Source organism: Lissotriton vulgaris, chromosome 2_1, assembly GCF_964263255.1.
Source record: "Lissotriton vulgaris chromosome 2_1, aLisVul1.2, whole genome shotgun sequence".
NCBI lineage: Eukaryota > Metazoa > Chordata > Amphibia > Caudata > Salamandridae > Lissotriton > Lissotriton vulgaris.
This window is the reverse complement of record NC_141687.1, coordinates 458,346,794-458,635,151: the sequence shown is the minus strand read 5'-3', so window position 1 is coordinate 458,635,151 and position 288,358 is coordinate 458,346,794. Positions and strand designations below refer to the sequence as shown.

General features: G+C 45.1%; 1 protein-coding gene and 4 non-coding genes across 5 annotated transcripts; all 5 read right to left on the bottom strand.

Moving 5' to 3' along the window:
• Positions 1-52,720: 52,720 nt before the first annotated feature.
• WDR75 (WD repeat domain 75) lies at positions 52,721-208,002 on the bottom strand. The gene is made up of 21 exons (XM_086955353.1): positions 207,817-208,002; positions 196,605-196,734; positions 196,094-196,159; positions 194,733-194,832; positions 180,401-180,525; positions 179,434-179,504; positions 174,898-175,014; positions 172,552-172,640; positions 171,610-171,768; positions 156,847-156,906; positions 156,647-156,762; positions 155,737-155,912; positions 144,663-144,826; positions 134,300-134,480; positions 132,586-132,680; positions 101,674-101,769; positions 77,724-77,893; positions 71,538-71,597; positions 59,988-60,122; positions 59,088-59,176; positions 52,721-52,980 (listed from the first exon to the last, which is right to left on the bottom strand). Exons 1-21 carry the CDS (start codon positions 207,903-207,905, stop codon positions 52,776-52,778), a joined length of 2,493 nt encoding a protein of 830 aa, XP_086811479.1. The 5' UTR covers positions 207,906-208,002; the 3' UTR covers positions 52,721-52,775.
• On the bottom strand, positions 73,270-73,399 carry LOC147730597 (small Cajal body-specific RNA 24). Its single transcript, XR_015308913.1, has one exon.
• LOC147730596 (small Cajal body-specific RNA 24) lies at positions 111,603-111,732 on the bottom strand. Its single transcript, XR_015308914.1, has one exon.
• Positions 133,091-133,220, bottom strand: LOC147730595 (small Cajal body-specific RNA 24). Its single transcript, XR_015308912.1, has one exon.
• On the bottom strand, positions 135,065-135,195 carry LOC147730594 (small Cajal body-specific RNA 24). The gene has a single exon (XR_015308911.1).
• Positions 208,003-288,358: the final 80,356 nt, after the last annotated feature.

Sequence of the window (288,358 nt, the reverse complement as noted above, 5' to 3'; positions counted from 1 at the left end):
TATTATGCTGCCTTCGATGCTGAGGATCTGTATACAGATTCTATTAATTATGGTGATTTGTTTTGTTTTCAACATTATGGTAATCATTTTTTACATAAGACGAATTCCAGGAGGGTTGCTGTAAATTATACACAATGGGAACATTGCCCTGCTCCATTCAGTGGCAGTTCCAATAAGTTTCTGAAAAAATATACATATTTTACAGACTTTGATCAGTCTAATCCCGAGTCATTTTATTTTAAAATGACACAAAAGCCCATTTCCAAAGTTAGACTTACCGATACTAAATTGCTGTATTCGAAGTCCTTTTTAGACAGGTTGGCAGTAGATGGCTACGAGTTCTGGAAGGGAACAATTGACCTTAAATCGGTTTGGGGTACCAAAGATTGGCAGGTACAAGGCACTGAGGCTTTGCACCGTGCATGTCTCATCCCGAATCACATGTTGTTTTTAAATTCAACCATTTTCCAGACAACATGCTTTGGATTGGCTACTTCTAAAAAATTAAATACACCGACCATCCCAGATTTAAATGAATATACAGGTTGGGGTAATTTCACTGATTCCTCCATTCAAGGGTTGCAAACTCTTTTACACAATTCATCCTTTAACATTTCCAGTTTGGATTCCAAGGGTTGGCTGGTATGGCAAAAAAGTGCTGATTCTTGCCAGCGCCGTTTTATGGGTTTGGCTGAGGGATTCACAAAACTCAGGCCCGATCCACGTTTTGAGGGTGACTATTCTGTCACGACTTATTCTGTGGGGAAGTTATGTCAAAATTGGTTACAGCATTCTACTTTAGCTGCAGTTAAGCTACATTTGTCTCAATTACATGATAATGTGGATTTAAACGATTTTATAAAAGGCCCTGCTAAAGGTAGATCTAAACGTTTCCTGTATGCAATTTACAATGAAATTTGGAAAGTTAACCAGGTTGAGGCTGCTAAACGCCTAAGGGCTATTGATCAAGCTAATTTGGAAAAAGCGCTTGCAGTGGTTGATAACAGCATTAACACGCTTTCTTCCCGAATTTACACTTTAAATAATATTGTGTCTTCTGTTGTCGACATAGTACATGATGAAGTATCCGTGTTGTATCATGGTCAAAATCAATTGCGTTCTGTGATGCAGTTTGCGTGGACACTACAGACTCTTAAGTCTGGTCGAGTGCCATGGACTTTTTTGAACATATCATCATTATTTGCCCCGTTTAATTTGACTGAAAAACAGCGCATGTTGTCAATGAGAGATGCTACATTTTCTATGTTACATATTGAAAAATTAGAATCCCTGCCATTTTCGGTGGCTGAAGTAACTGCAGCAACATGGCTTATTCATGGTGTTATAACGTTACCTTTTGCTTTGTATAAATTTACAAATTGTATGAAATATATTGCCATTGGGCGATATGAATCATTAGGCAGCGCTTTCCTCCATGAGACATGGTCTTTACCATACACTTACAGATGTCTTAAGGATGGGAATGAAGTGAATCTGAATGGTGAAGAATGTACACAGTCCCCTGACCGCTCACTTATTTGCAGACACATCCAGTTGCATGGTTCTTGTAATCAGGACAAACCGAATTTGGCCTGTGTTTTGAAAGGGACCCCAGTTCCTGCAATAGTTCCCACGTTCACGTTGTTGTCCAACGGTAGTTATTTACTTTTAAATAACGAGTTTTGTTGTGGGCTAGAGGCTGGAATCGGATATGTGGTTACCGTGTCTGAAAGGGTCGTTTGCTGCAAGAATGTGTTGTATCCACCCACGCATGGGAATTCAGAAGTTTTAATTTGGCCGAGAATACCAACCTTGAGAGCTGAATTCAATGGTTTAGGCCGTATAAGAGCCCTTTTGTCTCAAAAACAGGTGGCCCTGAGCTCTGCCCGTGAAACTTATGTCCTTCACATAGCAAACACACGCACAGAAGTACAAGCTCTTTTAAGTACTGATTTGCCGTTTCATTTTTGCGAGCTGGTTCATCAAATCTTTAATGCCTCCTCCACATCCAACCTCGCTCATTTTTTTAAAATGGTCAGCAGTGGTCTTGTGACTACATTTGAAAAAGTATTTGGTATTATCCCTGCGTTCTTTCATTCTATATTCGCTAGTTTGTTTGGCGGATTTCCTGTTTTGCTGGCTTTGGCTGCAGGCGTTCTGGTGATATTTTATTTCATAAAACATGGATGCCCATCCTGCGCAAGGAAACGCACAGCACCTACTGATGCAGTTTCGCAACCGGATGCTTGATTATTATGGATCCCTGCCGCTTGCGACTTTAAGCACGGCTTTTGGATTATCTTTCAGATTTTCCTATTTCACCTGTGTCCAGCCTGTGTTTCATTGCCTGAGCTGTGATTTCGACTGGGCCATTGATTTGTGTCTCTGTTTACCGACTTCTCCTGACGTCGACTTTGATCAGCTGATGTCCCCCGTAGTGGCTCATGAGTTGGTCTGTTCTGGCAAAAGGGTTATGGCTGTGGCAGCGATGCATGGACTAATGGGTCAGTGGGACATATTCGCAGCAGCGCATGACTTTCTGGCACAAAGCGTTCTCGAGAACCCACTGAGTTGTCCTCTGATGATGCTAGAGGATTCAGTACTGGAGGAGCACGTATGTTCTTTCCCATTGCTTAATTGGATGGCTGACCTGTTTTCGGATGATGACAGTGATTTCATGTTGGAAGCTGTTGCTACATATTTTGCATATTCATTCAACGAGGAATGACTTTGAATACTTCCATCTATATGGCACGTGACTTTTTAGTAATTCTGAATGGTGCCAATTTCAATACGAACATTCGATTTTTTCATATGTTCAAGGCCTGTTTATTATATTTAGGCCTCAAGTTCGACTTTTTATATTTTGTGTGGCCACTATAGGCATTCATACATAGTTTTTGTATTTTTTAAATTTTACATACATTACATACATTTAGCTTGGCTCAATATCATTGAACTCTGCTTTCAAGTCTTGCCTCTCATAGAGTATTGGCTTATATATTTGTCTTTTGACCGTCCTCGGACCATTGGGGGGGTGTCATATGGTTATTACGTTTCCATAGGTTGTGTTAAGTTAGCATGTGCTTGTTAAAAGTTTAAACGCCATCTTTTCTTTCTGCTTCGGTTTGCACACAACACCTAATTGTTATTACAGCTTTTAACCTAGAAGAAAGATGTGATTTACTTCAGAATAATATATTATTGTACTGGTATCAGTTGTGCCTGGAACACTTGGTACAACTGTCTGCACACTGAGAGCTGCACACTCTAACACAAGGTTATTGTAGGCCTGATCCTCGCACTACGTTAGTCATAACACAAATAATGTTTGTGCCAACTTTGGGCTTTACGTGAGTTCAAGATACAGTTACAGGGAATTGAAAAACACACTTGATGCTGGACATGCTGAGAGCTGGTAGCTGTTGATGTGATCTCCTACTACTGAGAATTTGAGGTATGGGTTCGCCCAGCTAAAGCCCAAATGAGACCTTCTTAGATATAATATAATATGCTAATTAGGGTGCGCGAAATATAGGTGATACAGAATTCTATAGATTTTGCATCATAATATGTTATCACAGTTTGCTTACTATGGATTAGTGACTATGCTGCTGACTCTGATTTTTATAATATGTATGTTGATATTATACAAGATACTGCGTTTGAGAATGTTGCATTGAAAAAATAAACATTTCAAACTTGCACGTGTTCTCATTGCCTCCCAGTTTCGGTTTGGAATGATAATATAACGAAAGAGTGTTCATGTGTTCCACGATACCTGAGGTATTCTAAGTTCATGTTCTGGATTGTCTAAGACATCGGGAAATATTCACTACCGATGAGATACTGTAGCTAGCCTGGTAAGGGGATTTCTGAAACATAGGTGAGTTTTGGGTCACCCTGACTCACCCAGGTTCTAGGTCTCTGAGCACAGTTCTGTGAGAGAACGGAAACCCTGCGACAGTCTTAGGGAGGGGCTGAGATAACAAGAAAGACTTTCAGTAGTATGTTTAAAGAGAGCTATTACAGAGACCACTAGTGCAATGAGAGGGGACATGCTCTTTGCTGTGCACAAACCCTAACAGTCGCCCCCCTCAAAGGCCCTCCTATTGACGAGGTTTCACTGGATTTTTTAGATAAAACTGTCTAATCAACCGTGGGGCATGTACATGGGACGCTGGTTCCCATGAATTCTCAGTTTCGTCATATCCTTTCCATTTTACTAAATAAAACAGACGTTCAATAATTCTTTTTGCGTCTTTTATGCTTTTCACTTCATATTCTAGATTTTCCTTAATTGGTATGGGTGGAGGTGGTGGTTCGGGTCGGGTATTTGGGTTGTACGGCTCAAGCAAGGACACATGGAATGTAGCATGTACTGGGTATTCTTTTGGTAAGTCCAATTTTACTGTTACCGGGTTTTCTATGGCAGTTATACTAAAGGGTCCAATGAAACGTGGTTGCAGTTTTCGGGATCCCTCTGTATTTAGGTTCTTTGTGGAGAGCCATACTTTGTCACCGATTTTATACATAGGGGCCTCAGATCTGTGTTTGTCTGCTTGTCTTTTCATGCTTTCTTTGTACTTTAATAAATGTTTCCTGGCCTTGTCTTGTATGTCACCTAATCTCGTTAGTCTATCTGTTACTGTAGGCAACAGGGAATCTTCTAATAAAATGGGTATAGCTCTCAAATGATACCCCTGCATGAAATAGAATGGTGAGCAAAGTAGAGCTGCATGCTCAGTATTATTATAAACAAACTCCGCGCAGGGTGAGCTTCCAACCATTCACTAGAATAATCAGCCAATAAACAACGTAGCGTTTATAGTAAGGTTTGGTTCAGTCGTTCACTTTGTCCATCTGTTTCTGGATGGAAAGCAGTGGATAATGCCACATCTATTTTCAGTTTTTTGCATAATTTGTTCCAAAATCTAGAGTTGAACTGGCTACCTCGGTCTGACACCACTTTACTTGGCAAACCATGTAAACGCACAATTTCTCTTATAAAAATATCTGCAAATTTTGCCGCAGTTGGCAATTTCCGTAATGGTACAAAATGTGCCATTTTATACAAAAAATCCACTATCACTAATACTGTTGTGAAGGATTTTACTGGTGGTGAACCTAAAATAAAGTCTACACTCACAGTGTGCCAAGGTGTTTGGGTGATGGCATTGGTATTAACAAACCATCAGGGGCCTTATGAGAAGATTTATGTCTTGCACAAACGGGACAGGTAGTGACAAATTGCTTAATGTCCTTACTCATATTGTCTCACCAAAAGTGTTTTGGCACATTTTCCAGGGTTTTTACCCAGCCAGGATGACCTGCCAACGGTGAGGCGTGATGCCAAATTATCACCTGTGTTTGCAATTCTGTGGTGGGCACTAACAGCATGTGTCGTGTTACAATAAACCATGTTGCATTGAGTTATGGGAATCCTTTAACCGATCTTGAGGTGCCATTTGCATGTGTGCATTATATAGATCTGTGATGAAATCCTTCTGTTGTACTGGTGCCAAAAGTTTTTGGGGGGAATAATGGGTTCTCCTACTTTGTCTTGTTTGATGTCTGAGGTATGTCCGTATCTAGATAACACATCAGATTAAATTTGTTGTGCACCTGGTCTATAGGTTATAACGAGGTCAAATGTACTAAAAAAATGTAACCAGCGCATCTGACGTGGAGTTAATGCATTTAGTGATCCAAAGAACTGTAGGTTCTTATAGTCAGAAAAGATGGTAACAGGGTACTTGGCTCCCATTAAATGGTGCCTCCATTCAGAAAAGGCTACTTTGATAGCTAATAGTTCTCTTTCAGCCACAGTGTAATTTTGTTCAGCTGGTAATAACTTTTTGGAATAAAAGGCTATATGATGTAATTGGCCATCTACTGCATCTCGTTGAGAGAGAACTCCTCCTAAAGCTACTTGTGAAGCATCCGCTTCGACAAAAAATGGCAAGTCAGGATCAGGATGTTTCAGAATTGGGGCTGAAGTGAACTTTTGTTTCAGGGGTTGAAAGGCGTGAGCCGCCTCATCAGACGAAATAAATTGTTTCCCTTTCCGCAACAAGATGGTTATTGGGGCCGCAATGTCTGCAAAATGAGAAATAAACCTCCTATAAAAATTGGCGAAACCCAGAAATTTCTGAACATCCTTCATAGATGATGGTTCTGGCCAATCAGTAATAGCACTAATTTTCTTTTCATCCATAATTATTCCTTGAGGTGACAGGCAGTATCCTAAAAAGTCTACTTTGCTGACATTAAAAGTAAATTTTTCTAATTTAGCAAAGAGATGATTTTCATTTAACTTTGGGTATGTTCTTCCGGGTTCTTAGAGTAAATGAGGATGTCGTCTATGTATACTATGACACAAACGTCCAGGAATTCGTGTAGGACCTCATTTATAAAGAATTGAAATGCAGCAGGGGCATTACACAACCCAAAGGGCATTACTGTGTACTCAAATAGACCAAACTTTGTCTTGAAAGCTGTCTTCCACTTATCCCCCTCTTTTATTCAGACCAGGTGGTAAGCTCCCCGCAGATCTATTTTAGTGTATACAGTAGAATGCCTTAATTGATCCAACAACACAGTTATTAGAGGAAGAGGATATTTATTTTTTATAGTAGCCTTATTTAGTCCTCTATAGTCGATACACGCGCGCAGAGATTTATCCGGCTTCGGGATAAAAAAAGTGGAGATGACACCGGAGATGTGGAATGTTGGATGAACACAGACTGTAGTAGGTCGTCTAGGTAGGTTCTTAAATATTTGGTCTCTTCATCAGTCAAAGCATATACTCTGTTATTAGGTAAAGGGGCCCCTGGGATGAGGTCTATACGGCAGTCATATGACCAATGTGGGGGTAACACACTAGCCTTCACTGGATCCAAAACGTCTTTAAAGTCAATATATTCAGGAGGGAGACTTGGTTCGTCTTGTGTAACACTAGCACAGTGTATTGGTGAGCTCTGTTCTGTACCTGCTTCTTGATAGCAATTGGTTCCACAGAATGAGGAATCCAAAGTAACTGTTCTGTTCACCCAATCAATTTTTAGGTTATGAGTTGTTAACCAGGGTACCCCGAGAATCAAGCAAAATTAGGGGTATCTATCAGATCAAAGCTAATCATCTCTGTGTGCCCGTTTTGACAGACCATGACAAGGGGACCTGTTTGTTTTGTGATTGATCCAGAGGTCAATTCTGACCCATCCACTGCACATACTGCTTCTGGATAAGGCTTTAGGCAAATAGGAAGACCTAATGTGTTAGCTAACTTATTATCCACAAAATTTCCTGTTGCTCCTGAGTCCAGTAGGACAGGGAGAGAATGTCTAACTTGGGTAGTAACAATTAAAAAGATCTGAATTATGAAATGTCTAGGTATGTGCAGTACCATGAAGACTGCAGAATTAGAGGTTTGATTAAGATTTTTTTCTCGAACAAGTAACCTCCCCCCTTGTCGACCTTAATCGTTTCCCGACTCAGTTGAGGAGATAGAGGAAACAGTACCCTTTCGTGAAGTTTTAGGTTTTACTGGACATTCTCTGGCAAAATGTCCTGCCTTGCCACAATATAAACATAATTGAAGTTTTCTCCTTCTTTCTTTTTCCTCTGACGTGAGCGGACCTCTGAGTGTCCCTATTTGCATAGGCTCAGGTTCAGGGAGTTTATTATCTGTGTCTTTCTTCTCATGTCTAATAAAAGTTAACCGCGATTCCAGTTTGGATTTATCTCACTTTCTCTCTCCTAGTCTGGGTTCCAATATCACGACTAAATCTACAAAGTCAGAATAGTCTTCTGGCAAATCAACGATATGAGCCAGCGTCTTTTAACTCGTCTCTCAAACCTTTATAAAACAGGGAGACACGCTTTTCTTCTGGCCAACGTGTCTCAGTGAGTAAACAATTAAAACTAGTGAGATAGGTCAATAAATCCTTGTTACCTTGTTTAAGATTTAAAAGCTCATTATCGCTTGCCTGCATAAAAGTGTGTTTTGCAAAAAGGCTGGTCACAGTATGTTTAAATTGATTCCAATTATGGAGGATGGGATCATCTCTATCCATGAAAGGAATTGACCAATTGGCTGCTGTACCGCCCAAATAAGACAAGATGAATGCCACGTTCGTAGCATCAGTAGGAAACTGTTGTGGTTTACAAATGAAGTGTAATTGACATTGATTGATAAAAACATGGAATTTGTTACTATCTCCATAAAAACGTTCAGGTGCTGCTAAAGGCACAGCATTAGGAACATTAACAGTAACCTCAACTGCGGGGGGGGGGAGTTGCATGTTTTGCTCGCGTCCCTGTCTCTGAGGAGGTTTTAAACAAAGGCATAAAAGCTGTGTTCCATTGAGATTCCCTAGGTTTATACCTTCTTAAATCCTGTTTTAAAAAGGTGTTTTCCAACTTTAATTTCTCTATTTCCTCTTGCATATGTTGCAAGATGCCACACACTGATTCATTATGGGTCAAGTCCTCGTTTAGGGCCTGCGCCATATCCGTGGCGTCAATGCCCTCTGTTTCTTCCCCGGCATTCATGGTCCAACAGAACTGAATATTTTAAAGGCTTGTGCTTCTGTCAAAGCCCAGCCCACCTGAGTTTCTGTTCAGTTCTGATGGAGGTTGAAGACAGTCCGACCCCACCCTGAAACTGCTTGTTCCAGCACACTAGTTTTAAAACAGTGCACTAAGAACCAGAAGCTCAAGGGAAGGGGGGAAGTGGATAAAATAAAAAAAGAGAGACAACACCGTTCTTGCGTTTCCACTGTAGAAGAGCTGCTAAAATCTGCGGCCCTCTCTGACTTCTGTAGAAACTGGTGCCTAATGAAACATAAACAAAGAACAGATAAGTGCAATCTATCCCTAAATGTGTTCCTGGCTAAACCGTAATCTTATTAGAAATTCTCTTTTAAAAGTACCTCTTGGATACTGGTCTAAAGCTTCCAGGTTTGGAATGTGTTATTGTTCTGGGATGTGCTTTCTATTACTGTAAAACTTCTGTAAAATCAAACGAATATCATTATCGGAATTACCAACGACTAAGATTCACCTTAATATAACTAAAGCCTCAATTCTTAATAGCAAACTCACTTTTCACACATTTCCAGACTTTTTATAAAACAAATACTGTACTTTTACATCAAAATACAGCAGGTAATTTGTGCAAGTCCTTGATTTACTGTTTGCCTTGCTGTCAATGGTTTCCTCTGCTCGATTCTTAAAAAAGTTCCATGTAAAACAATGTTTATTTCACAAAGTTCCACAAAGTATTCTTGTAACAAAGGGTTTGAACCACAAAGTTTGTGGGAGATATCTTGTTCCAAATTGTCTTTACATGAATCCAGAAATCGCCGATAAAGTTCTTTCGGGTAATAAAAGGTTTTGCACTTACTTGTTGCTGAAAAGGGATACTGATCAGTCTAACCTTGACCTCTTTCTCTTTTGCAGGTCAATTGCAGTGGACAGAAGAGGGGCTGAGGCAAGAAGTAGTCGGAAACCAGAAGAAGGAAGAGCCAGAAGCAGCACCCGTTGACGTCAATGAAGGTCTGGAGAGAGGAGTAGTGCCAGCGCTGAAGGATCTGTTCTCAGGTAAGTGGGAAGTAGACAAGCACAAGCACTGGTTGAGGCTCAGGGGCTGCCTTTTATAGACGGGGCTGGGTGTGGTTCGAAGAGCTGGGTGTGGTTCGAAGAACTGGGTGTGGTTCTCACAAGCAGGTGTGCAGAGCTTCAGTTATTATGCTACTGAGTTGAAGTAACACATGGCCTGGGGAGGAGTGTTCTAAATAAGCCTTGCTAAAAGCAAGGTCCAATATTTTCTAAATAAGCCTTGGTAAAAGCAAGTTCCAATATGCAAACAAGACAGCAATGTCCAAACTTGTGAATACATTGAGCAACATACACAGAAGTCTTAGGGAGGGGCTGAGATAACAAGAAATGCTTTCAGTAGTGTGTTTAAAGAGAGCTATTACAGAGACCACTAGTGCAATGAGAGGGGACATGCTCTTTGCTGTGCACAAACCCTAACAGGTACTGAGGTGGCATGGCTGGAGAGGTCGCCTCAAAGGGGAGTGTAGTCCCTTCGGATTATTTGCAGCACCCACCTGTCAGATGTGATTGAGCACCAGTGAAGGGGGTGATGGTGAACCCTGCCCCCCACTGGCATCGAATGGGCCTGAAAATTCGGACTAGGAGGATTTTGAGGCAGATGCTGCGGGAGCAGGTGTGGACTGACCTTGCCGGTGTCCCCCAGCACCGCCACGGCAGTTACCATGTCCGCAACAGCATTGAGGTTGGTACTGCGGCCTGTGGCTAGCTGGACGTGTGGGGGCGCCCCTTCCTTGGCCGCAAAAGGTGGAAGTTTGCTCGCATTGGCCGAGGCCCAAGGACTTGGCTGTAGCCCTGGAGTCCTTGCAATGCTCCAGCGCACTGTCCGCCTTGTTACCAAAAAGGCGACGGCCATCAAAGGGCATGTCCATAAGGGAAGCTTGGACACCCCCCAAAAAGTTGGTGGACCTCAGCCAGGCGTGGCGGCGAACCGCCACTGTCATCGCAATCGCACTGCCCAGCGAGTCCGTGGTATCAAGTCCACACCAAATCGAATAGCGTGCTGCATCCTGGTCCTCTGCTAGGGCTTGGGTAAGCTTTGCCTGGACCTCCACCGGGCACTGCGGCAGCACTTCCGCAACCGTAGGTGGAGAAGTGTGGCTCAATGGTTAGAGCGGCAGACCCTGATGCAGAGGTCTAGCCCGGGACCAGGGTTCAATTCCGCGCCTCGGCGGGTCTTGGGCTCAAAATTCCACGGACCTGATAATTCTCGCCTCGGTGCCTATTCCAATCATGGAGTCCCACTCTGCAACTCTGGGCAATAGCTTGCTTAATCTCCACAATGGCCCCCACAAAGCTAAGGATGCCTGGCCTCCACCTTGGGGGTGCCCAGGAGTGGACGCCTCACAGGAAAAGCCAGGATGGGTTCCACAGCGGTATTCGTACAAGCGCCTTGAGACCCTTGTGGGTGAGTAGTGCGCTATACAAGTATCAATTTACATCCCACAGAGAGTGGGTGTAACGGCCCAAAAGGCAGGTGGTGTTGACAGACCGCAACCCCAAACTCAGTGAGGAGAACAGTTTCTTCCCAAACCGATCGTACCTTTTGGATTCCCGATCTGGAGGAGCGGTCGGGAATGCGGTCTGGGTGGTAGAGGCCTCAGGGGTGGGGTGAACGGACAGGAAGCTGGGGTCACCTGGAGCCGGGCGGTTGCTTCAGGCCATGCTCCGATCTTTAGGGAGGCCTGTAGAGGGCTTGGACCAGGTGCCCAGCAGAACGTTAGTGAGGGCTTTGTTAAACGGCATGAGAGGCTCAGAGGAGCTTACCTGCAGTTTGAGCACCTCAGTGAGGTGGTTAGTCTTCACGGCGGCGACCGGGAGCTCAAGAGCCAAGGCCTTGCCTGCCCTAGTCAACACCACACTGTAAGCCGCCCCCTCCTCCGTAGCCACAGTAGGAGGGGAGACAAAAGTGTCGGGCGAAGTGTCCAGACCACTGGCCTCCCCCAGCTCGTCTGCCCAGTCCTGGTTCAACTGGCACTGCAGTGCCAGAGGATCCTCAGACCCCTCCCAGTCCCCCTCCTCATCCATCTCCTGATAGTCAGGAATAAATGATGGAGCCGGATCGTCGGTGAAGGGCTCACCAATCTGCGTTGAAGACGGCGCCAGATCCGGAGTGGGGTTGGGACCAGGGGACCGGGGACGGCACCGGGGGCGACACCCTTGGTGACGGCGACAGCGGAGGGGTTGTAAGGTCGACCGGCGTCGTCACGGATCCAGGCCTGGATCCTGAGGAGCCATGTGGCGTCGGGACCGGAGTCGTCGACGGCGCCAGGGCCGGAGCCGCCAGCCCACTTGGGCTCCCAGACGGACCCACGGGGCCCAAAGGCGCCTCGGAGGGAAGCACGACCTCATGGCCGTGAGGAAGGCGCTGATCTCCTCAGGCGTCGCGTTCAGTCCAGGGACCAGCAGGTAAGGAACTGGATGCGGCTGTTGCGGCTCCGGCAAAGCCGCGTGGGCGGTGTCACCCATACCCTCGGCCGCATCGCGCGAGCGTGGAGGGGAGCCGGAAGAGCCATGTCGCTTCTTCGACTTCTTGTGCCTCGACTTACCTGAGGACTTGGAGCCCGACGAGTGGTATCGACTCCCCAAGCTGTGACTGTGGCCTCGCGACCGGTCCCTCAACCTCCTCCTGGACCGGGACCTCCAGCGGCGCGGGCTGACTGCCGGAGCTCGAGACGCTTATGGGACCGCTCCCGTCTAGCCTTCAGGGTCAAGGCCCGGCAGTCGAGGCACGACTTGTCATCGTGGTCGGCCCCGAGACAGTAAAGGCACCGACGGTGGGGGTCGGTAACTGACATCAAGCGGTTACAATCGTCGCAGGGTTGTAACCCGGGCATCCCTATCGGCACCGAGAGTCAAGGTAGTGACTCGAGAAGATCCAAAAGAGATCAAAAAGTTTAGTCAAAAAGTGACTAGGAGTACTGCTCTTCCTGGATCTGCGCTTGCTGGCGCGGAAAAAAGAAGAACTGACGTCAGCGCGCAAGGGGGCGTCTAAGTACTCCGACAAGGTCATCCCAGTGACCACAACTCCGACGACGGACGCTGAGCCGCAGACGACGCCTACCGACGTGCAGGGGTACTGCTATGCAACACTTTCCGGATCCAGTCTGACGTCTGGGGTTGTTCTAAGGTAAGGAATCTAACACTAACCTGTTTCTTTTAGATTATAATGTTTCAGACAAAGACAGCACACAATAATGCACTTTTCAAAATATGGCCCAGTGAGGCCTGGTTACCCAAACTATATTAAGCATTAATTTGTCCTCCCAAATCCTCCAGGAAATGTTCAACTCACTCACTGCACTCAGAGACCTCAAACCTCACTCATTGTGAGTGAGGCTCACTCATTTGGAGGTCTGGTTGCAGGTTCACTCACAAGAGCGTAAATAACACGTGGTGAGAGAGGCTGAAAACTGAACTCTTAATGTAACTCTATTCAGAGCAACCCCTGAGAGCTGTAGGGGAATCAGGAAGCCCTTTCACCAAAGAGTAAACCGTCCTACAGTCCGCATCAGTTTATGCAACTTTTCACTTTGGATATATCGGAGAGATGCCCCTCTACTTTTATAAGTTAAATCTAACTTAGTGAATTTTTAGATTTCTTTTTAATCACTGATGACATTTCTGGTGTTATCATTGAAATCACAGTATGGGTGACAACACTTTTTCTGATGTGATTCAAAATGATAATTATGTTTCACTCTGGTATGCTGTGGGCTGGTATGAGCACATTTTCCATAGCTGAATTTTAGCTCCTTGTCCACTGCTGGGTGATCAACAAAACTTGGCCAGAAGGAGACTTCGGAAAATTAGGAGTTTATATAAATCAAAGCTTGCATTATTCCGTGTGTAATTTATTATTATTTTGTCACTGATCGCATTACAAGAAAGTGAATACTCTGCCTTCCCTCATTGCACTCCACTTGTCAAGATTGCTAGGAAGACACGTGTAAATTGCCTTTCTGGGTTATATTGGGCTTCCTATTAAATTTATGTGGACCATTCATATTATTTAGATGGGAAAGTTATCTAGGTGGAACTAAGGCAGAAAGCTCTAATTTTTGGATTAAAAGCCAGGGTTAGAAATTCTCTTAATAACGACTATTTGAAAACTAGACTTCGCTATTTGTAATGATTTTTTGGAACATAGTGATGGGCCCTATCTCTGAGTTATTCAGGATTCTAATCGTAAGCAAAACAAGGCATCAGCTTAAGGTGCCAGGCAGCATGTCTAATTGAGCAAGCCACGTACCATTCCTTATTTTATTTGATTACTGCAGCATTGCAAAAGCTTGCACTAGTTAATAGAAAACAGAATAGAACATCTACTGAAAATACGTGTTATTTAACAGCTATTATAATTGTATGTGGTTAGGAGAAATTACAGCTGCGAACAGTGATTTTTAGCAGTTTCTAAATTAAGAAAGTGCTTTCGAATTTTGGTAGTGCTATCACTTTAAGCACGCACTTAATAGGATTTGCAGGAAGTCCGAGGAAGCAAAAGATATCAGGACGTTCGGAGTGTGAGTGAGAGTGAGTGAGAGAGGTTCAGCGAGAAAGTAACATTTACTCAGTGAGTATTTCTAGAGATAGCCACTTACTCACATTACGGCCATCTTGAATGCAGAAATGGATCGGTTGTGATTTTTCTCCTGGCTCCTGCTTGTTGTGCTGTCTGTTGCAGCCCTCACCTTCCTACTGTACTGCTGTTATGTGTAGTACATTCACATGAAGTTCGACCACATCCCAGGACCCCAGAGGGACAGGTGAGACAGATGGCCTTTGATAGATTTAATTAAAGACCGAGAAGGATAGGAGAGAGTCATATGAGTTAGGTGACAACCCAGGATTGTTTCTTAACCTCACTGTCTGCAGAGACTAATAGGCGCATGTATGGTACTGAACTGTGGAGTAATTGCATTTATATAGTCCTCACGACATCCGACAATGTGAAGAGTGAAACTGTAAGGCTTTCAGTGCAAAATGCTTTTGGCTACAAAATATAAACCTGCAACTAAATAAAAACAAGTATAATTAAAGTGTTGAGTTGTTCTCAGCCGTCCTGCTGACCTTTGGAGTTCATGAAGGACAAATGAATGCTGTCTGTTCAGACAGTTCGTGTTAAGACATTGCTGAAGCAACAAGCGTGCGCGCCTCTCGCTAAAAGAAAAGAAAAGTGTCTGCAAATGTGAAAGCGTTTCCCTTGCGGGAGCGAGCAGCTCTAGGAGCGATAATTGCTAACACAAGGCGCCACACTCCCTCCCGCAAGGGAATCGGCAAACATGCACGCGTTGCCACTGAAAGCAATGCAACGCGTGCATGTTTTTAGAGCGAAAAGTGAAGCGATTCCAACGCAGGCTCTCTGTGTAGGCGAGACCTAATAAGGATGTTGAGTGGAAATAATCCTCCAGGAACATATTTTGTTTTGTTGTTTACAGTACCCAGTTCCTTGAGGGTATACTGGGTTGTCCTGTCCCAATAGATTAGTAGGCCTATAGCACTGAGTGTACCACCCACACAAGTAGCCCTATAAACATGTCCAAGGTCTGCAAGTGCAGAGCTTGTGTGTGAAGTTTTGCTGTCACTTTGACTTGGTATTTAAAACCCTCTGCAGAGCCTTAAACTCCCCTTGTATCACATATAAGCCACCCTTAAGGTATCCCTGTGTAGCCCATAGGGCATACTGCTGCGTAAGTAAAAAGTAGGACATGTACTTTTAAGTTTTGTATGTCCGAGTAGTGAAAAACACATTTGTTTTTCACTACTGTGAGGCCTACTCCTCTCATAGGCTAACATTGGGAATTCCTTATTACACTTTTAAGCTGTGATTACTGATAGAGAAGGAGTAACTCTGTCAGGTTTGATATGATTTAAATGGTAATGATAAATCCTCTTTGTTGGGAAAGTTGGATTTACCATTACTATTTTGGAAATACCACTTTTAGAAAGTTGCCATTTCTTTACCTTTAAGCTCAGTGTGCCTGTGGCCTGACTCCAATACAAGTATGGGGTGGGTGACAGCTTGACTTAATGTTTTCCCTCTAGAAGGCTACACACAAAGGAAGGTTTAGGTGTGTCTGAGTGCCCATCTGCATACTGATGGCTCATTCGGGGCAGTGATGGAAGGGAGAAACTTACACCTGGACGGGCAGTGACCTGTCTCCACACAACGGGCTGATTACCCCTGTAGGGAGTCTGGAGCCAGGGCTAGGAAGATAGGACCTCTTGACACTTTAAATACCCTACTTTGAAGTCACTCCCACTTGAAAGGCACAACTAGGTACAAGCACTGTCTCTGACCCCACCAAATCAGGCACTTCTGGACCTGTAAAGAACCTCTGTCAGAAGAACTGCTGTGTTGCTACAAGGACTGCCACTCTGCTAGACTGCTGCTCTGGAAGAACTGATTTTCTGTTGTGCTGACCTGCTTTTTGCTGCTCTCTGACCCTGCAGAGGGAGAGCTGGACACTGCTTTGAACCCAAAATGATCTCCAAGGGATTGCCTCCTGTTTCTGAAGTTCCAGGGATATCCAGCACTGCACCCAGCACTTGGGCTCTGTTTGCTGATTCCTGCTCTGTCAAGAGGTGCCTATTCAGCCCTGGGCCCTCAGAAGTGAGTTTCAAGTACTGAATATGTGAAAATCCACGGTGTTGTGCTGATCGGAACCAGTGCATCTCCCTCTATGCCGATGCATCGCTGCTGCTCTTGCAAGGACCGCAACGCTTGCATCACTTTGAGGCTTCACCATACTTTCGATGTTGCATGGCCCAGCATAGACACATCACTTTCAACCCATCAGTTCGAATTCAACACCTTGGTGCTTCTCGCTGTCGATGCTGCGCAGTTCAGAAGAGATGCCTTGCCTTTAGACCTGTCAAACACAACCAGAAAGCCCTGTTAGCACCATTTGTTTCAAAGCACTACAGTTTATTCTTTGAAAATTCATAACATAACTCCACTTCTACTAATTGAATTTTTGTCGTTTTGGTCTTATTTTTTCCATTTCTCTATTTTTCTAAACTGGTATGGAATTTTTTTGTGGTGTTTTCATTGTGTTGCTGTGTGTTGCGTTGCACAAATACTTTACACATTGCCAGTAGCGGCACATAGTGGGAGTGCTGTGGGGCGCGGCGTGGGCAGGGTATGGGGTAGTTAACTCCGGCATACGGCTGACTGGAGGCAAGAACATAAATAATTACAATGAATTACATTGCGCACTCTGCAACGCCATTCGTGTTGCAGCGCGAGCAATGTAATTTGTTTTATTTATTTATGTACTTATTGTGTGAAGTTAGCCTGGCATATGTTGTCCACTATTCTAGTGGGCACCTTGCATAAGACTAAACGACCCTTATTGATGGTGGTTGTAAAGTCAACCTTATAGACCAGCTATCCTAGTGGTAGCATGGACCAGCAGTCTTAGGCTAAAACCTCAGAGAGCATGTGAAGCAAGCTGTTTTACCAATTATAATCCCTTGAGTACCAAATGAAAGGACACTACACAAGGTATATATCAAATATATATGTACTTATTTCTAACACTCTTTATGAGGTCAGAGATCGATATACATCACAAGTTACTCATAAAGCATACTATAAGTTGCACAAATACAGTTCTGCCCTAGGGGCCTCACAAACCATATACTAAGTAACTGGTATAAGAACCACTTCAGGAATAGGCCTAGGCCTAGGGAATCGCTGTGGCTACACTAGACAACCAACGGTTAGGAAGTAGGAGACCCACGGGAGACCCGTGCAGTGTCTAAACACAGTCGCGAGTTACCATTGACTTATAATGGAGAACGTAGAAGTTACAAAGTTACTGATTAACGACACTTCCGGATGGACCTCAGTAAAACCCCTTTAAACTAGGACACTTCGAGAGTCAACACCCACGGGAGCGCCGGAGTACTCGAGTTACCTCACCCAGGGAAGCCGGGTTCATAGGTGTCTTTTCGTGTCGGTTTTCGTCTATGTTTTCTATGGAGATCTGAAAAGAAGTGCTGCAGGCGACCAGAGGAAAAGTGTCCGGGTGGATCGGAACGTGAAAAACCTGAAAGCAAAGGGGACAGAGTCTGGGACAGAGTCTGGGTCACTAGCCAGTGACCAGGAAGGAACCAGGCGATGTCGAGTGATTTCAGGTGAAGATGCAAAGCTGGTCTCTGCAGCCATTAGGACCAGGAGGCGGCGTCGACGACAACCAGGTGCTGGATTCAAGCTGTCCCATGAAGGATCTAGTTGACTGCGGTATCGGTATCCGGATTGGACCCAGCAAGCCTTGGGAACCGCAACCCATGCAGGAAGTGAAGATTGGCTTCAAGTCAGACCAGCAAGGTCTGGGGAGCTTATCCTTTGTAGGGAAGCTGGAGAAGCCAGGCCAGCGGTGTAGTTTCAAATGTTCATCTGCAGAGAGCTCACTAGCCAACAGGCTAGCAACGGGGAAACCGCAACGAGCTGAAATGCAGCAGCAGGCCCCACGCGGCACTCGTGGAGTGTGAAGGGCTGAGCTTTGGTGCAAATGGCGCTCGTGTCTAGGGCTTCTCAAACCCCAAGGCACAACTTCGAGGGTGCCTCGGTAGTTGCACTGTTATCACAATGCAGGATGTCCAGGGTGTCCGGTCCAACGTCTCTCGTGTCCGCCACGGGTCTCAGCTTTGCTGTGGATGTGGATCGGAGTCGAAGAAGTCTGGAAGTCCAGTTCCTGAGTAGCTGAGTCTTTGGGTTCCGGCAGGAGCGTCGACAAAGAACACCTGCAAGTTACTGGTGGTGCCTGTTTGCACAGGGTGGTCACTCCTTGACCACAAGGGAGATGTCTTCAGTCTTCTAGTCGATATAGAACGTCGAAGGTCCAGGAGTTTGTGTCAAAGTTTCTTTCAGGATTAATCTAAAGTCTTGAGACACAGCTCCTATCGTTATACTGATTTTAAGGGCTGGATTACCTGCTAGGTCCCCCCGATGGGTGGACCCTGAGAAGGGGATGGTTACACCCCTTTCCCTTTGTCCAGTTTCGCACCAGAGCGGGGCTGGAGTGCCCAAGCAACTGGTTTGAACCGGGCTATGCATGGAGCACCTTGTGTACCCCAGGCAGTGTCTGGAAAATAATCTTTCCATTCAACCCACCCTGCCCTAATACACTACAGGCTGTCTGGGGAGGTGCTAGCACCTCCCCTGACAGGAAACCTACTGTCCAGGCCTCCCTTGCCGGAGTTTCGTCCAGCAGCAGGAGATCAGACAGTCTGTGGCAGCAGCATCCATTTTGTGATGCTGAGGCTCTGTTTAACTTTAACCGGGTAAAGCAGTAACTACATGTCTTCTCCCTCTAGAAGGGTGGAATGCTACCCCCGCCGCCAGAACTGGCGGGGGGAGTATGCCAAAGTGTTTGACAACTTACACGACATGTTTTGATAAAGCCAAACCAAAGTTAGAATTAACCGCGAGGATTATAATGCACTTAAGAGAAAATGGTATGGCTATATCATAGAACAGCTATAAGGAGATAGTTCCGAAAGCTGCAGAGGTGCTCAGCTCATGCTAGGGCACCCTCTCACATAAAACCAAGCACTCTGCCTCCAGGATTGTTAAGGCCTGCCTTAGGAGTGACTTATAGGTTACTATGCGTCTAAATATAAGGTAGATATAGATATACTATATCTAAGTAAGGGGTAATTACACCACCTTACCCAAGTTGAGTGAACAGCCTGTGGTGTCAGTTTAGATGGCCAGCAAGGGGTGGGATAATACATTCTGCAGCCCCTGGTAGGCCTTGGATGCACCTATGCCCTGGGTACCTATGGTACACTATACAGGGGCTCACAAAGGTGACCCAATATCCAATCTGGTAGGTACCTAAAGTACATGGTATCAATTTAGAGCTGGGCTGTGGCTCTGATCAGCAGGCCCATAGCCACACTAAAGTCGAAAAATCAGAGAATCACAGCAAAAAGTGGGGGTGACCATAGGAAGCAGACCCTACTCTCCTATACTTATCTCCAGTCGGCCACATGCAGGAGTTTACTACCCTCCATCCTGCCCCTCCTCCGCCCCACCCACCACCCAGCAGCACTCCCACTACGAGCCGCTACTGCACAGTGCCTCTTAAGTTAAGTCTGCCTGCTCTGTACCATGCTACCAGAGCACAGGTTAATTTAAAGTCTGCATCTGACTTACCCCAATTAGGATTGTGGTTCCAGCTTGGGCAGGGTGCATACCTCTTTTAACCAGAAATCTAAATTTCTAACAAGCTTTAATGGCGAATTTGCTTAAAAACAGCAGTCAGTATGAGTGGACAATCCTGCATGGCAGGGGCCTCTTCCTCAGCGCATGGCCACTCACCATTTAACCCTAAGCAGCACCATGCACCCTACTCTAGGACTTGCAGATGGAATCAAAGACATATTCAAGAGCGCCCACGCTGATGAAAAACAGATTGCCTCTGCGCTCGGCTGCTGGCTCCTGAGAGCAAAACGCCCTGTGAGGGAAACTTTTAAAAGAAGCTGGGACATCCACACGCCATTGGCCAATTGCGTAATAAAGCCATAAGCAAAGGCCAATGGCGTGTGAGCCCCACATGCACAAGCTTTCACGAAAGCTGAAGCGATTGCAAGAGGTCATTTTCTTAGGCCAACACATGCGCTGCACTAGACTCGACCTAAAAAAGAGATTTACAGTAACAGTTGAGAATCCCTTAAAGGACTAGGCCAGTAAAACACCATCTCTTATGCTGAACAATAATTTATCCATTTAATCATCAGATTTTCAGATAACCTGTACACAATAGACTATAAATGTATAAGGATTGAATACCTATGTGAAACATTCGGAAGCCATAGCCTCTGCCAGGGTGGGATAACTAATCATCGAGTATTTAGTGGGCTAATCCTCAAATGAATTGAAACCTTCAGTTACTATAGCTAGGAACATTTTTCATTCTATGTCAGGACCGGAGGCATGGATTAAGCTAGTTCAAAGCTTGCTGAATATTAGAGCCACTATACAGGGGAAAGGTTTTAAATCGAACCTTTTAAAGGTTAAGACCGAAGACAAGTCCTCCGCAATCATGATGTCCCCCACACTTGCCCCCATGCAAATGCCTTTGACACCATAGCTCCTCTTACAGAATGTATGCCAAACACTTTTGTGTTGATGCCAACCTCCTGCATTTGCCACACAGAACACATCTAGTAATAGCAGGAGAAGAGACCGCCTTGTTGGACTTCCTAATAACAATGAGCAACTGTCTTTCCCTTCAGGGGGCAAATCCCTTCCTTTATAGCTTTGTACACCATAATACTCTGGACCACGCATAACTTGGGGGTTTCCTCAAATGCGGGATATGAAATCATGCAGAATACCATTTTTTGCGTCTAGTTATATAGAAAGTAACCCTGTTCAGGGTGGACACTTTATCTGTTTTCTCCAGGGCTATGACATCTGATAACCATCTACAGAACACCAGGCATAATAGTGTAGCCAGTTTTGTGGACATTTCCATTCTGAAAATGTGTTGCTGGGCCAGAAAATAAATAGATTTAATACCTTGTTAACATCCCAACAGGGTTGAATAACTTTATTCCAGAGGTAAGGACACTCAAATGCCACGAAGAAGTTTATGGATCAGTGGGTGTTCGCCCACAGGGTGGTCTCCAATGTGGGAATTACCCACTGATATTAGTGATCTAAAGGTATTGATGGACCAATAAGCCATGCTGTCTGATGCTAGGGAAGCGGGAAAATTCAAGATATGAGCAACATCTGTCCTCGCGGGATCAAGATGTCTCTGGTGACATCAACTCATCCATAGAGACACCAAGCAGATCTGGAATGCTTGACCGTATTATCAGCCCACGCCATGGGCAGTAATGACGCAGCAGGTCTTGAAAAGCCTGGGAACGCTCAGCATTCCGTATGAAACTCCTCGCCATAGGCTCGAGAATGCTGTCCGGTACCAGACGGGTAGGGTTCCCTGCAGAATCCTTGATGAGACCTGGAAACAGGTATAGACTACTTTGAGAATTCTAGGCAATTTAAATCAGAATCGGATACCACTCCTGAGATCTTCAGGTTGGGGTCACCAATACCAAGTCTGCCGGCTGTCTCTGAACTTGTGCCAAGAGCCTCATTATCATCTAGAATGAGGAAACTGTATATCCCACTTTTCCCTCCCAATCTTGTAGGAAGGTATCCATCACTACTGCATTGGGATCCATTCTCCAGCTGAAATACAAAGCTAGTTGATGGTGCAGGCAAGGTCCAAAGATATTCAGCGTGAATGAGCCCCATCTTGTCACGCATGCTTGGAACACCGATGGATCCAGTTTCCAAAGACTGACATCCTGCAAATATTGTGGCAGCCAATCTGCTGCCTGTGTAGTGTAGTTCCTATATTCCCAACAGGCTCTGCGCATTGGAATAATATATCCTATAGATTAGACGTAGGACTGAGGTCGACTAGGTCTCTATCGAATATACTAGACTTAATTGTGTGTGCCACCTAGCTCAGAGGTCACTAGAAACTTTCTCGAATTCACAAGAAGGGATTAGTCTCTGACAACCGCATAAACATGACAACTTTGTTTCCCCAAGATAAAAAATATCTTTAGAGTCGTGGAAACAATAGATAGATATTTCACTCAGTCAATCGTACATGCTTTGTTTCACTAGAGGTGCAGAGAAAGTAGAAAGACGGGCATTTTCAATAAAAGGATTTATTGAACAGTCTTCTTTCTCAAGCACAAGAAAGTAACTGCTACAATCGTAAAACTGGTGGTAAAATATAATGCATACAGTATAAATAGTAGAATAAAATAACACTGTAAGAGCGTTGTATGGTTCCTAAACCAAATACATACATAAATAACAGAGGCTAAAAGTACTCAACTGGTGCTTCTAAAATAAGCCTACCGCGGTGTACCTAACCTAAGCTTAGTACGAGGGAGGAAGTAAGTGAAGTGTAGCATAAAGGTAGTATTCCATTGCCAAGAATCTGCCCAAGATTTCTCGAAGGATCTAATCAGCTCAGTACCTTAGTTTAGAATGGAGAAGGTCAGTCTCGGGACTCTATTTCCTAACAACCCGCAAGGGTAGCTTGGAAACACTGGAGCTGGATTTCTCAGCAGGAGAAAAGACAGCGTCTCTCTCAGTGCGTCTGCTGGAGGGTCGGCTTCCTTCGGCACTTGCTGTAGCAGGGCGCATCAGGCAAGTAGATAGTCGAACTCCAAACCACCGTGTGTTTGCTTGGGCGAGTATGGGCATATTTATACCTTGAAGGTGCCGACTGACATACAGTTGGACATAATAACGTCATCAAAGAGTCTCAGTTCTTTGAAAACTCCATGAGTTCTTGGACAAATCAATATTCAAGCAAGGGGAAGTCCCCGGCTGCTGAAGCTGAGTTTTCCAAGAAATCGGAACTAGTGGAAGTAGCCCAGCCCTATTTGGACTGCATGAGCTCTGCCTAAATATGGTTATGATTCCTATGCCTATATAAGGATATGGTGATTTATACCTACATAAGGGCATGAATCGGGAAACTTACAATAGGGTCCTAAAATAATACATAACACCTGATTGGCCTTCCCCCTGGAGGTATTCCACGCAACTGAGATCGGATTCTGAATGCAATAGTTCCAGAAGCTGAGTCAGATCAGAGGGTCTTGGATCTCATTTCGCTGAAGTGAATGATATAGCGGACCTCCGCTATGTTGTTCATCTTCAGAAAAATGCAGCATTGTGCTTTGTTCTTGAAACGCATTTCACCGAAAATGAGCTGGACACTGTTTCGAGGCCATTGATGTGTAATGTTTCTTCAAGAGTGGGCCATTTTCTGCAGGTGTAGAATACCTCACATTTTGCCAGCCCCACCCCAGCCTGTGCTGCTGGTGTCGGACTCTATTACTTATTACTGGGTCTGGTTGCAGTCTGAAGATTGTTCCCAGTTCCCATGTGAGCATTCCACCACTGAATCTTCTCAAAGGCTTTGTCCGATAGAGGGCTCCTTGGAGAGTATGTGAGTCTCTATCGAAGGGGAAAGGCTTTTAGGTGCTGGAGTGCCTGGCAGTGCAGCGGTCCCAGAATGATGGCCTGTTTCAAAGACGATAAAAGTCCCACTATCCTAACAATTTACCAGAGAGAGATGGTTGGCTTGGCCTCTGTTTTAAGTAATTTGTGTCTGAATTTGATTATCTTCCAAGAGGGAAGACTCAAAGTGGCTCGAACCAAGTCCACCACGAACCCCAAGAAAACAAGGGTTTATGTCAGGACAATACAGACTCCAGTCCACTGATGATCAATCCCAGTGATTTCAGTAGGTCAGCTGTTGTCTGCAATTGTTCTGACAGCTTCCTCTGGCATTGATCTATAAGGAGGATGACGTCGAAGTACACAATGTGGTGTATGCCCCCCTGGCCCGGAGGTATTCACCACCGGTTTCATGACCTTGGTACAGCACCAAGGATCGGAGGGTAAACTGAAGGGGAGAGTTTTGAACTTGAAGGTTTGACGGCCCCACTGAAACTGTAGGAACCGAAGATATGGCAAGTAGATTAAGATCGTAAGGTAAGCATCCTTAAGATCCAGACATATTATCCAGTCTTCTTCGAGAAGAAGAAGGGGCTGGTTGGACCAGGGAACCGTAAAATTCGATTTGGAATACTTGAGTCATTTGAATGACCAGGCAGTTTGCTATGACTGTCTTCCAATTGTGAACAAAAACTCCCAATCGCAACCCCCACTAATCTTTTGTGGGGAAAAAAGGTGTACACTCACCATGAGAGGTACCTTGGTTGCTGCCTCCTCTGGAGCCTAGTTGGCGAGGGTAGCCTCTGAAGGGATAGAAGCCTATGAATCTGGAGTCATGCAATTGTCCTTGCCTGGATCCATGCCTGTAAGGGGGCTTGATAATGGGAGCAGCAGGCCAAGTGTCACCTGCCACGAACAGTCCCAGTGAAAACCCAGGGTGTAAAGATTCTTTTTTATAAAGGCCTGGGCTTTGTCAAGCGATTTAAAGATGGCCACAATCTTGCTTAATTCCATTATAAAAGGGTCGCCAAAAAGTCCCCCATGCGATTTGGCCCACTTCTGAAGGTGCTAAGTCCCCCAGCTTTGGGTCTAGTTTAATTATTAGAGATCTGCACCTCTCCAAGGGGAGGGCGATGTTGGCATTCCCCAGAAATGTAATGGCTCATTGGGCCCTCCCAGATATGACTTGCAGGGATATGAAGCATCCTCGAGGATCTTGGTCAGAGGGCCGGATGTATCTAGGAGTTTATACGGACATGACCACCAGAAACAGTCTAACCCTTTCTTAGGGTCTTGGATGTACTTGGCCAGGAGGGTGGCCATCCTAGCATCAATCTCAGGCGTTAGTGCCATCCAGTGACAGGCAGGGTACTCCGCCCAGAAGCAGGTGCAGATTTCCTTGTAGTGGGCCTTTTGAGGCCTTCCTACAGTACATTCTCCTGAGTGTGGGTGTATTAAGTCCTCTGGGTCAAGCATTCTGACCCCAATTCTTGAAGACCATTCTCCAGGGTGGATTTCCCGTGTGGCAACTTAATGTCAGTAGTCGAGCACCAGATACTATCTTATTCAGTGTCACCATCAAAGCCTGGAAGGGTGTGGGGACTAGTCATCATCCGGGGTGTCTCTTTCTCTTTTTTGTGTGGGTCTTCCCTCAGAAAGAGTTTAAAGCATTTTTATGCCATCTGCAAGTGTTTCTACTCTATGGACGTCACCACATCTGAGACTGCTTTATGTATGGAGGCATCAATCACCTCACAGAAATTGTCATCAATGGAGAAGTAGGAGACACTCTCCTCTTCCAGGTAAACATTTTCAGATTCTTGCATTATGTATGGGTGGGATAATGCTGAGGGTCACCCAGGAAAGTATATGAAGCCCAGCAGGCCAATCAAATGGTCCAAGGCCCAGGGACACCAAAAGTCCACTTGGCTTATAGGGGGCAAGTCCTGTAATGGACGTATAAGCACCAACTTGGGTTGGTGCCCCAACAGTAGCACTGAAGTGTTGTGCTTGTGTGCCGCTTACATTAAATACAGACCCAACTTACTGAGGCGATTAGACTCAAGGCAGCAAGGGCTTCTCACTCACACACCCTGTGGCCAGTCATTCTTCTCTATGCCCCCAGGGTTGCAAGATTGAGTTCACCAGCCACGGGGAGGAGAGATACGTGCTGCAGCCTGATGCACAAATGGTGTGACGCTCTGTGGGGGTGGGATGACCGCACCACCCTATTGGCCCCTGACGCCTCTAACGGCAGTGAGATCAGACTAAGGAGCAGCTGTGAAGGAGCATTCTGAGTATTCATGTGGCCATGCTGAATTAAGACAATTTGTTAATTGAGGAGAAATTCTGTAGGTACCTTAGATAGAAATCAAGTAAGTAGGATGACTGTCATTCTTGAACTGCAGGTATGGTTCCTGCACTCTAAAGACTTTAATCTCATTAAAACGTCTCACAGATGTTAGTGCTAATAGAACGCCTGTTGGCCGTGTAAGTTGCTTAATGTCAACGTTATGGATACGTTCAAAGACTATTTAACTGCTAACTAATCAGTGGTGTTCTTATTGGTGGATAAACTCAAAATAGACTTTTTAGGAATTCTTTTATTAACAACCTGTCGGAGAGCTTTTGTATCTTGAGATTGCAGCTAAATGTACTCAAATCGAGAATAAGCTAATGATAGAAGGTACAGAAGCAGTTGCATAGGCTGTGATGAGAAAGGATGACACTAGACGCACACCAATTGTAAAATATCTGCCATTTTCCCTTGTATGACATGTTGGTGGACTCGCTCTAGCTTTTACCAAAATGTCTCTACATTGTTGTGAAATATTTAGCTGGTAAAATTCCTTGTAATCAGGATCCAGATGGCTAAGCTGAGAGTTACTGGTTAATTTCTGTAGACTAATCCTGGGACTGGTCTCACCCACACCAGAGTTATCAGAATAACCCCGCACAGCTCTTGTTTCAAGTTCAGTGTTCGTGGGATTAAAGGTATTGGCGGAAAGGCTTGCAAGAATATACCTGCCCAACACATCTGAGGCATGTTTCCCCCATGATCCCTTGTGTGGGCACCTGCTGGCATAGTGTCAACACTTCTTGTTCACCAGAGTAGCAAACCGATCCAGAGAAGGTGTCCCCCATGTGCTGAAGATTTTTCCAAGGTGAGTGTGCGACAATTCCCACTTGTGACACTCTTTCATGGACCTGCTTAATTCGTCTACCCACTGGTTTTTCTAGCCCTGAACATGTTCTGCTTTCATGTAAAATTTGTGTTGGAGACACCAGCTCCATAAGTCCTGCGCTTCACTGGATAGAGGATATGATCCTGTTATTCCTGCTTGTGGTTGTGTTGTCTGTTCGGATCAATGTTGACTCCACTGCAATGTACTCTCAGTAGGAAATCTTTGAACGCTAACACTTCTGCCTGCAGTTCTAGAAGATTGATATGTTTCTTTTCTTGACCATCTTCAGCTCACTTACAGATCTTTGAGGTGTGTTCCCTCCTCCTACCCCATCCTTCCATTAATCAATCAATCAATCAAGAGTATTTGTAAAGCGCGGTACTCACCCGCTAGGGTCTCAAGGCGCGGGGGGGGGGGTCTGCTACTGCTCGAAAAGCCAGGTCTTGAGTTGCTTCCTGGAGGAGAGATGGTCCTGGGTGAGTCGTGGGTGGGGAGGGTGTTCCAGGTCTTGGCCGCCAGGTAGGTGAAGGATCTTCCTCCGGTGGTGGTTCTGCGGATCCGTGGGACGGTGGCGAGGGCGAGGATGGCGGAGCAGAGCTGGCGGGTTGGCGTGTAGAACGCGAGGCAGTTGTTGAGGTATTCGGGACCCAAGTCGTGGAGGGCCTTGTGTGCGTGGGTGAGGAGTCTGAACGTGATCCTTTTGCTGACAGTGGGCGGAGATGTGGCTGAGTCGGGGGATGTCCAAGACGAGTCATGCTGAGGCGTTCTGGAAGCGCTGGAGTCTTTTCTGTAGTTTGGCGGTGGTCCCAGCGTAGAGGGCGTTCCCGTAGTCCAGATGGCTGGTGACGAGGGCCTGGGTGACCGTTTTCCTGGTTCCAGTGGGGATCCAGCGGAGAGTGTTGAAGCAGAAGGAGGTAACGCCGTTAACTTGCTTGGCCATCATGAGGGAGGAGTCAAGGATGAAGCCCAGATTGCGTGCGTGGTCCGTGGGCTTGGGTGGGGGGCCCAGAGCAGGGGGCCACCAGGAGTCGTCCAGGTGGAGATGGATGGGCCAAGGATGAGGACTTCCATCTTGTCTGAGTTCAGTTTCAGGCGGCTGAGCTTCATCCAGTCTGCGATGTCTTTCATTCCGTCCTGGAAGCTGGCTCTGGCGGAGGTGGGGTCGTTGGTGAGGGAGAGGATCAGTTGGGTATCGTCGGCGTAGGAGATGATGTTGAGGTTGTGCTTGAGTGCAATGGCTGCGAGGGGGCTCATGTAGATGTTGAAGAGGGTGAGGCATCCATTGTCATGATAACCTAGAGTCTTGACTAAGAATGTTGACTCCACTGCAATGTTTTCTTTCTTCAAAAAGCATTGTCTTTAATGAACAGGGGAGTACTATAGAACATTGAGCAAGAGAATTGAAGGTGCGTAAATAGTTAGATGGTTGGTTAACGCGCTAAATAAACAGAAAGCTTACCATCATAGGGAGATAGAAAGGAAAGCCAATAGCAGCTGAATAAAGCAAACACTGATAGTCATTCTTTAACACTCTCCACAAAAGACGCAAGGTAAAAAGCAGTTGGTACGAGCCAGGAATGTAAAACTTATCCTTGGTAGAACTTGAAGCAGAAACTGAGTTAGGTGTATATAGACAATCAAGTACCACTGAACCGAGTGTAAAGCTAAGACCATAACATTAGATTAGCATATAAGAACAGAACCAAGAAGATATACCCGCGCACATAAACATACAATAGGCGTAAGCATAAAAACCGCACGGGGATAATTATAATTTTTTTTATTATAGATACCACTGTTAAGCACAGAATTGCATACATGTAAAGAACAGTTAAGATATCTAAGGTTATTAAGATTGTTTATTAATTTACATATTGTTCCCTGATGAAGGTGCAGAAAAAACCGAAATGTATTGGAATTTATACATATGTATTTGTAAGAAGAAGATAAAAATCATGTGAATAAAACATGCGTATGAACCGATAATCATGATGGAAGAATAAATTAAACATTGAATCAAAAAAGGAGTATGAACATGTTGTTGTAAAGCAAGAATGAAATGCGGGCTGAATAAATTTCAGCTTTAATCCAGTACCTGGGGTGACAGACCTACAAGCAGTAGACCTGCAACTTACAGATTCTTTCTTCATTCACCATTGCATCACGCTCACTAGTTCTTCTGTTATAAGGACAACATTTTTGAATGAGCCAGTGTTGTGTGCCCATCGCTTGTAGAGTTGTTCCTGTAATGGTCTCATGTACAAAAGGCTTTTCAGGACGAGAGGAATGCATGATGATATTCCCAAATACGATCTGAATTGCCTTACTCAAGTGTACCTTTTTCTTGACAGGATGGACCTCAGTCATTATTTTTGCAATCCTTTCTTTTGTAGGGTATACTTTGCAGACTTTGTGTGCATAACGGTCCCCAGAAAAGTAATTGTTGTGTCTAGCGTTATACAAGATTTCTCCTTGTTTACGTGGAGGCACAGGTCTTCGAAGAGATGAAGGCATGCCATTGTATAGTCCATTGCAGCCTTTTGAGAATGAGCTTTTATCAGCCAATTGTCCATGTAAGGAATTACCTGGTGGCTGCTTCTTCTGTGGTAGACTGATACCGGTACCATGCAATTGATACAAATTCTCAGGGCAGATGTTAGGCCACATGGTAGAACCCTGAATTGGCACAGACTTCCGGCCACGTCAAATCTGAGATATCTCCTGTACATGTATGGGGATATTGAAATAGGTGTCTAGAAGATCCAACACGGTCAGATGGTCCTTGCTAAGCAACTGAAAGATGTGCATCGTAATCATTCTGAAAGATTGCTTTATGAGGTACTTGTTGAGCTGCCACAATTCCAACACATGTCTCCATTTCCCAAAACCTCAATGTCTGCAGTTTTGTGGGACTTCTTCTATTGCTCCCTTCAAAATCAGAGATCGGATTTCCTCTTTTAACAGCTGTAGATGGTGGTGTGACTTTCTGGCAGGCGGATGGAATGGAGGCTTCTCGATAAAATGTAGGGTGTGTCCATACTTTATGATGTCGAAGACCCACCTGTCGGAAGAGATTAATTTCCAATTTCGAATCAACTGTAGAGTGCGTCTACATCCAAGGAAGGCGAAGGTATGGAGGTAATCAGCATCATTTTCCTGTCAGTCTTCTGGAAGACTTTTCCTACGGCTGCAGTTCTTCTTGTACCTGGCTGTCTGGAGAAAGTTGTGGTTTGTGAAGGTCTATACTGCTGCAGACAATAACCCTGTGGCTGCTGACGATACAAATGGAATCTGTATGGTTGTTATCCTCCACGAAATGTATAATGTCCACTTCGAAACAGATGGAAACCTTCTTTGTTACAGGACTCCTAAGGATCTTGCAGTCTCCGTGTCAGCCTTGATGGATTGCAATGCGTAGATGTGTTTTTCAAATAAGGCTTCACCGTTGTAGGGCATGTCCAGAATTTTTTATTGCACTTCTGGCCTGAAAGATGTGGCCTGAAGCTATCCTTGGAGTGTCAAGACCGCTGCACCAGCCATCTATATGAAGGGCCGTAAGGGCAACATCAATTGTCGTGTCTATTATCTCAGGAGATGTGTGTTCCCCTTCCTGAAGGATAACGAGATACCTGCTTTAATCTTCTGGTAGGGACTCTAGAACTTGAGCTAGGTCTGAACACATCTGGCAGTCGTACCTGTCCTGAATGGCTCTTATATTGATCGCCACCATGGCAGAGAAACTCTCACCTATATTGTCAAACTTCTAACCTCCTTATCCAGAAGAGCTGAACAGGGAGTGGTCAGATATCTATTTGAGTTGCCTGCGTAACCACCAAGTCAGGTTTTGGACTAAGCAGCCTAGAGAGCTCTGAGAAGCCTTGTATAAAAAATTATGATCAAGCCTTGGTATTACTGCCTTCACTGTAGCTGAGCTTACAATAAGCACTCAGCTTGTTGAAATGCAATTAGGAAATCAAAGCGCTTGGCAGCTCTCTCCAGAAGCACATGGAATCCTCCAATATCGTCAGGCAGCGAGCTAGCACCTGGGGGTGTTGGTGGTGCTGATAAAGGGGTTACATAATTGACCTACTCACAACAAGTGATAGTTACCTGATCTTGTGGAATTTCGCCATCTTCAGGCTTGATGAACGCAGTCATCGCTTATGGCAACAGACAACAATTGTTTTGGTTGGGGAATGTTTTTATGCTGAAATAGCCTGGTTGTCTGATGTGGTAATGGTTCCGTTTATAGCACCGCAGCTTTCACCTGTTTTGAGGGTGTTACTTCGTTATCGGGAAACCTCCTACAATAGTCCTGCAACATTAAATGTAGACCCATCGCTAAAGTTACAGGGACTGTCATCATTGGTTCATGTGATGATTGTACATCTATGGTGTCATCATAGGGATCAAATTTGAGGAATTCCTCGTATGTTTTCTCTCTGCCTTGCTGTCGGTCCTTTAATAATAAAAAAAAAAGACCACCTTGCAGCTATTTATTCTGCTGTTCACTCTCATCATCCGGGTCACTGTATTTGACATGCAGTTGCAATGGACTTGTGGCATCTCCAGAAGGTGCCTTATCTTCTCCTATGTGGCAATGTTGAAGCCTTGCTGGGTTAGCTCTGGCCTTAGAACGGAGTCCGCAATGACCGTTGATGGGCCCATTGACTGTGCGGTAGATGAGGAAAAAGGCTTATTTTGTGGCAGTGGCGTCGACAGAGCTGCCATCATTGAGTCCATCAAGTGCATTGGCGCGCTTATGTTCTGCACCAAGGTGGCCGACATCGAGAATCTTGCTGCTGCCAAAGACTTTATTGATAATACGCATACCGTCAACTCAGACTTAGACACTTAAGCTGTTGTTGGCATAACCATCTTTGCCATATAAGGTGCCGTCAAAGCTTCAGTCAGCGACTGAAACTCCAAACCAAACAGAGAGTAACTGTTACAAATGTGAGCACAATAGTCATCCACATCAAAGGAAAACAGAAAGAAGTGGGAACAAGAAACTCTAAGTCTAACCCACGCAGATGAGGGGCAAGCACAAGTCTAGTCTCATGATACCCTCACATATCCACAGGGATGTCATGCTTCATCCTCAGGCGTTGCTCCTAGTCGGGCCGGTGCTACAATGCCTTACAGGTCCCCCGAAGGGTTGCTTTAGCAGAGATCTTTTATTGGTAATGCTGTATGATGAGTGAGTGTGTGAGATAAACGGTTCTGGAAGATAGGCAAGTGAGTGAATGAATGTTAAAACTAGCTAAGGGATACCAGGAAGAATTAAGTTTAATACATAGGTTCCCTTGTCATGTTAAAAAAAAACATAAGTTGTGTGTTACTGATGTAGCATAATGTACCACAGTAACTTTCGGTCAACATGTTTCGCGCAATCTAAGAGGCGCCAGGATGCCCAGGATAAACTTCAACACACCACTCTTCTGGGAATTTCAGGTTGCTTTCTTTGACCGGTTAAGGGACCTCTGACATTGTGCCCCAAAAGTATTCCAAAGGGACTGAGCCCCAACTCCTTTTAGGGTTTTGCCTGCAAGCAAACAAAAGGCATAGCAAGAGGACATCCTACTTCCTCTATAGAGAATCAGAGTCCAAATCATGCTCTGTAGGGTCTTACTGAAGCGTTCCACCAACCTACTAGTCATGGGGTTTCACGCTGTGGAGTAGTGGTAAGTCAGACCAACTTCTTCCAACACTGCCATCATATAAATCCAACACTGGAAAAGATTCATAGGATTGCAATTTAAAGGTCAGCACCTCAAGGTACCTGGTGACATGATCCACCACAAGAATGTACTTACTGTCTGAAGATTATAGACAGTCAAAGGGGATATCAATTCCAAACGCTCAATAGGTACCCCTCACCACAGATAGGGGTATCAAAGGATACTTGGTCTGGCCACCAAATCGCTGCTGGCGTACGAGTTACTTGCCTTCAGTAACGATGTATCTGGTAGAGACGATTCTAGCCACAGACTCCTTAACATAGAATATTCCCCAGGCATGAGACTGAACTGGGGAAACTTTCTTGCCCAGCATTTCTGCGCGCTGAAGGATGGTGTGGTGTGTGTGTGTGGGGGGGGGGGGGGGTATGGGAGGAGGGGGCGGTGCCACGTGACGACTCCTGACGTCCTCCGCGGGCGTGACATCAGCAAGGTCACATAAGCCCCACCACGACACGCTGACGTCAGATTGCTTCGGAGAACTTTTCTGCGCCACAACGCGGAGCCATCGCAGCAAAATATAGGCGAGCATGGGAACAGTGTGCAAAAAAACGAGATAGACAAAATAAGGAGAAACAAAGGTGAGAAACACCGCTAGGCAGCACCAAGGCACCAGAAGGAGACAACAGCAAACCAGAGCAGGAAAGAGTAGAGCACTACGCTGAGGAACAACTGATGAAAACCAAGCCGAAAGCACCAAGAGGCAGTAAAGCACTAGCAGGCCAGAGCATGAAAAGCATAAACATCACTCCGTGGAGCCACTTTGTAAGCCCAGACAGAGGAGCAACAGTAATCCATCTCCAGACTGTACTGCCAAGAATGGCCATACCTCCTGAAAGGAGGAAGAGGTCAAGGACAGGCTAAGAAACCCACCACGAAGAAGACTAGGAGGGGATCAGAACTGTAACAACAAAGAGAAAGAGCCAAAGTCGGCCCTCACGCTGGAGAGAAACCCTGCCAGATGGATGCTTGACCAGAGGAAAAGGAGAGGACACCCTTAGAAGACGTGACACCCAAAGGGAGGCGACTGGGAAAGCTCAAGCAGAGTGTCCTCATAGAACGGGGAGGAAGGGTGGGTCGTGAAGGAATCTGCAGCTAGAATCGTCTCTACCAGATACATTGTTACCGAAGGTAAATAACTCGTACATCTGATAGCGACTAATAGCTGCAGATTCCTTAACGTACAATAGATACCCTAACCATACCCAAAGGGGAGGAGGGTCTGCAAGAGGACCTCTCCTGCTTCAGACGAGCACAAAACCCCCAACAGGGGACCAGTCACGGGGACAGGGGGAAAAAATAGCCCTGTCCACCGCAACAGGGGTTGAGTCACAGGCCCTGAGCTGGAGAGAACCTCAGAATTGTGAAGGAACACCAGCCGCCATAGGGGATGTGTCATAAAGACAACCCAGCCTCCACCACAGGAGAAGCAAGGGTAACAAGAAGGAGTTCAGACCACCTCAAGCCCAGTCAACGTACCAGGGACCTCAACCAGAAGCCCCAAGGTACAGACAACACAGAGGAAGAAGAGCCACCTACAGACTCCAAGGAGAAGTACAGCAAAGCCCTCCACTGGAAAACAACCCAGTGAAGAGGGCCGCCAAGCCCCTCACAGCTCGATGTCAAGACAGAACAGCGCCGCAGTAAGAAGGCATGCGGAAGGAGAAAAAACCCAGACCTCCAACGGCCCAGGCCAAGCCAAGGTGGCCGGCCACAGAAGAGCAGGCGGGCAGCCAGCTGCATACAACGCCACGGAACTAAATGCCCAGAATACGCCAGGCTCAGAACAAAGCTCAGAACAAGGGGCAGAATTAGTAAACCATCCCAAACGACCCCAAAGGGAGAGCGCCCCGGACGGGACCAATACACTAAGTAGTGGAACCCCACCCACAAGCAGCGGACAAGACAGGGACGGTCGCACTGCTAAAAGGACAGATGGAAGAAGAAAGAGGAGATCGCACCCGCAACTTATCATGATACCAATGAGAGCAGAGGCCCAAAGGATGACCACACCTCCCCAGCACATGCTAGGGCTATATAATAGTTACTACTACCCCACATAGGGTTCGTTATGTCCCAAGAACATGGGAACCCTCTTAGGATAAAATATCCGCAGCAGAGGACGACAAAGAAGACTCGCGGAGGAACCACATCTGGCTTGCCAATCAGCCAAAAAGAATACACAAAAGGCCTACTCTCGGGGCCAACACAGCTGACCACCAGCCAAAACTACAATCCAAAAGTGGAGCCGGGCCAACAGCACCAAAGTCCAACAAAAGGACCAAAAGGCGCAATAATCACACAGAACACACACAACCGAGGTTACCGCAACAAGGCCCCAGAACACAATAGAAGTGTGGCTCACTGGTTAGAGGCGGCAGACCCGAGAGCAGAGGACGGCCCGGGACCAGGGTTCGATTCCCGGCGCGGCAGGTTTCTGGACCAGGGTCAGCTGACTCAATAATTCTCTCGCCTCGGTGCCCACTCTGATCAGCGTTCACACTCGGCAACTCTGGGCATTAGCTTGCCTCATCTTCACTAACGGCCCCACCAGACCGCCGGGGATGCCTGGTCTCACCCTGGAGATACCCATTAAAAAGGGACCATCTCTCAGGGAAGCCAGGAAGGGTTTCGCAGCGGTCGAAGCGCCTTGGGACCCTACGGGTAAGTAGTGCGCTATATAAATGCCTATACATTACATACAACACCTCTCAAAACTAGAATAACTGACCAGTCACTTGGGAGGGTGAGGGGGGGGGTGAGGGGAGGAGGAGGTGGTGGAGGATGCTCCAGCCTGAATGGCAGAGTCCGCAGGGGCATGAAATAAAAGAGTGCCATCAAAGGGAAGGTCCACCAACAGTACCTGAACGTTCTCCGGGAACACACTATCCCGGAGCCAGGCATGTCGGCGAAGGGCTACAGAAGAAGCTATGGTACAACCAAGCACCTCCAAAATGTCCAGGGCAGAGCGCAGGATGAAAGACGCCAGCTCCCGGCCATCCAACACATGGTGCCACAGATCAAAACAGGCACTCTCCCAAAAAACAGCAGATAGAAGGGACTTAGCCGATGTCCCACACGCAAGAAATGGCCCTAGCCAGGACACACACAGTGCTAATGGGCAGCAAGGCTGCGCTGCTAGAAGCAAAATATTGCGCCCCCAGGATCTAACCAGCGGGCCTCCCGTGAAGGGGGAGACCGCACCAATGGCAGGGAGGGAAAGGCAGTCTGTAGAAGAGGACCCCTGGTAGAATGGTGAAGGGAAAGACAGACAGGGTCATGCGGCGCAGGGCGGTGTCAGTGCAGATGTTGGGGCAACGGGTCCACCTTGGCTGGCCACCTCAAAAGTGAAGAGTGGAGCGAAGCCTTGTATTGAGGGCTAGGCCTTACTTGCGCACATTGCTATGTTAGCATAGGCTTATTACATGCTTAAATGTCATTTTACCTTTTTGCTGCTTTTTCACAGGACACTTTATGTAACTGTTGTTGTAAGTTAGGCTGCGTGAATTGCTTCACATGAGAATGGCTTGTTTTCAACGTCCCTAGTCTTACAGCTTGACCTTAGTCTGCACAGTGAGTGCTGAAGCATCCAAGGTTATCAAAACAATATACGGTGTTGTTCGGGCTGATCGTCTCATGCACTAGACATAACATGCACGCAGCTGCAGATAACTGAAAATCCTGGTGTTATTAATATCACACTGCATGCATGATTTAGACACTCTGAAAGGAAGCCCGTTTCCAGAGAGACAGAGCTATTGCAGATCCTGGTGTGATTCACTTCTGCTGATCTTGGAGGTATAGGTCCCCTATTCAAGCCTAAGAGACCTTCTATATTTTATAAAACATAGTTCCTAGCTAGGTGGGGGCATACTATATAACCTGTTTCCACCATCATTATAATATGATTTCTCCGTTTGTATTTTATGGAGTTGTAACAATGCTGATCGTATTTTTAATCAAATGTCTGCTTATGCTCTCAAAAATGCTTATGCTCTCAAAAATACTGCACCTTAGACCACGTCGTTAAAATGAATATTTTAAACTTTAATGTGTCTCTTTCTTTACCCATGTTGTGGACTGGTATGAGAATATAACTAAAGAGTGTTCTTGATTCCCACCATTCCTGAGAGTAACCTAAGTTGCATGTTCTGGGTTGTCTAATCATTGGTACGTTTGCTATAGGACGAAGGGCTAATGTGACACTGATGCTAGTCGGTTAGGGGTTCTAGGTACTGAGGCGAGTTTTTTTGGTGTACCACAATTCACTGATGTCCTTGGTCTCTGTGCACAGTTCTGTGTGTGAGCAGAATCCCTGCTCAAAGGGAAGAAGCAGCTCCCAACCACCAGAGCCCTGATGGAGGAACTCCAGAAGATGACCCGTGGGGAAATGAGCAGCAGGATCGCCCATGCACAGGATGCCTGTAGCCATAGAAACAGCCCGAGTGAAATCAGCACCTGCCTCCGTAGGGCCCCATGGCGGGGAAAGCAGCTCCTCTGAAGGCGACGGCTGCAAGCTAAGGCGGCCAACCCCCAGTCCCACTGGAGGAAGGAAAGGCCAAGAGTGGAAAGTGGGGAGCGAGGCCAAGGAATGGGGGACCTGAGGTGCCTCCGGAGAAGACTGCGGGTGCGGTGACTGCGACGCGCCGTCTTCAGACGACACTGGGGGTAAAAAGCCAGGACGAGACTTCCCGTGTTCGGAGAAGACGAAACCATCGAACCTTCGGGGAGGAGGGGGCAACCCGACGCATGTCAGGCGCCGTAGAGTCTGTGACCGGGGGCAGGTCAACGTCAACCAGCGCCGCAGGAGACGCTAGAACGACCTCCGCTCCAACACGCAGCGCAGGAGACCGCGGCTGGGCCTGAGTCGGGCGGCTAAGGAACGGTGCCGAAAAGGCGACCCCCAACTAAGCAGCCACCTGCAAGGAGGAACGAGGGGGGTTCGAGGTCACACCCTGACCGCTAGCCGGCCCCTGCGCTGCCGCCAGCGTCACCTCTGCCTCGAACAAGGCTGCAGCCTGTCTAGAGGACCGAGGGGGACACGCCCTGAGCCACGACAACCTCCCACGACACCACAGGGACCCCCCCGCGAGGGTTGGCAGCAAGGCAGAGGTGCCGTGGTCCGAAGGAGGGAACCCCTAAGGGTCGCACCCCGACAGCACCACATCCTCCAAAACTGTCAGTGCCGGAGCCACCGCAGAAGTCCCAGCGCACGGCAAGTTATCCGCAGACGTCCCAGGAGGAGAAGCCGCTGAGGCCTACAAGGCCCTCACATAGGCCTCCAGCCAGGCTCTAGTCGCCCCCGCGCCGGGAAACGGTGGATAGGGTGACAACGTGCAGGGACCACCACCACCACCCACAGAGAACCCACATCCCCAACAGACCGAGGACCGGCCTTCGGGGACAAACTGCAACACTTACCAACAGGTGAATGACGCTCCTGCAGCCTGGGAGAAGGAAGATGTCAGAGACGCAGGCGGCGTTTCTTGAAATCGTCCTCGGGGGACGGGCGCAGTGACTATGCCGATCTGGACATGCGTGCCGAGAGTTTAACCGGCACTCCCGCCGGGACTTCGGTTTCAGTTGCTGACACGCCTCACAGTTAGTGGAGTTGTGGTGCTCTCCCAAACACCACATGCAGATGGAGTGAGGGTCCATTGCCGACATCTGGCCCAAAGGCATTCGTACACTCTTTTCAAGACAAAAAACGCCCAAGGCAAAAAAGGGAAGGCATGAAAGCAGGCCGGGAGTACACGATCAGGGTCAACGTGAAGAAAACAGACGTCAGCGTGCCAGGGTGGGGCTTATGTGACCTCACTGATGTGAGATCAGTCTCACGCCCGGGAAATATTCTACTTTAAAGAATCTGTGGCTAGTAGTCTATCAGATCTGACAGATCAGCAGGTCCAGCTAAACCTCTCCACATTCTGGGAAGTAGAAAAGAGGTTCTAACCAGTCTTTAGTCTCTGTGATGCCCAGGTGACTCACTACTGGTACTTCATGGGTTAGCTGTAACAGGAAACTCTGTGCACCAGAGGAACAAACCAGCCTTTTGATAAGTCATGGCTCGGGGTCACGGACCTCACTATGCAGGAGTCCATCTCCTGAAGCCACCTTGTGCTTTATGCCTACATCAATGGAGACTTGTTCCCAGGCAATCTTGCAGAAAGACAAACATGTAGGGCACTTAACCTGTAACTCACAAATCTCCTTCTGGAATGGCTCTCCTGCAGCAAGCAGCTCCTGCAGCGACTGCCTCCAATACCTTATCCACTTACAGATACATACCCTTCACTTCAAGTGGAGCAAGTTGTACAGGTACCAACACAGATGCAGTCTCAGAATCCACCCTTGGTTCTGATCTACTTCCCTCTGGTCTCCCTTCCTCTAGAGCAGTCCCCATCGAACTAGGAAGCTGCTTTACAATTATTGCCCTTGTGAGCACAGCTGATGAAAACCTGGCCATAAACATCTCAGGCCCTAGTGCTAACCCAGGCTCAACAAGATAATTCTCTGCAGAGCAACCAGCATCCCGCTCTTGTATTCCCAGGTTTAACATGGCCACCATCCCACTCAACTCTACCTCCACTCTGGCAAGAGCGTACTCTGAATTGTTGCTGGTTGACCAAAGGGGATCATCCTTCCTTTCAAGGGTTATGAGGTAGCAGATATTTCTGTTTCATCATAGTCCTGAAGGTGCCAGTATCTCAATGTAGGAACCTTCCTCTCCACGATTACTGTCGCTGATATGCCCAGTCGAGTTTTGGTGAAAGTCATGAGGGATATTAAGGAACTAGATCCAGAAGCCCTTGACCCTCCCTTTATGCTTGCCCCCAATGAAAGCACACTGGCTATCATGGGTGCCACTGGCACCACACCCTTCACTGTGCAATCGCTTATGAGGTGGTGACAGCTAAAGCATTCCACTACTTCCTACCTCATTCCCTTTACACTTCTTCTACGTCTTGGATGAGATCCTTGGAAACTATTCTGGTACTTCCCCCTCTGGTTTAAGGGCTGGCTGCTGGGAGTTAGTTTCCCCATTAGGCTTGGAACTGTGATGCCCCTGCTCCTTGCTCACTCACTTGGCAAGTGGCTTATCAACCAACACTGCAAGTTCAGACAAGTGTAGCAAACTTTCTCCACACTTTTTACAGTTTTTAGCAACTGGATGCCGATTTTTGACTGACAGAGCATTGAGGCCTGCTAAGCAGACCTCGTGCCAGTGCTCCTTCCCTAAAACAAAGCTAAAATATAATTGTGCTACAATTGGCTAAGGACTTTAGCACCCATGTAAGTCTCTAGTAAATGGTACTCCAGGTCTCTAGGCCAGGGGTAATGAAGAGGATTCCTAAGGGCTGCAGCATATCTAATGCCACCCTAAGAAATCCACATTCAAATTCCACAGACTGCCAGTACAGGGTGCATGACAAGGTACAAACCATGAGTGAAAACACGACATGACACTCCTGTGTCATGCAAAAGTCACTGCAGCTAATGTATGCAAGGAACCCCGATGACCGCAGTGAGCAGCTTCCTCCTGCAGATTTAATTGCACTTGACGAAGCCGTTTTTCGGGCTCCCGGTCACCCACATCAACCTCCCTCGAGGCGCAGAACTTCGGGCGCCATCTTGGAACTGGTTGTGAACAGCACTCTAGTGGCTGGGCGATTTGGGCCCAGTCCCTATAAAAGAGCCAGCGTTCTGTCCACCTCCAACATTGAATGCAAGGACTCCTGATGCGGAAGCCGGGAGGATAGAGTTTAGTTTTAAAAATTATTTTAGCATTGTTGAAAAAATTAATTTGCGCTTTTAATCCTTTGTAAATATCGAATTTTCCTGTGTAGTACTTTATATTACCTCTAAATTCGCTCCCGATGACCGCAGTGAGCAGCTTCCTCCTGCAGATTTAATTGCACGTGACGAAGCCGTTTTTCGGGCTCCCGGTCACCCACATCAACCCCCCTCGAGGCGCAGAACTTCGGGCGCCATCTTGGAACTGGTTGTGAACAGCGCTCTAGTGGCTGGGCGATTTGGGCCCAGTCCCTATAAAATGAAGGCCCCTTCCCGAAAGCGCAGCGGGCGCGCCAGAGGCAAGCCGGTCTGGGCCCGTCCGGGCCGGGCCAGGCCAGGCCAGGCTCAGGGCCAGACACTATGCCCATTTCACCTGATCCTCGGATTAAATACTCACGAGATGAACTCCTACAATTCAGAACTATAATCACTCCCCCTGCACCACTACCATCTCCCCAGGGTGACCCTATTTGGAAAGTTAACCGCCAGACAACAAAGACTGTAAGCCTGGCCCTGCTGAACTGCAGATCTATACCTAAACATTGTACAGAAATCAACTTGCTGATTCAAGATACAAACCTGGACATACTATTCCTCAAGGAAACATGGCTGACCTCTAATTCTGAGGCAGATATTGTTAATATGTTACCCCCATGGTTTTTTAATACAGTTCCATAATAGAACCCAGGGAAAAGGAGGTGGCTTAGCCATAGTTTACAGAGATAATCTTACATGTCGGATACAAGAGGGAGGAATTGCGGATTGCGAAAGCGTCCATTTTTACCTTCAAATTACGCCAAACAAATCTCTTTCAGGTATTCTTATATACCGCCCGCCCGGAAGCCTAGGAGAATTCGTAGGCTCACTGCTAGAGACCACAATTACCTCCTGTACCGTGACACCCAATTTTATTTTACTAGGAGATCTAAATCTTCATTTTGATGATCTCGCTGATAAAATTGCTGGCGACCTTATATCAGAATTGAAGGCGTTCGACCTCTCTCTTAAAAACTCTGAGGCGACGCACTCTAAAGGACATCTTTTAGACCCAGTTTTCTCTAACATTCCTAAAATAGAAATCTCACCCCCACTCCCACTACCTTGGACTGATCACTCTCTCATCCCGTTCACATGGCAAACTAATTTAGACATTCCCCAGGTTCAGGTACTTCGCACCCAGGAGAGAATATGGTCCAAACTCTCATTCGAGAACTGGACTCGGGAATTAGAACAATCCGCCCCTCTCGCTGTCCCTGACCCCTTGAAAGCAGACGCAAACTTCACCAAGTGGCTAACCACCACCCTTGATTCAGTAGCACCCAAGAAAAATTTGAAGAAAAAAAGTAAAATCTTTAAATCCCCATGGTACTCCCAAGAACTGAAAACTTAGGAAAAATCTGCAAAACTCTGGAGCGTAGATGGAGAAAAGACTGGGACCCCCTCAATAAAGAGAAATACAAAATAGCCATGAGGATCTATAAGTCAGCTCGGAAAATAGCCCAAGCCTCTTTCTTCGAAGAGAAAATTAGATCTGCCTCCAACTCGTCTCGGGAGACCTACAAAATAGTAAGCGTTACTTAAAATACCCAATCCCCCTTTGATGCAGGAATCCACGGTCACCAGATGCAACCAAGTAGCAGCTTTCTTTGAGAGCAAAAGAACAAACATTTTACAATCCCTTCCGCCAAAATCTGACAGCAATGCCCCTGCGGCTTCTATTGCCGCAACTATAGGCCCCACTCTGGACTTTTTTAACCAGATATCCAATGAAGACTTCTTGAATGCTCTAACAGGCATGAAAAGTGGATCCCCGAATGACCCAGCCCCTATTCACATCCTTCAGCAGATGGGACCTACCATCTCGCCTCTAGCCACTGACCTTATCAATGCCTCATTTAACCAAGGAGTGGTTCCCCCTAGTTGGAAACATGCAGTAGTTAAAGCTCTGCAGAAGAAACCAGGACTTGACCCCCCCAAGATTTTGCAAACCTTCGACCAATCTCTCTTTTGCCAGGCCTAAATAAGATGGCAGAGAAGGCCGTAAATCAACAACTCTCTGCCTTCCTAGAAACTAACAATCTACTTCGCCCCTCGCAAACAGGGTTTCGCCCGGGTCAGGGGACTGAGACCGCCCTTTTGACAGTGGTCGAAGAAGCAAGGTGCATCTTAAATTCACTGATCCTCCTGGATCTAAGCGCTGCATTTGACCCTGTAGACCACGGGATCCTGATCCAGCGTTTCCTTAATCTAGGGGTTAGAGACACCGCATTACGTTGGCTCACATCCTTCCTGAAGGACAGAACCTTCCAGGTTTGGGAATGTGCGATCCAAGTCTTTCCCCCTCCAGTGTGGGGTTCCTCAGGGCTCTTCATTGAGCCCTACATTATTTAACATGTATATGGCCCCCCTGGAGGATGTGGTCACTCCCTTTGGGATCAAAGCCGTCACATACGCTGATGACACCCAAATGGTTGTCTCATTCTCACTGGAAAAGGACAAACTTGGAAATCTGCATGATTGTCTTGCAGGAATCTATAATTGGATGTGTGACTCGCGACTTAAATTAAATGGCACAAAAACAGAGCTTATGCTTCTGGGTCATCGAATAACATCCCTTCCCACCTCCATGTGGCCATTGTGTCTAGGAGCTCTCCCACAACCTAAGAAAGAACTCAAAAGCTTAGGGTTCTGGGTGGAGCAAGACCTCTCTTTGAAAACTCAGGCCAAAAAGACGGCTGGTACTTGTGTGGGCCTACTTCGCTCAGCTCGAAAGATTCTCCTCCTACTCCCGGCACAGTCCCAAAAGTTGCTCATTCAAGGTCTCATCTTATCCAGATTAGACTACAGCAGCGCCCTTTTTATGGCAGCGCCTGAATCCACTATTAACATCCTTCAGCGCACCCAAAACGCAGCAGCGATGCTGTTGATAGACACCGCCCGGAGAGCATCAGCAAAACCAGCGCTCAGAGCTCTCCACTGGTTGCCTGTCCGGGAAAGGATCAAATTTAAGGCTCTGTGTATCACTCACAGATCCGTGCAGGGTAAAGGGCCCCCTATGCTAGGGACAATACTCTACCCCTATAAAACTACCAGGTCCCTGCGCTCATCTCAAGGCAACTTGGCCACTGTTCATAGAGTCAAGAAGGCCCGCACTGGATGGCGACGTTTTTCGGTCACGGCAGCAACCCTGTGGAATTCTCTGCCAGCCCGGATGCGAATTGAACCGAACTATATGAAGTTTCGTAAGCTGCGGAAGACATATCTTTTCCCACAATAATAATTTTAAATTCACTCCCTTCACCCCCTCGCCTCCCCTCAGTTTTCCACTGCACTCTCAGCGCTGGGACGCTCCTGGGCAGCCATGCGCTTTATAAATCCTTTTTCATTTCATTTCAGCAGGCCTTTGCGCCCAACTTCAGGGTGCGCTATAATTTATGTGAGTTTGCAAAAACAACAGGTGATGGACCGAATGAGGATCAATGTCACACATTCAACCCAGTCAAAAGATCTGGGTCCTAATCCATCGTTTTTTTGCACTCCACACCACCCTGGGTTAGACAATGGCGATATGCAAATCAGCTCTGACCCTGTGCCCCATGGGAACAGTCCAGTCCGAACTACAAAAGCCATGTCCTTCCCAGAACGGAATCAAGCATCCGAGGACCGGACCGGTTTCGAGGTAACACCTCTCATCAGCCCGGCTAGCTTGACTCCAGTGGTGTGGAGTGCCTGGGACCCACGTCTGGGCATCCCCAGTACACTTATAGCGAGTCCTTCAAATTGTTTTTTGTAATTTTCTCCCTGAGTGTACTGGGGTAGCTCAGACGTGGGTCCCAGAGCCTCCACACCACTGGAGTCAAGCTAGCCGGGCTGATGAGAGGTGTTACCTCGAAACCGGTCCGGTCCTCGGATGCTTGATTCCGGTCTGGGAAAGATATGGCTGTTGTAGTTCGGACTGGACTGTTCCCATGGGGCACAGGGTCAGAGCTGATTTGCATAAAGCCATTATCTGACCCAGGGTGGTGTGGAGTGCAAAAAACGATGGATTTAGGCCCAGATCCTTGTACTGGGGTGAATGTAAGACATTGATCTACATTCTGTCCATCAAATTGTTTTTTGTAAATTTCTCCCTGAGTGTACTGGGGTAGCTCAGACGTGGGTCCCAGAGCCTCCACACCACTGGAGTCAAGCTAGCCGGGCTGATGAGAGGTGTTACCTCGAAACCGGTCCGGTCCTCGGATGCTTGATTCCGGTCTGGGAAAGATATGGCTGTTGTAGTTCGGACTGGACTGTTCCCATGGGGCACAGGGTCAGAGCTGATTTGCATAAAGCCATTATCTGACCCAGGGTGGTGTGGAGTGCAAAAAACGATGGATTTAGGCCCAGATCCTTGTACTGGGGTGAATGTAAGACATTGATCTACATTCTGTCCTTCAAATTTTTTTTTTTTTTTTATAATTTATGTGAGGACATATTCGGAAGGTGCCGATGCGCCATTTGGTCGTGGGTCCAGAGGCTGATTCCTTGTACTTCGTGCTCGAAGGTGGATTTAAACGGGGACACGTAGGCGCGCAGTCAGACTCATTTTGCTAATTCTGCAGTGCATGCGATAACTCTGCCCTGCTCCTCCCGGAGCAACTTCAGTTTAAACTTCTTGGATGCACTCTTGCACTCGCACCGGTGGTGTTGTTTTTAATTTGTTCCTGCCATTGCCCTGATAATTCTAGTCAGATCATACCTGCACACTGAAATTATACGTCACTTTGCAGGATTTAGGGAGATTTCCACCTTGTAGGGGCTATTTTTGCCGCCATCTTGTGTGGAGCAATTCGGAAGGTGCCACCAATAGGCGCCATTTTGATCGCGGGTCCAGAGGCTGATTCCTTGGACTTCGCACTCAATGGGGGATATAAACCAGAACACGCTAGCGCGCAGTGGGCGCGACCCGATCGCAGCCAGCGCCAGCTGCGCTGCCCATCACACCTCAGCTCGTCATGTCCACAGTAGGGAATAGCTCATTCAGGTAAATCAGCAACTTGAACGGAATGTCCAAGTTAATGGTGATGACAACAATTCTATCTTGCGATCTGCTTAATGTGAGGTCTCTGTGTAAGCACCATTCAGAAATAGTGCTCCTCATTGAAACATACTGCCTGGATGTACTGTTCCTGACTGAGACCTGGACAAGGGCAGACAGTGGGGTTGAGCTCGGCTTGGCCTGCCCCCCAGAGTATAAGATTAGGCATAAACCTAGAGTGGATGGTAGAGGTGGGGGTGTTGGATTCATCTTTAAGGAGGCCCTCAATCTTATGGATTTTGAGATAAAAGATGTTCAGGGCATGGAATTGATGGGTTTTTCACTTAAAAGTCACAGGGGAGTTCTGTACTCTGGCCTGCTTTGTTATAGACCTCCTGTTAGTGCCACTACAGTCTCCCATGAATTGGTGGATCTTATCTATGACCGATCTAATTCTCATGCTAGACTCGTGATTTTAGGAGACTTTAATCTCTGGTTGAATGGGCCACTTGACGCAGCCTTTAATGAGCTGTGCCAAGCGTGTAGTTATATTCATCTTCAGCAGTTGGTGGTCTTTCCAACACACTCGAAGGGCCATATCTTAGATCTTATCTTTGCGTATGCAACATGGATTAAGGTCAAGAATGTAACTGTTCAATGCTGGACCGATCATGCTCTTATTCAGTTTTCGCTGCAATTTCCCAATGACCCTCACACTGATAATAGTCTAGCTAACACTCGTCTCAGTCAACATTGGACTAAGATCCTGAAATGTCCAACATTACCTAGCCTGGTTACAAGCGGATTTGCTTTGGATAAGGGCATAGAGGATAACTATCGGAGCCTCTGTTCGCAGATAACAGGCTCCTTAGATAAAATCATCCCATTTAGGCAAGTGAAGGATAGATCTAAACGCTCTGCACCCTGGTATTCCAAGGAATTATGCCATTTGAAATTGTGTTGCAGGCAAACTGAAAGAACCTGGCGGAAACACTATACTGAGTCGGATAAAACTCATTTAAAACAGACGCTCCAGGCCTATAAAGCACAGGTCAAGAGTGCTAAAGCGAAGTATTTAGAGGATACGCTACTTCAGTCGTCCAATAAGTCCCAAACCCTCTATAAAATTGTCAATAATCTTTCCAACACTGCTTGCGCCATTAATTGTATTCCGGCCTCGCAGGCATTATGTGATTCTTTGGCTTCTACCTTTGAGGACAAAATCTCCTCTATCCTAGCTGGACTCTCTGTATCAAGTGTCCCTAATACGCAGGTTACTGCAGAGCCATTACCTGTACGGATTTCACCTGATAGGGGGGGGGAGTACATTGTACATACTCTGCTATCTAGCTTTATCCCCCCCCCCCCCCAATACGGGGATTTTTGTACTATTGCTAACAGCATGTCCTCGGGCTCCCTGCTTGATCCGTTACCCCACAAGTTTTGGAAGCGGTTTCAGGCCGAGCTCTTCCCTCTTCTATATTTGATCTGCTGCCAGTCTCTAAGTACCGCCACACTCCCTGACAGTTGGAAACTAGCCGTGGTATCGCCATTGTTAAAAAAAGCCACCCTGGACCCTCTCTGTTCAGTGAATTATAGACCCATCTCCTTATTACCCTTTCCTATTAAATTAAAAAAAATTGTAACTAAGTCCCTCTCGCACTTCATTGAGGAGAATGTATGCCTAGATGTGGCCCACTTTGGTTTCCGACCAGCACATGGTACAGAGTCAGCGTTGGTAGTGGTTCTGGATGACCTACGATCGTGAGTCGACAGTGGCCGAGCAGCATTTTTGGTGCTGCTCGACATGTCGGCCGCGTTCGATACCGTGAACCATTCCATACTGATCAGGAGACTAGAGGACAGTGGGGTGGTCGGCACTGCCCATAACTGGCTAGCCTCCTACCTTTCTAACAGACATCAGGTGGTGACTTTGCCACCTTTTATGTCCGATAACAGAATGGTGGGGAAAGGTGTCACTCAGGGCTCAGTGATCAGCTCCATCTTGCTCAATCTTTACTTCTGTCCCCTGATCAAGTTGATTAAATCCTTTGGTATCACGGTAATAAACTACGCAGATGACACGCAACTTATCTTCTCTATCGAGGGTAAGGATGCTGCTCTACAGAGACCTTTCATCGCTGTATGCTGGCCACGGCGGGCTGGCTGAGGGAAAACTTCCTTCAGTTTAATGGATCTAAGAAAGAGGTTCTACATTGCTCGCTGGATAAAATCCCGCGCCCTCTGCCAGACGATTTCTGGCCATACTAAAAAGTGTTGAGTCAGCTGGTTCTGCTTGTAATCTGGGTGTAATTTTTGGTCCTCCCTTGCAATTGGACGTCCACATTAACAAGACTGTTAACACTTGCCTGATGTTATTAAGAATGCTGTACAAAATTCTCCCTATGTTACCTCTGTTGGCGAGACCTGAGGTAGTGTGCAGTATTATACTCAGTAGGTTAGACTACTGTAACGCACTACTTCTAGGAGCTCCTAGCTCTTTGATAAAGCAACTGCAGCGGATCCAGAATATGGCAGCCAAGCTGGCTCTTTCACGCGTGCGTTCTGCATCCTAATCTTTGGCTCTTAAAGACTTTCATTGGCTGCCTATACAGCAGCGGATCAGCTTCAAGGCTTCTTGTATTGTCTTCAGAGCACTTCATTGACTGGGACCCATTGCACTTCAGAACAAATTTAAATGGTACTCTGCAGCTAGGCCTTTACGCTCCTCCTCTACCTTTTTGGTTGGAGTCCCCCGCATTCAGAGGATGCGGACGCTCCTTCGGCTTTACTGCCGCCAAATTGTGGAATTCTCTTCCACTCTCTTTAAGGAAGCTGAATGAGCTGACCTACTTTAAAAAGGGTCTGAAGTCTCACCTCTTTCCCAGGGCAATCTGATCATCCTCTGTCTGCGATTATGGAGTCAAAGCGCCAGGATACCCTTTGGGTGACAGTACGTGCTATACAAGTACGCTATACATAAATATCTGCATGAGCAGATAAACCCCTGTAATGTCTAGTTCTATTGCTAGATATCTATCACAAGTGAGCAGGGAAGTCATCCGAAGGAATGTACTGAGCACTGGTCAAAACAAGTTCCCCAGATACATTATGGCTTCACTGAAGCATATGATGCTTGGTATCAACCTTATTGTGTGTGGTGGAATTAGGAATTCTGGGACAGGGGGATGCCCACTCCTGACAGAAAGTGGTCATCTAGGTGGTGTAGTGACCCCAAGGGAAAGTAGCCCATTGGCTAGTACCCCTCACTCCCTTAATGCCCCTAAATTGAGAATTAAGGGACCCCCTGATACCCAGACTTCAGATTCCGACAGAACAGGAGGAGTGGACAAACTGTCCTGTCTCGAGAACCGAGGAGCAACAACTGACTTGGTGCGAACCATGCATCCCGACTGCTGCCCCCAGAATTCATAGAAGCAGACTTGTCCTGCTGTTGTGTAGTCTCAAGAAACCCAGAAGGCCACCAGTGCTTAGCCAATTGCCTGAAGAAACTCTTGGATTAGAGGAGCTACACTTCTTCAGCCACAGCCACCAAAGACGCAAGGTGTGGTCCACCGGGTTGCTGCTCCACCGTCCAAACCCATTGCAGCAGCTCCCCAGGAAGAGGATCCTGTGCTCCAGAAGGTCAGATCTGTCTTTCCACTGAGTGGGAGGACACCAGGACCAACCAAAGCCACACAAGACCAATACCCCAGTACCTGACCCATAGCAGCAGCAAAGGCTTGTTGAGTCCAGTTAAGACACCAATGCCAAGGAAGACCAACCTGCATGTCAAGGTACTTCAAGGACAGTGAAACCCACATCATGAGTGGTCCAGCTGTCCGCTTTGCCTCTCTTCAGAAGAAGCAAAGATCAAGAGTGAGTCTGATTGCGGTCACCCGATGCCTCAAAGCACCTATGCACCCACGCTCCCCAGCTCGAGGGCAAGGTAGGAGACAGTGCCAACTGGGTCCTCAGACCCACAAGAGCTAAGCACACGCTCTGGTTTGCTTCCATTCGCCACCTGCAGCCTCTCTCTTTAGGTCCCCTCCAACTGTGAGACTCCTGCACTGGAATCTGTCCACAAGACACCACTGCACCCGAGCCCCACAGCCCGAGAAGTGGACCAACATGTCCCTGTGTACCCCAAGATATCAAGGGTCTAGCCTCCCTGTGTGTTCCCCCGGACCAGTACCCCAGTCCCAGCTTGCAGCCTCTTTGTAACCAGACCGTTCTCCCATTTAAGTGAATAGGACACACAACTGACAACTCTGCACCCAGATGCCAGGAGCTCCCCGAGGTGACCTGTTGGTGTGGTCTTGGACCTTGCCCAATACTCCCCTCAAGTACCAAAGAACAGTCCTGTAAGTTGTTGACAAGTTACCGAATGCAACACATGTTTTCCTCCATGGGATAACATTGTCAGTCCAGAAAATGCATTGTCAATTTCTGAAAACTAATCCATAACTCGAAAAGTACTTACCAGATTCTGATCTTATATAAAAGTATGTGTTAATTTGATAAATTGGTGTCTTATTTCTAGGATTACGAGTCGCATTTACGGTATTTAATAAATGCTTAGCACTACCCTCTAATATGCTTAATGTCTCACCCACACAACCACAAAAGAGCATTTGGGGTGTTGTACCTCCAATTCCTCTGAGGTTTGCTTTGATTCTTTACACACTGTACCTATTTTTGGATTTCTTTATTAAGAGCCAGCTTCCTACAAAAAGTATTTCTGAAAGAGTAACATGTCGCTCTGCTATCACTAAATAATATACGGACAAGTAATCATTTGCTCCCATCCATTGCTCTCACTCATTCTAGTCATGCACTAGGTCAAGGATCCAGTTCTTAACTGGAATTCCATACCCCTTGTTCTCAAGAAACCTTGGTCAGTACAGGGCTGGCCTTAAAGCACTCGTATGTCACTGTCCTTCTCAGGCATCGTTTCAATCACTTCAGCCCTTTCCTGAGGGAGGAGGTTCACGAGATTCACTGCCCTGATCATTTAGCCTTTGATTCTTATATGCAATTTTCAAAAATAAGGATTTAGCTGAGAATATCAGTGCCTAGGACATACACGTGCATCAATTTCTTTACTACTTTGGGTGTCTGGAGGGGGATAACTATCCCAAGGCTAAGCTCTTACCATCCTCTCCTTTAAGTCTTTTACGCCTCCTCACCCTTCACTGTTATGGCTTCTCACTCAAAACATTCTTACGTGGCTAATCAAGTATTTCCGGTCCTTAAACCGGGGGATCATCCACCCAGTCATTACACGCTTGCCTACATCATCTATGGTCAGGTCCTGCGATTCACATTCCACAATGTGTCTGCTATTTTATGAATAGCTTATGGATATCTACAGAACTTCAGTTGGTATCAGAGTCCACCAAGCCTCAAATTCTAGTGGGTCAACACTAGAATTGCCCACAAATGTGACAAATGGTTTCCTGATGCACCAGAACAGTAAAGTGTAACTGGGCTCCAGCTGCATAATTTTTTACTTATTCACCACTGACCACTAGTGTCCTCAGGCTACAGTTCTAATGCATTCCAAACTAGATAACCAAACACTTCTCCACTACGTGACTCTTTGAAAGTAGTGAGACAGAGCAGTTCAAGTCTTACTGAAGGAAATGAGGTGGGTTACACACTTAGATAACAGTTTCACCATACCAGCTAATGAGATGAATTAAGTTAACACTGTAATATATACACTACGTAGCAAAGGGTCTCTGTATTGCAGTGATGGGACTTCAGCAGTTGATATGAATTCAAATGTTCCCAGTCAACCCACAACAACAGGAGTACTCCCACTTCCTTAGAAAGGCTACCATTCTGGTGGCGTCAGGCTGGGTCAGAGGTGCCTGATGTTTGGCACCAGTCCAGTAACAACTGGGTAACTGTCAGAAGATACTGGTTTCAGTTTAATGTTTTTAACAGCAGTGCATACACTGGGAAGGTGCTGCTTGCCTCTAGAGAAGGACAAATCTGGAGATTATGAAAGCCCTGCGACCAAGGGTTAGAATGGGAAGTTCTTTAACATGGCACTCTTCCCAAGCTAAAGAAAGTTAACTGGAATCACCCAAAACACAGGGGAGGGAATCAGGGGTGAAGCAATCTCACTTTCATTTATAGTTTGCCGCTTCGTGTCCCTCGATGTTTATGTGCAGCACATTTCCTTATCTTTAGCAGCTGCCTGGAGTCTCTGTGCTTCAAAGTATCAGCTGCCCCCAAAAGCCTCTCAGATAGATCGCTCTCTGCTGAGACCTACGTGATTAGCTGAAGCCCATCTCCTTTCATCAGACTGGCAAAATCTTTTCACAGGTTACCTGTCAGAGACAGACGCTATTCTTTAGTTTGGCGGGAGCAATAGCAATCCAATTCCTTTATTCCAATCCTTGATCACCTATTACTCCTGCCACTGTAGGCATGCTAACAAAAAGAGAGCAGCATTGAACGAACTGTCTGATGAGGCCAGACTTCGCAATCCCAGATGAACAGGTGATCCAATCAAGGGAGTCTGCTACTTTTAAATCCTGGATGCACCTCTAATCTGAAGACATATTTCCTGCATGTTTGGCGCATGAATAGTGCATGAGGGAAGCAAGGTGTACTCCTTCCCAGTCTCTTGGTACCGGTCCCAGCTATCCCCCAGAGAATAATATCAATCAACCCCAGACCAGGAGTCCTGGACCATTACACAACCGAACGAAAGGCAATTTGAGCTAGGCACAGAAAGAAGCTGGTACCTGCCCACCTCAGCAAGTTTCTACAAGGACTGGGGAGGTGTATTGGGAACGGGCATGTCTAGCAGAACAGATATCAACTAAGCTCAGATTAAACACCATCTCTACCTAGTGAACCTGTTGGCTTTCAAAAATCACATCCCAGACAGAAGAGACAAAAAGAATCCAGGTAATGGAGACCACGTAGACATTACCTTGAGGGAGCTAAAAGACAAACCCACAAAGGGAGTACATGTACCTCATGACTATAGAATAATGCTGCCAACACAGTCTGTCTACCACAGCCTTAGTATAGAAGGCAGCAACCACTCTATAAAAGAGGGGTGCACTATGTATGCCCCTTCGACCTCTGAGCCAAGCTCATGGTTCTTTAATCATGTAAACAGCGAGATGCTCAGTGTACAACATTGTCCTGGTGTTCACGAAGGTAGAAGTTAGGAAACCTTACAGCAGATTTTCAGTTACTTACCAGAAGATCAATATAGGGTAGGGAAGTACTCTCTTGCCATCCCCAAACCCATCATATTGATTAGGCATGACCACCCAAGACAGGACATAATTGCATGACAACAAGATCAGTTCCAAGATAAAGGTTTTGGATTCAGAATATATTATAAAAATATAAGGAGTAAATATATTTCAATCGTTCTACAGAGTTGAAATCCAGCTATAATCTTTTTTCCTTAGTCTTTTCAATTCTCTCTCTTGATATTTTGAAAGTTGGGGAGAGGCCTCATCCATATAAGAAGGTGCTGTCACTTCCTGTGTTCTCGCTGTAGAATCCATTTCTTCATCAGAATCCTCCATTCCTGTTTCACTTTCCATTTCCACTTCATCTGGAACTTCTTTAGTGCTGGAATGGGAATCACAGGAAAAGCAGTGAAATAGGCGTTGAGATGATCTGAAAATATGCTCTGAATGTGTGCAACAATGAGCATAGACCAGCTATCAGGACAGACAACAGTGATTTGAACAAATAACATTGTGTTGCACTATAGATGTGTACAACCTAAGAATGTTATATATAAAAAATTAACAATGTGTGGCTTGTAGGAGTAAGTACTGTCTCAAGAACAAGTTAGACAAAACAGAAGGATTATTCAAGGCTTTTGTCAAACCACATTTTCTTCTGTCAGCCAGGGTTAAAAAATTAGATCAATCAGTATTTTTTCAGGTGATTCAACACAGTGTATAGCTCAGGGATAACAGGCAAGTCTGTACACATTCCTTTTTTCCTCATTACAATATTGGATTAGGCGGTCCTGTTACAGGGCTTATTTTGTGCGAATTCCACGAATTGTGTTTGAAACATTTTGAAGTCAGTGCTGATCAATATTTATTTCAAGCGTTTTTAAAACTTTTTTTGCAGTGATCATTAATTTAAAGGTGATGTAATGCAGGGTTTGTACTGTCTTCCGATTGTTGGTGCGCCCAATGGCCTCATGTTAGATTGTTTTAAGCACAGAAAGTCTGAATTGAACTCTTGCTCATACCTCATCTTTAACACTCACTGTCCGAACTCTGCCTTGTTTACAGGACTTAATAACTTTTTCAATCCATTAATATGGATTGAAAAAGTAATAGTGCTATATTCAACCCATTTAATGAACAAATTGTGGGCAGTTTCCTTTGTTTACTTACTCCTTATTCAGCATGACAACATTGAAGGTGTGGACAACCCAGTCAACAGCATAGTAACTTGAAACCTTCACAATTTTGAATTCACCTGATTAATTTGCAGCCATGCATTCTAAGACAAACTTTATGCTTTAAGCACGCTTGCCAATGCTTTTCTACACTCTTTACCGGATGATGGTGGAGTTGTTGTGTGGACATTTGTAGCTGCCAAGTGTCTCCATAACAAATGTCTCACTTTAAATTTGAATAGCCCTCACTTTGTATTTTGGCACTTGAAATGTTGCTGTTCACATTGGAACTATGGGCTCACAAACCACAGTAGTAAAGTGCATTTGGCTAAAAAGAAAGGATTAACTGCAGGTATCACATAACAAAGGCACACCCTGAAGCTGTTCTATTAGTCCATGCTGGCAGTACTCTTTTCACAGGTACACCAGCATGGCAGTTGATCTGCTATCAATGCTCACTTGTTAATAAGGCGGCTGATAGATAGAGAAATGTACCCATTTAATTGAACACTGCCAAAAGACCAAATATAATTTTTATATTCCCAGATTCTCCGAGTGTATAAAATAATTAGATCAGAACTAAAACGTTCTTTCAAACCCTACACCTTTAATCCAAGCATGCAAAACAGGAGGAAACAAACAGTATTTTAGTGACATCCCTAATCAACAAAAATCTGAGATTAATGTTAAATCAGCCTTTCTTGATGCTATCTTGAATTACGTTGCCCCTGCTGGAAGAAACACAAAATATTAATTCTCACTTTCCTTTCCTTGAATGGTATATTTTCACTGATGAAGGCCATTTCCCTTTCGGTGTGATTTTATTAGTTATTATAGGTTTAAACCTAATACAGGAGAGCTTATGATTTTGTTTGGAAACTCAAATGACATAAGTTACATTGCTTCTCTGTGTTTTCTGCTGTTTCTGTAACCGATGACTACTTAGAGATAGACAAGTTTGAATGACCCCCTTAAACTAGTCACATACTTTGGGCAGGTGTGGGGCATCCAAACTGTTTATACAGCTCTTGTACTGGCTGCTACCCATTGCCCACAGTTCCCTTTCTATTGCCTAATGTTATCTATTGAGTCTAATTTGTCACTTCTACATTTATTTCCATATAGACACAAAATGACTTGCTTCTTCCAACAATGTATTAGTCAAATTAACCTCTAATATTTTTTCACAGGCTGAATATTTTGATGGTTTAGTATGCCTTTCTAACATTACTTAAGTTGCTATTTTTGTTGCTTCCTCCCTTTTTTTGTCCCATCCTCGTCTTTCTGCATGAGCGGTTTCGGTGGATGTCCCAATTCTAATGGGAATCCCACCTGCCTGTCAACTCAGCCCATTTACTCTCTAACCCATGGGTACTCACAAACATTGGCCCAGGGCCCACAAAGTATAGTCTGTGGTGTGACCGAGGGCCGCACCGATGCCAGCAGGATGGTGGTAGGGGGTCTGGGTGGGTCAGGAATTGTGTAAGAAGGTCTAAAAATATTTTAAATAAACAGGCAAGCATTTTTTTGCAGATTAATAATTGCTTGCTCCTTTATTTAAAAACAATTCCTAAATATTAGTGCTTAGCCTCTGAACAGCAGCTCGTGCTGCTGCTTACCGGGGGGCGCATGTAAAGGTCATGAGGGCCACAAGAGGCCCCCAGGACGTACTTTGAGTATCACTGCTCTAACCTTTATTAGACCAGCTTTGGTGGATTATGGCTTTCCATCTGTAACAAATGGGCCTTTACTGCAGGGTTAGCCCAGATTATTTGCCTTTTGCTAGATCCTGTATTTTTGCTAACTTTGGAACTCTGTGCATATTACCCATGCAAACCAAAGGGCTCCTCTTCGTACATGACAGTCAGCGGAATGCCAATTTCACCATGCTTAACTTACATAAATCCCTAGTGTAAAGGTACAAAGTGTATCCAGGGTATGTCAGGTAAATGTTCCAAAGGCTTCAGCACAGTGCCCATATGACTGCAGGCTTACCATTTGTAGCCTGGTTGCTGCAATTTTAAAGTTCACATTTAAACTGTCAAAATAACATGTTCCGACAAGTCAAAATCAATTTAAAATATTTATAAGTCAGCCCTTATTACACGCAAAGGAGAGTGTCAGGAATTACCAAGCATTGGCATAGCCAATGGGTCTCACCTTTAGGTCCGTGCATGTGAGTTACAAAAAATAATCCCGAAAATAAAAGCGGACTGCGCATTTAAGTTACAAAAAAACAAACACAGTGCTTACAGAGTAATTGAAGGAGGCCGTGTCCCTCCGCAAGTAGGCGATCCAATCCCGGTGGCGGGGCCAAAAGCAGACAGGGTGGCAACCCTCAGTGTAATGATAGCCTCCGGTGCAATCATTACACTGTTTTGCATCATCCATGACACAAAACGACACGCACAAATCAAATTTGCAGACGGAGCAGTGACACGACTTCTGGAATCGTATTGATTCCAAGAAGCCCTCGCATGCGCGCGGCTAATGCCAGAAGAGATGTTTTCAATGTTTATCTGGCCCCACTTTTTACCTTAATCGCCAAATGGGGGGGTCAAGGCGATTTCGTATGCGGATGATACGCAACTAGTCTTCCCATACATTGAGGTGTCAGAAGCAGCGTTCAGCAAAATAAAAGGCTGTCTTAGTGACGTAGCCAGATGGATGAACACTAACAAGCTAAAATTGAATGCTAGCAAAACCGAGGTACTATTCTTTGGGAAAAGTACTCCACCCTCCCCTGACCTCTGGTGGCCCACCGAAATGGGTCCTGCTCCCACCCCTGGCACCAAGGCAAAAAATCTGGGTGTATGGTGGGACGAGACGCTTTCCTTCTCCTCTCACATACAACAAGTCACCTCTAGCTGCCACTTTAAACTCCGCAACCTCCGAAAATTTCTCTCTCTTCTACCAACTGACTGTCGTAAATCGGTGGTCCATGCGACAGTCACATCCAGACTGGATTATTCGAACGGCCTCTATCTTGGCCTCCCAAAATATCTGACACAACGCCTGCAGAGCGTGCAGAATGCGGCTGCGAGATTGATAAAACACGTGCCTTTTAAACATCATATCTCTCCGCATCTTCACGAGCTGCACTGGCTTCCAGTGACAAGCAGAGTAAAATTCAAGGCGCTCACCCTAGCTTACAGAGCACAAAAAGGGACTTGTCCCAATTATCTGAAACTCCGACTCCCCCGCTACCATCAAGAGAGACACCTGAGATCAAACTCGCAGACCCTACTGGCTGTACCTCGAGCGAGAAGAGCGAGACTCGGAGGTAGATCTTTCTCAGTAGGCACTGCGAAGCTTTGGAACTCCCTCCCCCCTGCCATCCAATCTGCCCCGTCAGAAGCCATCTTTAGGAAACTCCTAAAGACTTGGCTCTTTGGACAGAAAGCCTAGTACCTCTCCCTGCATCCCTCTCTGCTGCTGCGGTTTCTTTTCAGCGCCGGGACACCTCCTCGCGAGGTAGCTGTTCGCGCTTTACAAGAATCAGTATTATTATTATTATTATTATTAAAAAGTAGGACAAGGAGAAATGTGATCATAAATAGGTCCTTACAGTGAAAAAGATCCAAATGCCATTTTCACTGAAGCAAGACTAGCTGTTCCATAAGAGAACACTGGGTTACATTACTACGTTTAATATTAGTTTCGGTTAGGAAACACATATACAAATAATTTAACAACTATTTTTAATAGTTATTAAAAACCCAATTTAATGGTGCAGTGTAACTGTTGACAAATGGGAAGGAAAAAGTACTTTTAGTGAAATAACTTTGCCTGCTAAAAGCCTCTGCTGCGCATTTGCACTACCTCCTCTGTCAGCCAGTAGTTAAAATGTGAATAAATTTGAATGAGTGTGAATGCCTCCCAGGAGAAAATCCATAGCTTGGCCTGAATGGGCAGACACGATATCTCTAAACCTACATATTCTACTCATCACAGTTTCAAATCCTGCTGGACTATCAAATCTTGCTTGATGGGTCTGCTTGGGTTGTACATGTAATACTTGGGAACAACCTAAAGAGGCTTCCCCTATCACAAGTAAATGCTGGCTAACACCAGTGCAGAGCCCTTCCTTGGTCGCCGCCCCTAACCTAAACAGCCCCCCCCGCCCAAAGTCAGGCAGGCTACAATCACAGTGGGTCCCTTTTCGACATCAGAGCCAAATCCTTCTGGGAGTGTCAAATCCTGCTTGACAGGTCTGCTGTGGTTTAAATACAAAAATTAGGGTGCACTTCAAGGGGTGGGGAGGGGGAGATGATACAGGAACACTGGATTTTAATGCTAGAAGTGGGAGAACACAAGATTCTATAGTACACTTCTGCCACACAGTATCAGCCCTCAAAGCCAAGGTGTAGTGAGGCCAAAGACGTCTGCATCCTGAAAATGCTCCAAGTGGGAAGGGATAGCCCTGGTAACTTTTACCCCATTGGCTCGAGCTTGCAGAGGTGGCATTGCAACCCACTAGCTAGTGCTAGGCATAAATGTTGCATCTCTAACCTGACACTTCAAAACACTCTTAGACCTGAAAGACCAGGGGGAGGACGAAAACTGTCCGAAACATGAGAAGGGCCTATAAGACTGAACTTCCTTTCCCTCTTAGCTACTAACTACAAAGAAGGGAATTCCAAAGGTCATACAACTGACTTCCTGTTAAATCTACAAGGATATAAAATGCTTAAAGAGGCCTTTTATTGCAACTGCCCAGTTGCAGAGTGGTAACTAGACCTGGACTGGACACTGCTTACAGCCTCTGCCTGATACACAGTCTCTCTACAGGTCCATGGTGTGCTTTAGGAGTGTACTCTTGTGGTGGGTTGAGACTTAAAGGACTTAAGTCAGAAGGTAAACTCTTTGACCAGGGCAAACCTAGTCCGTGTATTTGACTGGTGCTCCATTGCGTGCAAGCATCAAGTTGCGCCTTGTCCCAGCCTACCAGGGGCACTATCATTTGCACTTTGTGTTTCTTGGCACTATTCATACTTAAAACTTTCAAAATTCATATTTCTATTTTTGCAACTGTGTTTGGGATTTTTATTGTTTGCTATTTTGACTAGATTACTGTTGTGATCCTGCATAAATACTATACACATTGCCTTTAAGCCTGTCAGCACTACACTACAGCTACCAGTGGGCGTGACTCAGGTTTACTTAGTGACTTTAAAGGATTCTTGACAAGTGTTGTGGTTGTTCCTTGAGGTGGGTTGTCACCTGCCCCAATTAATAGCCCAATTTCCTACAGAGGCGCACCAATGTTGGATTAAAGTCAACACAAAGAGCTACCCACTAACATACATCTTACCTCTCGTGTTTGGATATCAGCAAGGAATTGATGAACATAGAACACAAAACAGAGGCTGCGGGTAGGACATGGGCTGGAGTACTTAGGAGCTGAAAGGGAAATTACAAATGTTATTTGTGACCAACTGGCTTTGCTTTTTTGAGCCGTCTTTAGGTGGTTACTAAGACACAGGTTAAGGACATATTATAGTTCTCCTATACATAATACTTCTCAATGTGAATGAAGAAAGTGATTATAAGGTTTTGATTAACCAGATTCATCCTGAAAAGTTAGGGAACAGTAATATCTGAGCCACAGTCCTAAACAAGGTTCAGCATGATGGAGTGCCTATTTACATGCATTAATCCTTTCTTGTCCCAACAAGCATGCTGTAAATAGGGGTTAGCTGAACAGCATTTTGAGGATCTCACTTTTTCAAAAGTTACTGGATTTTCTCATCAGATAAATACCAATATCCCCTTTTTCCCCAAAACATTGAACTGTAAGTGCTCAACAAAACATAGGTTTAGTATTCATTACTTAATCGAAAAACAATGGGGGGCACCAATATAAATCATGCAAAAATTAATGTAGTGGTCCCATGCAATACAATCATCTCTTCCGAACAAGTATAGTAAAGATGGTGATTAGGATCTAGCAAAGAAAATACAAAGGTGAAAACAAGATTACTGATTAACAGAAGGCCACCCTGACAAAAATATATGATTTAAACTATGTATTACACAGATGCTGCCCAATGGTTCAATATTCTTTCACTCTCCTTTAATCAGAATCAGTACATTTATCGTGTTCCTCAAAAGGAAGATTCATGCTCCCAAATATGCATTTTTGCTTCACCAAGTTATTCACTTTACATTTCCGATCACCTAAGAGAAGCAGCTGTCAAGAAGGACTTAATACCTCTTTAATTGCGACAGAGCCTTGTGCCTTTAGTGAAGAAGCCCTTCCCAAGTCTAAATCCATTTTCTCTTGCCGGTGCGGTTTTCCTAAAAGTTGCTGAAAAGGAGTAACTGGGACACTTTCTTCCACAGCCAACTGAAAAGAAAAGAAAATATGCAGTTATAAATGTGCTGGAGAATAGACTCTGTACCATACCTAGAGGTCAACTTGCTGAAAAAGTCTAAGTCACCAGTGTTCCTCATTCTTACTGTATTCCTCTAGGTTTACAGGCTAGCGTGTCGATGTCGGAAAGGACACCAAATGGTGAAATGTTGACGCACATCTGGGCCACAAAAAAAAAAAAAAAAAAAACCTATCCATAGGAAGCTGGCTCTGAACAAACTATACCAAAGTAAGGTATAGTGTGCACAGAATCCAGTGGATCCCAAGAGATATATAGCAGAGGATACAGTAGATAATTCCTTAATATCAAGTTAGTGGTAACTTAGCTGAGCAGTTAGGCTTGTCAGAGGGTAGTGTTACGCATTTTTTGCAGACTTAGGCAAGAAATGATAGCACACTGACTGAATCCAGGCCAGTTGTTCGAATAAAAAGTTGTTACTTTGTTATTTTTTACTAGTACAAAGAATAGAAAAGTTTACCTGTCGGTGTAGTTTTGCAGCTTGAAGATCTTTCTGGATTCACTATGCTGTGCATTATTCCGCGGTCTTGTGGTTGGGTTCGGAATCGTAGTCTTTTCTTTTTCTTTTTTTTTTTTTTGTAGCCCAGGTGGGCGTCGACGTCCCACCTTTTGGTGTATTTCCGGTGACGTCGGCACGCTTCCTGCGGAAGCACCCACTCTTGGGCGCCATCCTCGGATTCTTTTCTCTCGTGTTTGTTCTGTTACCGAAGTAATGGCAATGTTCTAGTAAGTCATTCACCGCTTTAACCTTTAAGGCTGGTTTGTTAAAGTAATTGTCAGTGTTTGCAACCCCCTTCCTCTCCAGTCTAATCTTTCTGGCGGAGGTGGGTGGGTTCGCTAGTGAATCCAGAAAGATCTTCAAGCTGCAAAACTACACCGACAGGTAAGAAACTATTCGTTTTGCAGCGTGAATCTTTCTGTATACACTATGCTGTGCATAGACTTTGTAGCGGTTTCTCATGTTTGTGGCGGCTGGGTGGAAGATGAGCGTTGGTTATTGAATATGTGTTGAAGCACCTTTTGTCCGACTTGTGCTTCCTTGTTCATCTGTATATCCACACAGTAGTGCTTTGTGAATGTGTGCACTGAAGCCCATGTTGCCGCCAGGCATATGTCCTGAATGGGTGTGTTGGCTAGGAAAGCTATTGTAGCTCCCTTTTTCCTGGTAGAGTGGGCCCATGTCCCTCCTGCCAGTTGTTCCCCTGCCGGTTTGTGGCAGAATTGTATTGTATTGTCTGTGCGATCCATCTCGCAATTGTTCCTTTAGTTACTGGTTTTCCCATGAAACTCTTTGCGAAGTAAACCAAGAATTTCTTTGTTTTCCTGTGTTCCTTTGTCCTTTCAATGTAGTGCATGACTGCTCTTCTGGCGTCCAGGGTGTGAAGAGCTCGTTCAGCGCTTGTGGTCGGTTTCTGGAAGAAACTTGGTATTTTTATGGTTTGATTTATGTGGAACCCTGACACCACCTTCGGCATGAAGTGTGGGTCCGTTCTCATTACCACCCATTCATTGTGAATTTGGGTGTAGGGTTCCTGTAACGATAAAGCCAGTATGCATCTGTTCTTGGCATGTAGAGCTGCAGAGTCTACACTTAGCAATAGATCGCCACCTGGTGTTGGGCTCAGATTGCAGGTTTTTGTCTTCTTAGAATAAGTCTTTGCAGTCACGAGATAGGTGACTCCTCCCTTGGACAATAATGCGCATGGTCATCGACTCCATCCTCAGATTGTTTTTCGCCATGATGGGAAATGATGGAGTTAGTAAAAGTAAAGAGAAAGGATGTCCATGCGTGTGCGTCTAAGTAAGATGAGTACTGGAACGGATACAAGTCCCGGGGAGGCGGGAGGGCGTGTAGGACTCTGCAGCTCTACATGCCAAGAACAGATGCATACTGGTAAGTAGCATTTTCCGTTCAAGGCATATGAACTGCAGATCCTACACTTAGCAACGATTGTGCAGCAGTGTCTCCCCTAGCGGTGGTCGCTTGTATCCGTTGCTACATTCTGAAATAGTGTTTTAAGGACAGCTTGGCCCACTGAGGCTTGCTGCTTGGCTTGCACATCAACACAATAGTGTTTAGTGAAGGTGTGTATTGTAGACCATGTTGCTGCCTTGCATATGTCCTCTAGTGGTATGTTTCCTAATAAAGCCATAGAGGCTCCTAGTTTACGAGTAGAGTGTGCTCTAGGAGGAACGATTAGTGTACGCTTAGTTTTTTGATAGCATATTTGAATACACTTTACAATCCATCTGGCAATTCCTCCTTTAGAGATGGGGTTGCCTTTGTGTGGTGGAGAGAAATATACAAATAGTTGTTTTGTCTTTCTGAAGGATTTGGTCCGGTCTGTGTAGTATAGTAGAGCTCTTCTCACATCTAAGGCGTGTAAAGCCCTTTCTGCAACAGAGTCTGGTTTTTGAAAAAAACACTGGTAACTCTACTGATTGGTTAAGGTGAAACGGAGTAATCACTTTTGGCATGAATTTAGGATTGGGTCTAAGAACCACTTTGTTAGGATGTATTTGAAAAAATGGTTCTTCTATTGTGAATGCTTGTATTTCACTAACTCTTCTAAGAGAGGTGATGGCAACAAGGAAGACAGTTTTCTATGTTAGAAATTGCAGTTCAAACTTATGTAACGGCTCAAAAGGGGGCCCATGAGTCTTGAAAGGACCACATTTAAGGTTCAATACTGGAGCAGGTGGTAACCTAGGTGAGATTATTCGCTTTAATCCTTCCATAAATGCTTTTATTTCAGGTACTCTAAAGAGAGATAGATATTGTCTATTTTGTAAATACGCTGCAATTGCTGCTAGATGCAGGCGTATGGAAGAATAAGCCAAATTGGACCTTTGTAGGTGTAGAAGGTAGCAAATGATATTTTGGATGGAAACATCCAGTGGATCAATGTGATTGTGGTTACAGTATATTGCAAACTGGTAGTGGGTCTTCTAGCTTCTTTAATTATATTCATACAGTCTGGTGGTAAGTTTAAGTAACCAAACTCTAGGACTTCAGGAGCCAGATCGCCAAATTCAGTTGGCTTGGTTCAGGGTGCCTTATTTCTCCATGGTTTTGGGTTAACAGGGATGCAGTGAGCCGTAATTTCTGATGTGGAACCAGTGAGAGATCTAGTAGCGTGGTGAACCACGGCTGACGTGCCCATGTGGGACCCACTAGTATTAGTTTCAGAGACTGTTGTCTGAGCTTGCGTACTACTAGTGGAATGAGTGGGAGAGGCGGAAAAGCGTACGCAAATCTGCCTGACCAGTTCATCCTCTATAAGAAGAGGCTCCAAGCTCTAGTTTGGGTGGATTGTAATTCCCCCATAGACTTACGGGTGTCTGTCTTTCTTCATCTTTTCTAGTGTATTATCTACTTCCTGCCCGAACAATTGGTTCGGATTGAATGGCTGGTTCAGAATGGTAGTTTGTACTTCTGGTTTGAAACCTGAAATGCGTAACCATGCGTGACGCCTGAGAATAACACTAGTGTTAACTGCTCTGGATGCTATGACAACTACATCTAGTGCGAATTTAATTGAGGTATTAGATAATTTGCCTTCCTGTAAAAGCTCTGCTGCCAGATCTTTGTGTTGATCTGGTAGGTGTTCCATGAACTTTTCTAGTTGGTCATAATGAACCCTGTTGTAGCGTGAGAGTAAAGCTTGTGTATTTGCTATGCGCCATATGTTTGTTGCTTGTGCAGCAATTAGTTTCCCTGACTCATCAATAACCTTAGATTCTTGGTCAGGCAGGGGTGTCGCCAGACGTTTGAGAATTGGCCCTTTTTCATGCGTTTGACACTACCAAGGAGTCTAATGGCAGATGTCCCTTAATGTATACCGAGGACCGGTTTCTGGCATTCCAGCAGTCTTCAGCCCGGCTTGCTTGAATCCAGTGGTAAAGTGAGCAAGGGACTCACGTCTGAGCATACCCTGTTCCCATGAGGCACAGGGTCAGGCTGATTTGCATATAGCCATGTCTGAACTGGGGTGGCAGAGTGGGCTAAAGAACGGTGATGGATTAAACCCAGATCTTTTGACAGGGTGTGAGTGTTTGATTGGTTCAGATGCTCCGTCCATTATCACCCCTTTTGTACCGCATTTTGCATGGAGAGCAGGTCTTTTCTCCTTCCGAATTTGTGGGGTGCGTTCTGTGCCATCTCCATGATCTGCGAATACCATGTCTGCCTGGCCCACTGCGGTGCGACCAGTATCAGTGTCATGTTGCTCGCTCTGCACTTGCTGAGGACTCTGTGCATCAGCGGTATCTGGGGAAAAGCGTAGGTAAATGTCCTCGACCCCTCCCCGGGCAGCCTGGATGCGTAGTTTCGGCATTTTGCATTTTGGCGTGTTGCAATAGGTCCACCGACGGTGTCCCCCTCCTGTCGAACAGCCTTCTCGTCTCCTGTGCATTGAGCTCCCATTCGTGGGTTGCCGATGTCTATCTGCTGAGCCAATCTGCTTCTACGTTGTCCTTCCCTGGCAGATGTATGGCTAGCAGGTCTATGTTGAGAGGGATGGCCCAAGCCCATATCTCCTGCGCCAGCTTCAAAAGCGTGGCCGATTATGTTCCACCCTGCTTGTTGATGTAGAACATCGCTGTTGTGTTGTCCGTCTGGATCAACACTCTCTGGTTGTACAGTTTTGTCTGGAAGGCTTTTATAGCGAGGAAAACTGTCTTCAACTCAAGGTATTTGATGTGTCTGACCGCATCTGCTGGTGTCCACAGACCCCTCACTGAGTTATTTCATGTGAACTCCCCATCCCTTCTGGGATGCATCTGTGGTGATGGTCACCGTTGGCGGCGTTAGAGGCTTTCCCCTTGTCAAGTTCTCAATGTTCCACCATGCCATTTCTTTCTGCACTGCGTGCGTTACAACCACTAGATCCTCCCAATGACCTGCTGCTTGTGACCATTGCTCTTGTAACCACTCCTGTAAAGGTCTCATGTGCAGCCGCACCTTTGGCACTAGGTGTATGCATGATGCCATCATGCCCATGATCTTGCTCGCTGTTCTCACTGTCCAAGATTCCCCCTCTGGTAGAGCTTCATCTCCTTCACCAGTGCAACTGATCTCTTCTCGCTTGGGAACACCTTGCTCTGTACAGTGTCGATCTGAGCTCCCAGGAAGATTTTTATTCGTTCTGGTTCCATTGAGGATTTCCCCCAGTGTATGGAGAATCCCAGGTCCATCAGTGTTCTAGTCACTCTCTGTGCATGCTCCTTGCATATCTGGTATGACCATGCTTTTATTAGCCAGTCGTCCAGGTAAGGGTATACGTGTATTCCCTCCCTTCTTAGGTGTGCTGCGACTGTTGCTAGGCACTTTGTGAAGACCCTTGGCACCGACTTTAGACCGAACGCTAAGGTTGTGAACTGATAGTGGTGTTCCCCTATTGCGAATCTGAGCAGATGTTTGTGACTTCTGTTCATTGGTATGTGTAGGTAGGCATCCTTTAGGTCTATAGTTACCATGAAGTCTCCTCTTTGTAGTTGAGGAAGCACCTCTTGTAGGGAGGTCATTTTGAATTTTTGCTTTCTTATGAATTTGTTTAAGAACCTTAGGTCCAGGATGGGTCTCATTGTTTCGTGTACCTTTGGGAACAGGAAGTACGTTTAATACACCCCCCTGTTCCTTTCTCTGTAAGGTAATGGTTCTATGGCTTGTTTTTGCAGGAGCTCTCTTGCTTCCTCTTGAAGAAGCTGCAGCTCTTTCCTTGCTAGTTTCCTTCTTTTTGGCTTTTTTTGTTTGTGTCTTTTCCAGTTCTATGCAGTATCCGAACTGCATGATGTTTAGAACCCATTTGTTATTGCCTTCCACTCCTGGAAGTAATGCTTTAGTCTTCTTCCCACTGGTCTCACATGTACGCAGGTGTTTAGTGCGCTTGACCCCTTCGTGTTGTCCTTGTGCCTCACCCTGGGAGTTCTTATTTGGGTGGGCACACGTTGCCTGACCAAGTCACTTGCGGGGGGTTGCTGTCCTCCTCTCCTATTCTGGCCACGTCCATTGCCTCTCGCGCAAAAGGACTGGCCACTCTGCTGGTATTGCCAGGACTGCTTCTGTTGTCCTTGCTGTGTTTGGCTCTCTGCCTGGTGGGATTTTTTGGAACACCTGGTGCGATGTTTCTGGCTGGTTACCACCCCTGCCTTTGGGCCTTCGTGATGGGGTGCCCCTTTTCGACCCTCTGAACTACAATGCCCCCATGGACCTTGCTGTCTCATTGTCTTTCTTTAGTTGGCTGAGCTTTTAGTCTACTGGGGCCCCGAACAAGGTCTGTCCGTTGAACGGGGTGTTCAGGATGCTGTGTTGTACTTCTGGCTTGAAGCCTGACACCCTGAGCCAGGCTGGTCTTTCTGTGATGCCCATCATGAGCCTACTGGAGTTGTCTGCTCCGTCCAGAGCTGTCTTGATGCAAGAGTTTGCCACATTCTTCCCCTCTTAGACTAGGTTTTCAGCTCTGTCCCTGAATTCCTGAGGCATATTCTTTATCAACTGGCCTAGTTCCTCCAGGATCTGCTACTGATGCCTGTTTAGTAGTGCGTTGGAATTGGCCATTCGCCAGTGCATCGCGGCATTCCTTTCAATTCTTCTCCTTACCAAGTCCATCCTCTTGCTCTCCTTGTCTGGAGGTGGCCCTGCGGTAGTAGGCACATTATCATTGCTACCACAGCAAGGAAAAGGGCTAGAGTCAGCTGAGACCGTGCCATGGATATAGGGTAGGTCCTTCGATGAATGTTTATACTTCTTTTCAGTCCTTGGGGTGACTGCGTTGCATGTAGCCAGCTCCTTGAAGGCTTCTTTCCCTTGTGCCATGACACTTTCCAGCATTGGCAGGTACTGGCTCCCGGTCTGTGTGGGGAGCAATGTCTCGAGAAGGAAGTCAGCCTTCTGCTGCTCTTCGTCGAGTTTCACCTTGAAGACAGCCGCTGCATTCCTGATGACTGTGTTGTACACCCCAATGTCATCTGGTGGCGCAGGCCTCGAAGAATACGTGTTGACGCTTTCTTCAGGACTCTGTGTCGCCTTCTTGCCAGTCTATCTCCGGAGTTTGAGGTCGCCGAACCCAGGAGCGTCCTGCGGTAGTCGTCCTCTCTCATAGTAGTCGAAGGCGGCCTAGTCTTCGGCCGGTTCGTCGAATGCTTCGACATTCTCCGACTGTTCCTATACTTCATCCTCTTCCTCCTCGACTACCTCGTGCACCTGTGGCTTGGGTTTCGTCGGGATTATGTAGTCTTTCATCCTGGCATCGAAATCCTTCTTTCATTGCAGGATGTTTTCCATCTCTGCTTCGAGGTGCCTCTTCTTCTCCATTTCGGCAGCCAGATCTGCATCCAATGGTTCGGCTGGTCTCTTTGGTGGTAAATTCGGCGCCAAACCTATTTTCGGCGTCGAAGGTATCGGCGCCGAGCTTATTTTCGGCATCGGCGCTGGAGCCTTTTTCGGGTCCTTCTCCCTCGGAGTCAGACTTTCCTTTTCGGAAATGTTTTTCGACTGCTTTTGCTGTTCTTTAGCTCTCTGCGCCGGGGACGACTACTCAAAGGATCCGCTGGGCCTGGGTTTAGGTGCGGGCGCCGAAGCTTTCGGCGCCCGCGCTTGAGGATTTTCCCTCTATCTTTCGAGACTCAGGGTCTCTCGGGGCCGTAGAGTCTCCTACCTTCTTTGGAGTCTTTGTAATATCGGTCTTTACGACCGTGTTTGGCGGCGTAGTCTTCTTCGTCTGAAGATAGCCCCAGGTCTCGAAGGGATGGAGGCAGGCCCTTGCCCTGCATCCTGGCGTTGGCTACTCTCCGTCTCGCTCGAACTCTAAGAGTTTTCGGCGTAAAGGCAGAGCAGGCGTTGCAGTCGCTGCTCTCGTGGTCTACCGGTAGGCAGAGGTTGCAAACCGGGTGCTAGTCCTTCTGCGCATACGTGGTGGCAATTTGCGCAGAACTTGAAAGGAGTCTTGTACATCTCATGCATTCAGGGGGCCCCCTGCGCTCGCATTCCTCAATGGAAATTCGAAGATCTTGAACTTCCTTCCCTCATTCGTAGTTCTTCTCGATGATGTAGTCTCCTGAAGTCTTCTCCAATGTTTTTCGTCCAAAAACTGTGTGTTTTCTTCTTTCTCCAAAAATGTCTGGAGCCCTCTCAGGAACGATCCAGACCCAACCGCGGAAAAAAGAATCTGAAGATGGCGCCCAAGAGTGGGTGTTTCCGCAGGAAGCGTGCCGACGTCACCGGAAATACACCAAAAGGTGGGACGTCTATGCCCACCTGGGCTACAAAAAAATAAAATAAAGAAAAGAAAAGACTACAATTCCGGACCCAACCACAAAACCGCGGAATAATGCACAGCATAGTGAATCCAGAATGATTCACGCTGCAAAACCCTTGGTACCTGTTCCAACTACAACTTACCAGCACTAATACTTCTCAATGCAGTAATGTTTTATAAGTGCAGTTGTATATTGTACAGTTTAAAGAATGGAATCCATAAGATTCTATCAAGTACAGTTGTATACTTTTGCAATGTTACAGTTAGACAGTTCAATGGAATGCGTAGAACTACAATCCAACCCTATGGAGGAAAACAATGTTAAGCAGTTAAGTACTCTACTTACTTCCCGAGGCTTCAGGGGTTTGGGACAACACAGGGCAAGGTTCAAGACCAGGTAGGTACCGCACCACGAGCGGCGGCAGGGTGCAAAATCAGCGGACACCCAATGCTTCTCAATGGAGGTCGTCTGTTTGGAAAGTGGTTGCAGGACTGGACCAGGAGGATGGACGAAGACTACCAACGGCTGGGTAGGTAAGTTGGATAGCTGTGGCATCGTTGGCTGGGCTTTTCAGAGTCGGGGGAAGAATGCAGGGGTGCCTTTCGGTGTCTGTTTCTTTAGCTGGTTCTGGTCGGGGGGACCCTTTGAAAAGAAGCTGCAGGCATCGAGGGGGAGTCCTGGAGATGTCAGCCACCGATGCCGATGGGGTCAGAATCGCCAGGGAGATCTCTCAGGATAGGCAAGTCACTCAACTCGGGCCGGGGCATTGGCTGCAGAGTGTTGCAGTGTAGCGGATCCGTCTGGATCTGGAGACTGGTGCTGGTTTCTTTTGCTGGACAAATCAGATATCTACAGGAGACAGGAGACAGGAGTCATTGTTGAAGTCAGCACAGGTCCTCAGGGCTTCTTGAGGTTGCTGGCGATCTCAGGAAGCAGGGTCGATGGACAGGCTGGTAGAGCTGGGGTCACGTCAGTCGTCTTCTCCACTGCTGCACAACTTAAGTCCTCCTTCTTAGGTTGTCGTATAAGAGGAGCTTGCCTTTTTCTACTTGTACATCCTAAAGATTCACCTCAGAAATTAGGTTAATCTAGAAGTTGGCCCCTATTATTCACTCAGAACCATTCCTTTGCTATTTCTCTTCACCTACTCTTGTGCTTCTCCTTTTGGAGTCCAACTTCCATGTAACACAGCAAAGTCAAGAGTATTCGCAAAGAAAATGTGTAAAAGATGGTAAAAGATTTTAGTTTTGGGACAGAAGTTGAAATTGGGGCAGCTGTCAAGGTCAGTGCAGATTATAGTTAAGCCATCAGAGCCCCACCCGTGAAGCATGGTCGACGGCCTATGCCAGAGTTGTCAGTAGATGCGGAGGGTAAACAGCAGGAACTCAACATCAGACATTGCTCAAAGAAGTGTTGAATGCAGAGGGTGATTCACTTCACCTGAGGTACAAGCTGAATTGGTTTGGCTTCGAAGTAACGAGAGCGAGTGGAGCTTTCACAGCGGAGAGTCTCATAAGATTCCTTGGGCTTTTTCTTGAACAGTGCAAAAGACTTCTATTCTCTTCTGTAAATCTTGTACAACGCATGACTACCTTGAGGCCTCGCATCGCAGAAACAGACAATGCATTAGCCACTGCTATAGGAGGGGAGGAATTAGTTCCTAAGCCAGCTTTTCAAGGTCCTAAGGAATGAATTCACGGTCCAGTCATTGTAACTATGGGTAGGGTGTCCCAAAGTTTAGAGTTTGTATAGGGTATTCAGTGACCACCCCATCTGGATTTGTTGTGCCGTGCTCTATGCAGAATGCATTGGGCCTTAACCACTCGGATGCTAAGGGAATTAGGCCCATATAATGAGATTTCCATTGAAATGAATGGGCAGTGCATGACAAGTTACCCTTGTCATTAGCATCCAAGTGGTTAAACTGCACGCAATGCTCCACTGGAAGCGGGTGCAAAAGCCTTTTTAGCAGACTGTTGCCTCTGGAGGTTCATGAGGAGACAAGCAGCGGCATTTTGTATCACCTGTAACATATCAGGGAGAGCCGAAATACAATGTGTTAACATAATCGAGGCGTGAGATTACAAGGCCCTGCCAATCAGTCTTCTGGGTGGTATACTTCAGTATCCTGAGAACGCCAAAGCAGCTGGCAGCACGCTTTTTAGAATGGCGAGGGTGGCATCCAGCCACATCCAGAGGCTCTTTATTAGGCTTGTTGGGCTTAAGAAGGATCCCCAGACCGTCAGGCCAGGAAGTTGAAGTCTGGTTTCTGCTGTTGATGTCCAGTAAAGTCATTTACCATACCAGTTCTCTCTCGCTTCAGTTCTGGTGAGAGGCAATGGAAGAGACCATGTCTGGGCACATGATTATGGTAAAGAAATAAGACAAATGAGCGTCATGTTAAAATGTTGCTTTGCAAAATGACTACATTATCTGAAGAAAGATTTCTTCCATAAGCTGAAATTTCTCTGCCTGTCCAAGACTGGAGTGAAGAAATCTCCAGCAATAAATCCTGAACCAAGGAGAGCTTAAACCTTTTGTTATCAAAGATGAAAATAACTTGAACTTATCTGTCAGGGGACGGTTAAGGAATCTCACTACTTTTGGGTCAGGGAATGTTTGGTGACCGGTGCCAGGGCTGGGGGAGATTTCTGATCAATCTAGGATGGGGTGACCGAAAGTAAGCACAACTAAATATGAAAATATCCCCTTTGTATTGATCTGTTTAAAGCCAGGTTATATTGTCTACATTTGGGCACAGTAGGATACTCAAACAGCACCAATATATGAAAGATCCAATGCTTTAAAAATACGTACCCCAATAAAAGCAATTACAGTAAGGATACAAATTAAACTTCAAAACTACTGGTATGTAATGGCACATGAAAAGACAGTGGTGTCTACCGAATAGTTGACACTATTAGCCTGCTATGCCTACATGTGAATGACATGCCATAGTTAAATGCATAAAACATGTATTTAATAAATTAATAGGCATCTGCTGTAGTTGTGTGATCATACATCGTATAAGCATTCGGTCACAAAAAGATGGGAACTTCCTCGTGAAGATCAAATCACGCAACTTCTGAAGTGGTTAGAGTAAAAAATACCTGTTTGCTTAATGGTGTGAGCCTATCTTCTGGGGACTCTGTGCTGAACGTCATCAGATCCTAGAAGGAAAAACAGTTCATATATCAATAAAAGATTTGGTTGAGCTAATTTTTAGTCATGCTTTTCCACTCAAAATAAAAATCAGGGCATGAATGAATCACACTGTATTTGCCAAATAACAGACATTCTTTTAAGAATGTCCAAAGGGCATCAAGGATAGCAAGGCTGGGCTACTGTAGTATCTGGGGGCGCATAATAGATTAGCATTGGGAGGAAAAGTAGGCGTTTGGGCTAGTTTTACAGAAGTTTGTACTAACACCAGTGGACCATTTTCTGTGATGGTCACTGCTATGGTGCACATTTCTTTCCAGCATAATATGCAGGTGGCATGGTGCCCTGCAATGAACAGATGCCTTTACCTATGGCACGTTATATACTCAGGCGAGTGAACATCTAGGTGCTTTAAATGCGCGCCCCCTAGCAAGTGTAGTACTGTTAGTGCACTCTACAACCCCCCACCAAGTTGCTTTGCTCACCTCAGAAGACAGACCAAGTGTGCCTGCAGTGAAATACCGGGCAGGAGTTTGAGCTGAATCTATCACCACTGTGTACTCTCCCGATTATGCATTTCTTGTGTGGCTGAATACGGAGTCTCAAATCTGCACCTGGCGACCATGTCGAGAGTAAGCAACAGTGCAAAATGGCACTGAGTAAAAGATTCATAATTTGGTCATTTGCTTACAGGGCTACAAAATGACAAAACTGTAGCAGCCGGAGCTTAATCAAACAATTGTGTTAGCCAGGAATGTATGTGACCAGACTAAATAGTTTGTTACTATTGCCAAGAACAGAGGCCCCCATACATATGCAAAGAAGTTGTGCGGTTTGTGTCGTAGAAGTATTTTATTACAGTGGATTTTACTAAAAGTTATTTATTTCCCAATTCTTACCTATGGTCTTCCATTCACAAGAGGTAATGCGAACACTGTTTTATACCGAGGTTTTGTGATTTTAGTTTAGAGTGCATGGGGTACTTAACTCCTGGCCAAAGATTTCAAAAGTAAAATAACAGTATGCAGTGCAGCAAATTTGTTGAAAGAATGCATACGGAGTTTACAGGATGCATGCGTACTGTTCTGTCTGTAGATAATATTGACAGTTCTCACATCACCAACACGGTTTGTTGGAGAGGGAAAAGCCTGATCAAATACTTCATACCAGATTATCAACATTCACCTTAGAATTTCCATGTGGCTACTCGTTCAAATTGTCAGATTTAGCTTCTGGAGACTAATTTGAACCAGAGTTGACCAAGCTAATTTAAAGCAAACGTCTGCTCTATTAATTAATTCATTCATATTGTGGTTTTATATCGTACACACAAGATTTGAAGGGGGGGGACAATTAACTTTACACAGGACCTAATTATAAGATAACCAACACATCAAAACAAAAAGTTGAATCAACAATTTGTATAAGACCATTTCTATGTCTCATGTGGACTTATCATAGGTGAATGATATGCAGAATAAATATACATTTCAATCCTCTTTAGAAGGTTTTGAAAAAATACTTTTGCCGCACTCTCAGACAAGAGTTGTTCTAATGTTCATTTCATTCTTAAGGCTAAAGCTCAGATTACAGTGGATATAAAGGACTCAGTTTACCCAAGGCTAATGTACAGGCTCATAACATACTGGGAAATCGATTTAGCCACACTGGCTGGTGTGAAAATGTAAGAGGTGGAACGAGCCAGCCCATTTAAACTTCTATGAGCTGGTTAGATAACCTCTGTTATTGTAGGACACTTGTGTACAGTTTTCACCATGAATTGGAGAAACTGTTAATACCCAAGTATCCATTAATATGAAGCATCAATTGGATAATTTTAAATGCCCCATAACAGTTAAAACATTTGTACTTAACTGAAGTTTCAAGTGCTGTAGAAAAAAACAGACTTTATGAAGACAAGCTCAGGCCTCATTTGAATAAATACAACTGAATGCAAACATTTTCAGTCTAAGTTCCGATAAAACTAAATAAAATGGGTAGAGGGCTGCAGCCTCCCATCTTTCCATTGGAGAGAAAAGGGGAAGTGAGACCACTTGATGGCAACCAGGGAGAAAAGATATGAACCAATTAAGTGCTTGGCCTGTAACATCATGGGGCAGACAGATGATCGGCGTGAATGGTACAGTAGGTCAGAGCATAGACAGAGCAGCAGGCTTGCAGTTTTGTTATGATCTGTTGTGTGGCAAGGCTTGTCAATAGTGGTATTCAAACTCTAAAACTTCAAGTGTCAAACTACGAGGTTAATTTCCCTGAGCTTTGGAGCCCGAGCTGACCCTAATGCTCAGTCAAGAAGTCTAGTTTAATCAATATCCTTTCCTATGGATTGATTGACATTTCCAGTAGCACTACGATGGCCATCTCTCCCAAGTTGGTGAGATCAGAATGACAGTAATGAATGTTTGCCTCATCTTCTCACTAAATATGGGATTAGAGGTAGTGGAGAAAAAGTGTAAGCTAAGATTCCCCCACAGGTCACTGCTCAGACTGTGGGTACCAGGAGGAGAAGCTTTGGCATGTTGTGTTTTTGAAGGTGGCTAACAGATCGATTGTGGGTGTGCCCCACTTTTTTAAAAAAACTTTATTGGTTTACAGCAAAAACTGGATGCCGGTACAAACAGTACAGAGTTACTAGAAGACTTTCCCCTCTCCAATACTATATATAGGAGAATATAATCTGCGTAGAGTAAAATCCGGTCCTCATGAGTTGCCGTCCACTTAAGACCACATATCCCTGGATCACCCTGAACCCACAACGCAAGCGGTTCCAGTACTAAAGCGAAGAGTAATGGGAACAAGGGACACCCATGTCTTGTGCCCAGATGAAGAGTAAAGTGGCGGAGCGATGTTGACTGATCCAGCGTATCCATTTGGGCCCGAACCCCATGCGGGCCAAAAAGGTAAAGAGAAAATCCCACTTAATGGTGTCAAATGCCATAGAGGCATCAGTTGATAATAGGATTGCGTCTTCTTCTAAAGTGGGAATCCTGCCAATAGCCTCATGCACCAGTTGCAGATTTCGAGCAGTGTTTCTCCCCAGCATGAATCCTGGCTGATCCGGATGTACCAAGTCCGTTACATAAGGAAGGAGTTGATTTGCCAGGAGTTTAGCCAGGATCTTGGCCTCGACCGTGAGGAGGGAGATGGGGAAATAGGACGCACAGTCAGACAGTCTTATTCGGAAATCCACGAGGAGGAGGCCTGACTCGAAACATTCAGTCTATAGATTCAATAGATGTGGTGCGAGGAGTGAAGACATTGGTTTAAAAAGCTTGATGGGGAGCCCATTGGGACCCATGGCCTTACCTGATTGGACTTTGTGTATAGCCTTCTGAACCTCCTCCACCATAATGTCCACCTCTAGGGTATCCTTATCCTGTGGGGAAATGGTAGGAACGTCAATGGTGACTAGGAGGTCAGGCGAGAGTGGGGCCTGAGTTGTAGGCGAGCTAGTATAGACCTCCTTATAATGGGCTGCAAAGGTGTCTGCTATCAGTTGCGGGTCGGTGAGAAGCGTGCCTGCCGGGTCAGCTATAGCATTTACCCATCTGGCAGCTTGTTCCCTCCGTTCAAGCCACTCCAAGAGCTTGCCTGTGCGCTCGCCCTGTTCATAAATCCTATGGCGGGAAGTCAGAGAGCTCGCCAAGGCACCCTCAAAAAGGAGCCGTCTATAATCCTGTCTCTTGACCACGAAGCTGTGTTGGGATGCGGGGTTAGGATCTTGCGCAATAGACTGTCCAGAACAGAAATATCTGCCTCTAAATCAATCACCCTCCTAGACCGTTCCACCCAGTACACTACCACTAATGACAATGCCCTGCCATTTATAACTGCCCCAAAAGCCCCCCATAATGTCACTGCCGAGTTGTCAGAGTCCACATTCTCAGCAAAATAATATTCTGTATCCTTACGGAGAGTCTTTAAAATGCAGAATCTTATGTGTCCAGGGGCTGTTCGGTAAGGGAATATGGGCGACCTGTACGGCGGAATCCGAGGGTCGCCAGTACAGGCGCATGGTTGGAAATCCCACGGGCCAGACAACTGGATTCTGTGAAAACATGAACATCTTGGGCATGTGTAAACATATAATCAATCCGCGATTGGCCACTGTGTACTCATGATTGGAACGTAAAGCGTGTGTTTAGCGGGTTGAACCACCTCCAAATATCTACAACCCCCAGGGCATTCGCGAACTCCAACAATTGTGATCCTCTAGGCGGGTCCATCATGGCCGGGAGCCGGTCCAAGGAACCATTCATCGTCAGATTAAAGTCCCCTGCCTGTATTAACAACCCCAAAGGCAGTTCCAGCAGTAAGGTGCCCACGTTTCTCAGAGTCTGTCGCTGCAGTCTGGCAAGGGCGTAGACAGAAACAACATTGATGACTCGGACCTCCCAGGAGCCCTTCACTGCAGCATATCTGCCCTGAGGGTCGGTCCAGGTGGCATGGATGATATAGGGACAGCCCCTTCTGAGCAAAATACCCACCCCTCTGGAACCGGAGGCGAGCCTGAGTGAACCATGAGGCTATAGCCTTTCCTATTCAGGGCCCTACAAGAGTTCCCCACCAGATGTGTTTTCCTGAAGCAACACAAGATCCAGCTCAACCCGCTTAATATACTGCAACACACCCCTCTTGATTTTGTCCCACAAACCATTACGTTCCACGTGGCCACATTCAGTGTAACACCTTGGGTCATCACGTCAAGTAAATAAGAATCAAATAGTCCCAGGTTATCAATCATGGCCGGAGACTGCCAGCGTGGATGCCACATATGACAGGAACAATTGCACTGCTTGTGCCAGAAATCACATGCCCAGTGTAGAGAGCTGGGCTTTTGTTGCACCTACCTGAACCAGACTCACCCCCCACTTTCTGCCCCCTTTTTACCTACTAGATGCTGATTTTCTACGGTGGCCTGCTAACCAGACCTCCGTGCAGTGCTCTTTCCCTAAAACAAGGTAAAGCCTAATTGTGCTACAATTTGGCTAAGGACTTTAGCACCCCTGTAAGTCCCTAGTAAATTGTACTCTAGGTCCCTAGGCCAGTGGTACTAAAGAGGCCTGCAGCATATCTTATGCCAATCTAAGAGACCCACATACAAATGCCACAGACTTCCATTTCAGGCTGTGATACATGGTGCAAACACAACATGACATTCCTGTGTGTCATGCCAAATTCACTGCATTTAATATATGTAAATCGCCCCTACAGCAGGCCTTTGAGCTCTAAGGCAAGAAGCATTATATTTTTTGTGAGGACATATCTGCATGAGCAGATATGCCCCTGTGGTGTCTAGTTCTACTGCTACGTACTAAACAAAGGGAGAGTAAGGGTTTTTGAGGGCTATACTCTTAGTCCCCTAGGGTTTGAATTCTAAAAAAAAACAAATGAAGGAGTAACCCCAGGACACAGTGTCCTAGTGATCAAAAGTGTAGAGAAAGAGATGCATGTAAAGAAACATTTTCTTTATAAACCCCTCACTCACCAACCTGGTTGGTGACATGCATCATCGGGGTCCACCTGAGTGGCAAAATGCCACTCAGGTGTGCTTAGACGCCTGCGACTGCAGCGGAGCTGGTAATTTTTATGAGTTGTGAAAGTGATAGTGGATTAAAAGGTGTACTACATGTATGCTCTAAATTATTTTGTTCTAGAGCCATGTGTCACCATCAAAAGCAAGTGCGGTATTTCTACTGGTATGGAATTGATCGGAAAGTACCACAGTTAAAGTGCGAATATGGTCAATATTCGCACTTTAACTGTGGTACTTCACTATTAAAAATCTATATTATACACACAATCTTCCTAATCCACCGCATCAGCATGAGCTGTTTCAATCATGCGGTTAATATGCAGATCAGAGTAACAAACCCTCACACTCTGGCAGCAACTTATTACTAAAGTGCAATCATGAAGTCAATCTTTAAACAACCTGAAACCACCTAAAGCTCATAAAAAGCAGTGACTTACTACGAACCCCCAACCATCAGGCCCTGTCAAAACTGAAAACTATTGTACTAGCATGACTTAAACAAATACTCCACGAAGTTCAATTTAAGACACTAAAACACCAAATATCTGTAACCACTTCATAGTGTAGTATGTTTTCTCACCTGCGTCTCTGTGAGGAAATAGAGCTGAGATCTATTTAACCATTGGTGTTTTTCAGAGCTGACTGATTCAGGAATATCCCTTGGCACAAACACAGCCCATTGTATTTTACCACGACAGACACCCTTCTGAACATACAGTGGTCTAGGTTCATCAGGTTTGAAAACAAACACTGTCAAACAAAAAAGAAGAATACATTTGAGCAAAACTTGCATCAAACATGGTAATAATAAAAATGGAGTACATTAAAATCAGCCACATTTCCAGAACGTCCTAAAGCCATACTAAGACCATGCACATCAAACCACAGTTTTCAGTAATGAAAGCTTTGAAGCCAAAAAATGTCTAGCTACTGCTTTTTTGTCGCACTCAACTTTAGACCCAGGCCCAGTTCAGGAATTTTCATCTGGGTGGGCCAATGGAGTATTCAGGTGGGGCAATGTGGGCCCAATTTTTGTCAATTATGAAGATAGCCCCCAAGCTCTAGATTCAGATCATATCTTCTTCCAAGCAGGTAGGAGTTATTTGAGGGTAAGAACTGAAATCTATTCTCGTAAGCCCTAACCCTCATCATTTCAGGCAAGACAGGTTTCACCACAAGCATCTAGGTACCAAGCAGTATTTAATAGTAGCTTAAGTAGATCTCCGTTACCACACCAAAGCTGTGACATCTTTCCACTTGGAAGGCTAAAAAAGTTTAAAAAACAGCAACACATTTGAATAAAAGAAAGCAGTAGTCTTGACAAGTGAGAGCAATTTTCATACCTGAAATGTAAAATCTGGTAATTGCAGCCCAAGAGGTAACCTTCTAGAGCTGTGCTACAGAATGCCTCAGGCCCCGACTGAGCACGTATTTGGAGCACTATGGTATCACAGAAGGGGCTGTAGACATTTGTGCAGCTCTTTCTATAATACGGATAGAGCTGGCTCTACATGTGCCCTAGTGCCATCTTCAGAAGGTGTTCCGTCTCAAGTACTGGTGCGTGGGTCCATGCAAACTAGTAATCACTGTGCCTCTGCACCTGCCCCGTATTTCAGATGAAGGGTGGTGGTGGGGGGGGGGGGGGGGGGGGGGGGCGGTGGTGGTGGGGGGAGGCATGCAGGCCCTTAGGATGCACTCTGACAGTATGGCACATAAAGTTGACGCACTGTCAGTGTGCCTCCTTAAGTCAGCTCTCTGGAGGGGGCAAAGGGAGTTCCAGGGGCCTGGCAGGTGCAGCCACGCACTGCACCCGCATGAAAGGGGCCTCTCTCCCCTCTTTAAAGTGCAGGCAGCATGTAAACTGCATTTTGAAACACATGATGGGTGTACTTATAAACAGACACTCTGTATTTCACTGAATGAGCTGCCCCAGTGTAGACCCGGGTTCCAGGCTACCCTGAGGGCAGCACGTTAATTGTAATAGGGTACACCATTTGTTTGTGTCCAGCACACCTGTTTAAAGGTGCACCATGGCGCAAACAGGGACAGCACACTCTGTTATACAGGCCCAGTAGTTCTTTGAAAACTCCCTTACAAGTCATCAGTATATACCTGTGCTGGGAGCTCTCTCGTGTACTAAATGACATTTTATTTCAGGGAATCAGACTGCAAGTATTCTCTGAATGTGTATGTAATGCGGGTTTGGGCCCTGAAGGTTAAGGGACCAGTTGGTCTACAGCTATGCATGGATCATTTATTTTTTTCAGTTTTATATATCGCTGGCTGGAAACAAGGGTATCAGAGCGCTTAACATATTGAGAAATAATTTAACAAGAAGTTTAAGGACAAGTCAAGTGGGTTAGAAAAAATAGGACAATAGAGCAGTAATGTAATCCACAGTATGGATACAGTAAAACATAGCAATCAAGCAGTTGGGAAATGAGGATGGAGGTAGATACGAGACTATTTAGTCAGTAAGTCAGGGGACCTCACCTCAATCATTGATAAAGAACTTGTTGACCAAAAGAGATTAGAGGTCCCGGTTGAAGCACAAAAATGACGGGCTGCATCGAGGTCCTTAGGGGGCGAGTTCCAAATCTTAGGGGCGTTTCCAGAGAAGGAGCCTGCCAGCGATTAATTTGTAAGTTTGGGAAGCATGATCAGAAGAGAGCTTTTTCCTGCTCTCGATAGTTTCATTTCAAAATAGGGAGTTTTTGTATGTAGGGCTTTGTGTGGGATACAAGTTGTCTTGTAGATGCATTATTCTTCAATGGGAAGCCAAGTGAGACTTAAGGGCAGGTGAGAAGTTGGTCAACCCATTTGATTCCTGCGACAAGCCTGGCAGCCACATTAGGTGAATTTTAGTGGTTCCTGTCAAGGAGGCACTGTTGTAGTTACGTTTCGGGAGAGCTAGGGGATTTACTACCATCTTAATATTGTAAGGGGGGTGTACGGTTAGATATTTTTAATGTGTGTAGAGTGCCGTTTTGGCAGTATTGTTTGTGTGTTCCTCATTGACGAGTTTGTGTGTTGTTTGATACCGAAAGACTTAACGGAGATGCAGTGTGGAAGGGCAGTTTAGTGCATCCATTTCATTATAGATCTGTTGGAAATCATTATAATGAAGATTTATTTCTCATTTCAAGGGGACTATTTCCTCCGGGTAAAGGGAGTTTCAATGGGGGCCATCTTTGCATGGAAACTAGCGATTCTCTATATCGATCACTATAAAACTTTTGTTTTATCTTCAGTAATCTGAATCCATACCATGAGAATGAACAATTGTTACTTACCTGTAAACAGGTGGTTCTCCAGTATTGGTGTCTTTCATAGATTCACATGCTTGATTATTCCCCGTCGTCGAAGTGGGAGTCCCACGGTAAATAAAATAGTAATAACGTAACCAATAATATATGTACGTAAATACATAACATGAAATAATAGTAGTAAATACATAATAAAGACTCAAAAAAAACAATTCCTATATAGGAATACATGATAGAAAGAAAAAACACTTGTAACATATTCCTGTCATTATGTTAGTCCAAACTACAGCCAATCAGGTGCCAGCACCCTTCCAGAACCTTCTCCTCAGAGCTCAGACCCTCAGATTTTCGTAGCACATGAGTGACAAAAGATTCGATGAGGAGAAAACGAGCCTCTGAGGGGAGGAGAGTGGGTCGCATGTGAATCTATGAAAGACACCAATACTGGAGAACCACCTGTTTACAGGTAAGTAATAATTGTTCTTCTCCAGTATTAGGGTGTCTTTCATAGATTCACATGGTTGAATAGAATAGAGAGCAGTAACATCCGAAGAGGTCCGATTGCTATGCAACAGCATGGAGAAAACCAAAGAGACAGTAATAATACAGTCATGTAAGTACTGATAGCAATCATATAAAACCGTAGTGGAGGAGGGAAGACAGAGGATCACCTTAGTTAAAAAGATGACGAAGTACTGCCTGCCCCACTGCTGTATCCGCCTCCTTGATGGCATCCAAGCAGTAGTGCTTCGTGAACGTGTGCCGGTTGGACCACGTGGCTGCTCGGCAGATCTGATGAAGCGGCACACCAGCAAACAGGGCGGTAGAGGATGACATCGCCCTGGTGGAATGAGCCCTCACTGAAGAGTGTAGAGGCTTGCCGGCCTGCTGATGGCAGAAGACAATGGCTGAAGAAATCCAACGTGCAATAGTTGGCTTGGTAACAGGGCGCCCTTTACGCATGAGTCCGTAAGCAATGAACAGTTGATCGGACCAGCAAAAAGGGGCAATCCCGCTGATGTAAAAATTAAGGCATCGTTTGATGTCCAAAGAGTGCAGTCGTTGCTCTGTCGGAGATTGAGGATCGGCAAAGAAAGTCTTTAAAAAAACAGGCTCATTTAGATGGAAATCCGTAGGCACCTTCGGCAGGAAAGTTGGGTTGATGCGAAGCACCACAGAGTCAGGTTTGAACTGGAGAAAAGGAGGTTTAACAGTAAAAGCATGAAGATCACTCACGTGACGAGAAGATGTCAGAGCAAGGAAAAGGGCTACCTTCCAGGTCAGAAACTTTAAGTCCGCCCTATGGATAGGATCGAATGGCGCCTTCATTAGTTGGGCTAAGGCGACTTTGAGATGCCAAGTGGGAGGAGGACGCCAAAGAGGTGGGAACTTCCGGAACAGTCCTTTGAAAAACTGACTAATAACTCTGGACGAGCAGAGAGAGGAGGAGCCATCCTGCCGGAAACCAGAGATTGCAGCCAAGAAAACTGTCAAAGTAGCATGGGAAAGCCCGGATTGAGCCAGGTCCAAATAGAACGGAAGTAGCTGCTCCGGAGTGGAATGGATAGGATGGATATTCGTAGCCACGCACCAATGGCAGAACCTCTACCATTTGAGCTTGTAAGTCTTAATGGTAGACAGAGCTCTGGTCTGAGCTAGAATGTCTCTGCATTCCAGCGAGATATTTAAATGCGCAAATTCAAGGTGCTCAGGTTCCAGGCCGACAATTGTAGAGAGGAGTGGTTCGGATGGCAAATTAGACCCTTGTTGAGGATGAAGGAGGATGGGCTCCCACAGGGACAGAAGGTGCAACTCCGAGAACCACGCCTGACGGGCCATCGGGGGGCGAGCAGGAGAATGTGGCAGGGCTGCCGTCGCATCTTCCACAGCACACAAGGCACCAACGGGATCGGAGAAAAAGCGTAGGCGAATAGATCGCACCAATTCATCAAAAGGGCATTCCCGCACGACCCGCGGTGAGGATGCCAACTTGCGTAAGATGGAAAAACAACAGTTAATGGACAGAATGCAGAACAATGTCATACATTCACCCCAGTACAGAGATCTGGGCCTAAATCCATCGTTTTCTTGCACTCCACACCACCCAGTTCAGACATGGCCATATGCAAATCAGCCTTGACCCTGTGCCTCATGAGAACAGTCCAGCCCGAACTGCCAAGCCATGTGAAGGGAAACTGCTCTTCCCTGCTATCTAAGCAACAGCAACAAACAGAGGACTATCTCTATCTCACCTATTTGGCGGCCATTTCTGACTGGTCTCTCCCTTGGGCGGGCTTCATTATCTGAACTTACACTAAGAACCTAACATTTTAGAATAATCTCAACTACCGAATACTTTGCTCAGTTAGGTATCTACACCTTCTTGGGTAAGAATGTCTACCTATTATTGCAGTATTATACTTCTACCTGTATTTTGAACTTTTGTAACGCACAGATTGCTACCTCATATGAAAGAATGTCTGCCTATTATTGCAGTATTATATTATACTTATACCTGTATTTTGAACATTTGTATTGCACAGATTGCTACCTCATATACCTTGGTTGATAACTAATGCCTATTATTGCAGTATTATACTTATACCTGTATTTTGAACATTTGTAATGCACAGATTGCTACCTCATATACGTTGGTTGATAACTAATGTCACTTTTGATCTGGATTTTTGATTTACGTATGTTATTGTTTGCATCTGTATACTGTTCCTATATTCTATTAGTAATCTACTCCGGAACTGTCGGACTTGGACCTTCTTGCTCCCCGCCATTTTCTCCGTATGACTTGCCTCTTCTTCTAACGTTCTCTTCTGCCATTTTAGTGATCTCTCACTGTCCTTTCGACTTTCCTGTTGCCTCTGACACACTCCTCACTGTCTTTTTCACCACTTTCTGCTTCCATCTCTCGTTTATCTCACGTGCCTGCCTTCTCTGTGACTCTTAGAGTATATCCAGTCCTTTCCTTTCCCTTCCCTATGTATATAGAGATAGCTCTAATCACTAGTATATGCTGTAGAACGTTGTGCTCTCCACCATTCCTATGTGACTCTTAGAGTATATCCAGTCATATCCCTTCCCTATGTATATAGAGAACTCTAGCGACTAGTCTCCCATGTGATTGTTAGAGTATATCCAGGTTTACCCCCTCCCTATGTTGATAGAGATATTACTAGTATAGGCCTAGAGTATATCCATTTGTATTCCTTTTTTGTTACACTTGTAATCCCTGGTCCGTATGCTTTTAACTGGTTCTTTTGTAATGCAAAAATATGCAATCATTTTACGCATGTAACCGTCAGTCCTTATGTTTTCCACTGGATCCTATGTAAAGCGCTCTGACACCTTCGGGTAAAGTTCGTTATCTCACGTGCCTGCCCTCTTTGTGACTCTTAGAAGTATGTATCATATGCCAACTGCCTGAGATCTACAATGAGCAAATCCCTACTAGCTTTACTCTGAACATTCGCAATAAACAGGGGCAGCTGAAATTCCAGGAGCCTAGTCCCGACAGCTCGACGACTTCGGAGGGCTGGAAGAGGTCCCCCGCTACACGGCGGAGGAGGGCACTGGACATCGAATGCTGTCTCATACTTTGCGACCTATTGTTCCACTACACCTCCCCGCCCGAACTCTCTCACTCAACCTTTCAGTACTGTTATTAATTGCACATCACAGGGACAGCTGAAATTCCAGGAGCCTAGTCCCGACAGCTCGACGACTTCGGAGGGCTGGAAGAGGTCCCCCGCTACACGGCGGAGGAGGGCTCTGGACATCGAATGCTGTCTCATACTATGTGACCTATTGTTCCACCTGTCTGTCTATGCTCCCCCAGGTACTTCTCTTGTAAAGCGCTCTGATATCCGCAAGGATCTTGTCCGCGCTATATAAAACTTTCTAAATAAAATAAATAAAATAAATAAACTGGTACTCTGCACTATTCTGCACATTTCCGCAACCTGCACCTATTCCCACTTCTCTCTCCTGGTATGCACCTACTGCTACCTCATATCCTATACTTCTTCTTTATTCTGCATTATTCTGCACAGTTCTGCAAACTGCATCCATTCTCACTCTTCTCTCTTGTAATGCACCGACTGCTACCTCATATATCTCTTGCTGCTCACTAGTGTCACCTCTACCTGTATTTTAAACATTTGTAATCCACAGATTGCTACCTCATATATCTTGGTTGCTAACTAATGTCAATGTTGATTCTTGATTTTTGATTTATGTAAATTGGTGTTTGCATTTGTATCCTGCTCTTATACTCCATCGGTATTATACTTTCACCTGTATTCTGCACTATCCGGCACATTTCCTCAACCTGCACCCACTCCTACTTTTCTACTTTTCACTTTTGTACTTTGTAACTTACTGTATGCATCTGCCATACTGCACACTCTTATACTTTTGTTATGCTGGTTCATCACTAGTGCCACTTTTGTACTTTGTAACTTATTATATGCATTTGTTTCACTACACACTCTTATACTGGAGTATGCTGGTTGACCACTAGTACCGCTTCTGTATTATGTAACTTATTGTATATGTCTGTTTCCCTGCACATGTGTACCACTATAGTGCACTCTCCCACACCCACCTAAACCACCATCCCAACATGGATCCTATCGGCAATCACACATATAAAATCAACTACCCACCAACACTCACCAAAAAAGCCGCTAAACGCTTTAAACACAACTTCCTTAGGTCACACCCTGAAACCCCCTCTGCTGACACCTATTTCTCACCGGTCAATGGATCCCTGAACACTGATATCATCTTCCACACCACACGCAGAGCTCAATGGAGAAAAGCGTTCCTCACCTTACTCACCGTCTCCACCACCAGGAAATCCGCTCACAGCCTAACTCTCTCCATCACGCCATCCCAACATTTCCTAGGCAGAGCCACCATCACTATTTACAATAACGGGACTGTCCTAGCTCAATCCACAGACAGGAACCTGGAACTACTAGACAACTTGTTCCCCACTTTCAAAGAGCACCTCTCCAATTCGCGGACCAACACTCATCTCTCCTCCAGTCCCACCAACCATGACCTCACAGTTCCCACCACCCACAACCCCTCCAACCTACTTCAGCGCCAGTTAACTACTACACACGCCTCAATCAGGGACACACCTACCACCCCTGACCTCCCATCTCCCACCCACAACCCCTCGATCCCAGTTCAGCGCCAGCTAACTACGACATACCCCTCAATCAGGGACACACTTACCACCCCTGACCTCCCATCTCCCACCCACAACGCCTCTATCCCAGTTCTGCACCAGGCAACTGCCACACGCGCCTCAAGCACAGACACAGACCGCTCCCCCTCCTACACCACTCACACCCCCACCCCTTCTACCATCCCTCGGACCTCCACACATACCATCAACACTCCTCTCACACCTACAGCTGGCATTAACACTCCGCTCACCCCTGACAGCACAGCTGCCACCCACAAGACACCTAACCTAGTCCAGTACCAGAACTACGCGCTTATCGACAAATCCCCCCTGTTATCCCCCCATTCTCAGTCCCCATTACCCTCTAACCAACTACGCAGAACATACCTCCTCTCTCAATTTAACTCCCCCTCCCCACAACAGGACCACCTCCAATCCCATTTCCCCTCCTACTCTCAGCCCCCATTACCCTTCCTGCACCCCTACCTCTACTATCGGTCTCCCAGCCTACACCTTGACCCCCTGCCTACCATTAATGCCCTCACTCATACCACCAATATCCTCCCTACCTCATCCACAACCTTCCCGCCCAAAACCTCTCTCCCCCCTAACTCCATCCCGTACACTAACACAACGCAGCCCTGCTCGAACACCTCTCTCCTCCCTAACACCATCACGAACACCAACACAACGCAGCCCTGCTCGATCACCAGCCCACTCTCCCACCTGCACGGGAATTCCCGGGGCAGTCATTCACCTCTGGCTGCCCCCCCCACCTCGACCACCTACCCCAACATGGACATCATGGACTACATAATGGCCTCTCTCTTCCAGATCAAAGAAGACATACACATCATCAAAGAACTACTCTCCTCACACCCCATACACCCCTCACCCACCTCCACCTCCACCTCCACCTCCCCTCCCAAATCGTCCCCTACCCCTCCGGCTGACTCCCACACTCGACACGCCCTACACCGGGCGCCAATCCCTACTCATAGCAGCAGCAACTACCCCCGTCCCCCTCGTCGCCCCTGCAACCCCTCACACAATTACACCTCCACACCCAACTTGTCCTCCGACCTTCCGATTCACTCTCTCACTCAACTCTCCCCCAACCGGACCTCAATCCCAGCTCGCAATCGCAACAACCGCCCTCGTCGCACCCACAACCCTACTTCTGACCTCGACACACTCACCCTTCTCCGCTCCTATGACCCCAGCCCCCCAAAATCACACAACCATCCCACACCTCACCATTCCCACGTTACACTCAAATCCCCTCAGACCCCCTACACAAAACAGCAGATCCTCCATCTCAAATAACCTTAGAAAAGTCCCTCTCTCTCTAGAACCAACTACCACCCTCAACACACCCCGTCTCAAATGCACTCTCCTCAACTGCAGATCGGCCTCGAAACATTCCGCCGCCATTGCTGACCTTCTCTTATCACTGGACCTTGACCTAATCATCCTGACTGAAACCTGGTTAACTGAATCTTCGACACCTATAATGGACATTCTGGTTCCTCCCAACTACCACATTATCAGGCTCGACAGATCAGGCAAAATTGGTGGTGGAATCGCATGCATCTACAGGAACAACCTCTCTGTTATGAAAGTCAATTCCAACTCCCTACCATCCCCAACATCCTGGGAATACATCTGCCTCGACATTATTAGTGAGGGCAAACCGATATGCTCTCTTCACAGCATTTACCACCCACCCAGGGACAACCTCATCTTCTCCCAACAAATCATGGATATGATCTCATCCAACTCCGGACGGCAGCTCACCCAAATATACCTTGGTGACTTCAACCTCCACTGGAACAATCGCAATGACGCAGTGGTAAATAGTCTTAAAAATGTCCTTGATGCCCTTAACCTCACCCAAATATGCAACAGCCCTACCCACGAGAAAGGTTCTATCCTCGACCTGATCATCTCCAAAGAGGACTCTATCCAACTAGAGTCCATCCAACCCTGTGACTGGTCAGATCATCATATTGTCACATTCTTCATCAATGAAAAAGTTTAAATTAACCCGGCTCAATTCGCCAAGCCCAAAGTCTGGAAAAGAGACATGAAAAAGCTCAACCCAAGCTCTTTGCCCCCTAACAGCTGCAATCTCCTACTCCCACCGACAGGCGATACGGATGTTCAAACCCTGACTGACCACTATCTCAACGCTATGACCTCGATAATTAATGAGGCTGCACCTATGCAGCTAAAAAAAAGAGTCTCTACTAAAATCTCCAATCCATGGTACGACGGGAGTCTCAATGAGGATAGACGAGACATGCGAATGGCAGAGTGTATCTGGAGATCAGATCCCTCTGCAATGCACCTAAAAGATCTGAAGAAAAAGAGAAACGCCTACTTCAGGAAAATAAAACGCTCAAAATCAAACTTCTTCAGTCTCCAGCTCGACCAAGCAAAAAACCACCCGAGAAAACTGTTTGAGCTAATCAGATCACAATCCAAGGATCAACCCCAACCACTCAACACTGTACGTGAAGCACCCTCCTGTGAAGACTTCGCTGCTTTCTTTATCCAAAAAACAGACAACATAAAAAGCGATCTCCTCATTGACGCAAGCCTCTACTGCAAACCCCAGTGCCCAGCACCCACTGAACCAAAAAACAATGCTACATGGTCGACCTTTGGCACATACTCGGAAGAAGAAATTGGCAAACTGCTCAGCACCCGGAAACCATCCAATCACCTCACGGACCCCCTTCCTGCTACCGCAGTAAAAGACTTTACCCCTTTGCTTCTCCCTCTCTGGACTAAAATTATTAACAGCTCTCTCAAACAAGAAAGCATACCTGACTCCCTCAAAGTTGGTCAAGTCACACCACTATTAAAGAAACCTACAGCCGACCCCTCTGATCTCAACAATTACCGTCCCATTACCAATATTCCCACTCTCACCAAACTGCTGGAAAAATGCGCACAACTACAATTGACTAAACACATTGAACAATTTGATCTCCTCAACCCTCACCAGTCAGGCTTCCGAGCAGGACACAGTACAGAAACGGCAATGACTCACATAATTGACGACGCACTTCAAATGCTAGACCAAAACACCTGCCTCCTCATCCTTCTTGATCTCTCATCAGCATTTGACACTGTTAAACATGAGAATTTACTAGAACTACTAAACACAAGAATGGGTTTATCTGGAACTGTTCTCAAGTGGTTCACTTCCTTTCTTCATAACAGATCGCAGAAATTCACGAGCAACAATGCAAATGCTACTTACCAGTATGCATCTGTTCTTGGCATGTAGGGCTGCTGACATTCATATCTGTGCATAGACCGCCACCTAGTGTTGGGTCCGGATGATTGCACATTGTTGTCCTGGAAGAGTCTTCGAAGTATCACGAGATAGGTGGCTCCTCCCCTGGACTACAGTGCGCATGGGCATCGCCTCCATCCCCAGATTGTTTTTAGCCATTGGCAGAGATGGAGTGAAGAATGTGAGTGATGACCATGCTATGAGCATATGTGTTTGTATGAATAAATACTGCAGCTGCTACAGGCACCGGGGAGGAGGGTGGGCGATATGAATGTCAGCAGCCCTACATGCCAAGAACAGATGCATACTGGTAAGTAGCATTTGCAGTTCGAGGCATGTGGGCTGCTGAATTCATATCTGTGCATAGAATACATAGCAGTCCCTCCATTAACGGCGGCCGCCCGTGCCAGCTGCAGCAGTCTGAAAAAGCGTTTTTAGAACAGCCTGACCAACAGCTGCCTGCTGTTTGGAATGCACGTCTACACAGTAGTGCTTAGTGAAAGTATGTGTGGTAGACCATGTGGCTGCTCTACAGATATCTTCTAAGGGAATGTTACCTAGGAAAGCCATAGAGGCCCCTAACTTCCTAGTGGAGTGGGCCCTCGGTGGGATAGTGAGAGTGCGCTTAGCTTTAGCGTAGCAGATCTGAATGCACTTTACTATCCATCTAGCAATCCCCGCCTTGGAGATAGCGTTTCCCTTGTGTTGTGTGGCAAAAGCAACAAAAAGTTGTTTGGTTTTGCGGATATCTTTAGTCCTGTCCACATAGTACATCAAGGCCCTTTTCACATCAAGGGTGTGGAGCATGCGCTCCGCCAGCGTCTCTGGGTTTTGGAAAAACACCGGCAATTCAATTGTTTGGTTAATGTGGAATTGTGAGACTACTTTGGGTAAGAATTTAGGGTTAGTGCGGAGCACCACCCTGTTAGCATGTACTTGGAAAAAAGGTTCTTGGATGGTGAGTGCCTGCAACTCACTAACCCTCCGTAGCGATGTAATTGCTACTAAGAAAGCCACCTTCCAAGTCAGAAACTGAAGCTCACAAGAGTGCAGTGGCTCAAAAGGAGGACCCATCAGCCTTGTAAGAACCACGTTGAGGTTCCATTCCGGAGCTGGTGGAGTCCTTGGTGGAATGACCCTTTTGAGTCCTTCCAGGAAGGCCTTGATAGCAGGGACCTTAACACCTTCGCTGCTAAGGCAATTCCCCTCCTCTGCTGGAAATTGATATTTTCATTGTTTTATGACGAGCTGGGCTCGTCATCAGCACACGACCACTGTGCACCATGACGAGCCCAGCTCGTCATCAGCATCGAAAGGGTTAAAGAGTGACAGGTGCTGCCTATTTTGGAGGTATGCTGCCATAGCAGACAGGTGAATGCGGATGGAAGAGTACGCTAGATTACATCGATACAGGTGAAAAAGGTAACAGATGATGTTTTGAATGGAAGCATCTAGCGGGTCAATGTCGTGGTTCCCACAATAGATGACAAACCTCTTCCATTTAGCCGCATAACAAGCTCTAGTAGTGGGCTTCCTTGCCTCCCGAATGATGTCCATGCAATCGGGAGGAAGATTGAGGTAGCCAAACTCTAGGACTTCAGGAGCCAGATCGCCAGGTTGAGCTGTTGCGGATCTGGGTGCTGAATGTCGCCATGGCTCTGCGTCAGAAGGCTGGGAGTGAGATGAAGCCTTTGATGCGGTACCACGGAGAGTTCCAGAAACGTGGTGTACCATGGCTGGCGAGCCCACGTTGGAGCAACCAGGATGAGAGTCATCGAGTGTTGCCTGAGCTTGCGTGCCACCAGCGTTATCAGAGGTGCTGGGGGAAAAGCGTACGCAAATCTGCCTGACCAGTTCATCCACATCGCATTGCCCTGTGATTGGGGGTGTGGGAACCTGGCGGCGAAGCTTTGGCATTTTGCGTTCTCCTTTGTGGCGAACAGGTCTATCTCTGGATGACCCCACATTTGGAAGTACGGTTGGAGTACCGATGGATGTATCTCCCACTCGTGCATCTGATGGCTGTGCCTGCTGAGGAGGTCCGCCATCTGATGGTCCTTGCCCGGGAGGTGCTCTGCCATGAGGAAGATGTTCCTCTGAATGGCCCACTTCCACATGCTCTGAGCCAGATGAGACAGCTGTGGAGAGTGTGTGCCCCCTTGTTTCTGGATGTAGTACATGGCCGTCATGTTGTCCGTCCGGATCAACACGACCTTGTTGCACAGATGTACTTTGAACACCTTTAAGGCCATGAAGATTGCCATCAGTTCCAACACATTGATGTGCATCTTCCTCTGCTGTAGTGTCCATAGTCCCTGCACAGTGTAATGGAGTACATGCGCTCCCCATCCCTGGAGAGAGGCGTCCGTTGTCAGGATAATCTGTGGGACAGGCTCTTGGAATGGTCGGCCTTTGCAAAGGTTCTGTGGATTCCACCAATGCAGAGAGTTGTATGCCCGACCGCTCACCAACACTAGGTCTGTCAGTTGCCCATGAGCCTGAGTCCACTGACGTGCTAGGCACTCCTGAAGCGGACGCATATGTAGTATCGCGTGCGGGACAATGGAAATGCAGGAGGCCATCATGCCTATCAACTGCATGAACACCTTCGCTGGAAGCGAGTGTTGGGGTCTGAACCGTTGGATCAGCGCCTGGATACTGGCGATTCTCACTGAATTTGTCTGCGCAGTGGCCGCCAGAGTGTTGATTGTCGCGCCCAGATACTGTCGCACGTGGGCGGGCTGGAGATGGGACTTGGGGTAGTTCAGTGAGAAACCCAGATCGTGCAGGAGATGAATGGTGCGTGACACATGGTCTACGCACTGCTGTTCCGTCCTTGCCTGAATGAGCCAGTCGTCCAGGTAAGGAAAGACGTGGACGTTTTGGCGACGGAGATGCGCCGCCACAGTAGCTAGGCACTTCGTAAATACCCTTGGTACCGTGGTGACACCGAACGGCAGGACCTTGAACTGGTAATGCTGGTCTAAGAGCGTGAATCTGAGATACTTCCTGTGGGAAGGATGCATGGGGACATGAAAATAGGCATCTTTCAGATCCAGTGTAGCCAGAAAATCCCCCTGCTGGAGCAGGGGAAGCACTTGCTGCAACGTGAGCATATGGAAGTGCTCCGAGAGTATGTACCAGTTTAGGGGCCTGAGGTCCAGGATAGGTCTGAGGGATCCGTCCTTCTTGGGAATTAGGAAATAGAGGGAGTAAACCCCTGTTCCCCGCTCTCGCAATGGAACGAGCTCTATTGCCCCTTTTTGCAGCATAACTAGAACTTCCTGCTGCAACAAGGTCAAATGCTCGCCTGACATAGGACGGCTTTTTGGGGGTATGTCTGGTGGAATGGAAGTAAGCTCTAGACAGTACCCGTACTGGATAAGGGACCTCACCCACCTGTCCGTGGTGATGTTCTTCCACGCCGGCAGGAACTGCTGAAGTCTCCCCCCCAACCGGTGTTGCATGGTCGGGGGGCAGTGACAAGACGTCACTGCTTGTTGTTGGTGGTGGACCTGGAGCCATTGTTTCCACGTCCCCTGCCTTTGGTATTATTGCCTCTGTAACCACCTCTACCCTTGTTGTTATACGAGGGCTGGGTGTTACCTTTGTAGTATTGTGCGGACTGGGATGCCTGTCCCCGGGAGGTGCCTTTTGAATTTGAACGGCGAAAGGAACCACCCCGAAACTGCTGACTCTGTAAAGCCCCCATTGACTTTGCAGTTTCGGTATCCTTTTTCATTTTTTCTAGTGAGGCATCCACCTCAGGGCCAAACAGATGGTCAGGATTCACTGTTTGACCTAAAATGGTGGTTTGGATGTCGGGCTTGAACCCCGAAATACGAAGCCAGGCATGACGTCTAAGTAACCCACTTGTATTGATGGCTCTAGAGGCTGTATCTGCCACGTCTAGAGCACATTTGATGGATGCATTTGTAATGAGTTTACCCTCCTGAATGAGCATCTCTCCTGCCTCCTTGTACTGGCCAGGCAAGTGTTGCAGAATGGCCTCTAATGTGTCATAATGGGCCCTATCATAACGTGCAAGCAGGGCTTGGGTGTTAGATATTCTCCAGATGTTAGCTGCCTGTGCAGCAATGCGTTTGCCCGAGGCCTCAAAGATCTTGGACTCTTTGTCTGGGGGAGGAGCGTCACCAGTAGTTTGAGAATTCGCCCTTTTCCGAGCGTTGGAAACAACCAAGGAGTCCAATGGAAAGTGTCCCTTGATATAAGTGGGATCCGTGGGTGCCGCCTTATATTTCCTGTCGATGCGAGGGTTGACCACCCGCGCCCGGGTGGGCTCTTTGAAAACCTCCGGTGCATGTTTAAGCACCCCTTTAAGCATCGGCAGCGTTTTGACTTGCTTTTCGGCTACCGAGAAGGTGTCGAATAAGAAGTCCGCATCCACGGGGTCCGAGTGTAGCTCGACGTCGTGGTTCGCCGCAGCTCTCTCTATCAAAGCATTGAAGGCCGCCGAGTCCTCTGTCGGGGACGTCTTGGCGGTGAAAAGTTGAGTGTCCTGACCCGACTGCGGGTCTTCTGTGTCGCCTCCCGCGGCCCAAGGCACATGCTCCTCCTCCGGATCCGAGTACGCAGGATAGTTGTACTCGGCATCTTCCTCGTCCGCATCGGCCGCGGGGGAATGCGTCGGCGAGTGTTCCAAGGCCTGTGGGGACACAGGTTCCACCAGAGCCGAAGAGTCCGCAGAGTACCTTTTATTCTTGAGCGGGATCTTAAAAGGCTCCAACGCCGGCTCCGACGTGATCTTTCGTTTGAGGAGCGACAGTTTCCCGGTGTTGGCGTCGATAATGACCTCACGACGCTCTTCTACCGCAAGCGGTTGGAGCCGAAGCTTCGACACCACCAAGGCAGCTTTCGGCGTTAACACCTCCCCTGAATGTCCGCCTTGTTTCGGCGCCGACTTGGGTGGAAGGGTGAAACGAATAGGCGTTTTCTCTTTAGTAGGCTTAGGCGTGAGCGTAGGCACTACAGTGTCCTGATTGGGAACCACCGTGGTCTTTCGGATCCGCTGTAAGGATTCCTCCACTTTCTTTGTAAAGGTTGCCGAGGGTTGCACCTGCTCGAGCGACCCTTCATCTTCGAGAGCCTGATCGCCGGTAGGCTTCTTCTTCGGGGCCGACGCCCCATGCCTAGGCGCGTCGTCGCCCTGACGCTTCTTCGAAACCGTCTTCGGGTCCCCAACCCCTTTCGGCGCCGACGCGGTCGCGTCGGAGGCCTTCGCCTTTGGCGTCGACCCCGAGGGCTTCGGGTCGGCCATCTTGGCGTGGCTCTTCAAGTCGGCCATTTTGGTTTTCTTGGAAGTTGACGCCTCCAGAACCTTCTTTACCAACGCAACTTTCAGTTTCGGTTTCGCATCCGAGGGTGCGTGACCAGTTGGTTTCAGTTTTGTTTTCTTCAACATAGGTGATGGCTTAGAAATGTCCGTGACCGGGCCCGGAGGCGGGGACGTAGGACTGATAGGTAGATCTTGGGTAAGGCCCGAAGGCGATCCCTCGACCTGGGCCGTATGAAGGGGAATAACCCCTGAGTCTGATTGGGGATGCTCCTCCTCTGAGCTATCTCCCATCGTGGCACAAGCCTGATCGTCGTCCCCTACCTCGTCGGAGACTTCGTCAAAGTCCGCCTCACCCGCGTCGTAGTGTTCCTCCTTGGACGCGGGGCCAGAGTCCGACTCTCGCACGTCGTCTTCTCCCTCGACAGATTCCTGGAAAATGTCATCTGGTGGGGGCGCCGAAGCCGACAATTGAGCCTGGAGCCGATTGGCCCGGCGAATCCTTAAAGTCTTCTTGCTTCGGAACTTCGAACACGCCATGCAGGTGTCTTCGCGGTGATCCGTCGACAAGCAGGTATTGCACACAGGGTGCACGTCGAGGTGCGAATATTTGGAGTGACACAGCGGACACTTCTTGAATGGAGTCCGCTCCATAGCAAAAGTTGTAGTGTAGGCCCGTCCGCGCCGAAGGCACGTGGAAGGGCAGCAAGAGATAGGAGCTGAGAGTCAGAAAGAAACCCGTACGCAACTATACCGACGCCCAGCCTAAAGACCTTTTGGTCTCGAGTAGAAGTTGAACAACTATCGGTTCCGACAGAGGGAACCGAAACACATCCGAACCCAATGGCGGAAAAAAACAATCTGGGGATGGAGGCGATGCCCATGCGCACTGTAGTCCAGGGGAGGAGCCACCTATCTCGTGATACTTCGAAGACTCTTCCAGGACAACAATGTGCAATCATCCGGACCCAACACTAGGTGGCGGTCTATGCACAGATATGAATTCAGCAGCCCACATGCCTCGAACCCTGATGTCCTCACCAATACCTGTAACGCTAGGCGTCCCTCAAGGATCCTCTCTATCACCAACTCTGTTCAACCTAGTCATGGAACCTCTCACCACCTTGCTACAAGCATCCAATATACACTTTCACATGTACGCTGATGACACCCAACTTTATCTCAAATTACAATCCCCCAATGACATCTTGCTCCTGAACTCAACGATCAGATGCATCCAATCCTGGCTTGCCGATAATCACCTCAAACTCAATGCCCTGAAAACAGAGTTCCTTCTGATCTCACCTCCAGCGAAGATCTCCACCACTCAAGTTTGGCTTAAACACCTAACTGCACTCAATGTCCAACCCACCATCGTGGACTCAGCAAAATCTTTAGGCATAACACTAGACACCAATCTCAACATGCAGCAACATATCAGCAAGGCAACAAAGGGTGCGAACTTCCAGATCAACTCTCTGAGGAAACTTAAACCCTTCCTCCCAGCCAAAGACTTCCAAACCGCAGTACAAGCACTAGTCATCCCTCGAATTGAATACGGCAGCACCGCCCTCTGCGGACTCCCCCTAACTACAACCGCACCACTAAGAGCTTCTCTAAACACTGCAGCGAGACTCATCACTGGTTCAAAAAAGCACTCTCATATCACCCCTGACTTGAAATACCTGAATTGGCTGCCTTTTGAAGCCAGAATACATCTGAAAATCGCCTGCATGACACACAAGGCGGTACACCTAAACTCACCCGGCTACCTCGCTCAGAAACTGACAATCTCTGGCGGAGCGAGAAACACTAGAGGCACAAACAATCTTCTGCTGAAACCTCGAAGATTCCGGAAGGAAAAAACATATAAGCGCTCCTTCTCAGGAATGGCGCCTAGGATCTGGAACTCACTCCCTCCCGAAACCAGGCTTATCTCTTCCACTACACTCTTCAAAAAAGAAGTAAAAGCTATCCTCATGGCTAAATACACTTGAACTATCTCGAACTCTGTTTATACTCTGCACTGCACTGCATGCTGCGATTTGTACTACATGTTTGACCCCTTCGCTTATTTGTATGAGTTGTCCTATTGCTCCCATGATTGGCTTTGCAGCCACCTATTTATACTGTTTGATCTATTGATGTATCTGTACAACTATGCTCCATCATTTACCCCTATATGTAAAACGATCTGATATCTGCGAAGATCTTGTCCGCGCTATATAAAACTTTCTAAATAAATAAAAATAAATGTCTTTCGTGGACCGGAATCAAGCATCCTAGGACCGGTTTCTGGCTATCAGCCGTCATCAGCCAGGATAGCTTTACTCCAGTGGTGTGGAGAGCACGGGACTCGCGTTTGAGCATACCCTTGCCACTCGGCGTGACAAATGCAAAAACAACATTTGATGGACAGAATGCACAACAATGTCATACATTCACCCCAGTACAGGGATCTGGGCCTAAATACATCGTTTTTTTGCACTCCACACCACCCCAGTTCATGGGAACAGTCCAACCCGAACTGCCAAGCCATGTCTTTCCTCGTGCTCTCCACACCACTGGAGTCAAGCTATCCTGGTTGAAGACGGCTGGCTGATAGCCAAAAACCGGTCCTAGGATGCTTCATTCCGGTCCAGGAAAGACATGGCTTGGCAGTTCGGGCTGGACTGTTCTGTCCATCAATTGTTGTTTTTGAACTTGAGTAAGATGGGCATTTCTGGTTCTCCGGTGGTGCAAAGAGGTCCAGAGACGGACGACCCCATCTTTGAAAAACTAGGTCGAGAGTTGGTTGATGCAACTCCCACTTGTGGGTCGATGACGTGGACCTGCTGAGGGAATCCGCTAGGATGTTGGAGACGCCCGGCAGATGCACCGCCACCAGGGTAACTGGATGACGGATTGCCCAATCCCAGATCGACTGAGCCAGCCGAGACAATAGTGGAGACCTGGTGCCGTCCTTCTTGTTGACATAGTGCATACTGGTGGTATTGTCTGTCTGAATGAGCACCGATTCCCCTTGAATCACAGGAAGGAACGACTTGAGTGCCAGAAAAATTGCCATCAACTCCAGCCTGTTGATGTGCCAGGAACGTTGATGCAGAGACCATTTGCCTTTGATGCAAAGGCCTTGAAGGTGAGCACCCCAGCCTTTTAACGAGGCGTCTGTTGTGAGCGTGAGTTCTGGAGTGGGGGAGAGGAAAGAAGTTCCTGTCGCAAATTTGGACGATTGAGCCCACCATTGGAGGGAGAGCTGATCTCATGCGAGCGGTGACACTCACGAGGTCGTTGAAAGAACTGGAGACCTGACGCCACACTACGTCCAATTCCTCCTGAATGGGGCGAGTCCGAAGTCTGCAATTTGGGATCAGTGCAATACAAGACAATGCCATCCCCAGAAATTAATTCAAGATCCGGACAGAAACGGACAGTCTTGCCCGAAGCAGAGACAGCAAGCGGAGGATCTTTTTTTGACGCTCTTGGGACACGAATGCCTTTGAAAGCATTGAGTCCAATGTTACTCCCAGAAAATTCCTGCTCTGAGCCGGTTCGACCGGAGACTTGTCTGCATTGATGGCTAGGCCGAGAGATCGAAACACGTCCTGACACAGAAGAGTGTGTTGAAGCAGCTGTCTGCGAGACTGACTTGAGGAGGCAGTCGTCCAGGTATGGAAAGATTTGGACGCCTGGAGACGCAGGTAAGCCACTACTGGAGCCAATACTTTCGTGACGACACGAGGGGCGGATCGGAGGCCGAAAGGCGACACCTTGAACTGGAAGTCTCTCCGTCCCACCCGGAAGTGCAAGTACTTCCGATGCTTTTGAAGAATTGGAACATGGAAGTAAGCATCCTGAAGGTCGATGGTGGTCATGAAGTCGCCCATGGAGAGAAGACGCAGGATCTCTACTAGTGTAAGCATGCGGAAGGATTGGCTCTTGAGGTACTTTTGAGTGCTTGCGAATACAGAAACTGTCGCCAATCTCCTGTCTTCTTGAGTATTAGGAAGAAACGGGAATAGAAACCCTTTCCTCGCTGAGACTTGGGAACCACTTCAACTGCACCTTTCTGAATTAGAAGATGAACTTGATAGAAAAGCTCCTTGAGGTCGGGAGGAGGCGGGCCAGACGGTGGAGTAGGAGGAGGAATCTTGAAGAACTCTAGAGCATGGCCCTTCTTCACAATGTCCAGAACCCAGCCGTCCGAGGTGACAGTCCTCCTCCCACTGGACTCTAGGCAACTTGAAGCGCTGGGCCGCTCTATCCATCAGCTGATGGAAACTCGCAATGTCCACCGGAGGCGAATCCCTGGGCTCTACCGGAGGAGGGGAAGGCGTCTGGATTTGGTAGTCGTCCCACTCAGCCATGTGGGTGGCGGCATCATCATCATCGTGAACTTCACCATCTTCCCGTTCCGGAATGACATCAACGGGATACACCGTAGTGTGGATCTTCACTGATGTCTGAATCTGTGGTGAAGGCGTTGGTGGCAAAGGTGTCGGGACAGGAGTGGCGGCAGCCGCAGGCACAGGAGGCATAGGCGTACCCTGCGGAGAAGGCGGGAAACGCCGGTTGTAGTCATCCAACATATGTTGGAGATTTGAGATGAGCGACATAGGCAGTGTCACAGTTGGAACTTGTATAGAATGTTCTTCTGCCTGAGAATACTGGCCGTCGTCATCATCATCATCATCACCATAATCCTGGCACATAATAACCAAATCCGAAGGACTGCGTGCCACTCTGAAGGAATCGCCCAGATCATTATCAGTCAGAATCCTGCTCAGAGCCAGTGGCGAACATGGGCGAGGGAGGCTGCGGATCTGGAATGGATAATTGGTCAACTGGCCGTTGACGACGATGGTGCAAGGGGGGCGGCGGAAGAGCCAGATGGAAGACAAAGGCACCAAAGGCAATGAGGCAAACAATGAAGGAACCACTGTCGACAGCGCAGTCCGGCCATAGAATGAAAAATGTCCTAGTAGACACGAAGGAAAGTTTCAATTCTATTAACGACACGGAGGTAAGAATTATTCCCGCCCAGAGTTTCCTGAGGATTCAGCCATCACCAACCCTCGTCTAAGGATCAGCACTACGTATGGTATAAGTATGTATCAGTTATACTCGTAAAGTGTGCCATTGTTTCGAACAATAATTTGCTTTGCACCTTCCAATGTGTTTTTCCCTAGTATGCTAATCTTCCTTATGTGCTATGTTTCTTCCGTAAGCTATAGTGTTTTTAAGATCTGGTTCATCCTTGTATCCTTTGGCTTCTGGTAGGATCGGAGCATGCTAAAACCGACTAGTGGAATTCCATGAAGGTTGGATGGTTGCAGTCAACAAAGAGGAGGTATCCCAGCAGCCCCGGACCTTTCAGGATGTGTACAGCTGCCTATTGGTTGAACTCTGGGACTGACCTTTCCCAGTATTTCGTGGGAAAGATTTTTTCTGTTAAAGTTAAATACTGGTGGTGATGGAAAATAAAGAACGTAGAGCATAATCCTCGCCTCAGTGTCCTTAATAGAATTGAAACTTTCCTTCGTGTCTACTAGGCAATTCTTCATTGTCTTTCTCCAATCATGAATACAACATTTAAGACATGTAAAGGAAATAGAAGTGTTTTCTGTTGATATTCGATAACTTTAGGTCTATTATACTGTGTTACAGTCCAGTTTTTAAATAACTTATGTAACATCCCTGTAGTGGCATTACAGCACCCAGTTTCTACGGAAGCTGGAATCTATGGAAGTGCTTAAGCTGGAATGATTTACAACATTCAAGCCTTATTGCCTCAACTCGCCTGAATGTTATTAAAAGTGTATTCTGTTGATCCCACAGATAACAAGGTCTGAAAAATTCCATGGGGTTGTGGTCCGGTTTCTAAATCACAAATGTAAAATTACTGTAGAGACATTACAGCACCCAGTTGCCACATAAGCTTGAATCCATGGCTATGACGAGCTAAGGTTTGAATGCAGCCTCGGGCAGCTGTTTCTCTAATACGAGGCCAACTGCATTCACGCTGACGCAGTGTAACCTATTTAATCCAGAGATCAGAATGTCCACGTAGCCGCGAGACGTTTCAGTGATACTTTGTGACACCAAAGTAAAGGACCAGGCTATCCTGCCAGCGCATTCTTTTTTCCCCTTATAATAGTTTTAGTTTATTCAGTAACTTAATGTATTACTGTTTCTTTATTTTTATAGCCTGATTCATTTGGATGGCTCGTTCTGATAAACAGATGGATATGTAAAGAAGCATCCCCCGTGGTAGGGTGAGTAAATCAAATTGGGGGGCAGGCTTTAACACTGCTTACACATATTTAGCAATTACCATCAGCTACCTCAGTTCTTGTGCATTTTTCACAGCGAAAACGACTATTTGACCTTTTTAAGGCTGAAACCTTTGGGCCAAGGAAAATAATAGTTCCTGAAACTATGAAGAGCCGTTGGGCCTACATTGTATAACAAGTTTATAAGCATCTATCACTCACAGGAACATATGTGATTTCAGGTTAACATGAGCACTAAGTTTATCTTCATGTTACAAACGCCTTTAATATCTTGGAGTGGTGTTATCTCCTGTCTATAGATTGCTCCCAGCTGTTCTGATTAAGAGCAGCTATTATGCTTATAACTGGCCTTTTTCTATCTTGGGGCAAAATGTCAACAACTCCAGTATATATAGACTATCCACGGAAGGACATCACTGATTCAAACACTGTACCCGTACATAATGAATGGAATTTGGTTTATTCGAAAAAGAAAGGGTGTCAGACAGGACAAGATGCTACATAATTGTAGTTGCAATTTGTCAAATTTGTGGTATTCTTTCAAGTTTCTTTTTCACCTATGCATGAGCACTTTTTTCAAGCACCTGTATTTTGCACTATGTGGCAACCCCTATACAATAATGTATATACATGTAGTTGACTTCAATACAATTTTGAATTAACTTCAATTGAACGGTTTGTGTTGTAATGTTGATATACTCTTCTTTACTCAGAAATGGTAATTTCCCTTCTTGGATTGGGGGTTGTAGGACTTAATTTTTAAAGGGCTAAGGAAAGGGTAAAACAAGGCAAGAGGAATGGATCTAGAGGACATAGTAAGACTAGAGCAGGCCAGAATTGATGATTTACTCTAGAAAATGTCTTTGTTTACAATAAAGATACAAGGCTTTAAACCCCTTTCCTTCTGTCATTAACCCAGTCTTCTCTTTGTCAGCCCGTGACAGCTGTGGTGCTTTAGCTCCAATGGACATCCTCACAAAAACCTCCATGGCTTCAGGCTGACAAGAAGTTGGATTCTAATTATAACTGCTACATTCAGTCCATTGTTCTGTTCACCGATTTTACTCAATTTGAAAAGCTTTTGAGGTCATCAATAAACAATGCTGGTTTAAAAGTACTGTAGCATTAACAAGCAATAAAACAGCAAAGGAGTACTTACAGTCAGATTTTTCAGACAGCCAGGAGACAGCAGCAATATTTTCAGAAAGGGGGTCAGGCTGCAGTATGACAATGTTCAACTGAGCACTCCACTGCACTGTTCAAATAAAAAGGAGATAGATGTGAGACAATCAAAGTAATCAAAACATAGTGTTTGATGAAAGATGGCAGTTTGATCAAGGCAAGACATGGAAATGTATGTAAGAAGTGGTTATTTTCATGCACGGGGGGATGGGAGGGGGGGAATACTTTCAAAAGGTGCTTTTAACCGTAAAGAAAAGCTACTTAGATAAAGTACCCATCATGGAAAACTGTCCTGTCATACTATGAATGCATGTTTAGGAGTCTGGAGTGTATGGAAAGAAAAATATGCCTATTTTCCTATAAAAATACATTTCCGTATTAATTTTTGTCTTTCACTTTAGGTAAAATGAAACTCACTTATATAGGAGCCCAGCAGTACATAAAATAATGGAATCAAATGCACTAGAATGAGCAGTTACTCAAACCAGTTTGGTAACTGTAACCTGCACCGCCGAAGATCATTGCCTGTTGTGCTGCCATATTGAGCGCTCACCTTCCTCCCTAAACCTTGCGCTGAGGAAATCCTTGCGAGCACAGCTCTACCTGCTCCCCGTGATTACCATAGATATTTTCCGAGCGCCGGCAGTCCGTGTGGTCAGAGCCAACTTTGCATGCAAGCAGCGAATGCTTCCCTTTGTGCAACAGACGATAAAGTCTGCTTAAAGTGCCGACCAGAGTGGTAACTCATCTCCCCGCCTCCCCTCAGGAGAGCCGAAGGTGGGTGGGCGGGGTGTGTGACCGCCTGTCAAGGCCAAACTGGCTGGAGCTTTGTGAATATTGTTCCCCGCTCTACCCTGTGTCAGTAGGTTTGACTTATCCTTTCCTGTGCCCATCTGGCAATTATGGCCAACCAGCAAGACATAGCGGTCAATTTGGTCTTTAATGACCTGTACCTTCTAGTATAATGTTTTATTGTAAAATGTTATAGCAGTCAAGTACGCTGCCTTCTTTGTTCATTGCAAGCTCGGCTCAATGGTAGTTTAAAATTCTGCACTTGGCAACCCGTACTGTGTGCATTTTGGGCCCATATTTGTGAACCCACACAGGCTGTACAAGCTGGAATCTATAGCAAATAGCTAAGTCATTCGCTTCAGTTGGTTGGACTGATTACCAGATGTATCGCTTAACCGGACCACCTCTGACCTCTTGAGTATCTTCCATGCAGATTTTAGCTCGGTTGCCAAAAGGGTTTTACTATCTGAGCCCTTCAGGCACGATTGGTTTTCAGAATTTATAGCATGGAATATGCCTGCTTACATGTTTGAATCCTCCTTTTTTGAATGGTTGGACCTGGGCTCTCCTTTTGTGTGAGACCAGAATACCCTCGACTGTCTAAACTCCTGGGCCGTTTGAGGCCCTTTCTTCCAAGTGTGCTGGCACAGAATTGTTATTCGGAATGCCTAGATATGTCAGAACAGCGTATTGGAGGTCGAAGAGGCGCTAACTGAGGCATGCATCACCCAGAGGCAGCTGGAAAAGATAATAGCGTTGCTCCAGGATAAGGCTGAGGACTTGGAAGCCAGATCCCGGCGTAGCAACTTGCGTATCACCGGGCTTCCGGAATCCACTGCTACTGGGATCAGGGACGTTTTTGTGGAGAGATTTGCTGGGTGCATCTATGTTCGTGGTGGAATGCATGCACTGGACCTTGGGCCCCCGACTTGCCCCAGGTGCACCTCCACGCCCCTTCATCGCAAAGCTACTCAACTACAGGGACAGAGACACTGCTCTTAAAAAGGCCAGAGAATTGGGAGAATTAAGATATGAAGGTTCCTCACTTTCACGATTTCCAGATTTCACTCTTAAGATCCAAGAAGCTAGAAGGCAATTTGTCCCAATGTAAAGCAAGAGGAGAGAACAGCATATTGAATACGCAATGCTATATCCAGCAGGACTAAGGGTGTTAGTTAACGGCTCAAAGAAGATCTTTACGGACCCCAAGTCTCTTCAAAAGGCGTTTAAAGAGTGGAGGGAGGGGGAACAGAATCAGGAAGCCTCAAACTCTGGAGAGGGGGCTGCGGAATAGAGTGGAAATTTGGATGACAATGACTAGTTTCATGACATGGCCTTACTGTTTCTGTATTTGTCTCTCTAATCCTTTTTTGTCGTTTCAGATTCCTGTATAACAGGGTTGTTTAGTCTAACACTTAATATTTAATCTTCAGTTGGAGTCCTCTTTGTCTCCTTTGGCCAAGCAATTGGGCCTATCTGGGTTACATGTGGTAGGGGTGGAATTTATGCTCTTGCTAAATATAGTCTATTCTATCATTGGTTTGTTCGGCAGTCCCCACTGGGTGTTATATAATTCCTTGCCAGACGGCGTGGTCATGTTTGGTGTTAAATGTTATGCCTGGCTACATCCGCCTCAGAGGGCTACCCCCTGAGCGATTTATTGACTCCTTTCTTTTTACGTCGATCATCGTGAATGTTCAGGACTAAATATGGGAGGGTGGGATACTGGTCGCATATGCTCAGTTGGGAGGGGCACTGCGTTGGTGGGGGAGGGTTGGTTTTTTGTTAGGTTTTCACAGCCAGTAAAAGACGCGGTTGGATCCGCTGCGATCGTTACATATAATGAGTTGCAAAGGACAGAATGGTTAGTCAGCAACAGATGCTAGGAGATATGCCCCAAAAGCCAACCTGGCAAAGTCTGATTCACCACTTGGAATGTCAGGAGCTTGAATGATTTAAAAAAGTTACGTCAAATGATGCCCTATCTCAAGCGTCACGAGATTGGCATTGCCTTGCTGCAGGAAACTCACTTATCCCCCAATAATGACATGCTTAATCATAGGAGGCTTCAGGGCGCATTCCATGCGGCGGGGTTTACATCTCATGCCACGAGGGGTCTCACTTGGATTAGCCCCAGATCGGGGATCCCTCTAGTTTACCTGACTAATCCCAATGGCAGATTTGCAGAATCCAGGTGCCATGGTAGAGGGTTGGATAGCCAAGCTGTAAATATATATGGGCCAAACTATCACTATCCTAAACTATATAAGTTTTTACTGTCTCAGATGCCAAACTGTTCCACATTACCTCAATTATGGGGCAGTGACCTGAATGAATATGCTACTTACCAGTATGCATCTGTTCTTGGCATGTAGGGCTGCTGACATTCATATCTGTGCATAGATCGCCGCCTAGTGTTGGGTCCGGATGATCGCACATTGTTGTCCTGGAAGAGTCTTTGAACTATCACGAGATAGGTGGCTCCTCCCCTGGACTACAGTGCGCATGAGCATTGACTCCATCCTCAGACTGTTTTTAGCCATTGTGGCAAAGATGGAGTGAAACTTAGTGAATGATGACCATGCTAGAAGTATGTGTGAATGCCGCAGCTGCTACAGGCGCCGGGGAGGAGGGCAGGCGATATGAATGTCAGCAGCCCTACATGCCAAGAACAGATGCATACTGGTAAGTAGCATATTCAGTTCGAGGCATGTGGGCTGCTGAATTCATATATGTGCATAGAATACATAGCAGTCCCTCCATTAACGGCGGCCGCCCATGCCAGCTGCAGCAGTTTGGAAAAGTGTATTTAGAACAGCCTGCCCTACAGCTGCCTGCTGTTTGGAGTGCACAGTAATGTTTTGTAAATGTGTGTGTGGTAGACCATGTGGCTGCTCATATGTCTTCCAAAGGAATATTTCCAAGGAAAGCCATGGAGGCCCCCAACTTTCGAGTGGAGTGGGCCCGTGGTGGAATAATGAGTGCGCTTGGCTTTCAGATAGCAGATCTGAAAACATTTAACGATCCACCTGGCTATACCAGCCTTGGAAATGGGGTTACCTTTGTGTTGTGGCGCAAAGGCAACAAAGAGCTGTTTGGTCTTCCTAAAATCTTTGGTCCCATCAATGTGATACATTAGGGCCCTTTTGACGTCAAGTGTGTGGAGCATTCTCTCCGCCAGTGACTCTGGATTTTGGAAGAACACAGGTAGTTCTATAATCTGATTGATATGGAACTGAGACACTACCTTAGGAAGGAATTTAGGGTTAGTGCGAAGCACCACCCTATTATAATGAATTTGCATAAATGGTTCTTGGATAGTTAGTGCCTGGAGTTCACTAACTCGTCGTAGCGACGTAATTGCTATAAGGAAAGCCACTTTCCATGTCAAGAATTGAAGCTCGCAGGAATGCAGTGGTTCAAAAGGGGGACCAATCAGCCTGGTGAGGACCACATTGAGGTTCCACTTCGGAGCTGGTGGCGTCCGCGGAGGAATGACTCGTTTGAGTCCTTCCAGAAAGGCTTTGATGGCAGGCACCCTGAAAAGTGAGAGGTGCTGTCTGTTTTGGAGGTAAGCAGCCATTGCGGATAAATGTATGCGAATGGAAGCATAGGCCAAATTACATTAGTACAAACGTAAGAGATACCAAATGATGTTCTGAGTAGATGCATCCAGTGGGTTAATGTTGTGGCCTGCACAATAAATGACAAACCGCTCCCACTTCGTCGCATAGCATGCTCTGGTGGTGTGCTTCCTTGCCTCCCGGATGATGTCCATACCTTGTTGCACAGATGTACTTTGAAGGCTTTTAGTGCCATGAAGATCGCCATCAGTTCCAGAACATTGATGTGAATCTTCCTTTGCTGTGGTGTCCATAGTCCCTGCACAGTATAGTGGAGTACATGAGCTCCCCATCCCTGGAGAGAAGCGTCCGTTGTCAGGATGATCTGTGGCACAGGCTCTTGGAACGGTCGTCCCTTGCAAAGGTTTCGTGGATTCCACCAATGCAGAGAGTTGTATGCCCGACCGCTCACCAACACTAGGTCCTTCAACTGTCAGTGAGCCTTAGTCCACTGACGTGCTAAGCACTCCTGAAGCGGACGCATATGTAGTCTCGCGTGCGGGACTATGGAGATGCAGGAGGCCATCATGCCTATCAGCTGCATGAACACTCGTGCTGGAAGCGAGTGTTGAGGCTTGGATTTTTGTATCAGCGATTGAATGCTGCTGACCAACAATGAATTTGGCTGTGCTGGGGCTGACAGTGTTTATCCCCTGCAACCCGCCCACATACTACTGTATGTGGGCGGGTTGCAGGTGGGACTTTGGGTAATTCAGTGAGAATCCCAGATCGTGAAGAAGGTGAATGGTGTGGGACATGTGGGCCGCTGCTGGGCCGACTTTGCCTGGATTAGTCAGTCGTCCAGATAAGGGTAGACATGAATGTTTTGTCTCCTTAGGTGCGCCGCCACCGTCGCCAGGCACTTCGTAAACACCCTGGGTGCCGTGGTGACCCCGAAAGGCAAAACCTTGAACTGGTAATGTTGGTTTTGGATGGTGAACCGGAGGTATTTTTTGTGTGACGGGTGCAGCGGAATATGAAAATACGCATCCTTTAGATCTAAAGTTGCGAGAAAATCCCCCGGACTGAGCAACGGGAGTACTTGCTGCAGGGTCAGCATGTGAAAGTGCTCCGATAGAATGTACTGATTGAGGAGTCTGAGGTCCAGTATGGGTCTGAGGGACCCGTCCTTTTTTGGTATCAAGAAGTACAGTGAGTAAACTCCTGTGCCTCTTTCTTCCACAGGCACGAGCTCGATTGCCCCTTTTTGCAGCATGACGATGACCTCCTGCTGCAATAAGTGCAAGTGCTCGTTGGACATAGGACGGTGTCTTGGGGGCATGTTGGTGGAGTGGATGTTGACTCCAGACAATAACCGTGCTGTGTGACCGACCTGTCTGTGGTGATGGATTTCCAGACTGGCAGGAACTGTTGAAGTCTCCCCCCGACCGGTGTTGTGTGGACGGGGGGCAGTGACAAGGCATCACTGTTTGTTGGTGGCAAAGGATCTGGAGTTGTTGTTTCCACGACCCCTGCCTTTGGCGCCGTTTCCACGATATCCACCTCGACTTTGTTTGGTGTATGTGGACTGCGTGTTGCCTTTATAGTACTGCGTGGTTTGGGAGAGCTGGTCTCTGGAAACACCTCTAGTGCTTGAGCGACGAAAAGAACCACCCCTGAATTGCTGGGACTGCAAGGCCCCCATGGACTAGCAGTTTCAGTGTCCTTCTTTATCTTTTCTAAGGTGGTGTCCACCTCTGGGCCAAACAGATGATCAGGGTGTACTGTCTGATTAAGAATGGTGGTCTGTACCTCTGGCTTAAACCCTGAGATTCTAAGCCAGGCATGTCGTCTCAGCATGACGCTAGTGTTGACAGCTCTGGCCGCGGTGTCAGCCGCGTCCAGTGCACATTTAATAGAAGCATTGGATATTAGCTTCCCCTCTTGGATGAGCATCTCAGCTGCCTCTTTGTATTCGTCTGGCAGGTGCTGCAACAGGGTATCCAGTGTGTCATAGTGTGCCCTGTCATACCTCGCTAGAAGTGCTTGTGTATTTGAAATGCGCCAGGTATTGGCCGCTTGAGCTGCCACCCTTTTCCCTGATGCCTCAAACACCTTTGATTCTTTATCTGGGGGAGGAGCATCACCCGTTGTTTGAGAATTAGCCCTCTTCTGGCCATTTGCAACAACAAGAGAGTCCAAAGGTAACTGTCCCTTGATGTAAGTAGGGTCAGTATGCGCTGGTTTATACTTCTCAATCCTAGGATTTATCACCCTGGCTCTGGTAGGCTCTTTAAAGATCTCCCCAGCATGTTTTAAGACACCCTTCAACATAGGCAGAGTCTTGTCAGTTTTTTCTGAGACGGAAAAGGTGTCAAAAAGAAAGTCCACTTCATTGGGGTCAGCATGGAGCTGGACGTCATGATTTTTAGCCGCCCGTTCAATGAGGGCATTAAACGCCGCTGAATCCTCAGTAGGTGACGTTTTTACAGCATAGAGTTGTGTCTGGGGCAGAGTGAGGATCACCTGGGTCAGCACCAGCTGCCCAGGGTTCATTGGTATCTTCAGGATCTGTGTAGACAGGATAGCTGTACTCATCCTCATCATCATCACCTTCCCCAGCGTCCACATCAGAGTAAGTGGGCGAGACATCATGGCCATGTGGAGAAAGGGGTTCCACAAGAACAGGAGTTGAAGTGGAATCCTTTTTCTTCAAAGGAATTTTGTAGGACTTCACTGGCTGTTCCGGGGTAATTTTCCGTTTATGGAGGGAAAGTCTGCCCGTTTCGGCATCGATAAAGTGTTCTTGTTGTTCTTCCAACGAAGATTGTCGATGCTTTAAGGTTGGGACCACTGTTGTCGACTTCGGCACCGAGGGCACCTTCTCGGGCATGCCAGCGCCCATCCTAGGGGTAAAAGCCTTCGCCGCCACTTTCAGCGGCAACCTGAAGTGAATTGGCGTCGACGCCTTGTGAGGTTTCTCGACAGGCTTCGAAGGTGGAGTTTCTTTCGGGCCGACAGTCGAGGCCTTCTCCTTGATGCGCTTGAGGGAGTCCGCCACCTGCTTGGAGAAAGCGGCGGACGGCCGCACCGAGTCGACAGGATCCTTCGAGGCACCACTAGATGTGGACTCGTGGGTTGCGCCGCTCTTAGCCTTGTCTTGTTGACGCGGAGTCTCGAGAACCTTTGGATCACCGAGTCCTTTGTTGGTGTCGACCGTCTTCGGCACCGATTTACTCGGCTCGACCACCTTGACCTGTGTCTTCGGATCAACAACACCCTTCTGCTTAGTCGGTGCCGACGGCTCCGAGGCCTTCGATCCGACCAAAGTAATGCGCACTTTCGGTTTCAAGGGGGGCACCAGTGCTTTCGCTTGCGTCGAGACTGGTTGTTTCACTTTCGGTTTCGATTTTGCAGGGTGCGGCTCAATAGTAATGTCCGTAGCCGAGCCCGAAGGCGGGGCCGTAGAACCCATCGTAAGATCTTGGGTAAGGCCTAGTGGCGATCCCTCGACCTGAGCCTTTTGAAGCGTTACGGCCCCAATGTCAGTTTGAGTTAGCTCTTCGCTCGAGCTATCTTCCATGGCCCCAAAGGCCCCGTCGTCGTCTCCTACCTCGTCGACGACTTCGACCATTTCGGCGTCCGCGTCGTAGTTATAGTCGACCTCCGACGCGGGATTCGACAGGTTTTCACCAACTTCCCGGTCAGCTCCCTCATCATCCCCGGCATCAAAGATGTCCGCAGGCGCCGGTGCAGTCTGCTGGGCCTCCTGGCGCACAGCGCGTCGATGCTTAAGCATCTTCTTGGATCTGAAACGGGAACAAGCCATGCAACTGGCTTCATCATGATCCGGCGACAGGCACTTGTTGCACACCGGGTGGACGTCGATGTGGGGATACTTGGAGTTGCACATGGGACATCTCTTGAACGGACTCCGTTCCATGATGATCAGTCCATAGGGTCTGTGGAGTCGACCGGGCCTTCCGCGTCGAAAGCACGCGGTTCTCTGGAATCCGGCTCGGAACCGAGCTGGAAGAATCAGGCACCGAACGCAAGACTATACCGACAAAGAAAACTAAAGACCTTTTGGCCTTAAGAAAGTTTATCGATTCCGACTAGAGTGAACCAATATAGATCCGAACCCAATGGCGGAAAAAACAATCTGAGGATGGAGTCGATGCCCATGCGCACTGCAGTCCAGGGGAGGAGCCACCTATCTCGTGATACCTCGAAGACTCTTCCAGGACAACAATGTGCGATCATCCGGACCCAACACTAGGCGGCGATCTATGCACAGATATGAATTCAGCAGCCCACTTGCCTCGAACTTGAGTTCTGAACACCCTACTAGATAGATCCCGTGGCCCGTCGATGTATGGAGGGCTACGCATCCAGAGGAGGCGGGTTTACTCTACTCAGCCCCTCACGATATACATACTAGAATAGGACTACTTAGTGCTGAAGGGATCCCTTCGCTAAACATATGGGTAAGTATGCTTCTGCCAGATCCTAAGGCGAGGGTGACAGAGCAGGTGCAGTTTTGGCGGCACTGGCTCGGCGCCAGAGGGAGACAGACTGTTTTAGAGCTGATAAACTATGATGGTACCATTCTCAGTGTCCCTTCTTGCAACGCAAATAAATTCAGTCAGTATTATAACTATCTGTACAGGCCACGCGTTTCAGTTAATGAATCGGCTGTTCTGGATTATTTGGAACACTAGCAGCTGCCATGGCTTACTAACTCCCATAGGGATTACCTGAAGAGGCTGCTACACTCGGAGATCCACTCCCCCTGAATTCAATGTGAGATGGCAGTGCCCCTGGTATAGACTGACTGTCCCTTTCTACAAAGCCTACATTGATCTGTTGCAGCCCCACCTTAGTAGATTATTTGAGGAAATAGGCGACTGGTATAATGCCGCAATCGATGAGGGAAGCGTTCAGTTACATTGCTGAAGCCAGACAAATCCCCTCCAAGTGTGCCCGTCCTGTAGACCACTCACTCCAAAACAAGGACACAAAAAGATTCGCAAAGATTTTAGCCAACAGACTCGCTCGCCTTCTCCCCATGCTCGCGAGTCCGGAACAGGTCGGTTTTGTGCCAGGACGCACATTAGCCCAAAAGTTAAAGGACAATGTTTGGTCTTAGACAACAAATCAGACCGAAAGTCAAGGCTGCTGCAGTCTTTTTAGATGCTGAAAAGGCTTTCGATTCAGTTGATTGGGCCTTTATGATGGCAGTGCTGCGCAGGATGGGTTTGGGAGAGATTTTCCTTGGATTAGTCTCCGTACTATAAAACCAGCAGATAGCTACGGTTAGAACTGGGAACCAAGTTACATCTCCGTTTCCAATATCTCAGGGGAACTAAACAGGGCTGCCCCCTTTCCCCATTACTATACTCTATCGTGGCAGAACCCTTGGTGCGCTCTCTAAGGGAGTATCACTAGGTAGAGTTGCATATATAAGAAAATGTGAATTAAACATAAAACATACATTTCAGACTTTATAATTGATTCACAGCATGGTGTAAGAACATTTAATCGCAGTGGCTGATGTCAGAGATGGAACGAGCCAGCCCATTTTAACTTCTACAGACTGGACAGATAACCTCTGTTTCTGTTGGACACTTGTGCTCAGTTATCACCATGAAGTGGAGAAACTGATAAATGTGAAGCATCCATAATATAAAGCAACCACTGACGTTTGAATCATTTCAATAAATAAAAAAATTAAAACTTGCTGAAAATAGGCTAAGAGCACATTTAAAAAAATAATAAAACTGAACGCAAAACAGTTCTACATAAGGACCATTAACTAGGAGGTAGCTCATAAACCTTGCTTGGTGTGTACCCATTCCATTTGTATGTAAAGGGATTTCAGAGAATGGTTCTCAATATTCAGCTCTATGATCCTCCAAAGTAATGCTGAAGTTTTTCCACCTCTTGTCTAAATGGAGTTTAGCACAGAAATCAGATTAAATATACAGTCAAGTCGCTGAATCAAGACAATACCACTGGCTGGCAGATTATGGGGTTGGTCATTATGGAGAGGGTAGCTGAACACAACACCACATTTATATCAATTACTCTGTATGGTTGCGTTTCCAATGTTGTAGACTTAAATAGCTAAATTACAGATGGAGACAGTTTAGTGACTTTAGTATTGGCTTCAAACCTTAGCGATTAACTTTGGATTATTCTTCTCTCGACTTGACCAATATATGGGTTCTGGCTAAATAAGGACCTTGTGGCTCACTCCTATAATCTATGAAACATGAAATAACCCTAAAACAGGCTTGCACTAAAAATTAAGTACTGGGAGAGGTAGACACCTTTGGTACCTAAATGCTAGATTTACAGATTTTGGATGTGGATTAAGAGTATACCCCGCTTTTGGGTCAAAAGGTCTTATTAGCCATAGATTTTTCATAAAGATGGATTGACATTTCTAACCGGGCTGAATACCAGGGTTGGTGTATCTATGTGGAAGCAATGAAGACATTGCAATGGAAACCGATTTCATACCCAGCACCTCAAAAGCAATAATGGGACAACGCCTAGGCAATGATACTCAACTGACATCCTTTGCTTTCATTTGTTGAATACTGATGCAGCTTGTTCTTCTGGTTTTAACAATGGCTTGCAAGTTGGTCAGTGCATTCAGAGTTACAGTGATGTAACTCTGGCCCCTTACTAGCAAAAAAACATCTTACTTCCTAATCAGGTGTGATTATCTGTATTTTAACCACTCTTTAGCAAGCACACTTGAAAAATTCATTTTGACCCAGTGCTATGCATAAAGCTATCATTCCTTTCAGTCTTTCTTTCTTACTGTTAGGGGACGCAAAAAATGGTAAAGAAGAAGTAATCTAGGAAACACAGAATTTGTTGTGGCTGTATGTGGGACTTCTTTATATTCAGTGTGAATCCCAGTCTGTGACGGTGGTGGATTAGCTGGCAAGTGATGACATGAACCTATTGCTAAGCTCCCCCCAGCCATTTAATCTAGACATGGATAAACGTCTACTGATTGATGACATGGGTGTGACGCCGCTACGCCGGCCAGATATTTGATTAATAGTCTTGGTGCTAATTTCACTCTAAATGAAAGAACCATACCAAAAACATTATTTTGTGTGCTGGATGCATGAAGATGTGGAAATATACATTCTTGATATCCAGGATGATCACATAAACCCCCTTTAACAACGGAATCACATCCACAGCAAAATCATTTTGAAGTGGATTGCCTTTGCATAATGAGTTCGCTTTTTTAAATCCAGTATCCATGTTAAAGTTTCAACCTTTTAGTAATGGAATATACTGTACACAAATTCTTGCTACAGATGGCACTTTCCTTTGTAGCTCCTTTTAGAAAAGATGTTTGCCATCAAAAAGAAGGAAAAGTAAAGTATTTATAATATATGATGAAGTTGTATTGTGCAAACATAGTAAAGTCGGCAGAATACTATACAGGGTCACACAGCCTACAGTACAATCAAAGACTGGATGGGCAGCGTATTTCCAAGAGTAGAGTGGAAACATAGTTGTGCCTCCAATTTAAAACCAGAGCTTATTAACCAGATCTGCCTCTTAATGTTCTCACTATTATTGAACAGTCAGTTGATGCTGCATCCAAGTCACAACGGATAGAAGTGTTCGAATTAGCCCATTGCTCTTCAACACTCCTTCATTTGAAACATGTTCAAAGAGTTCTTCCATTTTTATCCACTGTTCCAAGTCACAGCAGCTCTAAAGCATCAGTTTGATTAGTGCAGTTGCATCTGCTGCTTTTTTTTCTTCACAGTTGCTTTGAGCATTTTACTTGTCAAAAAGTAAAGTAAAAAGCTAGGCGGCTGGACATCACCCCTAGCCTAGACAAAAACTCTACTGTGCAAAGTGTACTACAAGAAAATCAGTGGCACATGGCTACTGATGAAGATAGAATTATGTGGTGCTAGTTTAAGCTTCCGTTGGGGGTTATCTCCCTAGTCTTGGCTAGGTCTTTGAATGAGTTACCTGTGAACTTTATAGGACAGTTTTGAAAATTTAGGAAAATGCAGATTGGTGCTTTCCATGTGAAATAGAGATTTAGCACCTTAGCTGCGTGTAAACATTTCTCCCCAGTGCTGCGCTGTCCATTAGAACTAGTGCTGAATGGACGTTCAATGGTCGTGCGCAGCACTGGGGAGGTAGCGCTGCTGACGACCATTGGCCGTCAGCAGCACTTAAGGGGTTAGGAGGTTTTCCTTTGTTTTCTCAATTTGCATAGTAACACTATGATGGGGACTACCTTCGGATTAACTGAATGTTATGATAATCTGCAGAGATGATGAGGTTACAAGTTAGTCCCAAATTGAAGCTCATCAGTGCAATTAGTAATCTATTCCACTCACCTTCCTCCATGCATCTTATTGTGTTTCCTCCTGCTCCTTTATGCACTCGGAGCCTGCATGTGTGTCCTGGTAGAGGGAATAGACTGGCAGGCTGTATGGTGTTCTTTCAGGTGTTTTACTTTTATTTGGATTTGTGAACTGTCTGATTTCTAATGAAATACCCTCATCCAAAGCTACAAAAGTAAACGGTTGATCAATCTCTGTGGTGATTTTGCATCTATAAGACAAGACTCTGGGTCAAAATCGGTCTGTTGTCAGGACAAATGTCCTGGTAATTTTAAGATTTCAAAGAGGGCTTGACTTCACCTTCTTTTAACATCTACACTTGTTGACATCTCTGCAGCCTACTGAGTTTTCCTGTTCTTGAAGTCTATGTACTTCTGGAGCCAATTTTCTAAGACGGCTAAGTCGCTGTAGACTTGAGATTTGCAGCATATGATCTACAAGACCATATGCTGCAAACTGTTAGTACAGAGATGACAAAGCAATATTGCAAATGCTACTTACCAGTATGCATCTGTTCTTGGCATGTAGGGCTGCTGACATTCATATCTGTGCATAGATCGCCGCCTAGTGTTGGGTCCGGATGATTGCACATTGTTGTCCTGGAAGAGTCTTCGAAGTATCATGAGATAGGTGGCTCCTCCCCTGGACTACAGTGCGCATGGGCATCGCCTCCATCCCCAGATTGTTTTTAGCCATTGGCCGAGATGGAGTGAACTATGTGAGTGATGACCATGCTATGAGCATATATATATATATATGAATACTGCAGCTGCTACAGGCGCCGGGGAGGAGGGCGGGCGATATGAATGTCAGCAGCCCTACATGCCAAGAACAGATGCATACTGGTAAGTAGCATTTGCAGTTCGAGGCATGTGGGCTGCTGAATTCATATCTGTGCATAGAATGCATAGCAGTCCTCCCATCATTGGCGGCCGCCCGTGCCAGCTGCAGCAGTTTGAAAAAGTGTTTTGAGAACAGCCTGACCAACAGCTGCCTGCTGTTTAGAGTGTACGTCTACACAGTAATGTTTAGTAAAAGTATGTGTGGTAGACCATGTGGCTGCTCTACAAATATCCTCCAAGGGAATGTTCCCAAGGAAGGCCATAGAGGCCCCCAACTTTCTGGTGGAGTGGGCTCTCAGTGGAATTGTGAGAGTGCGTTTAGCTTTAGCGTAACAGATCTGAATGCATTTCACGATCCACCTAGCAATACCAGCTTTGGAAATAGCGTTTCCCTTGTGGTGTGAGGCAAATGCAACGGAAAGTCGCTTGGTCTTTCGAAAATCCTTTGTCCTGTCAACGTAGTACATTAAGGCTCTTTTAACGTCAAGGTTGTGGAGCATCCGCTCCGCCAGCGACTCAGGATTCTGAAAAAACACTGGCAACTCAATTGTCAGGTTTAAGTGGAATTGAGATACAACCTTGGGTAAAAATTTAGGGTTAGTGCGGAGCACCACCCTGTTGGCATGTACTTGGAAAAAAGGTTCTTGGATGGTGAGTGCCTGTAACTCACTAACTCTCCGTAGCGATGTAATTGCTACTAAGAAAGCCACCTTCCAAGTTAGAAACTGAAGCTCACAAGAGTGCAGTGGCTCAAAAGGAGGACCCATCAGCCTTGTAAGAACCACATTGAGGTTCCATTCTGGAGCTGGTGGTGTCCGTGGTGGAATGACCCTTTTGAGTCCTTCCAGAAATGCCTTGATAGCAGGAACCTTGAAAAGTGATAGGTGTTGCCTATTCTGGAGGTATGCGGCCATTGCAGACAGGTGAATGCGGATGGAAGAATACGCCAAATTGCATTGGTATAGATGGAACAGGTAACAAATGATGTTCTGAATGGAAGCATCCAGCGGGTCAATGTTGTGGTTTACACAATAAATGACAAACCGCTTCCATTTAGCCGCATAACATGCTCTAGTAGTGGGCTTCCTTGCCTCCCGAATGATGTCCATGCAATCGGGGGGAAGATGGAGGTAGCCAAACTCTAGGACTTCAGGAGCCAGATCGCCAGGTTGAGCTGTTGCGGATCTGGGTGCTGAATGTCGCCATGGCTCTGCGTCAGAAGGCTGGGAGTAAGATGAAGCCTTTGATGCTGTACCACGGAAAGTTCCAGAAACGTGGTGTACCATGGCTGGCGAGCCCACGTTGGAGCAACCAGGATGAGAGTCATCGAGTGTTGCCTGAGCTTGCGTGCCACCAGCGGAATCAGAGGTGCTGGGGGAAAAGCGTACGCAAATCTGCCTGACCAGTTCATCCACATCGCATTGCCCTGCGATTGCGGGTGTGGGAACCTGGCGGCGAAGCTTTGGCATTTTGCGTTCTCCCTTGTGGCGAACAGGTCTATCTCTGGATGACCCCACCTTTGGAAGTACGGTTGGAGTACTGATGGATGTATCTCCCACTCGTGCATTTGGTGGCTGTGCCTGCTGAGCAGGTCCGCCATCTGATTGTCCTTGCCTGGGAGATGCTCCGCCATGAGGAAGATGTTCCTCTGAATGGCCCACTTCCACATGCTCTGAGCCAGATGAGACAGCTGCGGAGAGTGTGTTCCTCCCTGTTTCTGAATGTAGTACATGGCCGTCATGTTGTCCGTCCGGATCAACACGACCTTGTTGCACAGATGTACTTTGAACGCCTTTAAGGCCATGAAGGTTGCCATCAGTTCCAACACATTGATGTGCATCTTCTTCTGCTGTAGTGTCCATAGTCCCTGCACTGTGTAGTGGAGTACATGCGCTCCCCAACCCTGGAGAGAGGCGTCCGTTGTCAGGATAATCTGTGGCACCGGCTCTTGAAACGGTCGGCCCTTGCAAAGGTTTTGTGGATTCCACCAATGCAGAGAGTTGTACGCCCGACCGCTCAAACAACACTAGGTCTGTTAGTTGCCCATGAGCCTGAGTCCACTGACGTGCTAGGCACTCCTGGAGCGGACGCATATGTAACCTCGCGTGCGCGACGATGGAGATGCAGGAGGCCATCATGCCTATCAACTGCATGAACACCTTCGCTGGAAGCGAGTGCTGAGGTCTGAATCGTTGGATCAGCGTCTGGATACTGGCGATTCTCACTGAGTTTGGCTGCGCAGTGGCTGCCAGAGTGTCTATTGTCGCGCCCAGATACTGCCGTATATGGGCGGGTTGGAGATGGGATTTCGGGTAATTCAGTGAGAAACCCAGATCGTGCAGGAGATGAATGGTGCGGGACACGTGGTCTGCGCACTGCTGTTCTGACTGTGCCTGAATGAGCCAGTCGTCCAGATAGGGATAGACGTGGACGTTCTGGCGTCGTAGATGCGCCGCCACAGTCGCCAGGCACTTTGTAAAAACCCTTGGCGCTGTGGTGACCCCGAAAGGCAGAACCCTGAACTGATAGTGCTGAATAAGAGATTTGACCCACCTGTCCGTGGTGATGGATTTCCACGCGGGCAGGAACTGCTGGAGTCTCCCCCCCGACCGGTGTGGTGTGGTCGGGGGGCAGTGACAAGGCGTCACTGTTTGTTGGTGGTGGAGGACCTGGAGCTGTTGTTTCCACGTCCCCTGCCTTTGACGTTGTTGCCCCTGTAACCACCTCTACCCTTGTTGGTGTATGAGGTCTGGGTGTTGCTCTTATAATACTGCGTGGATTGTGATGCCTGGCCCCTTAAGGTGCCTCTGTTATTGGAGCGGCGAAAAGAACCACCCCTAAACTGCTGGGACTGGAGGGCCCCCATAGACTTAGCAGTGTCCGTGTCTTTTTTCATTTTTTCGAGGGTTGCATCCACTTCAGGGCCAAACAGATGGTCTGGATTAACTGTTTGATTTAAGATGGTTGTCTGTATGTCTGGTTTGAAGCCTGATATTCTAAGCCATGCATGCCTACGCAGTAACACGCTAGTGTTTATAGCCCTGGAGGCGGTATCAGCCACGTCCAATGCACACTTAATGGAAGCATTGGTGATGAGCTTCCCCTCCTGAATCAACATTTCAGCTGCCTCTTTGTACTGATCAGGTAAGTGTTGCAGGAGTGTCTCTAGGGTGTCGTAGTGCGCCCTATCGTAGCGTGCAAGTAGGGCCTGCGTGTTTGAAATGCGCCAAATATTAGCTGCCTGCGCAGCAATACGTTTTCCTGAGGCTTCAAAGATCTTCGATTCTTTGTCTGGGGGAGGAGCATCACCCGTGGTCTGCGAGTTCGCCCGCTTGCGTGCGTTGGATACCACCAACGAATCCAGTGGCAAGTGTCCCTTGATGTACGTTGGATCAGTGGGCGCTGCCTTGTATTTTTTGTCAACACCAGCTTCAAGGGCACCCCGGCCCCATGCCTTGGAGCGAAAGCCTTCGGCGTCGTCTTCGGCGGCAGCGTGAAGTGGATCGGCGTCTGCGCCTTTGCCGGCTTCTGTGCAGGCTTCGGCACCACATTCTTCGGACGGGGAGGGCTGGACCGGCTCAAGCGATTCCCCAGAGTCCGAAGTCGGGTCGGCGATCAAAGGCACGGTCTTCGGAGCAGACACATCACCACCCTTGCCCTTGACGACCGGAATCGGCGCAGCCAGAGCTTTGGGGTCGTCTTGACGCTTCTTCGAGGCTCTTTTTGGGTCGTCGACCTCGACCATCTTCGGCGCCGACGCGGCCGCGTCGGTCGTCTTCGCCTTCGACACCAGGGTCTTAGGGTCGGCCATCTTGGCGTGGCTCTTGATGTCGGCGGCCATCTTGGGCTTTTTAGGCGCTGAGGCCTCTGCAGCCTTTTGTCCCACCAATGCGACTTTTACTTTCGGTTTCGATACCGTTGGTGTGGACCCCGATGGTTTCACTTTCGGTTTCTTCACCGGGAGTGGCGCATCATTAATGTCCGTGGCCGGGCCCGTAGGCGGGGCCGTGGGACGAGTATTGAGGTGTTGGGTAAGGCCCGAAGGCGATCCCTCGACCTGGGCCGTATCTTGGGGATTGACCCCGGAGTCAGTCTGAGGGTGCTCCTCCTCTGAGCTATCCCCCACGGTGGCAATGGCCCTGTCGTCGTCCCCTACCTCTCCGACGACTTCATCAAACTCCTCGTCCCCCTCGTCGTAGTTTTCATCCTCTGACGCTGGGCTGGAGTCCGAAACTTGTAAGAAGGTGTCCTCACCAACGTCTTCCTCAAAGATGTTGTCTGGCGGGGGCGCTGATAACTGGGCCTGGAGTCTAGCGGCCCGACGAAGCTTGAGAGTCTTCTTACACCGGAACTTGGAGCAGGCCATACACCTGGCCTCATCATGGTCCGTGAACAAACATTTGTTGCACACTGGGTGCACGTCGAGGTGTGAATACTTTGAGGTGCACACCGGGCACCTTTTAAACGGAGTTCGTTCCATGTTGAGTAGTCTGGAGCGTCGTGTAGGCCCGTCCGCGCCGACAGCACGCGGAAGGGCAGCAAGAGTTCGGAGCTGATGAAGAAACAAAACCCGAACGATGGACAATACCGACGCAAGTCCTAAAGACCTTTTGGTCTCAAGTTAGGAAAGTTAAACAACTATCGATTCCGACAGAGGGAACCGAAACACATCCGAACCCAATGGCGGAAAAAAACAATCTGGGGATGGAGGCGATGCCCATGCGCACTGTAGTCCAGGGGAGGAGCCACCTATCTCGTGATACTTCGAAGACTCTTCCAGGACAACAATGTGCAATCATCCGGACCCAACACTAGGCGGCGATCTATGCACAGATATGAATTCAGCAGCCCACATGCCTCGAACATAAGGGTAATCATGAAAACTAGCCAAAACAGTTTGATTTGAGGAGCTGTCAGGCAAAGGGTAATTGACGTAAATGCTTTGAATAATTGATGCCTCCCACATGGCAGTAACTACATACATTATTTATGTAGTTACTTTCTTGCAGGTAACAGAAACCCCTGAAACGATTACTGTAAGCCACTGAAACCCCTGTAATCATTACTACATTCAGAACAGTGGGATATAAACAAGTTAAATGTGAATTAAGTTGTGTGCATTGTGGAAGTCACAGATTTGGGGGTTGCGGGCGACTAGTTCCACAAGTCGGGCAGCGGGTGATTTACACAGGTCAAACAGTTTACACATCATGAAGGTAATGTCCAACTTAAGTTGTTGTTATGCTACAATGTTGAGCCAAAGCAGAAACAAATTGGGGATGGGGGCGGTGGTAAATCAGGCTATCCCCTTCATAGGCCATATAATAGTTCAAAAAATGGTGCATATAAGGTAATGTTGCAGAGGTTGTAAAACATTGCGCATTAACCACTGTCAAAATGAGTAAAATGAAGGCATGAAGGATTGAGAAAACTGCTTGGACCGTTAAAGGCTTGCTATGAACTTAGAGGTGGTGGCATACCACTTGATTAGAGGATACAGTCATCAGAATACGGATGAGATATTTATTGAGTGAATAACCAACATCAGCAATAAACAAGTGCATGGGAACAAGGAATGAATGCTGGTGGTATCAAAAACACTGTAGTGCAATGGACACAGGAAGAATAATGTGGCTCTAAACAGAAACAGAGATCCGGAGAACGGCCATTACGCATGGAAATCTTTGCACTCAAAACAAGCATTTGGAATGAAATTGGTCTCGCCTTTGGGACCTTATAAGTATTTAGCAATGCAGCATATTATCGCACAAAACGTAAGCAGTAAGGTTTAAAACAACCACAACCCTGCACACAGAGACGTAGTACATATACATACGGTGCTCCGGTCGTGGCGAGAGTGGGCGGCCATCTTTTGAGTAGTCCTTCTCCCCAGCAGAACTGGTGGCAGCGTTCTAGCTAGGGGAGAGAGGACACGGCATAAATTCAGCTGAGGCTGTTAGTCTTTGCGGTGTGTTTTGGGTGGTGGCAGCTCCCTATTACCTCCGCTTAGCTTGTGGCCATAAAAATAAGAGCAGTGGTGATTTTAATACTGATTGTTCAAATTTTAAATACGGAAAGATCGCATTTTTATTTTATGTGCACTTTACTTTGCCTAATCCTTTTGTTGTGCAGGAACATCGCGGGGGTGCTCAGACTCACCCGTTATTCTTTACAAGCCTCTCCTGGCCCCTTTCACCGCGGCTGGTGCTCCGGTCGTGGCGAGGGTGGGTGGCCATCTTGTGAGTAGTCCTTCTCCCCAGGGAACTGGTGGCAGCATTCTAGCTGGGGGAGAGAGGACACGGCATAAAATTAGCATGCCTTCATCAGCGCGCAGCGGTCGTGCATGGCGGGCGCGCCGAAGGTAAGCCAAAGGTCAGCCCGTCTGCGCCCGTCCGCGCCTCGGACGTGGCAGACACAGGACGGGCTACCTTACAGGTGTGGAGTCCTGATAAAACTGCGATTGGGTATACACGAGGTGTGAAAAAATAGACCCAGTTAGCCTTAACTCCTGCTCTGCTTGCGGTTTTTCATGCTGTATTAATGAGACTATACCATCAGATTCCACCTTAGGTTTAGCCTCTATTTCTGTGGCTTTAATTAATGATCGCTCAATGTGTAAACATACAGCAGAATTTCTTTTTTTTTAATTGGAAGATGGTACATTGGACCTGTTAATTACAGAAACATGGCTGAATAGCTCATGTGCTCCAGACATTGAGCTGACCATTCCCAGAGGGTTTAAGATACGGAGGAAAGACCGAGCCAGCGGTAGGGGTGGCGGTTTAGCCATTATTTTTAGGGATTCTTGGCCCTCAATATTGAAAATACTGATGATATAGCGGAGGGTGAGATTGTGAATTTCTCTTTGATTTTGTCCCCTCATTTTACACTGGGTGGTTCCCTTATTTATCGACCTCCAGGTCCTTCGGGTCCTTTTCTTAAAGCTCTTCTAGAGACTCTGGTTCCCCGAGCAGTGAGGTTTTCGCGTTTTTTACTGCTTGGTGACCTGAATATCCATGTTGATCGTCTTGAACTTCAGGAAAGTAAGCTTCTACATGATTCTTTTGACCTGGCTTCTCTAACCCAATGGGTTTCCTCCCCTACACATATGGGTGGGCACACTCTAGATGTCATATGTTCAAACTTTCCTGTGAAGGTTGATGCCCCTCAAAATATAACTTGGACTGATCATCGGCTGATTAGATTTACTTGGTCGGCCATGAAAGATACGCCCAAGTCTTGCAGGAATACGTTCCGCCCGAAGATTAATGTAGGCAACGTTATTACCTGGCTCGATCAAAACAGACCGATCTTGGGAGGGGAATTGGATTCTGCACTTCAAGCTTTTGATGGTTGGCTGAGAGCAGGGATCTCCGCCTCATCGAAAGGGTTGAAATCAGGTAGAGATAGGACGACCCCCTCGCAACCCTGGTATTCGCCCCAATTACGCATTCTTAAGCTTACTTGTAAGAAATTGGAGCGAGTGTGGCGGGCGGCCTATTGCCCACAAACCAAGGTAGCTTACCGCTCGGCACAGCGGGAGTACTATGCCAGTATTAAACTGGCTAAATCTGAATACTTTGCCAGAAGAATTGAGAAAGCTAATAATAACAGTCGTGAAATTTTTTCCATTGTCAACAGTTTTCTCTCCCCCTGTGCTGAACAAATATCGGTGAAACCCTCTAATGAGTGGTGTGAGAACCTTTCCTCTTTTTTTCTAACAAAAATTGCTAAAATACAGCAGTCTTAGAGCGGTCAGTACCGCCTACCTACACTATGGAGAGATTTACCCCCCCCCCCCCATCCCCTCAGTGGAAGACACCTTGTTTGCAATTAAGTCTCTGAGATCCGGTGTACCTGGTGATACATGCCCGGCCCGGGTCTTGGCTGAAGTGGCAGAATCAGTGGCATTAGAGGTTTCACAAATAATGGGTATATCCTTTAAAACATCTAAGGTTCCAGAGGAATGGAAACAGGCAAAGCTTCTTCCCTTGTTGAAGAAGACAGGTGCTGATCCTGCTGTGCCGGGCAACTATAGACCCATTTCCCTGCTTCCAGCCATGGTGAAAATTGGAGAGAAACTTGCCTTTTGTCAGCTGAATGCCTTTGTGGAATCATCGGAGGCTCTCCACCCTGCCCAGTCCGGCTTTCGTGCAGCACACATCACGGAGTCAGCCTTGGTGGAGATCACAGAGGCGATTAGGGAGTGTTTGAACAGTGGCGGCAGAGCGGCTCTAATTTTATTGGACCTCTCTGCCACGTTCGACACTGTCCCGCACTCACTCCTCCGGACTAGATTGGCTGAGAATGGTGTGCTGGGCTCAGAACTAGAATGGGTGAAATAATTTTTTGTCCGATAGGTCCCAGCAGGTTTGGATCCCATCTTTTTCTTCCTCGGCTAAGCCTCTTACTACCGGGGTACCCCAGGGGTCTACATTAAGCCCCTTGCTTTTTAATGTGTACCTTACCCCACTTATAGTCAATGATCTTGGGCCTTTCTATATGAAGAAAAGATTCAGCCGCTACACCCCCACTCGTTCTTTACGCTCAGCTGACTGTAATTTACCGAGTGTACCCCGCTTTCGGCGAGTGCGCCTTGGAGGCCAGTCAATTGCCGTCCTTGCGGCTTCGGCCTGGAACACTCTGCCTTTGTCCTTGAGATCGATCCAGAATTTTGTACCTTTTAAGAAGGCACTGAAGACGCATCTTTTCAGATCTGCTTATTAGACTTTTTAAATTTTCTTCTGTTTCCTTTTGGCCGCTTGCTTGTTCTTCCCTTTCGCGCCAGGATACTCTGGTAGTAACAGAGCGCGTTATAAAACAGCTAAAATAAATAAATAAAAATAAAATAAATACTATAAATTAAAATAATGTAAACAGCATATAAGGAACACATCAAATGTTCTCCATTCTATGCATTAATCAGATATTGTAGAACCTCCAGTAATGGTGCTCTTTCCCACTGAGGAAATAAAAATGAAAGTAGCGGTTCACTTGCAAAGTTTGTGATTTTGAATAAACCTCCCAACTCAACACTAATTTTATCGCTTAGAATGATGAAAGGCGGAATGGACCTACCGGGATTCAAATCTGTGATCTGGACATAAAATACAAAAGTGGATGCATTATTAACATAACAGTTTCCAAACATAGAAGACAGCAAATAGGCGGGACAGCCAATAATATAGGCCCCGCACTGCAGGCTGCATAGGAGACAGAAGACTAGCATTGATGACATAAATCATGTATGAAGATTATGCCGGATTGCACAAACCATACGATGGGCACACAATACCTTCCCATATGGGACCTTTGGCAGACGGTATACGCTACTGGTGGGTGATCAGTGCTCACTGCTGCTCTGGTGGGGGGGCTGAATCCAGTAATTATGAAGTAGTGGTTCACAAACGTCCAAAAGGTAAAGAACCCTTGTTCTAAGGAGGAAACGTAAGACTTAAATATAACAAAACAAAAAACTTGTAACTCCGACCACTGCTCAAACAGAGGTTTAACTAGGGGTCTGAAAACAATGAGCCACTGGTAATCAGATCCTATGGATGCAGAACCTGCACCAGACTGCCTGAAGCAGTAGACTTTCCAAACACTTAATAAAAGTGAGAAGGAAGGGATGCAAGGAGCCACCGACATTGCAAGTACCCCACTGGCTGTGCGCAGCCACTAGCATGCATGTAAACCCAGGGTATTCACATGGACCCGTGGTCTAACCACTCTACAGGTTTAATTGATGGAGGCTGAATTTTCAGAGGGCAGGCAGTAAGGAGTACTTTCTTACCTGTAATCTCAGTTCTGTAGTAGGGGAATCTCTGTTATATAGTCAATCTGTGAATAGTCCCGCCCATGTGCGTGGACCCCCGGAGCAATCGAAATAGTCTCTTAAGTTGTACTCTTATGCAGTCCTGCATAGACACTTAGGAGAAAATCAAAGACAAATAATGCAGCCTGGTGGAAGGCCTTCAGCGCTAGATGAACAGCTCTGAGTTCCAGAAAATTGATTTGATACGTGGATTCTGCCTGAGACCACCTGCCCTGTATCTGAAGGTAGTCCGAATGCGCTCCCGAGCCATGGAAAGACGTATCTGTCACAATGGTCTGAGTCGGTATCTCCTTGTGGAACGGAATCCCTTTGAGGAGATTCACTGGTGAACACCACCACTTCAGGGATTGTAGAGCGTGCCGAGACAGTCGGATCCTGTCCTCCCAGTTCTCACGTTTCTGGTCCCACTGATCCTCCAGACATTCCTGCAGCGGCCTCATGTGGAGGCGTGCATGTGGAGTGAGAAAGATGCACAAGGCCATCAACCCCAAGAGAGAAGATACCGTTCTCACAGTCGTCGTTGGAACGGCCATGAGAGTCTGAGCCTTCCGAAGGATCGATAAGCGCCGCTCCTCCGAAGGACACGCTTGCCTTGAGAGTATCGATGGAGGCTCCCAAGTACTGTAGACACTGAACAGGAGTCGGGACAAATTTGGATATGTTGATGTGCAGACCCAATAGGTTCAAGAGAACAGCCGTCCTGTTAACATGTAGTTGCGCTTCCTGGAACGTGGATACTTTGATCAGCCAGTCTTCCAGGTATGGATAAACAAACACCTTGTTCTTTCTGAGGTGCGCTGAAACCACAGCCATGCATTTTGAAAAAGTCCTGGGCGCAGACTTCAGGCCGAACGGAAGTACTGTGTACTGATAGTGGTTGGTGCCGACTAGGAACCGCAGGAACTTCCATGTCCCTATTGCAAAGAAGCATCGGAAGTACGCGTCCTACAGATCTACGGCGCAAAGCCAGTCTCCTCAATGCAGCTGAGGATAAATCTGATGCAGGCACAGCCTACCAAACTTTTCTCTGCGAATCCATTTGTTTTCTTGTTGCAAATCCAGAATGGGCCTGAACTCGTTTTTGTCCTTTTAGCGCACAAGAAAGAACCTGGAGTATAGAACCATTCCCCAGTAAGGAACAGGTTCTATCGACCTTTTTCTTAAGAGGGTATCGGCCTCCGCTTGGAGTTCGCGTAGCAGGTATTGTGAGCGAACAGGTGGAATAGCTGGAGGAGGGCTGACAATATTTAGTACGCACTTGTTCCAGTTATTTTTCTCCACTATGCCAAGTAGTTCTGAAGGCTTCCCCCCCACCGGAGTGGGTAACTGAAGAGGGGGAAGTAATCCCTCAAGGCTTAGACCCAGCCGGGCCTTTGGTCACAGATGTGGACTGTTAATTGCTTCTGCTCCTTTGACGCCTCTGAAAGGGCTGCCGCTGAAACTGCTGTTGCTGCTGTCCAGCCTGAGGCCCCTGCCCGCATTGGAAACGCTGAGAAGAATAGCGTCGTTGGTAGGGACGGAAAGTTTTGCTTCTCCAAGCCAACAGCCTTGAGTGTTTCAACTTCCGCCTTCATGCGAGCCATTTCGTCTGCGTGGGCACCGAAGAGCGTGGAACCCGAAAAGGGCAGGTTAGCAATACGTTGCTGTGCCTCCAGTTTTAGGGAGGTAAGCCGTAACCAGGAGTGGCGCCTCAGAGTCACACTGTGACAGTATCCATGGGCTGCCAGGAGAGAGGTGTCCACAGCAGCACTGATGATCTGATACCATCATGCCCTCATTAAGAAGCTCCTTAAAGTCTTTGCGCTTGTCCCTAGAGAGGAGTTCAACAAACTGCTGGAGAGACTCCCATAAGGAGTGGTCATATAGGCCCAAGAGAGCAGTCAAGCTTGCTGCCTTCATGGAAGTTGCTGCTGTGCTGCAGACCTTCCTTTCCGCCAAATCAAGTTTGCAGCTTTCTTTGTCCGGTGGAACAGTGGACGATGGAGCCGTAGAGTGTTGTTTCTTAGCTGCCACCACTATTACCGAATCCGGAGGAGGATCCGTTCGAAGGAATGGGGGCCTGTACTTCTTTTTAAGTCTCGATGGAGCGGACTTCACAGAGGCAGGCGTCAGAAACAGTTCCATAGCTGGTTCCTCCGAACCAGACACTAACGGAAGTAGAGGACCAGACAGTTGCTTTAGATGTAGCGTCTCGAAGATTACAGAGGTGGAAGGGACAGGCACAGCCAGTGCGACCCACAGTTTTGCCTCTCATCGCAACAGCACGTCTTGGAACGTTGCAATGTCATTGACTGGTGAAACCCTCGTAGGTGGAGAGTCTGACAGGGTCGGCGAGTATCTTCCACCACTAGAGGAATCCGTGCCCCTAGTGTACCTGGACCAAGACCTGTCACGGCAGTGACAATGTCGAGATTTGGTCGAGGATCTGTGCCGTCTGCGAGAATGATGCCTCGTGCGAGATCTCAGCCGGAATCACCGGTACAGGCTGAGGTTGAGGAGGTAGTGGAGCCAGAGGCAGTGGAGGAGGAGGAGGAGGAGGCGGTAGCGGAGGCGTCTGAGTCAGAGGCCATGGAGGCGACAGATGAGGGACCACAGGTTGGGCTGTTTCCAGCGACCTAGATGGTGAATCGGAACTGGAGTAGTCAGAATTCGAGGAACGAATCATTCTCCTCCTCTTGCAGGCAGGCCTCAAGGAGGGCGCTCTGGAGGCGGTATCTCCCAATGGCTAACACCGGTGCCACCGTGATCTAGGACTGTCAGAAGTGGAAGTGCTGCGCATCGAGGGTGACAGGCCTCTCGACGGCGACTTCCCTCTCGGACGGCGTCGAGTCTTCGACGGCGACCTGCGTGTCAACGGCGCACGGCAGTGTCGCCTCGACGGCGAGCGCCAGTGACTTCGGGGCCCAGACCGACGACGTGTCGACGTCGTCTGCAATGTCCTAGACGTCGACCTCATCCAAGGTCTCAACGTTTTTCCCCTCAACGCCAAACGTCGCTTAGACCCAGAGCCCTAGATCTATGGAGAGCATATCGTCGTCATACCTTGCGACGTCGTCGTAGCAATCTACGTCGACCGGGACCGGTGACGTTTCTGGGCCTTCTTGTGACTGGGGAGCCTCCCAGAGGCAGATGCATGGGTAATGGAAGTTGAAAGAGTCTCTCCATGCCCAGAGGTCCCACCTGCATCCTGATGTCTCCTCTGCTCCAGGCCTTGAAGACTGATCTTCTCCCTGTCACGCAGGGTCCTCCTGGAGAATGACTTGCAGATGGAACAGGAGTCAGGAACAGGAGTCAGGACATGAGAAGATAGAAGACAGAGTATGCAAACCCTGTGTGAGTCTGATTTGGCCTTCCTGCCACACTCAGGGCACTTGTCAAATAAAGCAGGCATTTTGACAAGACATAGGTGGCTTAGCTGCTCAAAAAAGACAGCAAATGGAAGACGTCGAATTAAACACTAAAGCTTTCAAAAAAGCTCAAAAAATTTAAGACATACCAATAAAGGTAGAGCTCAATGCTCCAGGGTCCTGCTAGAAGGAGCCGGAAAAAAGAACTGAAAGTAACACCTTTGGCTGTGCATCATGGGATACCAAAGGTCTCTGGAGGGTTCCTTAAAGGCGCGGTATCCGTTTTCCAGACACATAATGGCAGCCTATGGGGCTTGTCTGTCCAACCCTTCCTCTCCATCATGACAAAGTATTTTTGTGAAGGGGAGTTTCTCTACGTGTGAAACTTAGCAAACTGTGTAAATTTTAATATTATTTGGCTATCCTTTTCACTTCAAGATGAAGAGCTGGCCAGGGCAGCCTTGTTAATTGCAGGCTGCATTATTTGTCTTTGATTTTCTCTTAAATGTTTATGCAGGACTGCAGAAGAGGACAACTTAAGAGACTATTTGGATTGCTCCGGAGTTCACGCACATGGGCAGGACTATTCACAGATTAGTACTATACACACAGATCCCCTACTACAGAAGCATATTCTTTCTGAGCATGGCTTCATGTGGAGGCGGATCCAAGATGTCGTTCCCCTCCGGTTACTTACATGCCACTGGTTTGCAGACACTCCAGCGAGGGCATCACAGGGCCTGGGCCCACGGCCGGACTGGGAACAACGTCCAGCCTTGACAGATTGCTGCTCGACCGGCCCCATGAGCTGGGGAAGGGGGGTAGGGAAGGAGGCGGGGGGTAGGGGGTGGGGGTTTGCTAGTGAGAAGCAGCGCTCCCGCTTTTGTTACAGGGGGGCGATATTTCACCACTGCTGCAAAAGCAGCCACCAGTAGCAAAACAGCCCCCCCCATCCCTCTGTCGCACCGGGGAAACGCACAATGCGCGCTACAGCCAGTCCGGCTCCGGAGGTCACCAACTGATATTTCACAGGAATTTCACAATTTATAAGACAGAAAACAAAAAATACTTGTGTGTGAATATCACTGTAGGCCGTGATGTATTGTACCTAATTCAATGCATATCAACATTGTCAGTTTATATTTAACATGAATTATCACCAAGTAGAACTGAACATTCGTAAATATGACAAATAAAGACCTCAAAATTAAAACAAAATCATTATAAAATAAGTGACTTGCATTGGTGAACTTGCCATAAGTCAGAAGATACCCCATTTTTCCATAAATGGGCCATATCTGGCTTATGCCAGCTATTTTCAAAGGTAAGCATAGCGGTCAATGTCTCAGATTGCATATGTGTGACATTTTCCTTTTTTCAGTGTACTTATCAGTGACTTTCATCGACTGAGTGACACTTTTTTCGTGAGCAACATCAAGCAATGAAAACCAGGGAAACCAATAACAATTACACCAATTTGAGCAACCAGAAACTCTCATTTTACTGTACCACCTGGTAGAAAATTAAGAACATGATCACAGAACACAGGTATTTTCTCCATCATTAGTTTATACTACAAACGGAAGGAATAATTGAAGACCACACTTAAACGTGATTTAGAGCTGCACATGATTATCTCTGACTGAAACGTAAAATAAAAAAAACATAAAAGTTATGTCATACATATGGCTTTATGTGGACATGAACAAATGTTACTAGCCAATATATCTTTTGAATGCTTGCAATCCTACCTTGAACAGTGCGGACCTCAATGACCGGAGAGGCGCCAGCAGCTGCATTCTGGCTATGGGTGCTGTAGATAGAAATAATACTGTACATACAGCATTACAGTGGTGATCATGATGCCTGCGCTCATGATTCTCCGACTCCTGGCAGCTTTTAGAATCATGCCGATAGCCGCAAAAAGGAAAGGTCACTGTCCGTGCCAGTGGGGGTGGAACCTGTTGCCGGAAAAACAGCAACAGGGAAGGTGCCACCCAGGATAAACCCAGTAGTCTACTGGCTAGCACTGAAGGAACTACAGGCCACGTGACAGACAAGCTGCGGTGGCAGGGTCTCAGCAGCTTAGGAATGCAGTCAGGATCACCTAACATGCCCCTTCAGGGAGGTTTCTGGCACATTCCCTCAGCACATGTACTGACAGTAACGAAAGCCACAGAAGTGCAGCGGAGCTAGTGGCACAGGCAGGTTGTGAAGCCCTCCTCCTTGGGAATCCATGGGTGTGATGCGAGATCAGGTTTCGGCTCCACTGATTTAATTCCTAGGCCATTCTTTTTGTGAGGAAGCTCTAAGTGGTGAGTCGGGTTGAAGCCGAGAGCTACCTCAGCTGCTAAATGACTTTAAAGCGCTGGTCTGTCTGCACACGTATGTGATGTTCAGCACCACACAAAGCTGAGCACACCACCAGCCGTGACAATGTACAATTACGGTATGCATTTAAACACCTCATTTTGATTGGTTATGCGTTATTTTTGTTCCCCTAAAGTAGTGGTCTGCCACATAAATAAAAAATAAAAAAATTATAATTAGGCACTTATATAGCGCACGACTACCCGGAGGCTACTCAGCGCTTGTACGAATACCGCAGAGGAACCCTTCCTGGCCTTTCCCTGTGAGGTGCCCACTCCTGGGCACCCCAAAGGTGAAGTCAGGCATCCTCAGCGTTGTTGGGGCCGTTGTAGAGATTAAGCAAGCTATTGCCCAGAGGTGCAGAGTGGGGCTCATGATCAGAATAGGCACTGAGGCGAGAATTATCAGGTCCGAGGAAATTGAGCCCAAGACCTGCCGAGGCGGGAATTGAACTGCATCAGGGTCTGCCGCTCTAACCATTGAGCCACAATCTCTCTACCAGCTGTGGATAGGATATTGCACTAAACAGCTGTACTAGTACAGTAACGCCGCACTGCTGTACCTGGCAGTCGCAGTTAATACCTGCATAGTTCCACTATTTCAGAACGCGCAGGTGGACTACAGGCGCTAAAATGCATGACAATGCGGTGATGCAGATTACCACATTAAAACATGTTATTTTAACGGTGATTCGTGGTACTTGGCAGGGATGGGTAAGGCGCACACACAATACATGCCGGCATACCCAATCACGAGGGGCCAAGAGGCAAAATGGCGAGACAGAGTACACCAAATGATTACAGACACATGAGTGCAAAAGGCTGCTTTATTGAAAGCATTAAAGTATCGCATGTATGATTTAAAAAAAAAACAAACCATGGAGTCATTCTAAGAAGCATGTTTACCTGGGACTCAGGGTGCAGCATCCGTGTAGTGCAAGTCCATGGTCTCTAAACCCCTGGTGTGCTGGAGTGGATGCCTGCTTGTGCCCCGGGTGACCGTAGAGTACACACATATGCCCCAGGGGCACTCTTCAAAGTGCATGCTACTTAGAGCAGTGACGAAGACAGAGTTGCACTGGAAATGCCAAGGCACAGGGAACAGCTGTGCGTACCGACTGTGCGCGGTGGAGCTCGTTCCCGAGCCAATAATTCAGGGGTCAACTTTTCAAACAAGCTTTGGCAATGCAACAGGACTAGCGAGACGAGACCTATTGCATTGCAAATAGCAATGCCTGCAGGAGATTAGGCACCAGGGGAGGTGGTGGCAAGAAGGCATTAGACTGTGGGGAGGCGAGGGGGGCACGGGAATAAAGTAGTCTGTGCTGTGAAGGGACCAGTAGCCGTGGAAGGACTCAAATGACTGACTAGGCTGTCATGGGGAGGGATTAACAAGCTTAAGACCAATCAGGAGGCTGCATTTATAACCTAAACCAATGAGGACGCTGGGCCGGAGTGGGCAGAGCTTCCACACTATAGTGTATACCTCGCAAAGCGATGGCAGCGCATTCGCACTGCAACGCGAGACGTTAAAAAGGACAGGCTGTGAATAATAACGACCATCAGACTACACTGCTAGTTCAGCAGCCTACTCCGCTTCACACATGGTTCTCATTGACGTAATTAAGTTACAAACGGTTAGCGAATGCTAACAAACTGTTAGCGAATGCTAACTGTACAAACAATATAAATGCACAACATGCATAAGAGAAACTGTTTTTAAATTAAAATATTCTTACATTCACAACTGAGCAGGTTCCAACAGCACAAAAACCCGTTGTCTGTTGCACCGAGAAGAAACTTTGAACAATTCAACCTCCCAAAACATAGATTCCTGGAAGAAGAAAATGAGTAAACTGGTTACGCTACAATAGGCTTGAGGTTTGCTTTTTTGATGCACAGAAGAAAACATTGCAGCCTGCTAACTAAACATGTACAAAAGATTCTTAGATTCACATGAAACTATAGGAGGTAGTGAACGGATTAACAACACGCGCCACAAACGGATACTGGTGATACTGTACTGTTAAGATTGTGCAAGAAGCCCATTTGAATGTATTGCACAGTGTGCCGTCACAACACATCTCAAACTGGTAGGCTAAGATTTTTACCCAATATAATAATTTTTTAGGAGAAAGAATTCAAGTATACATATTTTACCAATAAGTTTCCTTTACACAAAGCTCTTAAAAAACTGTTTCACATACTACTGGACAAAAGATTCCGTTAAAGCAGCTACTGCGGAAATGTCAGAGGTGGAACGAACCAGCCCACTTGAACTTGCATAGGCTAGACAGATATCCCCTGTTGCTCTGGGACACTCATCTACAGTTATCACCATGAAGTGGAGACACTGATAAGAGCAAAGTGTCCATGAATATAAAGCATTCATTGGGGGTTTGGAACTACTGCAATCAGATATATTTGTATTTAGCGGGTTTCCACAAGCAGATTAACCTCTTCCCCCTTTCCCCACACCACACATAGCATTTTGTAGATAAACATGCATGCAGATATTTTCGGTTTAATTAACCTATGGTAAGGATTTGATGAGGAAGTAAAATCTTCAAATATCCAGTTCATTCATTTCAGACAGTAGCAAAAAATGGCTCCAAAACACCTGCTGAGATCTTTATTTTAATTAGCAATCACAGATTACATTTTTCAAATCTACACACCTCCCTACCGAATGCCACAAGCCCCATTGGGTAAAGTCAACCTCCAATCAAATGTTTAAATGGTAATTTTAGTAACTACCAAATTGTATTTGTGGCTAAAAAAAAAAAGAGGACAGCTTAGTACGGTAATTTGATCGACTTAAAAAACTCCATGATATGGAGTTTTTTTAAGTCGATCGAAAGTATGGAATGGGTAGCTGATTACACAGCGAGCTGCAGCAGAGTAACTTGACCACTTTTAAATAGGTTAAGACTCAAAATTAATCTCTATAAAGTACGGACATGCATGCTGCAGCTTATATGTGTGTGTGAGATCGTGCTTTTGTTTATCAGTGTTCATCTGTAAGGTCTTTGTTCTAGAAAACCCTTTAAATCCTATGCTCTTAAAAAATCGTGAGTGATGCATCAAATCCAAAAGAGCAGTGCCAGAATTTAAATAGTTCGTCTGACCAAATGCTTTATTCATCGCTAAAAAATAAAGGGTACTTGCACAGTCCAAAGCAACAATTGTTTAACTTGTTTATAACAGAAACCACTAGGTGATGTTGGTCAACGGAGCTTTGGTGTACAAAGACATACGAGATAAATGAGGTCTGAAATAGGGGGGATATAAAATAAACCAATACATTTGTCTGCCTCGAATAAAACAATGCATTTTCCTCATACATCCACCTACACATATTACAGTAAAAAGGGGGGGAAACTTTACAGGAAGGCTAGGAATTTTCGGAAAATAGATCATAAAATACCATTTACTCTACCAAATGCTACTCACCGTATTTTCCCCGGGGGTTGGCAAAAGGTGCACTTCAACTCCCAGGTGCAAGACTCCCATACTGTAACAATCTCCTCAAAGCTGACAGCTAGTAATGAGCCATCTTCGGAAAAGCAACAGTTTGTAGCTTCATAATTGTGATACGTGCCAACAAAATCACAACTCCAGCCCATCGATTGTTCTATTAAACAATACACGGTGTGTCATAATTACTGGAAAACAACATCACGTCAAACGAGAAAACTAATGTTTCAAATGTTCTCTACCAAAAGTATGTGTACTTAATGGGAACAACTCGAGAAAAACTTTGTGCACTAAATAGGTAATGTCTTGACCAAAGGCAAAAAAATGAAGAAAAAGGGTATATTGTTTAGTTAATAATGTAATAAAATAAACGGTTGCAATACAGACCTGGTTTCTCAATATCGTTATTATAACGAACATGAATGACAATAACAGATAGGCAATAACATTGCCAATACAGTAAACTGTACAGGACCAAAATATTTTCTTCCAAATTGGAGGCACGAACCCCCAAAGAATGTTTGGTGACAGACAGTTTCCAACTTTTAAGTAAAGTGTATTAGCACAGCTGTTTTTAAACTACTCGTTAGATGGCAAGCACCACGGTTGGCCAAGGACAACCAAATTGGGAAAATCTTCAATTCATTAGTTTCCTTTTAACAAACAGAATTCAAGATTTACAAATACATTGCATACTAATGTGGTATCAATCTAGCGTCACAATTTCAATGGCATGCAAATGAATGTCAGAAGTGGAACGATTCAACCCTTTTGAACTTGCTAGGGCTGAACAGATAACATCTGTATTACTGTGGGACACTGGTGTTCAGTTATCACCATGCATGGGGAAACTGATAAGATTCAAGCGTCCGCTCGGTTACATGATTTCAGTAATTCTTTATGATCCCCACAGAGTATAACAAGTCAGTGCAGTAAGAGAGGTTACAGACCTTTCAAATTCATAGCTCATCTAAATACATACAAACTGTCACTCTGTCGTTACCAACATACACTTTTCAAATGAAGACTCAAATGTACACATCCAACAGATGAAACACACCATCCAGAGGAACACAAAACAGATAAAGAACATAACTTTCTACGTTTTTGTCACCACTATTCCCAAGTTTGAAGTACCTCTTTCTACCTTCTAATTCACGAACGTCACATCTGTTTAGTCAATATGCTTCAAAACATGGGAATAAGGTTTACCAGCAGAGGTAAAGCCCAGATATGCATAAAAAACATCTGGCGAAATCAGCTACTTCACCAATATCCAACAGGCAGGCCTCCAGGACTGATGACATAGAAACCCAAATTAAAGCTTCTTTATGTGCTCAGTAGCTGCTAAACTTACAGCGGTCTTTATACATCTGGTAATCTAGTCACTAGACATGGCACAATCAAACGTTTCATAACCTCTTCATTAATGGGCTCTCTGTAAGAAAGTGACTATATATACTGGACCAAAGTAAGGTACAGTGTGTATAGGGTCCCCAGTCTCCAGAGGTATAACAGAGTGACCTTACTCTCTAAAGTCGAGCAGTACGGCAATATCAGAGGACAGTATAAAGCATTTGTTGTACACACTCAGTCAGCAAAAGGTTTTACACACTCAACAGAACTCTAGGCGAATTGTTTTATATCAAAAGATAGCTTTGTTTTATTTTAGAACCAATAGGTATCAAAATATACTTCTCAATATGAGTGACTTTAGGTAATTACTTTGCAGAAAGGCAATAGACTTTGTAATTACAATAGTTACAGTGGTTGCAATAGGCAACACAATTCTAAACACAATTTAACATTGAGCTCAATGGGTTTTTCTACATGAATACAGTTGATTACTTTTCAAACCACAGGACTGGATCCTGGATTCAGTCCCGGGACCTAAGCTGTAAAACAGTTAAGATAAAGTGTTTGTTACAGTTGTGATTTTTAAAAAATATAAATGTATTTTCATAGTTGACACTTTTCAGTGAAAATCAGGCAATGTTATCCTATGGGAGGAACTACAAGTCAGAGGTAAAGTAGGTTCTCGTTACTTTTGTAATCCAGTACTAGACTCCTAAGTTCAGCTCTGGGACCTCTACCTAAGACAGGTAAGTGATTACGTTTTAGTATTTGGTACGATTTTTAAAGAATATTTGTAGTTTGCAAAAATCGACACTTAGAAGAAATTTCACAGAAAAACAGTCAATGGTTTCCTATGGAAGAAAATGCAGGTAACTGGCACGTACGGTTATGAATACTTTTGCGGTTCAGTACTGGGCTAAAAGGTACAGTACTGGCTTCTCTCCTGATCACAGGTGACTAATTCAGAATTCATGATTCGGCTGATTTTAGATGAATATTTTAAAGTTTCAAAACTCCACACTTAGAAGAAATCTCAAGTGAAACCAGTCACTGTTAACCTATGAAAAGAAAGTGAGTTATTGGCTTTTAGGTAAGTACTCGACGGGTAGAGTTAACGTTAGGAGCATAGGCTCAGGGGTCTCCCAGGGTCGGAAAGGTACAGTTGTTACACCCTCAGCGGCAGCTGGATGCAGAGAGTAGGCCCAATGCAATTCAATGTAGGGTAAGGGGGCTTTTGGTTGGTGGCTGCAAGCAAGCAGGCCACACAGCTGTGGGAGCTGAACTCCTGGTCACTTACTCAGGGCAAGTGGGGAAGTAGAGTAGGGTAGTTTCTCTCTCTCCCTACCCCCCCACCCCTCCTAACGAAAGGTGATGAGACTAACCTTGCCCTGGAGAGTCTTCATTGTCTAAGTGGAGGAGCCTGGAAAGTCCATCTGCATTGGCATGGGAAGTCCCTGGTCAGTGTTCCCCTTTAAAGTCCATACCCTGTAGGGAGATGGCCCATCTCAGTAGTTTTGGATTTTCCCCTTTCATCTGCATTAGCCATCTGAGAGGTCTGTGGTCGGTTTGAACCAGGAAGTGAGTCCCAAACAGTTAGGGCCTCAACTTCTTCAGGGACCAAACCCACAGCAAATGCCTCCCTTTCAAAGGCACTCCAACACTGCTCTCTGGGGAGTAGCCTCCTGCTTATAAAAGCAACAGGTTGGTCTTGGCCTTCCTCATTGATCTGGAAGAGGACTGCTCCTATCCCCAGCTCTGAGGCATCAGTCTGTACTATGAACTGCTTGGAGTAGTCTGGGGCTTTTAAAATGGGTGCTGAGCACATTGCTTCTTTCAGGGTGCAAATGCCTTTTGGTAGCTAACAGTCCACTTCACTTTCTTGGGCATTTTATTGGAGGTGAGTTCTGTGAGGGCAGTCACAATAGACCCAATTCCCTTCACAAACTTTCTGTAATATCCAGTCAAGCCAAGGAATGCCCTGACTGGAGTCTGGGTGTTTGGAGCTGCCCAGTCCAGGATGCTCTGGATCTTGGGCTGTAAGGGTTGGAACTGGCCTCCACCAACAAGCTGGCCCAAGTACACCACAGTGCCCTGCCCTATCTGGCATTTGGATGCCTTGATATCAGTCCTGCAGATAGCAAGGCTTGTAGAGCCTTCCTAAGGTGGATCAGGTGATCCTGCCAGGTGGAGCTAAAGACAGCAATATCATCAAGATAGGCTGCACTGAAGGATTCCAACCCAGTCAGTACTTGGTTCACCAACCTCTGGAAGGTGGCAGGGACATTCTTTAACTTTTAATGCAAAAGGCATATCAGTAAACTGATAGTGCCCATCAGAGGTGGAGAATGCAGTTTTTTTATTTGGCTCCTGGGGCCATGCCAATTTGCCAGTACCCTGCAGTCAAGTCAAAGGTGCTTAGGAATTTGGCTGCCCCTAGTTTGTCTATCAACTCATCTGCTCTTGGAATGGAATCCTCGGATCCCGATATCAAAAAAGAAGAAAGAAGACCAAGAAGAAGAAGACCCAGATGCCCAGCCAACATGTGTTTCGTCAGGGTGTAACCCAAGAGTTCTTCAGGGTTATAAAAATGCATAATGGTAACAGGTTACACAAACGTAATCGTACCAGACACATTACAACGTAGCAAGCAAAAGAAACTCACAGTAAGTGAAAAATTCACCCTTCGTGGACACTCAAATCTCCCAAGATTAAAGATTTGAATAAACAATACTTAAATTGTGAATATTCACATTATGGTGTCTCTATGCCACATTGCAGTGCACACAAACATAATTCATACTATATAGAGGGAAATAGAAACCACACATAGAATCATAAACCGTTATATACCATCAATTAAACTACTACAACGCAGAAGTGTGTTTTGCTAACTGCACACAAGCATAGTGCAACGTGAAAACACCTAAAATGACCCGTAACAACTCACGCGTGCCCTGTGATAAGAACCCAATAGTAAGAATCGTGGGAAGGTAAAATCAAAGTGCATCGAACCAAACACCATAGCTGAGCACAACATGAAGCGTATTACCCAATGGACAGCTAACTACATGTTGGTATAAACTACACACGGAAGAAGGGGAAACAGAAAACGAACTACGTTAAGTCACTAATCTGTCAAACAAAGGCGCCAATGGGTGAATGTGCAAGAAGGTGAGATAGTGATGTGCTCATCAGCTCACCTCTCCGCCGGTTGTACTTCCGTCCCGGCAGTGGGTAATGTGTGAGGACTGTAGTCTGACTGGACTGTATCCCGACTGGTTAGTACCAGCAATATGGAGCATGGCGACAGAAATTGTGAAGTCTCAGTGAGTAACATGCACTCTATCGTCAATCCCAAACCTAAATAAAACTACTACGCTGCAATAGACGGTAGCTATGTGCAAATAACTGGTTATGGTGCGCGCTATCCTAAGGCAGAAATATTGCTGAATGGTGGGGTTGCCGGATTTAACGACAGACCCCCCCCCAAAACCCAAAATTTGAAGAAACACAACACGTAGATTTGCAATGGTTTTGGATGCGTATAGCGGTTCGTATAGCGGTTGACGAAGTTAAACCAACTCTAAGCGTGCATATCACTACATGCGTGCTACCTAATATCCCATCCAGTTTAACATGTCCAGCAAAAAACGGGACTACAAGTAACGAGCCTCCGCCCCAGAGTGCAACGAGTAGACAACAAACATGGAGTAAAGTGAAATTCACGGCCTCTTCGGTCTCTCGTAAAAAATAATATTTCTCCCTACCATCGTTACACAGTTAGCAGCGTATTTCAATTTACGTAGCGGTTGGTTCTATAGCCCAAATTTTTTTTAAAAAGTATTTGAATATTAGCGTGCGTATCCTTAAATGTACGCGCATCGGATCGGCTATATCTGCCGAAACGCAATTACCTACCTGTTTTGAGTTAAGCCCCCAGTGCTGGCCCTAGGAGATTATCGCTGGGTTACAAAAGTAACACAACCGTACTTTACCTGCAACCTGAATTTCCTCCCATTGAATAACATTGTCAGATTTACCTTTTAAAGTTTCTAAATGTGAACTTTTAAAACCGCTTTATATTCCTGAAAATTCCTCACAGTAACTAAAACTTTTTGCTAATCTGGTTTCAGCTTAGACCCCAGGACTGATTCTTAGACCTAGTCCTGAGACTACCAAAGTAATCCATAGAGTAATCAACTGTACTTATCGATGAAAAACCCATTGAACTCAATGCTAGACTGTGTTTCAGAACTGTTGCTTACTGTTTATACTCTATTGCTTCCTTGCAAAGTAATTACATGAGAATACTTATATCGAGAAAAGGATATTTTTATAACTGTTGGTTCTAAAAGGTAAATGCTACTTACCAGTATGCATCTGTTCTTGGCATGTAGAGCTGCAGAGTCCTACACTTAATAGAGCGCCACCTGGTGTTGGGCTCGGATGATTGCAGGTTGTTGTCTTCTTGGAAGAAGTCTTTGTAGTCACGAGATAGGCGACTCCTCCCTTGGACAATACTGCGCATGGTCATCGACTCCATCTTCAGATTGTTTTTCGCCATGATGGGAAATGATGGAGTTAGTAAAAGTAAAGAGAAAGGATGTCCATGCGTGTGCATCTAAGTAAGATGAGTACTGGAATGGATACGAGTACCGAGGAGGCGGGAGGGCATGGAGGACTCTGCAGCTCTAAATGCCAAGAACAGATGCATACTGGTAAGTAGCATTTTCCGTTCTAGGCATATGAGCTCCAGATCCTACACTTAGGAACGATTGTGCAGCAGTGTCTACCCTAGCGGTGGTCGCTTGTATCCGTTGCAGCATACTGAAATAGTGTTTTAAGGACAGCTTTGCCTACTGCAGCTTGCTGCTTGGCTTGCACATCAACACAATAGTGTTTAGTGAAGGTGTGTATTGTAGACCATGTTGCTGCCTTGCATATGTCCTCTAGTGATATGTTTCCTAAGAAAGCCATAGAGGCTCCTAGTTTACGAGAAGAGTGTGCTCTAGGAGGAACGATTAGTGTATGCTTAGTTTTTTGATAGCATATTTGAATACACTTTACAATCCATCTGGCAATTCCTCCTTTAGAGATGGGGTTGCCTTTGTGTGGTGGAGAGAAAGATACAAATAGTTGTTTTGTCTTCTTGAAGGATTTGGTCCTGTCTGCAATTAGTTTCCCTGACGCATCAATAATCTTAGATTCTTTGTCAGGCGGGGGTGTGTCGCCAGAAGTTTGAGAATTGGCCCTTTTTCGTGCATTTGACACTACCAAGGAGTCTACTGTTAGATGTCCCTTAATGTATACTGGATCAGCTGGTGCTGGTCTATACTTTTTCTCTATTCTGGGATTCAGCACCCTACACCGTACTGGATCTTTAAAAATCTCTGGAGCATGTTTGACTCCTTTGATCATTGGTAATATTTGGGTAGACCTTTGTGACTGTTCAAAAGTGTCTGACAAGAAGTCCTCCTCAATGGCATCAGAGTGCATAGGAACCCCATGGTAAAGTGCAGCTCTGTTTAATAAATGATTAAACCCAATACTATCCTCTGTAGGGGAAGGTTTTGTTGGGTAGTACTGAGGATCAGGGATGTCTGGTGCATTGTTTGGTGCAAAATTATATGCATCGTCATCCTTGGGATATTCTGTGTTGATATCCTCATCTAAAGGGTATGTATGTGGCTCTGGTACATCACCAAAATCATACTCCTAGTCAGTGTGGTGTGATGATGCAGGAGATTGAATAGAAGTTATAGGTTCAACATATGGAGTAATAGGAGAGGAAGATGGTGAAGGAGAGGAAGGGTGCATTGGAGAAGTTGCACAATCCTTTTTGGCAGGAACCACAGGTGTAAGTGGTGTGACTGCTGGTCTTTTTTTATAAGGAATTGCTTCCACATGTCCAGTTTTTGGATTTATATGGACTTTTTTCTGTCTAGGATCTGGTCTAAACAGCTCTTCTTCTATAATCGTCTTCGGCCTCGATTTTTTCGGTGCCGATAGAGGTTGTTTAGTGTGCTTTGCCTTAGGAGGAGTATTTGAGTCCCATGGCAATGTTTTCGGTGCCAAAGTTTGTTTAGTCTTATCTGGGGTCTTTGGTACCGATATTGGAGGTTTCGACGTGGAGACAGGTTTTGCTGGGCATGTGGCGCCGGAATCTTCTCTTTGTTTTTGGAACCGGAAGGTTTGGGAGTTGAAGCTTTCGGGTCCGGTACGGGTTTTGGCTTCGGCACCGATGTGTCTTTTGGTACGGGTCCTTAAGTATCCTTGTCTTTGGGCACCGACGGGGGTTTTATCTTCGGTGCCGACGAGTCCTTCGTTATCTAAAGATGTTTCGGTGCCAATGGAGGAGGTGTAATTGGCACATGGTGTTTCTGCGGTGCCGAGCCACCGGAAGGCTTCTTCTCTTTCCTCGGAGCCGGGCCTGAAGGCGGGGCGTTAGAGGGTAAATTTCGGTCTCGACTGGGCCCCATGGTCGGAGTGCTGACCGTTGCCTTTTTTTTGGGTAGTGTCTGTCGTGCAGGGGCAGAGGTACTCGCGGGTTATCGAGATGGAATCTAATCATCCGGATCCTCTGCCCCCGATAGGATCTGGAGATCAGGCGAGTCTTCCTCTGCGCCGAGTGGAGCCTCGTCCTTAGATTGGATATTCATCCTCGGAGAAGTCTTCTTCGACGATCTCCTCCTCAAAGATGGCCTCCGGTGCTGATCTCATCTCGTGTCGACGGGCCCTCCGATCCCGAATGGTCTTCTTCGATCGGAAGGAGGCATAGGCTGTGCAGGTCGACTCGTCGTGTTCTGGCGAGAGACAGAGGTTGCAAACCTCGTGATGGTCACTATGAGGGAATTTTGGTCGACATACCGGGCATCTTTTGAATGGATTTCTGACCATGAGGCGTAGGCCGTACAGCGCTGATAGGCCCAATGGCCTGCGTCGACGCACCGGAATGTAGCTGGTGATGTGGAAAAGTCTATTCAATGTCGAAATAAGTTTATTTAAAGTTTCTCGTTTCCAAAATGCAGAAAAATCTTTTCTAGCCAGAGCGGAAAAACTTTCATCCGAACCCAGTGGCGGAAAAAAACAATCCGAGGATGGAGTCGATGACCATGCGCAGTATTGTCCAAGGGAGGAGTCACCTATCTTGTGACTACAAAAGACTTCTTCCAAGAAGACAACAACCTGCAATCATCCGAGCCAAACACCAGGTGGCGATCTATTGCTAAGTGTAGGATCTGCAGCTCATATGCCTCAAACATAAAACAGTTATATATTTGGATATACAAACAATTGGCCTGGAGTTCAGTCCTTGTGTGTGGGAAACCTTTTGCTGACTGAGTGTGCACAACAAATGCTTTACACTGTCCTCTGGTACTGCCTTACTGCTCGACCAAGCTACCACTTTGGAGTGTAAGGTCTGACTTTAACCTCTGTTATACCTCTGGGGTTGGTGGACTCTATACACACTGTACTTCCCTCTATTCTAGTATATATAGAACCACTTTCTCACACTTCCCCTTCGAGCACTGGCCCATCCTAGGGGGGAGGAGGTGTGATACCTGTACCCAGAATGTGCATAGTTTCTGGTCCCAGAGACCAGATGCTCTCCACCCTGGGGTCCAGAAACATGTGTGTTTGTGGAAGCTGACTAAAGTCAGTTATTGCCCACACTAGGGTCGGTAGGTTTTTCAAGGGCATCTCTGTGGTGTCCTTTGAGTACTGGTCACAATAAACCCACACTGGCAATAGTGCGAGTTTATTGTGAGGAGTAGTTTGGTACAAAATACTCCTGGTACAGTGAAGCCATCATGGTGGGGTGGAGCTCGAGTTGTCGAGTTTCCAGCCCATGTACTCTGTATGGCTTCACTGGCACTTACAATATTAAGGAATAGACCCCAATATCGTAGGGGCATATCTACTCATGCAGAAGTATCGATACCTGGTATATAGTGCACCTTGCCTTAAAGCTGGTAAGACCGGCTAGAGGTGAGAGTTACCTATATATTAAGCAGTGCTAGCTGGCATGGCCCACAGGTCGTGAGCCATGTTGACTGTCATTTTGTCTGCCCTAGGCCATGCATGCTGCAGTGGCAGTCTGCATGGCCAAGGAGAGGGTTCCTTAGGGTGACCCTCTTCAGTCCCCATTCCCTTGGTACCCAGGTACCTTTTACCAGGGATTTCCAGGGGCCTGAAGGGCCAATTGGGGAATAGTTTTTAGTGAAGAAGCACCGGCACAGGGGACCCGGTTGTCAGGGACCCTGTGCACTACAATCGAAATCACATCAAACTTCAGTCAAAAAATTGGGGCAAACCATGTCAAAAGAGGCACTTTAACACTTTTGTTTCGAAGCACTGCAAGCTTTACCCTACTAAAATACTTCAATTTATAAAATGCCACTATTACCATTTAGAAGAATACTGGCAATATTTTAAGAGCACAGTTTTCAGAGCCTAGGAGACACGTTTGGGGAAAATCTATTAAAGTAAGTAGTTTAAAGGCAAGGTAACGCATTATCGCTACATTTCATGTCACAATATCAACTTGGCTACGAATATTTGACCCACTAAGACTTTCTAAACAAATCCTTGATGTAACAGCACAGAAGACAACAGCACACTTCAACACAAACTCTACCACTCGCACACTTTCAGGAGACCAAACCAGGTGTGTAAAATGAATAGCAAGAGATATCTGAACTCCCATTTTACTGCACTGTAATAGGACCACCATTCCTTCCAGTCACCTATTCCGACGGCAAATCTACCTTTACATTTTTATTAAACATCTTTCACTCCCAAGCACACAGCAATGAAACATTTGAAGAAGAAAAAAAAAAGGGAGCCCAGGCTCTGACTAAAGAAGAACAATGGAGGCAAAACACTGACAAGAGGATACCGACTAGATATTGTGAACAATAAAAAACATTGCTTTAAAAGCCATCTCTAAGTAGAAGGAAATCCTAACTTTAAATGCACTTACTGTAGATATCGGAGTCATCACTTAAAACCCAAGCTTTAAATCTTCCATCTCTTCCGGTGGTTACTAAGGTTGGAATTCCATTTTCCTGGTCATCTGTGTCAGAGAAACACAGGGATGTGATTTGGTCCTCATGAGGCATATTTATCCTGGTGTTCAGAACAAAGCTTTGGGGAAGAAAACCAGTACTTATCACTTGACCAACACTAATGAGCACTAAGTGAACTGTGCGTTTAAATGGGCAAGAGTTTCCTACAAGATGAAGCCACTGTACAATCATTTAACTCCGATCAAAATAAGCCCATAAATGATAAGCAGAACATGCAGTTAATAGTTACTTGAATGAACCTTATTCACAAAGTCAGAACATGCAAAACAATATTCAACTCTTGCTATCAAATTGGGAGTGCAATCCTTGACAATGAGGAGGATGCTTAGATATCCACGTCAGAGGAGGAGTTTAGCTAAAGACAAAACGTGCAAAGCATTTCTACTACTTCACAAAAACTAAAGTTCACAACTACTACCTTACTGGCTCATTTATTCATTATGCGTTCCTTAGCCAAAACCTCAAACATTAGTCTCCAACATGAGATCCACAACTTTGGCAGGGGGCATGGGATCTGAACCAAGAGCACAACACACTATTGGTCCCCGTGCCCCATATCTGCAAAAAAATAAATACAGAAAACAGCAAACCCAGCCATGAACTACACTAGATGCTCCAGTTCGGAGTGAAGCCATAGTCTTGAAACAAACTTCCAATGGAAAAAAGAAACAATTGATTAATATCAACCCGTTACATTTTTCAGAAGAAGCAAGACAATTTACCACAGGAACAAAATAATCAAAAATCCTATAAACAAGTGGTAATATCTAACTATTTTACTAGAAAATTTAAAGGCATCTGAATCGATAGGTGTTTGGCAAAGTGTTCCAAGGGCAAATGAAAACTTCAGATTCAGTGTCACAAGTTGCACCTTCTTCAAAAAGGCACAGAACGACCCTGCATTAAAATGGATTCAGACGACTAATGTAATTAAGTTAGTTGCATATTTGAGATACATTTAATAAGAGTATTAAAAAAAACAGTACGCTATCAAACTACACCGGTCTTTTCAGTCTTTGAATATGTCTTTTTTTATGCTGTTTATATATAAAACCAAAAATAAATAAAAATACTAAACATTAATAACATATTTAACGTTCCAACAAGTGGTTGACTCACAACGAAAACAAAGAAAAGCTACAACCAAGGAATCAGCCATCCCAAAACACTGGAAAAGTCACTCATAGCAGACCCTTTTCTATCAGTACTTCTTGCTTGTCCCAAGGAATAAGGTTTTTAGCGAATTAAACTTGAGCTATCAAGTTGGGAACCTTGAGGTTTGAGACATGACTATAGATCGCCTGTCCCAGAGTAAAATGATACACGGTTTACTTTTTCCATGACCTAACATAGGGTGCTACAAGGTTAGGACACCAGATGATAGAATTGGTAAATCACTTACTATCTGGAGAACAAATCCACATTAAGGAGTTCTATCCTGCGACAAGGGCTGGGATAATGCCTTATGAAAACTTGGCAGTCTTCTAGCAGCACACTCAGGCACATCTAACAAGAAGCTTGCCCATAAATTATCATGGCTACAAGAGCTCACTGATGCTACTGGGCATGTAGCATATGGCACACCAAAACACGTGCAAAGCGGTGGTTCTTTCTATATCCAGTAGGAAAACAATAGACATGAATGTTATGAGATAGTGCCTCTTTTGACATGGTTATCACCCACTTTTTGCCAGGCAAATGACGTTTCGACTGATAGTGCACAGGATCCCTGACAACCATGTCCCCAGTGCCAGATCTCCTTCCCAAAAAATGCACCACAATTGGCCCAACTTCAGACCCCACTGCAAGTCTCTAGTATAGGGTATTGAATATGCTACTTACCAGTATGCATCTGTTCTTGGCATGTAGGGCTGCTAACATTCATATCTTAGCATTAGATCGCCACCTAGTGTTGGGTCCGGATGATCGCACATTGTTGTCCTGGAAGAGTCTTCGAAGTATCCTGAGATGGGTGGCTCCTCCCCTGGACTACAGTGCGCATGGGCATCGGCTCCATCCCCAGATTGTTTTTCGCCATTGTGGCAGAGGATGGAGTGAAAAGTGTAAAGGATGTCCATGCTAATGATTGAATACAATAGTATATCTGCAGCTGCGACAGGCACCGGGGAGGAGGGTGGGCGATATGAATGTTAGCAGCCCTACATGCCAAGAACAGATGCATACTGGTAAGTAGCATATTCAGTTCGAGGCATGTGGGCTGCTAAATTCATATCTTAGCATAGAATACATAGCAGTCCCTCCATTAGCGGCGGTTGCCTGTGCCAGCTGCAGAAACCTGAAAAAGTGTTTTGAGAACAGCCTGTCCTACAGCCGCTTGCTGTTTGGAATGTACATCAACACAGTAATGTTTTGTAAAGGTATGTGGTGTAATCCACGTGGCTGCTCTGCAAATGTCCTCTAGAGGAATGTTACCTAGGAAAGCCATGGATGCCCCCAACTTGCGTGTGGAGTGTGCCTTTGGGGGTATTGTTAAAGTGCGCTTGGCTTTTTGATAACAGATTTGAATGCACTTAACAATCCATCTGGCTATTCCAGCTTTGGAGATCGGGTTGCCTTTGTGTTGTGGTGAGAAGGCAACAAAGAGTTGTTTCGTCTTCCTAAAGTGTTGTGTCCTGTCTATGTAGTACATCAGTGCCCTCCGCACGTCTAACGTATGGAGCATTCTTTCCGGCACTGTTTGTGGGTTCTGGAAGAATGCTGGCAAATCGATAGTTTGGTTGAGATGAAAGTGTGACACCACCTTTGGAAGGAATTTGGGATTAGTACGTAGCACTACCCTATTTGGATGAATTTGAATGAAAGGCTCTTGTATTGTGAGTGCTTGCAGCTCACTAACACGCCTTAGTGACGTAATAGCAATTAGGAAAGCAACTTTCCACGTTAGGAATTGCAGTTCACACGAGTGCAGTGGCTCAAATGGTGGTCCCATCAGTCTGGTGAGGACCACATTGAGGTTCCAAACCGGAGCTGGCGGTGTTCTTGGGGGAATGACTCGCTTCAGACCTTCAAGAAACGCTTTAATGGCAGGCACCCTGAAGACCGAGAGATGCTGCCTATTTTGAAGGTAAGCTGCGATGGCGGATAGATGTATTCGAATAGAAGTGAACGCTAGTTTGCACTTATAAAGGTGTAACAGATAGCAAATGATGTTAGGGATAGATGCATCTAGCGGGTTTATGTCATTATCCGCACAGTAAATGACAAAACGCTTCCATTTTGCGGCGTAGCATGCTCGTGTTGAGGGCTTCCTCGCCTCCTTGATGATGTTCATGCATTCAGGAGGTAGGTTGAGGTATCCAAACTCTAAGATTTCAGGAGCCAGATCGCTAGGTTGAGCTGTTGCGGATCTGGATGCTGAATTTCTCCATGGTTCTGCGTCAGAAGTCTGGGCGTGAGGCGCAGTCTTTGATGCGGCACCACTGAGAGTTCGAGGAACGTGGTGTACCAGGCCTGGCGCGCCCACGTTGGAGCAACTAGGATGAGCGTCATCGAGTGTTGCCTTAGTTTTCTCGCCACCAGTGGTATCAGAGGTGTCGGGGGAAAAGCGTAAGCAAATTTGCCTGACCAGTTCATCCATATCGCATTGCCCTGCGATTGGGGGTGTGGGAACCTGGCGGCGAAGCTTTGGCATTTTGCGTTTTCCCTTGTGGCGAACAGATCTATGTCTGGACGACCCCACCTTTGGAAGTACGGCTGGAGTACCGATGGATGTATCTCCCACTCGTGCATTTGATGGCTGTATCTGCTGAGCAGATCCGCCATCTGATTGTCCTTCCCTGGGAGGTGTTCTGCCATGAGGAAGATGTTCCTCTGAATGGCCCACTTCCACATGCTCTGAGCCAGGTGAGACAGCTGTGGCGAGTGGGTGCCCCCCTGTTTTTGGATGTAGTACATCGCGGTCATGTTGTCCGTCCGGACTAACACCACCTTGTTGCACAGATGTACAATGAAGGACTTGAGTGCCATGAAGATCGCCATCAGTTCTAGATAGTTGATGTGCATCTTCTGTTGCTGCGTCGTCCATAGCCCCTGCACCGTGTAAGTGAGCAGATGAGCTCCCCATCCCTGGAGGCATGCGTCCGTTGTCAGGATAACCTGTGGCACTGGCTCCTGGAACAGTCGGCCCTTGCAAAGGTTGTGTGGAGTCCACCAATGCAGAGAGGTGTATGCCCGACTGGTAACCAACACTAGGTCTGTTAATTGTCCCTGAGCCTGTGTCCACTGATTTGCTAAACACTCCTGGAGCGGGCGCATATGCAACCGTGCGTGAGGGACTATGAAGATGCAGGAGGCCATCATGCCTATCAACTGCATGAACACTCTTGCTGGAAGTGAGTGTCCCGGTCTGAACTTGTGGATTAAAGACTGCATGCCGTCTATCCTGACCTGGTTTGGTTGCGCCTTGGCCGTCAGGGTATTTATTGTCGCACCCAGAAACTGTCGGACATGTGCCGGCTGAAGGTGTGACTTTGGGTAATTTAGCGAGAAACCTAGGTCGTGAAGGAGGTGAATGGTAGTTGACATGTCCGCGGCGCACTGCTGTTCCGACCTGGCTTGAACGAGCCAGTCGTCGAGGTAGGGGTAGACATGGATGTTCTGCCTCCTGAGGTGCGCTGCTACTGTCGCCAGACACTTGGTAAACACCCTTGGGGCAGTTGTGACTCCGAAGGGTAGGACTTTGAACTGATAATGCGTGCCCTGGATAGTGAACCTGAGGTACTTCCTGTGGGACGGATGTAGCGGAATGTGGAAATAAGCATCCTTGAGATCTAAGGTTGCTAAGAAGTCTCCTTTGTTTAACATAGGAAGAATCTGTTGCAGTGTAAGCATATGGAAATGCTCTGACAGTATGTACAGATTGAGGGGACGGAGATCCAGAATTGGTCTGAGAGATCCGTCCTTTTTTGGAATGAGGAAGTACAGGGAATATACCCCTGTGCCCTCCTCTCCCACTGGCACGAGCTCGATTGCCCCTTTTTGCAGCATCACCAACACTTCCTGCTGCAATAAGTGCAAGTGCTCTGCGGACATAGGTCTTTGCCTTGGCGGAATGTTGGGTGGAGTGGATTTTAACTCTAGACAATAACCGTACTGGATGAGCTGTCGCACCCACCTGTCTGTGGTGATGTTGATCCAGACGGGCAGGAACTGCTGTATTCTCCCCCCGACGGGTGTTAAGTGGTCGGGGGGCAGTGACAGCGAGTCACTGGCTGCTTGGGGCAGAGGAGCGTGAATTGTTGCCTCCTTTGCCGCGTCCCTTGTTGCTGTTTCCCCTGTAGCCCCTCTTGTTTTGTTTGGGGTACGAGGATTGTGCTCCACCTCTAGGGAACTGTGATTGGTGACCCATCTGTCCTCTGGTGATTCCACGGGCACCTGAGCGACGAAAATTATTGCCACGAAACTGCTGTGATTGCAGGGCCCCCATAGATTTAGCAGTTTCAGTATCTTTTTTAATTTTTTCCAGGGTGGTGTCAACATCTGGACCAAACAGTCTCTCCGGATTGACTGGTTGATTAAGTATGGTTGTTTGAATGTCAGGTTTGAACCCCGATATGCGGAGCCACGCCTGTCTTCTGAGCATCACACTGGTATTAATGGCCCTAGCGGCCGTGTCCGCGACATCAAGTGCACACTTTATGGCCGCGTTGGAGATTAGTTGTCCTTCTCGAATAATCATTTTGGTGCCCTCTTGAAACTGTGGAGGCAGGTGTTCGACAATCTGCTCTAGTGTGTCGTAATGTGATCTATCATAACGTGCCAGTAGTGCCTGTGTATTTGCAATACGCCAGAAATTGGCAGCCTGCGCAGCCACTCTTTTGCCTCCTGCCTCTAGCACTTTGGACTCCTTATCCGGGGGAGGAGCTTCACCCGTTGATTGGGAGTTGGCCCTTTTTCTTGCGTTTGCGACCACCAGGGAGTCAAGCGGCAACTGTCCTCGAATGTACGCAGGGTCCGCAGGCGCTGGTCTGTACTTTTTTTCAATACGTGGGTTGACCACCCTTGCCCTGGTAGGTTCCTTAAAGATGTCCGCAGCATGCTTGAGGACCCCTTTAAGCATGGACAGTGTCTTGACAGTTTTTTCCGAAACCGAAAAAGTGTCGAACAGAAAATCTTCCTCCACTGGGTCAGCATGCATGTCCACATCATGGTTAGCAGCTGCCCTCTCAATGAGTGCATGAAAACCTGCAGAATCCTCTGTAGGGGATGCACGTGTACCGAAAGTCTGTGGGTCTTGTCCCATATCTTGGGTGCCTTGGTCCCCAATGACATCATATGAATCTGGCTGTGCCTCAGGTTCATTGACTGGGAATGTATATTGTTCATCTTCAGCATAGCCCTCACTTTCAGAGTGGTCTGGAGACGGTGTTGGGCTTCTTCTTGGAGGAGGCTGGATAGGTTCCATGAGGCCTGAGGCGTCATGTTGGTACTTCTTCTTCTTTAGGGGGATGACATAGGATTCCACCGGCTGCGAAGTGATTTTCCTTTTGTAAAGGGTTAACTTCCCCGTGTCCGCATCTATGAAGCACTCCGAATCCTCTTCTTGGTCGTGCACATGACCTGAAGATGCCCCTGCCGAAGAAGATTCCGACTTCTTTGGCGTCGATTTCGATGAAAAAGCCTTCGGCGCCACTTTTGGTGGTAGAAGGAAGAGGAGTTTACTTGCGGGCTTGACCGGGACGTCTGCCTCCTTTTGCGTCGATGGCGTTGGCGCCGACGAAGAAAAAGCCTTCTCCCTAATTCTTTGTAGTGAAGGAGCAACGAGAGATGTGTCGGTGACCGATGTCTTTGGCACCGACGAGGTGGCCTTGCCTTCGGATGCGACGGTCCGTTGGTCTTTTGGATGGATGGACGGCGCCGACCTCGAGTCCTTGGAGCGATGCGCCGATGTTCCTGTTGGAGCCGGGGCTGCGTCGCTTGCTTTGGCTGGCTTTGCCGGCGCCGGCGCGCTTGTCTTGTGCGTGCCACCCTTTTTAGAGGATCTCTCCTCCGGCGCCGATTTCGACCCTGTGGAATCGGCGTGTTTCTTCGACTTCTGCGGACCGGAGGTCGACGGAGTCGATGAGGCTGCCGGTTTACTCGACTTTGCTGCAACGACCGCCATCTTAGGGACGATTGAGTCCTTAACTTTCGCTTTCAGTTTCGGGTCGGCCATTTTAGGTGTAGTCGAGACCGCTTCTTTCAGTTTCGGTTTCGATTCCCTCGGCGCAGCAAGTATGTCCGTGGCCGGGCCAGCAGGCGGGGCCGAGGCTTGCGCTACAGGGTCTTGGGTAAGGCCGACAGGCGATCCCGCGACCCTTTCCTGATGTTCGTCAACTTCGGGGCATAGCTCGTCCCCTGAGCTATCTTCCGCGGCCCCATAAACCATATTGTCGTCCCCTACCTCGTCGACGTATTCAAGGCCTTGATCCACGACCCCGTCGTCGTCATATTCCGGATCAGCCTCGACCTCCGTCTCAGGCGGGGAGATTTGAAGATGATGGCTCTGGTCCTCCTCTTCTTGGTCGTCGAAGATGTTTTCTGGATCCGGGGCCGTCTGCTTGGCCACCAGGCGCACCGCGCGCCGAATCGTGAGAGTCTTCTTCGACCTGAAACTCGCACAGGCCCTGCAACTTCCTTCGTCATGGTCTGGCGAAAGGCATTTATTACAGACCGGGTGCACGTCTATATGTGGGTATTTGGACCCACAGAGCGGACACAGCTTAAACGGACTCCGCTCCATGTTGGGAACTTGGTGTCGAGTCGCGATGAGAAGGCCTCGATGTCCAAAGAGTTGGAAAAACTCCGCTGATTCCGGCTCCGAGAGACGGAAGAACTCGAGACCGTACGCAAACAATACCGACGTAAAGAACCCAAAGCCTTTTGGCCTTTAGAAATGATGTTTTTTTCGGTTCCGACGGAGAGACGTCGAGACCGCATCCGAACCCAATGGCGGAAAAAAACAATCTGGGGATGGAGCCGATGCCCATGCGCACTGTAGTCCAGGGGAGGAGCCACCCATCTCAGGATACTTCGAAGACTCTTCCAGGACAACAATGTGCGATCATCCGGACCCAACACTAGGTGGCGATCTAATGCTAAGATATGAATTTAGCAGCCCACATGCCTCGAACCCCTAGTACCTAGGGCATGGGGGCTGAAAAGAGTCCCCGAGGGACCCCTCACCAAGGCCATGAAATTTTCCACTGCAGCCTGCATACCTAGGTGCAGACAAAACGACAAAGTGCCTCTGTGCCATGTCGAAGCAGCACTACCTAAGGTATGGACAAGTCATCCCTTCTAGCAGAGCTTACAAGCCCAAAGACAGGGTGCACTATATCTCAGTTGTGGGCATAACTGCATGAGAAGATATGCCCCTACAATATTTAAGTCTATTCTTGATATTTTAAGTGCCAGGGCGCACATGGGCTTGAAACTTGACAACTCTAGTTCCCCCAGCACCATGATGGATGCAATGAACCTAAGAGTATTTGGTACCTAACAACTGCTCTTAACCCCTTTGCTGTGGCACGACTCCGCCGCAGGGGTGGGGGAAAGATGGAGGGGGGCAGTCATGAGACAAGGGTGACGTGTGCTCATGACGGCGTGGTTCCATCGGGACCACGCCCGCTCATCAATTCGCCTGCACAGGCGGGGAATCAGTGTCGTGTGGGCGGAGCGGCCGCAGCATGACAAAACCACAGTCATGAGCACATGCCGCACAAGCACGGAAGAGGATAATAAACACACACTGATGCCCGTGATGGATTTATTGCAACATGTTATCAGAGGGCACATCAGAGGTATCCCCCTGAAAACCTACAAACCCTGGTGTAGTCTGACTGGTTTAGGCAGCCTGCTACCACCAGACAGGTTTCTGGACCCCCAGGGTCAAGCGCCCCTGCTCGGTGGCCAGAAACAAAACCCATCCTGGATGGAAGTGTCACACCTCCTCCCTTAGGGTAAACAAAGTGCTTGAGAAGGAAATGTCCAAGGCATTGTCGCGTTTTGTAATGCGACCCCAGCCTCTGCTGTTTGCAGCAGATGGCCACCCAGTTTAAAACCCCACTTTTGGCGGGGAACTAGTGGGAAAACGTAGCGAAAAAGGGAGGTGTGCCCCCCTTCGCCAACTCCACCCCACAGGTGTAAATGTAAATGTAATTTGGATTTGTATAGCGCCTATCACCCAGGGGTCTCTAAGCGCTGTACGAATACCGCTGTGGAACCCTTCTTGGCCTGTTCCTGTGAGGTGTCCACTCCTGGGTACCCCCAAGGTGAAGCATCCTAGCGTTGTTAGGGCCGGTGTGGAGATTAAGCAAGCTATTGCCCAGAGTTGCAGAGTGGAACCCATGATTAGAGTAGGCACCGAGGTGAGAATTATCGGGTCCGAGGACATGGAGCCCAATACCCTGCCGCGACGGGGATTGAACCCTGGTCCGGACCAGACCTCTGCCTCAGGGTCTGCCACTCTAATCGGTGAGTCACACTTCTCCACTGGTGCTGGAGGCGAAGTAAGGCACATTTTTCAGCGTCCATCATCTTTAAGAAGGTTGAACTTATCCAATTAAGGCTAGGTCTATGCCCTCTGCCACAGGAGGGGGGCATAACAAAAGGTATAGACACGCTGGGTAAGGAAATCATTGGTCTCAGACACTCCCCTGTACTGCCCCTAAATCGAGATTCCTGACAACCTAAGAGCAGCCAGACACTATAGAGTTGTGCCAGCTGAGAAGACTGCAGAAACCAACTGACTTGGCCCCAGCCCTACCCGCTTGTCTGCAGCCTCTGCAATACTGTGCCAAAATACAACCCGTCCAGCAGCCCAGCGACCTTCAAAGCATTGGGAGAAATGCCTGCCTTTGACAAAGATCAAGATCTCCCGGGAACAGCAGACCTGTTCAAGAAGAAACCAACTTTAAAAGAAAAAACTACCTGAGGATCTGCAAAACCACCTCTAGACCCACCTCTGCGCCAGAGTCCAAGAAGCCCACCGGTCCTGTGAAGGTCCCACAGCGTTTGAGTCAGATTCCACATGGGCTGACTTTTGACGGACTCCACCTAGACGTCTGCAGCCTCAATCTGAAGACTTCCCCGTGACATGCCCGGTAAGGCTTTCCCGACACCAAAGGACACACCTGCTCCGGAAGCACCTGGGCCTTGGGGAGCTGACAAACAGTGTCCCTACGTCCCTTAGCATCCAAACATCCCTTAGCCTGCAGCCTTTCTTCACATCTGATCTCCCTCATTGATTTGCATTGGGCACCCGAAGCTGTGTTGGCACTCTGCACCTGATAACACCTGTGCCGCTGATGGTGTAGGTTTGGTGCTGCCTTGTTGCCTCCGCTGTACTTACCTTAAACCACGGAGACTGACCTGTGGCATCACTTTACTCACCTGTGAGCATAGTGACTTCGACCACCCTCAGTCTCCACTGACTACCATTGAGCGCCCGACCCCGAATTTGACCTCAGCGCCCGGCCTTCCCTGTGCAACTGGTGGTTCAGGCTTGGTACATATTTGAACCTTGCCTTGTGTGGACCAGAACCCTGAAGACTGTATTTGTAAGCAGAGTAATTACGTTCAAAACTGCATTCTTGTTTTTCTCCCTTAGGTTAACATTGCTAACTGAAAGACAGCCCTAATTGACCACTTTTTTAAAGTGAAAATTATTTTTCCAGAAAAGATATTTACCTTTTTCCATATAACTTGGTCTTAAAATAAATCTTGAAAGAAGTTAATTCTTGTAAAATTAGTGTGGATCTCATGTTTGAGTCGAGGGCATAACAAATGCCTTACACTCATCTCTGTTAGAACAAAGGCTGCGCAGCCACACTACCACAAAAATAGAGCACTATGTTTACATTGAGCCCTGTACACTTCTGGGGGAATCTCTGGACGTCCTACAAAATATAACAACCAAGTGTTATATCATATAAAGAACCAGCTTCCTACAGCTGTATTAAAGCTCACCTCTGGTTGGCTTCCTCATACTCCCAGAGTTTCATCTGTAACTCCACTTCTGCATTGTTTTCCTGCCGCTGTTCCACTGTGGCAAGCCAGATGCCACGTGCACTAAAGGCACATTTCACCAACTCTGTCTGATTCAACCCAGTCTGGTGGATATACTCTTGTTGTACTATATCCAGCTTCAGATACAAAAATAAAATATATCAAATAAGGAACGGCAAAGAGGCATTTGCAATTAAAAAAACAAAATATCAATCATGCCGCAAAATAGTTCTTGTTCATTAATACCTACACAGTCATAGAAAGAGACTAGATGCCAGCATCTGTTGGATGTAGAGTTTTTTCTTTTTTATATCGTGCTCCATAAGACACATCTGCCTTTGCTAAGAGCTGTAAATAACAGGTCTCACTAATATCATGGAACTGCAGTTCATGTGGCATACAAAAGTGTGAGTCGGACATACAAGTATTCAAATAGGTCTACTGAAGAGCTCTAGATTTACTGCTAAACTCAAATCACATGCACTATTCAGTATAACCTAGATCAGTTTGTGTGGTGTGTATGATGGTCCGCAATGTATCTACAACAGTGATGCCTCCACTATGTGAATGTTAAGCAGAATAGGGTCCTTGTTGCACACAGATCACACAAGCCCCTGTTCTTTCCTGATCTGTAGGTGAAACTATTGGCCTTACTAAACCATTATTTCTACAGCTTAAACAATCAGTACACATCAGGGTGCATTTGTGACACATCTTTTAATCAGTAGATTAAAATGTGGTCAATTTTAATTAGGATAGTATCGAATAACAAAAATTGCATGGGTGAACACTAAAGGAGGATGAAGAACAAACAGCACCTACAGTCTTTGAAAGTCCATTTAAAAATATGCCTCTTAAGTAACTTGCTTACATTGTATAGCTGCTTGTCCCTCTGGAGAGAATAAAACTGTAGGTGACCAGGCTTTCCATTCAAAACCAAGGCCTGTGTTCTAGGATCTACAACAAGACCGGTCTTGATCTCCTCACCTGCAACCAATGACAAGACAAACCTGTCAAATGTTTACTCTGTGAAGGAAATTAGGTGACTAGCTCAGTCAATATTTTACCTACCTTTCACCAGGCCCTGGATCACTGCTGAAACCCTCAGATTGGGCTGAATGATCGTGATCTCTGTGGGCAAAAATACATAGTTGAACAGCTGAATATAGTAGCTTCATAAAAGTGCTGTAATATATTAATAACACGATAACATGTCAGCTGTCCGAAAGGACATTTATTGTCCATGCAACTCTTTTCGAAGAACAGGGGCACACCAAAAACACACAAGCAAACAACTCAAATTATGAATCACAATAATGGAAGTTGATACCGCTCAAACATTGAAAGTGTTCTTTGTACAAGACTTGTGATGATCCATACATTATCAATATGAGAGAACTTAAGAGTGTGTTGTGTTTAAAGTGAAAATATTCAGCAAGTGTTATCTGTTGGTAACAATGTAATTTGCTTATAACAGGCATGGGCGAAATTTATAAATTACACCGGTGTAATTCACATTACATTTCACATTATGCAAAAGAAAACTGTCAAGCACTACTGGTTGTGGAGAGAAGAACATGTACAAGCCACAATGGGCTTATTAATAGTACTGTACATGATATCAAAAAAGGCAAAGAAATATAATGACGCACATATATGGTTGAAGGAACTCTGAGAATAGAAGGACTGTCCTTATAGCATGGCTAGTGATGGAACCAAATTGGTTTAGAGACAAAGATGCAAGGAACTGGTTTAAGAACCTTATTTGAGGGCACACTATTTACTCAAGGATTTTGGATTGCCTATAGAGGCAGGCAATAGGTGTTAGTTGGTGATCATCCCTAGAATGAGGAGGGAAAATGCTACTTACCAGTATGCATCTGTTCTTTGCATTTATAGCTGCAGATTTCTACACTTTGCATTAGATCGCCACCTGGTGTTGGGCTCGGATGATTGCATGTTGTCGTCATCTTGGAAGAAGTCTTTGTAGTCACGAGATAAGGGACTCCTTCCTCCCTTGGACGATAGTGCGCATGGCATTGGCTCCATCCTTAGATTGTTTTTCGCCATGATGGGAAATGATGGAGTCAGTAGAAAGAAAGAAAGAAAGAAAGAAAGAAAGAAAGGATGTCCATGCGAGTATATCTAATTAAGATAAAACTGGAAAAGATACAGGTCCCGGGGAGGCGGGAGGGCGTGTACAAATCTGCTGCTCTACATGCCAAGAACAGATGCATACTGGTAAGTAGCATTTTCCATTCGAGGCATATGAGCTGCAGATTGTACACTTTGCATCGATTGTGCAGCAGTGTTTCCCTTAGCGGTGGTCACCTGAGTCTGTTGCAATAGTTTGAAAGAGTTTTAAGGACAGCTTGGCCTACTGCAGCTTGCTGCTTGGCTTGCACATCAAGACAGTAGTGTTTAGTGAAGGTGTGTGTTATACACCATGTTGCTGCCTTGCAGATGTCTTCTAGGGGAATGTTTCCTAAGAAAGCCATGGGGGCTCCTAGTTTGCATGTGGAGTGCGCTCTAGGAGGAACAGTTAATGTGCGTTTTGCTTTGTAATAGCATATTTGTATACATTTAACAATCCACCTTGCAATTCCTGGCTTAGAAATGGGTTTGCCTTTATGAAGTAGACCGAAAGCTACAAATAGTTGCTTTGTTTTGCGAAAGGACTTGGTCCTATCGATGTTATAGAGAAGAGCTCTTTTGACATCTAGTGTGTGTAGAGCTCTCTCTGCTACAGAGTCTGGGTTTTGAAAAAACACTGGTAATTCAACAGATTGGTTTAGATAAAAAGTAGTAATTACTTTAGGAAGAAATATAGGATTAGCTCTTAGAACCACCTTGTTACGGTGTAATTGTAAGAAAGGTTCTTGTATAGTAGAAGCTTGAATCTCACTAACTCTTCTAAGAGGTAATAGCAACGATGAAAGCTGTTTTCCATGTGAGAAATTGTAATTCACATTTGTGTAAAGGTACAAAAGTAGGTCACATGAGCCTGGTAAGAACAATGTTTAGGTGCCACACTAGAGAGGCTGGTAACCTAGGAGGAATAATTATTTTTAATCCATCCATAAAAGCTTTTATTGCTGGTACTCTAAACAACAACATATGTGGTCTGTTTTGTAGATATGCTGCAATGGCTGCAAGATGTAAACGTATAGATGAGTAAGCCAGATTACATCTTTGTAAATGGAGAAGGAAACATATAATACTTTGTATGGAAGCATCTAAAGGATCAATCGGATTATTATTGCAGTAAATGTCAAATCTTTTCCATTTAGCATCATAGCAAGCTCTAGTAGTAGGTCCTCTGGCTTCTTTAATTTTATTTTATTTTATTTAGAAAGTTTTATATAGCGCGGACAAGATCCTTGCGGATATCAGAGCGCTTTACAAGAGAAGTACCTGGGGGAGCATAGACAGACAGGTGGAACAATAGGTCACATAGTATGAGACAGCATTCGATGTCCAGAGCCCTCCTCCGCCGTGTAGCGGGGGACCTCTTCCAGCCCTCCGAAGTCGTCGAGCTGTCGGGACTAGGCTCCTGGAATTTCAGCTGTCCCTGTGATGTGCAATTAATAACAGTACTGAAAGGTTGAGTGAGAGAGTTCGGGCGGGGAGGTGTAGTGGAACAATAGGTCGCAAAGTATGAGACAGCATTCGATGTCCAGTGCCCTCCTCCGCCGTGTAGCGGGGGACCTCTTCCAGCCCTCCGAAGTCGTCGAGCTGTCGGGACTAGGCTCCTGGAATTTCAGCTGCCCCTGTTTATTGCGAATGTTCAGAGTAAAGCTAGTAGGGATTTGCTCATTGTAGATCTCAGGCAGTTGGCATATGATACATACTTCTAAGAGTCACAAAGAGGGCAGGCACGTGAGATAACGAACTTTACCCGAAGGTGTCAGAGCGCTTTACATAGGATCCAGTGGAAAACATAAGGACTGACGGTTACATGCGTAAAATGATTGCATATTTTTGCATTACAAAAGAACCAGTTAAAAGCATACGGACCAGGGATTACAAGTGTAACAAAAAAGGAATACAAATGGATATACTCTAGGCCTATACTAGTAATATCTCTATCAACATAGGGAGGGGGTAAACCTGGATATACTCTAACAATCACATGGGAGACTAGTCGCTAGAGTTCTCTATATACATAGGGAAGGGATATGACTGGATATACTCTAAGAGTCACATAGGAATGGTGGAGAGCACAACGTTCTACAGCATATACTAGTGATTAGAGCTATCTCTATATACATAGGGAAGGGAAAGGAAAGGACTGGATATACTCTAAGAGTCACAGAGAAGGCAGGCACGTGAGATAAACGAGAGATGGAAGCAGAAAGTGGTGAAAAAGACAGTGAGGAGTGTGTCAGAGGCAACAGGAAAGTCGAAAGGACAGTGAGAGATCACTAAAATGGCAGAAGAGAACGTTAGAAGAAGAGGCAAGTCATACGGAGAAAATGGCGGGGAGCAAGAAGGTCCAAGTCCGACAGTTCCGGAAGAGGGCTGGCATAGAATGAATGGAGGAGAGCAGAGGCAACATGGACAGAAAATGTAGGGTTCACGATAACTGAGAAAGAAAAAGTGCTCATCAAAACTAGGAAAAAAAATCTAACCTGCAATATGAAGGTTAATAGTCACAAACTATAGTTTGCACATATTCAACTTTTTGTATCAAAATACCCAAAACCTCTGCCCTAAATATCCAAATATGGTACAGTTTGTGTTGAATGGCTTCAGAAATGGTGTTCCGCATTGAAACAGATAGTATCTGTTTTAAAAAGTTGGTAGAAAGAAAAGGCATGCAAAACCAGTTTTTGAGAAATAAAGACAATTGAAAGCGAACACGATTTGGTAAGTTGTAGAATCAAGACATGCCCTTAAACCAACCTCTTCCATGGCCATGGGAAATGAAAAATGCTTACATTTTGATGTTGCTAAAACACATGCAGTGTATACAAAAGAGGTTGACATATTGCAAGAATCAGACTGCCCTGCCACAGGTTCTGCGCCATTGCTTATTTCACCAACAAAACAGCCTGGAGAAGTAACAAGGAAAATGACAACCATCAATTTGTGCCCATTAGTCAAACTGTGTACATCTTTTGTAAGGAAGTTTTGACTACTGGTCAGCACTATATCACAATCATCAAAAAGAGTAGGGGTTGGTGCCATGGATTCTTTGGCACAGACATTCAAGTAAGACATCTAATGCACCTCTAGCCTAAAATAACTCCCCTGAAACTCGTTTCAAATACTGTGATACAACTGCTAGACAGTAGGTCATTTTTGCAACTGCAATACCCACAAAAGAAGAGAACAGGGCACAGAAGTAGTAGGACAGTGACCAACAATACTGTCCCAGCTGTACCCTATTCCTCAGAATGACCAACCACTGTTATCATAGGTATCTAAAGAGAATACAGACATTTGTTTTAGAACAACTTGCTATTAGTTAGCTGGACAATACAGACCTTTAACAATATTTCCTCCAGCTTTCTAAAGGGTTACCATGAAATTGTAGAATTATGCTGCCACATTATGAATGAACAGAAGAACGCGTGCAGCCATGTGCCAAGATGGCTTCAAAGGCTCGCAATCACTGTGAGAACAGTAATTAAAGACCTAATATTCACAAGGCCACCCATGGAGACAATTTCATCTCAGGAAAGTACACTAATACCCGTTTACACCTTTAGGTCAGCTGAAGGATCTACACTGATTTGGTAAAATGACAAAACATTTCTGGAAAGAAAAATCCACAAACTTGATTGATTCAAGAAATATGTTGATATTCACTCTAAAGTTCATAGGGAACTCCCTGAGGTCATGTTACCCTTTAATTGCAGGGTCATTTACGCAAATCCTAAAGCAGACGCTTATTTTAAACAATTGCACTGATGCTATGCAAACACATCTGGCACACTTACCACAAAAGTTGTGGTACATGGCCATGGTTTATATACACATTGTATTGGGTAATTCACACACACAAGGACAGTGAAGGGGATACATCAGCAAGACAATACATACCACCATACAGATTCTTAACATTTAAAAAAAATCCTTGGATTTGTTCCAGTGCGATGAAATCACACAGGTTTTGAATACCTTGGGATGCGTTTTGGCCTTGGTTTGTTACAGAGTAAAAAGGATGAATTATCTAGACACAAAGATTCTGAATTGGTAGGACATAAGTGCCCAGAGGTCATCATTTTTGATAAAGTAAATCTCCCTTTACCAACGAGACGAATCAGAAAACTATACTTTATAACAAAAAAAGGCTTCAAAGAGCTAGCACCTGCATCACTTGGGAAGATAATTCCACTGCCATAAGTAGGCAGTAAAACAAAAAGGAGGTATATTAGGTATGAAGCAAAAGCTAGGTAGCTCCTAAATACCAACAATCAAACACTCCCTGTGGTTATTAGCATAACACAACTCACTTAAAATTTAAAAGGTGGTGTCACCTCTTAACCAGGCATCAAGGTGGGAAGAACTGGTTATGCGCATATTCACTAAGGAAAGCTGTGTCAAAATGATTTTTATCTGTACAAATCAATTCCACGAAGACTGCCAACCCTTGCCGCATTTTATACCACCGTTTTTGAGATTAGGTTTGTTAGATACATTTAAATTAGTCCATTCCAGAATGATGCTCATAGTAAATTGTTGTTAAAAGGCCCAATGTTGTTTTTGTATCTTAGTTCATCTATGGAAAATCAGAAAGGCTTCCACCATTTTGTACCAAAGCGAATGAGAATGGCTTTCCATGCATTTTATGTTCCGTAAAACTTGACTGTAAGTCACTCCTAAGAGAGCCTTCCATTCAAGAGCCTTCAAAACTGTTATGATGGCATTTTAAAAGTGACATTGATCAGCCCAACGCTTTATTGGAGATTCCACCTAGATTAAAAAGGCCAAATATCATTTAAAAATCAATGATTCGTCAGTGTTAAAACAACTGTAAAGCATCCAGGGAGAGAGGAGACCTCTAACTTACTATATTTAATTGTTCAGACTGCACTTTTTAATAGAAAATGTGTGGCTGCAAAAACAAAACATACATGAACTTTAAAAAAACAAAAAAATATATATATATATATATATATAAATATTTTATCATCCTCTCTCACACTCCTCATTGTACACATGGACAATAATCATGAAAATGGATTCGAAACACATACTTCTGTTAGCTTACTTCTGGTGGCAGGCTAAGGTAACCAAACTCTAAGACTTCAGGAGCCAGATCGCCAGATACAGTTGACTTGGATCTGGATGCCTGATGTCTCCATGGTTCTGCGTTAGCATGGATGGTGTGGGACTAGAGAAAGTTCTAGAAGTGTGGTGAACCACGGTTGGCGTGCCCATGTGGGAGCTACCAGGATTAGTTTGAGAGACTGTTGTCTGAGCTTGCGTACCACTAGTGACGGAAAAGCGTACGCACATCTGCCTAACCAGTTCATCCATATCGCATTGCCCTTGGACGGGTGTGGAAACCTAACCAGTTCATCCATATTGCAGTGCCCTTGGACAACGGGTGTGGAAACCTGGCGCCGAAGGTTGGGCATTTTGCGTTTTCGTGTGTGGCAAACAGGTCTGTGTCTGGATGACCCCACTTGTGAAAGAATGGTTGAAGAACTTGCAGATGTAGTTCCATTTGTGAATCTGTTGTATCTGTCGACTTAACAGATCGGCTATCTGATTGTGAACTCATGGAAGGTGTTCTGCAAGCAGATATGTGTTTTGTGGAATGGCCCATCTCCAAATGTTTTGTGCGAGCTGGGACAGTTGCAGGGAATGTGTGCCTCATTGTTTCTGTATGTAGTACATGGCTGTCATGTTGTCCGTCTGGATTAAGCCAGCTTTGTTCCGTATGTGCACTTGGAAGGACTTTAGTGCCATGAAAATCACTAGCAACTCTAGGTGATTGATGTGGAGCACTTTTTGTTGAGCGGTCCATTTTCCCCGAGTTATGTGGTGTAGCAGATGTGCTCCAAATCCTGTGAGGGATGAGTCTGTTGTCCGTACTATCTGTGGAACAGGCTCGAGGAATAGCCGCCCTCTGGATAAGTGTGAGAAAGTGCTATCTGTTTTGCCTTGGTATGCCCTCACTTTTTTCTGAACTGCTGATGTGCCTTGACTGAGTGCGCCCTGGGTTCCTGCCAACCAGGTACCCAGGGCCTGTGTTCCTTCCCTAAAACTGTGTTGAAACTAAAACCCAATAGGCATCTCTGGCCACCTATCAGCCCCTAGTAAATGGTACCCTAGGTACCCAGGGCATGGTGGTCAGAGAAGACCCCTGAGGACTGCAGCACTTATTGTGCCACCCTCAGGGGCCCTGTACCCAGACACCGACACACTGCCTTTGCAGGCTGTGTGTCTAAGCACAGAACTAAACCAAGACTAGACATGGCACACATCCCTACATCACAGGATCCCCAGGAGCTGCTCTGTACTTTTTCTCTATCCTTGGGTTTATGATTCTAGCAGGATCTTTAAACACTTCTGGTGCATGTTTAATGACTCCTTTAATCATTGGCAGTATTTGCACAGATTTTTGTGAGTGTTCAAAAGTGTCTAGTAAAAGATCTTCCTCTGCCTCATCTGAATGCATGGTGACATTGTGATAGATGGCAGCCCTATTAAGTGTCCAAACCCAATATTGTGTTCTGGAGGAGAAGGTTTAGATGGATATATATGTGGGTCAGGAATATCTGGTACATCCTGTGGGTTTGGATACTCCCAGTCTGGTGAACTGGTCGGGTAGGGAAAAGGTTCATCTGGATCTCTCCCTCCCACCATGCTATACTCATCATTATCAACATCCTGAGGAGGTGTATGTTGTGGAGAATGAGGAGAATTTTGAGTTGAAATGTTTAAAGGAAAAGCAGTAGAAGGAGATTTAGGAGCAGGAGAAGGAGATTCAGGAGCAGGAGAAGGAGATTCAGGAGAAGAAGGGTGTATAGGAGATGTGGAAGAGTCCGTCTTGACAGGCACTGGAGGTGTAGGTGCTGTATCTGACTTCCTCTTCCGGTGTGGTGGAAACATGTCCCGTTTCTGGATCAATGTTGATCCTTTTTTGTAAAGGATGTGGTTGGAAAAGCTCCTCTCCTTGAGGCACAGTTCGGCGCCGATCTTTTCGGTTCTGAACCAGTTTGTTGCTTGTCTTTAGCCTTAGGGGGCAGATGTGGATTCCTTTGGTGTAGATTTTGGCACAAAGGTATCGTCTTTGGAGCTGAAGCCTGTTTCGTGGACTTGGAAGGATCGGAAGCAGGCTTTGTTTGTTTCGGCATCGAGGGTATTGGCTTCGGAGTGGAAGCTGTTTTCGGGGCATCGGAAACAGGCTTTGTTGTTTTCGGAGCCGCTTTGTCTCTCGGAGTCGACGGTTTCGGAGTGTCTTTCGGAACCGGGACTTTTTTGTTTTGGTGCTGAGGGAGCAGGTGGTATCGGCACAGGCGGTTTGCAGCTACCGAAAGGCTTCATTATTTTCTTCAGAGCTGGGCTCGATGGCGGGGCTTTTGAAGGGTTTTTTCGGTCTCGATTGGTGGGCCCGCAGGCGGAGTGTTGACCGTTGCCTTCGATTTTGGTGTTTGGGCTGGGGAAGGGGCAGTGGTACTCGCGCGTTGACCCGAACGTATGGAGTCATCTGCCTCGGATACGATCTGGAGATCATCGGAATCTTCCTCCGGGACTCATGGACCTCGTGATTGTCACTGTGTGGAAATTTTGCTCCACACTCAGGGCATCTTTTGAATGGCATCCTTTCCATGAGGTGTAGGCCTCACGGCATGGGTAGGCCCTACGGCCCTGCGTTGATGACCGGAATCGAGCTGACGAAGTCTAGTCGATGTTTATTGGTATCGAAAGTTGTTTGGAGAAGTTTGAAGAAATTTTTACGCGTCAAATTACTTCAAAAAAAATATTTCTACCCGGAGCGGGAAAGTTTCATCCAAACCCAGTGGCGGAAAAAAAAACCAATCTAAGGATGGAGCCGATGCCCATGCGCACTATCGTCCAAGGGAGAAGTTGCCTATCTCGTGACTACAAATACTTCTTCCAAGACGACAACATGCAATCATCCGAGCCCAACACCAGGTGGCGATCAAATGCATAGTGTAGAATCTGCAGCTCATATGCCTCAGTCTTTTTCTGCAAAGGAAAGAGTACGACTCCTTTGAAGTTCCTTGGCACATATACTGAAAGAAATGTGACGCTGCAATGAAGCAACAAGAATTCTGTACAGTTCTTTGAAAACTGAATAACTGGTGTCTCTGCTCCATTTTTTATTCAGATTTTTGACCATTTACTCCTCTGAGATCTATTGCCCAAAATGGCTGGGGTCATAAACTGCAGCAATAAATCGCCTCCATTACTACCAGACGCTCACAAGGCTGAACAACAACTTTGCCTGGCACTGCGATCACCAAAATCGATATAGGACTTGCCCTCCCCACCCAGCAAGCTAGAAACTGGACTATCTCAATCTGCCCCGGATTAGAAAGCGAAACTGGTCTTCACCCCTGGTCGCAAAACATAATAACAAACAGAGGACTACAATACTTTTCTCTCCCTCTCCAACTTGGCGGCCATCTTAGACTAGTCATTCCTCATTACTTACCATGCCTATGGAATCGGCCATTTTAGACTAGTCACAATCTCTATTCCTTCATGCCAGCTTTTTAGCTTAACCACCCACACCTTACTTGCACTTACTATAGCTCTGTATCTACACCTACCCACACAACCTCCTTCACCTACCTACACCTCCACTCCCAACATGGAACCCACGGGCAAGCACACAAAGTTAAATACCCCCCCCCCCCGAGCTCCCCCCAAAAAACGCCAAACGTTTTAAACACAACTTCCTGAAGTCCCACCCTGAAATCCCCTTTGTGGACACCTACTTCTCACTAAACAATGGAGCCAAGATCACCAATATCATCTTCTACACTATACGTAGAGCACAATGGAGAAAAGCGTTCCTCACCTTACTCACTATCTCCGCCACCAGAAAATCCGCTCATGGCCTAACACTTTCCACCGCACCATCCCAACTCTTCCCAGCTAGAGCAACCATCACTATCTACAACAACGGTATTATCTTAATTCAATCCACAGAAGGAACCTTGACCATTTCGACAACTTGTTCCCCACTTTCAAAGAATATATCTCCAACCCTCAGACCTCCAATCCTAGCACCCTTGACTCCACAGCGCCTCCTACCACTAATCGCCTATCCGCCCCCTCCCTCACCCCTTTTAACCTAGCACAGCATCAGAACAACACATCTCCTCCCGCCCCCCAGTACTCTAGTCAATCACCCACCCGCTGCAGTTACCTCACACCCCTCAATCCCAGGCGTAGACCACTCGCCTTCATACATCCTCCCCACCCCCAGCACCTGCCCCCCAACATAACCCCTCCCCTCACACTTCCAACTAGACTCTCAGAACACCCCACCTCCCTTAACTTCACTCCCCCTCCCCACAACAGGACCATCTTCCATCCCATCTCCCCCCCCCATTCTCAGTCCCCACTACCTCACCTGCACTCCGCCACCCCCTAGCCTAAACTCATCCCCTAACTCTCCTACCCCTCTCCCCAACCCCCTCACTTATACCACCAACCTCCTCCCTAATTCAAACACACCCCTCCCCCAACCCCCCCCCCTTCCGAATACCAACACACTCACTAATACCACCAACCCCTGCACTAATACTACCACCCCCCCCCCCAAATCCAGTACCCTGGACACTTACTCACCCTCAGTGCCCACCCCCAACATCATTCCCAATCCCACGCTGGACAAGATTATGTCCAGCCTCCTCCAAGTCAAAGAAGATCTTCACACCCTCAAAGAGTTACTCTTCATACACCCCAGACACCCCCTACCCACCACCACTTCCCCTCCTAACAAGTCCCCAACCCATCTTACTCACCCTCTCACTCAATACTCTCCACACTGGACCTCAATCCCCGCTCGCAATCCCACCAACCGCCCCCGACGCACCATCAATCCACTTTCGGACCACGACATACACATCCTCCTCCGCTCATATGTCCCATTTCCCCAAAACCACATAGCAACGACACACCTTTCCATCCCCACGATTCACTCAAACCCACTTAGGCCCCCGACAAAACAGCAGAGGCTCCGTCCCTAATAACCCTCTACCACCCTTTTCACCCCCCGGCTCAAGTGCACACTACTTAACTGCAGATCGGCCCCTAGACACTCCGACATCGCAGATCTCATCAAAGCACTGGACCTTGATCTAACCATTCTGACTGAAACCTGGTTAACTGAATCTTCTACACCTATCATGGACATCCTAGTTCCGCCCAACTACCACATCATTAGACTTGACAGGTCCGGCAAGACAGGCGGTGGAATTGAATGCATTTATAGGAGCAACCTCTCAGTTACTAGAGTCCCTTCCCCCTCTCTTTCCTCCTGTGAATACATCTGCCTCGATGTCATCAGCGTGGCAAACCTGTATGCTCTCTACACGTCGTCTACCACCCACCTGGGGACAACCTCATCTTCACCCGACAACTCATGGACACGATCCCAACCAATTCCGGACGACAAAACACTCAAATTTTCCTTGGTGATTTCAATCTCCATTGGAACGATCACAATGACGTGGTGGTAAATAGTCTCAAAAATTTTACCAACGCTCTTGACCTCACCCAAATCTGCAACAGCCCGACCCATGACGAAGGCTCTATCCTCGACCTCATCATCTCCAAAGAGGACTCTACCCAACTTGGGTCAATCCAACCCTGTGACTGGTCAGACCACCACATTATCACATTCTTCATCAATGAAAAAGTTATATTTAACCCGGTTCAATCCACCAAATCCAAGGTCTGGAAAAGGGACCTGAGAAACTCAACCCCAACCCTTTACCTTCCCACAGCTGCAATCTCCTCCTTCCCCCTACCGGAGCCTCTGACGTTCAATTTCTGACCGATCACTACCTCAAATCTATGACCTCAATAATCAATGAGGCCGCCCCCTTGCAACTGAAGAGAGTCTTCACTAAGAACTCTAACCCATGGTACGATGGTAGACTCAACGAAGATAGACGTGCCATGCGAATGGCAGAGCGCACCTGGAGATCAGCCCCTTATGCACTGCACCTTAAAACTCTTAAGAAAAAGAGAAACGCCTACTTTAGGAAAATCAAGCGCTCAAAATCAGATTTCTTCAGCCTCCAGCTCGACCAAGCAAAAAAAACAGACCAAGAAAACTGTTTGAACTAATCAAAACACAATCCAAGGAACAACCCCAACAATCACATAGCATAATGGGTGATATACCATCCTGTGAAGACTTCTCTGCTTTCTTTAATCTAAAGACTGATAACATAAGGAGCGATCTCCTCAATGACTTAAGCCTTTACTCCAGCCCCCACAGCATAACACCCACTGAACCAAAAAACAATGCTGCATGGTCATCCTTTGAACCTTCTCAGAAGAAACAATTGTCAAATTGCTCTGCACCTTGAAACCCTCTAGTCACCTCACAGACCTCCTTCCTGCTAACGCTGTAAAATACTTTATCCCATTGCTCCTCCCACTTTGGACCAAAATTATTAACAGTTCACTTCAACAAGGACTCATCCCAGACTCCCTCAAAGTGGGACAAGTCACGCCTATACTCAAGAAACCAACAGCTGACCCTACTGACCTAAACAATTACCGTCCTATTACCAATATCCCCACCCTGGCCAAACTGTTGGAAAAATGCGTACAGCTCCAATTGACAAAGCACATTGATCAGTTTGACCTCCTCAACCCTCATCAATCAGGCTTCCGAGCAGGACACAGTACGGAAACTGCTATGAGACACATAATTGATGACGCCCTCCAAATCCTAGATCAAAATGATACCTGCCTCCTCATCCTACTTGATCTCTCCTCAGCATTTGACACCGTCAAACACGAGAACCTAGTTGAGCTGTTAAACACCAGAATGGGTCTATCTGGGACTGTTCTCAAGTGGTTCACTTCCTTTCTGCATAACCGGTATCAGAAATTCAAGAGCAACAACGCGATGTCCCCACCTGTGCCTGTAACATTAGGTGTCCCACAAGGATCTTCCCTATCCCCAACATTGTTCAACCTAGTCATGGAGCCACTCACCACCTTGTTACAAGCATCTAATGTACACTTTCACATGTACACCGTCGACACCCAACTCTATCTCAAATTACAATCCCCCGAAGACATCAAACTTCTGAACTCAACGCTCAGAAACACCCAATCATGGCTGGCCGATAATCACCTCAAACTCAATGCTCTAAAAACGGAGTTCCTTCTGATCTCACCTCCCGCGAAAATCTCCACCACTCAAACTTGGCTTAAGCACCTAACTACACTCAATGTCCAACCTGCCATCGTGGACTCCGCGAAATCCTTAGGCATAACACTTGACGCCAATCTCAACATGCAGCAGCATATCAGCAAGGCAACTAAGGGAGCCAATTTCCAAATAAATACTTTGAGGAAACTTAAACCCTTCCTCCCAGCTAAGGACTTCCAAACTGCAGTACAAGCCCTAGTCATTCCTCGCATAGACTACGGAAGCGTCGCCCTCTGCAGACTCCCCCTATCAACAACCGCACCCCTAAGAGCCTCTTTGAACGCTGCCGCAAGACTAATCACTGGTTCAAAAAAAAAAACCTCATATTTCCCCCGACTTAAAATCCCTGAACTGGCTGCCTTTTGAAGCCAGAATACATCTGAAAATTGCCTGCATGACACACATGGCTGTACACCACAACTCACCCAGCTACCTCACTCAAAAGCTGACAATATCAGGGGGCTCAAGAACCACTAGAAGCACAAAAAAATCTCCTTCTGAAACCTCAAAGATTCCGGAAGGAAAAAACGTATAAACGCTCCTTTTCAGGAATGGCACCCAGGATCTGGAATGCACTCCCTCCCGAAACCAGGCTTATCTCCTCCACTGCATTTTTTAAGAAAGAAGTAAAAGCTATCCTCATGGCTAAATTCACCCGAACTTTTACTTTGGATCTATTGAAGACTCTGCACCGATTTGTACTATTTGTTTATCTGATTGTCTATTTGTACTATTTGTTTATCTGATTGACTATGCTCCTTCATGTACCTACCCTATTTTGCTACTCATTTATTACCTACAACTATTTTGTACTCAAAAAGTCTGTTTAATCACTCTTGTTTTTCTTACCCCTTGTTTTTGTAAAGCGCTCTGATATCTGCAAAGATCTTGTTCGCTCTATATAAAACTTTCAAAATAAATACAAATAAATACTCATGAAGCCAAGGCTGTATCTTCACAAATGAGTATGCTCAAGAACATAGGCCACAGTTGAGATTGAAGTGTACTAGATACATAGTGACTTCACTTGGTCTACCTACAGCTCTTCCTGTGTGAAATATAAACATTAACTTCAAAGCTTCTGAAAATATCCTAGACATGAGGAAGCACTGAAAGGCATACCAATAACAATTAATGACCAAGGTTCGCAAAGTGCAGGATTACACTGAACCAAATATGAAGTTTCTGGTTTGAAATACATTTTATTTAAGAATGTAAAATACCATCCACTTGTAGTGACCCATCGCTTAATACCAACTGAAATTAAAGCGATGATCACTCTAATAGGAGGGTGTAGAAAAGAAAGTGGGCTGGCTATTTAATTTTTAACAGCCAGTTGTACTGGCCAGCATCTGACTGGTTCCAAATTGTTTTGTTTACATCTAAAACAAACATTTCAGCTAAGTCTTTTAGTGTAGCCATTTCTAGAGTTTTAAGCTTACTGTTATCAGAGTGTGAGGTGCAATAAAGAGCCCCATCTGGTGAGGCAGATATATGTTCAATAGCTGTTCCCAGTCGTGGAAGGAACTCTTTCTTAATTTCTGCTCCATAACGCCACTGTACCAGCACAGACTCCATACCACCGCTCAAGAAGCTGGTGCCTGTGAGGGGGAAAAAAAAGTAGGTCAGATTTCGAAAGGTCTAAGAAAACGCAGAAATGCACTACATGTAAGGTTATATAATGCCAGCGAAGGCAGCATATGCTCAAATCAGCGAAAGTGAAGCTTCAAACAAATTATGAAGGCCCTATTACATATGCAATAAGAAATTCACCCCCACACTAGCTCATAATGCCAGAGCTCTGCAAGTTCCATCCCAAGTGTACTGTAACACTTGGGATGGATTTGAATTAGACATGATGGAAATCTAGAAAAATGCTCACTGCCTTGAAAAGTGTGGTACAGGAATCATTCTTAACCTCATTCTACTTGGGACCAAATCACAATAGATAAAACAGAAACTTTCAACACAAGTTTTTCCACTGTCCAGTGCAAGACATTTTTGTTCAGACTTTCCCCTTAAAATAACGTTATTTCATTACTTGTGTGTTACTGTAGTATTTGTAAATGCAAAATGAGGAAGCCATTGTAAAATTATCATAGCTTAAAAAAAACTCAGTTGTCGGTTTTATGCAATTGAATGTTTCCTACATCTACCATGAGCTCTAACTAGTAAGTCACCCACCATAAATCAAAAAATAATCTATAATGATGTGTAAATGCAACCAGATGGTCCAAGAGCCCTTGTGATTTCTCCTTCACATCAATAAGTCCAAGATAGGCCTGGAGGAAAACCATCCCGTTCCCAAAGCCAGAAACCTAGTTTGAGACCATTACGCCAGTTAAATTATTCAATTACTACAAAACAAAAATTTGTTTGTTTACCTTCCGTTGAAAAGATAACATCAATCACTCGGTCATGGTGCCAGTGGAGGGAAGAAAATGTGTATTCCTGTTTGTGATGAAAGTTTCTCCTGGAAACAAAAGAATGGTTACCAAGTGATTCATCCAGGTAGAGGTTTGTTTTTAAAAGCTTATAATAAAATGGGAAAAAGGCCCCAAAAGTTAAGTCAAGAGAAAAGGAGTTGTGCAAAGCTTGCGAATTTCACACACACAACGTCACTTGTAAGTGAAGTTTACCAAAAAGAAAAGCTGTTAATTGATGGGGTTTCTCTTTCAAAATGTGCCACTAAAAAAAAAAAAAAAAATGCAACTCTTACATAAACAATTTTTTACATTCCATACGCATACTTCAGGCTAGAGTTTTGAAAACAAATTACTAACTCATTTACTTCAGTTCAACTTTCAAATTGCACACAGGATCTCAGTCTGATGGCACTTGTCACAGCACAGGAGCTCATTACTTCAATTACATTATAAAATGGTAGAGCACCTGTATTGCCAGGTGCAGGATTCGGGCTATGCTGCAAATCTGGAAGTAATTTTCTAGTTCAAAAACAGCAAACAAGTTTGAACTCAAGAAGCAATGTTGATGTGTGACCATCTGGACGGAGAAAGCAATGCTAGAGTAAAGAGAGGGGTAACCAAACCCACCTCCATTCCTTAAAGAGCAAACACCTAGGCGAGGACCTGTTAACTGGAGCACTCTGTTGAAAACACCTCAGAGAACTTATGTGGCAAGAAGCCATGATCATACAGCAGCCAATGCCGTATACTAAGCATCACCAGACAAAGTGACAATGCTTTACTGCATGAGAAACAACTGGTGGACCAGCAAAGTTCCCAACATCCCGACCAGACCTGGGAGTCAAAATCGTGCCTCTAAACAACCATACTTGGGAAACAATGTTTATCCATGCTTTTGGCTTAATCTTCCCTAGGCTGCAGTCATACCTCACAAATGGTTGCAATATCTATTTGGCTCTCACAGTTCTAGAGATTCACACTACCTGTTCTAAGATGAGGATTTCTGATGTTTAGCACCCATACCTTTGTCAGTGCTAGTCCACTCCAGTCTTTTGTCCCCTTTAACATATTTTAAAGAGGGCAAGACAAGCTCCGTCCATACATTATCCCCTTTTACTTTGGAGTAATAGGTTTTGGGGCCTAAGACAATGAAGGCTGTTTGCTGAACTCAGCATCCACATCGTGCTGCCAATCTGGCATGGGGAGTAGTAGAAACTGTAGAACAGGACTCATTATGAGTATTATGTTTTATCCACTGACTATTCTGATAGCTACTCCCTTAAATAAAAACCAGCTAAGAGGTTTCAGAAAGAGTTATCAATGAGATAACCGGTTTAATGCTGAAAGCAATGTAGCGCCCTTGTTCAACCTAATTCAGTATATTTACATATAGTTCCATTTTAACAATGCCAGGGCATTTAGTTTATGTGTTATATACTTTGACATGTAGCAGCTGAGTACTGGTTGTCTACTACTACCTAAAGCAAGCCTTAAATGCTGCACATGGAGAGTTGACTTACTCAGAAGCAGTAACTTGGTTATCTAACTGTACACACATACTGGCCACCCTGGGACAGCAGTGATAAACAATTTCTAATTACCACAGATTTTGTTTCAACGCCCCAAGAACAGTTCTCAAATTTTTCATCTTAATGGTTGAAAACCTAGACACTAGACTAAGGCTGCCACATAAGTCAGTGAAACTGAGGAAAATATATTAATCACTAAAAACATCAAATCAGCAGTTTAAGGACCTCCGCTATGGAAGTATTCACCAGAATTGCGTGACATTTTACAGAGCAAAATAGGACAGCATTTCACGCATTTGCCATATACCATGTGCCAAAGGTGAGGTGAGTGGGGGGCCGAGACAAACTTATTAGCATCGTTTACATCAAAGAAACGGTCTAGATCTTGGATATAGAGAAAACCAATGTGGAAATTTAGTCATGGGGAATCACACTTTTAGCATGTAAACATTTTCTTATTAAGGTTTATAACTGACGTTTTGTTATAGGTGAAAAATGCATATGTGCTAATGTAGAAATCTGCCAGATCTTGTTAATTCTTCAGAGAAAGGATTTCACAATTCAGATGTAAATTGTATGATTGTTTGCTGCTGTTGAATTTAGGCCTAATGCGGGAAACCATGTTGCATCAAACCCAAGGCCATGTAGACTGTAAATATTTAACAGCTTCAACTGAAACTAAAACATTCCTATCCCAGCATTAGCTAAAGGAAAAGCCAATATAAGAAACTGCAACCAAGACTCAGTTAAAGCCTAAATCATGTAAGAACCTTACCAAAGCCGAATTCTACCATCTTCGTGACCCGTAGCAATGCAGTCTTCTTTAGGATGGCATGCCACACAGGTAAAGGTGTTGTTCATGCCTTTCTTATTTGCTGCACTTAAGGGAAACCTTGAAAAGAAAATATCTAAATTCAAATAGACGAACATAGCTACAATGGAGGACAAATCAGCAACCTTGGAATACGTCTACTACTTTGAGACACTATCTTAAAAGAAAACAATTATATGTGATATAGTGCCCACAAATCAGACAATGCATTGTTCACCAATACAAGTATAGGAAAAATAAATAATTAAAGATAAACAAACTTGCAAGTGAAGGAGATCTGCTTTAGTGTTCCTGAAGCAGAGAAGACGATGTGAAAATTTGAGAAGCCTCATTCCAGACTTTCCTTTCCCTAGTTTTAAACTAATCCCTCACTCACACCCAAAGTAATATTACAACTCAGCATATTATTGTTGAAGGCTAATATTGAATATTGCGTTATGTTCTGGTGGTCACATATCCAGTACAAAATTTCTGGAATAAATTCACAAATAAGCTACAAAAGTGACAAAGTATTTATACCAGGAGAATTATATGTACACGCTTGAGGAATGGGAACACTACTGTATGCACTAAGATTTAAAGCTTTAATGGGAAAAACAGTCAAAATAGGCAAGCAGCCTGTCAGTGAAATGGGCAAGCCCTGCAGTCTAATTACAGGAGTACAACTTGTCGTTTGAAGGTAATCATAAGTAAAACAGGTGCGCACGAGAAGGGACAGAGAGAACTTCTTTCAATGTGCGCTCGACGGCCTACCACTTGGAGGGGACAGAGAAGATGAACAGAATGAGCAAATGTATTTATAGATGAAAAGAGGAAGGACGCCAACTTCCAGGGAGACGACCCCCGATTCCAACGTGGAAACTAAACCAGTCGGCACTGGAGGATGCTCCTGGTCGTGCATCACTGCACACGCTTATCGAAACATACTTTCACATCAATGCTCATACAGCATCCTCTGTTTAAGTGGAGTGGGAGGCGTTCAAGGTAGTTGTAAGGGGCAACACGATTGGGGCGCACAGGAAATTTTAGACCTAGAGGGGAACATACGTAGGTTAGACAACGCTCAGGGAACTGAGGACACTGCCCACTTATCCCTGCAGGAAATGCACGCGCGATATAACGATAAACTAAGGTTTTGCAACCATAAGGAATACTTGGATAGGGTACAGAGGAAGGAAGGGAAAGCTGGCCGACTGTTAGCAAGGTTAATCAAACCGGAGAAGGGGGGAGATCCAATAAATCTGAAAGAAATCAAGGAAGCCATCTCGGCGCTGGCACCAGGCAAAACTCCGATGCCAGACAGCCTACTAGCGGAATTTTACCAAAGGTTTGCTGACATGCTTGCGCCACACCGTGCCAAGTTGTATACCGAGGCATATGAGCGCGGGAACTGCCCAGTTTCACCGAAACTGAGTTAGTGATCCAGCTCCCAAAGACCAAGAATCCAATTGCTGGAGTTGCGGAATACAGGCCTCTCTCCATGCTTAATTCAGACTTTAAAATCCTAAGTAAAGTACTGGCAGGTAGGCTTCTCCCACACATGCGATCCCTAGTTCACCCCAACCAAAACAGATTAATTCCCTCTCTCATTACTTCCTATAATCTCTGCAGACTCAACTATCATGTGGAAGCTCCTATCAAACAACAGGAAGCAGTTCTGACAGTTGACTTGGAAAAAGCTTTTGATAGTTATCTATATATTTTGTTGGAGGTAATGCTACATATGGGTCGGGGGGAGGGGGACTGGGTGTGGCTTCTTTATGCTTTGCACAGAGCAAGGGTCAAAACGGGCATAACAATCTCTAGGCAATATCGGATCTCCTGAGGGACCCGGCAGGGGTGCCCTCTCTCTCCCCTTCTTTTTGCCCTAGCAATAAAACCACTTGTGGAGAGGATCTAATAGGGAGGAGATGGGATTAGCAATTTGGGGTGACAGCATAATATCTCCTTTTATGCAGGTGATTTGTTGATCTATTTGGAGGAGGCTGTCACAGGCGCCCACATGGCTATGCAGATCTTAGACGGATTTGCGCGGTTCTCAGGCCTCAGGGTCTATACAGCCAAGACATTTATTTCGCCCAGACCTGAGGCCTTGACAACTGGCATACTCTGGGCTCAAGATACAATGAAGTACCTGGGTATACATGTTTTTCACTCCTTAGAGGACTTGAAGGAAGGGAACCTGAATAGACCACTGCGTTCACTTAGTTCATGTGTGCACTTTTGGCGCACTCTTCAATTGCCCATCATGGCCAGGATTTCGCTATCTAAAATGGCCATGCTGCCCGCCTGTTGTACTTTTTGTCATTCTCCCGGACCGGATGCAGAGCAACTGGTTTCGCCAGCTGAATACCCTTCTACGAGGCCTGGTGTGGGGTGACGGGCGCCCAAGGGTGTCCCTGAAGACACTGCAGAGTCCCATGGCAGAGGGGTGGCTGGGAGTACCGAATTTTGTATATTATATGCTGGCTGCCCAATTACAGTGGTTGGCGCAATGGGTAGAGGGAATGAATGTGGAAGGCACATGTCTAGCTGACCCGGGATCCTGCCCTAGTCTAGTGGTGGCAAAACGGCTCATACCGACGAATACCCCATACTGCTAGTTACTACAACGCACAGCCATGCAGGCCAGGAAAAGGTGTCAGAGTAAAGTGCAGCAATCCTTTAAATACACACCCATGTTACCATAGGTGGGATTGCCCCACGGTGATCCCCAGTCTGTATTTACAAGCAAACAATTAGCGCTGGTCAGAAGCGGGGCTGGATAACGTTGGGGATTGCTATTTGGATAAAGTATTGATACTGTTTGAGGACTTGATGACTGCTGCGGGCTTCCCCCAGGACAGTTTCTGCAATACGAAGCACTGACCCGTACATTTGTGCAGCTGTGGGATAAAGGGTGGGAGGAACCAGAGATGCATCTGTGCTGCATGCCTTATTTACCTTCAGCACAGTGAGACATCTAGTGAAATGGTTTTAGGTTACACTAATAGCAGCGTCCCTCTGCCCCTTGAGTGGGCTGCGGGAGAAGAGGGAAAAAATTGTGGTTAGGGAACTCACAGATACAGAGTGGCGTAAGACCTTGCTGTCCCCCAAAAAGATCTCTAGGGACACACGCTTAAAAAATATTCAATGTAATCATATTTACATGTCTTACATGACACCACATCGTCTCAATGTAACAGACAGGGGGCATTACGACAACGTCCAAGAAGTGCTCACCCATAAACGGTTTTTCGACATATGACCTGGGACTGTCAAAATATACATCCATTCTGGGAGGCTGTGTTAGCCAGGATTAAAAGCACACTAGGTAGGGTATTGCCACCCACGGTACAGGTGTGCTTGTTGGCCTTTTCCCTAGGCCACCGAAACACATGGCCAGGAACAGATTTATAGATCTTGCACTGGGACTCGCTAAGCGTAGAATAGCGATGGAATGGATGTCAGCAAGTGGGCCTCAGTTCGAAACTTCGAATAAAGATGCCATCTCCAATAGCCGAGCAATGGAAGAAAGCGATGGAGACATGGGAAAAGCCAGGTAGCAAGAGTAGTGAAGAGGAAGAGCTGGGACAGGTAACCTAACATGGAGGCACAGACTGCCTTGGGCATCCAGGGAACTGATAGAAGTTGGCGACACCCCATAGACTGTTGAGCTGTAAGGGAACTGGCAGTTGGGAGAGTGGATATGGACAATGATGGGGTGGGGTGGGGGGAGCCCACCCTGTCCTACCTGTGGACTAACTGCTCTGAGAAGGCTATATCGGTATGGATCACTCACATCATTCTTCTGCACAAGTTTCTTTTCTTACTTTTTAATTTTTGGTTTGAGTTAAGTAATTAGAATAGCATTTGTGTTGAATATCAGTGGTATATTTGTATCTAGGACCGATGTTGAAAGGCTACCCATCTCAATGACGTAGCAAAAGCTGAGAGACTGGAGCAAGAAGTAGATAACATTGCCTTGAAAAATGGAGTAAGCATATTACTGGATTTTTACTTTTGACTACAATGTGCTATGCTTGATACTGAGATTGTATAAAGTACTATGTAAGACAACACCAATAAGGACAATAACTAACAATGTGTTTGGGGAAAAGAAAGTAACTGAATTGTAGGATTGTAAATTTACTTTTGTACAGATTGTATATGTGATAAATACAAAAGGCCAGTAAAAGTACGTTAAGAAAAAAAAAAGATGGAGGACTAGTCCGTATAGAATAATTTGCCTCCAATTCTACAGTTCTTAATGAGTTACATACCAGGAGAAATCACCCACTTACTAAAAAAATTAAAATAAAATAGATCACAAATCAAAGCTCATGCGTCGCTAAAAGCAAACCACATGAATTAATGAAAAGGACTACATATGGCTTAAAAGATTATGTCAAAACAACGTACTAATCAAGGAAATGACACGTTGTGCACATTGTGTTTGGATTGGATTTAAATTTATTTATATTAATTTGTGATTCTTACCTGTGTACCTTCCTATTTTTGAAAAAATAAACTGAAAGCCGAAAACTCTTCCCCGAAGCCACAAATTTCCCCTGTAAAAAATAAGAAGATGGTTGTGTTAAAGAGAATACTCTGAGCTTTTGGTACTGTCCTAGTAAGTAGGTGCGGATATGTGGGAGGACAGGAAAAATGACCCATTTTATAGAAGTGCTCAAGTTTAAATGAGGAAGTGAAGCCAGGTGCAAAGTTCTTTCAACAAAGCGCATGCATCTTAATGTGCCCGCATGCCAGTGTCAACACAGGTTGCCTTAGTCAATAGCTCAGAATTTTAAAGAAGAGACCTAGTGGATTTACCAATGCTTTGTTTAATATGGTGGAAAACCTCCAAGCAGTGGACACTAAACCAAACGCACAACCGTGTTTATTGGGGTCCAGTAGGAGACCATGAAGTACTATAGTTGATTATATTGCCCCTGTAAAAGTACATATACCCAGGATTCCACTGTTAGGCACACATTAGCAGCACTATCAGTAATGCTATATGTAGGAAACACAACTGGTTTAAGTTTGAAAAAATAAATTAGCTAATGTCCTAAAATTAGAGCAAAATCACCAGAACCAGTATGATTTGATTTGGTTCGGCTCCACATACAAGGCTATGTAAGAACAAGAAAAAAATATACTAAGCACTGCACAAGTTCTGTTTACTTTAGGCATATAGCCTCAATTACAGAAAAGATAAAGGAGACAAGCACATCTTTTGTTCCTTAACACCATGGCTGCTTGAGATATTCCTCTCCTGTGATGGGCCCTAATAGAAATGGGTGTGGTCATGACGAGCTCAGCTCGTCATGAGCACACGAGCACCGTGCCTCATGACGAGCTCAGCTCGTCATGAGCACCTAAGGGGTTAAGTTAGCTGCTGGCACCAGGCAAAACAGGTGTTCTTTTACTGGAGGGAAGGAAAAAAAAAAAGAAAAGTTCTCACATCGCGCCCGAATGCTGTACACTTAGGCGACCGGCTTATGTCTTCTAAAATCACCGACAGCTCCTTGGCTTCCACCTCTTGTTCTGTGGATTTTGGAAGTTTCACAGAAACCAGCTGAAAAATCTCTGTTAAGGAAGGAAACAATATTATTAACTCTGTATTCAGCTACATTGGATACACAAGAAATTAGACACTTGCAGCTAAGCTCCTATGGTAGGAAATGCAGGTAAAAACAAAAATCAAGGTGTCACTGCAGGGGCCCAAAAGTTTCTAAGAATACAGATTTCTTAACCACATCGCTGCGGCGGCTATTCCGCCGCAGCGCTAATTGGGTGGGGCGGCCGCATGCTGATGCCGGAACCGCTCCGTCATCAGCCGCGGTTGGGCTGTGCTCATGACGGAGCGGTTCCGTCATGGCCCCGCCCGCTCAATAGAACGCGCCGCGCAGGCAGGGCCATGACGGAACCGCTCCGTCATCAGCACGGCGCCACCGCAGCTGATGACGGAGCGGTTCCATCATCAGCATAGAAAGGGTTAATTTTGAAGGAAAGGCTTTAAATGGTCTTCAAACATTGTCTCTCTCCCACACCCACCCACCCACCCCCCCCCCCCCCCCTTCCTCCGGAAAAAGGAAAAAAAAATGCCCCGCCACCCAGAATTTTTTCTATTATTAGTCTATTAAATTGACAATGTTTGAATATATCTAGACTTATTTAAACATTGAAGTTAAGTTCTGCTACGGTTTTAAAAAGGCAATTAAATACGTTATTGCCAAACATACTATTCTGGTCAGGAAGGCCTTACTAACACCAACGTGTAAAAGCATCCACCGTGTGATTATTAGAAATGAGGGTGGGGGTTTGGACTATTTGTAGTCCCTTCCCTTATGACACATACTCCCAGCTAGGATATAATTGAACAAATATGTTAGTGATGGCCGATTTTTAGATCGGCTTACTGATGCTCACTTTTGTCAGCTTAAAACAAAGCAGTTTTCAGCATAACGCATCTTATGGTCTGAGCCTGGTGCTCCAGCCCGCTGCCCCTAAATCTCCACCCCCCCCCCCCCCCCCCCCCCCCTTTGAAGAACCCTGCTCTTCAGTGTTGCAGGTCTGTTTCCTTAACTGTCAGGGGTTTATCACTTTGGTAGTAGTAATAATTCTCCCACATGGGTACTCTCCACCACTGGAGGGACCCTTCCATATGACTTGTTGTTTCGCTTGGTTTGGTTTCCTGTTGGGCCTTGTATCTACAAACATATCTTCAATGTTCTGTCCTTGTTTAAAGTCAAATAACCGTTTCTGGAATTGAGCTTTGCTAGTGTTGAGGATGTTCCAAAGTTAATGCTTTTTTAAACACTATCAGACAACCAAGAATATGTGGTTACACAAGCAAGTTTCATTAGGTGGCTGCTCAATAGTTTCTATTAGTGCTTCCAGGGTAATTTTTGATTGCTCAACTTTTGTGTCTTTCTAGTAATTCATTCAATTTACTTCCTTTCAGTTAGCTTGTCTGACAAGACTGCTGTATGTTCACTGTATCTGGGAATTCTTAACAATTTCTACTTAAATGGAGGAACTAACAAGGTCAAACGCTCTGCCCATAGACACCATGTAATTAGTGGTAAATTGTTCCTCTATATTCAAAGCGGTTTCCTTTTAGCACTAGGGTTGAAGATTGGATTGGAATGATTTAATCCCACTCACTATTGTGAGGAAGCTCCTCTAGGAAATGTAAAGTGGCAACCTGTGGTATACTTGTTTAGAGTTCTTCTGCATCAAGACTCATTAAATGTTCGTTCACTTTCATGGTTTAAACAGGTTTGTCATGCCATGGTTCACAACCTTGGTAAACCTCAAATATGAGGGCATTTTCCTAAGACCACTGGTATCTAAAAATCTGCTAAACATTAAAGGGTTCCAAAATTGATACTATCCCAGATATTATAAGATGGTTTGAGGGCTTTTGTTTGTTGGGTCAGGTGTAAGAACGTAGGACATTGTGTTTGTTGACTTCTAAGAATTCACACTCAGTTTCGGAAAAGATGCAGAAAATGTCAACTAATGCACCCAATGAGAACCTGGGCACAGGGTGGCGAGTTTAATTATCAGTAACCCATGTTGAATTATATTTGTTATTGCCAAAAATGCATCACTTTAAAACAGTTTACAGGGTTTGGATAAACAAAATCTACAAGTAAAGCAAATTATTTTTAACATTATATATGTACCAAACACCTGCTTGTGTTTATGATCAAGTGGATGATTTCCCTAGAAAAAGAATTCTGTTCCAGGTATTCACAATTATATCTGAATCCAATAGTTGTCCCAAAGCACAGTTAAAATAAATGTTTAGACATTATGTAGGAAACGGTCAAATGTGTTCCTGTGAGCCAGTTCAACAGTGGCAAAATAAATTGCATTTCTTCAAAAAGCATATAATGTACTAGTTTGCCTGTTCTGGCTATGAACCCTGGGTGTTATAGGTAAATTAAAACAGCAAAGTGATAGGAAGAACTGTTTTGTGGAAGAGGTTCTGCCACTGTTGTAATACTATAGGTTTGGTTCACAGGTACTGAATGGCAAATATCAACAGTTTGGTAAACGGGTACGTGCAAACTCCTTGGAGTGCAGAGACCAGAATAACAACCACCTCCTGCTTCTTTTTTTAAATGTATTTAGAATGTTTTATGAAGAGCGAACAAGGGTATCAGAGCGCTGTACATAGGGTTGACTGAACAAAAAGATAGACAAGTACATCAAATCAAAATTTAGCTTTATTCGATTTTTAAGTCAACGTACAAACCATAAAAGTGCAACATTACATTTGTACGTCACATATACCATACATTTTGAAAAAAAATCTTAACAGACAGTATTTAAGAAATCTAAAAGCAATAAAAGGCTATGACCTGACAATGTACTCTAGTTGGGAGAGAATTCATAGGATTTTCATACACTTAATTGTACTTTTCAGAAATAGAGCAATGCATCTTGCAAAACATTCATTTTCTAAAAACTGCAACACTTGGAAGGCAGGACGACATTGCCTCACACCCCATAATTTTAGTATAGGTTTAATCCACCTGCTCCCAATAAAATGTACAAAAAAGGACTACATACATTGATGTTTGCATGTAGACTCCATCACAGGGACTGTTTGGTAGGTTTCTGGACCAATTGTTTGTGGTCAGAAAACGTACCAAATGATGAAATGCATTCAGACTAAGGCGTGTGAGAACGAATCTGTCATACCCACTTGATGTATTGACTAATGTATGGTTGTATGCCATTAGTGAGTCGCATCATTTGAATGATTTAGACCGTAGGCCATGATGCCTCGTTGGCAAATCTATCTGCCTCCAAATGGGACATACTTTGTTTTTTAAAAGCCTTCCTAGAGATAGAGCTCATGGACAGAGGATCATGGAAGCAACCTGACTGGCCCAAATCGTACATGAACTTCTTTATGTACTTTAGCCATCTAATCTCTAGTGCGTGATCTAGTTTAAGACTATCACTTAATACATCACGGTTGAAAGTGGTTTTAGATGAAGACCAGATCCAATGCCATAACAGAGCTGGTTGCATTTTGATTATGTCTATGATATATGGCAAACCCAGCTCTGTGTGGCAAATATAAGTTGATGTGCAGCTCGTAACTGCCAATAAATATCTTCGAAATTAGTTCTCCACCTTCTGTATTTCTGTTAGGTCACAATATCCCCAAATCCCTGCATAGTAAGTGGCTGTACTAAGACACTTAGCTTGATAGACATAAGGCAGCTCAACTGAGGGTCGCTTCCCTAATTTCTTTGAGAAATTTACCAATGCTGTATTTGTTCTCATGAAAAGAAACTTTCTGGCCTTAATAGCCTGACGCCATGTGCCCGTTACGTCAATTAAAATTCTTCTGTAAGGGTATGTTAAGAGTTGTTTCCACCTTTTGGCTATCTATGTATACATCTCTCAGCTTCTTGCTACCTGTCCCACATCTCATTATGTAAGTTTCTGGAGGTGTTTACTCTTAAACCTAGGTTTTTCATAAAATCATTGTAAGTATCGAGTGCCCTTTGTAATCGCATTGGTGTGCGTGCAATTATTACAGAGTCGTCCGCCTAAAGAAGGGCGGGTATAGGACAACTGAGGTAGATCCCGGCACCTCTCGGTCATGGATTGCTCCAGACAATTGGTGTATAAGGTGAATAGGAAAGTTGCCAGGACCCAACCATGCCTAACCCCCTCTCCACTTTGAACAGCGCTGTACACTCTCCATTGGGCCCAAACCTTACCTTTGCGTTTCTGTAAAGCTCCATTAAAAAATGAATTATTGGTGCCTCCACACCCATAGAGATCAATATGTTCCATAATTTTTTGTGGATCACGCAATCAAATGCGGCCGTAAGGTCAAAGGCCAGATACAGTCTTCCCTTTCTCGCCATGCTGTATTTTCCCATGAAAATTCTTAAATTAAGACCCTGTTCGATATTGCCCCACCCCTCCCTAAAACCAAACTGAAGGTCTGACAAAAACTTGTTGTCGTCTACCCATTGTTGGAGCTGACTGAGCACTATGCGTCCTGCCATCTTGCCCAATGAGTCCAGCAATGATATACGGCGGTAGCATGCTGGGTTCGGTCTGTCTCTCTTTATGAAAATAGGAACCATGATTGACTGACCAGGAATCTAAAAATCTGGTCGCGCAGGAAGCTGCTAGCACTCGCCACAACTCTATATTATGTCTAAAAATATTGAAAGGTACGCCGTCAGGTCCAAGTGCCGTTCCTCCCTTACTGGCTTTTAGTGCGCATAACACCTCCTCTAAGGTAAAGGTTAAAACTATTGGGAAGTTTGTTGGCGAAGTCTCTAAGCTTGGGGCACTTACAGCTGTGCGGTCCACTGCCTCTACTTTTCTATAGATGTTGGAAAAATATTCACCCCATTGTTTTCCATCAATAGCAATTTCTATAATAGGGGTATTTTCTGTTAAAAGAAACAGGGTCTTTGCCACGTGTCAAAAGGCGGTACTGTCCCAATTCCCGCTTGCCTCACATAAATCAACCCATGTTTTCTTTTTTATCCTAACTGTTCGTGATTTCACAGCCTGATTATAGGCCTTCCTGCACGGTCTAATTTCATCTCCGTCTCTCTTGGTTTTGTATAAAGCACGTTTTAATTTCATGTAGGCTTTCATACATTTGTGATCAAACCACCCCTTCACATGTCCTTTTTTTAATTCACGCTTTAAGGTGTACCTAATTATTTCAGTGAGTTGTGCATAGGATGCTATGTGACAGATTCATTCAAGCAGTTCATGAGCAGTTTATAGATATTCTCGATTACTTTCTTGGTGGTCTTATATGGGTCAACCGTGTTCCATTTTAGGGAATAGCCATTCTCTTTATCTATTACCATATTTTGAACCGCGTAGATCCTTTTGCCATGGAGCCTACATGTTTTAGAATAGATATGGACACACTCGAGGGAAAATGGTCACTTATAGCATTCTTGTGTATTTTAAAACATAACAGGAGGCAAACCTATTTGATGTAATAATGAAATCTATAATCGTACTCAGACCTCTACAATTAAAGGTCTGAATAAAGGGAATTGGTGGGGAACGTAGTGTATTTGCAAAGCCCAAATCCAAAGCAAATAAAATCTCATTTAGACAATTCCCATACGAGGAGTGGGGGGAAGTAAAGTAAAGCTGCCATTTTGAAGCTCCTGAAGTGTATTCCTAAGTTCCGTATACATGATCCTTCCGAGCGAGGTTATAAAAATCAGAACACTTTTACGTTTAGCCAAACTCAGTGGCACAATTTGATAGTTAGGTTCCGAAATTACAAAGGATATTTTGAGTGTTATTAACACGTTTGAAACAGAGATACTTAGGCCTCCCACATGTGGATGGTATAGCGGGAGTATGATAGGTCTTTTAGCCAGCTACATGTATTTCATTTACGGTCCACGTCTCTTGCAGACAAACTACATTGAATTTCCCCACAAATTCGTCCCAAAGATGATTGGTCAATTTGGATCGCAGACCCGCTATGTTCCAAAATAGGATCGAGATACTATTCCCGTTGCCAATATACTCGTTAATCGTAGCAGGTGCTACCGAAGAAAGTGCAAGAGTCTCTAGAAACTACTCCCCACTTGTCCCCAATCCCATTTCATGAATACAGTTGGGGATAGTGGCTGTGGGACTGACATTTTCATATTGGATTTCGCTCTTGTTCTTTAGCGCATCCGCTATTCCCATAGAATCGCTCCTGGGGCTAAAGCCTAATGCATCAGCCACTGTCTTGATATGGTCAGACATTTTACTTGGGATAGCTATGGGTGAAAGTCAATCAATCTCATCTAAGGACAGAAGTATTGCAAATCGGTTTCCCACCGGTACATTATAGGTATCATGCGCTCTGATCTTCGGGACTCAAAAGTAAAAGGAACAATGGGGTGTTGAAACATATCAAACTAAAAGCCTGTCATTCCATTAATAGGCACTGGTCTAGAGTCTTCATGGTGGGTATTCTGCTGCTGCTATGAAACTATTCAGGTACCCAGGGGAACAATGTGTGAGTGGGGTTCTCCTGTAAAGAAGAGCTGCTGACCAATCTAGATATTGCTGACGTAGTGACTATAGTTGAGGCCTGGAGAGAGGCTCCCCGAAAGACTATGAAAGGAATCTTTTTGTTAGGATCGTTTTCGCCTTTTTAGGTCTCGCCTCTCAATGCGCATGCGCATTGAGTAGAGCGAGACGACGATAGGGGCTTAAACAGACCGTACCTAGACTGGCGATTTGATGCTGTGCCCGTGCGCTTTTAGGTCAATGCGCAAGCGCATTGACCTAAAATGCGCGTGCACAGCATCAAATCGCCAGCCATCTGTTGCCCAGCTTGGTGCCGTTCCACACCCTGCAGCATCAAAGGCTTTCACGCCCGGCCGGCCGTGCTTTCAGTTTCACGGCCGCCAGGCCGCGTCTCCTTATTGAACCTGTTTAACTTGTTGTGTCTGTAACCACGTAGTCCTCTCTAACTTTCTACTGCACTGTAGCCACTTAGCCCTCATTCAGTTTCACATGCTGTAAGCAATTTGCTGCCCTTCCCGAACGGCAGGCTCCCAGTAAGCACTGTTTCACATTTAAAGTTGCTCATAGAATGAAGTCATTTGCCATTCTGGCTGCAGTTAGTAACTCCCCCGTAACTTCAATTTCGCCGGCACTGCTGGGGGAACACTCATCTGGCAAAAGTCAGTTCTTCCACCCACTTTTGACCGAACCGCCGCTTCAGTTTCATCGGCACTGTTGGGAACGCACACAGCCACCAGCTTACATTCCGCCAGCTCTGATGAACAAGCACTCGGCGCACTTCAGCGTATTAATCAGACCACTGCACCTTGCGGACCTCTAAACAGGGTCCCTCTCATGTACTGTGTGCCTGCCAGAACAACCATGTGCATGCACATTGACGCCGCAATCTTTGTCAATTTGCTCCGGTATCTTACTCTGCCAACTTGGAAATCTGATAATTAGACATGTCATGAGATCTCATGAATCGGGCTGGTGAAACGAATCCCTCTTATTCTATCCTTGTCGCCACTAAAATATCCTTCTTCCACGAAGTAAAGTTACACAGATTGGCAAACGATGAAAGAGCTTTATTAAGATAGATGCAGTAACAAGCCCGGCAGCCCACAGCTGCATGAACACATTCCAAATCACTCTGGTAGATCACAGCCCCACAACATTCCAGCTCCATGTACCCAGATGCAACAGAAAGTAGTAACTTCAAATTAAAATAAATTAAAAACTAGTATCTATTTTAAGCACCCCTTTCCTGCACCCTTCCTTTCTTCGCTCGTATTCGGTTTTTTCTCTTTGCTTCCATTTTTTTTGCTTTAAGCTTGTTCCTCCTCGTTGGGCACAGCTGCTTGGATGTTGTGCTTTATTGGTCGCTTCATATTTACAAAAAGCGCTCACCGCACACGCCCGCTCCCCCTCCTTGGCTACAGCTGCTTTGGACATTGCGCATTATTGAACGCTTTATATTTACAAAAAGGGCATGCCGCAAAATCTCACTTTAACTTAAAATATGGTAGCAGCAACTCCTGTGTAGCTGCTTTATATTGACCAAAAAAGCACTCACCGGGACGTCGCACTTTAACTTTAAATATTGTATTTTCATTTACAATGTGACGCAACGTACTTCAGATTTAACATGCCAGCTGCGCACCTTACTTTTGTGCTGGGCGGCTCAACTGAATCTACTTTTAAAACATTTGTATGTTTTTTTCAACAGCGCACCTTGCCATGCTACTTTCACTATGGTATCCATGCGTCTATTGTCAGCAGCTCACCGCCCCTTTAAGATGCATGCTGTCCTCAAGGCCTGCTCCTCCAATTGGCCACTGTATTTACGTGACTTTGTAGAGTCGGTCGGGTACAACATGGAAACACATTGCTTGAAACAAGACGGAGGGCATTGCTGTGCATCATTGTTTACTTCCAGCCACACACGTTGCATGGTGTTGCGTGCTACTCTTTTAGCCAAGCTCTTCAGCACCCCAACGTGACCCTTCAAGGTATCAATTTTTATTTTGTGCTTTTCTTTCAGTATGCCGAAATGGGCGATATGCAATCCGACTGACGGAGAGGACTCGGGTCCGCCAGGCTTACCTGTCTCACCTCTCTTGGGGCCTGGAGAAACACAGAAGAACTGAACGACACGGATCCGGAGGAAGGAGGAGAGTCCTGCTTCTTTAATTGGGCGGAATTGGACAGAGACAACGTCACAGGGCACGCCCCCTCGGCTCAGGTAAAGGCCGCCCAGGAACCCTCACAGGTGTGTTTTACACTCGGAGGCGACGGAGGGGAGAGCGACGGCTGGCGAGGAGAAGCGGAGGACGAGCGGAGTTCGAGAGCAGAGAAGGAGGAAAGGTGGGAGCTGAGGAGAGAAGAAGAAGTAGGAGCGGAGCAAAGTCGGGAGACGGAGGAACATCGGAGGCAGGAGGCAGAGACAAGAACGGAGGAGAGCGAACATCGGAGAAAGGAGGCAGAGACGAGGAGAGAGAGAGGAGCGCGGAACGCAGAAAGCTGAGGGAAGCAGAAACCGACAAGCCAGGAGGCCAACAGGAAGGCTCTTCGCCCAGCCACACTTCGAGGGAAGTGTGGCTACCAGAGGTACGATCACAGCTTTCGGGCTGGGCGGGCTTTAAGTGGGTTACACCCCCAAAGTAATTCCTCTCTCACATTCTATGCACTACCCCTCCCTCACTACCCAGCACCATAGACCCTAGACGGAGAGTTGTGCACGTGTGAACCCTCACACCCTTCCCTGTGCTATTAGGCTGAACAGTAAGCTAAAACGCTGTTGTCTTTCTTCCCTACACGGACGAGACGTCAGGACACCGTGGAGGAAAAGGCTAGGACCACCAGTCCCAGAATACACCGGGACGAGCGGAGATCGGCGGCCGAGAAGCGTCATCAAATGCTCACAGAAGAGGCTGAGACAGCATTACCATACTATCGGAAAACCATACACCGAAAACGAACCTTTAAGCTAATAAAACCTGCGTTACCCAGATTACCGGTGTCTGTCAATCTATTTGAGGGGACTGTAGCCTCGCCCACACCCACGCTCAACAACAGGGCAGCCCCGAGGCGCCACACCGACCCTCCTGGTTCCTAACCGGGCTACGCATCCAAGTTTTTAGAATAGTTAACAGTGGTTGTGGCCAAGTAGATGAATGAACAACTCGTCTAGCAACTCTGAGCCGTTCTTGGATTTGACGTCGCAATGTTAGTAAACTACGCTGGGGTAAAAAGTCAACCAGTGTACCATTCAGTATGTGTCCATGATCCCGCCTACGTTTAAACGCTATACTTGCCCAACTTCGGTTTGATTAACCTTGTGATCGTTAACACCAGTCTGCTCTGCTAAGAACTTGCTGTGCTTTGACACAACTTGCTCATCCTTTATTCTTTTGTAGCGTGTTTTGTGACAGCGTTCTTGGGGATCGTGCTCAGTAGCTGCTGTTTGCACAAAGATCTCTGCAGCGGAAACGCAACCCGCGCACGCCTCCCACACCTTTGAAGTGAAGCTTAGCTTCACTTCAAAGGCCCCTGCTGCTTCACACTATTCACGGCCGCCAGGCCGTGTCTCTTCCTCATCGCCACTCTCCCCGCTCCGCCCCCTGCTGCGGCCGTGTCGCATTTCTCCTCCCCCCTCCAAACAGCAATGCCCTCCATCTTGTTTCAAGCAATGTGTTTCCATGTTGTACCCGACCGACTCTACAAATTGGGCTCAACGTGAAACCTTCAAGGTATCAATTTTTTTCTGTTGTGCTTTTCTTTCAGTATGCCGAAATGGACGATATGCAATCCGACCCTCCTGGTTCCTAACCGGGCTACACATCCAAGTAAGCGCTATACTTGCCCAACTTCGGTTTGATTAATCTTGTGACCGTTAACACCAGTCTGCTCTGCTAAGAACTTGCTGTGCTTTGACACAACTTACTCATTCTTTATTCTTTTGTAGCGTGTTTTGTGACAGCGTTCTTGGGGATCGTACTCCGTAGCTGCTTTTTGCACAAACATCTCTGCAGCAGAAACGCAACCCGCTAATGCATCTTAATTGCTCTTAATAATGTGTAGCTCTCCTACGCTACAAGTGGGGTGTTTGAAACTTTGGGAAAGTTACACTGAATTACATGAAACTTAACTCCATCACTCTATTTTAGCATAAAGTGCAATTTTTGATATAAGGGCACATTTCCCACTGGAAAAAAAAGCGCAAAAACACAAGTGCCACAAGCAACAGCTGCTTGCGTTCTGACCGTTCACATTGGTGCAGGGAGCTCCGTGTCAAAGCTTGCCGCAAACGACATAGAATTCCATGACGTAATGATATAATTTTGGGAATCTCCTGTCACAAGCATAATATGAAAAGCCTGAAACTACATGAATAACATTGCATTATTTTAATTTCGCAGGAGCATAGTTTTCATTGCAAGAGTGATAAATGTGTATAGAAGCTGCCACTCAGTTGAGGACAAGGTCTGGAAGCTGTGCGGGAGAGTAATACTGTGAAGGCCAGGGCTAAGCTATAGGCCGCCGTCTGTGTAATCTCCAGCCATCGCCATCTGTTCCCCCTCCTCAGCCGCCAGCACCTCCCCTCTCTCCCCCCACACACAGCCTTACTCGCATTTCTCCTCCCCCTCCCCAGCCGCCACCACCTCCCCTCTCTCTCCCTGCACACAATTATCCCGCACGATTCTTCTACCCACAGACTAGTCGGTTGCTGCACATTTAATTAAATCAGGAATACATTTTGCCCACACACACACACAACCCCCAACACACGCAACACACACATACCCACCCCCACCCCCACACACACACCCACCCCACACACGCACACCCCCCACACACACCCACCAACAACATCACTATGTGCTACCACAGCATCACTGAACGCCACAGCATCACTCGCCACCACAACAACTGGCACTTCTTGGGTTGCCTTGTCCTACAGCTAAATTCGAACTGTTCTGAACTAGAGTCTGATAATTTTCACAATTTTGTAGTAAAACGATCAAAGAGGTACTAACTTAATTTCGACATCATTATTGAAGTGCAGTTTATCTGGTCTTCCTCAGTACTTCGTACATCTCTCTAGAGATGTGGCATAACGACCAGAGCTGCCATCTAAGTCACGCAAATACAAAACATGTTGCATTACAAATGCTATAGCTGTCACATTCGCCAAAGTTATAACTATTGGCATTGTAAATGACAAAGCTATCAATTTAGCTATTTTAAAAACCAACACTAAAATAAAATATTTGTCATTTACAAGACCAATAGCTTCAACTTTTCTAATGCGAGACCTATTGCAATTCCAATGCATGTTTTTTATGTGAGTCAATGGGTTTGATCGCACCTTGGGTGGTAAGGCGTTCCAGATCCTTGGGGCCGATCCAGTGAAGGAGCGTATGTACGTTCTTTGTTTTCTGTATCCAAGAGGTTCAAGCCGGAGTTTGCACTTCTTAGGTAGCGGCTGCAATCTGTGATTCGAATATTTTCTGCCAGTTAACTTGGTTCGTTAAAATGTAATGCTTTGTGTGTGTGAGACGGATGAATGACGCTACAACGCATACTTTTACCACGCATGCCTTTACAACGCGGTTTTTACATCGCATGCCTTTACAACGCATAGTGCTTTCGGGCTCTGGATAGTGAATAGTTTAATTTACTATTCCAACTCCAGTCCCCGTGGATAGTAGGGTAGGTGTTGGATAGTAAATGAAACCTATTCCCTATCCTAGAGCGCCCCCCAGCGCAATGCATTATAATGGTTTGCGTTGTAAAAGTTGCGTCGTAAAGGCACTGCGTTGTAAAAGTTGCGTTGTAAAGGTTGTTTACCGTGTGAGACAAGCAATTTTCAGTTGGGTTCTTGCCTCGAGGGGAAGCCAGTCTAGATACCTAAGCGATGGGGTGATGTTGTCAAAGCGTCTAGTGCCTGTTACCAATCTCATTGCAGCATTTAGGGTCGTTTTGAGTAGAGCTGTTCTCAGTTTGGGTAGACAAGACAGGGTCTGCTGAACAGTATTCTACCCTTGAGACCATCAAAGATTGTCCTGCTTGTTTGAAGTCTGGAGGTGGCAAATATGGTTTCAATTTCTTCAGTAATCTTAGTTGGAATGACATACTGCGCATGGTAACACTGATGTGAGCTATCATGTTTAGGTTATTGTGCTCCAAGGGATTTCGTGGAGACAATGGTAGGTCTGCAGTTGAGGGTGTCTAGGTGCTTGAGCCAATCTTGGATAACTGTGGAGCTGTTTTGCAGGGAAAAAAAGGAGTTCTTTATTCAGAGAGTTCAGCTTGAGAATGTTTTGGGAGAACCAGGACTGAGTTTTGACAAGAGTGTTATTTAGTTGAACGAAGTCATCTTTAAGTATAGTAGTGTGTGGTCTGCGTACATGTGGTATGCAATGTTCGATTGTTAGAGTTAAGTTAGTAGCTCCTTATATAGATTAAAGAGTGTGGGGGGGGGAAACGGTCGACCATTGAGGGACTCTACACCTCATTGGCAAGGAGTCTGAGAGTAAGTTGCTTAGTTTAATGCGTTGAGAGATTCTGCAGGAAGGGTGAAAACCATGACAGCACTTTCCCCAGACAACTCCTGTGAGAAAGTGCCATCTTTCTTGCCTTGGTATGCCCCCATTTTTTTCTGAACTGCTGATGTTTTGACTGAGTGTGCCCTGGGTCCCTGCCAATCAGGTACCCAGGTCATGTGTTCCTTCCCTAAAAAGAAGCGCTATGCTGAAACAAAATACCCAATTGGCATCTCTGGCCACCTGTCAGCCCCTAGTAGATAGTACCCTAGGTACCCAGGGCACGGTGACCAGGGAAGACCCCTTAGGGCTGCAGCACTTATTGTGCCACCCTCTGGGGCCCTGTACCCTGGCACCCACACACTGCCCTTGCAGGCTGAGTGCCTACGTGCAGACAACAATGCACATCCTGGGTGAGGTGCTATGTCTCCTCCCCCAAGATGGACAGGGGTAAGCTTCAAAGGCATACCGCCTCTGAGAGCTTTTCCAGACCATTTGCTGAACCCAGCAACTGGCCCCCCCACCCGTTCTACCCCCACTCTGGCTGGAAGACTGGCGGGAAAAACTAAGTCAGGAAGGAGGGCGTGCCAACCTATGCCAACTCCACCCCTCAGGTGGAGGAGGCGAGGTGAAGCACGACCCCTGGCTCCGGCCATCTTGTATATGGGGAGCCCTGCCCAATCCCAGCTAGGCTCCTGCCCCCCCTTCCACAGGAGAGGAGCAGGCTAGGGGGTGTGCTCACCCCAGGACAGGGACCTTTTGGTCCCTGCCCTTGCCCTACCTGTAACGCCCCCTAAATTTACTGGACCATAGGTAACAGCCCAGTACCCCAAATTATTTTCCAAACAAGAATTTGACATGATCACAACCCAATTTTCCATAATGTAACCAAGACAAGCTACACCAATCACAATATCTTGTTAAACGGCACTAGAATATAGTTGAAATAGACAATTGTGAATTCTCAATTTATAAAAAAAATAAAGAAAATCACTCATAACACACCACAAGACTGCATACAAAAGATCCTATGTGGTACACTAAATGCTACATTGCGCTGCAAATCACAGGTAAGGAGTAGGAGCTAAAAAACATTTTTGTTTTTTAATACCAGCATAAGAAAATCATGACAAGGAGAGCCCAAAAAGGAAAAAAATACAATATATCAGCGACTCATCTGGCCCAACACAGCCATTCAGAAAATGTTCCTACCTGAATCTTCATTGTTATCCTGCGAGGAGATAGCAAAGACAGAGTCCTCTGCAGCAGATGATGTGTACAGTTCAAGAAGTTTACATCCAACCAGAAATGTCTATGAAAGATATAACACAAGCTACTTGTTAAAGAAACAAAATTAACTTAAGCACACAGTAAAGGTTAGGTTCTCAAATGTCAATTCTGCTAGTGTATACGGCTCACTAAAGTAATCCTATTGCCTGAGCAATAGTATTCAATCCATATACAATAAAAATCAATTCAAGAAGAATTGGATTTCTTCTTAACACCCCAGTTTGAGTCATACAAACACAGATAAATATTTGGGTGTTTAGGTAAGAATGCCTTACCAAGGATAACATATTTTAAGATGTAGGAGGTATTCCTTTGAAACAAATGTGTGATTTATAACATAGGGCCAGATTATAACTTTGACGGCACCACTGCTCATCAGCTGAAGGACCGCCAAAGCTGCGGTAAGCTCACCGGATTCAGAGTTGAATACAGGTCGGGTGGGTGCTGTGACAGCGCCTGCTGCACGTTCCTGCACGATGTGGCATGCATGTCATACTGTGTAGAAACTTGGGGTACAATTACAGGGGCACACAACATTTGCCTCTCCTGCATGCACCCCCAGGCCCAAAAGTGGCACGGGGCCCTGCCAGGACCCCCTTAGTCACCTTTCCGTGACTGTTTTTCATGGCAGGATCACCACCATGAAAAGGGCAACTCATAATTTGGCCGGCGGCGCCGCAGTAGAACTGCCAGGATATTGTAGGGCACGACCTCCGCGGGATCCTGGATCTCCAGCGGGCGCATCGGTCCTGTGGGGGTTCAACCGCCACACGCATAATATTGCAGGCGGGTAAACCGTGTGGTGGCAGTCGGACCCCCACCGTGAGTACGGCGATCCTATGGACCGCCGTACTTGTAATAATGCCCTTAGACTAGTAAAAACAGTCACCCAATTACTTCCTGATAAGCTAATAAACTCAATCGAAGGCTTTGAATAATAGACAGAGAACTAGCAAGACAATAGGGGGACAGTCTATTCAAATTCTCAGAAAATTGAGATTCTCAATTCCAATTACTCTTACAGCAAACTCAAAGAGTCTCACAATAAAACGAAAACTAAGGCCAAGATTGCCACAAAGACTGTTTGGCCTCAACGTATAGCAGTAACACCAGTGTGTGAAAAACAGTGAAAGCGGATATCAGATTCAAATAAGAGTGATGCAGATAAGCTGTACAAATATAGTTGAAGAAAAACTTCTACTTGCATCTCTTAAACCTGTAAAACATACAAGAAGTCGGAGTCAAACTCATCATTTACCATGATAAACCTAAATGTCTCATACCTTAATTAAAATACCATCCATGAAGTCCCAGAGTTTAATGCTGCCATCAAGTGAGCAGGAATATAGCTGGAAAAAAAGGTTTAAAAAAATGTGTAAACTGAAAAATAAAATAACTGGGTTTATTATATCACCTTTAATGACTGCTGTTACTCTGAACACACTTTGTTTCCCACCACCATCCCTTTTCAACTCCTTTAATTTCTACTCCAACTTTAACATTCCTCTGTTAATTTTCAAGCTGTGGCATGCCCACATAAGACTGCCAGGAAAAAAAAAACCATAAAAAGGGGAACCATACAAGTAGTGCAACTGTTTAATGAAAATAAAACTAAACAACTTACCAAGAAAATTAGAGTCCTGCTCATCTATTAACCTGAATTAAGAAGCACTTCCCAAAATTACCAAAACATAAGTTACTGTACGCCAACAATTTTTAAGCTACAACTTAGTCAAACAGTTTGCTTCTTCAATGTATTCTATTTACAATGGTGGGAGCAAAAGTCAGACTCACCTGCAAGTGATTCTTGGGGTTGAGCTGAATTCCTGTTACCAAATTGCAGTGTCCCTGCAAGACGTGTAGACATTCTTCTGTAATTGTGCTGAATACTTTGATGTAGTCTCCAGAGACACAGAGTAGATACCTACCAAGAAGACAATGAATTATACATTTAGTAAATTCAGTTCTCGTGTTGAAACATTTACAGCACCAGTGTGTAATGAGAACACTCTAGGTGTATGTTAAAAGCCTCTTCTATTTTTCGCCCATCATTTATTAACTATACGAAGTCCAGGCTGTTTGTCATAGTTACAGTTAGTTATTCAATGGATACTTTTGCTTAATAACCACAAACAAAAGTAAAGGTGAGGTCTGCCCAATAATCACCTGGAATGAGGTGCATTAAAATCATAATAAAAACTGAGATAAAATGAAAATCTGAAACACCAGAGAAATCCACTTTGACAAGATACATATAACTGCCTTCTCTAAAAAAAATTTAAAAAATGTTTTAAAAACGAGTTTTATCCCAAATAAAGAAAATGCTAATAACCAGGACATACTGGACCCCTAAAAAGATCTTTAAAAACTTAAACTCAGCAAGAGGCCTACGTGCTGGAACTGCAACACACATGATGGCGACCTTTCCCATATGCTGTTCCAATGCCGCACCTTACAAACCTATTGGGACACAATATATGAGTGTATACACAAAACATTTAATATAACTTGCCCATTTTTTACTGTTGTAATTTTCCTCTGTATCTCATGTCAATATTTGTGTTACTTATGTTACTTTACTGCGATTTCATTTTGTATAATTTTTGGAACTTCAATAAAAAAAATTTAAAAAAAAAAACTGGGTTCCAAAGGAATAATTCACATTAAAGATAAATGTATATAGCAAGCTCCAAACTCTGTGGCGGACCCTTGGTTCAGCACATCAATTCCTGTTCAATGAGCATAAATGTCCTTTGCATTACACTTCTGGAGCCTGCCTCAGTTGGGCTTTACTGGAATCCACACAAGAAAGTTTGACGAAAAATGGAAGGTGCACCAGGAAAAAGGAGTCCAAACGTAAATAAGGAAGTCTTTTGGAATACTTTTATTCTTTATAATAAGACATGAAGTCAGGTATCAGCCAACGTGTTTCGTTCTTTACAAAAGAACTTCTTCAGGGCAAAATTGGTAATTAGCAGCAGTCCTGTCAAATTCGAAAATTGGAGGGATATTGGTTGAATCTCTACTGATAACTCCTCAATAAGAGTTCCAAAGCATTGATTGCAGTTATGGCATTCTCATTCTGTTGTATGCTAGATAAAATGTCTTATAGAAGTCCCATCTTGAGGCCTCACAATCAGAGATCCAGTCGATTAGTTCCAGCCTAGACTATCTCGGACGCCCCTCTGCTTAGCTCTCACCCACATTCCTGCTCCGGGGGCAGGAAACCCCCCCCCCCCCCCTGTTTGGCTATGGCAGGAGCTCATGGTGGATGCGGGTGCATGCTGGTCTGTGCACCCAGGTGGAAGCAAAAGCCTGCGGGAGAACGCAGTCAAACTCCTTCTCCTCCGCGCACAGCTCACACTCCCCTATGGAATCGGTGCACCTTCCATTTTTCGTAAAAAAATGTAAGATAAATGTTACTTTTATAGTAGGATAGTTATGTGAAACAATACAAACGTGATGTGGAACCATACACGGTTATAGATACACCATGTAAATGTAAAATGTAAATGTAAATTAATACTTGTATAGCGCACTACTCACCCGCAAGGGTCTCAAGGCGATTGTACGAATACCGCTGTGGAACCCGTCCTGGATTTCCCTGTGAGGCGTCCACTCCTGGGCACCCCCAGGGTGAAGGCCAGGCATCCTTAGCGTTGTGGGGGCCGTTGTGGAGATTAAGCAAGCTATTGCCCAGAGTTGCAGAGTGGGACTCTATGATTACAATAGGCACTGATTCAAGAATTATCAGGTCCGTGAAATTTTGAGCCCAAGACCCGCCGAGGCGGGGAATTGAACCCTGGTCCCGGGCTAGACCTCTGCATCAGGGTCTGCCGCTATAACCATTGAGCCACACTTGCATCTTCATTGTGCTCAGTGAGCATGTGTAAAAGTCAGATAAGAACAGTACAGAGGGTCTACAATACAGAGAACAATTGCCTAAAATCAATAACTTTGTGTATTTAATTAAATTCATTAATATCTAACACAAATAGTGCATTCAATATTGTGCCCTTGGTGTTGACGGCATTTCACCCATAACAACTTACAAAGCCTTTGTCGTCGTCATGAAAAGATCAGTCTGTAAAAGAAAACTGGTGTAAACATTAGAGACAATGTTCAGGAGCACTGCCAATAAATGGATTGTAAAATTGCCTGGCCATGTCACAACAGTGACCTCTACGATGCATCTTGAGATCCATAACCGATATTGTCAACCGCAAACCTTTTTACCCATACTACGCAATTATTTGTACGATTGCATAAAAAGTGAACATTTATGGTCCTTACAGAACATATATATTGGATTAAACTAGTGATCTACCAATTACCCCCCTTTTTTTTTTTTAAAGAGTTATTCTCTAGCTCTCCATCTTATCATATTATCTGAAAGATTTTTTTGTGGCCTGTAATGTAAACATTTAGATCATTTTGGTTTCTGTTATGCATTTCCCGATTTTTATCACCAGCCTAAATTGGATTATTTGAATGGTTCCAGAGCTCTACAGCTGCTACTGAGGGAAGGAGAGTATTCATAGAGTGGAATGTTTGGTGGGGTAATATGGCACTTTGTTAGTGCACTGGTGTTTTGCATTTTGAGAGTGCATGTTTGAGTAAAGACCTAAATTACACTTCAAATTAGATCTTTGGTTATGCGCCTTATTTGTGGGATCGGATTGTGATGTCACATTTGTGATTTTAAAGAGATGGTGTTGGTCAGCGAGAAGAGGCTCATATTGTTTTTGTGGTGAAAGATATTGGATTTTGATGTAATTTGTTGGTTAAGATAATGGGATTCATCGAAATCCAATCTCTAGATAGATTGTTCAACATCTCCTAAAAGTGGTACTGTGTTTTGTGATGTGCCACATACACACTTTGTGATAAGATTTTGCTTAATTAACAAGAGCCCTGGACTTGTATGTGTTCTAATTATACTTACTTAAGTTGGTGTTTATTCTCTGACATATTGGGTAAACATGCCAATTGAGGGTGGGTTCCTACTAACCAAGAATCTGCCCTTGTATGACTGACAGCGCTGCAAATGCACTGGCTCTTCTTTATTTTGCAGGATTTGCCAACAACTTATTTCTGCCCCTTATTAAGGTTAAGCAGACAAGACTGATTTTTTGTGTGTGTGATTTGTTGTGGCTGTCATTGCTTTGATTTAGTTCACAAAGGAATCGCAGTGCAATTGGTTGTTACTGTGAATTTTTGCATGGATTTTTGAGACATGACCACAAGTTGTGTTATTGGTCAATTGCTGTTGTAGGTCTGTTGTAATTAATTGGTTAACTTTTGCCATAGCCGCACTGTAAAGGGTTGGTTGTGTTTTATTATTGCGATGTTGTAGTATAGTTTCATTGTTGAAAGTAAATACCTCACAGGAGTCCAGGTAGTTGCTCTAAGTGAGTATCTTTATTGAAGATAAAGTACAGAGGTGGAAGGTAGGTAGGTAGGCCAAGATAAAAATGGTATGAAGGCCCCACCAGGAGCTGTTTCCTTGAGCTCAGTCGGGAATCAACTGTCACACATCAGTCACACCACATCCTGTGACATCAATGCTCATTCTAAGTGAACCCAGACTGAACAAGGAAGGAAGACAGGGTGGACAGGAGAAGGACAAGGAAAAACCTTATAACATTCATCTACAGAAATGGGCCATGAATTGAAACGGATGAACTGAAATACCTAGTCAGAGAAGCAGCAAAATGTGCCTGTGAAGCACAAAAGGATCTAAGATCTGGCAGAAAAAACAAAGTGCACATTTTGCTGAAAGGAAGACATTAAAGCATAAGCGTGGGATGAACTTATGATGCAAGGAAAATCAAGAAGAAAAAGACAAAAATTGATGTACACTGTACTATGAATGTAAAAATTGAATATTGGTGAAGACTATTAATCAGATAGGGGATGGTGTAAATTATTTAAATCTTATTTGAATACTGATAGAACTTATTGAAACAATAATGCTATAATGTATACAACTATTTTTTTTCTGACGTGCACCAAACTAGGCCTCGACTCCATCTTGAACTTGTATGGCTCCTACTTCATAATATTCATTGGGGCAGATTTATGATGCCCTTGCGTCGCAATTGCGTCACTTTATTTGACGCAACAGCGCCGCAAACAATGCGCCCTATTTAAACGTGACGCATCTAGGAGGAGGCGTTCCTGCGCAGGGGGGGGGGGTGGGGGGGGGATGCGCCAGTTAACATAAATCTGCCCCTTTGTGTGTTTATATTTTTCATTGACATGACATTCAGCAAAATGTGCACTGTTTGTTCTGTTTTGAAAAGTTGTTTTTGAAGAACTCCAGAGGAATGCTAATTTCTGTATCTATTTTAAATACAAAGGAGCCTTTAAGGCAATTGATGTCCACATCCTCTGCCCGATTTATTTACACATCATATTTCGCCTCCTGTACTGCATGTCAATATTGTAATAACCCTTCATGGTTTTCCAAGTTTACTGATCTCGAAATCCCTGCTCGAGTCAGCTGTATTTGAAATGCTGTTTTTAATCTTTAGACACACATTGCCTCATCTATTCTTAATGACAACACCGCCCCAAACAGTGCTTTATCTCAATCATACTTAATTTGTGGGAGAGAGCTACCACAGGGGCCAGCCATGACGCAGTGCATCCCCATTTGTGGCACTGTGGATTGTCACTGCTAAAGGTAGCCCAGGATGCTTTAGACTTCAGCCCTGCAGGGTGCCGGAGATGCCTGCAATGCCACCCATTCCCAAATCATCCCAAAGTTTGGAAATGGTGCAGTGAAAAAGCACCAGGCTGAAAGGTGGCTCTGGTTTAGAGCAGGGTTCTCCGAAGTTATGTCCCGGAGGGCCCAGATGGATTGTTGAATTGATGAGCCACACTTGAAATAGGTGGAAAGTAGATTTAATGCATACAGCAGAGCAGGTACACAGCCAGACAGGTTAGCAGTCAGGAGTAACTGACTACCTTGGAATACAGCACATAGAAACACTCTGAGCAGAATGTAGAACGAGCATGGTTAAAGCAACATGACATAATTACACAACATAACACATCCCCCTTTGAACAATAAAGAAAATGGAGTATAACTAATGCCCAACACCACCCCCCATCAAACAGAGAGAGAAAAAAAAACATTACAATGGAAAATTCTCAGAAATGTAATCAGCTAACCACACGGGAGGCTTTTTCTCACGCCTAGGGTTTCTGAAAGCCTGAACCTGAACTTCACCAGTAGAATTAGAAGAAGTGGAAGCACCCAAATCAGGTGAAACCTGGCCAGAAATGTCAGAGACAGGACAACTGGAAGTGTCGGACGCCTGAAAAGCACTGGAAGCTTTAGGACAAAACAAGTCCTCTAGGTCAAACAAATCAGAAGACACTTGAGGGGAAACTAGACAAGGAGGGACAACCTGAGGAGGAGGACATTTGGCAATCCTTTTGAGGTTCCAAACACGCCCATCAGAAAGGCGAACAGCATTGTTCAAGACTTCAACAATTCGCAAAGGTTCAGAAAAACTACTCTCCTCCTTGGAAGGCTTGCCAGGTTTCTTGACCCTTACCCATTGACCAACAACCAAGCTAACATCTTTCACCCTGTGCTTTGAGTCGTACAACATTTTACTTTTAAGATGAGAAGCTTGGCTTCTTTCCTTAACGACATCTTCAGACCAATCTACTACACAGGACTTAAACAACCAACCAGGAGTAAACTTGGTACGCGGATTCCTGCCACGCATAAGTACAAAAGGAGGAAAACCAGTAGCCTCGCAAATAGAAGTTCTGTAGGACCAGACCATTTTTAAAACTTGAGTTTCCCAGTCCTTACTCCCACCAGACATCTGAATAGTACTCTTGATGACGCGGTTAAACCGCTCAACCATGCCATTACTGTTTGGATTGTAGAGAGCAGTAGTCTTGTGCTTGATGCCAAGTGTGTCAAAGTACTCTTTAGCTTTATTAGAGGTAAATTGGACACCATTATCACTGAGTAAGACTGAGGGGATACCCTCCAACGTGAAAGAAGTATCTAAAAACTTTAAAACAGAAGTGGTGTCAGCTTTGCTCACAACCTTTACACAAGGCCACCTGGAAAATAAGTCAATCAAGACCAAAATGTATTTTTGCTCACAGCCAACTGGACCCATGATATCAATGGCTAAATGTTCCCAAGGAGAACTAGGTGCAGTCATGCTGCCCATAGGAGGCTTACAGACAACCAGAGATTTGTCAGCAGTTTGACATAACTTACAGTTCCTAACAAATTGATCGATTTCAGCATCCATACCTGGCCACCAAAAGGAGGCTTTAACTGTACGTTTAGAACGGACTATACCAAAATGCCCCTCATGGCATAAAGCCATGATGGAGGGCCGCAAAATCTTGGGAGGTATGACTCTTTCGCCAAACCAGATGCTGCCATCTTGAACACTTAAATCCAATCTAACATCCCAAAACGGCTTCAAAGGATGCTTACAGTCCACTTTCCTAGGCCAAGACCCAGCTAGATGGGATTTAACTAAAGACAGTTCTTCATCTTTCGCATATTCATCAACCCACCTATGCTTCGAAATGCCTGCACCATCCATGTCTTGTACATAGGCTACCTGAAAGGAGTTCCACAGTTCATCCTCACATTCATCCAGTTGCTTAGGCATTCTTGAAAGAAAGTCGGCTATACAATTCTCTTTACCAGGAACAAATTCCACATTGTAACAAAAATCTTGCAGTTTGATAGCAAGTCTGGCAACTCTTGCAGAAGTGTTAACAGTACCTTCAGTGGTCAGAACTCTGAGTAGTGGCTTGTGATCACAGCGCAAAGTAAACTTGGTACCCCATACAAAAGCTCTAAAGTGATTAACAGCCCATACACATGCTAAAGTTTCTTTTTCAATGGTTGAGTATTTTTCTTCTGTGGGAGAAAGTGACCTTGAAGCGTAAGCAACAATTTGCTCCTTACCACTCACACCAACTTGGGACAAAACAGAACCCAAACCTTTAATGCTGGCATCGGTGGTGATAATAGAATGAGCATCAGGGTTGAAACTCTTTAAGGAAGCAATGTTGGCAATGCAGCTTTTGATGTCATCAAAATCTTGTTCACATTCTACTGACCAAGTAAACTTTGTCTTGTTCTTTAGCAACTGTCTAATGTTATATGTTCTGGTAGCAAAGTTGGGAATGTATTTCGAGCAGAATTCAGCTAAGCCAATAAAGGATCTGACATCATCTTTTCCCTTGGGGGAAGGAGCACACCTGATAGCATCAACTAAATTGGGTTTAGGTTTAATACCATTACAGTCAATGACATGCCCCAAGTAAGTTACATGATCACTGGCAAAGGTGCATTTGGTGTATTCAACAGTTAACCCTTTGTCATTGAGAATGCTCAGAACCTCACTTAAGGTATTGTCGTGATCAGCCCTTTCCTTACCAAAGATGAGGATGTCATCCTGAAAAAACTTGGTGTTTTTTACAGTGGAAAACAGTCTGTGCATTAAACGCTGAAAAACAGCTGCGGCCGAAGCCAACCCAAAAGGCATCCTTTTAAATTGGTAACAACCCTGTGGGGTTATGAAAGCAGTGTATTTCCTGCTGTCTCTACACAAAGGGATCTGATGGTACGCAGACGATAAGTCGACTGTAGTGAACCATTTAGCCCCGTCCAGCAAGGCTAACATCTCATTGATCTTTGGCAGGGGAAATTGGTCAACCACTATGTTATCATTTAAGTGGCGAAGATCCACACATAGCCTTAATTTACCGTTGGATCGTTTCACGACCACCAAAGGGGAAACCCAAGCAGATGCTTCGATCGGTTCAATTATGTTGGATGAAACCAATCTCTCAAGTTCTGTAGCCACGTCTTTTCTCAGAGCTATTGGCACACTTCTAACTTTATGGATCTTAGGAGTGGCAGAGTCCTTCAAAATTATCTTGTGTTCGAAGTCTTTCAACTTGCCAATTGTCTTAGAAAAAACTGCAGGGAATCTTTTTAATAGTTCCTCACCGGTTTTGGTGCCCTCATCCATAACCAAAACTTTCTCCACAGAGTTGGGGTCAAGAATAATGTGTAAATCCCCTTGGTCCTTCCACCCTAAAACAGATGGACCCTTTTTTGATACATATAACTTGCCATAAGATTTACGGTTCTTGAACTCAAATTTCAGCCAGCGAAAACCAACTATGTCAATTTTGCCACCATCATAGCCTTCAGGGTCAATATCCGAAGGAGACAGTTTTGAACCAACTTTGTCAATAAAAGTGTTGCGCCATACATTTTCGTTTATAATAGTATAAGGCGAACCAGAGTCAGCATAGACCTTAATGCGCACACCCCCAATATGTATCCAACATTCAGGTTTGTTATCGACAAGTAAACAACCATCCCTGATATTGAGGAGTAATTTTTTCTTTAAAACTACAGCGCAGTCAGATGCTTGGTCCTCATCACTAGACGTGTTTTCATCCGAAACTAAGTCTTCTTGAATACATTTGACAGTCTTTGTCTTCCTTTTACATGCTTTGGTGTAGTGACCATACAGTCCACACGCACCGCATTTACTCTTTTTTGCAGGACAAGACTTTGCAAATGCCAAATGTTCGAAACTCCCACATCTATAACATTTGGGAGATTCAACACTGTGCTTAGGCTTTGCCCATGTTTCACCTTTTTGTTTAAAATTACCGGTTCTTTTTGAACTAGCATCCACTTTAGCCACAACATCTTTGCTGACATTTTCAGATTTTAAGGCACTTGCACATCTACTGGATGACTCAGCTTTACGAACTAAGGCTAGGATATCTTCTAAACAAGCATCCCCATTCATCCAAAGACGTTCCTGAATTGCAGGATTATTAGCGTGCATTACCACCTGGTCACGAATTAAGTCCTCAAGTAAACCGCCAAAGGCGCAATCATCACCCATTTTTCTCAACTCACCAACGTAGTCATCCACAGACTCATTTTTAGATTGTTTCCTTTGGTAAAATTTGTAACGCGTGATACCCATACAAACCTTCGGGGAGAAATATTTGTCTAAATTGGATAGAGCCACAGTGAATACATTACTATCACCTCCCCCCACAATAGGCTTGTTCATTTGGTTATAGCATTTAAGACCTTTTGGACCCAATGAGTGTAAAAGAATACGTTTCTTTTGATCAGCAGACATTTTCCCATCAGAATCTACAGTGTCAATATAATTGAGAAAGTAGTCCTTCCATTCTAGCCATTTTAGCGTTGGTTCAGAACCTTTACACCAGAATTCTTGAGGATTACTCAGAGAAAATGTTTGTTGACTCATGTTGGTGTGAAGTAAGGCAAAGAATAAAAAAAATGAGTTAAATAATATGAGAGAAGATTGCAAAGGAAAGTTATCCGTAAGGTGTACAGTTTGGTGGAATTGTTCAGTGAAAACAGGATCTTTCTACACACTGTCCGCTCTTCACCACCATAAAGTGAAGAAATTGCAGAAATTGTTGAAAATGTCTCCAAATTAGGCAAAACGTTCAGTTGGAGGCTTAAAGCAGCGATTACCTGTGACCGCAATGGAAATCCGACTAGTGGGTGTCGATATAGGAAAAAGAATCAAAAAAAAACGTCTTCCGTTTTTTTTTTCCGTTTGACGAGTAGGCCTGCCCAATCCAAAATGGCCGCCACGCACCGTATGATGCGTCACGTTCTGAGTGAACGTATGACGTTACAGCGATGCAACGCGAGGACCTCCAAGCTTGAAGACACGCGCGTTAGAAGCGCGTAATGAAGAGTAACGGTAAGCGCTCGAGCGCGATATAGCAGCGCATCCAAGATATCCAAAATAAGGATTGGAATTATAGTTTTAGGATAAAAATAAGGCGTCGCTCACCAGGCTTGTAGTGCGCAAGAATGATTATTGTCCTCAAAGCGTTGTTGAAGTGAAGTAACGTCGTCTCTGCTCCACTTGTGGTTTCGACCTTTAAGGAGGTCGGAATTACCTTGAAAGCGGTTCACAGGTTAAGAAAATCATCCCGATCGTCGCCAATTGTTGAATTGATGAGCCACACTTGAAATAGGTGGAAAGTAGATTTAATGCATACAGCAGAGCAGGTACACAGCCAGACAGGTTAGCAGTCAGGAGTAACTGACTACCTTGGAATACAGCACATAGAAACACTCTGAGCAGAATGTAGAACGAGCATGGTTAAAGCAACATGACATAATTACACAACATAACATGGATCCATACCAAATCTTGAAAATAACTACATTTATCTAAAAATGGGGATAAACTAAAAACATGGCATGGATCCGCCGATCGAAGAACCCCCGTCTTAGATTATCAACATGGATGCAGTGATCAATGGTATGTGGTGATACACTGCCAGGCTTCTAAGACTCCTTCTTGCTGATGGACCTCAAAATGAAGCACCAATAGCTAAGGAGCTGAAATGTGACCGATGTTTACAGCAGAAGGACAAATGGGGAAAAAAAAAACGCCTAAAAAAAACTTACATCAGGCATTGTCGATCAAATCCAATCGGCATCGCCTTTTGGCTTTGCCAAATCAGACTTTCTAGCTCTGCAAATATTATTTGCCAATACTACTTAGCAATGGCAAACGATTTTACGAAATTTAAATTAAAAAAATATATGTCGTGCCGATGATAAATGGGATCTGTTAAAAAAATGTTGACAGATTTTAGAACTATGTATGGCTCATGGCAATAAAGTAATATTCACATCAACATCCCATCCACATTTAGCGAACTGAGATAATTCTGGTGTCCGCGATCTCCGACCAGTAAACCACGTAATTTACCTCTGCTTTCGCCTCGAAACGGAAAACGAATCCATTCAGAGAAATGGACGATACGCAATCGGAGGAAACCAAAAAGATGAACATCTTACTGTACTGAACAAAGTAACAGAACACCGTTTAAATAAACAGAAGTAATTGTGCCCTACCAATAGCGCAATTATTTAGCTCTGGTTAGCAGAGCGATTCTTTAATTTGCTCACCTGGAATCAGCGGTAAACAAGGATCTTCTGAAGCTGAGTCTACTGCCACCGCATCGCACAACGCGTATATCTGCAGTTGCTGCAACCATTTTGCCTGGGTCCTTTCACTCTTCAACCATCAACCATGCGGGTCCGGTACGGCAGCCATCTGCAATTACGTCATCAGCAGCCGTCATGGAACCCACATTGGCTTCAGTTTACGGATGACAGGCACCTAGTGACATGGAAACAAAAAAGAGACTACGGATCGGCGCCTCGCATGACTGTAATAAGAACTAAATCGGCTGGTCATAACTACATTCGTTCATTTTCTGTGTTTAATGATCCAGTTTAGTGTCTTAATGTTGTACGTCAAAGTAGGTAATAGAAAAACACATCTTATCATGGTATTTGTTCGAAATACTAAAGGGCGATATTAGCCATTTAGACTATTTATATTTTTGAGCAATGAAAATTTTAATTTTGCAAAACTTGTGAGTCACGTATGCGGAACTTTTCTATACATGATTACCGTTAGCTGTTGCTGGAAAGATAGCTGTACTAACCTTTTGGTACACCATCATAGGTCACGAAAAGTTGCAACATTCCAAAATGTCCGTCTTTTATGTTTGGTGTAGAAGGGCCGCACGGATACATTCTGTGTGAGTGTCCCTCCTCTCGTTGGTTTTTGGATTAGTTTTCCTTACGTTTAGAGAGTGCGACCATCTCGCTTTCTGCAACTAACATTTTTCTAGAAACTATGTGCATGAAGTTAACGTGTGATTTATTTTTCAAGCATCGTTTCCTTATAAAATGTACGTGTGGTATTGTAGAATTGGTTACTGTATAGTTAAAATAGCATACTCATGCAGTAACATTATGTAGTTAGGATGTTGTATTTGTTATGATGCTATGATTGGAACCTGGCGTTCTTTGAAATGTTGATGAGTCAGCTACTGCTGCCTGACGTGGTGGGTGGATGGTACGTTTCCAGTCACTACTGGACTTCAGTAAATTACTTATTACCACACTCTTTCTGTGTGGGTGTTACTTCCTCACATTGCCGACGACCAAGATGAACATTTATTTAGAGTCCAGGACTTCGAGGAAGATTTCAACAGTTTACAAGGAATGATTTCAACATTCTTTTGGGAGTGAAGGGTATCAAGAATTCTTACTTTTAGCGCACTCCTATGGTCTGAGAGCGCCCAATTTACTTAATTGCAGCAATTAATCTTTAATTATATATAGCGAGTGGCTCTGTCTGCGCTTTCACTTACTCTCATGGTATACGCCAGTGGATTTCTTTGCCACAAGGCCACATAACGGTTACCTGTGTGCCGTGCCCGCCTCCTGCCTTGTGTGCCCCAAGGAACTCAGTAAAGAACAACAGGAGCATAACCCATGGACCGGATTGAGATCTTGGTAAGTATATGTTTTTAAACAACGTCTCAACCGGATTCAATGAAAAAAGGTAGATACACAGGTATGTACACGATGATAGCAAAGAAAGGAGTGACTCCCAGTTTTTTTTCAAAAGTGCTCATGGCATCATATATTAAAAATTCACAGTTCATGTAGGACAGTTATAACAGCACAGTGGGCATGAAATGTGAAGGCAACCCAAGGGGGCTCTGTGCACGTAGTGCTTGTGAAACAAAGAGTTACGGCGCGAGTGACAAGTGGAAACACAGCGAGGGATGCAAGGTGACAAAGTGAAGAAATTATATACAAAAACAATGGTTCCTCTTTAATGATTGGAAGACATGTAACTGTTTGTAAACCAAAGTTGAGGGTGCGCCGTGAGTTGTGCTGTATGATCGGTCGACGGCGTTTCGATCCTCTCAAGTTAGGATCATCATCAGGACCGGTGTGCGGTTTGGCCCGGCAAGTAGGCTAGGACTCCACGGCAGCGACCCAATGTCTCCTGGATTCATTCAGAGACGCGCCATTCACCCTCCAGTGTACCCTGCTTGGGACACTGACAGTGGATCGGGATCCGACTCTGCCTGCAATCCCTGTTGCCTCGAAGGTCTTCATCCGTGAGCCTCACAGTGGATCGGTGATCCGACCCTGCGCCAGTGCTCCTCTGCCGCTCACTTTAAATTCCACCATGGCTGCCGAACTCCATCGACTCTAGTGGTGGTAGTAGTCCCTACAATGGTGCGGAGCACACAGTGTTGTGTAAAATACTCCTCACACACCAACAGGCCCCTTGGTGTCATGCTTCATCATCGGGGTCTTCGCACCCCTCTACGAGGGAGTGCACAAACCTCCTCACCTTACTCACATGTAGTGTAGATGTTAAAGTGTTAATTACAAAAATATAATCTACAAAAAATTAGGTGTAATGTTCCTAATTATGTTTTATAATCCAGAAGTCTGTTGCGCCCAATTGGCGGTAATAGAACAAGACTTTTATAACAAGGCAGGGTGGCATCATGAGCCCTGCGTGTTATTGGGGGTAGTCTTCCGGCTCAGTGCGGCTACGGTTACAGCAAGCTTAGATGGACTGTCATCCCCTCAACGCGGCTCCGACGATATGAGCCGGAAGACTACCCCCAATACCACGCAGGGCTCATGAGGCCACCCTGCCTTGGTATATAACAGACTTCTGGATTATAATACATGTGAGTAAGGTGAGGAGGTTTGTGCACTCCCTCGTCCTGAAGAAGGAGTTTCCACACTCCGAAACATGTCATGTCGACGCACTTTCTGAGGTTGATGTACCTTTAAATACAGTAACAACCTCACCCTGCACCCTTTTAACAATACCAGCCGAGGGCTTAATAAAATTTATTTTTACCCTATGAGCCATGTATTTTTTAACTTTCACCTCTCTCCACTTCACTACTCACACTTAAAAAAAAAAACCACACTCACCAACACATAGTTCACTTCAAGTGCTCCTACGTAGTTGTAAGTCGTAGCACGCCGCATCCCATAGAAGGGTGCGAAGACCCCGATGATGAAGCATGACACCAAGGGGCCTGTTGGTGTGTGATGGGTATTTTACACTACACTGTGTGCTCCCCACCATTGTAGGGACCGCTACCACCACTAGAGTGGATTCTACTTTGTTTATGTAAACTGCTAGGGGAGATCGAATACACTTAACCTCTCCCTCCCTCCTTTGTTAAAAACTTGCTGAACCCCATCTACAGCCGCCTCCTCGTACAGCACCTGATCTCTGTTTCCACGCCACATTGTCTTCCTCCCTCCCTAACATCACCTTTAAAATGGCAACCCGGTCCTGATGATGATCCTTACTTAAGAGGATCGAAACACCGTCGACCGATCATACAGCGCAACTCACTGCGCACCCTCAACTTTGGTTCACAAACAGATTCATGTCTTCCAATCATTGTAGAGGAACCATTGTTTTTGTATATTATTTTCTTCACTTTGTCACCTTGCGTCCCTCACTGTGTTTCCACTTGTCACTATCGCTGTCACTCTTTGTTTCACGAGCACTACACGCACAAAACCCCCTTGGGTTGCCTTCGCATTTAATGTCCACAGCGCTGTTATAACTGTCCTGTATGAACTGTGAATTTTTAATATGATGCCATGAGCACTTTTGAAAAATACTGGGAGTCTCTCCTTTCTTTGCTGCCTTGTAATGTTGTGTACATACCTGTGTATCTGCCTTTTTTCATTGAATCCGGTTGAGGCATTGTTGTTTAAAAACGCCAAGGGACTTAGCATCACCTTCTGGCGACTTGCGACACCTCTACGCGATGGAGGGGGCGATAGAATTCTATTACAGGACCGGAGGCTTCGTTTTATGCTTTCTCTTTCTTTACAGAATTGTAACATCAGCCAATGAAAAATCATTTTACAGTACAATAAACTACGTTTCCCATAATGCTTAGTAGAACCACCAATAACCATTGCGCAATAATCACAAGCTACTACTTCTGTCATAGCAAAAAAGGCCACTTAATGAAGACAGGTAAATTTCTTATCTCTTTCAAATCAAACAACTTGACATCATAAATATCTTAAGTTGTCTCATAAAAAACCCCAACCTTTTGTGAAATTTTTTCCCAAGCAGCTCAATCCAATTTTTTTTGAACAAACCCCATGTAATGGCAAACCCCATTTTTCTCTTCCCCTCCCCTGCGTTATTCGTTCCCCCCCTGTCTCCTGAGGGATGGATAAGGCCGCTCCAGACTTTCCACCCCACAAAAGCGCCTACCTACAGAGAAATGTGGGAAAACATTACGTGTCTTAGAGTGGCATGAGAATGTATTTTTTATATATATATATATATATATATATCAGCATGCAATGTGATCCTTCAGCCTTCTGGACGCGCTCATCAGTGTGTGCTCTGCCTAGGGGTCGGATCCTGACCCAAGCAATTTTAGGAAACAAAGGAGGCGGCACAATCAGGATATCTTTTTTCAAGCCTTATTTATTTCAAGACTTTCACCCCACCAACGCGTTTCAGCTTTACACAGCCTTGCTCACGGTTGGTTAGTCCCTCTACTGTGTTTCTATTTATACTAGCCCATAGTTAGCCATTTATGAGGCATTATGGGATCTGTAGTTTAGTTACATTTTCAGTGAAAAAAAATAATAAAAGAAAAGAAAGACTTGGCATGCTTATAATTTTCAGCATTATAGTAACATTGGTATAGTGTTCTTGATTTTGGGTATAGTACCCTAGTCTTTTCATGATGTTTTGTAATTTGTCAAAAGATGTCCATTTTGTCCAGTACTTTTGCCCCAATTTCTTTGGGGCAAAAGTACTGGACAAAATGGAAAGAGGAGGTGATGTGGTCCGAAGACTGCGACAAATGGAGTCGCGGATGATCATCAAACTCCGGACCAAACACCCTAAGGGGATGAACTTTGGAGAGGACCTGCACATTCACCTGGACTAATCAACCTCAGAAGAAAATCGGGTACTATACCCTGAACATCTTTTGACAAATTACAAAACATCATGAAAAGACTAGGGTACTATACCCAAAATCAAGAACACTATACCAATGTTACTATAATGCTGAAAATTATAAGCATGCCAAGTCTTTCTTTTCTTTTATTATTTTTTTCACTGAAAATGTAACTAAACTACAGATCCCATAATGCCTCATAAATGGCTAACTATGGGCTAGTATAAATAGAAACACAGTAGAGGGACTAACCAACCGTGAGCAAGGCCGTGTAAGGCTGAAACGCGTTGGTGGGGTGAAAGTCTTGAAATAAATAAGGCTTGAAAAAAGATATCCTGATTGTGCCGCCTCCTTTGTTTCCTAAAATATATATATATATATATATATATATATATATATATATATATATATATATATATATATATATATATTACCTACTGGCGGTCACCAGTAGGTAGTTATAGTTAGGACCTACTTTCCATAGGAAATCCACAACATTCTATTTGGAATAACTTTGGCGTCGGTGGACGAACCTTCGTGAATTTCTCCAAGAAAATGGCCTGCTCGGTTCTGCTCCTTCCCTGAAAGTTTGGGGGTGATTCGTCAAGTGGGGGCTGAGAAAAAAGGGGGTTCCAAAACGTGTTTTCCCCATGCAATTTTCCATAGGGACGTTTAGCCAGGGCTACAGCCCGAAAGGCTGAACGGAATTACACCAAATTCGGCAGAGAGGTAGAGTTCGGTTCGCAGATTGTGCTTTTTGGTAAATGGTGTTAAATCCGTTCAGTAGTTCCTTAGAAAATTACAAGTAAAATCATATTGATATCTAGAGACGGAGTACAGCACTCGTACAGAAATCCGTACAATTACGAGCACGAGCTGTAAGCTGATTGGCTGTCAACTGCGTGAACACTCCAAACCAGAAAGTGTTGGCAGGCATCTTGTTCGTCGCTAGAAGCGACTCACAAGAAAACAGTAAAACAAAGTTGAGGAATAAGGAAAGGGGGCAGGTTAGAAACATCCTGACCCTCTAGGCTTGCTCAGGGGGTCGTACATGGATCTTTAGGCTCAATTTTTTTTTTTAAATAAAAAATCAGGGGGGTACGCGTATGGTATACGTACGCGGTGGAAAAGGGAAATAAAAAATAGAAGTCCGTTTCTATTGATTAGGTCCCGGGGGGCAAATTTCGGGGGCAATTTTTTTCATAGTGGGGGGCTTGTAAGTTCCCTGAGCACCGAGGAACACCACCCTTCTGTAGTTTTATTTTGGAGTATGCGGGGGGGGTTACGGTCCTCTTCCCCTCAGTCTTGGGGACCGTCACCCTCCGACGAGGCTTTTTTTTTTTAAATATATTTTTTTTAATTGTGTTTTCAGCTCTCCCTCTCTCCCCGTACACGTCGCGGGGACCGCCACCTTCCTGGGGCAGTAATATGTAAAATGACCTTCCAGCCCCGGGTACCTGCACTCCCCTGGGTTTTTTAATGTTGGGAGGGGGTCGCGCTGCCCCCCTCCTGGAACCCTTGGTAGCACTGGGGTCCACCATCTCCCAGGGTCGGTTCTTGCAGTGTCTCGGGGTGCATACTTCCGGGACACTGCTGTTTGGTATGGTACGGCGGTACCGTCACCGCTTTCCCTTTACCACAGGGAACCGCTTTCCTATTTGAAAAAGAGAGCAAGTTAATCTGTTCTCCCTTTCAAGAAAGCAGATTATTTTATGAAAGAGCAGCATATAAGGTGATGTCTTAGATAAAGCAATGGGGGCTCATGAAGGATGCGGCGAGCCGTTTGCGATCGTGGGGGCATTGGGGCTAAAAAAAAAAAAAAGCTCTTTTTAAGATCTAACTTTACTGGTCAAAAAAAGAGCTATATTTCTATGATAGTATGTAAAACTTTCAGGTTTTTTTTGTGCACCAGTTGTACTCTCTACGCATGCGCAGCCTCGTTTCCAAGCCCACGTTTTTAGGTTTTGCCTGCAAGTGCTCACGTAGTGAGCATGCGCTAAAAAACCTATTGAGTTCTATATATGATCGATGACCTGCCTCTGCCTCTCATTGGCTAGCTCCATAAATGGAGGCTAGCCATTGGGAGACAGAGGCTGTCAATCGCGCTTTCTCCAGAAAACGCGATTCGGGGGCGTTTCTGGTGCTTTTTTTAAGCCCCGCCCCTTTGTCCCGGGCCGCGCTGCGATTGGCTGCCGGCCCGGGACACCCCCGTGACGTCATTCCCGGGCCGCGCTGTGATTGGATGCCGGCCGGGACACCCCCGTGACGTCAGCCAATCACAGCGCGGCCCGGGACCTGACTTGTTTTAGAAGCAACTAAGATGCACAGAAATAGAAAAAAATCAAAGCTATGCATAGAAAAATAATCCTCGCCTGAGACTTAATCTGTGCTTTAATGTTTTTTTTATTTAGAATTACCACATTGCGTGCACTTAGAACAATATCCCACGTAGGCACTTTTCTACGACAAAAACACTTGCCGAGAGCAGCGACTGGTTTTCTTGTCTGCATTTTGTCGCTGAAGATTTTTTTTCTTCTTGATAGCATATTGTGTTAGTTTGGGCGGAGCTGTGGGTGGCAAAGGCAATAGAAGCGCAGGTGTCTTTGTACTCCTGCCTTGGCAGCCAGCATTTGTAATTCCTGGGGTTGGGGCGGGGATGTCTGGACTCCCGGCTGCCCCTGTCCCTTTAAACTCAGCCTGAGGAAATGACAGCTGGAGCGTGAGGGGAGCTTTGTGTTGTATTTAGGTCTGATCTGAGGGGAGGGGGCTTCGGGGGTGTCATCACGATGGAAGCTTTGTGTTGTATTTAGGCCTGATTTGGGGGGGGGGGTGGATTTATCAGGACAATCCTAAATGAAGCCCCTGGAAAGGGGGAGGGGGGCTGGCTTCAGAGCGCAGGGCACAACTGCAGTCGAGAGAGTCCCAGGGCATCTAAATTTCACTGAGAAGCCGTTTGGTGGGCGGTGCATCGTCCTGTCAGCGAGGAAACATTGCTCTTTCTACAGCAGTGTACTGGGATTAATTCCTTCCCTTTGCACGCCGCTGGTCTCTACCGGGGGCAGGTCGTGCCCCTGCGGGTTGTATTGCAAAGCGCTGCGGCCGCTGTCGCCTATTGATCCTCCGGTGGCGAGAGCGCGCACAGCGGGGCCGCACTCACGCACGCTCGCGGCGACGCGGTCTCAGCGCGACGGAAGTGTGCCCCTTCCCGGCAGTGCCACCCTCCCTCGCATGGAAGCGCTGACGCTGCAAGGGGACCCCGGGAACCACCGGAGACGTGGGGGCGCCCTGCTGCCACTTGAGCCTCCTCCGCAGAACAGCGCCTGACCCGCCACCGCCGAGCGAGGACTATGGTGTGTGCCATGCAAGCCTTCATTATTATTTCTTATTCAAGTTTTATTATTATGAGCAGTAGTAGTGGCAGAGAGGGCGGCTCGTGATCTCACATTGAGGAAACAGTGAGACTCGTGACTTCCATTTCGGTCTCAGTTTTTTTTTTTAAGCTGCGCTTTTCGATTCCTAATCGCTCCTTTGGTTTTCTTCTGAACTATCAATCTATCTAATGTGTTTGGTTCGCACATTAGTTCAGGTAAAATAACCCAGTGGATTGTTGCACCTGCTGCAGATATGTGTCGTCTATAAATGTCAGGTTTGGGTCCCTGCAGAGCGATCGTATATATATATTTTTTTTCTTCTTCAGAGGAAGCTAAAATGAGCATAATTGAGTTCTGTTTCCAGTGATCTATTATTTCCGATGTAATGAAACGACAGCACTGTGGTGGCACAAGTAGTGCTGTGTTTTGGTGGCGCAGGAAGGCCTCTTTCACATTCCCCCTTCCCCATTCCCCTCAGATTGAAATCAACTTGAGCAATTCATTACTGGTGTTCAGAGTAAAATATGATCAGCACTATGCGGTGGGCATTGTAGGGAGCTGGGACAGGTGGGTAGTCTCAGTTGGCACAGGTTCAAGCTCTTTAATATTAGAAGAAAACACAGGAAGAGATAATAAAGCCATTGGAGGTTGCTTGTTGATAACATGATTGAGAGGCAGTTATGTTGCTTTAAATGCTTCCTTGTGGTATGTTGGCAGTACTGAGGACAGGTGAACCAGGAGACCAGAACTGTAATCATGGCTTCCGTCTTGACACTATTCTACGATCCTAAGTAACTCCCTTGTCCAGCCCGGGCATACTTCTCTTATTTGCTAACGGGGTTGGACTGGCCCATAAAGCAATGAATCAGTGCCGGAAGTACAGGTCTGACAGGTCATTGTGTGGGTCTGGTTTTTGACTATTTGTGGGCTCTTTTATGATATGCTGGGCTGGTTTTTAGGTCACAGCCTACCCAACAGCACAGCTGTCTGGTTTTATTTGAGTCATGTCTCCCAGCGCATTATGTTTCTCGTTACGAGAAGTGTCTTAAACCGTGAAGGAACATGTCAGCAAACCTTACCCACACCCTCCTTTCTCCACAGGCTTGTTTGTTGCTGGGATTGATTTTGCGTTTACATCTGAAAATAGCGCCTGGATGCCGTCACACATGATTGCATCCATCATGATTACGTGTTGTTCACAACTGCTTCTAGTGACAGGACCACATTTAGATCGATAGGAATATTAAAATCAGCCCATACAGCCAGTAGTAATTATTAAGCGCCCCTACCGGAGAGGGTCAGTTATATGGAAATCAGTACTCGCCCTGCCGCAAAAGGAGGAGAAGAGCCCGAAATGCTCAGCCATGCCCAATCAGTACAGGAACTTGCGACCCTGACGGGCTTCAATCTGCCTCCTCGGCGAGGAGCTAAAACCTCGAGCTGTTTAGTCAGAAGCCCTATGTGTGAGCGTATCCTTGACACAGGCGGAGAAAACGCGCTTTGACCAAGCCTGTAGCGAAATATTCAGTCCCAGCCGTCAGAGGGAAACATCAATCCACCCACCCGTGGCAGCCGTGCAAGAGCCCCTTACCCCTGAACACGTCTCCGTTTTGTAATCTTGCCTCGCTCACAGAATAGGCCCAGCATGTGCAGCTGGCCAGCCACCCCCTCTCACACAAACACAGGATACAGCATTTGTATAGCAGTGGGAGCCCAAACAGACAAAAGCACTACGTACAAGAAGTAACTCACCACCACCTTATACCGTGCAATGCAGCCCCCACCCCACGACCTTCTTCACTGCACATAGACATACACGCACGGACTAGCATTATCTTTCTACTATAATACCCTCCCTCTTTATACTAAGCCATCCACCACCCAACTACTACGACCCTTGCCCTGCTCCAGGCACTGCCCTTCTAATAACCACTACCTTTTAACTTTCCAGTGCAGTACCTTCCTGTGGCTAATGCGCTTTTGCTGCTGCATGTAGCACATGGCAATAACTAACCCTTTTTCTTTACTTCTCCAAGCAAGACCTGCCAACAACCACCACCCTTCTAATGCTCCCCACTGCAGGGCAGCGAATAAGAACCACACAGTTCCTGCTCCCTACTGTGCCTGCCAACAACCACCACTGTTCTACAACACGATGTAACACGCTCCAAAAATGTCCATACTTTTACCAGAACTTCACCACACTGCGGTTCTTGCCGGTAACAAGCAGCCTTTTACTGCTCCATGCTTCACATACAGTCATCGCAGTTCTTTCTTCTTTCTATCCTCTATGTAGCACCTGCCAATAACTACCCCTTTTTCCAGTGTTCAAGAGAGTGCCTGGTGATATTCGCCACCATTCTGCCAGACGATGCATTCATTGCCTACCAATAATCACCACTCTTTTGCTGTACCATACAGGATTGCCAAAACCACCTCCTCTGTTCTACTGCATCACCCACTGCGTGCCAATAAGTACCTTTCTTTTTCTGCTCCATGCTTCCTGTGTAACAACTGCCACTCTTTTACTGCTTCGTGCAGCACCCACTGAAAATGACTAAGCATCTCACCTACCAGTTTTCCTATACATTGCAGCACACGCGAAGAACCAATCACTTGGGCCTTGTTTTGCTCCTCGTCCCTTCCCCCCCATTTCTGTGTGTGTGTTTGTGTTCTGTGTGTGTGTGCAAATGCAATAGGTCTCGCATTTGTGAGAAATTAAGCTATTGGCGTTGTAAATGACAATGCCATTTATTTATCGGTTTTCAAAACCAACACATAAATACAAAATTTTTCATTTACGATGCCAATAGCTCTAACTTTTACAAAGGCGAAACCGTTGCATTGTAAATGCTTGTTTTCTTTTTCTTCAAGTTCTCCAAGCAAACCTCTCCTCATTTCAGGTATTAAATTTGCCGCTTTCTTTTCCTGGGCCGTGTGTGTCATCCGCTGCTATACTTTTGTAATATATTAATAAACATATTGTATCTATGTTTATTTGAAAGGTAGTGTCGAGGTGCCAAATGTCGATTACATACTCCGTCCACCGCCATTTTAGTAGTATTTCTCAGTTATTTTTTCAATACCTGCTACTTTCATTTTACTCTCTGCTTATCTTCTCTAAGATCCATGAGATTTCCTGGCACAGACACCACGGTGTTTGCCCTTGGCTTCCGATCTTATGACTTGGTCACACGTATACCTAAAAACTGATTTGAAGGACGTAAGCCAGAGCCATTACAATGCATGTTCATCAACACAAAGATATTATTAAGATTATGCGTTTATCATGCGTGGTAAATGTTTACTAGTAGTAAAGGCATGCGTGGTAAAGCCATATGCATGCTAATGGCTTCGTGGTGACGATTACGCGTGGTTATCACCGCGTTGTAATGGCTGTTTTCCCCCAGGACACTGCAGGAACCGGGTCTGGGCGTGGTGGACTCCAGGGCACCAGGCGGAGGGCACGCAGCCCCTCTCATACAATATAGAAAATGTTGTGGGGTTATTGTTTCCCTGGTTTGAGGGGCGTCATTGAGGCCCACACTTAATTTTGTAGGGTGGTAGGTTTGCATGGGAAAATGTCGCAAGAGGTTTGTAAATGTGGTACACATTGTTTCGTATTAGTTTGATTTCTTTACCATGTTGTAGTGTACCCAGAGAAAATATAAGTCAGTACTTTTCAATCTTACTCTTGAACATCTTACTATAGTACTTCAACATTATAAATATTATTTTTATTGTGGACCGTCAACCCCTCCCCAAAAAAAAAGATGTATGTAGTTTTTTTGATTAACTTTTATTAAAAGAATAATGGTCAACAAAACTTAATGATAACTATATTATAAAGAACTAGAAAAATAACTTTAAAAAAACAATATTATAAACAAATTGTGAAGTGGACTCCAAAGGACGTTGGATTTGTAATCTGCAAAATAAAAAAGAAAATTAGAGTTTAGAATTATGTAGATGTGAGTAAATGAGATGAAGCATTACAAGTCAAGGTAACAGTACGATTTTACGTGTGCAGTGTGCCTGGTACATTTTACTTCTGTTATAGTGCCGCATTCAAGTGGTGTCTATATGGAAGTGGCTACTGCGTCAGTGACACAAAAGTGGCACAACGGGATTGTAAAAACGCCGACTTATTTCTAATGCATTGTAATGAAGGCATTGTATATCTAGTGCTCTGTGCTTACCGTTGTATAAACACTGCGGCCACCGGAGTTCACAACTTGACTTCAACTGTTGTTCTAGACGTCAAAGCTGACAGCAGTGTCTATAAGTTTAAAAGAGAGAGAGAAATGATGTCACAGAGAGTGAGAGAGAGAAAGAGAGAGAGAGAGAGAAAACAATATTAAAACTGTCTTGCAGAGTCTGGGGTTGAGATTTTTTTTGGAAAAGTTAGACGTAGATTTACAAGCTGCTTGCGTCACTTTTCCCATGTTAAAAGTGATACAAAAGTGGCGTAATAAGCTTGTAGATCTGTTTGTCAGACTGTTGTAACCTATCTGTTGTCAGTGCTCGGAGGTAATTATACATTTTAGACAGTGAAGCTGCTGCACACTACCCACTGTCTCCTTTCACAAATGAAGGTAACACTACAGTTTTACGTGTGCAGTGTGCCTAGTACATTTCAGTTCTGTTATAGTGCTGCGATCAAGTGGTGTCTATATGGAAGTGCCTACTGCGTTACTGTAACAAAACTGGCAGAACGGGATTGTAAATATGCCAACTTATTTCTAATGCATTGTAATTTAGGGATTGTATATCTAGGCCTCTGTGCTTACCGTTGTATAAACACTGCGGCCAGTGGAATTCACAACTTGAAGACACCTTTTCTTCTACAGGTCGAAGCAGATAGCATTTTCTATAAGTTTAAAAGAGAAAGAGAAATGATGTCACAGAGAGTGAGAGAGAGAAAGAGAGAGAAAACAACATTAAAACTGTCTTGCAGAGTATGGAGTTGAGATTTTTTTTCCGAAAGTTAGACATAGATTTACAAGCTGCTTGCGTCACTTTTTCTATGTTAAAAGTGAGACAAAACTGGCGTAATAAGCTTGTAGATCTGTTTGTCAGACTGTTGTAACCTATCTGTTGTCACTGCTGGGAGGTAATTATAAATTTTACACAGTGAAGCTGGTGCACACTACCCACTCACTACTTTCATAGATAATGTGTTGTTTGGGAAGCACAATTATTTGTCACCTAGTGCCATTGAGTTATTGAAAAATGGTGCTCTACTTGTGGAAGAAGCCTTCACTGTAATCAAGAGAGCTAATCATTTGAATTCAGACATGTTTATATACAGCAGAGTGGAGATAGCAGCGTCCAAATCTTTAAAAAAGAAAGAGAAATGATGTGAGAGAGTAAGAAAGAGAAAAGGACATTTAAACGTGGCAGAGACACACACGACAGGGGAGGGGTACGTGAAGCCAGAGGCGCAACCACAGTCAAAAATATCGGGGGTGGGGGGGCTAGAAAAAATTTTGGGTGGGTGTTTAGTTCAAGCAAAAATAAGAGTAGAGCTGCAGGGGCTGTACGCGGGGGGGGGATTATCAAAGCCTTATTAACAAGCAAAATGTCTTTAAAAGATCTGTGACGTACTCGGGTGCGACTGTGTGTGGGCTCATAAAGCTATCTCATCCTAGCTGAAGCCCCGTTAGCCCACTGTTTTTTTTGCGCCTGCTGCATACTACATATTCTTTCCTTTGACAGATAACTTGTCGTTGTTTCAGAAACAAGCTTGTTTGCTCACCTTGTGGTATTGCCGTTGTCCGTGTTACATAATTCATCCTGAAGCTTTACATCTAAAAGATATTAAAAGAAAGATGTTATGATTGGTAATTCTTGTTATATTAATTTGGAGTTAGATAATATTGCGCTTTTATAGACATTGATTGTCAGATTTCTACGAACTGTTTGTATTGTGAATATATTCTGGACATTTCAGCAATTATAAAAACGTTACTGCTATTGGAAAAAATAATTAAACATGTAAATTAATACATTATGTAGGAGTGCGTTTGTGTAAAATACTAAGTCGCATTTTTGTATGTAGTCAGCTACAACCCTTTGACTCCTTCCGATGCATACTCAAGCCTCACTGCTCACCTTTTCGTGGAAAAGACACCTTCTGCATGAGTTAGTTCCGATCTCCAACAAAGAAGTCTCATATGTGGTGCTGAGTCTTGATATCTCTATGGCTAACGACATATTCGTGCTCCCATCATCATCATCATCACAGGTTCTTCACCCGCTCAGTTTTTCGGGCACCACTAATGCATGTGGTAGTGGGCCCCTTGTTCGGTGCTTTGGGAACAACTCTAAAATGGCATACAACACGTGTGCTCTGTCTTTTTTTATACATAGGGTCACGTGTGTAGTGATGGATACGCTGAATGGGTGTGGTGTGGGTGTATACCCATCATGAGGGAGTGTGTGTGTCGATCCGACAACTAGACCTGCAACAAAAAAATCACTACAATGGAAATTTTGGCTTTATAGTGTTGTTGTGTTTTCCTGGTAGCATCAGAGTTGCTTTCTTTTTTGTATGTGATGTTACAATACAGTCACCATGTATTTAGCCTATTTTGTGACGTATTTTGTTGTATAATGCGTTTCAAAAGCTAGTTGTGTTAGCGTGCTTTTAAATTAAACTGTGAAGTCTGCTTACAAGTTTGTTGAGTGTGGAAGTATTTTTTTTTCTATTTTCTATTCTATTATAATTGTGCTGACTTTTCTCCTTTAGCGTGCAGTACTATATTATTTTATAAAATGTATAAGTGTTGAAATCATCTATGAAAGTAGAATGTAAGCTTGTAAGCTGCTGTTTGTGACGAAAAGCGATGCCGGTTCCCTCAGGAAGTAGGGAGCCGGCTGGGACCGAGGAGGCCTTGGGGTCTTCCCACGGTCGGCAACGTTACATTTGAGCCCCGGGGGATGGGGTCATCGGGATTATGAAAAATTAGTGATAAAGGCTATTTTTTTATATGGTTGATTTATGGTACGCGTACCAAGCACGTATGAACGACGAAGATTGGAAGTCGTCCCATAAGTGTACTGAAGGAAGAAAAAGACGAATATTTTTCAGATATTTATGAAGTGTATGTGTTTAGATGTTGGGTGGCTCTAAAAAGAGCCCATGTGTTTATTGGGAGATTTTAGCACCTACAAGTAAGAACCAATGCAGAGTCTAAAGTTCAAGAGGAATACTCTGTTTCCCTCATTTGTAAAAATGTACACCGTCTCTCCTATAGATGCCATCCATATTGAAACGTAGATTGTTGTGGTAGATGGACCGCATTCTATAGTCTAGGAGAAAGGCTGAAACAGATGTATTCACATGTTTCCTAGCTTTTTCAATCTGTGGACAATAGTGGTTGGACCATTTCCATTTCTGCCTTTGGCATATATTAGAATATACAAAGGCAGTTTTGGGGAACAGTGTCATCAATTGTTGAAAGGTGTCCTTCATAAGCATTTCCAGACCTACCCCAGTCAAAGTGCCTAGGTCATTGCCACCACAGTGCACAATTAGGAGGTCAGGGTGTTGGAGATGTAAATAGGATTTCTCCAATGGCATCAATTGATGCCACTTTAATCCTCTCTGTCCAATACATTTAATGTCTACATTTGGTAAACGTAGGTCTTTCAGAATTCTTTTCTGTTGTGCGTACCTTTGACTCCAGAAAATATAGCTGTGTCCCACAATCCACACTGTAAACATCTTGAAGAGAGATCTGGATGCACTCTGAAGGTCTCTAAATGAAATGGCAGTTTGAAAAGTAAGATTTTTCAAAAATGGTGGACAACATGCAATTTTGAAAAAAAAAAGAAATTAATTGTTGTTTGACAATATTCTAAACTAAGCTGGGATGCATGTTTCTGTTTTTTAAAAGCCTGATTTTTATTGGTTAAGAAAAACTGATAGAAAAGAATGTTACATAAGATCAGCTGGTATATTCTCAAGTCAAGCACACTTGCTGTTTTAATTTGCAACAATGTATGATGTTTTTTAAAGTGCTGCTATGGTAACTGGCAGATTGTGGAATGGGGAAGGGTTGAACGTTTTGTCAGTTGGAAAGGGTGCAAAAGTTCAAGCAATATAAAAGTGTATTTCATTTTGATTTAATGTGGGAATAAATGTGATTTTTAATTTTTTTGTATATGTGTGTAGATTGAGTGTGTAGATTGACAGGAAAAGTTTGCTATTTTCTATAGGACTTCCTGTCCCCCTAGGACTGCTTAGGGGAGTTTAGGGGAGTTTAGAATGATCTGCAAGGTCAAAGTTTTGGATGGGCTTTGTTGAGCCTTTGATCGTCGTGGGGACAACCACCTAACAGGGCCGTCTCCTGTAGTGTTATGGGGTGCCTATCCCTGGGACGCTGCTGTTTGCTATGGTAGGGCGAGAGTTCTCTTTCAAGTAGGAAAGCAGATTGCTTTTCGTCTGAGAGAGCAGCATGTAAGCTGGTCTCTCTGACAAAAAGGAATGCTGGCTCCCGAAGGACGCAGGGAGTCGGCTGGGACCGTGGGGGTTTTGGGTGTCTCCCCACGGTGCTGAACGTTATATTTGAGCACCGGGGGATGGGGTCCCCGGGGATTGAAAGAAATTAGTGATAGACGCAACTTTTTTTTTTTTACGGTATATTTAGTCTACGTGTACTGTGCGAATTCTGAAAGCCATTTCACATAAGCGTATGTAAGCAAGAAAAAATCAATAAAAAATATATATTTTTCAGATATCTATCAAGTTTATGTGTTTATATGTTGGTTGCTTGTAATGAGACCTTTTCTCTTTATTGGTACTTATAAGTAAGTGCTTATGCATAGTCTAAAATTGTTGAGGAGCAGTGTTTTATATAGTGCTGAACTTTTGACCTCTGTTGACAGTTGACTTTTGCATGATCTGTTGGGGGTAGGGTGGAAAGTTATGTCAGTTGGAAAGGTTTGCAATGTTAAAGCAATAGAAATGTGTGTTTCATTTTGAATTAATGTGTGAAGGATGTTAATTGGTTGTTTATATGTATGTATGTGTAAAATGAGAGGAAAAATGTTCCATTTCGTGGTTTTGATGAAACAGTGAACTAGAGAGATTCTGTATAAGAATATCTACTGTGTGAGTGGTATTCTTCTTAATCTGGAAATCAATTTGAAAGGTGAGTTGATAAATTGTATGGGAATTTGTGTGGTGCATCTTTGTACATTAAGGAATTATGGGGCATATTATCAAGACAGGTGATAACATTTTCCCCGCTTTATCGGCAGAAAACTGCAGATAAAGCGGCGATAATGGGCTTGATAATATGCTCTATGGAATTCCAATCGAAGCCCATGTTAGATGTCCTTCACATCTAACATGGGCTTCGGTAGGTATTCCATAGAGCATATTATCAAGGCCATTATCGCCGCTTTATCGGCATTTTTCTGCAGATAAAGCAGCGATAATTTTATCGCCTGTCTTGATAATATGCCCCTATATTCGTTCCTTGTTAAACGTTTTATAGTCGTAAATGTGTTTTGCTATAATGCATGCTGTTATGTTTTTTGTTTAATATCACATTGTGCGTCTGTATACATTAAGGAATTATGGGCGATATTATCAAGAAAGGGCGATACATTATCGCCGCTTTTATCGGCAGGAAACTGCTGCTAAAGCAGCGATAATGGGTTTGATAATATGCCCTTGTGAATTCAGATGGAAGCCCAGGTTATGGTGTTAACCTGGGCTTCCCCGGGAATTCACAAGGGCATATTATGAAAACCATTTTCGCCGCTTTAGCAGTAGTTTCCTGCCCATAAAAGCGGCGATAATGTGTCGCACTTTCTTCATAATATGGCCCTATATTTGTCCCTTTTTCCAAAATTTCTAGCCTTTCTTTTTTTACTTCCCTATCTCTTTTCTTACGGTTTTCTCTCTCTCAGTACTACTGTGTTTTTCTTATATTGTCCTCTGTGGTTATATTGCCCTTGTTTGTCTTTATATTTTCCTGTTTCTTCTCTTATTTCTTCTGTCTCCTCATGTTCTTCTCTTTCTCTTCATATTTAATTTTTTCTTGATACTCCCGGTTCTGTCCTCTTTCTTGTTTCTTTCCCTGTGTATATAGTCTGAGTTGATTTACAAGCCTCTTGAGCGTCTTTGTTGTTGTATTGTGTTAGGGGCATATTATCAAGGAGCGGTGTTAAAACTATCATTGTTTTATCGGCAGGAAACTGCCGATAAAACGGTGGTAATGGGCGTGATAATATGTTCTTGTTAATTTCCATAGAAGCCCATGTTCTGATGCTAATATGGGCTTCTATGGGAATTAACAAGGGCATATTATCAAGCCCATTATCGCTGTTTTATCAGCAGTTTCCTGCCGATAAAAGGGCGATAATTTTAACACTGGTCCTTGATAATATGACCCTTAGTTTTTTTGATGTAGTAGTTACAGAAAAAATGTGTTAAATTGTATATGTATTTGGAAAATGAGTCAGTGCTGTTCACTGAAATGTTGTAAGCGTATATATGGAATATGTATAGTTATTGAAACATTTTTCAGTAGTAAATGGTAAATTGCATGGTCTCATTTTTTTGTGTCTAATATCACACTGTGCATGTGTGTACATTAAGGAGTTATATTCACACCTTTTTTAACGTTTTACAGTAGTGAATGTGTTTTGGTAAAATGTATGGTCTTATAATTGTTTGGGTAATATCACACTCTGCATGTGTGTATATTAAGGAATTATGGGCCATATTATCAAGCCGGGGCGATAAAATTATCATCTCTTTATCAGCAGGAAACTGTCACTAAAGTGGCGATAATGGGCTTGATTATAGGCTCTATGGAATTCCAATCGAAGCCCATGTTTGATGTGAAGGACAGTTTCCCGCCAATAAACCGGCGATAATTTTATCGCCCAGGCTTGATAATATGGCCCTATATTCGAACATTTTTGCATATTTTCTACACTCTCTTGTTATACTCCCTCCTGTCTCTTCTTACTCCTTCCTCTATCATTATACTATCTTGTTTTTCTTATACTCTGCTTTTTTTTAATACTTTTTTTCATACTTGCTCCTCTTTTTACATATTTCTCCTCCTCTTTATATTCTCTCTTGTCTTTATAGTCACCACTGTTGTCATAGTTCTTACTGTCTTCTCATAGTACTCCCTCTTTCCTTACACGGTCAGTCTTCCTTTATAATTGTCTTTTGTCCACATTTTTGTGTTTGTGTCTTTTTACAGTCTTTCCTCTTTCTTCATATATACTCTTCTGTTCTTATATTCTATGTTTCTTGTTATTCTCGCTGTTCTTTGTAGGTACACCCTATTGTTTTCTCACACTTTTCTTTTTTTTCTAATACTCTTCTCTCTGTACTCACATTTCTCCTCTCTTTTCTTATACTTTGCATTCTCTACTAATATTGCCGTCTTTTCTTTTTGTCATATTCATCTCCTCATTTCCCCCCCTGTTCTTATACTCCCCCCGTTTTCATATTCTCCACTCTTTTCTCTTACTTGTGCATGTCTCCTTGTAGTATTGGGTTTTTCTTATATTTCTTTTTGTCCTATACTCCTTCTCTCTGTGTTCATATTTTCTTCGTTTTCTTCATATTCCTTTTCTGTTTTCATTTTCTGTCCTTTCTGTTTATACTTCTTAAATCTGTTGATATTGTTTGCTCTCTTCTCTTACTCCTCCTTGACTCCCTGCATACACTCTGCAGCACTTTCCTCATATTCTTCGTGTTTTCATTCTGATTTCTCTCTTTATATTTGTTTCTCTTGTCTTACTTCTGCCTCTTTCCTCATACACTTTTCACTCTTCATAATATTCCATCTGTTTGTACTCCTTCTTTTCTCCTCAGACTGTATCCTCTGCTCTTGTACATCCCTTTTTTCCTTATACTCCACTTTTCCCCACATGCTTCATGCTCTCTTCTGGTACTGTTCTGTCTGTCCTTATACACACTGTCATTTGCTAGTATTCGTACTTTAGGTATTGTCCTATTAATCGCGCAAGCGATAATAGGACGAGAGTATTGAGGGCAAACCATGCTCTGAAACCACCAGGCGGATTTCGACGAGTGCATGTGCTCGTGCACGCGCTTACCATTTGCTCCCCGAGCCGCCTGCCTCCAACAGCTTCACTTCAAAGGGATCCGCTCCCCCGACCACTGCTTCACACTTTTCACGGCCGTGTCTCGCATTTCTCCTCCTCCCTCCCCACAGCAATGCCAAGAGCTTGTTTGTTCTTGCCTTTCATCTCCTACCCGTCTTATCCCATTGTTAACCTTTCTGCACCTTTGTCCGTCTATTAGTCATACCTGTCTGTTCGTCTCTGCTTTTTGTATCTGCCCGTTTCCCTCTTTCAGTATTTTGTAAATGAACTTGCTAACTGTCCTGTGCTGTTCTTCATAGTGCCTCTTACGCACACATTTTAATGACCGGCGGTTCAGCGGCTCACGCGCACATTTATTAAGCAGTACATGCAACGTAACGTACGCTCTCCTTTACTGTTTCTTCCTCCTTCATTTATCAGGCCCACAATCACGCTCTATTTTTGTTTCATTTTTCTCCTCGCTTTCTCCTATATCTTTCCTCTTATTACTCTCCTCTGCCCTCCATTTCTTTACCATCTGCATCGCCCCTGATGGATCATGTATGCCACTTGTTCTTTGAGAAACTGGAATATTGTATGAAACTGCCTGAATTTGCTTTTAACACACAATTCTACCTCTTTTTGATCCATTTAGAAATCAATAATCACTTCTAGACAGTATTAACATTCTTTTGAGTTTTTCATCTTATATTTATTGCTTTCATTTGTATTTGAAAGGGAAATATACCCGGTTTCAATGGCTGTCCTGATTTGCCTTGTCATTCGACCGGTCAACGTTCTTTCACTAGTAGGGACGTCCGTGGTTTCCGGTTGGTAACGTAATCTAGAGGCTTCTCTGGAACCACGCGGCTGATTTACAATCCTAGCTTCTCCCGGTAACATACCATGTGATCGTGGACAAATAACGTTGGCTCGCACTTCCTTGGTTACCATACCTGCCAAAATGTGAGAGCATGTACAAAAAGAGCCAGCCTTTCTATTAAATATTGTAACTATATTTACTAAAAGTATGCTTTAAGGTACACAATTTGAGGCATTTTTTGAGGTGAGTGGAAAAGCTTGGCTGTCACAGTGTGCCATAAAACACACAAAATTGCCCTTTTAAGGGAGCTCCAAGTCCATTAACTGTGACAGTCGTAAAACTAAACAAAAGCTATCTCAGAAGGTGACCGACTCACCTTTCGTCGTTCAGGGTGACACAAGGGTGTCAGCTCATAATATTAGCTATTATGTAAGCACTTTAGTCCACAAAGAGTATCAGAACTGCAGTGTTAAAACTCACACAAAGAAACACACCAAGAGGCAAATCTGGCTGTGACGTGCACGGAGAACTAATCTATGAGTAAATTACGAAAGCAATGCTTCGGACATGCATTAAGAGCGTGCACATCAGTTGGGAATTAGGCAAATATGTAAAATAAAGCACGCCTGGCCTAACATTTGCTGCTCTGTGTAATCAATCGTAAATACTGTACAGGGCATTACGTATATAGGCAACTGTCCTATGCATAAGTGATGCTTAAATACTGTACGGGGCATTGAGTACATAGGGGACAGTCCTAAGCATAAGTGATGCTTAAATATCACACCAGAATGCACACGATTCAGTATGCAGTGATGCAAAAGTAACGCTGTCTGAACATTGCGTCATCAGCTCTAAAAGCGCACATTCCGATGGGGGCATGTGTGCACGACCACCAGTCACAGTGCTCCAGCGTCCATGCTTGTGGTTCCCTGATGTTTTGTGTGTGTCTCACTGTTTCTTGGGTCACTTTATATCACTGTCCCAGCATTAGTGCCCTCTCCTTGACCCCCTCTCTCTCTGTTGGTGTCTCCTTGAATCTGTGTGCCACACCATTTGTTGTCTGAGCCTCAGCATCAAAGGGTCCGCTCCCCCGCCCCATCAGGACCCACCCCCCCCACCTCCGCCACCCTCCCTCGGTGTCACCTCCCATTTGCAATGCAATCGCGGGCCGCGGCACTCGTGCTTCAGCTGTAAACATCCCAAGTTACAGCTCGGTGCCGCGATTGCATTCCCCTTCAGGCAACTTTTCCCTTTCTTCTTTCTTCACCTCTCGTCACCATCTTTCCTTCCCTCGTAGTTCATTCCTTTTCTCCCCTTTCCTTCCCTTCTGAGTTGTCGCTTCTCCTCCCATCCTTTCCCTCTGCTTATGAACATCTAAGCTCTTCTTTCCCTCTCTCTCATTTTCCTGTTCCCCTGTGACCTTTCTCTTCGTCCTTCTTCTTCAAGATAATTTCTCCTTTCTTTTCCCCTTAATTCTGCTGTCCTTCTGAACCCCTTCGTCTTTCCACTCACTCTCTTCCTATTGCCTTTCCTTTAGCTCTCTTTTCTCTTTCCTGTCTCTCTCTCACGCCGATCATCGCTCTTTCTTTTCTGTACTCAGCAGCATTCCACCGGGGGCTGCTGCATCCCCCACATCTCTGTTGAGAATGCCAAGCAGACAAAGCTCGCCGTGTCTCTAAATATTAAACCACAAAATGTTTACCACACATTTTGGACCATAAACAGAATGCCTCTTTCTTAATATCTCTAGGTTTTTTTTCCAGCCCGGGCTCCCACCCGTGTAATGCCAGTCACGGATTGGCTCTGGTTTTCCCCGACCCTACATGCCTTCGGCGCTGCCCTCTTTTAAGCCTTGTTTTTTTCATGGCGTGTGATTTATTTTACAACTTGGCAGGGAATGTTTGCATCTGTACACTGCTTAAATCACATGCAATACTTTTTTGCTAACATGAGCAATTGAAATTCGCATGCGGTTATACAGTGTTATTTTTGTTGCTAACATGAACAATTAAAATTTCCATGCGGTTATACAGTGTAATTTTTGTTTGAAAAGTAGGGTACATATTTTTGTTTAGTTGATTGTGTGTGGTGAAAACGCAGCTTTTCACCCATTAAAAGTTGCGTGGAATGGCCCACGTATTCTTCTTGCAGCTATATAAGTCGGTCAAACACAAACGCTGAGCACACCAACAAGAAAACAATGTACTTTAACACTAGAATGTTTGTGGAGCGGATGATTTTTCTCCATAAATTGTCATATGCAAAACCACGAGTTAACACAACCGTATAAATTAATAGGAAAACTATAACTCGGATTTCAAACTCATTTGTTCCTTTTGCCAGGGGTGTAGCTTGGTCTGTAAAATTGGGGAGAGGGATCCGCTTCACATTTCCCAACAATCACATTGGCATGCCTTGCTCCTTATTGCAGTTGCACGCCGTTATTTTCCTTGCACCTTGCTTCTTTCAATTTTTATGTTTTTTTAACAAGCACGGCACAAATTCATTTTAGCAGCCGCGCACCTTCAGTTTCTTTTTTTTCCAGCATTGCAGCTTGCTCCTCATTGTGTCCCGTGTCATTCCACTCCAGCATCCATGCTTGTGGTTCCCTGATCTTTTGTATGTCTCACTGTTTCTTGGAAAAACAACAAGTGATGGACCGAATTTGGATCAATGTCACACATTCCCCCAGTCAAAAGATCTGGGCCCAAATCCATCGTTCTGGGAAGGACATGGCTTTTGTAGTTCGGACTGGACTGTTCCCATGGGGCACAGGGTCAGAGCTGATTTGCATATCGCCATTGTCTAACCCGGGGTGGTGTGGAGTGCAAAAAAACGATGGATTTGGGCCCAGATCTTTGGACTGGGTTGAGTGTGTGACATTGATCCACATTCGGTCCATCACCTGTTGTTTTTGCAAATTCCGCCCTCACTGTTTCTTGGGTCACTTTATATCACTGTCCCAGCATTAGTGCTGTCTCCTTCCCCCCTCTTTCTCTGTTGGTGTCTCCTTGAATCTGTGTGTCTGAGTCTTAGTGTATGTGTCTCCCTGTGCCAATGGCTCCCTGTCTCACTGTTGGTGTCTCAGTATTAGTGTGTCCTACTCTATGTTGATATCGCCTACTCTGTGTCTCCCTCTCCTATTACAGTTGATACACCACCACAGCACCACTCAGCACCACCACAGCACCACTCAGCACCACCACAGCACCACTCAGCACCACCACAGCATCACTCAGCGCAACCACAGCATCACTCAGCGCAACCACAGCATCACACAGCGCAACCACAGCATCACTCAGCGCAACCGCAGCATCACTCAGCGCCACCACAGCATCACTGGTTCAAATATGTTCTCTCAATGTTTCAAGCTTTATTACAAATGTCACAAAAAGATGTTAAAATTTCACTTCTGTTCTTGGATTTTCGTCACAATAAAATACACTGAACATAATCTTCACAAAATGTATTTACAAAAGTTTAAGCTATTGCCGATATAAATTACAATCACTTTTATTTAAGTATTAATTATTTAAAAAAATTAAAAGCCATAGTTATTTATAATATCAATACATCTAAGTCACGTAAATACAAAACATGTCGCATTACAAATGCTATAGGTGTCACATTTGCGAAAGTTATAACTATTGGCATTGTAAATGACAAAGCTATTAATTTAGGTATTTTCAAAAACAACACATAAATAAAAAAATTGTCATTTACAAGACCAATAGCTCAAACTTTCCTAATGCGAGACCTAATGCATTGCAAATGCTTGTTGTTCTAATAGTTGCGTGTCTTTTCACATATTCCTTCTTTTTTCTTTAGAGTCTTTCTCTCTGTCTTATTATAGTGCCCCCTCTGTCTTCTTAGTTTCTTTTTTCTTTTTATACTCTTTCTTCTCTCCTCATATTTCCATCTTTCTCTTCATAGTCTCCCTTAACTATTGATACTTTCCAGTTTATTCATACTTCCTTTATCCCGTTATATTGCAATGTCTGTTTATACTCCCCATTTTCGTTATATTTTCCCTTGTTTCATACTTCTTCCTCTCTTGTTGTAAGTACTTTTATTTTCATAGTCTCACGTTTCTCGTCATAATCCTCCCTCTGTTCTTATAAGTAATATTATAGAATATTTCATATATTTATTTTTGTAATATTATATTTTTTTTTTAATAGATTCTTTTTATCAATACTGAAAAAACGGTATCATGCCTACCAAATGTAAAAAGAAGAAACAACGAAAGAAAGGTGTTTATTTGAAGAGAAGTCATCGACAAGATTTACATGAAGAATCATGTGTTAAGAAAAAGAAAAAAAGTCCTGGTAAGAGACGGAACACGTTTCTGAGGAAAATATTAAAGACTAAGAGTAGTGTGTACAAAGGAAAGAATGGTATTAGTGTGTCTGCAACGAAAAAGAAAAAGAAGAATAAAGAGAACAATAATGGAAAGTCAACTGCAGAAAAAATAGTGTATAGTAAATAGAGGAAAAAACAATTTATGGAAATTAGGCAAATTTTTTTTTAATACAGTTCTGTTAAATTTAATTAAACAAATTAAGGGATGTAAAAAAAAAGTTTTTTATAAGAAGAAGAAAGGTATAGAAAAATTAGTTGAGAAAGCTTTTGAAATTGAAAGCAAAATTGTTTATTTTAGTAATCAATAGAATTCGATCACTAGATAAACCAATCCATTTAATGAAGGCCAAAAGTAAGTGGAGAAGAATAATTAACAGAAGTAATTTTTGTGAGTTTTTTTGGGTGAATGGAAACATAGTTGAAGTTCTGAGCCTTTTTTTAATGAAGAAAGTTATCTTCAGAGTAATGATTTGTTGCATGCAGTTGACACTAGTGGTCATGCCTATGAGGTTAGAAATGGTTGTCCTATTGAGAAAGAGAAAATTGTTCCTAGAAATGCAGAAGAGGTGTTAGCTGAACAAGTTTTAGGGAGACGTCCTAAAGCTCCAATGTACACTTGGAATTGTAGTAGTATTTGTAGTGTACGGCAAGAATCTATTGATTTTTTACGCACTTTCTTACGTAACTATACAAAGTAAAGTGTGAACCAAAAGATTAAGATGTTGCAAGGACTAGACCCTTGCCGAGTAAGAGAAAATACTGGTTTGCAAGGTCATTCTCTGGCTTGTGTTTCTAAAAAAGTATGTCAAAAGTGTTTTTCACCATTTCAGGATGTTAGCAGTACATCATTCTGAAATGAGGAAATTAGTCAGAAGATTGTATTATGCAAAAAGTCCAGCTCTACTGTTAAAAAAGTTGAACATCGCTGTCCCTTCAGGTTATACAGTTGCAAATATCAACCGAGCTGAAGGAAGGGGGGTGGTTTAGCTATAATCCACCGATCCTTTCTTACTCTGCAGGCCATGCCCGAGAGCCTGGAGGATGCAGAAGCAATGAGCTTCACTTTGAAATCTGACAATACCTCCTCGTTCTCTGGCTTACTAATTTATAGGCCCCCTGGCCCTAGAGCCCCGTTTTCAGCGGCAATCCAATCCCACCTAGAAAACTCCCTGGAGCACGATTATTATACTATTCTGGGAGATTTTAACTTTTACTTTGAGAACACAAACAACACGGAGACGGTTAATCTCCTGGACATACTCTCCTGTCATAATTTGGAGCAGATTGTTAATGAACCCACTAACAATGCAGGCCATACCTTGGACGGCATCTGCACTAATATGCCTCATGCTGCAAAAAGTAAGGTAACGCCAATGGTATGGTCTGATCACTTTGCAGTGTTTTTCACCATTCTGCTCACCAACTCCTCTATTAGAAGGAGACTTAGGTCCCCCCCAGGAAATACTGGGCTTGGAAGTCAGTCACAAGTTCAGACTTACTAGGTGCTATTGAGGAAAGAGTAGGGCCCTACCCAGATGCCAACCAGGCGGCTACGGCTTTACAAGTTAGCCTTCTTAATACAGCCAACCTGGTAGCACCGGAGAAGGCACTTAGAGTGTGGCAAAAACGGGTTTCCTCTCCTTGGTATTCGTCAGATTTAAAAATGGCCAAATCAAGTGCAGACAGAAAGAGCGGGTGTGGAGAACGAATTATGATCCATCCCACAAGAAAATCTATTGTGCTGCACTAGAGGACTATAAGAACCTAATCATTCAGGCGAAAACCTCCTATTATTCTAGGAAGATCCAAGATGCTGCCCACTCTAGTAGAGAAATATTCTCCACTGTTAACATCCTTCTGAGTTATCCACGGGGCACTAGCTTTCAGCCAGACAAAGCATTTACGGATAAGTTGGCGTCCTACTTCCAGAACAAGATACAATCCGTGTATAACGATCTGTCTAGAGCAGATACACATCAAGCAAGACGGGCTTGGTGGTACCTGTAGAGCACAAAGTGGCTTCCCACTGTTTTCCCCTTTGGACGAGAATACACTGGCTGACTTGCTGTTGAAAACCAAATCAGGCTCTCCGATGGACCCCTGTCCACCTTTCGTGCTCCACCTGGCACCGGCAGAGATAAGTGCCCTACTACTGCCGGTTTTGAATCAGGTCTTGAGCTCGGGAGTCTTTCCATTAGCCTGGAAAAAGGCCTGCATTCAGCCCCCTGCTAAAAAAGCCGAAGTTAGACTCCTCCGATGAGAAGAGTTATCGTCCCATCTCCTGTCTGCCGCTGCCAGCTAAGCTGGTGGAGAAAGCCATGAATGGGGAGTTATCTTTCTATCTCGAGACATGCCATATTCTCGACAGCACCCAGCATGACTTCCGTGTGAATCATTCCACGGAAACGGCCTTACTGATGACAGCGGAGGAAATTCGGAAGGGGATGGATGAGGGAGGCAGAGTCACACTGGTTCTGCTGTATCTGACAGCGGCCTTCGACACCGTAAATCATGAGGTACTCATCCAACGGCTGCAGGATGTTGGTGTCAAGGGCCTAGCGTTAGATCTCCTCACTTCCTTTCTATCTGACAGGGAACAGGTCATCTTCTGCAATGGCCATCAGTCAGACATATTTTTCCTCCCAGGAGGAGTCCCTCAGGGTTCAGCGCTATCGCCCACCTTGTTTAACATTTACGTCTCCCCTCTGGCCAAGATAATAAAGAACCTGGGCTTCAAGCTAGTGTCATATGCTGATGACACTCCGCTGATTGTCTCTGTGTCCCACTTTGTGGATTCCAAGGCTGCTGATTTCTCCGGCTGTATGTCGGAGGTCATGGAGTGGATGAACTTGAACTTTTTGAAGTTGAACACAGAAAAGACGGACGTCCTAGAGTTTGGACAGAAAGCGTCTATCTGGAACCAAAGCTGGTGGCCCACATTGGCGGGAGCCTGTCCGGTTCCAGTGGCTAAAGCTAGGAACTTAGGGTTCATTTTTGATAAAGATCTGTCCTCAGGTGAATCAGGTGGTCTCTGCCTGCTTCTTTACCCTTAAAGGGCTAAGAAAAATTCTACCATTTATTCCATATCATCTTAGGAAATCTGTCATAATCGCTACTATCTTTTCTAGAATAGATTACGGCAACGCCCTCTATCTAGGAGTAGGGTCCGCTCAAATGGCCAAGTTGCAATCTATTCGGAATGCCACAGCCAGACTACTCCTCCACATGCCTAAATATCACTCCACCTCACAGGCCATCAGCCAGCTTCACTGGCTCCCAGTTCAGAGGCGGATTGACTTCAAAGCACTCTGTTTGGTTCACAAAGCATTGGCGGGAGTGGGGGCCTCTGCCCTTCAATACCTGTTCACAAGGTACCAGCCAACTCGATCTTTGAGGTCTGCCTCTCAAGGGCTGGCTATGGTCTCCAAGATCAATAGGCACCGTTGGGGAGGGAAGGGCTTCTCTCATCTGGCCTCTAGGCTTTGGAACTCTTTACCACAGCAGTTAAGACGAATTTCCAACCACAGGCTGTTCAGGAAGGAAATCAAGATGTGGCTTTTTACTCTATAGGACATTGGCCAGCACATATCTTAGTTACCATGCACAGCGCCAAGATGCCTCGGCATTAGTGCGCTTTAGAAATACCTTCACTCACTCACTCACTCAACAGTGCTCTTTTGCATGGATCTGTATCAAATGTAAAGAACGTTTGTGATGAGATTAAGGTTAGTTATTTTGGTCCTGAGGAAGACAGTGCAGAGATATTAATAGAAGGAAATGTAGAAGATAATGTACAACATTATAGTACAGATAATTTTGAGCAAGACATTACAAAGTTTAAGGTGATTTCAGGTGAAAGGCCAAATTATTGTTGTGTCTGTTGTCGACAAACTCATTATAAAATTCAGACCAGGAGTGTTGATTTGTATTTAAAGAGTGAAAAGGAAAATAATAATGAGTGGAAGGATTTTGCAACTTATTTGTTGGTAGAAAATAGTTTTAATTTGGGTTCTGATCAGCGTATTTGTAAATATTGTTATAACAAATTAGACGAGAACACAATGCCTGCTAGAGCTGTGCATAATAATCTTGAGTTGGTAAATATTCCTTCTGAACTGATGGATTTAAATACCTATGAGTCTATTCTTATTTCATGTGTGCATCCATTTCAGGCTATTGTTCGTATGGAGCCTAAGACAGGAAAATTGCCTCCTTCTGATTTACAGAGGGGATTAAAGGGAAGAGTTGTATATTTGCCTCTAGATTTAAAGAAAAATATTGAAATAATTGGTGTAGAAAATGTAGAGGATGAGCCTTTAGTTATTCTTGTTAATGGCGTTCCTGCTAAGAGTTAGACAATCTGGCAAGAATTAGTGGATGTTAAGAAAGTGAAAAAGGCAACGTTGTGTCTGGTTAAAAATAATGAATATTAAAGAAATGTGTAAGTGAAAGAAGAAGAAATAACTGTAGAAGAAGATAGTGACTTGCCATCTGGATAAATTGAAAAAGTTGAAGTGTCCAGAACTGAAGAAATCTACGAACATTACAGTGTTCATCCACTGCATTATAAAGAAGTGATGGGGAATACTATAGAGTTATTCCAAATGAAAGAAGCAAAAGGAAGTCCCATAAGTGTATGGGAAAAAAGCTTGGAAGATCGTTGTTTCCCTCAATTGTTTCCCACAGGAAATGGAGGATGATATGATGACTGACCTGTGCAGATTCCTGCATCTGAATACTGGACATCAAGATTATATGCAGAAGATCCAAGATTTCGACAATGTATTCCGTATTTGTTTCATCTTTTGTTTGAGAGTGATTTGTCTGGACTTTCTTATGCAGTAGACCATATATTGAAAACAGGTGTACATCTGCAAAATGTTTAAACAAAGGAATTTATGGATAAAGCACTGCAGAAAAAGAATGTTTTGGAATCTCAGCTAATTAATCTCATGGCATGTCAGCGTGGTACTAATGAGTACTGGTACCATCGTCATGGAGAACTGAAATGTATGCTAAGGAACTTAGAAACTCCTACATGGTTCAATACTCTAAGCTGTGCTGAATATGCTTGGGATGATTTACTTCAATTTCTGCGAGAGGCAAATCGAAATATGCTAAATATTGAATAAAAGACACCTGGAGAATTGTGCTCTTTGGATCCAGTTAATGTATGAAGGTATTTCAATCATAGATTTGAAACTATGATGTATTTTATCACCAATAAAAAAAATCCTCCTCTTGGAGAGGTTTTGGACTTCTTTTGGATAAAAGAGTATCAAGCAAGAGGTGCTCTTCACATACACATGCTAATATGGATCACAGATGCTCCCAAATTTGGTACAGACTCAGATGATACTGTGTTGTCTTTTATTGAAGAATATGCTACATGTGATATACCCAAAAGTACACTAGATAGGGACCTAAGACAACAAGTCTTATGATTCCAAAGCCATCGTTGTGGGAAATACTGTCGTCGAAAGTACAAATCTAAGGACAAATTCTACACCAAATGTCGTTTTGCATTTCCACGTCCAGTAATATCGAAAGGAAGAGTGAACAGTTTTATGTCATCTTTGTGACATACTATCACAAGAAATACCTACAATTTAAGAAGAAATGAAGAGTCAAAATACATAAATGACTATAACCCAGTCATTTTGTCCATGTGGAATGCTAACATGGATATTCAATATGTTGCTGACAATTCCATTACTGTTGCTCGATATGTAACATCGTACATAACAAAATCAGAAAAGACGGAATTGAAGGAAATGTGGGAAGAAGTTTCCCACAAGAAGAGTCTAAGTAAGAAATTATATACTTACAGCTTGAGGATGTTATCTCATCGAGAAATTTGAGCGTATGAATCAAGAAGAAGAATTTGGGTGAGTCTAGGTCTTGCTGGAACACGTAACTGAGTTCTTAAATCTGTACAAGAAATTGAATAATTAGCTAAAAAAGAGCCAGAAAGTACAGATATTGTGAAAACAAATATGTTGGATACATATTATCCAAATAGAAGTCATCTTGAGAACATTTGTCTCTATGAAGTGCTGCAAAACTATATTTTTAAACGGAATATTACAGAAAAAATCAATAATGGTATATATGCTGTGATTGGTTATGAAGGATGTCTGGTGAAACAAAGAAAAGGACATTTGATTAATCACCGTAAACTGAGTTGCGAAACACCTGACAAAAGGGAATTTTACTATTCAGCTCATTTGCAACTTTTCAAGCCATGGTGTTCAGAATTGGAATTACTTGGAGATTTCGAGAGCTATGAAGATTCTTTCAATGCAACTAAAGATACTACACAATGTGCTGTTTTTGCTATTCATGTGAAAATGTTGAATGACGAAATTGAGCAAGAAGCTACAATTGCAGCTGAGATTGCTAGAGACAGTTCTCAAGAGAGTCAAACTTCTGCTCCGTTGAGTGGAGACCCACTAGGAGAACCAATTGTTCAAAATGAAGCAGCAACTGTTATGGAAGAGGTGGAAACAGCAATGTATCAAGGTCAAGAGGATGTTAGAAACCTAGGAAATTTAGAAGAACAACTAAATCTTGAGCAGAAAGAAATATATTAGCAAGTGAGAGAACAGATTGACCATGGATTACTTCATGAGAAGAAAGAGTGCTCTTGCTCATCATTTGAACCTATCGGAATGTACGTGAGTGGACAAGCTGGAACAGGCAAACGTTTTTTAATTAAAGTAATCAGAAGTTTTCTACACAAAACAACTGAGTCACATTTGTCTTGTGTTGTCACTGCTCCAACTAAATTAGCAGCCCACAATATTAAAGGAATTACTTTACATCGCTTATTAATGCTACCAGTAGAGCATGAAAACAAATTAGAATACCACAAGCTATCTGGAGATGCTTGTTGTGAAGTTTCAAGAGTTTTGAGGAAAATAAAACTTCTTATTATTGATGAGGTAAGCATGGTATCAAACTTAATGTTTGCTTTTGTGCATTTAAGAATGCAGCAAATTCTTAAAACAGAATATGGTGTATTATTTGGAGGAAAGCACGTCATCGTTTTTGGAGAGCTTCTACAACTTACTCCTGTAAAAGGTCAACCAGTGTTTAAAACACTGCTGCATGAAGATACTAGAAAGTCTTTGGCGAGTATTGGAAATGTAAACATTTGGTCATATTTTGAGGAACTTATTAGAAATATGCAACAAGCAAATGATGTTGAATATGGAACTAATCTTCAAGATATAAGAATTGGAAAAATGACTGCACATTGCAAACAAGCTTTACAGAGACGATTACTTTCCAATTTGTTTCCAAATAAAAATATTGTACCAGAGAAAATATACATGACAATTGCAGAAAATAAATCTGTAATCTGCTTAATGCCAACACTACGTGAATGTTCTAAATTCAATAAAGAAATGTTGAAATTGGAAAATGAAGAAATGTTAAAATTGGAAGCTATTGATAAAAATAGAACATGAAGGAATCACTATTATTTTGAGTGAAAAGTTGAAGAGGAAATTGGATTCATTAGAGAAATCGATAAGTTAAACTGCTGGTTTAGAAAATAAATTGTATGCATGTGAAAACTGTAGGGTAATTGTACAACGTAATTTGAATGTGGAAAAAGGTTTAGTAAATGGAGCAATGGGTAAAGTTGTTGATTTAGTTAATTAAGTAAATAGAGATGGTGTTGAATTTTTGAAAATCAAATTTTATCAAATTGAAGGAGTTCAACAATTTAGTCGTTCCGCTTGGTTTTTGCTTGTAAAAGATTTGTATGTTCTTAGAAAACAGTTTCCTGTTTCTTTGGTGTATGCAGTGACCAATTATAAATATCAAGGTTTAAGTGTAGATAGTTCTTTAGTGAATATTGGAAGTACTGTGTTTAAAGAGGGTATGACATATGTTGCTTTGTCTCGAGTCAGAACTTTATCTGGATTGTACTTAATTGATTTTGATGAGACAAAGGTTAGTGCAGATGTAAATGTGTGAAAGAGTATAATAGGTTAAGAAGAGAATATGCGCCTAATTTAGGTCAATATCCAGTATTTGAAAAGCGTGTGGTAGGTAGAAAAAGAACATTTGAGAATATCTGTAGTGAAAATGTAGAGAAAGAAAAAAAACAAGATGAAGTTGCGCCTGCAAGCAAAAAGAACAAGCATTAGAAATGCAATCGGGCTCGGATTTATTTGAGTTTGAGCTAATGGCATTGTAAAGGCCAATGTATTGTTGCTATGTGTTATGGAGTGTGTTCATGTGGTGTGTACTGCCAGTGATCTCCTTGTGAGTGTGAGAATATTGCACCGTTAGTGCCTGTGATGTCCTTCTTGTGAGTGTGAGAAGCTTGCACCTCTGCTGCCTGTGGTCTCCTTGTGAGTGTAAGAAGCTTGCACAGCTGCTGCCTGTGATGTCCTACTCACTACTCTACTCTACTCACTACTCTACTCACTACTCTGCACTCACTACTCACTACTCGACTCACTACTCTACTCACTACTCTGCACTCACTACTCACTACTCTACTCACTACTCTGCACTCACTACTCTGCACTCACTACTCTGCACTCACTACTCACTACTCTACTCACTACTCTACTCACTACTCACTACTCTGCACTCACTACTCTACTCACTACTCACTATTCTACTCACTACTCTACTCACTACTCTACTCACTACTCACTACTCTACTCACTACTCACTACTCTACTCACTACTCACTATTCTACTCACTACTCTACTCACTACTCTACTCACTACTCACTACTCTACTCACTACTCACTACTCTACTCACTACTCACTACTGTCCACTCACTACTCTACTCACTACTCACTACTCTACTTTCTACTCACTATCCTACTCACTACTCACTACTCTACTCACTACTCACTACTTTACTCACTACTCACTACTCTACACTCACTACTCACTACTCTGCACTCACTACTCACTACTCTTCACTCACTACTCTACTCACTACTCACTACTCTCCACTCACTACTCTACTCACTACTTACTACTCTACTTTCTACTCACTACTCTACTCACTACTCACTACTCTACTGACTACTCACTACTCACTTCTCTACTCACTACTCTGCACTCACTACTTTACTCACTACTCTACTCTACTCACCTCACTACTCTACTCACTACTCACTACTCTGCACTCACTACTCACTACTCTACTCACTACTCTACTCACTCCTCTACTCACTACTCTACTCACTACTCTGCACTCACTACTCACTACTCTACTCATTACTCACTACTCTACTCAATACTCTACTCACTACTTACTACACTACTCACTACTCTACTCACTACTCACTACTCTACTCACTACTCTACTCACTACTCTACTCACTACTCACTACTCTGCACTCACTACTCACTACTCTGCTCACTACTCACTACTCTACTCACTACTCTACTCACTACTCACTACTCTACTCACTACTTTCTACTCACTACTCTACTCACTACTCACTACTCTACTCACTACTCACTACTTTACTCACTACTCACTTCTCTACTCACTACTCTGCACTCACTACTTTACTCACTACTCTACTCACCTCACTACTCTACTCACTACTCACTACTCTACGCACTACTCACTACTCTGCACTCACTACTCACTACTCTACTCACTACTCTACTCACTACTCACTACTCACTTCTCTACTCACTACTCTGCACTCACTACTTTACTCACTACTCTACTCACCTCACTACTCTACTCACTACTCTACTCACTACTCACTACTCTACTCACTACTCACTACTCTGCACTCACTACTCACTACTCTACTCACTACTCTACTCACTACTCACCACTCACTACTCACTACTCACTACTCACTTCTCTACTCACTACTCTGCACTCACTACTTTACTCACTACTCTACTCACCTCACTACTCTACTCACTACTGACTACTCTACTCACTACTCTGCACTCACTACTCACCTCACTTCTCTACTCACTACTCTGCACTCACTACTTTACTCACTACTCTACTCACCTCACTACTCTACTCACTACTCTACTCACTACTCACTACTCTACTCACTACTCACTACTCTGCACTCACTACTCGCCACTCACTACTCACTACTCTACTCCTCACTACTAACTATTCACTACTCACTTCTCTACCCACTGCTCTGCACTCACTACTTTACTCACTACTCTACTCACCTCACTACTCTACTCACTACTGACTACTCTACTCACTACTCTGCACTCACTACTCACCTCACTACTCTACTCACTACTCTACTCACTACTCACTACTCTGCACTCACTACTCACTACTCTGCACTCACTACTCACTACTCTGCACTCACTACTCACTACTCTACTCACTACTCTACTCACTACTCTGCACTCACTACTCACTACTCTACTCACTACTCTGCACTCACTACTCACTACTCTACTCACTACTCACTACTCTGCACTCACTACTCTACTCACTACTCACTACTCTACTCCCTACTCTACTCACTACTCACTACTCTGCACTCACTACTCTGCACTCACTACTCTACTCACTACTCACTACTCTCCACTCACTACTCCACTCACTACTCTACTTTCTACTCACTACTCTACTCACTACTCTACTCACTACTCACTACTCTACTCACTACTCCCTACTCTACACTCACTACTCTCCACTCACTACTCTACTCACTACTCACTACTCTACTTTCTACTCACTACTCTACTCACTATTCTACTCACTACTCACTACTCTACACTCACTACTCACTACTCTGCACTCACTACTCACTACTCTGCACTCACTACTCTACTCACTACTCACTACTCTCCACTCACTACTCTACTCACTACTCACTACTCTACTTTCTACTCACTACTCTACTCACTACTCACTACTCTACTCACTACTTACTACTCTACTCACTACTCACTACTCACTTCTCCACTCACTACTCTGCACTCACTACTTTACTCACTACTCTACTCTACTCACCTCACTACTCTACTCACTACTCACTACTCTGCACTCACTACTCACTACTCTACTCACTACTCTACTCACTACTCTACTCACTACTCTACTCACTACTCACTACTCTGCACTCACTACTCACTACTCACTACTCTACTCATTACTCACTACTCTACTCACTACTCACTACACTACTCACTACACTACTCACTACTCTACTCACTACTCTACTCACTACTCTACTCACTACTCACTACTCTACTCACTACTTTCTACTCTGCACTCACTACTTTACTCACTACTCTACTCACCTCACTACTCTACTCACTACTCACTACTCTACTAACTACTCACTACTCACTTCTCTACTCACTACTCCGCACTCACTACTTTACTCACTACTCTACTCACCTCACTACTCTACTCACTACTCTACTCACTACTCACTACTCTACTCACTACTCACTACTCTGCACTCACTACTCACTACTCTACTCACCACTCAGTCAGTCAATTATCTTTATTCGATTATTAAAAATCATAAAAGAACGAGCATTATTACATAGCAATATTTCATCAGAACACATAATTATAACAGACAATCAATGTTTAAAAAACACTAAAATCGCAATGTACAAAATGAGTCATACGAAAATGTTAAGAATATTAAAAAGAGACTTTTAAAAGAAAAGGCGTTTAAAATCAGTGAGATAAAAAGGGAAGTCAATATTCAGGAGTAAGGTGCCTAATTCTTGTGCGGTGCTTATTTATACGTGCTCCTGCGACTAAAAAACTAGCAACATGAAAGGCTACTCTTCCATTGGGAAGGAGTTGCAGGAACATCAGGGCTGGTTTTACCTGAATAAAACCTAGATTGCGCAAAATTGGAAGCAAATATCTTTTTTTAATCTCAGTGTAATGACCGCAGAACATGGTAAAGTGAATCGTGTCCTGGGTGGAAAAGTGATCGCAATCACATGGTTCCGCATTATCGGGTCTATTCCAAACTTTAAAATTGCCCAGAATGAAGTGGATCAAATCAAAACGGAATCTCGTTAGAAGGAAACGATGGTATGGTTTAATTACCAGGAAAAGGTATGGTTCCATTCCTGGGACAGATGTCAACAAACAGTGTTTCCTAACCATCGGTTTTTTTAACTCTATGGCTTCTCTCTCCATAACATATAAATTTGTCAGGGTATTTTTTACTATTTTAAGATCTTCCTGCCTTATCAAATCTGGAGATAAGAAAAGCTCCGGTCGGCCGGCTAAAGTTAGCTGCGTTTGTACGTATTTTACCCACGGGATGTTTTGGGCTCTATCCAGGGCTAAACAATCTTTTAAGATAATGTGATTTAATGTGAGCTTCTGGTTAAGCCAAGTTTTCATCCATCCGATGACTGGGGCTAGTTTAAAAATGTCAGTTATATAGCCCAATCCTAGCTCTGTGTGTAATGCATAGGTGGGAGTCGATTGGGGGACAGAAAGCAGGTTTCTCAGAAATCTGTTTTCTACTTTCTGGATTTTGTCATGATTAGTGTACCCCCAAATAACAGAGCCGTACTGGGCAACAGACAAACATTTTGCTTTATAGACCGTAATAATGCTTTCCATGGGACAGGCACCTAGTTTTTTAGCAAAACCAAGCAACCCTGCTGCCGCTCTTGCAACAGCGTTGCTTTTAACGGAATGCTGGGGGCCCCAAGTGCCCTTTTCATCGAAGGTCACCCCTAAGTATGGAAAAGATGGAACTCTCCTGACCTCTTTCCCAGCACAAAAAAATGTTTTCGACTTTCTTTTCCTGCCTGCAGTTCCTGCAATCATTATGTGAGATTTCTCTGTATTGGTTTTCATGTCCAACGAGGTCATGAAGTCCCCAAAAGATGAAAGGAGTTTATTTAGTGCCACTCCGGAGCGTGCCAAAAGAACTGCGTCGTCCGCGTACAGGAGGACAGGTATCTTTGTCTCACCTGCACGCGGAATATCGGTGTGGGATGCTGCCAAGACTGCCTCAAGATCGTTTATGTAGAGAGTAAAGAGGAGGGGGGCAAGGATACACCCTTGCCTAACCCCCCTCTCTGACTTAAAGTGGCAAGTGCATCTCCCTTCCCTAGTCACTCTGACCGAGGTCATAAGGTCCCTATGTAGCTCAGCCAGGTATCCAACCAAAGGGGGGTCGATGCCCATGGTCGAAAGGATCCTCCACAGCTTTGCCCTGTTGACCAGGTCAAAGGCTGAGGAGAGGTCCATGAAGGCCATGTACAGAGAACCCCCCTTGGCGATTACGTATTTATTTATGATTAGTTCTAGGTTTAGGCACTGGTCTAAGGTTTCTCTTTTGGCTCTAAAGCCATATTGTGCGTTTGATAAAACACCCTTCGCTTCTAAAAGCTGAGTCAGTCTTCCTAAAAGGACTCTTCCCAAGATTTTAACGCTGGAATCAATGAGAGAGATTGGCCTATAACAGGCCGGATCTGTCCTCTGTCCTTTTTTAAAGATCGGTACTATCGTGGACTTGGCCCAACTAGTAGGAAAAATGAGATCCCTTGAAGCATTAAAAATGTTTGTGAGAATCTTGGTACTTAGTTCGGGGGCACTCTTGAAGAAATCTGCGGGGACCCCATCGGGCCCCGGTGCCTTTTTATAGAGTGTGTCATTAATTGCTTTTTTCACCTCCTCTAAACTAAAGGGAGAGATGGTAGTTACTGCTTGTGTGAATGGCGTCTCGCAGTCTAGGGTGGTATCAGTACAGCTATAGATGTTACTGAAATGTGTCACCCACTGTTCGTCTGGTATAATGCAATCTGCTCTCTGATTCTCTAGTCCCGCGAAGTATGGGTGGTTTATTATTGCCCAGAATTTAGCGCTATCTCTCTGTATATCAGGCAATAATAAGTCACTCCAGGCCTCCTTTTTTATCTCGGATTTCCTCACCCTGATAGCGTGACTGTATTGTTTCCTCAGTGATGCTATCTGCTCTTTATCTCTGGGTTTGTTTTTTAGAGCCTTTAGGAGGCTTGAGTGAGCCTTGGAGCAGTTTGAGTCAAACCATCTGGGGCCCCTGAGCCTATTAGGCTTTGTCTTTACGGTCAGGTCTAAATTGACCTGACGGCAGATAACATTGAAAGCCTCTATCATGGTGGTACCAGAATTCTTATTATCCAAACAAATGGCAACCTCCCCCTCAACTTTAGCCAGAGTTTCCTGTAAAAAGGTGATTGGGGTTACTTGATCCCATTTCAGTCTACGATTCTGATCTCTCGGGACTAATTCTGTCGCGCATAGAGCATCAGTCTTCCTTTTTCCCAAGACTCCCTGTGATATGGTCTCTAGAATCACAGGGTTATGATCGCTAAAAACTGTGGTTTCTACCTTATAGTTAATAGCTTCAGGCAGAATACTAGAAGATAAAAAAATATAATCTATAATTGTGCCTGTGTCATTGCCCACATATGTCGGTAACCTCGGGCCTGTGGGGCAACTACATGATTCGTAAAGGTTAAAAGTAGCTAAGAGCAATTCCAAAGCCTCTCCGCGTGATGTGTGTTTGAAATGCGGTGGGGAGGAGTAGGGAGAAGATTCCTCATATTCCACGTGGCAATCCGCATGGCATGGGTGGATGTTAAAGTCTCCCATAAGGATCACCTCATACCCATGGGCACTATTCTCACTGTGGGTAGACAGGAATTCTTCTAGAGTTACCAAATGCTCGTTTGGGGTTTGACTGACGGGGGAATTATAAAAATTAACAAGTAATATGGGGTGAGAGTTTGATGTAGTTAGTTCAACCGCTAAACAGTTTTTTGAGTTAGATTTAATATGTCTTGGCTTTCCTTGAATATCTAGTGAGATGTATATAGCCAAGCCCCCCTTTGCCCTTCCTGCTTTACTAGGATCTGCAGGTACAATAAAGTGGGAAAAGCCGTCCAGAGCCAGTCTGTCTGACGTTTCCCAGGTTTCTTGAAAGGCAAGGACGTCGTAGGATCTAATTATGTCCAGCCAATGCTTGTCGTTATATTTGGCTCTGAGACCAGCGATATTCCAGCTCAAAATTCTACAAACCCTGATACCCGCAGAGTTCCGAACTGATGAACTGAGAGCAGGCTGAGAACCCTCACCATTACTGTCTTGTCTAGGGGAGAGTTAATCGTTTTGGTCCATGAAGGATAACGGTGCATAGCGATTGAATAGTTGAAGGGGTTGTGCAACAGGATTATGTTGTACTGAATGAAAATGGTGGGCTGCTCCATTATACCTTGAGTCCTGGCCCCATCTGAGGTTCGAATCCCAATTGCTGTCCCACCCTGGCGCAGGGGTCCTTGGGTAGGTGACATTCTGCTGTTCACCATAGAAAAACTTTAGGGTTAAGGGAACGACAGTACCCCGTCTGCGTTGGGGAGGGAATAAGTTAGCAAGAATGTTGGGAAGGACGTCTTGACTTGAAAAACTCACTGCCACACAGTCCCCTTTAAACTTTTTCGGCCGGTTTCCCAACCAGGGGACCCTAGTTGCTGACTTGATTACACTTGCCAGATAGTGCTTTCCCCCTGGTGCTAGCCGCATGTTACTGGTTAGCCAGTGTAAGGCCTTGCTTGTGACAGAAGTGGGGCTTTCCGCTGTTCCCCCTTCCAGAGGAGGGACATTTGCTAGAACTAAAACCACTGGTGTGGCTTCAACTATGAATTGTAGGGGGTCCGTTGAGTGAGCTTGTACTGGGGGGATATTGACCGAAGGGATTCTGTCTGTTGGAATGTTAACTGATAAAGGACCCTCATTGTTAACAGTCAATGTTGGTGGATGAGATGATGAATTCTCCTCAGGCAGCTGGTGTCCTACGCCTTCACCTACAGCCTCTCCAACAACATTTCCCCCTGTGTTATTACTCAAATTTGTAACTAGCGTAGTTATATTTTCTACCCCACCTGCAACCATAGTATGAAGTCCACCCAACTTCTTGCCCTCCGCTTGCAGTTTGTCAATTTTTGATATTAGGGGTTTAATAATAGCGTTGATTTTTAACTCAAGAAAATCAGCAATTTTTTCAAAAAAAGCATCCTCAAATGTGTGATTTGATTTATCCTCAACACTATTCACTTGCTTAGGCTTTGGGGTAATAGCCCTCTTCCGTCTTGTCCCTGATCGTAACCCGCCCCGCTTTGGTGGATTTTTGGTGCATAGTCGTCTTGGCCTGGCGGCATGCCCTATAGGCGACTGCTCGTCCGATGAGACGCGAGTCTGTTTCTCCTGTTCGGAGTCAATGTCAATGTCAGTGTCGCCCTCAGCCTCTACATCGGGTACCTCAGAGGCCGGGGCTACGTTAACAGATGTGCCAGTTGTTCCTTGAGAAATAGGGCCGCTAGTAATGGCCACGCAATGAGCTTCTTGCAATATGGTGTAATCAATCAAAATAGATGCGGACGGGGACAGACATCGTAAGTCTGGGGATTGGCTCAACCCCAGGGACTCTCTCCTTTGCATGTTTATTTTTTTAACAGTCTGGACAAGGTAATTGTCAATAGTGTTTTGCGGGACTTCCTCAGATTTTTTAGGCATGTTTACAAAATACTCGCAAACTCAGTATTGTACAAACAAAATTGCAGGTAGCAAATTCTTAAAGCAGTAAGTCTTACTTGAAGAATGGGTCACGCAAGTAATTCCTGCAGCGTTTCTGGCCCTGTCCCTGTCTCCTCGTGCCGATGAGGGCCGTAGAGGGCCCGCCCTTTGCCCGGGCTTAGCCCCGGGCGTCCCGCTCGCGTCCCGCGACGCGGGGGTTCTTCTCAATTTATGGCGCCTGCTGGCGCTTTCTGGCGCGTGTGTCGTCACCTAGCTCGCGCCGCCGCGAGGCCTGCCGGGTGTTGTGGTCCCTGGAGCGGCGGCGCGGAGTCTGATGGCTTCGTGACTCTTGGCGGTTGTGGCTGGAACGGCTGCTGCTTTTAGCGCCCTTATCTGACTCTCGGCGGTGGCGGCGGTATGTGATTCTCCCCCGCTCTGCCGGGGTTCTTCTCAATTTATGGCGCCTGCTGGCGCTTTCTGGCGCGTGTGTCGTCACCTACATCGCGCCGCCGCGAGGCCTGCCGGGTGTTGTGGTCCCCGGAGTGGCGGCGCGTAGTCTGATGGCTTCGTGACTCTTGGCGGTGGCGGCTGGAACGGCTGCTGCTTTTAGCGCCCTTATCTGACTCTCTGCGGTGGCGGCGGTATGTGATTCTCCCCCCACTCACTACTCTACTCACTACTCACTACTCGCCACTCACTACTCACTACTCTACTCCTCACTACTCACTACTCACTACTCACTGCTCACTTCTCTACTCACTACTCAGCGCTCACTACTTTACTCACTACTCTACTCACCTCACTACTCTACTGACTACTCTACTCACTACTGACTACTCTACTCACTACTCTGCACTCACTACTCACTACTCACCTCACTACTCTACTCACTACTCTGCACTCACTACTCACTACTCTGCACTCACTGCTCACTACTCTGCACTCACTACTCACTACTCTACTCACTACTCTACTCACTACTCACTACTCTACTCACTACTCACTACTCTGCACTCACTACTCACTACTCTACTCACTACTCTACTCACTACTCTACTCACTACTCTACTCACTACTCACTACTCTACTCACTACTCACTACTCTACTCACTACTCACTACTCTGCACTCACTACTCACTACTCTACTCACTACTCACATCTCTACTCACTACTCTGCACTCACTACTTTACTCACTACTCACCTCACCTCACTACTCTACTCACTACTCACTACTCTACTCACTACTCTGCACTCACTACTCACTACTCTACTCACTACTCTACTCACTACTCACTTCACTACTCACTACTCTGCACTCACTACTTTACTCACTACTCTACTCACCTCACTACTCTACTCTCTACTCACTACTCACTACTCTGCACTCACTACTCTACTCACTACTCACTTCTCTACTCACTACTCTGCACTCACTACTTTACTCACTACTCTACTCACCTCACTACTCTACTCACTACTCACTACTCTGCACTCACTACTCACTACTCTACTCACTACTCTACTCACTACTCACCACTCACTACTCACTACTCTACTCCTCACTACTCACTGCTCACTACTCTCTACTCACTACTCATTACTCTACTCACTACTCACTACTCTGCACTCACTACTCACTACTCTACTCACTACTCTCCACTCACTACTCTACTCACTACTCTACTCACTACTTTCTACTCACTACTCTACTCACTACTCTGCACTCACTACTTTACTCACTACTCTACTCACTACTCTACTCACTACTCACTACTCTACTCACTACTCTACTCACTACTCACTACTCTACTCACTACTCTACTTACTACTCTACTCACTACTCACTACTCTACTCACTACTCTACTACTCTGCACTCCCTACTCTGCACTCCCTACTCTGCACTCACTACTCTGCCCTCACTACTCTGCCCTCACTACTCTGCCCTCACTACTCTGCACTCTGCCCTCACTACTCTGCCCTCACTACTCTGCACTCTGCCCTCACTACTCTGCCCTCACTACTCTGCCCTCCCTACTCTGCACTCCCTACTCTACACTCCCTACTCTGCACTCCCTACTCTGCACTCCCTACTCTGCGCTCCCTACTCTGCCCTCACTACTCTGCCCTCACTACTCTGCCCTCACTACTCTGCACTCACTACTCTGCCCTCACTACTCTGCCCTCACTACTCTGCCCTCACTACTCTGCACTCTGCCCTCACTACTCTGCCCTCACTACTCTGCCCTCACTACTCTGCCCTCACTACTCTGCCCTCCCTACTCTGCCCTCACTACTCTGCCCTCACTACTCTGCACTCTGCCCCCACTACTCTGCACTCTGCCCTCCCTACTCTGCACTCCCTACTCTGCCCTCACTACTCTGCCCTCACTACTCTGCCCTCACTACTCTGCCCTCACTACTCTGCACTCCCTACTCTGCACTCCCTACTCTGCCCTCACTACTCTGCCCTCACTACTCTGCCCTCACTACTCTGCACTCTGCACTCCCTACTCTGCACTCCCTACTCTTCCCTCACTACTCTGCCCTCACTACTCTGCCCTCACTACTCTGCACTCTGCCCTCACTACTCTGACCTCACTACTCTGCCCTCACTACTCTGCCCTCCCTACTCTGCCCTCACTACTCTGACCTCACTACTCTACACTCTGCCCTCACTACTCTGCCCTCACTACTGTGTGTGTGTGAAAAACGTACGTAAAAATCAACTCAAGGTGATGGCAAATAAAACACGCCGCAATCTACATAGGTGTTTTTGTTTATTGCGACAATCTCTGTTAAACTCTTCCATATTGAAGGGAGGAGAAAACAGCTACGGAAATCACTCCTCGCAGAGAAGAGGCAAATGTTCGTGCAACAACAGAAATATCTTTTCAGAAATCTTGAAAGACTGCGCACTTTTATTTTAGAAGACACGCGGATTGGCAAGGCAAGGGTGCTTGTATGCGAGGTATCTTAAAAAATACTGTGCCTGCCCTTGAAGCTACAGGAAACTTCTTTCCATTATCTCCGCCGTGAACGCGGCACCCTGACAGCTCATAATTAAAATGAATGGACTGCCGTGCGCGAAAGGTAAATGTTAAACGCGCGCATGATACATGCAATGCAATGGTGAACGCGCTTGCACCATCTGGATTGCATCACACGGGCACTCTGACAGCTCCTAATTAAGATTAATCACTCTGCCGTGCTCGTTCGCGCACAGAATATGCCATACAACTGCAATAAATGACGGACGAAAAGTGAAATATAGCCTCTCACGTCAAGGCTACTAAATAGACAGCACAGCGAAGACCAATCACTAGGCAGATGCCATTAAAAACGCAGCGCGCACCAAAGAATGCGGCAGCCCGGACCCCTTTCAGAATTCTTTTTTTTTTCAAACTCAAAAGATCTCAGAAACTCCGCCCCCACTTCGTGGTGACGTAGGCCCGAGCCCTAAAAAGGACAGTGTTGAAGAGAATGTTCGTTATCGGTTTGAAAATAGTTGTGGTGTCAACTGCTTTGCTAATGTTGTTTTTGTTCTTGAAAGTTTGCAACAGGAAATTGTTGAAAATCGGGACAAAAGATTTTGTTCATTGTTGTATTCTGTTTATGAGAAATGTAGTAGTGATAAAAGTAAAATACAAAGTGCCCGATGTAGGTAATTCTGATTTACCTACTCTTAAATACTGAATCATACCGATTTGGTATTTAATAGTAGGTAAATTGGAATGAGGCAGATATAGGTAATTTTTATTTAACAATTACCGATTCTGTAGGATTCGGTATTTACCAATTTGGTACATACCGAATCAGTATTTCCCATTGATTCCCATGGGCCTTGAAGCCCATAGGAATCAATGGGAAATACCGATTCGGTATTTACCGAATCGGTAAATACCGAATCCTGCAAGGGGGAACGGGGTGTCACTTTGACACCCTGTAGCACCCCAATTCCAGGCTTGTGTGCCATGTGGCAAACATACATGCTCTAAGGGCATGTCTGTGTGTCACATGGCACAGGTGTACATGCACACATGTGCATGTACACCTGAATTCGGTATTTTACCACCCAATAGGATTGGGTGGTAAATACCAACTCTTAAAGGGCCTGTGGCACTCTTTGAAGTGCCAGGTACATCTGGAATTACCGATTCGGTAAATATACTGAGTCTGTATTTTACCGAATCTGTAAATTTACCGAATCGGTAAATTTACAGATTCGGTAAAATTCGGGCCCCCTACATCTCAAAAACCAATTACCGGTCCCGACCTATAATTGGAGACCTACATCTGGCCCAAAGTGTTTCTGATATTCTAAATGTTTTGGACATATGTTCTAGTCAATTTACGCCAAATATTCAGCAAGATTGTCAGGCATTTTTAATGTTTATGCTTGCTGTACTGGAAGATGAAGGTATAGATATTGAAAACCTTTTTGGCCTTTCTTATAAATGGCAACATGACTGTGAAAATTGTTTGTTTACATGTAGCACTAACATAGGCACTGAAAGATTCATATATTTGACTTTACCTGACTGTGAATCAGTGCCTTTTAACAATCTAATTAGAGGAGCAAGTCAAAACATGGAGGGTAGCCAATGCAACTCAGAAATGTCATCAACATTATTTATACAAAGATATGGACAGTATGTAATTTTAATGCGGCAACGTTGTAGAGGTGATGGAAGAAAATTGGAAACTTGAATTAAAAATGTTGTAGCTGGTCAGGTTTCAATATCAGGAAGAACCTTTGTAGCTGTTGCAATTATTTTTCATGATGGACTTTCTACAACATCTGGACATTACACTGTTTATGTAAGGTGTCTGAAAGGTTGGATACATTGTAATGATAGTCAATTCGTTTTTAAGCAACGTTTGCCTAAAGAGTTACCAAATTCTTACCTAATATTTTTAAAGCCAAAATTTTAAAATCAAAATTTGGCCTTTCTAGATTATTGCTGTTAAGGTAGATTAGTCTGGTTTTGTAGAGTATTTTGTAAGTGAGGGTGAGGAGCTTGAAGGTGATCGTCTTGTTGATATTGAGGCAGTGTAGTTGTATCAGGTGGTGGGTGATGTGTCTGCAGCAGGAGACATTAATGATCACTCAGGTGGAGGTGTTTTGGATTTGTTGTAGTTGTTGCAGGTGTTTGGCTGGAATTGCTGTGTAGAGTGTTTTTTGTCACAGTGTAGTCTGCTGCTGATGAGGGCCTGTGCCACTGTTCTTCTTTTTTTGGTTAGGATCCACTTGTAAATTTTGCAGAGTATGTGGAGTGTGTTATAGCAGTAGGAGGAGATGGTGTAGACTTGCTTACACATGGAGAGGGAGGAGTGGAGGATGAATCCTCGGTTGTGGACATGGTTGGTAGGTGTTGGTACTGCCCACAGTGTAGTTAGCTAGCAGGAGTCGTCCAATGCTGAGGGGGTGGGTCTGAGGATCATGTTTAGAGAGCTGCTCTTTATGTAGTTGGTGACGTCCTTCATAGTGTCGTGGAGATTGCTTTTGGTGGTATGTTGCTTTTTGGTGAGGAAGAGGATGAGCTGGGTGTTGTTGGCGTAGGAGATATTGTTAAATTGTGATGTTGGGCTACTTGTGTGAGGGTGCCCATGTAGATGTTGAATAGCGTTGGGTTAAGGGATGAAGACTGGCGGACTGAGGAATGGATTTCGGTGGTTTTGGATCAGAAGGCTGGGAGACAGATGCTAAGGATTACTATTGGACAGTTTGCAGAGTAAGAATTTGACGCATACTATTTGGCCGTGCGGAAAAGTATGTGAAAGCAATAACGAGTTTTTGTTGTATATTTTGTCAGCATATATTTGTAAGTAACATTATTTACAGTGTATGGAAATTAATCATAATGCTTTGTTATTTTATGATTGTTTGAGATGTTTCATATTTACGTAAGGAATTGCTCTTAAAAAAACATTTAAGATACGTTTTATTTCTATTTCTTAGATTGTTATTGAGAATGTTGAAATTTTTTTTTAAGATAATAGTATTGATTGTCTTTTTTTGCCCGCTGTTATGTGATGAGTAGTGTTGAAGTCACTGTTTCTAGTGAAATTCAATATATTCTGAGAACAGCAAAAAAGGCAAATGTAATAGTTTACAAATTATTTTGTATTGTAAAAGATATATTGTAACTGTATTTTTTGTCTCTTCCACAGATGGTAATTTTATAATCTATCATTTTTTAAATATTTATTATGCATAAGGTAAGTACAAAGAACTGCTGAAAATGCTCGATGGAATGTGCTTCAACTGAGCTGAAGTAACAAAACAAGGATTGGAGAACATTAGTGTGTAAAGATGGTTTGTATTTTTTAAAGACATTTCAAAAAATTGTATAGTGAGTGTACCTGTCGGAACCCGTAATTAATCAGTGGATACGATAATGGCTCATCTAAACCCTAGCTGGCGCAGGAGAGATGAAGAATTTGCAAGAAAATAGACTTGAAGTGCTTTAGTGCAACAGAGGAATTAAAATATGGCTGTGTCGAGGAAAGACGCGGTGGCTCTCTAGTCATTTACCACACACCTGTGTGGAATCGTTGGTGAGGCGCGCGCTCCCTAACGAGTGCGCACTTCACCTATGGCCTTCCGGAGTTCAGACCCGTTTTGAATCGCTTCAGAGATTTTCCTGAAGAGAAAGCAGAAAGGTTGCAGATAAGCACTAGAAGAGAGGCTAGTTCGAAAGACGAAGGAGTAGGTAATTAGTAGCATTAGACTAAATTATAGATAAGGAATGGAGATAGAGTGGGGTAGGTTATTTTTTTTATGTTTCTTTTTATTGAAAAAAACAAGCAAGGCATATACAAAACATAGGAATGCAAAGACTTTACGAGGGTCGAGCATCATATCTTCAAATGTTACAATAAACAATATATTGAAGGGGGGAGGGGGGAAGAGGACACAAAGGAACAGCAAAAGTACTCAATAAAAATAAGGGGTCAGGGGGAAAGTGGAACATCAAGGACCGCGGTAACTGGTGGTACACATATATCCCCTCTATATTTATTCCAAGGGCCCCAAATCTTGTTCCATTTCTTGGGGCGCCCCCGAGCCAATTACACTGTTTTCTCTCGGAACATATACCAATCCATGCTTTTTACCCACACGTCAAGCGTAGGAGGCTTCTGGGACCCCAACAACTGCGCAATGTTCCGTTTGGCAATCATGGCCCCTAGAGTCACCCACTGGGTTTGTGCTACATTATGATCAGTAGGCTCCCAGACATTTAGTAAACAGCGTCTGGCCTCTGGCAAGAGAGCCACACCTGTGACCTCCTGCATTACTGCGTGGACTTTGCTCCAATAGTCAAACACTTCCCGACATTCCCAGATGATATGGAGGAACGTCCCCAGTTGACCGCAACCCCTCCGACACAGACCCTCCTCAGATAACCCCATACGAACCAAACGGGGACCCGTGACGTATACCCTATGCAATATTTTTAGTTGAACCAATCTCAATCGCGCTGGAATCGCGACCTCCTTCGGAGAGGAGATCGCCGACTGCCAGTCCTCGTCATCAAGCTCAAGGCCGTCACGGGTCCACTGATCACGCAGTTGCAATAAAAGGTCCGCCCTATGATTAATCAATTTCATGTACACTAGGGATATAGTGCTATCAGGCATATGACCATCCAAGATGCAATCCTCTAATGGGGTAGATTCCGGAATCTCTTCCCCCTCCGGTAAAACGGAAGTCAGTGCATGTCGAATCTGAGCATAACGAAAGTATTCCGTCCCTCCCAATTCAAACTCGGTCTGCAAGGCCGCAAATGATTTCACCTGTCCCTTCACCCATATGTCTCCGACCTTGGAGATACCAATAAGATCCCACTTGTCGAACCCTTCAGTGTTCCACAGTTTTCCGAACTTGTCAGAGCCGAAAAGTGGGGTAGCCAAAGTTAAACGGTCCTTCCACCCTAATGAACTGGTAGCATCACGCCAGATCCGCACAGCAATCCTGGTCGGCCCCGTCAAAGCCTTCATCACCGATTTAGAATACAGCGCTCTATAATAATTGCCACCAGGTAGTAACCACCTATCCATGGCGAAACCGGGATTCGACACAGGGCCATACATACCGTGAATAATGGCTGCCAACTGCGACGCCCAATAATATCTCTTAATATCAGGGAGAGCGATGCCCCCATCGTACCAAGGGAGCGTTAATTTAGCTAGCGCAATACGCGGTCTGCCGTCCCATAATAACTTCCTCTGCAAATCCTCCACCAAACGAAAGTAACTAGCCGGAACAATATCCAGCGTGTTCTGAAGGGCGTACAGAAAACGAGGGCTCCCAGCAGATCCACGCCGCGAGAGGCTCGAGAGCCAACGCGAATAAAAGAGGTGACAATGGGCAACCCTGACGAATACCTCGCCCGAGACAAAACAGCTCCGATACGCGACCATTAACTACGATCTGGGCAAGAGGGTCTGTATAAAGAAGGCGCACCCAGCTAATGAAATCTGAACCGAAACCAAATTTAGTTAGCACCGCCCACAGATACAGCCATTCAACAGTATCGAACGCCACTGTGGCGTCCAATGACGCCAAAATGTCCGGCTCACGTAGCGTTGAGGCCCTCGCAAGGACCCCATGAAGACGCCTAAGGTTAAGTACCGTATTTCTGTGTGGAATAAAGCCAGACTGGTCTGAGTAAACCAGATCGCTAATAACCTTTATCATCCTATTAGCCAACAACTTAGCTAGGATCTTAGGCTCAGAGTTCAACAGTGAGATCGGCCGATACGAGGCACATCTATTCTTCGGTTTTCCCTCCTTATGAATTACGACTATCGAAGCCAATCTTTGATCACGGGGGAGGAGACCACGATCCCGGGACTCCAGGAACATGTCTCCCAAGTACGGAGCAATCCTATCCGGTCGAAGCTTATATAGTTCAATCGGTAGACCATCGGGACCCATCGCTTTACCTGAATTCAGGGAGTGCATTGCCAATGCTACTTCATCAGCAGAGATCTTACTATCCAGGAGGTCCCGGTCCACCTCGGACAGACACGGGAGCGCAATATCTCTCAACAATAAGCATGAATCTTCCTCCGGTCTATCCGACACGGAAGAGTAAACAGAGCGAAAATGTTCGGCAAAGCATGCCACTATCTCTTGCGGGTCGGTGACCAGAGCCCCGTCTTCCATCTCAATTTGGGGTACCACACAACTAGCTCTGTCCTTCCTATCTAACCATGCAATTAATTTGCCAGCTTTATCTCCAACATCATAAATGCGCCCCTGTTGTTCCAGACTAAGAGCCTTCGCACCATCCATTACCAACGTTCTGTTATCCGACTGCTTTAAGTGCAGGACATGCAAACTAGAGGGGGTAACCTCTCGCTCCAATTCCAATTCCAAAGCAGCTATCTCCGTTTCCATTCTAACCAAATCCTCTTCCTTCTGTTTTTTAACACCAACTATTAAAGAGAGAGCTTGACCTCTAATCACTGTCTTAAAAGCCTCCCATAACGATACCGCAGAAGGGACCGACCCCTCATTCTCTTGGAAATAATGGTCCAATGCCTTAGTTAGTGAACTGCGAGTCTTGGGATTACGGAGATACCAAGGGTTAATGGGAGCCACCCTCCCCCCAGAGCCCGATGCCAGTTCAAATCGAAACCAAAGTGGGGAGTGATCGGAGATACCCCGAGCCATATGTCTGACCTCAGCAATATAGGACGCCTGTGCAGCTGGCACTAACACATAGTCTATCCTGGAGAGACTACCATGGGCACCAGAATGAAAAGTGTATTGTCGTTGAGTAGCGTGTAGCAACCTCCAGCCGTCCACTAGGCCCATTGTGTCAATAAAGTCAGGCAATCCCCTTAAGAGCCCGAGGTGGGTGCCTGTCTAATTCTCCAGATACCACTGCATTAAAGTCACTTCCCAGAATCAGAAACCCCCCCAGGGAGATCTAGTAGAACCCGTACCAGATCAGCAAAAGTCGTAGACTGCAGGCCAGGAGGAACATAAACAGACACAAGGGAAAGCACGCGGCCCTCCCACCTTCCAGAAACCGCAACATAGCGCCCTCTCTCATCAAGGACCAAGGATTCCACTTCAAATGGAAAAGAGTTCTTAAGGAGAATTCAACCCCCTGGGACCCAGATGAGAACCCCGCATGAGCTACCAAATGGTATCCCTTTCTATTCATGGCGTGACACATATTACCCACTGTGAGAAGTTGGCCTGGTATATGATGCTCACTAGTTCTAGTGATCACCTTGTACCATGCCAAGCAACCCTTATGATGATTGGTTGTAAGTCAACCTTATAGACCAGCTATCCTAGAGGTAGCGTGGACAAAGCAGTCCTAGGCTAAACTCTGTAAAGGCATGTGAAGCAAGCTGTTTTACCATATACAATCCCCTTGAATACCAAATGAAAGGACACCACACAGATATATATTGAAAATATATATATATTTATTTACTACAAGTGTCCCCAAGTGTACGAAACCTTGTCACCCTCTACCATCCTAACAGGAACCTACGATCAAAGGAGGCCTTCCTTGCCGTCATTCCGAGAGTAAAGCGAGCCAGAGCAGGGGGAAGAATGTTCTCGCTGAATACCGCCAGACTCTGGAACGACCTTCCCCTTTCTCTCCGGTCCAACTCAAATCTCCTTTCATTCCGTAAAAATTTAAAAACATGGTTGTTTGACAAACCCATTGTACCATAGCACCTCTTCCGTCACTTTCTGGTCAGCTCAGCGCTTGGACGCCCACGGGCAGCAACCGCGCTCTATAAATACCGTTACAATTACAATTACAATATACTCTTTATGAGCACAGAAGCAAATGCGTTAAAACAAAACACTGTTTAAATATACAAAAGTTGCACAATATGGATAGGCCATGGTGGCTACTCAAACCATATACTAAAATAGTGGTATAAGTATCACTAATCGAAAAGAAAGTAGGCCTAGGGCCTTGGGAATCGCTGTAGTTGTTCGGGACTAGCAGTGACTAAGTCGGGAAAGGCCCGCGGGACTCAGGTGCAGCGCTTAAAGCACACACATGCACCAATGCAAAGTCAATGGTGCGTAAAAAGTACAAAGTTACTGAAAAGGGAACCTTCCGGATGACCTAGAACCTAGCAACTTGGAACATAGACACTAGAGGTGTATTGCTACACAGGAGCACAGGAGTGCCAGGGTTACTTCACCCACAGGAAGCGGGTGCATATGTCTCAAAGTGTGTCGGGTTTCGTCGCGCTGGTCTATGGAGCCTGTAGATGAAGATGCTGCAGGCGGGTCGTCGAGGAGAGCTCCGATGGATCCAAGGGTGGAGCTGAAGAGGTGAAGACCTGAAAGCAGAGGGGACAATGTTCAAAGCCACTAGCCAGTGGCTACCGTGGAACCAGGAGGGAACCAGGCGATGTTGGGTGCAAACAGGCGAAGAAGTGAAGTTTGTCTCTGCAGCCACGTGGACACGAAGAGGTCGAGGACGTCCAGGCGTCGTTCACGAGCTGTCCCACCAAGGCTCTAGCTGATGAATGTGTTGGCCTCTTGATTGGAGCAAACAGGATTTGGCTAATGCAAGCCACGCAGGAAACGATGCAAGCTTCTCACTCGGACCAGCAAGGTTAGAGGGGTTGCTCCTTTTTACAGGAGTGAAGGCCAGTCTGGAGCAACCAGACCAGCAGTGTTGATTTTGGATTTTGTCGCCAAGATGGCCACTAGCCAACGGGCCAGTAACCGGGATGACGCGTCGAGTGGCAAAATGCAAAAGGGCCCCACGCAGATCGTGGAGATTCTGGGGTGCTGATCTTCGGTGCAGATGCTGTTCGGTGGTGGGGCTTCTCAAACCCCAAAGCACAGCATCGAGGGTGCCTCGGGTGCTGCGCAGTCAGCTTCTCGTGAATCTTCCAAGGTGGCCGGTCTCACGTCTCTCGGTGCCTCCACGGGTCTCTTCTTTTCAGGGACTGTGGATCGGGTTCTGAGATGTCTGGGAATCCAGGTCTTGTCGGGCTCTGGGCTCGGGCTCCGGCGGGAGGTGGCGGCAAAGCAGACGTCAAGTTGCTGGATGGTGCATGTGTTCACAGGGTGGCCACTCCTTGGCCACAAGGGTGATGCTCTTCAGTCTTCTGTGCAGCAGAATGTCGAAGTCCAGTTTTCTTCTTAGTTTCAAGTCGAGTTCAGGATAATCTGAAGTCTTGGGACACAGCTCCTACTCTTATTCCAAATCGGGGGGCCGGATCACCTGCTAGGTCCCTCTCTGGGTGGGACCAGGAAGGGGGGTGGTTACACCCCCTTTCCTTTGTCCAGCTCCGCACCAGGACTGGGGCTGGAAAGCCCCAGCACCGGTTTGGACTGGCTTATGCACAGGGACACCTTGTGTGCCCAAGGCATGTCTCATTCTATTCAGCCCTGTCCTATCCAATACACAAAATCCTGTCTGGGGTGGTGCTCGCACCTTCCTAGGCAGGAAACTCTTTGCCCAAGCCTCCCTCGCTGGAAGGACTCTCAGCAGCAGGAGGTCAGACTTGTGTCTGTGTGGCAGCATCCATTTTGTGATGCTGAGGCTCGAGTTAACTTTAACCCGGGTTCAGGTTATGTACATGTCGTGTCCCTCTAGAAGGTTTGAATGCTTCCCCCGTCACCTGAATTGGCGAGGGGGTAGTATTCCAATTCGTATGACACCTTACTCGACATGTTTTGATAAAGGCAAACCAAAGTTAGCAAGTAACTGCGATGATTATAATACACTTGAGAGTATATGGTATGGCAATATCCCGGAACAGCTAAGGGAGTAGTTCCCGACAGCTGCAGACAGGCTCAGCTCGTGCCAGAGCACCATCTCACATGAAACCAAGCACTCTGCCTCCAGGATTGTCGAGGCCTCCCATAGGAGTGGCTTATAGGTTAACATGTGTCCAGATATGGTAGATATAGATATACTATATCTAAGTAAGAGGTGATTATACCAACTTACCCCAGCTGATTGATCAGTCAGTTGTGTCAAATATGGAGGCCAGGCCAGGGGTGGCATAATACATGCTGCAGCCCCTGGTGGGCCTTGGTTACACCTATGCCCTGGGTACCTGGGGTACACTGTTACAGGGGCCTATAAGGTGAACCAGTTCCAATCGTGTATGTACCTAAGGTACATGGAGTCCATTTTAAGGAGAGAGCAATTAGCTTGGGGCCCTGAATAGCAGGATCCCAGGCCAACTAAGTCAAAAACCAGCTAAACACCAGGCAAAAAGTTTGGGGTAACCATAATCAGATATCCACCTTCCTACACAACCCCCCCCCCAAACAAAAGGAGATAAGGCTATCCTTGACCAGGTAAGCCTATATTGCCTAAGTGGCCATATACGGAAGTACCAGCACTGGCCTGGTTACCCCCTGTCTCATGGTCCACTAAGCAATCCCTCACCCTAAGGGTATCTGAGGGTCTCCACCATAGGGAATCTCTACCTGTGGTGTGTCTTGGCAAAGTCAAAGGCTGGTGTTGCGATGGAGTACTGAAGTGAGATTCCTCTGTAGGACTCAGCTTCCTCAAATTACTCTCCACCATGTAGGCCTTTCTTTCTTTGACTGAGTTGCACTGTGCTCTCAGGGTCAACCTCTGGCTACCTAAAGCTGGAGGCTGGGTCCCTTTTGTTGGCTTACTGGAGGGACAGTTCAGGTTTGGGCCCTTTGGGTCCCTGGTTTGGCTGTGCCCAACAGAATCCATCTGTGGGAGGTCCCTAACTAATTTTAAGGGGGATCCCTCAGGAGTTTTTAAAGTTTTCACCTTGCTAGGGCTGGTAGCTTTGGTGCCCCTAATCTGCTGATGGGGGTGCCTTATTTGACAGGTGCCCTTTGGGGCTCACTGACCCTCCTGACATCTGCAGCCCTGGGCTGACTGAGGCAGGGTAGAGAGGGGCGGGTTACCTGCTCCAGACTGGGTCCCACCTGAGAAGGGTCCACTGACATCAGAGGCTCTGTCAGGCTAGGCCTAACCACCTCTGGGGCAGTTCCTTCATTAGGGGTAAGATCAGTTCCCTGAGGAGGCTGATCCTTTCCTAAAGTCTGGTGGGAGGGAGATTTCTCTTCCTCCTCAATGCTCTCTGTTTTTGTGGAGTGATCCATAGTTTCAGGCGTCACAACACATGAATCAGTTTGAGTTTGGGCTGTGGCCATCACAGCCCCATCAACCTTTTCAGGAGGAGACTCAGTTTGGGTATGGCTGTTACCATCACAGCCCTGCTATTCTGTTTAGGAAGGGAGTTAGCTAAAGATGGGGCTGAGACTTGCACAGCCCAACCAACCTTTTCAGGAAGGACATCTTGGATTGGGGCTGTAGCCATCACAGCCCCACTAACCTTTCCATGGAGATTTACCATTCTAGAATGGATTTCTTGTTCAACCTCAGCCCAGGCTGAGATTTCCAAATCATTCCCCAGTAGACAATCTACAGGCAAGTTTGGGGACACTGCCACTCTATTTGGGCCAGTGTCTCCTCCCTAGCTGAGATTTACCACTGCTATGGGATGATTTTTCTGAACTCCATCAAGGTTTGTCACCTGGTATGTGGCACCAGGTAAAAGTTGCCTAGAGGGGACTAGATTCTCAGTCACCATGGTGATACTAGCCCCTGTGTCTCTGTAGGCGTCAACTTTCAAACCCTTGATGAGGGGTTCCTGTCTATACTTGCTCAAAGTGTTTGGGCAATCAGTGAAATTGGCAAACCCCATGCCAGTTTCATAGACAAGATCAGTTGGGACCTGGTTAGGCCAGAGTCCACCTGTGTTCCAAAAGTAAACCCACCCAAATTCTTGAGGGTGCTCCCACCACCTGGGGGACCACTGCTAATAGTGGCAGGAGGTGTTGGAGCTTTACTTGCAGGGATATTCTCCTTATTATTGGCCTTTGGGCAACTGCTGTCAGGTTTCCAATGGCCTACCTATTTGCAGGTATGGCAATAAGGTTTCTTCTGGTTAGAGGAAGTGTTCTGGGACCCACCCCCCTAAGTGGAGTTTTGGGGCCCTGGGGAAGCCTTCTTTTTGGATTTATCCCCACCCTTCTCTTGAGGCTTGGTAGTCTCTTTCCTTTGGTCACCACCCTGGTTCTTAGGCCTGATCCTGGTTCTGACCCATTTGTCTGCCCTCTCACCCAGTTCTTGTGGAGAGGTCAGATCAGAGTCCACCAGGTTCTGATGTAGAAGCTGGTTTTGACAATTATTTAAGATTTGCTCTCTCATAATTAAATTATACAATCCTGTATAGTCTGTAACTTTACTTCCCAGCAACCAGCCCTCCAGAGCCTTAGTGGCACTTTCAACAAATTCAGACCAGTCCTGAGTCTGTGTCTTCTGGGTTTCTCTGAACATCAACCTGTACTGTTCAGTGGTTAAGCCTAACCCATCTATCAGAGCACTCTTCAGGACCAGGTAGGTTCTAGAATCCCCATCACTAACTGTGAGGAGTCTGTCTCGGCCTCTACCTTCAAAGGAGAGCCACAAGATTGCTGCCCACTGCTCCTGAGGGATCTGCTGTACTCTGCAGGCTCTCTCAAGTGCAGTCATCCATTTGTGGATGTCATCCCCAGCTCTGTAGGGGGGCACAATCTTACTCAGGTGTCTATTGTCATAGGACCTGTCTTTATCCTTAGGGATAGTGCTGCCACCAGTGGATCCTAATCCACCCTCTCTAGGCGGTGTTGCTCTAGCAAGTTTCTCTTGGGCCAGGGCAACTTCTAACTCTTGCTTTTGGATCCTAAGCTCAGCCTCTTTAATTATGGCCTCATGTTCCCTCCTCTGAGGGGTTGTCATCCTCCTTCTGGCTGGAGTGACCATGAGAACCTCTAGAAGCTTGGGAGGTGTTGGATTCACTTGAGGGATTCCTCCTCCTCCTTTGATCCTGGTTAAGTCCACTTGGGGGTCTGAGTGGGTTTAACCCTTACGCAGTCCCAAATAGGCTTAAGTTAGCCTGGCTAAGCCCTCTGGCTAGCACCTGACTATTTCTACCATCATCAGAATCACTGCTCTCCCCTTCTGTCTCTTCCTCCTCCTCATCCTCAGGCTGAGTATCTCCAGTGATCTGGTCTTCCACATCTATCTGGATAATGGGGGCAGGGGCATCAGCATTATCGTCTTCAGTGGGAGAGCCTCCTTCCACATTCCCTGTGGGGTCTGTTTTGGAGGTCTTTAGAGCTTCAGACTGGTCTAAAAGCTCTCTGAGGTGGTCTGTGGTAGGGGTTGGACCCGTCTTGAGACCTCTTAAGGTACACAGCTGCCTCAGTTCTTTAAAGTTTAACATAGCAAATTTGGATGGTGCCCTTGGAGGGTCACTCTCAACAGGGGTAGGTCCAGTGGACCCCTCTGCTCCAGACATTGCTCTAGTGTGGGTGGATATGTTGCAATCTACCTACACTGGTGTTTACCTACTAAACCTATCTAGTAGTTGTAGTCTGGGTGTGCTACTCCCTATCCTCTACAACAACTAAGTTCAGTAGAACATAAGTATACTAGTCTTGTTTTATATGTACCTAACAGGTACCTGTATGATCTTTCAAATGATATTTTCAAAGACTGTAATGGTAAAACAACAGCAAGCTCAAATCCCAACCGCTGCTCTCCAATGTGAGAAGTTGGCCTGGTATATGATGCTCACTAGTTCTAGTGATCACCTTGTACCATGCCAAGCAACCCTTATGATGATTGGTTGTAAGCCAACCTTATAGACCAGCTATCCTAGAGGTAGCGTGGACAAAGCAGTCTTAGGCTAAACTCTGTAAAGGCATGTGAAGCAAGCTGTTTTACCATATACAATCCCCTTGAATACCAAATGAAAGGATACCACACAGATATATATTGAAAAAATATATATATATTTATTTACCACCTATACTCTTTATGAGCACAGAAGCAAATGCGTTAAAACAAAACACTGTTTAAATATACAGAATTTGCACAATATGGATAGGCTCTGGTGGCCACTCAAACCATATACTAAAATAGTGGTATAAGTATCACTAATCGAAAAGGAAGTAGTCCTAGGGCTTTGGGAATCGCTGGAGCTGTTCGGGACTAGCAGTGACTAAGTCGAGAAAGGCCCGCGGGACTCGGGTGCAGCGCTTAAAGCACATGCATGCGCCAATGCAAAGTCAATGGTGAGTAAAAAGTACAAAGTTACTGAAAAGGGAACCTTCCGTATGACCAAGAACCTAGCAACTTGGAACATAGACACTAGAGGTGTATTGCTACACAGGAGCACCGGAGTGCCAGGGTTACTTCACCCACAGGAAGCGGGTGCATATGTCTCAAAGTGTGTCGGGTTTCGTCGCGCTGGTCTATGGAGCCTGTAGATCAGGGGTCTTCAAACTGTGGGGCGCGACCCCCAGGGGGGCCGTGGACCGATTCAAAGGGGGTTGCGCCTTCCCAGTCATACTTCTAAAGGCCCAAGGGCTTCAGCCCTCCCTCTTTCCCCGTCCTTTGTCTCAGCCCGGGCTGTTGCACTGCTGGGGGCTCAGCCAGAGGTGTAACACATGCCCCCCGCAGCTCCGTGTTGCTGGGGGAGGGGCAAGTTCCAGGGGGGCCCTCAGCACAGTCCAGTGAGTGCCCTGCCACCAGAAACCCAAGGCTGCATTCTCATGCTAATGCCGGGCGCCTCGGGTGGGGGCTAATGGCTGAGTACTGGGCGAGGTGAAAGCCTGCACGTGCTGCTTCTCCATCCTGATAAACAAATGCGGCACTTGACCTCCCCCTCGACCTCCTCAGGCTGAACAGGACACCCCACCGTCCCTAAAGCCGTATTCGATGCAACGAGTCAAATCAGGATTCTTTTATTTCTCAAAGCCCCTACCAGTATTACAAAGAGGAACATGCAGTAACTGAAACAAAAAAGTCAAAAAGTAAAATACCTAATTGTAATGTTAAAACGGATCACGGACTGCCCTTTAAATATAAAGAAACCCTTTTGATTAAAAATATAAAGCTTCCAGTGCGTAATTTGAACTTAAAAATGTGCTTCTTTGAAGGCAAAATGCACATTTTCAAAGCCGTGAATTGTATTTTGAAACAATGCGTGTGCATTCCCCAATGGAAAAGGCGCATTTTCAAGAGAAACTGGCATTTCTACAGTAGAAAGGTGTGTTTTTGTGCGTGGCATGCTTGCGCAAGGACGAAAGGTGTGTTTTGAGGCGATGTTGCAGTGCAAGGATGAAAGGTGTGTTTTGGGCGGTGCTTGCAGTGCAAGGATCAAGGGAGTGTTTTGTGCGATGCTTGCAGTGCAAGGATGAAAGGTGTGTTTTGGGTGCTGCTTGCAGTGCAAGGATGAAAGGTGCAAGGTGTGTTTTGGGTGCTGCTTGCAGTGCAAGGATGAAAGGTGTGTTTTGGGGCGGTGCTTGCAGTTCAAGGATGAAAGGTGAGTTTTCAAAGTTGAAACTTGTCATTTCAAGGCAGAAGTGCCTCCTTTGTAAGGAGAAGTGCGCATTTCTTTTGCACAATAAACATCAATAAATAGATAAAATGCGGATTTATGTCACTTCCCAGGTTTGTTTTCCTACGGAGCGTCCGCCTTCAGAGGCGCTCAGACACAGGGTCACCCCGTGGATCTGGTCTCGCGGCCTGCTGCCAGAGAGATCCTCTGGTCCGAACAGGGAGGAGCTCGCAAGAGAGTGCTTACAAACTCCTTTTCTAGGGCAGGGGAGCTAGGCCAGGGAGGGTAGCTGGTCGCCCCTTCCTATCACCCCCATACACCTTACGGAGCAGGGCAGCTTTAAGATTAAACCTAAGGTGCGTGCAGTGATGCTGGTGGGTACGGGGGCAGTGGACCCTGGAGAGTGTGTGGAATCTTGTTTTCAGCTGGTATTCCAGCAACTAAATGTGTTTGTTCCTGGCATGGGGAGTAACTATGCGGACCAATGAGTCCCAGACAAAAAAACGATGTTTTCCTTGATTTGGGGGACTGCTACACTGACATTTCCACCTGCTCTCAGTAGTGAGAGGTTGAATGGGGAGATTTCAGAAGTTGTAAAAAGGGTGAAAGTAAATGGCCTGCAAAGTGAGAGAGCGATCCGGGGTTGGCAGAGGAGAGAGGGATGGAAGGGAGGGGGTGAGAGGAAAGCTGCTTGGGTAAACTGCTTAATTTTGCACAAAACCGGCAGGGTTTCAAGGGACCCCTGCTTCTCCCGTCCAGGGCCAGGCGAGCTTCTAATGTGGCAGCACGTATTCCTGCGGAGTGGAAGGCCCTGCACAAAGGTAGACTAGATATCTTTTTGATGTTAATTGCTATGTTTTGGTTATAAACTGGTACTGATGGGGTGAAATATTTCCTCCGTGTTACTGTGTGTAAAAATTTTCAAAATAATGAAGCAATGCTATCCTAAAATATGTGGCATCACATAACATCTTTTACATTTTCTACCCATACAATTTAGTCAAGCCTGTTGCGTAATTTGGTCCTCACCGCCTCAATTCCAGGAGCCCTGCCTACGGGTTTAGACATTTTTGTCAGGATGGGGTCCTTACATCTCAAAATGTTGACAGGGGGGTCTCGGCATCCAAAGGTTTGAAGACCTCTGCTGTAGATGAAGATGCTGCAGGCGGGTCGTCGAGGAGAGTTCCGGTGGATCCAAGGGTGGATCTGAAGAGGTGAAGAGCAGAAAGCAGAGGGGACAATGTTCAAAGCCACTAGCCAGTGACAACCGTTGAACAAGGAGGGAACCAGGCGATGTCGGGTGAAAACAGGCGAAGAAGTGAAGTTTGTCTCTGCAGCCACGTGGACACAAAGAGGTCGAGGACGTCCAGGCGTCGATCACGAGCTGTCCCACGAAGGCTCTAGCTGATGGCGGTGTCGGCTTCTTGATTGGCTTCTTGATTGGAGCAAACAGGCCTTGGCTAATGCAAGCCACACAGGAAACGATGCAAGCTTCTCACTCAGACTAGCAAGGTCAGAGGGGTTGCTCCTTTTTACAGGAGCGAGGGCCAGTCTGGAGCAACCAGACCAGCGGTCGAGTGGCAAAATGCAAAAGGGCCCCACGCAGATCGTGGAGATGCTGGGGGGCTGATCTTCGGTGCAGATGCTGCTCGGTGGTGGGGCTTCTCAAACCCCAAAGCACAGCATCGAGGGTGCCTCGGGTGCTGCGCAGTCAGCTTCTCGTGAATCTTCCAAGATGGCCGGTCCCACGTCTCTCTGTGCCTCCACGGGTCTCTTCTTTTCAGGGACTGTGGATCGGGCTCTGAGATGTTGGGGAATCTAGGTCTTGTCAGGCTCTGGGCTCGGGCTCCGGCAGGAGGCGGCGGCAAAGCAGACGTCGAGTTGCTGGATGGTGCCTGTGTTTACAGGGTGGCCACTCCTTGGCCACAAGGGAGATGCTCTTCAGGGTTCTGTGCAGCAGAATGTCGAAGTCCAGTTTTCTTCTTAGTTTCAAGTCGAGTTCAGGATGATCTGAAGTCTTGGGACACAGCTCCTACTCTTATTCCAAATCTAGGGGCCGGATCACCTGCTAGGTCCCTCCTCTGGGTGGGACCAGGAAGGGGGGTGGTTACACTCCCTTTTCTTTGTCCAGCTCCGCGCCAGGACTGGGGCTGGAAAGCCCCAGCACCGGTTTGGACTGGCTTATGCACAGGGACACCTTGTGTGCCCCGGGCATGTCTCATTCTATTCAGCCCTGTCCTACCCAATACACAAAATCCTGTCTGGGGTGGTGCTCGCACCTCCCAAGGCAGGAAACCCTTTGTCCAAGCCTCCCTCGCTGGAAGGACTCCCAGCAGCAGGAGGTCAGACTTGTGTCTGTGGTGGCAGCATCCATTTTGTGATGCTGAGGCTCGAGTTAACTTTCACTGGGGTTCAGGTTATGTACATGTTGTGTCCCTCTAGAAGGGTGGAATGCTACCACCGTTGCCAGAATTGGCAAGGGGGTAGTATTCCAATTTGTATGACACCTTACTCGACATGTTTTGATAAAGCCAAACCAAAGTTAGCAAGTAACCGCGAGGATTATAATGCACTTAAGAGTATATGGTATGGCAATATCCCGGAACAGCTAAGGGAGTTGTTCCTGACAGCTGCAGACAGGCTCAGCTCGTGCCAGAGCACCATCTCACATGAAACCAAGCACTCTACCTCCAGGATTGTCGAGGCCTTCCATAGGAGTGGCTTATAGGTTAACATGTGTCCAGATATGGTAGATATATATATACTATATCTAATTAAGAGGTGATTACACCAACTTACCCCAGCTGATTGATCAGCCAGTTGTGTCAAATATGGAGGCCAGGCCAGGGGTGGCATAATACATGCTGCAGCCCCTGGTAGGCCTTGGTTACACCTATGCCCTGGGTACCTGGAGTACACTGTTACAGGGGCCTATAAGGTGAACCTGTTCCAATTGTGTATGTACCTAAGGTACATGGAGTCTATTTTAAGGAGAGAGCAATTATCCAGGGGCCCTGAATAGCAGGATCCCAGCCAACTAAGTCAAAAACCAGCTAAACACCAGGCAAAAAGTTTGGGGGTAACCATAGTCAGATATCCACCTTCCTACACCCACTAAATGAGTTTCTTGAAGTAAAACCACATCCGGAGAGTGTCGCTTCAGGAGTTGCAACACCACCCCGCGTTTGATCTTGTCCCCCAGCCCATTCACATTCCAACTCATCAACCTCAATCCCCTACCCCAACATAAAACAGAATGAAAACCCATCCCCCTCCAAGTCCTTCACATCAATGAAAATGTCATGCAATATAGTGCCTTGCTGAAAAACGAAACTGAAAAACAACACCCCCCACCTCCCCTTCCCAAGCAACCTGTTACAATACCCCCTACCCTGCACCCCTGCTTACGACCATAAAGCCACCCCAACTCGCAGTGTGCCTGTTGCCCCCACATCTACAAAAAGACAAGCTGTGGAGGAGAGCGACCATCCGGTAACCCAACAACCCCCCCATTCCATCTGCATGAAACTACACCCTAGTTCAGAACCCCTAGCAACCCCAGAGACAGGGCCATATGTTCGCCTTCAGCCCCACCAGACATTGTTCCTTCGGGCCCTCCCTTCAAAGTCCTCAAGGCGATGGACAACAGTGTCATTCGAGGCCCTCAAATTCCGAACCTCTGTCTGCAATACGACGATGTCGTCAGTTAGACTCGATGTCTTGATATCTAACGATTTGACCTTCTCATTTGTCTTTGTGAGGTCCGTGCGAATCAGATTGACATCAATAGCTACTGTGTCCAACTTATGCGCCAGGGTCTCCATCTGCTTACCAAGGGACGACCTGATACCGTCAATGGCGGCCATAACGTCCTGCAACGTCTGTTCATTTGCCGGAGCCGAGGAATCCTTTGCCTCCTCCTGCGACTTACCAAGTCCGCCGGGCGACCCCTTAACCTGGGCATACCGGTCCATGACATTGGACTGGGTATATCCACCCCTCCTGGTGGTTTTCAACCTCTGCTTGTCCCCGTCCGATTTGCTTGCCATTTCAGAGCAATCTCAAGTCGGTGTCCAAGTCAGGAGAGCAAGTCTCCGATTCGGCAGGCATAGGTAGGGACTTTATTCCAGGATATGCTCCCAACGTCTCTCATTTGCCCAGATGTAAAAGACGGAGAATGTAAAATGGCCTCCGGGCCATGCTCTCAAGTCAGCCCAACGAAAGGGGAGGGATGGCGTGTCCCCAAGGCCAAAGCGCGACACGTCATATATTGTCCAGGACGCTCAGACACTGCACATGGGCAAGAGCCGTCGCAACAATGAGACATCTTCAGAATGAAAGAACGGTCCAAGTGCAAAAACCGAAAGTGAGGTCGGACCGGTCGCCCTCGCTGAGCCGTGCCGATGTTGTTCAATTACACCCCGGGCACCATGCCAACCCAAGCGCCGGGCCTCCAGGAGACGTGGGCCGCAAACTTTCAGCTTTCAGCTCTCCTGTGGTTCATCTACTCAGAGATGTCAACAGCAGACAGGATCATTGACAGAATATATGCAGGAGGGTACGAGGGTCTCGGGAACCCCTTGCTCACGCAGCCATCTTGGATGCGCACGAAGCTCCTCCCCCCAGTGGGGTAGGTTATTAAATAATTGTTCTCTGTTATTTCCGTTATGTATGAATGTCAATGATACAAAGATGGTTTGTATCTTTTTTATAGATAAATATACTGAGTGTTCCAGTATTCTTTGCATTTCACTACAACGCATGTACTAGTTTGGACCAGGTAAGGTGAATAGAGATATTGTACTTTTTTTGCTACTGTATATTATAATAACAGCCTGTTTTTTGTTCAGATAGTGACAAGGAGTGACTGGTTTGGTAATTTAAGAAATTTTAAAACTGTTTGTTCATATAAATAATTATAATTATATAATGTTATAAAGTAGTTGACAATGGTATTGATATAATATTTATTAAAGGGCAAATTAGTTGATAAAGCTAGTTTTGTGTTCTGTATTAGGAAAAAATATAAAATAAAGTGTTTATGTTTTTGTAGAAGGAGGTCAGCATAACAAATTTACAATGGAAAATCCAGAAAACAATATGGAAGACGATTTTGAAAATACTAACACTGTGGTAGAAGAGATGAACATAGCTTTTATGAGCAACGTTATTGAAGTGGAAGAAATGAATGTTGGCGATATCAGGTGTGATTTTCTTGATGAAAACTTGGATGATGCTTTTGTGGTAGCATTAGATCAGATTGAGATTCATCTGATATCCAGGAAAATGAAATTCCTGATGAAATTATAATGGAAGCTGCATTAACTTGTAAATTTTACAAGAATAAATGTATTATTATATAAAAATAATGGTTTGAGACACTCTGCTTCCAGAATTGTAATCATTTAGCTACTACCCAAGTAGTCATGGAGCAAAGTGGGCCTTAGGGTATGGACTGTTTCATACTCTTATAGACAACATACATATTTGTTTATGCACCGGCAAACTTGTGTTTTATAAGTTCCATTTCCTAGTGTGTATCATTAGACTTTCACCGAACACTCTCACACTACCACTTCAATGTTCTAGTGAGTCATTCAGCAGTATGTGCTTATGTATATACTGTTCTAAAAGTTAAGCTGCTATACATTCAGCCAGACACTCTCACTTTCACTCTCACTTGGCAGTTTCACATTCACCATACACTACTAATATATTCATTTATTCATTAATGAACTACACTTTCATTTTGACAAACTTTCACAGACTAATATAGAAATATAGTTCTTTCTTTGACCAGTGAAGGTAGGTCTGATAAGAACTGTTTTATTTGTCTTTTTAGTTTTCTATTTATTTTGTATTTTTTCAACAAGTTAAAAAAAAAATGGAACTGTAAACAAAAAATGTGTGGAACAGGAACAAAAAAGTTAAAAATAAAATTAATGTTTTGACAACAGTGCTCTTCTTTAGTCTTCACAATGAGATCAATAGAGTGCTGATTGTAACAAAGTAATTTGTTGCAATATTTACAATGAAATTTCAGATCTGAAAACTGTGGCACAATAATAGGATGCAGACTGCTCGGAGGAGGTGGTGGTGGAGATGAGGTAGTAGGAACTGCAGGTTGAGGAATCTCCTGCAACGTTTATGTTGCCATCCTTGCATAGTTATTTGGATGTAAATTTTTGACCTGGTGAACCATGCTAGTTGTATTGAAAGAGTACTTTTTAGTGGGATCAACCCTGGAAAGATAACCTCACAGATCTTGCAAGTTACTTTCGGTGCATTGACTTTTTTTAGTCCCTCAGGATATGTAAAAAAACTTCCAAATGAAAGTTTATTTTCTCTTTTTCTGAAGTTGCTCAGCAACAAATCCTTGCTCACAGGAATGTTCTGATGAAGTTTAAAAAAGAGCAGCCATTGTATAGTTTGGTTCTAAAGGAGTACAGCTCCACAGAATAGATGCTTCTCTTGAGAACGTCCAAGTAGAATGATCAAAATAGGAAGGGTCTTTCAACAGTTTAAATATAAAGTATTATAAACGAATCAAAACTTTCCTTTTATGCTTTGCATACACTTACAGTGCATTTACTGTGCGTTTACGTTGCAAGTACGTACGACATACAGTTGCATTTTTCGGAATTGCTTTCAAAAGTAATATACGGTTATTAAAAGTTAAAAAAACGTATTTTCATGATTATCCCAGATACTGTCTTTCCTTAGTATGTACATTAAAAACATAAATATATGTTTTTAAACAATTAGAAGCTTTCGCGCCGTATGCGGACGGGGCGTCGTACATGACGTCACACGGGAGCGTCGATGCGATGAGTAACGTCAAAACGTATTCATAACGTATGCATTGGTACGCGCAGTGGATGATTACTTGTACAAGGTATGTGCGATCACTGTACGCGTACAGTTCGATTATACAAAAAGGAAATATATAGAATTTAATTTTCATACATTTGGAGAATTTTTTTTATTAAAAAAATTATTTTAGACTTTTGTTTTGTTATTATTTTACATTAAGAATGTGAAATATAACTTAAAAAAATAAAATAACTATAAATAATTATAATAAAAAAGTAGGAAATTAGTAAAATTAGTATAGAAAGAAAGAAATATATTATTGAATACCTTTAAAAATGATCATTTAGAAAACCTTTGAAATTCACTAGAAAAAACATAGGTTTCACACTCGTTATAGTTTGGAATTAACATTTCAAAAACCTTAGAAATTCACTGAAAAAACCATAGGTTTCACACATGTTATAGTTAGCTGGACATTTCACTCATACAAAACCTTTGAAATTCCTCATTATAGTTAGTTCAGCTAACTATAACTCGCACGCCCGCAATGCACTGCTGATGATGTCACATATTACATCACTCATGACATGGTCAGTGACATCACTCATGACATCACTGATGACATCTCAAATGACATCACTGATGACATCATCCTTGTGAAAGAGTGACAGACCTTCTCTCAGCGTAATATAACCCTTGATACACACATTCAAAAAAGGAACCTAAAATTTTCTAAAAAATTGAGATACCAATACCAGTTAGAACAACCTATCCAGTAATTCCAAAAATCTACATACACAATCACTCATTCACCAATAGTTCTATTGTCACCTTTGAGTCACAAGAATGGAAGGAGCCAATACTGGAGGGCGATGGTTTAGCTCTTTTTATTGAGTTGCTCAAATCAAAAGTACTTTGTAACACAAAAGAACAAGGGTCCAGGATCCTTCTTCTGGATTCTTCAGGTTCAGTCCCTTGGGTTGGGTTCCGGGTTTTCCAGTGCATGAAAAAAAAGGAAACAACGAGGCTTTAGTGGGCTGGTTGCTTTTTAGAGGGTTGCAAGGAAGGGGAGTGTGAGGGAATAGCCAGAACCACCACCAACAGTAATACGGCAGCTATAAGAGAGACTCGTGTATAGTGCATAGAAAACGCGGTGCCCAGGCGGTCCCTCCTGATTCCTATCCTGTCCCTCCCCTCTTAAATCTTAACAGTGAACTTAAGCGAGCACGGACCTGGAGAAGCCACGCGTCCTCCTTCGCATGGCTGGGCGATACACAGTAACGTTGGCCTCCTGGCTTTTCAGCTACCGGCGTCTGGTTCTCCTCCGGTCCCCTCCTGGCGCCTTCTCCACAACCGGTGTCGGCTCTCGGGAAGGGCTACGCCGCGTTGGTCTCGATTCCCGGTCCCGTCGTGTTGGTCTCGGCTTCCTCGGTCCAGCTTGCGTTGTTCTCCTGGCGCTTCACGTCCTCCTCCCACGAAGAGTCCTTCTGGGCCACACGAGAGATGGCGTCTTCCGGGTCTTCCCTCATATCACGAGAGGTTGATCCTGATAGGCCCACTAAGTCAGGTGGTCCAGGGGCGAGGCCATCCTCATGAAAGTAAAGGCTGTTCTTAAAGGGCCCGTAGTAGTCCGCCTGTTGGTGAGACGGAGTATCGGTTAGCTCAGCCTGGGCCGAGCAGGGGACCCCCTGACACATCCTCCCCCCTGACTTTTCCCGTTCGGGGGAAAGTGGATAACGGGACAAGTAGTCAGCATCCGTTTGAGCAGAGCCCTTTTGGTGACACACTTCAAAATCATAGGGTTGTAAGGATAAGAACCAACGGAGGATGCGATCATTTCGGCCTTTATTCCGTTGCAGCCACTGTAAAGGGGCATGGTCCGTAAACAGTGTAAAATGTCGACCATCTAGGTAATTGCGAAGCTTTTCGATACTCCATTTCACAGCCAAGCATTCCTTTTCTATCGTGGGGTAGGCTGTTTCCCTAGGGAAAAGCTTCCTACTCAAGTACAGGATGGGTCTTTCCCTCCCTTCCTGATCACGCTGTGACAAAACAGCGCCCAACCCAACCCCTGAAGCATCAGTCTGTAAATAGAAAGGTTTGTCAAAGTCGGGTGTTATTAGGACTGGGGACGAGGAGAGGACATCTTTTAGGGCCTGAAAAGCAGCCTGGGCTTGAGAGGAGGGGTGTTTAAACTGGGACGTAGCTGTTTTCTTCAATAGATCTGTCAAAGGAGCTGAGACAGAGGCAAAGTGAGGGATGAAGCGTCAGTAATAACCAACCAAGCCAAGAAAGGCCCGGAGATCCCGCCTGTTATTGGGAAAACTCTGGCATTGAATGGCTTTTACCTTCTCTTGTTGGGGATACAATTGACCGTTACCCAATATGTACCCTAGATATTTGACTTGAGAAAAGGCTAGGCGCGATTTTTTAGAATTTATGTGTAGACCCGCTTTTTCCAAGGCCTCTAGGATCTGTCCCAAGTGTTGTAGATGGGTTTGCCAATCCGGACTATGAATGACTATATCGTCCAGGTAGGCCGCAGAAAAGTGGCGGTATGGGGCTAACACTGTATCCATAAGACGGTGGAACGTAGCAGGAGCCCCATTTAGACCAAAGGGTAAAACTGTGAAATGAAACAGACCGTCTGGTGTGGTGAAGGCTGTCTTTTCCTGATCTTGTGGGGAAAGGGGCACCTGCCAGTATCCTTTGGTGAGGTCAATGGTTGTTATATATTGAGCCTCACCAAGGTGCTCTATCATTTCATCAACTCTTGGTAAAGGATACCCATCTTGTTTTGAGACTTTGTTCACTGCTCTGAAGTCGATACAAAACCTTTTACTTCCATCTGGTTTTGGTACTAGTACCACTGGAGAGGACCAGTTGCTCTTAGAAGGTACTAGGATCCCTGCCTCTAGCATTTTCTGTACCTCCTCTTTTATCAATGCCCGTCGGGCTTCCGGGACTCGATATTTTGTTTTATAGTCACCCCCGGAATGGTCGGAATGTGGTGTTCAGCTAGGGTGGTTCGACCTGGCTAGTCTGAGAAAATGGACTGATGTTTCAACAATAGACCCTTCAATTCTTTCTTCCTGGGTTCGGGAAGGTCGGGATTCACGACCGTGTGGTCGATGGTATGTGTAGGAGTTGTGGCTAAGGACACTTATACAGGGGTTCTGGGAGGGGGACCCAACCCCTTCTTTAGAATATTAATGTGGTAAATCTGGGTTCGGGAAGGAGACAACTTCAGGGCATAAGTAGTCCTACCTATTTTCCTTAACACCTGAAACGGGCCTTGCCACTCCTTGCGGAGTTTGTGTGTAGATGTAGGAAGAAGAATAAGAGCCCAGTCACCTAGGTTTAACTCTCTCCATTTCTTACCTTTATCATAAAAGGTCTATTGCTTTCCTTGTGCTTTCTCTAGTGTTTCATAGGATAAAGTCCTTAACTTGTGTAACCTAGTCTTCAACTGCTGGGAGTAGTCTAACAACTCTTCAGCATCTTGGGACCCTGTCCTCTCCCAGCTGTCTCTAGTTATTTCTAACAGCGTACGGGGCTTCCTTCCAAACAGTAACTCGAAGGGTGAAGTCCCTAGACTGCTTTGGTACTGACTTCTTAGTACATAAAGGGCCAACGGAAGCAGTTGATCCCACTGTTTGCCGTCTCCCGACAACAGTTTTTTTAAGGTGGTCTTTATCAAACCGTTGTATCGTTCTACCAGGCCATCGGTTTGTGGGTGATATACCGAAGTGCGTAGATGTTTTACATTTAGTAGAGCACATACTTGCTTCATGAGACGAGAAACGAACGGTGTCCCCTGGTCTGTGATGAGATCCTTGGGGAATCCCATTTTAGCAAATAATTCAACCAGCTTTTGAAAAATGGCACTAGTCGTAGCTGCCCTCAAAGGAAACGCCTCGGGGTAACGCGTCGCGTAGTCAATGACCACCATGACGTATTGATACCCTCTGTGTGACTTTGGCAAATGCCCTATGATGTCTACGCCTATTCTTTCAAAAGGTTTCCCTATGATTGAAAGAGGGACAAGAGGAACTTTAGGAGGAATGTAAGGATTTCTTTTCTGACAAATCTGGCATTCCTGACAGTATTTCCTAACTTGAGCATACACCCCTGGCCAATAGAAGTGTTCTATGATGGAGTTAGTGGTCTTCTCCGCACCAGAATGACCTGCTAAAAGGTGAGCGTGAGCATAAAACATTACTTGTTCGCGAAACATGGTTGGCACTATTAGCTAGGGAGTGGCCTGGTCCTGTCCTACTCTGTATAAGAGGCCGTTTTGCTCAATAAAACAGGGGTAGGTAAGTTGATTCAGTCCTTTGTTATCCTGCGCATTCTGCCAAGCAGTTGCCAAGGAAGCATCGTTTAGCTGAGCCGCCCTGAAGTTGGAATCGGTGGCCCAGGGTTCTTCAGTTAACAGACCCTCCCGGACCTCATTATTACACTGCTTTCCTAAGACTTCCGACATCAGAGTGGAGAACCATTTGTTATCAGCCCCTATAATAAGGGGTTCAGGTAACTCTGGGAGAACTCCTAACTCGCATTGCAATTGGGTACCCTTTTCTGTTGTTAAGGTGACCTTGGCTAGAGGATAGGTACGCACATCCCCGTGTACACATTTAATTCGGAAAGTACGATCCAAGAGTACAGAAGAAGTGGACAGGGTACTTTTCTTTACCACGGAATGGCGACAACCTGAGTCCAACAATGCACGGGTTTTCTTATTGTCCACTAGGACACTTACATAGAATGCTGGTCCTGTCTCTTGGGCATACAGGATGGCACGAGGAGCATCCCCACCTCCATGGGTTCTTCTTCTTTTTCTTTCTTTTTGCGACAGTACCTTGCAATATGTCCCCACTCACCGCACTCATAACACTGTGGACCCGTAAAGACCGGTGGCTCTACCTTCAAGGGTCTAGGCTTAAAAGGAGTGGGTTCGCTTTGGGTTTTGTATGGCTTTTTGTCAGTTTTTATGAGGTTTTTGTTGGTAACAGGTTTTTCTGGTTCTCGGAAAACAGGCCTAGTTTGAGCTCGAGCGTATGAATTAGCCATTTCAATGGCATGATCTAAAGTCAGCCCTGCATGCTGTCTGAGCCACCGCTGGGTGCCATAGGGCAGTGCCTCAAGAAACTGTTCCAGGTAGATTTTGTTCATGACGTTATCCAAATTACCCTCTTGTGGTTTCAACCACCTGTCTGCTGCATCTTTCAATTTGTAAAAAAGAGTCTTAGGAGCGTCATTTGGGGTTCCTCTTTCTTGTCGGAAACGTATTCTGTGAGTCTTATCGTCAACCCCCAATCTATCTAGGACTATTTGCTTCACATGTCCATAGGCAGCTGTTCCATCCTTATTGGCCAACTGGTATGCGGCCTGTGCTTCCCCGGTTAGGAGGGGTGCCAGGTAAAAGGGCCATCTCTCACCTGGCCAGGCGCTGGCTCTAGCCGCCCTTTCAAAATTAAAAAAAAAGGAAACAGGGTCATCTCCTGCAACATACTACTGGAGGGGTACTACTGCTCCAGGAGGGGCCGCGGCTCGACTTTGTCCTAAAGCAGCCAGCAGTTGCGTTTGGCCTTCTGCAAGTTTGGTGAGGTGATCAGCCTGCTGTTGTATAGCTGCAGTGAACGTAGCTCTATCACTGTCTGCTTGCTCGGTAGAACGCCCAATTGCCCACTCCAGTTTGGACTGCCCTTCACTCATTTGATTCAACAAGGCCTCCATCTTGTACTGTCAGATGGAAAGCTCCTGGCTGGCTCGCCACTTGTCACCTTTGGGTCACAAGAATGGAAGGAGCCAATACTGGAAGGCGATGGTTTAGCTCTTTTTATTGAGTTGCTCAAATCAAAAGTACTTTGTAACACAAAAGAACAAGGGTCCAGGAACCTTCTTCTGGATTCTTCAGGTTCATTCCCTTGGGTTGGGTTCCGAGTTTTTCAGCGCAAGAAAAAAAAGGAAACGAGGCTTTAGTGGGCTGGTTGCTTTTTAGAGGGTTGCAAGGAAGGGGAGTGTGAGGGAATAGCCAGAACCACCACCAAGAGTAATACGGCAGCTATAAGAGAGACTCATGTATAGTGCATAGAAAACGCGGTGCCCAGGCGGTCCCTCCTGATTCCTATCCTGTCCCTCCCCTCTTAAATCTTAACAGTGAACTTAAGCGAGCACGCACCTGGAGAAGCCACTCGTCCTCCTTCGCGTGGCTGGGCGATACACGGTAACGTTGGCCTCCTGGCTTTTCAGCTACCGGCGTCTGGTTCTCCTCCGGTCCCCTCCTGGCGCCTTCTCCACACCCAGTGTCGGCTCTCGGGAAGGGCTCCCCCACGTTGGTCTCGATTCCCGGTCCCGTCGTGTTGGTCTCGGCTTCCTCGGTCCATCTTGCGTTGTTCTCCTGGCGCTTCACGTCCTCCTCCCACGAAGAGTCCTTCTGGGCCACGCGAGAGATGGCGTCTTCCGGGTCTTCCCTCATATCAATAGAGGTTGATCCTGATAGGCCCACAAAGTCAGGTGGTCCAGGGGCGAGGCCATCCTCATGAAAGTAAAGGCTGTTCTTAAAGGGCCCGTAGCAGTCTGCCTGTTGGTGAGACGGAGAATCGGTTAGCTCAGCCTGGGCCGAGCAGGGGACCCCCTGACATCTATATAGTCACTCATACATGTACTCACTCATCATATGTACTCATACACCTATACATCCTGTTACACACTGACACTCATCCATAGAGTTACTCACACATACTCACACATGCAAATAAACTATCAAACATCCATTTATTTGCAAATACAGCTATACACACACCACTACACTTACTTTTACAGAAACATACACATACTTAGTCTCTTAAACAATCACATATAGAAACACATACTTATTTTTACAGGAACTCGTCCAATCTCTCACTCTCACATATAATCACTTATATATATATCAATACTCACATATACTAGATTAAAACATATGTAGTTACTCATAAAGATACTATTGAGAGAGTCATTCACTCACTAACACAACCATACACACACTCATCCACCCATACACATGCTATCTTCAAAACACATACAAACAGTGAGTCACTCATTCATGCATCTATATGCTAAGTACTATCCCCCACCGAACCATACAGACACTCATACTGATACTCAAAAAACAAACTATTAACCCATATACACACTCATGTAGCTACTCACCAACCCATGCAGCCACTTATAGACAAAGTGAGACACTGATACAGATATTTACATATTTAAACATTACTCACTAATACATGTATTCACTAAGATACACTTAATAAGTCAGTTATGCAATCATTTTTACAAAAAAATATCCATTCAGACACTTATTTACCCATTTATTCTTCCATCGACCTTTAGAAATACATATATAGAAAAAAATTATTTTTCAGAAAGACACACATTCACTGGATGATGTCATCAGTGATGTCATTTGAGATGTCATCAGTGATGTCACTGACCATCATTGGTGATGTAATATGTGTAGTCATCAGCAGTGCATTGTGGGCACGCGAATTATAGTTAGCTGAACTAACTATAACGGGGAATTTCAAAGGTTTTGTATGAGTGAAATGTCCAGCTAACTATAACATGTGTGAAGCCTATGGTTTTTTCAGAGAATCTCTAAGGTTTTTTAAATGCTAATTACTAACTATAACGTGGCTGAAACATATGGTTTTTTCAGTGAATATATATATATATGCATCGAAAAAATTAATGGAGAAATCAGCAAATGTAAAGAGTCTGAAGAAGTTCTGAAAAACTTGGAATCAAGTATGAATGACCGCTTAAAAAAGCATGAGGATAAGATAAAAGCGAGAAAGGTCAGCAAGTTTGCTCGCGATCAAGCGGACTACGCACAGGGGCAGATTTTTACCTTTGCCCGTAAGTACAGCGCTGCAAAACGCAAGCAATATAGTGGGAGTGCAAAACATCAAAATATTCCCACTACTTCGCGAAATAGTCCTGAACGCGACGAAGGGCTGCTGAATGACGATACCAGCAGCAATCTATGTTCTTCATCGAGTGTCTCCAGCGAAGACCTAAGCAGAGACCAGCAAGCAGCTCCCATTCTGGATGTGGCTGAGGAACTTGATTTTTTAGTGCAAGAAAGACTGAGAACACTACGCCCTCGCTTGGACAGTCAAGGGCAAGTTATAAAACCAAAAACCAAAAAAGACGAGAACGACGAAAACAAGCAAGAAAACCAAGCACAACAAAAAAAGAAAACCAAGGGGCCATGGCAACGAAAGAAGTGAGCAACAACAATGCAGTTATTAATCTCTCCAGTGTGGTTCTGGAGAAAGCGGAAGAACAACTCCTATCGCTGGGGCTTAATTTTTGTCCAGCCCAACCATTTGATTATGCGGGGACCCGCATTGATGTCTATCGCTTCATACGTAAAATGAAGCTACGTAAATATTTTGCCACTCAGACGTTGAAAGCCACTTCAGAAATTCCGGCCCAAGCGGAGGAAAACACCCCGGATGGGGTACCGGAGGTAAGAGCTGCTGATGTCTCTACTTATTTAACTCTTACTGATCTTGGTCAAGCCACGGATTCCCAACCCTTTATTGACATTGAGAGTAATACTCAAACTAGATTGGCAAGAATCAACATTATCCAGAAGGGAGCAGGCATTACGCCTTTTAAAAATAAATCCAAATTTGTACCCCTAATGGTAAAAGATGCCATCGACACATTCCATGATTGTATTACCAATGAAATTAAGCAATTGTATACCAAATCCTGCAAACGTAACAAAAGAAGATATTGTCAAGAACAAGCAAAGTACATAGCGCTTATGAAAAAACTATCTAGTAACCCTAATATAATTGTAAAAACAGCTGACAAAGGTGGTAACCTAGTAATCTGGGAGAAAAGCGACTATGTGGCTGAAGCATTACGACAACTAAGCATGACTTCTTGCTATACTAAAGCGAGCAGGAAAGAATTTCTGAAGGCAAAGACTGTGTTGGAAAAATTACTCAGTAAATATCGACGAGAGGGATTGATTTCAGGTGAGGAGTACAAATTCATGTACAAAGAATTTTCGGTCCTCCCTGTCTTCTATCTAATCCCGAAAATCCACAAAACTGTCTTGCCTACTCCCGGAAGACCCATTATTTCGGCGATAAATAGTACTGGAGAAAATGTGAGTCGCTATATAGACTATTTTTTGCAAGATTTGGTCAAGAAACTACCTAGCTATGTACGTGACACTGGCGATTTCTTGGCTAAAATTAACAACTTGGAATGGCAGGATGACATGCTACTCATAACATTGGATGTTGAATCCCTTTATACTAGCATTGGTCATTCTGAGGGATTAAGGGCTACTAAACATTTTTTGGACACTCGTTCTGCAGACCTGTATGAACACAACAAAGTAATTTTGGAACTTATGCATTGGTGTCTTAATAACAATTATTTTGCCTTTGGGAAGGACACATGGAGACAACTAAGAGGTGTGGCTATGGGTTCCTGTTTCTCCCCCAGCTACGCGTGCTTGCACGTGGGCTGGTGGGAGGAACAGGTCCTTGGCATTTCACATGCAGTATGGGTTAGAGAGAAAATTATCAAATATCTACGATATATTGATGATATTTTTATTTTGTGGCAGGGAAGTGAGGAAGAAGCTCAGGTGTTTCTGAATGAAATCAATGAAAACTCTCTAAATCTTCATTTTACCTCACACATGAGTGTCCGCCATATAGAATTCCTGGATGTACAGGTTTATGTGGAACAAAACAAACTAATTTCCACTCTACATCGTAAACCTACGTCGGGAAATACCCTTCTACACGCCTCTAGCCTCCACCCTAAACATACAATTTACAGTATCCCCTTAGGCGAAATTCTCAGAATTAAACGCATTTGTAGCTCCACATCTGAGTTCGAAAAATGTATCCATGACCTCAGAATTAGATTTTTGGAGCGTGGCTACTCTAACCAAATTTTTAACCAGGCCTTGGCTAAGGCAAGGTTAAGGAGTAGAGAAAGTTTATTTCTGACATCAGATTCTGACAATGTTGGTGTATCTGATACCACAATGCATACATGTCCTAGGTTTATCACTACCTTTAGCAGTGATGAGCACGCCATCAAGAGAATTATTCAAAAAAACTGGCCCATTATTCTTACTGATAATATTTTAAGCCCTACTTTACCAGCTAGACCTGTGGTAACTTATCGTAGAGCTAGAAATATGGGCAGTTCTCTTGATGTCAGCAGTCCGGAATTAAAACAAAAGGACATCTGGTTAAAAGCTAAACCCGGATTCCGAAAATGCTCTCACTGCAGGGCCTGTAAATTTGGGGAGAACAAAACACACTACCGGACACCTTTTGGTCTTAATGATATCCCAATTAAAGGTAGCTATGACTGTAAAACGGACTTCGCGGTCTATGTTCTGACGTGCACCTGTGGACTACATTACATCGGTAGTACGATATCCCAGGTGCACGTCAGAATTTTACAGCATTTAAGGGCTATACTACATACTGATCCGTCCTATCCTGTAGCACGCCACTTTGCGGCTAAACACAACAAAGATCTCAACTGTTTGAGATACTATGTGATAGGATCAGTATTGCCCTTACGGAGAGGAGGCAACAGAGAGTTGTTACTGCGACAACTTGAAACACGTTACATATTGGAGTTCGACAGTAAATGGCCTAATGGCCTTAACAATACTGAAGATTTTTATAACTTTTTGTAGATCAGTACGAACTCGGCCTGTATAATATGTATCATTCTGTTCCTTCCTGGGGTATCTGCTCCATCTCATTAAGTCCGTGTAGGTTTATATCATTCTATCTGCCTTTATGTGTATGAGTAGTCAGGTTCCCTGTTGCTCATCATGACACATCACACTTGGCAGATATGTGTATATTCTCTCTCCTGTACTTTGAGTATTGATAGATAGTCAGGTTCCCTGTTATCTATCGTGGGTTGACTACTATTCCAAAGCAATAGCACTTTACTATGTAAAATAATATGAACTGTTTTACATATTTATGTGTTATTTATATGTCTACATTTGTGCCGTCTCTTAACCAATTTTAAGATCATTGGTTTATAATTCTTCCCTTCACTTTTTATCACATTTTATCACATTTTTACTATTTAATGTTTATAATATAGTCTGCAATGTTTTTTTAGACAACATCAGCAAGAAATTTATGTTTTTAGAAATGCCATTTTAATGCAAAGAACATTCCCTGATTTTATGACGGGAAAAATTGTGTTTTTTAGTGCATTCTTTGATATTCCATGAATTTGTATTTTATTGTCTTTATGAATATGCAGTCTGCACTTTATCTTTAGCCTCTTTGCACACTAGGCATGGTTGTCCTAGCTTTGTTGTGGTTGTTAGTTACAATAGCTCCGTCAAGCCTCACATTTACTGGAAAGATGTTAATTCTTCCGGTATGACAATTTTAAGATTGATTTTGATAATAACTTTTACTATCTCCGTTGGATAACTGTTATTTGCTCTTAACATCTACTGTGTATATGATGTGTCTGGATTCAACCAGATAGTAGTTCCTTTTTGGGAATCTATGTGACAATTGAACTTTGTTTGTCTTCATGTATGAAACACAGTACATGTTTATAATACAATGTATACTAGTGCATTCATGCCGGCATTTGAAAAAAGTTTTTATCAAAAACAAAATTAATTTTTGCTTGTGTACTTGGAGCCTGCAAAAAGAGATAGTTTGTTTTCCCTTGTTATTGGGGTCACATGACTCCCATGGGATCACGGGTTGTAGGCGGAGCACTTTAGACACTTTAAAAGCACTGTATTGCACACCAATGCCTTGCATGTGAACAAGGGCTGCAAAGCCCGAAACGCGTCATGTTTTGGTTAGTAATGGGAAAAAGCTGGTGAAATAAAAACACTTACCCGAATGCTGTGGTCTGTCTCCTGCTTCGCTGGTCCTGCTGGACTGGAGGTGATCGTTTGGAGTTACTGTTGATATATATATATATATATATATATTCTCTGAAAAAAACCATAGGTTATAGACCCGGTGTCTCCAACCGGTCGATCGCGAGCTACCGGTAGCTCGTGGAGACCCCGGGAGTAGCTCGTCTAGCCCTTCACTGATTGGGCATAATGTGTGGATGGGGCGGGCGAAAAGGATGACGCGATGACGCTCCTCTCCTGGAGCTTCCGACTTCTCTCGTGAGCCTGACGTCATTGCCTACTGAAAACGCGCTGGCATCGCACTGTCTGCCATTGTGCGACGGGTGCCAGCGCGAAGCAGTAGGAGACGTGACTTTCAGCAGTAGGAGACGTGACTTTCACCGCCAGAAGCAGCCACTACAGGTAAGCTCGTTTTTTCGTCCCCCCCCCTCCTGATTGTGCCGTTTTTCGTTAAAATTTGCAGATTATGCAGCAGTTGGAGTGTGTGGCAAACGTATACTTCGGCCCCTCCCGCTGACCCCTGCTCGGGCTGCTCCCCTGCCCCGCTCCCTCCCTTCCCAGTAGCCAGGGCCCCCGCCCTCTGCCCCAGCCCGGGCTGCTATTTTGGCCTCCTCCTTGCCCCCGCTCCTCTTCCCTTCCCAGGCTGCTGTTCCCTCGCACTCCTCCCAGCGACAGAGCTAGTCTAAAACTCTGCAGTTTATTACTTGTCAAATAAACATTATGGTCACATTGTTCACAGAGCGCCTGTAAAGTATGGCGCTGTTGAATTAGAAAGATATTCAGTAGATTGCATGTTTTCCATATTACGTACCCCTAATGAGGAAGGCTTGAGTGAAATGTATTTTTGTTTGCGAGGCTTCCTTACAAAACGAACTGAGGATTGTAACAAGATACACATCAATTTCATTCCTCTACTAATGATATTTTTATTAACAGCTTGAATTTAGAGCTGCCCATTTTCTTCCTTCACTCTGTTTTTTTCACAACATGTTATTTTCTTCTCGTCTCATCCTCCAGCTGTGAAGTTTGTTCACCTTTCCCCCTGTAATCTTGACCGTACCCCTAATGAGGAAGGCTTGAGTGAAATGTATTTTTGTTTGCGAGGCGTATTGTTACTTTATGGCACCAACTTGCAAAGTACTTAATAAATGCGCAGAACTATAAAGTTCTCCTCTTTTGTAATGCATGCCCTCGATTGCACAGTTTATATCGAAATAGTGAGTGGTAAAAGCTTCCGAGCATTGGGCAGTTTGTGGTATGTTTGCCGTGTTCAAAGTAGCATGTGTATGTAGGTATGTTACTTACACACGCA

Coding starts and splice junctions, on each gene's coding strand:
- WDR75 (XM_086955353.1), bottom strand. CDS start 207,905: ATGGTTGCAGCAACTGCAGATATACGCGTTGTGCGATGCGGTGGCAGT. Junction 196,735..207,816: donor TTGTTTACCGCTGATTCCAG/GTGAGCAAATTA, acceptor TCTTCTTGGTAG/GTATCTACTCTGTGTCTCTG. Junction 71,598..77,723: donor ATTTCCTCACAGAGACGCAG/GTGAGAAAACAT, acceptor TTTTCCTTCTAG/GATCTGATGACGTTCAGCAC.